Here is a 288,358-nt window from a genome sequence, read left to right on the forward strand (position 1 = left end):
TATGCCAGAGGTCCCAGTCAGCCTTAACTTAAGATTTTGATACAACAGCCTTGACATTGTGCCTTCGTCCTGACTGACCACAGTCCATTTGCATCTTGGATTATCTTAGGCACCACGGAACCTCCTGGGAACACTTCCTACCATGTCTACGGCTGAGCTTCAGACCCAAACCACCTGGCATGCCCACTGGTCGGGGCAGGGTTAGGTGTGGAGGACTTCAGAAGCATCTCAGAAAATGGTTAACCTCCTGTGAAACTTCACTAAGAGGATGCAATCTTCCAGTCTGACTGTGAGGTGAGTTCGACTGACTGATGTTTGGCAGCTGCAGGTGAGAGCCTCTCTGACCATTCCCTCTGTGGGCTTGTCCACCCTGGAGATGAAGAGGTGTTTGTATACAAAATCAAGTCACTGTTATTAAACTGCATATCATGTCTAGACACAAGCAGCTGTGCTGGGAGCTCCCGTGGACTGTACCATGGAGGGAGGAAGGCATTTCTCCTTACTGTTATTTTTAAGTCATTGTTGACTGAATTGTTGATGACCTGAGGTTTAGGTCATCCTAATGATGACCTAATGGCGGCCAGGACGGGTGAGGAGCCAGGGGTGGCAGCCAGACAAGGCAGCATGATGGAGCTTGGAAGGATGGAAAGGAGGGTGACGTCAAGTGATGGAGGGTGAATAAGCCTGGATGCTCTTCCAAGTCCGGGGCGGTCGGGTTCTCTTCATGGAAATGGAAATACGGGTCCGAGTATTGGAATAAGGAACCTTCAGATTTAACTGTTCATTCCTCTGTTCATAAGCCGGTGGGATATTTGGGTTATGCTAAGTTCATAACAGGTTTCAGCTGAGATTTAGGTTTTGTCCAAACACCAGATTCTGAGCCTGGACATCCAACTCGGGTGAAATTAGCCTCCCCTCTTCTTCCCTTCTAAATTTCCCTGCTCAACTTCATCCAAAGGTTGCCCATAGAGGGAAAAAAAAATAAAGGACTGAAAGAGGAAGGGATGGGGGCAGTGAAAGGGAAAGAAATAAGACAAACTCTTAAAAATCATCATCTTCTGTAGAATCTGGTGAGAACAACAGCAGGAAAAGTCATGGTGCTTATTTTCAGAATGGGTGACTCTGTGGCTTGTATGCTGTTGGGCTGGTAGTGTTGGCACACGTTCATTCCTACGTGTCAGTTAGCAATGTTGCAACATGTATTAGGACGTCTAGCCAATTTCACCTTGAGATGCTGCCACGTCAAGGGTTTGATGGCAGCAAGCACTGTGGATAAAGAGCACTGACTTAGGAGAATGAGGTCCTGACTCTCGGCTCTTGCTCCCATCCGCTAATTCTCTGCGGGAGCAGCACCTCTTCCTATCCTGTTTAGCTCACCAGGACATGGTGAGGATCAGGTGGGAAGATCAGGTGAAAGTGTTGCATAAACTTCGAAGTTTCATGAAAATGTAAGTCACATGTAGCAGAGGCTTGAAGCCCCGGGATAAATGCAGGGAAGCCAGATTCCTTCAATACAGTTGGACTTCACCAGGTAATCATTTTCACTGCAGACTGTTGACGAGGGCTATCAGCATAAAGGGACAGAGTAGGATTTCCCACTAAGCCACGTTCTGAGAGAAATGCAGCATTGGGGGTAAAGGTGACCATATGGATTTCAGGTCTGACAAAGTGTTCCCCAGATCATGCCCTCTGTCCATCATAGGATGCAGCATTTCAAAGACCCTCCCCTAACCATATTGTACGGGACATCTCTACAACATGCATATACACACACCTAGGTTTCTGATTCTGAGAATGGGAAATTAAGTGAGTTGAACCAAAACTTCAGGTAAAACCATATTTTTAAAAATCTTTGAAGCATTAAACAGCTCATAAGATCTAAAGGAAATAAAACTTTAAAAACTGAGAGCCTGAGACTTGAAACCACTCTTATTTTCTGGACATTTGAGAATTCTGGTCATTTATAAAAGCTTCCCCCACATCAAAGGGGTCAGAATTTAAGGCTACATCTCTGTTGGACCCCAAAAGGAAAACTCCCAGGGTACGTGTGAACCAGGAGTACCTACCAGAGGATTGGAGGTCCTAATGCCTTGATGCTAGACATCAGGAGAAAGGGGAGACCCTGTCCACGACTTTGTGGCCATAGCCACCCATGCACAGATCTGCTTCTTGGGCGTACACTGCCAAGTAAATCCATAGGACCTCAAGTCATGAACTTGGTTTAACATGATTGATGACTGATAAAAGTGAAAAAAATCCACTTTAAAAGCAAGCACTGTCCTTCTAAGCCTCAAAAAATTCTCCATAAACCTAAAGGCAATTAACATTACACAATCAGAAATACCCCAAAATTGGGGACTAAGGCTCTGTAAGCGACAATCAGGAAACATAGAAAATGAAACAGATCCCAAATGATACTGAAATTGAGACTGTCATTTTAAATATTCCAATTTTAAAATACTGATTATAAAGGGACTATGATAATGATGCATAAATTAGGGGCACCTGGGTGACTCAGTTAGTTAAGTGCTTGACTCTTGATTTGGGCTCAGGTCACTATCTCAGGGTCTTGAGTTTGAGCCCTGTGTTCAGCTCCATGCTGAGCGGAGGGCCTGCCTAAGGTTCTCTCTCTCCCCCTCTGCCTCTCACCCCTCCACAAAAACAACAACAGGGGTGCCTGGGTGGCTCAGTGGGTTAAAGCCTCTGCCTTCAGCTCAGGTCATGATCTCAGGGTCCTGGGATCGAGCCCCTTATTGGGCTCTCTACTCAGCAGGGAGCCTGCTTCCCCCCCTCTCTCTGCCTGCCTCTCTGCTTACTGGTGATATTGTCTGTCAAATAAATAAATAAAATCTTAAAACAACAACAACAACAAAAAACCCTGTATATATCAAAAGATAAACTTTGTAGAAATTACTGTAAAGAATTCTGAGCTACAAAAAGAGACCTATTATGTTAAGAAAAAAAAAAATACCACACAAATAGACCTTTTACAAAGACGTATTGATAGAGTGAACAAAAAATAAACCCTTAATTGATGGGTGAAAAATCAGAGCTGGAAAAAATAGCTGTGAAGAAGTTACCCAGAATGCAGTGGGGGTGTGGGGGGGAAGGAAACTATGAAACCAAGTTAAAAAAAAAAACATGAAGGACAAAGTGAGAAAATTTAACCTATGCTTCATCCCTTCTAGGAGAAAAGGGATATAGTGTGGTCAGTCAACTCTTAGACCTAACTGGATAATTTCCTTAAATGGTGACACTACTCTGCAGTTTTGCACGGCCTGACAAATCCAAGAATGAGCGTAAAAGAATGCTCTACTTAATATGTCCTATAGAAACTGCAGAAATCCAAAGACAAAGAGAAGCTCTTAAATCAACCAGAGCGGGTGGGAATAAATCCTCTTCAAAGGAGCGACATTTAAGGGCAATAATGAAGTTGAAGGTCAGCGCAGTACCTTTAATGAAGAGAGCATCTCTCCAACCTGCAACAATAAACAACAAATGAATCTTTTTTTTTTTTAAGATTTTATTTATTTATTTGACAGAGATCACAAGTAGGCAGAGAGGCAGGCAGAGAGAGAGGAGGAAGCAGGCTCCCCGCTGAGCTGAGAGCCCGATGCGGGACTCGATCCCAGGACCCTGGCATCATGACCTGAGCCGAAGGCAGAGGCTTTAACCCATTGAGCCACCCAGGTGCCCCAACAAATGAATCTTTGAAGAAGAAGAGTAGTAGAAGTACTTTTAAGCAAATGAAACTGAGGTAGTTTGCCCTTCAAAGACTCTCAGCAGGGGAAATTTTAAAATTGTTTATTTTTAATGAGGTGTGGTTGACCTAGAATGTGTGCGTTTAAGGTGCTCAGTGTGTTGGGTTGATAAACTTTTATGTTGCAACTTGGTTACCTCCATAGCCTTGGCTAACGACTTGGTCTTGTCACATCATCACCGTGTCTTTTTTCATGGGAAGAGCATTTAAGGATCGAGTCTCCTGGCAACTTTGACGTTTAATACACAGTGTTGACTGTGTTCCTCACGCTGTGCGTGTGATCTCCAGAGCGGACGTACCCCCGCTGTGAGTTTGTGCCCCTCACAACTCCCTCATTCTCCCACTTCCGGCCTCTGGTAATCACCATTTGATTCTTTGTTTTTGTGAATTTCGCTTCGTAGAGGTTTCGCATGTGAAACATCAAACATTATTCATCTTTCTTTGTCGTATTCCACTTGCCATCATGTTCGCAGTTTCCATCTGTGTTGTTGCAAATGGGAGTATATTCTTTCTCGTGATGGCATAATACTCTATCGGTGTTTGTATAAATACCGCATCTTCTTCACTGTTCATTTGCTGTTTGACACGTGTTTCTGTGTCTTGGCTATTATTAATAATGCTGCAATGAACATGGGTATACCGGTAACTCTTTAAGATACCAACTTCAGTTTCTTTATATATATATTTGTGTGTATACACACACACACACACACACACACACACACCCCCGGGAGTGAGATTGCTGGGTCACATGGTAGTTCATTTTTAATTTTTTTTTTAGGGGACTACCTTGTTTTTCATAATGGCTATACCTTTTTATTTTTATTTTGATTTTTATTGAAAACTAGGTGACACAGTGTTTCATTAGTTTCAGGTATACAACATACTGATTTGACAATGCTATACTTTATGCTGTGTTCACTGCAAACATAGCTATCCTCTGTCATATACAACACTGTTAGAATGCTGTTGACTCTTTCCTATGCTGCACCTTTCATTTCCGTGATTTATTAATTCCGTAACTGTAATTTATTATTTCCGTAACTAATTCCGTAACTGTAAGTCTGTACCTGCCCCTCCCCTTTACCTATTTTGCCCATCCCCCCCCCCCACTGTCAATCGCCAGTTTGTTCTCTGCCTTTTTAGACCTGTATCTGCTCTTTGCTGTTTTTTGGTTGTTTTTTTTTTTGCACATCTAAGTAATATTATCCAGTATTTGTGTTCCTTTGTCTGACTTATTTCCCTTAGCATAACTCCTGCTAGGTCCATCTCTGGTGTCACAGATGGCAAGATCGCAGTCTTTTTTATGGCCGAGTAATATTCTGTTTCTGTATGGATATGTACATGTACCACATCTTCTTTGCCCATTTATGCATTTGTGGACACTTAGGCTGCTCCCACATCTTGGCTGTTGGAAATAGTGCTGCCGTAAATGGGGGGGGGGTGCCTTATCTTTTCAAATTAGTGTTTTTGTTTTCTACGGGTGAATAGTGGAATTACTGGACTGGATGGTGCTTCTATTTTCTAATTTTTGAGGAACCTCCATACTCTTTTCCACAGTGGCTGCACCATTTTGCATTCCCACCAGTAGTAGTGGAGGATTCCTTTTTCTCCACATCCTTGCTAACCCTGCTATTTCCTCTCTTCTCGAGTCTGGCCATTCTGACAGGTGTAAGGTGACATCTCATTGTGGTTTTGATTTGTATTTCTCTGTCATTAGTGATGTCGAACATCTTTTCATGTGTCTGTTGGCCATCTGTATGTCTTTTTTTGGAAGAACATCTATTCTGGTCCTCTATTTTTTAATCAAATTAGTTTTTGGTGGTGTTGTATACATTCTTTATATATATTGGATATTAATCCCTTATCAGATATATCATTTGCAAATATCTTCTTCCATTCAGTAGGTGGCTTTTTTATTTTGTTGATTTTTTTCTCTTTTGCTGTGCAGAAGCTTTTTGTTGTGATGTTCCCCAACAGTTTGTTTGCTTTTGGTGTCTTTCCCTGGGGAGACCTATCTAGAAAATTGGTTGCTAATGCAAATGTGAAAGAGATGATTGCATGTATTTTCTTCTAGAAGTTTCATGGTTTTAGTCTCATGTGTAGGTCTCTTAAATCTACTTTTGAGTTTATGTAAAAATCCTACAGTCTCATTCTTTTGTATGAAGCTGCCATTTCCCCAGCATCATTTATTGAACAGACTGTCTTTTCCCCATTGTATATCCCTGCCTCTTTAGTGGCAGGTTAATTGACCATATAAACATCAGTTTATTCTGTGCTCTCTATTCTGTTCCACTGATCTATGTGTCAGGTGGTTTGTACAGTATAGCTTTGTAATGTTGTCTTGAAATATGGGATTGTGATACCTTCAGCTTTGTTCTCTCTCAAGATTGCTTTCACAATTCAGAGTCTTTTGTGGTCTTTTAGTATTTTTTCCAGTTCTGTGAAAAAAAAATGTTGTTATTTTGATTGAGATTTCATTAGATCTCTAGATCACCTTGGGTAATATGGACTTTTTAAACAACAGTAATTATCCCACTTCATGAACATGGAAAATATTTCCATTAGTTTATGCCATTTTTAATTTCTTTCATCAATGTTTTAAAGTTTTCAGAGCATAGATCTTTCACCTCCTTGGTTAAGTTTATTTCTAGGAATTTTATTCTTCTTGGTGCAACTGTAAATGGGATTGTTAATTTCTCTCTTTGCTACTTTGCTATTAGTATACAGAAACAAATTTCTGTGTATTAATTTCATATCCAGCAACTGCATTAATTCATTTATTCTAATCCTATCTTAGGGAACTCTTCGGATTTTTTTTTTTCAATGTGTGGTATCATGTCATCTACAAATAGTGACAGTTTAAGTTCTTCCTTACCCATTTGGATGCCTTTCATTTCTTTCTCCTTTCCTAGAGCTGTGGCTAGGACATCAGTACCATTTTGTGTAAAAGTGGAGAGAGTTGTACCATTTACATTTCATCCAAAATGTATAAAAGTTTTCTTGTACCACAATCTCACCAACATTTATCTTGTCTTTTTGATAATAGCTTTACTAACAAGTGTGAAACATTGTCTCCATGTGGTTTTGGTTTAGGTTTTCCTGATAATCAGTGATATTGAGCATCTTTCACATACTTCTTTTTCCCCCCACGTTCTTCAAACATGCTTACTGGCCATTAGTATGTCTTCTTCTGGAAGATATTTATTCATGTCCTTTGCCTATTTTTAAATAAGATTATTTGATATTTTGCTATTGGATTGTACGTGTTCTTTATATATTTAGATATTAATGTCTTACACATTTTGTGATTATTTTCCTCCCCTTCTGTGCGTTGCTTTTCAATTTATTGTTTTCATTGTCACACAGAAGTTCTTTAGTTTAATATAGTCCCCCTTATTTGTCTTTTTCTTGCCTCTCCTTTTGGTGTCTTACACAAGAAATAAATCATTGCCGAGACGAATGTCAGGATATTTTTCTTTACGTTTTCTTCTTGGAGTTCTGTGGTTTCAGGTTTTACACTGCATTCGTTGATCTGTTTCAAAGTTTTTGTGAATAATGTAAGACAGGCGTCATTTTTATTCTTTTTATTGTAGGTATTTAATTTTCCCAACACCATTTATTGAAGAGACTATCCTTTCCGCATGGTGTGTTCTGGCAACTTTGTCAAAAATCAGTTGACTGGATATGCATGGGTTTATGTTTGGGCTATTTTGTTCCACTGGTCTGATGCGTATGGTGATGCCAGGACAAATACTGTTTTGATTACTGTAGTTTTGTAATAAAGCTTGAAATCAGGTAGTCTTCAGGTTCATTTTTCTCCCCTTCGGATCGATTTTGGCTATTGGGGTCTTTTGGGGTTCCAAAAAAATTTTAAGGTTTTTTCTATTTTTATAAAACTACCATTAGGACTTTGATTGGGATTGCATTGACTCTGTAGATCACTTTTGGTAATGAGGATATTTTCATAATACTATTTTTTTTTTCTCCAGCCGAAGACCATGTGATACCTTTCCATTTGTATCTTCTTCAATGTCTTCCATCAGTATCCTCTGGTGTTTAGTATACAGGTCTTAAACCTCTTAGGAACAAACTTAACCAAAGTATTTTATTGATTTTAATTCTTTTGTAAATGGAGTTGTTTTCTTAATTTCTCTTTCAAATTGTTCCTTGTTGCTGTGTAGAAAAGCAACCAATCTGGATATGTTGATTTCTATATCCTGCAATTTTACTTTATTCTAACAATTTTTTCAGTGGAGAATTTAGAGTTTTCTATATATAAGATTATGTCATTTGCAAACAGATAATTTCACATCATCCTTTCTGATACAGATGCCTTTTATTTCTGGCTAAGACCTCTACTAATTGTTCTGGCTAAGACCTCTAGTACTGTGGGCAGTAGAAATGGCAAGAGGGGGCATCCAGTCTTGTTTCTGATCTCTGAGAAAGGATTTTACCTTTTCACCATTGAGTATGATGTTAGCTGTGGGCTTGTCATATATGGTCTTTATTATACTGTGGAACATTCCTTCTATACCCAATTTATTGAGTGTTTTTATCATGGAAGGATGTTGTATTTTGTCAAATGTTTTTATGCATCTGTTGTGATGATCCACATGCTTTTTATCTTTCATCATATCTATCGATGTGACGTATCACATTTGTTGACTTGTGTACATTGAACCATCCTTGCATCCTAGGGATAAATCTCCATCATGGTGAATGAATGATCCTTTTATTGTGTTGTTAAATACAATTTACTGTTTTCCTGAGAATTTTAGCATCCATGTCAGAAATACTGGCGTGTAATTTTCTTTTTTTTGCAGTGCCCTTCTCTGGCTTTGATAACAGGATAATGTTGGCCTTAAAAAATTAGTTTTGGAGTGTTTTATCATCTTAAGATTTTTTGGAAGAGTTTGAGGGGAATTGGTATTCATTTTTCCTTAAGTGTTTGGTAGAATACCCCAGTGAAGCCATCTGGTCCTGGACTTCTTTGGGAGGTTCTTGGTTACTAATTCAATTTGCTTATTTATAATTGTTCTTTTCAGATTTTCTCTTTCTCTTGACCCCCAGCAAGGATGGGTCAGGGCTACAACCTGGGTCTCTGGGGGTGGGACTCAGGGCAGCAGGGGCTATCCTGGTAATTGTGGGACTAGTCCCAACCTGGGACCATGGATGAGGCTCAGAGCACTAGTATTTTTGGTCCCATGAATGGTGAGGTGCACTGGTGTCCTGATAGTGAAGGGCAGATCATGGGAGCAAGTGAGGTCCTTGAGGGCAGATCTCACGACAACTATAGTTATAGCCTCAGGAGTGTGTGTAGCTGGTAGGACTCCAGGGTAACTCCATCAGCTGGGGTCATTGTAAACTTCTATAATAAATGATGCAAACACCCACAGTGGTGAGTCTTACCATGTTCTCTTGCTCTGCTTTTCCGCATGGGGTAAATTCCTCTAAGGAGTACCCTCCTGCTGCCCAGCTGCCCTTGGCTGGGGGATGGAGTGACCCAGGTAATAGGCTTCCTATATTTTTCATTTTGGTTATCCTCCATCTTTGATCTCCACGTGGCTTTTGCTGATCCTTTCTTGTAGTCCAGAGATATTCCTGAGCTATTTCTATCAGTTTCTAGTAAATTTATTGTTTTCATTTTTTTGTGTGTGGGGGAGACAGACATTGGGATTTCCTAGTCCTCTCCATCCTGCGCAAAAGTTAAACTTCTGACAGAAGGAAATCGATATAACATTTGAAGTGTAAAATGCAAGAAATAAAAAGATAACGCAGAGCAAAGAAATGATAAAATATATGATAGAACGTAAAGGAGCACAGATTAGATAAAAGAACAAGACTGTGTCTTTAAAATTAAGAAAAAAAAAACAGGTACAAGTAAGATATAAGCAACAATAGCATATGCAGGAAGAGTGAAAAAAAAACAGGATTTAAATAGTGTAAGTTCTTCACAGATTTTGTGAGTGGAATAGTGGTATTAACCTCAATCGTTAATGTTACCGTTTAATATTTGCAATAATCACATAAAGTGGAGAAGCAGAACATAAAACTGCCATTCTAGCAAATGGAAAAATAAGGAGAATGAGAAAAAAGGAATAAAGGCTGTGAGATTAAAAACTAAATACAGAATAGGCCAAAATAAAATAGAAGCCACAAAATAAAATGGAAGACTTAAAACAAGTGCATAAGTAATTACATTAATGTAAGTGAACCAAATTCTCCAGTTAGTAGACAAAGATGGTGAGCTGGATAGAAAATGAAAATAACAATAAAATATAACCATATGTTTATAAGCCGCATACATAAAATAAACAGAGGAAATTAAAGAATATACAAATACTAACCAGTGTAGTTGACTTGGTTTCTTCTGTGTTAAATTTCAAGACAAAAGATACTCATAGAGATAAGTTCTTTCAAAGGGATCAAATCACCAGAAGGCTATTCTCTATTGTTTTAAATGTGTCTTTACATAATAATTTATCTTCAAAATATGTAAAGCAAAAGGGGACAGAATTACAAGAAGAAATAACAATAATCATAGTGAGAGTTTTTTTATTACATCTCTTTTAAGAACTAAAGGAAAAGCAGACCAAAACCTTTGTGATGATATAAAAGATTTAAATAAGATGATTAACAAGTTTGATTTACTAAACTTGATTTACTAAACTTACACATAACCCTATAGCCAATAAATGAAAAATAAAATTCTTTTTGAAGTTCACTTTTTTTTTTTTTAAAGATCTTATTTATTTATTTGAGAGGGAACAAGAGTGTGAGCAAGAGAGAGCGCAGGAGCAGGGGGAGGGGCAAAGGAATAGAGAGAAGCAAAATCCCCACCAAAGAGGGAGTCCCATGCCGGGATCAATCTGAGGACCCAGAGATCATGACCTGAGCTGGAGGCAGATGCTTAACTGACTGAGCTACCAGCATCCCATGGAGTACACATGGATTTTACACAAAACTTGACCATGTCCTGGACAAGGGAATTCTCAACACATTTTTTAAGGATAAAAATTATACACACCATGTTCTATGACACATAGTAACTGATTTAGAAATTCATAGGAAGAAGATAATTAAATCCTTATTAATTTATAAATTAAGAATTCTCCTTCCAAATAATCAAAGAACAAATCATAAAAAATGAGAAACATTTCTAATTGAACAACAATAATGGCTTTATTTTGTATCTGTAAGGGGGTAGACCTAGCAGCGTTGGAAATTTATAATGTAAAAAATTTATAATGTAAACACTTAGAAAAAAATTAAGGCTTCAAATTAATGAGATAAGCCTTTATGTGAAAAATTTCAGAATAAGAGCTAAATACTCAAGACAGGAATCAAGCTAGATCATAAAGTAACTTAGAAAACATGCAAAATGGAGACTTTACACAGTTGAACACTGATTTTTCTACAGATTAATAAAATTGAGAGACTTCAGGCAAGATTAAGAAAAAGATGTGAATACCACAAGAAATAAAATTGATATTCTACAGGTTTTGCAAACATTTGAAAATGTAATAAGGGAATACTGTAATTAACTTGAATAAACTGGAAGATTTTGATAAAGGGCTGAAATCCTTTAAAAATTTATCACAGCAGACTTAAGGAGAGGTAGAAAATCTGAACAGTCCTACAACCATTAATTAAATGGAATCAGAAGTCATAAATCTTCCTCCAAATAAAACCATTGGTGAGTTCTCCCACAAATCTAAGGAAAAAACAATTCTAATTTTACACAAGTTCTTTGGGAGAATAGAAAAAGAAGGAACAGGGTGCCTGGGTGGCTCAGGGAGTTAAACCTCTGCCTTCAGCTCAGGTCATGATCTCAGGGTCCTGGGATCGAGCCCTGCATCGGCCTCTCTGTTCAGCGGGGGAAGTGGGAGCCTGCTTCCCCCTCTTTGCCTACTTGTGATCTCTCTCTCTCTCTGTCAAATAAATAAAATCTTAAAAAAAAAAAAAAAAAGAAAAGAAAGAAAGAAAAGGAACAGGGGTGTCTGAGTGGCTCAGTCAGTTAAATGTCAGCCTTACACGCAGGGCATGATCTCAGGCCTATAGTACTTGAAGACAATTTCTGTTTTTCCACAGGACCATCTTTCATGTACATAGTGGTCATATACACATGGGTGTGTTTTCTAGGTTATCTCTCTAGTCCTATTGGCATGTCTGTATATCTTCACATCTGATATTAAGTCTTCATTATAAAATAGGTTGTGAAAACCAGTGTTCCCACCTTGTTCTTCTGTAAGTAACGTGGACCAATTGGCTGGAGTGTGAACTGGCACAAACCCTTTGGAAAGTACTTTGGAATGGTCTTTATGATGAATTGAAAATAACATGTGTTAGGATTCAGCACATCTGCTCCACATACACCAGCAGTAACTCAGGAGGTGTGGATGGGAATGTCCATCATACCATGACTCACTACATTAAAGTAAGTCAATTTTTCATAAGCCGTTGAAGGAATAAATTGTGTTCTGTCCATACACTGGGAGTATAATTCGATAATGAACAAACTACAGCTAAATGCAACAACACGAATTAGTCTTGCAGATCAATGTTGAGCAAAAGAGCACAAGAAACATCTTGTAGTATGATTCTATTCTTACAAAGTTCAAACCAGGCAGCAATGAATTATATACTTCATCAGTATTAAGGTTCTAAAATTATTAGATTTTTTTAAAAAAAATCACAATCCCAAAAGGCAGGGTAGTGGTTACTAATAGGGTTGTGAGTGGGAGAGGTGTAGAGGAGCCTTCCAGAGTCCTGGCAATGCCCTTTTCCTTGACTTAGGTCAGGGGTTAGCGGACTTGATCTGTAAAGGGGTAGATAGTGATTATTTAAGGATTTATAGGCCAAATGCCTTCTGTCACAACTACTTCACTCCACCATTAGAACCTGCAAATAGATGCGGACGGTATCTGATAAATCGGGCCTAGAAGAGTTCTAATAAAGCTTTATTTGTTGGCCAACTGAACTTCATTATAAAAAATGTATTTGAAAAAAATAAATAAAAGGCAGGTTAGATTTGGTCAGTGGGTTCTATTTGCCAGCCTTGTTCTAGAAGGTAGTTTCACAGATGTTTGCTATACATTTCCCTGTTCCACTCTGTTTATGTATTTATGTATTGATTGATTGATTGGTATGTATGTCCTATTTCACAAAAAGAAGCATTCAGACCCAAGAGAGATGCTTGGCTCAGGAGTTCAGCTTTAGGGCTGTGGATCCAGAAAGGCTTACCCGCTGACAATGTATTGGACCTTGGACAGCGTATCCAATAATGTACGCCTGTGAGACTAGGGTCATGGTAATAACTACATGATGTGTTTGAGTAGCTGAGATGGTGAGGTTAGGGGTCTAGTAGAGTTGCCAGCATACAGTGGGTGCTCAGTAATTTCTCTTTCACGATCATTAAAGCATTAGCCGTGATTACCAAGACTTTAAAGAAGTTCTCCTTACTATTTTCAAAAATTATCTCCTAGGGAAGGAATTTATGAAAGAATAGGAACTGTACATAATCTTCTCTATACATAGTATGGAAATCACAAGTAAACATCCCAAGTAAAAATAGTATGCTGCCTACTATTTCTTGGAAAGCACTTTCCCTCAGCACACTTTGGGTGCTCAACAGAGGACTCGTAAAAGATTATTTTTAAATGTGTTCCAAATGTAAATTATAAGAAGAAAAAAATAGTGTGAAGGAAAGAGTTCATTCCAGATTCCTAGACTAGAATGACTGCGCTTTATACTTCAAGGAAGTCTTAATGAAGGGATGAAAACCTGATTTTGTCTGTAAAAGGGTAGATGGAGATTTTCACATTCTAAGTTCTAGAAACTGGGTAAGTTATCCTGCATGACCAAAGAGACTATGCAACTGGAATTAAGCTAAGGGTTTTGAGATGGGGAGGTTTTCGTGCATTATCCAGTGTTCTTACTAGAACAAAAGCATCCTTAGAGTCCTTAAACGAGAAAGAAGGAGGCAGGCATGTAAGTAAGATTGGAAGTTACAATGCTCTGGCTTTAAAGACATCTAGTGGGGTCACAAGCCAAGGAATGTAGGCCTCGAGATGCTGGAAAAGGCAAGAAGTGGATTCTCCACTAGACCTTAAAGAAAGACAGATCTGCCTCCCTGGAACTTTAGCCTGGAGAACCCATTGCAGACCTCCAACCTCCAGAACTCTAAATCTAAAAACTTGTATTGGTTGAAGCAGCAAAGTTTGTGTAATTTGCTAGAACAGCACCTGGAACATTAGTACAAGTGTCACGTGAATAGAGGATCTGAGTGAACCAAAGCCACTCCTTAAAGTCCCTCCATGCATCTTCGTTACTCACTGTTACTATTTAATTAAAGAGTTCTAACTCAGTGACGTCCTGGGGTTACAAAGACGAACTGATATGTCCTCAGTCCCCAAAGAGCTTACAGAGCAGTAGTGTTGGAGACGGTCACCTGTGTTTCTGCGTGTCTTGTGAGCAGGGGCATGGGTTGTTTTTGGTCAAGACTTTGTGTAAAGAAAATCTGTCTGTGTGGTGAATAGTGTCAGAAGACAGAATGTCTACACCCAGAGCATGGCTCCAGGGCAGACAGGCTTAGAATCCAGTATACAAAGATTCAAGGTTTTCTAAGCCCATGGTTCCTCTATTAAAAGGCAACCCAGTGTGGGTGAAAGTATCATGGGGCCCACTTGGTGTTGCCCGCTGAGGCCTGGGACTCGAAAACCAGCTCGACGAAATGTGGGTGGTCTGCCTGCTGCTATGTCTGTGAGTAATCAGTGGTCCTTTGTCTCTGACCCAGGGGGTTTGTGTTTTCTTAGCATTGATGAAACCAAAATGGGTTAACTTGCTGGATTACAAATAAGGTCAAGTCTCAGACCTTCACAGCTACTGACAAGTAGTAAACAATAACTTACAGATCTCTATGATCACTATGGGTCAGGATCTACTAAGTATATTTATAATAGAAATGGAAAAGGGACACCATATCTGTCAGATACTAACTACTCTGCTGGTACTTTACAGATGCTAGTTGAGTTTTCACAACGTTCTGTGAGAGATTGACCACCATCTTACTGGCCATCCACATGTCAGATGGGATAACTTAGTTGCTTATGATTCAGAGAAAATTCACTCCCCACATCCCAAATGCCTCTCTCACTACATGTCCTTAAGAAAATTCAACGTCCCCAGAAGACTGCAGAGCCGTGGCTCTAAAAGGAAGTGATTTCTCCCTCACCCCATTTGGAAGTGACTGAAAACATGATTGTGGTCACAGTTTGGAGTAGGGATATTATTGGCATCTAGTGGCTAGAGGCCAGAAATATTGCTAGAGCCTACAAGTACAGTCCCCCCCCAAATAATTATCCAGTCTAGAATGTCAGCGGTGCTGAGGTTAAAAAGCCCTGCCCTTGAGTATAATTGTCTCTGACTCTGGTTTCCTACTTTCATTGGTATCTTTTGCTCTGTTCTTTATCCATTGGTTTCTTAATTCTACCTTGGGATATATATCCAAATGTCCAAGGTCCCACTAGTGAGAAGTTATGGCATATAGGAGAAATTTTACTAAATATTTGTAGGTCTGGGGAGAGGGCGTAAAATCACATTGCATAGCAGATGAGCTCAATTACATATAACACAGCCCTATTAAATCCTTTCAGCCACGATACCACTGAGGGTCTGTCCTTATGCAACCACTTTTCCTCTTACCGTCCTGCTGACTCCGGTCATCATATACTCCCCTTCCTAGATCGTTGCAAGGAACTCCAGATTTCTCTCACTCTGTTCTATAGACAGTCATTTAATTCCTGTGAGCTTCTACATTGACATTCACCTCCAGGCCTTCCTGGACCTACACTAGTGGTTTCCAAACGTGAGCAAGGATCAAAGTCCCCCAGGATCTTATCATGATATAACTTGTTGGACCTGGAGGCTGTAGACATGGATGAGAACTGCATTTCTTACATATCCCCAGTTCCCAGGTGGTGAGGCTGTCACTGGTCTGGGAACAATACTTTTAGAACCACTACATATTAAAAAAAAAAAAAAAAATCCAAACCAAAGAGTCATTGATTTCTGTAGCAGTAGGAAGGACCTACAGAAGCCCTGAGATGAATGTGTTTCCTTTACCTCCTCGGCCCACTTTAGAAAGTCGTGTCATTCTGTATAATATTCTCCATCCTCCTCAGTCACACAGAATTGGAATTGGAGGCTCAGGGAGGTTAAGTAACAATGATCAGGAGACTGTGACCAGAACCAAGGTCTGTCTGATTGGGAAGCTCTTGCCTGTGTAAGCGGTAGCCCGAGGGAAACAAGCAACAGAGCCTCCCTCAGGATCAAGAATAATCTGTTCAGTGGTTTGAGGCAGGCTTTGTAGGGAGAATTCACAAAGATAACCCAGGAATGCACTTAAAGTTAGTTCATATACCAGCAATCATGATGTGAACCCTGACTGCCAGGTTTTATGAAGAATAATTCCATAGGACAAGAATGAGATGGATGCCCTCAGTTGGCTGGCACTTGGCCAGAAGTTCTGAGGTGGTCCCCTGTGACAGCCCATAGATAGACACACGACATGGGCAAGTGTCATGTGTAGGCTGAGCTGGCCTCCCATGGCTAAAATTCCTCCAAAACCTTTGGGTTTTGAGCATAAGCGACCTTCAAAATGAAGACTGAACAAATCACAGGACCTCAGGACACTATATATCATTTTCAGAGAAAATAGCCTCCTGATGTTTCTCCTACTCGTCCGCCTAAGAAAAACAAAGTTAAGTTTGTTGTTTGGGTCCCTGGAGCAATTCAGCCTAATCCCAGCTGGGAAATAACTCAGGACAGAATACTTCTTGGAAAGTACTGCTTTCTAGTTTGTCTGAGGTGCTGCTTTGGATTTCTTTCATCTACGATCTCGACAGGTTTCTACATCAAAGTGATCTCCTATGCAATTCTGACTGCCAAGATAAAAATCAATTCCTGTCATCATGAAAAAGTCTATTTAATTATTAAATGGGCAGAAAGTAAAACAGCACAGAGGTGCTTGATTATCTTACTCAAGGACTAATAACTGATAATTCATACACAGTACAGAATTTCATTCTTTTTGATGAAAGTAGTGTTCTGTAGGTACTTGTTCTACTTGTCCAGGTGCGAGTTTGGATGGGGACTAGATACTTCATGGAGTCAAAATTCTAGAAACAAAGGAGACACGCTGGTTCTCCTAATGCCTGAAGTATAAATTATCCAAAACCACAATGATCAATATAAGGGTTAACAAGGTGTTATCTTCTCTGAAGGTTGGTTATAGTCTGGGTTGTTCAGTCAATATGCTGACCACATGTTTGACCAGCCAGTGCAACCGAAGCAGAGGACTAAAATAAAGATGGTCCTGGGGCAAGAAAGGTCTGAGAAAAGTGGGAAAAATTTTAAAAAAAAGAAAAAGAAAAAAAAGAAAAGAAAAAAGAAAGGCATGGAGTATGAGAAATTGAGAGCTTAGGATAGGGGTGGGATATACTCATTTCCTAGAACTGCTGAATCAAAGTACCACAAGCTTGAAAGCTTGAACAACAGAAATGTATAGTCTCGTGGTTTGGGAGGCTGGAAGTCTGAAATCAAGATGTCAGCAGGGTAGGTTTCCTCAGAGAGCTGTGAAGGAAGGTGCTCTTCCATGTCCCTCTCCTAGCTTCTGGTAGCCTCAGGCATTCCTTGAAGATGGTGTTCTTCCTTGTATCCAAGTTTCTGCTTTTATGAAGACACTCATTCTATTAAATTAAGGCCCACCCTAGTGACCCGATTTTCACTTCATTACCTCTCATAGACCCTATCTTCGAATAAGGTCACATTCCGAGGCCCTGGGGGTTATGTAGTCAGTGTATCTTCTTTGTGGGTGTGAGTGGTGTGGTGGACACAGTTCAACAATTGTGACTAGGAGAAAGGAAGAGGGAAGAGGCACTCGATGGGGAAAGAGACTGAAAAATGAGCAAGACAAATGGGTGAAATAATGAAGAAAGAGTGATTTCCTTACCAGCTGTGCCATCCAGGTGCTTGGTAACCCCTGGCGAACCCCTGACATTTGGGGCTGCTGGTAACCCAGGTCCCGCCATGGTATAGTGTAGAGCCTGGCGTCCCCTTGGGAACTTGGAACTCTATTAAAACAGTAGTGCGAACTCCATTTCCTAGTGGCTTAAGGGACAGAATTCTCATTTTAAAAAGCCAATAACGAAAATGTTATGAAGAATTTTCTAGGACTTGGGTTGTAAAGCTTTTGACCTCTAGAGATTTGGGCTCTGCTCTGCATGTAGGACACAAGGAAACACAGCTAAATGGGACAAATGGTGCCATTCTTCCACCAGACTAGTTTTCACAAGTGAAAGTATAACCCAGACTGACAGCTCTTCAATATTAATAGGTCCCATCACCTCCGATATGACAGCTAGATCAATTGAAGAGAAATCTCAGATTTCAAATTACTGCTTCCTGGCTCACCAATGTTCAAACACATGATGAGCGTGGGGGAAATTCCATAGGAAAAGCATATTTATTTTTAACATGCATTTGAAATTGTTTAAAGGGTTAGAAAGCTGAGAGCCAGAGCTGGAATAGTGGAAGTATAGAGCTGGAGAGACTTTCTCTGTAGGTCATATACAAAATGCACAAGAAAGAGCACCTACCAAGAAGCTAGTAAGACTTCTAGATATTTTCCTGCAAAAACTACGTATCATATAGTTATGCAATTCTACTTTGTACAAAGAGAGATCATGCTATGTGAGTTGTTTTCCCATGCCCATTTCAGAAAGTCCGAACAACAGCTAGAGTAGAAAGGAGTAGAAACTTACTCACTTATTGTATGTGCCAAGGACAGCTAGTAGGAACAGTGGGTATACTTTCCAGCAGTCTTTCTCTAGTCACATATGTTTGGTTTGTTTTAATGTTGGTCCCCTTGACTGCTATCAGCCAGGTACCTCTATCACCCACAAATCTCGATAGATCTGTTAAACCTCAGCATGGCTTGGGCTCCTTTTTTAAGATCTCTACATGTGCCCCTTATTCTTGAGAAAAAGGGGTAACTTTCACACTGACCGTGATCCCAGTAGGGACTTTGGGACCAACCCCTTCTTCCCACCCCTCCAATCCTTCCGCGACCATCGCTGGCCTCCCTGAATCCAAGAGCCTTTCAGAGAATGGGGCATTTGCCACCTTTTCGTCTCTTAGACTTGTTTAGGTATTTTGTTGGTCTGTCTTTTAATCAGATGAAAGCAAAGAGTATGTAGTTACACGTCCAGGTAGATCAGAAGTAGAATTTCTTGCTGGAAAGCAAGGTGTTGGTTTTTAGTGACATTTCAGAAGCAGATGTCTTTTCAAGCCTCTTTTCACACACCCAGAATTATCTTGAATTTTCCATACCTCATTACACATGCACCCACACATCCTCATAGGCCCTGCCACTAAAGTGTTTAAGCTACATTAAATCATTCATGTTTATTGCCAGAAAAATGTTGTTTTAAAAAATATTAATTATTTAAAGATTATGAAATAATTTATTACTTAAAATGAATTTAAAAACCCCTTATTTAAACACTCATTATTTTTAATAGAAATCACCCGTAATCCTACTTCCTAGGGATAACCATTGTTAATATTTTGGTATATCCTACAGGATTCTATGCACGTAGACACTTTTTTGTCATAATGCATACGTGCTATCCATTGCTATATAGTTTTTTGTCCTATATGGGGAATGCTCCCATTTCAATAGAAACTTTAAAATGCATTCAAAAACCCCAACCCTAAACATTAGCATTTCTTTCATCAGTGTATTCCCATCTGGATGAACTTGATTTAGCTGTTTGAGGGAACTCATCTTACCTATTAGCTAAGACTCTGGAGTTTCCCGTTAAGATTTCAAAGACCTCAGTAGACTTTCCTTTCCATCTCCCAGCCACAGACTCCCAGCTACGAAAATGATATTTCATTTTTGTCTTCTGTGTACTGTTTCCTTCCCCCTTTTACTAGCTAAGCAAAGGGTTTTTTGCCTTTACAGGGGTCCCATTGAACTCCCAGTTCTAAAAGGGACTCTCCCCCCACCTCTTCCTGCAAGGTCACGGAATGATCAGGAGCCGGACTTGGCCTGATTTCTCAGGAGCTGATAAAAGAGAGATGAGACTTCTCATCTTTTATCTACTTCATCCCTCAACAGATTTTACTGAGCACCTACAAAGTTCAGGCTTCGGTTCAGATGCTGAGCTGCCACAGTTCCCAAGACCCCGACTAGTCTGGTACCTTCAGTCTGAAAGGCCGCGCTGCTTATCCAGCTGTAAGCGCCTTAAAAACAAGATCAGCATCTGTTCCTGGGGGCTGTTCCAGCAGCTCCTAGGAAAGGGCCTTTGCACACTAGTAACTTAATACTGTAGCTATTTGTCAAATGAAGGAACAAAAGTAAATTGCTTCAGAGAGTAAATGAGTTTGGTCACAATCTTTGCAGATTTATTTCCTTGAAAGAGGGCAATCCAGTCCTAGTAAAACATATGAATATCTCTAGGAGGAATAATATAAAAACACCTCTAGCTATTAATAGGTTAGTGGGAATCAATTTTCCAACGAACTTCGAAATTTGAACCAGGACAGGAAAAGGAGGCAACATCTGCTTTGGACCATCGAGGGTTGCTTGGGACAGACGTGGGAGTAGTTTGGGGCCACCGGGGAGTAAAGAATGGTTCCTAGGAGGACCGAAGTGAAGGGTAGGAAAGCTTAGAGGCCAAACGTCCCTTATGTGCCAGTTATATTCTCAAAGAAAAAGGCACCCAACCCGGAGAACAATAGTAAGAGAGCCTGTAACTACGGAAGGAACAAATCCTATACCTTGTCCCATTTGGGATTCAGGAAGCAAAGATGAAATGAGGTCCCTTTCCCTAGTGTCCCACTGCAGAGAAAGATCCTGGCTTGCACATGCATGTCCTCATGCGGATTGACTTTCAGGTTTACGGAAGGTAACCCAGTGGGAAATTATCCTTCAAGCCTTATTTAGCTCCGTGAATTTTGGGTTTTGTGAAAGCCAGAATGTTCTCAAACTCAGAAATCTAAGCAGTGGAGGTAAAAACCACAGCTTGGAGATAAGGGGAAATGTGACATCCTTGTAAATAAGTCCCGTAATCTCTCCTCATTGAGATCCTGTTTGTTAATCACTCGCGTAAACCTTAATGGAAAGCAGATGCGGAATCAATTTGCAAGAATTGGCGTTCATTATAAAAATCTATAAAGGTACTTTTACTATGGCGACAAAAACACAACGATAGACTCTAAATCTTTTTTTTTAAATTTGGAGCAGAATTGGCGTGAGAACAGAGCGCAGAAAGAATTAGCTAGACCACATTTCATGTAGGATCTGGTAAGTTTCCACACGCCCTCCTGACTTGCCAACTTGGAAGTTGGGTGCCTTAGGTTTTATTTTTCTTTGGGAAGCTTTTGATTGTCTTTGGCCTTGTGACTTAATCTCAGCATCTGGAAGCAAACAAAATAAGGGAAGAAAAAGACCATTTCAAATTTTCTGACAGCACGCATGCATGTATATGTACACAAACACGGACGGAGAAGACTATGCAAACATTTAATCTTGCACTTATTAAATTGTCTTAGTATAGTTTAAGTAAGGTATCTATTTAGAGAAACGGACTAACTTTTTAAGATTCAAGTTTAATTACTTCATTTCCCTACTTAAATCTTCTAGGGATCCCCATTGGCTCTGGATTAACGTTTAGATTCTTGGCGTGTTTTATCCTTTATAATCCACTTGTTAGCCTGTTCTCCCAGGCAACTCCCACCCCCAGCACGCGCCCTGGCTGCCCTTCTTTTCCTGCCGTGAATAGCACCTCCTCTGCAAAGTCTACCCTGAATTGCCCTATGGGGCCAAGCACCTTTCCTGTAAATTCCCCCATGACCCTCTCTCTGCATCGTTCTCTTATTTCATAGTGCTCAGTCCTCATGTCAGTCCTCAGTAAACTGTGCTCCGAGGGCACAGATGCTGTCTGTATCATCCCTGTGGTCCTAGAACATAGCCTAACACAGCGTAAGTTCAAAATAATTTCTTGTTAAAATGAACAGGATTGGACGTATTAAAGCCGTACTGGATGTGGGTGGCTAAAAGCCACTTAAGTGGAATGGAAGTCGGACGACTCTGCCGACGTGGGCAGACGTCCATGTGGACAGGCAACCTGTTGGCGTGAAGGAAACCCGCTCTGGAGTTGAGCAGAGCTGGCCACCAGCTGGAAGCAGAACTAAGAGCTTCCATTTCCTTGTGCTTCTTCTCTCCAGTCTGGTCTGGCTCTCGCCCTCTGCTCCCTGCGCCATCTCCCATCTGAGCACACATGCATCCATGGACATGGACATGCCCGCACAGGAATAGTCACCTGACTCCATGACTAACTCTCCGCTTAAGTGGGGAAAGAATTCAGAGACTGGCTCCTGTGGAAAGCTGGCTCTGGTCAGGGGATGCAGACGTCTGTGCCTTCAAGTGTTGAGCAGTAGATGTGACCATGTGAAGAACATTCAAACCCAGATTAAAAAACAACAACCACAACCAGAATCTTGGTGGCTCCTTGTATTTCAGTGATTACTTTACTGGCTGGAGATCTCTGTCTTAGCCCCTGTGTAACCTCTTACAGCAGTTCCAGGGAACACTGGCTAAAACCTCAGATCACAAATGACAAATATTTTCAGTCCAAATGTAGTAACAGAGAAAATAGACCTTGGCATAAACATAGTTGGAAGGATGTGTCTTCTGCATCTAAAATGACCCTATATGGATGGTGTTGACACAACATGGATGCAGACACACAACACTACTGAGGTCAAGGTGTCTAGGACCATGTTGTAGGGTTCACTTGTCCTGGTTCTCTATTTTGTTTGTTCTTGGCTCTCCATTTCTGTTCATTTATGGAGGACCAATATGAACCAAGCATGGGCCACATATTGGGTTGGAGAAGCAAACAGACATGATTGCTCTCCTCAAGGACTTACAGGGCAGTAGAGAAAGACAGGTATCTGTATCCAAAAAAAAAAAAAAAAGTGTACTGGAATGTTACAGGGAGTAGTGGGGTCTGCAGAAGAGGGTAGTCATTCCTGCCTGGGGGACATCTGAGCAGGTCTCCCCAAAGGGATAATTCTTGAGTTGAATCTTTGTAGATGAGTGAATGGTATTTCCTAGGGAGACAGGAGGCACAGAGAGAGAAACTTAAATATAATTACTTAAACATGAAACTGGCTTAGAAGAGTATGGGATTATAAGTCGTTCTGTAGGGTTTGAGAAAGAAAGACAGAAAGACTGGAAAAGCAGACGGAATCCAGGTTATGGGGGCCTTAGAAATCTGGTTAAAAATTGGAACTCTATTGTGTAAGAAAAAAATAGAGTATTTGAGGGTATAGCAGGATAATTTATTGTGATTAACTTGCATTTTCCTTTTATAACTACTCACCACACCCGACTTTTCTTTCCCCAAGTTAGCCTGAGCTTTTCTCTTTCCTTACCCTGGGGCGTTGGCAGGGCTGGGAGGAGAAGCTGCTGGAAGATCAGCATTCTTACTTTTGTATGTAAAAACTCATGTCTTGGATGAGATTGTGCTCAGTATCCTGGGTGGGGAGGGAGAGAGTCCCCTCTGGCCGGGAAGGTGATAGAGCCTGGACTTCTCTGTTGTTGGCTTCTGGGACTACTCTAGGGAAAAAGAACCTCCATGAAGTACTCTGAATTTCCTGCCAGCTGTAACAATAGGGGCTTAGAATTGGATTTAATTAGATTTTTTAAAATGTGATATTTCTCGAACCACCCAAGTCTGTGAAGTAACATTTATGGAATAAAACCACAAAGGGTTTTAAGAAGGAAAATAACCTCACGAGCCTTGCATGATGGAAGGATAATGTTCGAGAGAATTGATCTAATATCTGTGAACTTTATTGCAATTGGAGAATCCGATTTTTCCATAAACTAGCAAAAAAGGGACAAAGGAACAGAAGGTGCACAAAGAAAACAAAACATTATTCTTCTAGAAAAGTCCACCCTTCTCTGGTAGAGCAAGCACATCCTAAAGACTGTGCCCAGGAGCAAGAGATCAGAGATGGAGGCCAGCCCTGGGCATGCCCTCAGCAGCTCAGAAAATGCCGCCGTCCTGCAGCGCAATTCATTTTAACCTTCAAGTTTTGTGCATCCAGTAAAATGCATTGTGTACTGTTGGTCACAATGTCCAAGCTCTCAGTAACAGGATGAATAAGTTCTGGTATCTAATGCACAACGTGGTGACTCTAGTGACTAATACTGTATTGTATTCTGGAAAGTTGCTAAGAGAGTAGACCTTGAGTGTATTCAGATATTGGCATTACCTGTCAATATCTGAAAACAAAAACAAAACCGAAAGGTATGGGGAGGTGTTGGACATTAACATGATCGTGGTAATCATTTCATAATGTATATCTATAGGAAATCATCACATTCAATGCCCTAAATATATATATATATATATATATATATATATATATATATATATATGTCAGTTATAGTTCCATAGAGCTAGAAAAACAAAATTAAAAATAAGGGGTTTTTTAATGTTCATATTTCTTTATTTTATTTTATTTTTTCAGTGTTCCAAGATTCATTGTTTATGCACCACACCCAGTGCTCCATGCAATCTGTGCCCTCCTCAATACCCAACACCAGGCTCACCCAACCCCCCACCTCCCTCCCCTCCAAAATCCTCAGTCTGTTTCTCAGAGTCCACTAAGTCCACAGTCTCTCACGGTTCATCTCCCCCTCTGATTTCACCCAACTCCCTTTTCCTCCAAAAATAAATCGTTGTTTTATACCTACATATATCCATATCTATCAATCTGTATAGATATGAAAGTTTCAGATGGGATCATAGATCTAAGAAAAGAATCTCAGTATTATTGGGTCCATGTTCTTGCTTTCAGGCATAAAGTATTGTTACTTCTGGTTTTTTTTTTTTTTTAAGATTTTATTTATTTATTTGACAGAGATCACAAGTAGGCAGAGAGGCAGGCAGAGCGAGAGGAGGAAGCAGGCTCCCCGCTGAGCAGAGAACCCAATGCGTGCTCGATCCCAGGACCCTGAGATCATGACCTTAGCTGAAGGCAGAGGCTTTAACCACTGAGCCACCTAGGTGCCCCTGTTACTTCTATTTTAGATACAAAAATCTCCAAGTCAAAGATTAAATTCATTCACCGAAGCATTCATTCAATGAAAGTGGTCTGAGCCCCACTGTATTCTAGATGCTCTACTAAGAACTGCCTTGAGGAAGTCTAAGAGGGGAAACCAGTAGGTAAAAATTGATAATATGTAGATAGAGACATTCGATTAGTCCTCAACACTTCTACGTTTCCTTTGGAATGTCTGCACTCTGCAATGACCCCATTTCTCTGAGAATTCTCCTTTTTCTCTCCTCTCAATATTGATTCCCGGCAGATGTGTTTTGCAACTTAACCCAACACTCTGGTTTTAGTTGTGTCTGGTGTGGTTGCTGGACTAGGGTGGAGGGATTCAATTCTCTCCTCAGGGAATTGAGATCTGGCTTGAGAGTGTCTTTGTCTGATCTTGTCTCTCAGGTCAGAGATAGTTTTGGTAAATTATGTATTTCTCTGAATTCCATCAAAACTTTCTAAATTATTCATGCAGCGTTTAGAATGACTTACCTTTTTAATATCTGCATCATCTACAGTGATAGACATGTTCATTCTTGAAACCAGTAGTTTGTGCCATATTTCTTTTTTTGTCTAGTCTGGTCATGCTAGAGGTTTCTCAATAAGCTTTTCAATAAACAAGTATTTGGCTTTGTTAATCCTCTCTATTTTGTCTTGTTTCTAGTTCATTAAATTCTGCCTGATCTTTGATTTCCCTCTATGTTCTCTAAGTTTACTTTATGGTTCTTTTTTCTCATGTCTTGAGAGAGATGCTTTGCTCATTAATTTTTAACCTACCTTCTTTTCTACTAGGAGTGTTTAAAGCTATAAATTTCTAAGTGCCACTGAAATTGCATCCCATATGGCTTGACTATTTTGTTATAGTTAAATTGAAAATGTTTCTAATATCCGTTAAGATTTCTATGTTGACCTCTGGGCTATTGAGAAGAGGTATTTTTAAATTTTCAAACACGTAGAAAAATTTCTAAGTATCTTTTTGTTACCACCAGCTTTATTGTACTATGGTTAGCAGATATGGTTTTGATCTCTTGAAATTAGTGAAGAGGTGTCCAGAATATGACTAATTGTTGTGAATATTCCATGCTTGCTTAGAATAAATGTATATTCTGCAATTCCTAGCACAACATTGTGTAAGTATCCCTCAAGTCAAATTTGTTCATTGTGGTGTTCACATATTCTGTATACTTATAGCTTTGGTTTTTTTGTTGTTGTTGGTTTGTGTTTTGTTTGTTTCTGTGTCCCATTAGTTCCTGATAAAGGCATGTTAATATCTCCTAGTATAATTGTGGATTTGCTTATTTCTTCTCAGAAGTCTTTTGGTTTTTAATTTTGGTTTTTAATATTTTGATGCTACATTACTATGTACATGTATGTTCTAAAATGTTATATCCTCTTAGAAGATTGAACTTGTGTTATGCAGAGATTCCTAACTACAGTAATTCTTTTTGCCTTATTTTGGTTTTTGAGTTTATTTTGCCTCATCTTAATATACATATACTTTTCTCTTCTGATTCCTGGTAGCATGATAGATCTTTATTCTTTTACTTTTTAACCTTTATCCTTTTATTTGGGGTATCTTATTTTAAAAAAGGTGCTTAGATTTTTGTTTTACAAATGTAGTGTGTTGTCTTTTTTTTTTTTTTTTTTAGTTTACTTGACAGAGAGATCACAAGCAAGCAGAGAGGTAGATAGAGAGAGGGGAAAGCAGGTTCCCTGCTGAGCAGAGAGCCCGATGTGGGTCTTAATCCCAGGACCCTGAGAACATGACCTGAGCCACCCAGGTGCCCCTGTAGTATGTTATCTTTTAACTAGAATACTTGGTTCATTTATGATACAATTATTAATGTGTTTGGATATTGTCATATTTTGCGTTGTCTCTGCCATTTTATTTTTGTCTCTATCTCCTTTTTCTTTTGCTTTAAGTATTTTTTTCTTATTCTCTTTGTCCCTCTATTTGTTTACAAGTTATACACTCTGTCTATTCATTTAATGGTTAACCTACAAATAACATACAGATTGAGCTTCTCAAAGCTATCTTTCGTCAATACCATTACAACCTCCTTTACACGTTCTTAGAGTTTTTTAACTCTATTAACTACTACAATGCTCTGACTGAAACGTCATTTATAGTCAGTATTTGTTTAGATTTCCCACATATTACTACTTCTTCCCTCCTTGCACCTTAAACATTCTAGTTCAGATCACTTTCTTTATGAGCATGGTATCTCCCCTGCCAGGTAAGTATCAGATCACTTTCTTTTAAATCTAATGACCGTCCTTTAAAATACCCTTTAGTGAAGATCTGGTAGTGGCATGCTTTGTGTCCTTATTTCTTGAAATAGTGCATAGTCTCATGATTGGAACATATTTGGATTGGTAGAGAATTCTAGGTTGAACTTGAGTCTTTCTCAACACCTTCAAGGTATCACTCCAGTATATTCTAGCATTCATTTTTACTGTTGAGATATCACCTGTTGGTCTGTTACCATATAATTTTTCTGTGGCAGCTGTTAGATTTTTTTCCTTTGTCTTTACCGTTTTACAGATTTTCTATTCTGTGTCTTTGTATAGATTTCTTTTTGTGTATCCTTCTTGGGATTCATTGGGCTTCATGGGAAAAACAAAACAAAACTGTATCACTTGTGGAAAGTGTTCTATTTGTTAAACCTTTAAATATTGCCACTACCAAGCTCTTTTTCTTTACCTCCATGAAATCTAATTATATGTATGTATTTATACAATATATATGTTAAATATATATTTATAAAAATATTTTAAAGCTTTATAAGAGAGTGTGCATGCACATGTGTGTAGGGGGAGGGGCAAAGAGGGGGGAAAAGAGAGACAGAGAGAGGAGGACTCTGTGCTGAGCAGGGAGCCAGACGTTGGGCTCAATCGCATGACCCTGAGATCATGAGCTAAGATGAAATCAAGAGTTGACACTTAACCAACTGAGCCACCCAAGTGCTCCAATTATAAATATATATTTTAGAACTTGTTATTCTGCTCTTTAAGTCCTTTAATTCACTTTGATTTTTCCATTTTATATTCGGTGTTGCATAGTATATATATTTTTTGAGAATTCAAGTTCATTAACAGTAGCCAAATTAATTTTCTATAAACTTGACTTTTTAAATTTAAATGATTCTATTTTTCATTTTTAGAATCACTGTGGTTTGAAAACAAGATCTGCTTTTTTATATTCCTCAGTTTCTTGTTTCCTATAGATATTTTAAACTTTGTCTTTTATGATATAAAAATAGTAGGCCTAATTACAAAAATTCTATTTGTAATAATGCCAGTATCTGAAATACTTGAATTCTTTGGCTGCCGATGTATTTATTCCTGAAAACTTATTTCCCTGTGTGCTTAAAACTCTTTTCTCGGGACACCTGGGTGGCTCAGTTGGTTGGATGACTGCTTTTGGCTCGGGTCATGATCCCAGAGTCCCGGGATTGAGTCCCGCATCGGGCTCCCAGCTCCACGGAGAGTCTGTTTCTCCCTCTGACCTTCTCGCTCATGCTCTCTCTCACTGCCTCTCTCTCAAATAAATAAATAAAATCTTAAAAAAAAAAAAAAAAAACTTTTCTCTTTGTTGTATATTTTCCTTGGAATGATTGTTTCTGGGAATTCTTTGAGAATTGTGGTAAAGATACAATCCTCTGGACCAAATTTGCTTTTCCTTGGCCATAAACGCACAAGTACAACCAGTTTAGGGTCCCTTAATAGTATTTTTGAAAGACTAGTGGTCGGTGATGATTTTGGGTTCTCTTGGTGATTTGGGGGTTGCAAATTCACACGAGGTGGTTCATTTGCCGCTGCTCTTCCATTGGAAGTGTAGCCGTGTCGGGGTGGTCCAGCCTTCGGGGAGTTGCTCTTGGACTTGCTACCTTGGGAAAGTCTGGGCTGTATCTTCTACCCTGTATCCATATGATCCCATGAATACTTAGTCCTGAGTTTATGAGATCTGATGAACCACCTCAAGGCAGAGCAATTTGCGTGTTCCTCTTGAATCTACGAGTTCCAACCTTAACTTACATTTAGTACTGATAAAATCTCTTTTTTCCATTTTTTCCCTTTTCGTTTATTTTCAGAAAGTATATTTTCTATATATTAGCATTCATTTTAGTTGTCAACATTCAGAGCATTAACCCAGATCCCAAGCCAAATGTGTTACCAGTGAGAAAAGTTCCACTTTTACCTTGCAAAGCTAATTTAGCTGTTTAGTCCTTGAAGGTCTTTTTTTTTTTTTTTTTTTTTTTTTTTTAGAATTCCAGGGTGCAATTATTTCCCAAATCATTTCAGATATTTACTATTTATTAATTTGTTACTTGTTACTTTCACTGTTGTGGTTGGTGTTTAGTAACGTTTTCACGTTTATTACTACATTCTCTGCTTGATTATTTAAAATATTTTTTCTTTGTCTTTGTTACTGCAGCATAACATAGCTTTTCCTGATTGATTCAAGACTAAATGGCGTAGCTTATTTTTCACTAACTTTTTACACAGCCTAGCACAAGGCCTGGCACAGTAAGTGTAAATTGTTGAGTCAGATTTTAGAACTAGAACTCTCTAAACCTTGTGGTGACAGTGTAAAGAGGGGGTCTCTCTGAGTTTCCATGAGATTTGGTTGGAATCCCCAATGTGTTCCATCCATCTTTCCAGTTGAAGAGAGGGAGAAATATATTTGACTGGGTCATAAATGAAAATCCTTTTGTTTGGTACAAAGCCCATTGGGAAAAGCAATGCAAAGAGTCTTTTTTTTTTTTTTCTTCTTTGGTGGGTAACCTGCTACTATACACTAGATATTCTGTTGACCTAGGAGGAATGATGCTAAGTAAGAGAAGAGGCAAGTTTTATCTTTTTGGTTTTTTAGCTCGGAAGGATTAGGAGGCCTCTCTGACTGTTCAATTTTGTCCTTGGGAAACACTTGGGCATTCATTCACTCCATTCTATTCCCCACAAGTAATCTATCTCAGAAAGAGTGTTTTATTTTCAGAGAATATGAGGCCATTCTTGTTCTATGAAGTAAGATGACTGGATTTACCAGAAGAAAGTCCTATTCTCTTGGTCATACAGGTATTTCATGGTTTTTTGTTTTTTTTTAAGGTGAAAAAGCTGCATTATTTATTTCCAGATATAGAGACACTTGAGAGCAAGAGAGGGCACCATTATCAATTACACCAGGACAGCTAGCATAAGCTGATATTTGCCTGGATAAATGGTGTGAACACCTTACAAATCACAACCTTCACAAAAGCAAATTTCGTAGCATAGAATCAAAGCATTCAGTGCTTTGTTCCATAGGGAGCCAACTGGCTGAGGGACTGAAGAGCCAAGGGAAGGAAATTTTATCCCTTGATACCTCTGAAACGGGTAACATTTTTCCATTAGCTTGGTTATCATTGAGTTTTTTAACATATAGTCCCGGTGAGGTCTTTGATACATTTGTACAAATGTCTTAACTATTTGGCTGGTATGAAAAGCCCACTCTTGCCCAGCATTCCCTCACTTCAAGACCAAGATTAAATGTCACTTCCTCTGGAAAGGCTTCTCTAACATACACTAGATATAGTGAGTCTTTGGCAACTGGTTTTCCCCCATGCAGTGTAGACACTTGGGCATGGCACCTAAAACATTACATTCTAATTCCCCAGTTATGTCTGCTTTCCCCCATGGGCTGCTCAAGGGCAAAAAAACCCCACAAAAACCAGAATATAACCCAACACATGTCATTTTCTCTTTCTAAGAAAAACTTTTTTTTGGTCTTAAAGTAACTCCTCAGTAAATTATTGCAAGTGTGAACCCAGAGAACTATTTATTTAGGAACAGATTATGCTTAGAAGGCCTTCCCAGCTTGAACATGAGCTAAAAGAAATAAAAAGGATGAACTAGTTTGCCAGCTGTTTCCTGGTTCGTAAGGGAAGAAATATAGAGTGATTCTGAGCTGGGGATGAGGGAGAAACAGAACACCGTTCCTTCATTTTAATTACAGTTGGCTGTGGTGCCATTTAAAGATGGAGCTCACAAGGCTGTACCTTCTAGAAGCTGTGTTTATTCCTTAAGGGAAAACAAGGTATCACAGTAATCTTTGAGGGATTTTTAAAAGACTTTTGTGGTATAGCTTCTAGGTATAAAACTGAGTGCATTCCCCAAGTAGTAATTACAGAAGCTGGAGATGCAGAAAAGTCATCTGGTCAACTCTCCCAGCACAACAGGCATTTTTATTAGGTCCTGTCCCTTCCCAGAAGTAGACAGAACTCTGAGCAGGTCCGAGTAAAGGGCTTTGGATGCGTAAGGCAGATACGTGGCTCTTAATGCTAAATGGCCTTTGTGAGGGATCGGGAACTTCCCAATGTTAAATGAGCAGAATTCTCCAAGCCAGGAGTTGAGGCTGAAGCTTGAACTAGTGAGAGGTCATATATATTTAGGAAAAAGAGAGAGCTCCCTATTTTGGGCCAAGAAGTGGTGGGTAAAACATACAAGAGCCTTCTGAAGCTGTTTTGCAAAATGTAAGAGGACAGGGCAGTTCTCACGATCCGAGGTGAGGCGGTCTACCAAGGATAGCGTGGGCACCGAGATTCGTAGGGTTATTACTTTGGGTTCTAATTCTCGGCTGACATCTGAGTGGGGTAGAAGCATTAAACATCTGTATTTCTTCCCAGGGCTAGAGATTTCCTAGCACTAAGGGGTAGGGAAGCGTCTCAGTGACCGTGGGAGGTGGTGGCTGAAGGAGATGGCACAGGAGGGGTGTCTGACATCTCTCCCTGTGCTGAGTTGGCCTCCACCCCTACCATCTCCTCTCTTCCGTCCACACGTCTGTCCTGGGCCACCATTCAGCTCATGGCACTGTGCCAAGCAGTGCAGCGCTAACAGCAAAAATGGCAGCCTTGGCTTTCAGCATCTCCCAGTCTCTGGGGAAGGCAGCTACATAACCAGACCATCCTCCTCCACGGCCATGGGTGTGCTACTGGAAATGTGTACAAGACGTTGTGGGAATATGGAGGAGGGAGTGGCTGATTCTGTATGCTTAATTATGGAGGAATTGAAGTTTGGAGAAGCCTTCGCCTCTGGCTCCCCCTTAGAGACCCCAACCCTTTTGGTGTGGTCTACTGGGGTCTCCAATATGTACGTGTTTTTCAGCCCCAGCTGCCGTAACAGTACCATATGCAAATACCCTAGACTACATGGTAGAACAATCACTATAGATTCTATTGTTCTTACAAACAACAGAAATTTATTTCTCATAGATCTGTAGGCTGGGGCGTTCAGGATCCTGGCACCAGTAGGTTTGGTTGTTGATAAGGGCTTCCTGGTTCATAGACTGCTCTTTTCCCTGTGTTCTCACAAGGCAAAAGGGGCAGAGCCTATCTCTGTGGTGTCTTGTAGGAGTACACTCGTCTGCCCCAGAGGCCCCGCCTTCTAAAACCATCATCTCAGACAGTAACCTTTCAATGCATGCATTTTGAGGGGACACAAACACACTCAGTCAGTGTGTCTGCACTAGTCCAGTTTCACTACCCATGATGCTGACCCAACCCCTTTACTGGGCTCAGCTTGTCCAGCCTGTCAGCTCAAACTGTGTTCTCAGTTTATCCCCTGATTCCCCCATTGGAATGCTCCACTCCTCTCTACTAATCCTGAATCTCCTCCGTCCACGATCAGCTTACATCACACCTCTTCCATGAAGCCTTCTTTGATGACTCCAGCCTCTGGCGCTCTCCCCATTTTGGACCCATGGTTTGGAATTCTACTTTGACACTTGGTTTTATCCTGCATTGTGACATCTCTCATGTTGTTCTGTAGCTCTTCTGTTATCGAGTTAATACACATACTGTCTTTTCTACTCAACTATTTGATGCATCAAATAGCAGAAGACATTATCTAACATTCCATATAAGCTGTAGTGAAGGGTAAGACACTATACTCATTAAATATTTATTGAGTGAATGAATGGAAAATGTAGGCATTTTGTCTCTTAGGGGAGATTCAGGATGAAACTTTTTTTTTTTTTTTTTTTTATTAAAGTCCCCGGGTTGAATATGAAGAGTCTCCCTTCCCTGTGACTACTAACTGAGCGATGACGTATTTCCCTGAAGGGCGTATACCCATTCATCCATCCATCAAATATTTACTTGGGAGTTTACTGTGAACCACTTCTTCATTCCTCCGAAAGGAATACTGCCCCAGAGCTGAGGTCTAAATGGAAAGGACCAGCACGTAAGTGCAAGCAAAGGAGTAGAGTAGTCTAGAGCTTAGGGAGCCCAATGTAACTACACACCGCACAGTTCTTAGATCCAAGTGAGGAGTCCTCAACATTGGTCAATTATTGTAGTCCGTGGTGCCCCCTTTTGGCAGCCTTGACCTGATGGCCTTGTGACCTTGGGTATTGGAACATATCTTTACTCCACAGTTTGCAGATGATTTCATTGATACCTTGGCAGGAGGTAGGTTAAGAGTTCTTGATGGAAAGGACGTTTCCTTCAGAGTTCTTAAAGCACCGGCCAGTCATTTGTAGCTTTCAGTGTGCGTAGGGTGGTTGCCGTTTCCGACCTTTCATATTTTTACATGTGTCCTTTACCTCCCCCCACTGGCTCTAGTGTTTAGGATCCTCTCTTTGTCTCTGGTATCAACGACAGTGGACTTTGACACATTTTATTGTTTTTAAGTCATGACTTTAAATCAATTAAAATTTTGATTTTTAAAAAATACTTAATAGGAAAAAAAAAAAAAAATTAAAGGGGCACCCGGGTGGAGACGCCTGGGTGGCTCCGTTGGTTCAGCCGCTGCCTTCGGCTCAGGTCATGATCCCGGCGTCCTGGGATCGAGTCCCGCATCGGGCTCCCTGCTCCACAGGGAGCCTGCTTCTCCCTCTGCCACTCTGTCTTCCTGTGCCCTCTCACTCTCTCACTCTCTCTCTCTGACAAATAAATAAACTCTTTAAAAAAAAAAAAAAAAAAGGTGGGGCGCCTGGGTGGCTCAGTGGGTTAAGCCTCTGCCTTCGGCTTGGGTCATGATCTCAGCGTCCTGGGATCAAGCCCCACATCAGGCTGTCTGCTCAGCAGAGAGCCTGCTTCCTCCTCTCTCTCTCTGCCTGCCTCTCTGCCTACTCTTTCTCTGTCAAATAAATAAAATCTTTAAAAAAAAAAAATAACAGGCCTTCAGAATTGAGATTCATGTTCTTATTTTGTTCTGTTTTTTGAATAATTTTCCCCTCCATTTTTTCCCTTCTCTTTCTGGAATTTGCGTCCGCTAGCGGTCCGACTGGAGCCGCTTCTCTAGTTTTCCACCCCTCCCTTCCCATTTTCCTCCCGTCTCTCTGCTCATTTGTCCTACTTGCTGAGGTTTCTTTAACTTTGTCTTCGATAATCTTCCTGGAGGCTTTCTGTTACCTCTTCTCTGATTTTCTACTTCTTGCCTCTTGCTTTGAATGTTTTCTTTTCCTAAATAGCATCTCACTGTTTCCTTCCTTCAAACCGGTCTCTTCTTGATTTCTCTGAGAAGACTCGTTAACAGTTTCCTGAACGTTTCTTGTAGGCCCTTTCTTTGGTTTAGTTGGGGGTCACTCTCCCATTTTCAGAAGTTGCCCTAAATATGGTCCATCTGTGGCCCCGAATATGGTGAGAGGGAGAAGAATGGGTGATCTGTCCGCACGGGTGGGCTGGCTGATGGCAGCTAGTACAGTAAAGCTTCCAGTTAGGGATCCAGTAACTTTCCTGGTGAATTGCTTGCAAATATCAGTGGACGTTTTCCCTTAAGCTAGGATATCCTCAGTCTGAGATAGCAGAAGGAAAGGATGTGGGAATCTTCCCATTCACTGTGTGGTCTAGTGAAGTGCTATGTTTTCAGCAGATCTTCTACTGTTTTCTGTGCCTGATGTGTTCCAGTGCAGAGCGTCTCATGTTCCTGTCCTCCAGCAAGTCTGCCAGCAGCTCTGAGTTAGGGGCGGGGAAGGTGTCTGGGTGCTGCTTGCTTCTAAGCAGACTGAACGCTCCCAACCCCAGTGTCTTCTGAGACCCCCGGGTGCCCCTAAGTCCTGGCCTTTCCAGATTTTTGCAGCTTCAATCAGTTTCTCCCCCCGCAGGTTTTCTGGGTGACGCAGTCACTGTTACCAGTTGCTTTTACTGTCTCCTCCAGTTTTTCAAAACCTGTCCACGGCTGTCATGCCCTGTTCTCTTTTCCTTCATGCTTTAGGGACTTTCTTCCTTTTTCTCTTACTATCACTGGGGGGACTTTCCTGGATAGAGTTGAGATAGACTTGTAATGTGGCATGTAACTGACCGCCCTTGTCCTGTCGGTGACACTCAACATTTCTCCTCCTGACTGTCTGGATAGGTCGCGCTCACCCTTTTTTTCCCACCCACACCCAGTGCTATGGGGCGGTGGTGTCTGATTTAGCAAATAAAAATACAGGATGTCCAGTTGAATTTGAACTACAGATAATCAAATACTGCCTAGAACATACGTAAACTAAAAACAAAATGAAACAATTCATTGTTTTCCTGAAATTCAAATGTACTTGGTCGTCTTCTATTCGATTTGGTAGCCCTGCTAGGAAAGAAACTTCTCGCTCTGCGCTTTGGCCCTGTAGAACCCAGTCCTTCTATCTAACCACTTAGCTGGCACCCCAGGAACCTTCCTTCTGCTTCCACAGAGACCAGTCCTCGACCTCTGCGTGTTCAGGCCTCCTCTGCCCTCTTGAAACAAGGTAGCTAAAATGTGTTCTTTCTCTCTGTTGCCCATAGTCATCTAAAGGGTCTGAATTTTAGCCTCAGAGCTTGGCAGAATTGCCAAATATTTTTTAACAGAGAAGGGACATGATCAGATTTGGATTAAAAATGATTAAAAAAATAATGCTACAGCTTAGAAGGTGACAAGCCTGGGGAGCAGGGAGACCTTTGGGTCACTGTTGCAGTGAGTAATTGAAGCAAGAAAAATCCGGCCTCCTGAACCAGGGCAGGACACGTGAGCGTGCAGGAGAGAGATGTGAGGAATATTAAGGAGGTGGAAACTGCTGGCCTGGGAAATTGAAAACTGTGGTGACGGAAGGGAGGTATTGGAGAGACACGTTTGCTGGGTTGCTGGCTTAGGCAAATGATGGGGTGTAGAGCCTTTCAGGAAGAAAAGAAATTCAGGAGAACAGATTTCGGGGAGGAGTTTGCTTTGAATTCTCTCCTAAATGGTTCTCATTTACACAGAGGGGGAGAGGGTTTTCTTCTGGGCATCATGAATGTGTTTGGCCTGGTCCCAAGCTCCAGCAAAAAGAAACCACAAGGATGTATCCAGCTAAGGGAAGTCATTTGCAAACCGCCGCTCCTACCCAGGCTGTGAGCTCAGTGGCCAGAGGAAGGCCCCCCATTTCCCAGCTACGAGCAGGAGAGGGACCTTCTCTAGGACGGTCCCAGCCTCCCACCGGGGGTGACAGCTGTTGGCAACTGTCAGCTCCGCCACATGGGGAACGAGGCTGTTCTCGTTTTGCTCCAGCCCACGGTGACCCCCAGAAATGGTAGGGCTGTTCCGTACTCAGCCGGAGCTCCAGTGACCCATCCTGGACTGAGGCCTGATCACACTGGGCAGTGGGGGTGGGGGTGGACACAGACTCCCTCGTGGGTCCGTTTTCTTACCTTTCAGCATCCTTCCCCTCACCCGCTCTCTGAACTTGCCGAGCCCATCGTGGACACCCCGTCTACTTCCTGCACTGCCACCTCTGCCTGGCATTATTGAGTCACGTATCAGCTGCCATCAGCCCGTGTCCCTTCCCGAGGCAGGAGCAATCCTATGGACTCCTCGGTCATTGTTAATTTCTTTGGCTCACTTGCAACCTTATTATGGAATTGAGTTGGTTGCGAGTTTAGCATTAACTTGAATGCCAGCTCTTGGCCCTGTTCACGGTCCGGGCAATGAAGGCCGTGCTATCTCTGTTAAGCTAATGAGGCAGGGGAAAGCACGGGCTGGCAGGTGCGGCCCATCCTTCATCCGTGGAGTGTCTGCGTTGCCTGGGCAACTTCTCCCACAACTGTAAATGGCAGTGTCTTGCTTTTCAACATTATTCCCTCCATCCTGTGTTCATAAATCCGCTGGCCTCTCCCCTTTCTTTATTCTCTCAAAGAATGAACTTGAACAAACCGTTGTCATTGTGGCAATTCAAGACCTGGCCTCTCTTTCCATTTCTACTGCTGGTGGGTTTTTTTTTTTTGTTGTTGTTGTTGTTCTTTTTGTGGTTTTTTTTTTTTTTTTTTTTTTGGTTTGGTTTTGTTCTGTTTTCACAAATGAAAGCACGGTTTTGCACGAGAAATTACTAGCCCAAACCAGCACATTGCCATCGGGCCCCGGAAAAGGAAGGTGGCTTGTTGGAGGAGAGATTGTTAAAATTTGGGGCTGGGGGGAGGTGGTGCTGAGATTGCGATTTCCAACTGAATAACTGGATCCCTTGAGAAACAGAGAAAGGGTTTGCAAACCTGCAGCATCATGAATTCAAATAAGCATTCTTGTGTCTCGGTGTGCCTTACTAGATTGTTAAACTCAAGTTGAAGGACAGGGAAATAATAAATAACAGTAATAGGGGAATAATCCACAGGATAGTTTTTTTGTTGTTGTTTTGTTTTTTTTTAATGGAGAGAGTTGGACACAGGACTTGATGGAAACAGCGGGAGACCCTGTTTCGATTCTAAGAAGAAACAGTCATTGTCATTAGCCATGTGAGCTTGCCGTTGGCTTTAACTGGACTGTTGGGCTGGCAGGAAGGGCTACTAAAGATGGCGAAAGTTCCCGCCACAAGACCTGAGCTCAGACAGGAGAACAAAGGACCAAGCAGGAATCTGAGACCCCCGCCCTGGGCTCCTGTGGACCAATGGGATCCCGATGAGCAGGCGGGATATCCAAATAAGGGAAACTTGCCAAAAGACCCCTGAGCTTTCCCCAAGACCCCTTAAAAGCCCCCTCCTCCCTGCCTTGGGCGCGACTTCCCCCACTCTGCTTTCCAGAATTGCGGAACCTCGCCCGAGGGTGCCCACCTCCTCCTGGTGCAACTTTCTCGGCTCCCCTTCACCTGGGCCCTGAAACTTCACCGGAGAGAACCTTTAATAAACCTTGCCTTACACCCACTTCGCCTGGTGTGTTTATTTCGTCGGAAAACCGTACACGGACCACCTTCCATAAGTAATCACGGATTATAATGAATTAAATGCAGTGTTCACATTCTTAATGCGCGCGCACACACACGCTCCAGGGTGGCCTGAGGCTCGCCCGCTGGTTTTCAAGCAATACCAGTAGGCTGTGGTTAAGAATCTGGTCTCTAGAGTAAAAAGCTGAGAAGCAAGTCCCAGATTTGTAATCTGCTAAAGGATTTGGGAGAAATTATTCAGTCTTGGAGCCTCTGTGTGCTCCTCTGAAAAGTGGGTATGATGGAAAGAGAAGAAGCCAGGAGGTCCTCGGCAGGTGCCTGGCGCAGCCGGCTACCGCGTCATTATTTTGGGGAGACTTGCTCATGTCCCTTGCAGTTCTCGGGGTTTGCCCCTGAATTGCAGTAGCGCCGTCCCATTTCCTGTTTCCTCATGGGAAATGCTTCCTACGTCTCTGCCCCCTTGTTTGGTTGTTGCTGGCCAGGCACAAAGCCTCTGGGCTCTGGGTGTGCAGAGGAGGCTTGTTTATTTGCCAGGAGGCTGCAGAGAGGACTCCCCTTGAGGACTGTGTCCGCTAATGAGATCTCTGTTTAACTGTGGCTGTGAGCTCTCCTGGCACTTGGGGGGTGGGGCAGAGCAGAAACACCTTGCACGACAATTAGCTTTTCACAACCATTAGCAATTTGTAGTCATTAGCACCGGTGGAAACGTTGCAAACAACACTCAGGATGCAAATACCACTCTGAGCTGGAACAGGGCTTCCGAGCAGCCTCCAGTTCCCAGCGAGTTGGGGTGGGGGGGGGGGTGGTCTGAGAGGGTGATGTCCCCTGTTCTCGCCCACACTGGCAAAGGGCTGTGTGACCCAAAGTGCCTCTGTCCCTTGCCATCACACCTCTGAAAACAGTACCACCAAGCTCATGATTCGTTTCCGGGAAGCACAGATCTTTCAGAAGGAGAGCCCAGAAGACGTAGTGTATAATAAAGCAATTCGGAATGCTTGCGCAGACCACGGGATCTAAACTGGAATGATGGCGTGAATAATTGAAATGCAATCTGAATGAAACCCCAGTGCAGGGCAGTGATATAGCCCCAAAGCTGTGCAGAGCAACACTGCTAAATTGTGGAAACATCCGTACATCTGAAATGGCCCATAGTAGGGTTGGGTTAAATATTTGTGCTATACCTATAAACAGAGTATAACACAGCCTTTCAAAATACTATCCTGGAATTCAAACGGTCGATCACAGGAAAAAGGCTAGAAAAGAGTATGAACGTATTTTCTTTCCTTATGAGTATGATACACGCCTTCTCAAGTAGGCGGAGTTGTTCTTGGGTGCTGGGAATGATAGTGGATGGGTTTTAATTTTCATTCCGTTGCTGTTGTATTTCACGCTATTTTTCCAAAATAACTATGTATTTGTGTGCCATCCTTTGGAATCAGAGAAAGTAAGAGAGAGAAAGAGCCGAGTGAGGAAGGAGGCGCTGCCTGGCTAAGCAGATTTAACACAAATGCAAACATAGGAAGTAAACAGCTTATTGAAATGTAATAGATGGACAGAAAAACTATGCAGATAAGAAGTTCACAGCTTGACTTTTCACAAAGAGTATAAACTCAGCTGCAGAATGAGGCTCAAATACAGTGATGGTCCTGCTCGTTGCTTCCCAGCCATGACTCTGGATGGCAAATGCGTGGGGGAGAAGATGAGCTAAGAGGGAGTCAGTGGGCCAAGCTGGCGAATGGGAAACCATTGATGATATCTCTGGGAGGGAAGGTGGTGGGTCTCCCTTTATAGAAGCAGTCACTGAGCTGAAGGGAATAAGCGTAACTTGAATCCCCACGGCTGCTAAGTGGAGAAGCTGAGATTTGTTCCCAGGCAGTCAGGCTCTGGAATGAGTGCCTCTCCAAGAAGGAAAAATATCCCTGAGCCACTCGCAGCAGGCCGGGGCCTCCCTAAAAGTTCAGTGACTAGACAATAGGAGACAGGGCGGGGAAGGTTTTGCAAGGGAGGCTGGGGAGGCTCCCAGGTTAGGAAAGAGCAATAGAAAAACCAGTTCCTGGCCGTGTCTACAAAGTCTGTGTGTGTGCGCTTAGGGTCCATGTAGAACTAAAAGGTGCCCTTGAGGGCTAATGGACCCGAGATGCTGAGCACAAGAGCTCTGGCCTTGGTCGGAAATCACAGCTGAGTGGGAGAGTGTGGTCCGATTTGTATTTTCTCTGCATTTGTTGATTCATAGGGAAGCTGGGCACTACTTATAATCCCCTTCGCCTAGAAAAGCACCCTGCACGCCCCCCCCCCGCCCCCGATCTTGACCCAGTTATCAGACTTGTTTCCCCTGTGAAATAACCGTTCTGCCCAAACCATGCAGAGGGTGTGTTCTGGGCAAGGGGGCACCTCTGGAGCGTAGATGGTAAATATTGAGAACTTTGGGTGATGACGGCAGAGTCCCCTCCCCAGAGAAACTCAGCTGGGGAAGACCAAGTTGGGAAGGTTTTGTGGACACCATTTTGTCAAAGGCACGTGCCTAGGAATTTGATTTTCTTAATTAATTCAGGGGTAACCCTGAGGGGGGGCTCGCATACTCCATGCTAAACTCAGCCCTGGATATGCTACTTTGTCAATACTTCTAGTTAGGCTGTAACATGCTGTCTTCTCACTGCTCTGGTTTTCAAGGACAGGGGTTCTGTAGTCTTTCATCTCTACATCCCCAGCCCAGCATAAAGTGCCTGGCAGGTGAGCAATGGTACTTCCAGATTAGGAAACATGCGTCCTACATTTCCTAGGACAATGCCAGTTTAAATACTCTGTTGATGGTGCCTGCTGATTCAAGCTCAGGAACCTTGATAGTCCCTAGAACCAAGTCCAACCATGGCTGAAGGGAACTGCCGAATTCTCAGGAAATGTTTTCATTAGTAGCCACAAGACCAGTAGTGTTTTGTAGTTCTTCTCAACAAAGAGCTTCTCTCTTTGGCTCCAGTGAAGAATCAGAGACAAACGAAGGAGTCCCTGGCAGGGAAGCAAGAGTCTTATTAAACCTAAAATTGAATCTTGAACTTCATGCTTGACCAACTTCAGAGGTTTTTTCATTTTTTATTTGAGTATAGTTGACAGGCAATGCTACATTAGTTTCAGGTGTACAACATAGCAAATCAACACGTTTGTCTCGTGCTGTGCTCCCCACAAGTATGGCTGCCACCTGTCACCATACAACCCAATTATAGTACCACTGGCTTTATTTTCTATGCTCTGCATTTCATCCCCATGACTTACACATTCCATAACTGGAAGCCTATGTCTCCCCCGACCCCCCCACCCTGACGCATTTTGTCTGCCTCTTTATCCAACTCCCCTCTGGAAACCCATCAGTTTATTCTCTGCATTTAGGGGTCTACTTGTGCTTTTTATTTGTTCATTGTTTTGGTTAGATTCCACGGATGAATGAAATCCTATGATATTTGCCTTTCTCTCCGATTTATCTCACTTAGCGTAATGCCCTCTAGGTCCATGTGTGCTGTCGCAATGGGCAAGATCTCTTTTTTTATGGCTGTGCAATATTCCGTTGTGTGTGCATGCGAGTGGGCATGTGTGGGCACGCACACGTACTTCAGATGTTTTTATCACCTAAACACCTTTTCAACACTTGTTGACCCTTACCAAGGGCCAGGATCATATTCAATGTTAAAAGTACAAAAGTTAGAGAAAGCATCCGCAGATATGGAATACAAAAATTGCAACATGAGTTGACTAGTGTTTATATCACATAAAATGTGATTGGTTGCAAGAAGCAGAAAAGAAATAGTGGCTAAAATAATAGAAAATTTTAATGACCTCACAAATTATAAAAGTCGAGAAGACACTGGTTCCAAATTGGTTCAACACTTTAATGATATAATCTAAAACCCGATGTTCCATCTCTTCACTTTTATCCTCTGCCTTTGGCCTGTTATCTCGTGATCACGAAATGGTTTCTGTAGCCCCAAGTATCCTGTTTCCATGCAATTACATCTAAGTAAAGCAGGAAGGAACTTGCTGTTACTCTTTGTAGAAAACACAAATCTTTGAGAAGACTCCACCCATAGTCCCTTTAGTTTCATTGGTCAGAATTGGGTCACATGCCCACTCCCAAGTCAGTCACGTAGAGAGAGGAATGAGATCGCCATGTTTGGTACAAGCCAATTACGTTTCACTCTCTTAGGCTAAGGGAAGGGTTCCGTCTCCTGTGAGCACGTCACCACCCCTTAGAAGTGGGGATTCTATAATGTGAGGAAGATAAAAGAGAAGGTAACCAACTCTCAGGATAGAGTTGTGATAGGTCAACATACCTATTTTCTCTGATTGGGTGACCTGTCTGCAGCTCTGAATCCCTTCCCTAGAGTAAGGCCAACAGTTCAAGGCTACTAGAAAACCATGGCCTTTCATCAACACTCCCTGGGTCTGACCACACCAGTGGAGGGAGTAAAATATGCTGGCAGACTGTGCTTTGGCCCAGTCCTTGAGTTCGCCTAACCTTAAGCTTTCATAATCTCTACCAACTTTTTAAAAAGGCAGCTTGTTGATGGGAGTGGGAGCTTGGAATGCTGGAGGGGAAGGGTGAAAGTCGGGTCAACAAAGGAGATTGAAGTGCATTTTCTTCCACAGACACAGAGCTCCCTTCAGGACTCTGAACTCCAGTGACTTCTGAGTGGGAAGGAGGGGAAAGCACTGAGGGACCGCCGGGATTAGCCTGGCTACAGATGGATCTCCAAGTCTGACAGGAAAGATGAGTAGATTTTCTCCTCCAAGAGCGCCGTGTTCTATTTTCTGCATGTATGTAACAGAGAACTAAGGAGTGGTCTTGAGTTTGGGGAAGAAAGTTAAGTGATTATAAGAGATATTTTTGAAGGGTGTGACTTTGGCCAACACATCCATAGGCCTTGGTTCTGTGAGGCAGCGTAGATTTACTAGTCCTACAACACCACGCAATCCAGTAGGACACGTAATATGATGTAATGTAATACAGTGTGATCCAGCAAAGCAAAGCAGTACAATATAATAACAGTAACTCAAGTTGATTGAGCACTCATTGTGTAATAGACATGATACAATGTACTTCCCCTGCATGACTACTTAAAATCATATTCACGGTGTGCGTGTTCCATTATGACCCAGAGGTTGGTAACTTGCCCAAAGCCACTTCATGAGATCCTGGACTCAGGACTCCGCGGCCCAGGGCTGTCTGCTTCCAGAGCCCTCTTCCCCCTTCTGCCACTTCACTGTCTTCTGCCTCCAGTTTGCCTCTTTCCTACCAGAGTGTGAAGGAATGTTATGGTGACAAGGCCAGGTGGTGGCAACAGACAAGATTGAGAGAGTTTAAGTGAAAAACAGCTCATTTGGGCTCTGGATGGGGAACAAATGTTCGGCTGGCTAGAGAAATAAAAGAAATAACACCTAAAAGTTATTTTCATTCTGCCCAAATGTTCGGAGAACAAAATAGTTAAAGGTTTCTTGTTATACACAGTTCAGGAGAGTCAAGAACAGAAGAGGAAATGCTGTACTGATCGGAATTAAATAAACAGATAAACTTTTTTTAGCACAGAAATCATGCAAATGTATGTGTGTGTCTCCACAGTCATTCTCTCCCTAGATGGTCTGTGCATTTACGCATTAACTCAAGCACTCACTTCATTCATTCATTCATTCATTCATCTAGTCATCTACCTGATGTTTATTTCAACTCCTCCATGCACCCCTACCAAAAAGGATAATGAATGTTTAAGACTTAAGAAACAAACAAAACCAGAGACAAACAAACAAACAAACATGCAGCCTCCTAATTTAGATGGGTTGGAATTAAGAGATGGGGACTTTCCCCTTCAGATCTACTTCCAGCTCTCCATTACTGGGCATGGATGTCTGCTATGGACAGACTTCCTCCATCCTCTGGCATGACACTGCCCCACTGTAGGGAATTGCCTGTCCCTGATTTATGATTGGGACACTGTGAAGAACAGAGGACATTAGATATGATGTCTCTCTGTCTGATTAGAGCAAATCCTGGTTCAGGGACCTCCTATGAGTTTCCATAGGATCTTGAAGACCTCAGTTTCCAGAAACCAATAAACACGGGTTGGTCCCTTTAAAAATTTCCCTCCCACATGTGGAGGGCACTGGGCTATGGGGAAGATGCATGCCTGGGGATTCCCTAATCGCATTCAGGAACTACCCACTGCAACTGGATGGCTGAGGGCTGAGAGCCACTTCCCTGATCTTGCCTTTTGGCTTGACTCACAAATCCTGATGAGTGTCTCATCTTTCCGAGCATTTCTCTGTGTACTGAAAAACCAACAACCATCATTCTTGACGGCTCTAGAATTGTCCACAACTCTATATGGACCCTTTAGGGTTCCTGTTACACAAAGTCCCCAGACTAAGACACTCCCTCCACCTTCCCCAAACCACCTGGAGCTGTTCCAGATCACAGAAGATGATCTATGTCAAAAATGGCTCACCATGGCGATGGTAAAAGCCCTAAGCACGTTTCCACATCTGAGGCAGTCCTTCTCTGTAAGGGCTATCCACTTCCAATGATGTTCCAGAAAAAAATGTATACTAGTTTGATGGAAAGGACAGTGCAATGAAATTCAACCCCACCCCAGACACAGACCACCACCACCAAAGCCTGGATATTAGTTCCTGCCCTTGTCTATGCTCACATCTTCTGTACAAAATAAATAGTTCAGACGAAGATAAGGCCTCGGGTCCTGTCAAGCTTGGACAATCTATGGCTTCCCAAGGACTTTGTGTATTTCCTGCTTTGGCAGTTTGCATGCAGAAGTAGACTTCAGAGGCTCAGCACACCCTAATGTTCACTTGAGTGGCGAGTGTATTCAGTCTCAGTGGTACACATCTACCCAGCATCTCCGACTCTCGGAGGACAGGGGTGGCTGGCATTCCGAGCCTAGTCCTGGGGAATTTGCAGCAGCCCCTTTATCAAAAGACACTCTGATCTCTGTGGGAGCCAGTGTGACCTCTTGGTAGAGGGGAGCCTGGGGAGAAGGCCCATGAGGGCCGCAGCCTGGGCAGAGTGCTCCGGGAGCCCCCAGTCTCAAGCATCTGTAATAGAGAGAGGAGAACAGTCAGTCCTAGTGCGTTTATTTGCAATCCTAAGTCCTATCTGATCTTAGAAACTTGGAGGCCGGTAGGATCTGGAAGTGCTAATGCCCAGAGGCTATGCACTGTAGTGGAAAGAGAACTGGCTTTGGAGTCAGAGGTTGTTTGATTTTCGGTTCTGCCCTGACCAGCTACGTGACTAGGAGCAGGTCTCCTTACCCCGCTGACTGTGGCTTTACTTGTCTGTCCAATGACGAGAATTAGGGCTTCCCTGGTGTTCTCATAGGGCCGGTCTTGGTTGGTTACTTTTCCTGCACACAGTGTACAAGCCCCCAGAGACGTCTCTGTCATGATCTGAGGACATTATTAGGGCAGAATAATGATAAAATTAATATTAGTTTCTACAGCAAATACAACATTAATAACTATTGTTACCAGCTGTTAAACTCTTAACATGTACCAGACACTCTGTTAAGGACTGTGGAAACATTATTTCATTGCCCGAGGTCATATGGTTGTGGTAAATCTTGTGGCAGGGCCCAACACAGACATCCTGACTTCAGAGCCAAAATCTTAATCCGTGTGTGTTTCATCCCTCGTGACCAACCAGCCAGATTTCTCTATAGTCCTGGCTTGCAGAAACTGAGAGATGTGTTCTCCACTGACATTAATAAGTGCACAAAACCAGTTAATCAAATCCTTTAAAACATGCAAACACAGCAACTTTAGACTATCACATGTTAAAAGACATTTTATGGAGCAGAATTAATAGGAGAAAAATGTAATCCTGTGTTCACGGGTAGTTAGACCATTGCTTACTGACTTTAGTAAAGCTCTTTCTCAGGCTTGAGCATCCAGCCAGTCATCTACGCTCCCCCCTCATCCCTTCAAGAAATAGTTCACAAGCACCTGTTTTGTTCTAAGCCCCCAAGCAGTGGTCGGAGCCAGTGGTGAATGAGGGGGTCTGTGCTCTCAAGGACCATTCCAGAGGAAGATATCGATAAGTATAAATTAGAACTGTGACAACGGATTTCCTGTGATGGGACAAGGGCAGGGTACTAAGGACAGACAGAAAATACAAAGCTACCACGGTCTGAGATGATCAGGGAAGCCTTCCCAGAAAGGGTGACAGCTAAGTGGAGTTAGAGTCGAACTACTGGGAAGGAGGGAAGGCGCAGCCCTCGTGGAAGTGTCTGGAAGATGGCTGGGAGGCCAGAGAGGTAAGACCCAATTAAGGAGCCAAAGGACATTCAGGATGGCTGAGGAACAGGGTCCAAAGACAGGGAGGTGAGACCCGAAAAGGAGGACCATATATCCTTGGTTTGAACTTCCCTGTAATCACAGAGAAGCGATTCAAGCTGTGGGGTTGGGTGGGGGAAATGTGGGTCAGCATGTGATTTGTGTGTTTGGAACGTGAATCTGAACACAGCCTGGAGAATGCTTTGTTGGACAGAGACAGCGAGAGAGGGAGCACAAGCAGGGGGAGTGGGAGAGGGAGAAGCAGGCTTCCCACCAAGTAGGGAGCCTGATGTGGGGCTCGAGCCCACGATCCTGGGATCTTGACCTGAGCTAGCTGAAGGTAGACGCTTAACACCTGAGCACCCCCCCCCCCCCCCCCCCCCGGCATCCCTGGAGAGTGGTTTAGTAAGAGGCAAAGGATGAGGGCAGCTTACAGAAGATACAGCCCTTCAGAAGTTATTTGGAATAATTTAGCTAGAAGATGAAGATGACTCAGCCTGGAGTTCTGGCAGTGGGGACAGGGAGAACTAGATGCTGCAAAGAACGTTTAGTGAGGTGTTGTGACAATGAGGTTAAAGGAAGGTGTGGTGACGCAGGGCGTGGCCTCCGGGTTGCTGTGTGTGTTGCGCCGCGGTCCCTTAGTCCCTGACAATGAGGGCTGATCTGTTCTGGGGTAGGTTGTTTCTGGTTGAGATGAACTGGCTTTGTGTCTCCAGACTTCTGAATCCACATCTCATGCTTCCTGGCATCCCTCATTTCTTTTGCCCCATGTTTTTTTTCATCTTTCTGCCTATTAAATGGGGCAGTGTGAGCCTCTGTGTCAAACCCCAGGACTTCCAGTGGCTCATCCAAATAGGAGTTTCCTTCTTGTCCCGTGGGATTCTTTGCAGGCGAGCCAGTGGCTTTCCTCCACATGTGGGTTCAGAAAACAGACCTCCTTCCATTGCGTGGCTTTGCCATTCCCTAGGGTCCCAGTGTCCTTAGCATCCATCTAGTAGAGGAGGCAAGAGAGAGTGGAGAAAGTAACCTTGCTGCTTAAAACCGTAATTTTTGTGTCTATAGTGAAAACTAGTCACATTTAGCTTCTACTGGTTGACAGTTGCCGATCACGGGGATGATACAGATATTTCATTGTTCTGGTCTAGACACTGATGGAGGGGGACACCCCTGTAAGATACAAAAAAAAGGGAAAGAATGGCTCATGAGCTTTCCATCAGAGGTCAAGCCATGACCGTTGTGTTGTCACTGAGCAAAGGGCACCTAACAGAGATGGAAGGTCTGGGTTCAAGTTCTGGCTGCATCGGTAACTTAAAGCATGACTTGGGCAAGGCACTTAGCCTCTCTAGACCTCCGTTTTCTCATCACGAAAACACATGGACTGGGCTAGACCTGCGTCGCTCAAAGTTTGTTCTGTAGAACTTTAGTTCCATGAAGTTCTCTGGGGAAAAAACTTTACTGGTCCAAAAGGTTTGAGAAATCCTGTGAACTTGGAAATTTTCCTGGAGGATAGACACGGCTCATGGACATATTGAAAGGTCTGCAAAGTCCTGTGCTAAGGAACCTCGTTCAGCTTTCTGTACGTTGACGTTTCCTAACTTTGAGACGTGGAATTTTCATATCCAGGTGTTAATTTCTTCACTTAACATTGTACCACTCATCAGCGGGCCTGTAGCATGAAGAGGCTTGGACTGAAGTCAGCAGAATGAGCTCTCTCAGTAACTAAGCCTCCACAAGGTAAAAAGAAGTTGGCAACTGTGCTTAGAAGGCAGGTACCTTTCATGTGTCAAGAATCTATGAGGAAATGGACTCTGCACCATGCCCAAATGTCCCTTTTCTGTCATGGTAGATGTCCTCCAAATTCCCAGGGACCAACCCCTGGGCAGTGGAGCTCCTGGATAGAATGAGATTTGGTGCTGCCCGTGAGCCTCTGCCCAGACTCCTCCACTCTTCCACGTGGACCCCTCTCCTATAAACCTATAGTGAAGGTCCTCGATGCTCCAAAGCCCCGCAGATCAAAAAAGGTCTTTGCCACGTGTGGGGTGATGATGATTCTGCAGGGAAATTAGCCTCCTAATCAAGACGGGGCAAGGACGGTGAGCTGGAAATTCCTTCTGGAGCCAGGGCACTCGTGGAAATGCCATCCCCCTCCTGTCTTGAGTCACAGGAGACTGGGTGATTTGTCTCTCCACCTCTTCACTCTACAACCCGCTTTAACTTGCCTGGAGCTGTAGAACTGGTTCCAGAAAGCTGATGGCTTTCCCCTCAAACATCTGTGTTTCTCTTTTTCTAAGGCTGAAGGATTTCTTCAGCAGAAGCTGGTTCTGTAGCAGGCAGATGCTGCCCGCAAGTGTAGGAGAGTTGACTCCTCCAGACCAGTCCCCAACTAAAAGGACATGTGAGCTGGCGCATTCATGCCTCAGTCTCCCTATCCTTCTGAGGGTCAATTTTGAGGCATATCATACATGTCTCTGCTGAGCATGCTACTGAGATCGGGCCCCCGTTGCCCATCTTAGGCAACCTGTGTTTCATTATTCCTTCTATTGATTTTCTTCCTTTTGTGTCTTTCTCCAGCTAGTCCCTTGTGTTCTTGCTGGAATTACTAGTCAGGTAAACTACCTGAACCCAAGCTCGTATCTCAGAATTTCCTTTGGAGGGACTCTGTAGTAAGAAAAAAAACAAAACCTTTTCATGGGATGCACCTTAGCTGGCTGCTCTAAAATTCAATGGTCACTTATTTGACCACTTGCAGTGACCAAGTCCTGGGTGAGTCCTCATTTTACCAGAAAGACAGAGAAGGGTGGGGGGCATTTTTACCACATTCTGACTTTACCTCTACATCTAAAGAAGTATTTTGGTTGAAGGCTAAAAATGGTCTCTACGTCCTGAACCTTTTTTTTTTTTTTTCCAGAGAAGACCAAAGCATTGGGGAATTGTGAGCTGGTTTCTTGGACCTTTTAATACCTTAAAATAGGAATGAACATATTTTATACAAGTTAAACATGTTCAAATTATCTTTTATATCTAACAGCTTTATTGAGCTATAATTCATTTAACCATATGACTCACCTCTCTTTAAAGTACAGAATTCAATGATTTTTAGTATATTCACCAAGTTGTATAATCATAATCAATTTTATTTTTTCTAAGTAGGCTCCAGGACCACTGTGGGGCTCAAACTCAGGATCCTGAGCTAAGAGTTACATACTCTGCTGACCGAGCCGGCCAGGCACCCCCATAGTCAGTTTTAGAACATTTCTATTTTATTTTTTTAAAGATTTTATGTATTTATTTGTCAGAGAGAGAAAGAGCAAGCACAAGGAGGGGGAGTGGCAGGCAGAGGGAGAAACAGGCTCCCTGCTGAGCAAGGAGCTCACTGTGGGACTCAGTCCCAAGACGCCAGGACCATGATCTGAGCCAAAGGCTGATGTTTAACCGACTGAGCCACCCAGGTGCCCCAAGAACATTCTTATCATGTATAAAAGAAACTCCATACCCATTAGCAGTCTTCCTGTTTTCCCCCAACTCCCCAACCTGCAGCAACCACAAAAGTACTTTCTGTGACTCCAGATTTGCCTGAACTGGACAGTTTGTATAAAGAGAATCACACAATATGTGGTCTTTTGTGACTGGCTTCTTTCATTTGGCAAAATGTTTTCAAGGTTCTTCATGGTGTAGTATGTATAGTACGCCATTCTTGTTTGTGGCTGAATAGTATTCCATGGTGCGGTGATACCACATTTCTTCCTCCCTTTCATTCATTCATTCATTCATTCATCAGTTTATGGACATCCAGAATCATTCCACTTTTTGGATATTAGGAATGACACTGCCATGAACATTCATGTGCAAGTTATTGTATGAACACGTGCTTTCATTTTTCTCGATGGCATATACATAGGAATCAAATTTCTGGGCAATACCACAACTGTTTAACATGTCTACAAAGTGCCACACTATTTTCCAAAATGACTGTACCGTGCTGCGTTCCCCTGAGCAACATATGAAGGCTCTAATTTCATCCACAATTTTATAACAGCCATCCTTGTGGATATTAAGCGGTGTCTCATTGTAGTTTTGATTTTCATTTCCCTGATGACTAATGATGTCAAGTATATTCTCATACACTTAGTGGTCACTTGCCCAACTTCTTAGGGGAAATGTCTATTCAAATCCTTTGTGTAGTCTTCAACTCTTTTTAAAGAAATTACTGAGTTCTAAGGCTCTTTATCACTTATCAAATATACACCTTGAAAATATTTTCTCTATGGATTGTCTTCTAACTCTCTTAGTGGTAGTCTTCATGGTATAGCACAAATCTTTAAATTTTGGTGAAATCTGATTTATCCGTTTTTGTTGTTGCTTGGTCTTTTAGCTATGGATAACCATTGACTAATCCAAGGTCATAAAAATATCTGCCTATGATTTTTTTCTAAGTGTTTTCTACTTTTACGTGTTTCATTTATGTTGTTACATTTGGTGTGAATTAATTTATATATATATAGATAGAAGATATATATCTATCTATCTATATATATAGTGAGTTTAGAGGGTCCAACTTCATTCTTCAGCTTATGAATATCCAATTGTCCCAGAAACATTCGTTGAAAAGACGATTCTTTCTTCCACTGAATGTCTTACTACCCTTGTTGAAATAACTGACCATAGGTGTGAGAGTAAAATCTCAATTCTCAATTCTATTCACTTGCTCTGTAAGTTTATCTATATACTGGGGTCACACTGTCTTGATTCTTTTAACTTTGTAGTTAATTTGAAAATTGGAAAGTAGAAGTCCTCCAGGTTTATTCCTCTTCAGGGTTGTTTTGGCTATTCAAAGGTCCCTTAAATTTTAGGAACAGCTTGTCAATTTCTATAAAAAAGCCAGTTTGAATTTGACAGGGATTGCGTTGAATCTATATTCCGTTCGAGGAGTATCGTTACATTAATAATATTGAATCTTCTGCTACATGAACACAACGATATTTTAATTTCTTTCAGCAGTATTTTGTAGTTTTCAGGGTATAATTTTTGGACTTGTTTTGTAAAACTTACTCCTAAGTATTTTATTCTTTTTGATGCTATTGTAAGTGAAATTATTTTCTTAATTGCATTTTTGGATTTATTCCTTACTCTTTGTAGAAACACAACTGATTTTTGTGTATTGATCTTAGAGCCTACAACCTCGCTGAACACATTTACTAGTTCTAAGAGTTTTTGGTTGCTTCCTTAGGATTTTCAATATACATGATGATGTCCTCTGTAAACAGAGGTAGCTTTACTTCTTCATTTACAATCTGATCACTTTTTTTCTCATTTTATTGTCTAATTGTCCTAGCTAGAATTTAACTTATTTCCTGACACTATTACGTTGAAGTGGTATGCACACTTGTCCTTGTCTTGTTCCTGCTATTGGGGGGAAGCATTCAGATTTTTTCTTTTAAGGATGATGAAACATGGACCAAAGTATGGCTCACCATGAATGAATTGGAAATGCTAGACATGCCTTGGTTTAATGCAGAAGAAGGAATTCCAGGACTTTGAGAGACTGGAATGCTAGAACGGATTTCCGTGTAAGACTTACTCAGCCTCACTGGGAGGGCCCGTAAGCTAGACCTTTCCCCAGTATTGTGAGGAGTAAATGTGTGAGGGGAGCCGAGTGATCACTGTTCTCTGTACGCCTGACCTCACAGTGGACACTGTGGTCACCAACTGGAGAAACCAACATGCAGTGGGGACAGCTGGATCCCAGGTGGCAGGGGCTCGCCTACCAAAGGCCACGTGGGACGGGTATCATAATGAACAGCCAAGTCGAAGAAGCCATCAGGAGTCTGACTTGCTCAGAACTAAGGCTTTGGCGAAACAGTCATAATGAACTAGAAGAAAAAAATATAGGAAGCCAACTAAATTCTTATCTAGTATGAGCAGAAAATTTTTAAATCAAATGAACAACAGAGTTTTACCTGAATCTTAAAAACAGAGTCATGGCCCCTCAGTCAGTTCCCGGACTTGAACCAACTTATAGAGCCATACCTCGTTACATGGGGGAAGGACTGTGTCCCTTTAAGGAAAGACCTCAGTACACTTCCAGAACTTTATACTGTTCATCTTTCTCCTAGTTTTCCTAATGGGATCTACAGTCTTTTACCAGAGTAACTGTATATTGGGGAAAAGGAAATAATCAGACCCTTTGGGGATTGCTGGACACTGGCTCTGAACTAAGTCCCAGAGACCCAACATCTGTGAATGTGGCCCAACATGCCATGGAGGGGTTGATGGAGGTCAACTGATCAATGGTTTTAGCTCAGGCCCATCTCTCAGTGGATCATGAACCTCCTGGGGTGATTTTTCCAGTAAAAGAATGCATAATTGGAATAGGCTTACTTAACAGCTGGCAGAATTTTCCTGTTCATTTCCTATCACTCTGGGTTTTTCATAGGTTTTCTTTTTCAGATTGAGGATGTTCTTTTATAGCCCATGTTAGTTAGTTGTTCCTGTCATGAGGGGAATCTTTTATTTTTGTTAAATGCTTTTTTCAGCAACTATTGAGATGATCATGTGTTTGTGTCATTTATTTTTATTAATACATGCATTCATCATTTTTGCATTTGAACCAATCTTATATTCTTGGGAAAAATCCCACTTGGTTATGATGTATAACCCTTTTTATATCTTGATCATGATTTACAATGTTTAATATGTTGCTTGATTTTGGTTTGTTAGTATTTAATGACTTTTATACCTCTATAAATAAGAGATACTGATCTACATCTTTCTTGTGATCTTTGGTTTTGGTATCAAGGTAATACTGACCTCATAAGATGAGTTGAGAAGTATTCCTTCTACTTTTGAAGAGTTTGTGAAGTATTAGTACTGATTCTTTTTAAATGTTTTGCCACAATAGCCAAACTATGGAAAGAACCTAGATGTCCATCAACAGATGAATGGATAAAGAAGGTGTTTTGTAGAATTCTTTACAGAAGCTATCTGGTCCTGGACTTTTCTTTGTGTTAAGTTTAAAAAAAAAATTATTGCCAATCTCTTGTTATAGATCTATTCATATTTTCTATTGCCTCTTAAATCACTTTTTAGTAGCTTGTATCTCTCTAGGAATTCCTCCAGTTTATCTGGATTATCTGTTTTGTTGGGATACATTTGTCCATAGTTTATCCTTGTATTTTTTTTTTAATTTTAGTAATCAGTTTTGTTCCCTCTTTGATCCTGATTTTAGTAATGTCAGTCTTCTCTCTTTTTTGTTAGTCTAGCTAAAGCTTTTATTGATTTTTTTTTTCAAACAAGCTTTTGGTTTTGTTGACCTTTTTTCTATTTTTCTATTCTCTATTTCATTAACTGTACTGTAATCTTTATTATTATTTTTTTTGGCTTGCTTTAAAGTTAATGTGTCTTCTTTTTCCAGTGTTTTAATGTGGAACATTAGTTTATTGATTAGAGATTTTTTTTTAAGATTTTATTTATTTATTTGACAGACAGAGATCACAAGTAGGCAGAGAGGCAGGCAGAGAGAGAGGAGGAAGGAGGCTCCTGCTGAACCCGATGTGGGGCTCGATCCCAGGACCCTGGGACCACGACCCGAGCCGAAAGCAGAGGCTTTAACCCACTGAGCCACCCAGGCGCCCCGATTAGAGACTTTTTTTTAAACATAGGCTATAAATTTTCCTCTCAGTACTGCTTTAACTGCATCCCATAGGTTTTTCTATATTGTATGTTATTTTCTATTCATTTCAAAGTATTATATAATTTCTTTTGTGGTTTCTTCTTTGGCTTATTTGAGAGTGTGTTGTTTCATATCAATGTATTTCTGAATTCTCTAAATTTCTTTCTGCTATCGACTTCTAAGTTGATTCCATTGTGGAGATGATCAGTTCTATGATTTCAGTCCTCTTGTTTTACTGCCTACTATATGGTCTGTCATGGGGAATGTCTCAGGTGCACTTGCATAGCTACATTTCATTTGCTTTATTTTCATCTCCATTATTATTCCTGATTTGATAAGATATTGTCCTCTTACCTTCCTTTACTTCTAAAGCATAGTTTCCATTAGTTCTTTGAACATATTATGGTGGCTGCTGTGAACTTAAGTCTGACATCTCAGCCCTCCCAGAGGGTACTTTTTTTGCCTGCTTGTCCCCACTCCCTGTCTTGGTCATGCTGTCCTGCTTCTTGGCATGTCTAATAATTTTGTTGTTGAAAACCAAACATTTGTGATAGTATATTGTAGTGATACTGGTTTTTCTTCTCCCAGGTTTGTTATTGTTATTTGCTTGTTTATTTGTTTAGTAACATGACTGGAGTGCTTTCGTGAAATCTATTTCCTCTGTAGCACGAAGTCTCTGATGTCATTCTTGAGAAAGTGCAACCTTGGCCATGGGCACAGGCTCCCTTGGATAACTGGGTTTAAGCAGGGCTGTCTTTGGCTGTCTATTTTCCTGATATCTCTGCTAAACCTTTTGTGTCTGTTGGAATCACAACCATCTGTTAGGCTCCACTGATTTGGAGTGGAATACTTTAATTGGCTGAATACTCTATGGTTTTTGATAATGTCCTAATACATAAAGTGTTCCATAGTCTGATCCAATTACATCTGGACCCTTTTATAGAGCTAGTCTTTAAGATTTTTTCCACACTTCAGGGAAGCACATCTTAGTAGTTACTTATTTACCTAGTTGTCTCTGGTAGTCTAGCTCGCCTCTAATTTTTTCTTGATTTCATAGAGTCATCAAACTCCATTTAATTTTCTACACCAGAATCTCTTGTTCTCTGAGAATCCCTTAGGATTAAACTTGCCTACATTCTATTCCAAATAAATGAAGTTTGTCTGGAAAGAGTTTCTACAGCTTTTATTCTTTTGCCCTGCCTCTCTTTATGCAAAAATCTCAGAGTCGGTGTTTTGGATGTGGGAGCGAGGACAAAGACCCACTTCTTTCAGAGTACCATTTTTGCTCTAATGAGCACTGGGCTGTAGTGGTAGCTTCTGGTCTTCCCAGCTTGCCTCTTCCAGTGTGGAATATCCTCTGTATGAGCAAACTGTGGTGATAGTAACTGGCTCCAGTGTTACAAGCCATCTTGACCTAGAGTAGAACCCGTGAGGCTAAGAGTGGGGTTACAGGGAGGAAGAGCACCCCTGACATCTTGGTCACCCTTGCTTATAAATTAGCCTCTGAAGCAGGCAGCTAGGAGAGGATGAGAAATGTTGGCACTTGTTTATCCCAGGGAGATAGAGCACTTGACTGGTAGCTTGGGGGAGAGGGAGTCCTCTCTGTAATGGAACTTCTAGCAAGCTGTGGTGGGAGGGAAGGGGCAAGGGAAGGAGCAGATCATGACTCAGTTGATAGAGGAGAGCTCTCTCTGTTCTTACCAAGATTTATTAGATTTTCTTGAATAAATGTTTCTTCATCTATTGTGTTACCTTAGGCAATTTATAAAGACTTTAAATTGTTGTTGGCATTTTAAAATAATTTTTACAAGGTGAAGTTGTTTTATTAGGGAGTGAGTCTGCAAGGCTCCTCACTCTGCCATTCCAGAAGTCCTATCTCTCTAACTATCTTTAGATGAAACTTATTAGGGTAAAGAAAACAAAGTAGTATAAAAATAAGAACAAACCTGAAGTCCAACTAATTTGGCTATTAGTGGTAATTATTATTTACAGATGGATTATTTGTAGCTCGTTAACTGAAAGCTTGATTCTTTTCCATTGTAACTCAATCAAAAAAATTACATGCTGAGTGATAAAGCTCTACTGCCATTTGACTTCCTAAATAAGTTCCAAGATTTGGATGCCAAATTCCAATAGAACATTAAATAACCACTCTAGAAGATTGAAGAATGGGTGGTTGTATGTGTTCGCTCTGATGGAGATATTTCATTATCTTAAATGTCAGTGTGGTTATCTACTCAGAGTCTGGATGGATTTCAGCCTGTTTTCTTTGCTCCATCTCTCGTGTTTGCAGAACTGACACAATAAGAACTTCTTTTTCTTGTGGAGCGCATGGTCTTTGATTTAATTAACCAAGAAAGACTTATGGAGTATCCACTGCCTGGAAAGTCACTGTGTGAGGAGACATAGATAACTCAACAAACATACAAGATACTTGTGTCCAAGAGGATAATCATCACTCAGGTAATAGTCTCTAAACACATGAAAAAATAACTTGTGGCATAAGACAGTATAGTTCGAAGATATATGAATAGTACAGAGGTGTTCAGAGGAGGGTCTGGCACGTTAGGGTGAAAGTTCTATGTTTTAGTTAAAACAGGGACTTAAAATAGCAATATACATCTTTTTCTTTTTCTGAAAGGCAGTTGGGGGAGGGCTCCATAGGGTAAGCCTTGTCTCTGCTCCGTGAAGTGTTAGCTTGCGAGAAGTCAGTGGTTGCTGCTGATTAACTGAGGACGGGTGGATTTGCTTCCACGATGGCTCCCTCGTGTGACTAGTCAATTGGTACTGGCTTTGGGTGAGCCGCTCCACTGGAGCTCTTGGTTTCTTCCCGGGAAAGTTCTAGAACAAGGGCAAGGAAAATGAGGACTTTCAAAGGTCACGGGAATTACCTACCCCAAATCCAAAAATGTTAGAGTTTTGGTGGAAGGAACCACATTGCAAAAAGATGGGGATAGGGGCAGAGTGCAGGAGGTTCATCTTCTAGCCCAGAAAGAAAACTGTGAAGGCAGGAGAGAAATTGGTTGGTAGCCAGAGAGACCTTTCAATCAATAAAGTCCATTCAGTCTTTCAAGTTAAGAGAGATCAAATTATTATAGGAAGTAGAAGAGAAAGAAAAAGAAAAGAAAAGTGCTCTGCATGTGGCTTGTCTTAGATTTGGTTTGTAATCGTATTGCATTTGAATAATGTACCTGGAATTACTAAGGAATTTCTTGGATTCTCTTGGGGTCTTGTTTAGGTGCTTCCATGACCCAGGAATGGACAGTCTGCGATTTTTTTTTTTAAGATTTTATTGATTTATTTGACAGAGATCACAAGTAGGCAGAGAGAGAGAGAGGGAAGCAGGCTCCCTGCTGAGCAGAGAGCCTGATGTAGGGTCGATCCCAGGACGCTGAGATCATGACCTGAGCGGAAGGCAGAGGCTTAACCCACTGAGCCACCCAGGCACTCCAGGACAGTCTGAGATTTTTGAAGCATTTTTGTAACATGACGTCTTTAGATAACCTGAATCTAGGTACTTCCTAGCTCCTTGGATAATAGTCTTCTCTGCAGATGAAGAGAAGGGTGGGTACTTCCTGGGCTCAAGCAAAGTAAAACAGGGCCGAGGTGGGACAGATAAAATATGGTGCCGAGTGGAAATTTGCATAGGAATTGTAAAAATTTTCTCCTAGTATCTGTGTGGCTTTATTCATAATCACCTCTTGGCAGCCGAAGCTGTCTCATAAAGGACCGTGCTGATTGTCAGGGGCGGTTGGAAGGGTTATCGGCTGTTGGCATTTGAGGGGTCTCATTGCTGTGGTTGAAGGCAAGCGATGGCAAGGAGGCAATTTGGAGCTTCTATTGAGAACAGTAGTATATGGAAACGATGGTTTCCGAGGACAAGTGCTGCTGCTGAGAGCTCCTGCTACGGAAAGCTCCCGGGCATAGAGTTCAAGGGGAACAACTTCATCTCCTAACAATGAGCACTGATGGGAGCAAATTCGGTCAGGCTTTTCCTAAAGACACTGCTACCTTGACTGGCAAGGTCAGTAAATACCTCTCTGAGCTGCTGAGAGGAAGCTCTCCAGGGAGTTAAATTCAAAAACAGGGAACATTCTTTGGAGGCCAGTGATGACTCCGTCTGCCCTCCTAGCGGACACTGATCTTGGCACTGATGGAAGAATAGGTTGACTCCCAGTGAAGGTCAAGTGAAGGACAGGTAGTGCAGTAGAAAGAGCAAGAGCCTTGGAGCCTGTCCGAGACAGGCCGGTGTGTCTGTAGCTCTGGTCCTTGCTAGTTTGTGCTCCTTGATGATTTGTTTCGGTTTCCTGGTATGTAACATTACAAAAATTCCTATCAGGATGTTGGAGAGAGGGCTGGATGAGATAAGATATGTAACAGAGCCTGTTCTGTTGCTGGTACTCCAAATGTGGTCATAGTACTCTTTTCTGTCTGGATCCATGTGAGATGAAGGTCTAGCCATTTACCGAGTCCTTGAATTCTATCCTGCTTTTTACATTCCTATGGAAATAATCTGGGAGGCACTAGTTTGGGAACCCTATTAAATAGAGGACTGGAGGCAGATCCCATGACTCTGATAACCTTCACGCTGTTATACGCATGCGGACTTGGCAACTGATCCTAGAAATGTCCTGTGTTCGGGGACCAGCATGCCTGTCCGGTGTCTTTCTAATGTTCACTCCAGGACTCACCACCATCAAACTGTTCAAAGGATCAGAGTCACAAAAGATTCTGTTTCTGGAAAAAGTTTTCAACATGTTCGCTTCGCCTTATGTATAAAAGATGGAAGCCTCACTTCTCTTTTACAAACCCACTGCTTGATTAATTTCTCCTTGCCCGGATCTGCGGTTCATAGCTGGGTGCTTTGGGTATCACTTTGCAATTCAAAATCTTAGCTTTCCAGAGACGCTTTTTGATTTGATGTTCCAGGTGGCTGGGACGGAATGGACATTAAGCGATTGCTCATGGCTTTGAAAGGTCATGATCGGCTTCATGCGGGCTGGAGACTGGTAGTCTGCACCTGAACTTTAAGCCTCATATTTTTCTGATTATGGACATAAATCATGTGACATTGGCAAGTAGCTCGCTCTCATGCATATCCAATGTTCAATTAAGGCAGGACTCAGAGCTGATGGGCACTTCTGGGGCTGGCATTTCGGAGGTGTGTTTATTTCCTTTCTCCCTTAAATCTCACATCAAAGGAATTTGAACAATGAGGCTGGTGGGCCAAAGGGAAGCCAATTCCTCATTTTACATGTAATCATTTGGACATTTAGAGCCCCCAGGATGTGTCATTCCTTCACATCTCAAATTTTGCACATAATCCTTTTACTTTAGGATAAAATAATAGACACACTTTAAGAAAATACTGCAAGAATTATGGATGTGAGCATTTAAAGTCTTGTACAGTAAAAATCCATAAAGCTAATAATATACTGTTTTTGGTGTAGCATCAGATCATTGATCTAATAAGGAACCGTTTTGAACATCCTAAACTATTATTTGCATCTAGTGTTGGGCACAGATAAAAATGCTTTATAATTGAAGTTTTGCCCACATATACTGCATCTTTAATACGCTCAGGGCCAATGAAGTAGATTCACATGTTTAACGGATGTTTAAGGGTCTATTTTGCGTGAAGCCTTGAACTAGCATTTGGAAGATTTTATGTATTTTAGAGAGAGATGGCAAGCATGAGCCAGGGGAGGGGTAGAGGGAGAGGGAGAACCTCAAGCAGACTCCATGTGTCGAGCATGGAGCAGATGTGGGGCTTGATTCCAGGACCTCGAGCTCATGACCTGAGCTGACACCAAGAGTCAGACGCTTCACCAACTGAACCACCCAGGTGCCCCTTGAACTAGGATTTTAAAGGGTATCTTTATAGGGCTGCCTGGGTGACTCAGTGGGTTAAGCCTCTGCCTTTGGCTCAGGCTCCTGGGATTAAGTCCCACATCGGGCTCTCTGTCAGCAGGGAGCCTGCTTCCCCCCTTCTCTCTCTGTCTGCCTCTCTGCCTGCTTGCAACCTCTCTCTTTCTGTCAAATAAATAAATAAAACTTTTTTTTTTTTTTAAAAAAAAGGGTATCATTCTAGGCAAATGTAGAGACAACAAATTTTATACCCATAAATTATATGCATAAAATAATTACAGACTGTTATTTGCGTTATCAAGGAACTAATCTGCAGGGATGGTGAATTTTGTGAGGTGATCGCCTTTAGATTGAAAAGTCAAGGAAGGATGCCATAGGACTTACGTACAGGCATATTGAAGTGAGGCCTAGAATGAGAAGCCACCTGTTCGGAGTGTAGCAGAAAAGGTGTATTAGGCAGAGGAGAGCAAGTATGAAATCCCCGCAAGGGAGTATGGAAGGTTCTGGAAACATGGTGTGAGTGGAGAAGCATGAGCAAGGGGAGTCGAAGGACACCAAGTGGGTTTTCTGGTGATTCCTAGTGAAGATGTGAAGAAGATGGGCGCAGGGAGCAACTGCTGGGGCAGAGAGAAGCAGCACATGACAAGCCAGGGCATGACTTCTTGGCTTTCTAGTTGCAAACCCCACGCCTGTTCTGCTCTTCTAAGTATAGGGAGATGAGGGAAAAGATGGACCAAGGATGCCAAAGTCATTGGGTGTTTTGTAGTCATGGCAGGCATGGATTCACTTTATGCTTTCTTACCAACGAATTGATCCATGAGTCCTGACAAAGTTCTAGTACAGTAAGAATGAGGGAAAAAAATATGGCAAATGAAAGTAGAAGTTAGTATTCTTTGTAAAGGTAGAACATAAAATTGTACTAGTAATGCTGGTTGATCTTCCTCAAGCTCATTGTCTGCTGGATCTGCTGGGGACCTAGTTAGTTAGGTAGATAGTTAGTAGGTTCCATACTGAGCATGGGTGGAGCCCAGCCTTGAGCTTGAAGTGCGATCAAGACCTGAGCTGAAATCGAGAGTGGGACGCTTAACCAACTGAGCACCCCAGGCGCCCCTGTTGGGGACCTTTTAGTTCCTACATGTATCATTTTGTTGGGAAAACACAAGGCATTGTCATACCTAGGAGTTCAGGTTTCTGTATTCTGTAGTGTTTTGTCTCAGTTTTGAAGTAAAATCATAATTCTGAGATGTAGCAGATGCTTCTAGAACTGGGTATCATCCTAACTGGAAAAGACCACCCCCGAAGGGGAGAAGCGTAGTGTTATCCCCTGACTTGCTTAACATCAGCGCTACTGAGAATCTTAACTGGGGTCAGAGGGGTTGGGACACTGGTATTTGCAGACTTAGTAGCACTGGCAAGAGGTAGTACCAGTGGTAGAGATAAGGGCTGTCCGACTGGCAAGCTCATGACCAACCACTAGTTAAGGGCATACAGTGCAACCCCTACCTCCCCTTGTGGCCTTAAGGAGCCCCTCCGCTATGGTTAACAGAAGGCAGATGGGGCTGAAAACCAGGGACCTCACTGTGAGTCAGACTGCAAGAAGGCTCGATCTGCAAACCTCACTAAATCTCAGGTACTAATGCAGGGAACCGACAGGAAACGAATGGGCTGCGGACCTCTCGATGGAAGAAATGGAGACCCCCACATTGTCGAAATCCCTTTTGAATTCTCCATGCCTTCAGAAGTGGCCCATTATTTCTTGCCTTCAAAAAATATTACCGATATTTCCTTAAGGCAGATGCCTTACGAAATGATTAACTTTCCTTCCTCCGGATTTGTCCCCTACTCTCTTGAGGACATCTTGGGCAACAGCTAGGATCAACTCACAGAGCTTCCCAACCCATAAAATACTGTTGCGAGACGTAAAATAAGACACATGAGTGTTGTAGGTTTATGTTGCTGTTGTAACAAGTTACCACACATTTGCAAATTTAAGGGAAACAAATTTATTTTCTGGCATTTCTGCAGGTCGGAAGTCCTGGGACAGTCTCATGAGGTTAAAATCGAGGTGTCGGCAGGGCTGTATCCTCCCTGGAGGCTCTGGGACAGCACCCGTTTCCTTGTTTTTTTCCAGCTCCTAGTGACCCCCTGCGCTGTTTGCTCACGGTTCTGTCTCCCGCTGTCCACACCAGCAGTGGTCCCTCTCCCATCACGCCCCTGTGATCTTCTGTCGTGCCTCCCTCTTCTACCTGTTAGGACTCTTACTGTGTTGGACCCACACCAGTAAGCCAGCATACGCTCCCTATTCTAAAGTGAGCTAACCAGCAACCTTCATTCCCTCTGCAACCGTAATTCCTCTTTGCCACATAACATAGCAAGTTCACAGGTTTCGGGGATCAGGATTCGGCATTTTGGAGAGAGAGTTATTCAGCCTACTATAAAATAAAAGGACACTAAAATTAGTGTCCGATATAGAGCAAATGCTTAGAAAACATTTACGATTCCCTGTTTCTAATCCTTGGGCTTCCGTTTTCAGGTGGAAAAACCACAGCCCTCTGAATCAGGCATCTCAAGCCTAGTGCTCTCCCCTGTGCTTAGAAAGATTCTTCTCTCCTGCTTCCTTCTCTGACGTCCCCAGACTGTCATTTCCTTCTAGTTCCTAAGTCACCACCATCAGCAGATGATTTTGTTGTCTACTTTGAACAAAAAACTGAAGCCATCTGGGTTTGAACTACCTTAAGCCCCGGTGCGCCCACCCAAAGACTTACCTAACCCTGCTCCCACTCTGGGATCTTTCCCGACTGCCACGGAGGATGCAGCTTCTCCGTCCATATTCTCGCTGCCCCCGTTGGCTTTAGGACGATGCCCCCATCCTCTCTTCTCTCTATCGGGGACCGTTACGCCCTCCTTGAGTTGCTGTCTGTAACCTTTTGCTTTACCACAAGACACTGTGGCACTGTCCTCTGCTGGTTCCACGGCTGCCTCTCTCATCACTTCTTGATTCCCTTCAAATCTCTCCTTCCTCCACATCCCCCTCAGTTTGTGGAATATTCCAGATCCTGTCCTTGGTCCCTGCGGCTCTGTGTTCTCCATCTGATGTATGGCGCTCCCCATTTCCATCTTCCAAGAAGACTGAGCAATTTCAGGAAGCCTTCCAGTGGTCTCTTGTCTGTGCTTTTCCTCTGAGTTTTATGAACATCTATATCCAAGAATTTACATCATAATATATTGAAATCCTATCTTAGCCAGTCTTCCTTCCCTGTGATACTGTGTGATACATGTGGTTAAAAATTTTAGTGATCTTTCTTTCTCTAGTGCCAACTACAGAGGCTGGCACACAATTATCAGACCTGATACAAGTCTGATAGTTGTGTATTTTGAATAGAATCATAGAAAAATTAGGGCAAGTTTATAAAGTCCTGGAAACTCTTCTGCCAAGTGAAATAACTTATTTCCTAACCAGAGTTACTGGTATCATTTTGCCTTGGCAGATAGACACAAAAAAGCAAAACAAAAAGAATTTTTTTTTTTGGTTTAGGCTGATTAGTGTACAGCCATAAATAATACGGCATGAAGTAACTTTTCAAATACCAATTTCCAATTTCTGCATCAGAGTGCTTTCCATGCTAAACCCACTTGGGAAACTGCAGTTATGGAAATGCTCTTAGCTTTCTGCAGTGCTCCTGGGGCTCTGAACGTCCATCAGATGGCTTTTCGTGATGGATGGCTGATGAAAAACCCTCAAAGACCCGAACTGAGGTCAGACACACAATAGTTACTGGAGCCTCCACCTTAAATAGATCCTTTTAAGGACAATGCAATCTGGTAACTTCATTCTTAAAGTCTCTATTTAGGTCAAAAAATCACGGAGAGGAGATACCTTTTTCTTTTTTCCCTGACCTTTTCCTCTGACCTCTGCTGTAAAATGGTCAGGCTCCCCGGGAACAGTGGCCCTGTTTTCCTTGTAAGGGATGCAGGTTTGATTGGTGGATAAAGTGATATATTTGCATGCTGAATATAATTTTGCAAAGTCCCTGGGCTTGGCCAAGATCGCACAAACAAGGCAAGACACTTGGAATAAATGGCAGCTGCTTTAGCCACTTTTCAAGTCTGGGAAAACCTGAGTTAAGAAACGGCTTTCAGTTGAATTCGTTTGTGGTTCCACGTAACTCTGCACTGGGCCTTCCTTTTCTCCATCAGACATACTGAGTAATCCATCTCTGGAGATCTAGGAGGTTTCAGATAATGGAAACATATTTAGGTCACCTACGGGGTAACTCATGGGTTGTTCTCTAACGTAGCATCGCAGGATGGGAATTGTCCCAGCTTTCTTGGTCCAGACAGGAAACACTCAATAAAAATCGGGTGAGGGGCACCTGAGTGGCTCGGTGGGTTAGAGCCTCTGCCTTCGGCAAAGGTCGTGATCCCGGGGTCCTGGGATCAAGCCCCGCATCGGGCTCTCTGCTCAGCAGCAAGCCTGCTTCCCCCTCTCTCTCTCTGCCTGCCTCTCTGCCTACTTGTGATCTCTGTCTGTCAAATAAATAAATAAAATCTTAAAAAAAAAATCAGGTGAAATAAATCCAGGTCAGACAGTGTCCCTGATGCTGGGATGCAAAGATGACTAAGACACATTTCTACCCGGGAGGCGTTCACAATGGAGCAGGAAGAAAAAAAAAAATCCAAGAAGCTAACAATAGGGGATAATAAAATACGCTGGTAGCAAAGTGTTATGGGAATCTAGTAAAGGGTAAGAGGAGTCGGGGGAGGATTCCCAGAAAAGGTGACGTCCTCAAGACCCAGCAGGCAGAGAGGCCAGGGGAGACAGGAGGGGGGGTGAGGAAGCGCGTATGGGGTGGCGTGGAGTGAGTGCACGGAGTGTCTTCGTGGAACTTGGCGTGGCTTAGTTTGGATGAAGCAGGAGGATGCGTAAAGGGAGGCAATAAATCAGGTCTAGAGAAGCAGACTGAGGTTGGGTTGTGAAAAGCATCATAAATCATACAAAAGAGTTTGAATTTCATTTTCCCCTCTGAAAATTCCATTTTTTAAAGTTCCAGGTGGCTTGGAAGACTGGGTTTCCCCAGAGGCTTTTGGGGGGGCGTGTGAGTTCTCTTGGACGTTCAGAGGGCTTCTCCCAGAATACCTATTCGGCTTTTCGTTAGAGGTGGAAAGGCGGCGTCTGGAGCAGCTAGAACGGAGCCCTGTTGTGAGAGAGAGCACGGGTAGGACCTTCCTGAGACACGCACACCATCCATCTCTCCGACAAATGAGGTTAAACCAAATTAAACAGCATACCTGGGCCAAACAGTTCTGCCGCCTCCCCTGACGGATATTACTAGCGTGTTTTTCAGTGAGACAAGATGGGCCTGCCCTGAGGATTGTGATAGGAAATGGTCTGATGAGACACTTATGTGCTTCCTCTGAAAAGAGGGTTTGTCTTGATCTCAGAGGCGATGGGAGTGTTGTAATTGATTACGTGTCCTTCTTTGTCACAAACACTAGGACACATAGAGTCACATTTGTGGCTCCCCTGAAAAGGAGGGCCTTTAGGGTATGCGTTCTTGGTTAATAACTGAACTCGGGTTTTTTTTGTTTGTTTTTAAACTTCTGTTTGTATTCCCTTTGCTTCCTCTACTTCTTTGGTCCTACTGCCAGTTTGTGTAAGCTCTCTCCGATCTTCTCGGGAAGAAGAGCTGGATTGGGAGAGACATCAGTGCACATCACTGAGCACTGTGCTTGGCATACCACAGCCCAAACAAGGGCTTTTTGTTACTGTGGTTTTAATCAATCCTATCTCCTCCATTGTACAGTAGCTTTGACAGAAATGGAAAGCCAGCATATATAATGGATAGAAATGATTTCCAAAATTTTTGGTCACCATCTTAAATCCCATGAAGCGCACAGAGAGGTAGAAAAGTACACGTTGAACAATAAGCAATTGCAAGTCTCCCATCTTGTGCTGGGAGAGGGAGGAGCAGTACGTCAAAAAGAATGGTAAGTGGAGTTTCTAATCTAATTAGGGAGCTAGGAGAACCCTGGAGAGCTCAGGATCCTCATCTGTGAAATGGGGATAATAACAAAACTGACTTTGTGGAGTCATTGTAAGGACTGTGACTTTGTCTATGTAAACTGCTACGAATGCTGCCCGGCACGGACGTGCTCCATGACTGTTAGCAGCGGCTTTGGAAATTCAGACCAGAGGGAAATCACTGCCAGCTGAAGTCATCCAGGAAGGCTTCCCAGAAGAGGTGGGATTTGAATTAGACTTGGTTGGATGGAGGGAATTCACCTAGGCAGAGAAAAGCAAGGAGGTGGATTGTTTGGGGAGCTCCGTTTAAAGAGGCGGGTGGTGGGGGCGTTATCCAGCGAGGAAGAGACCCCAGGAAAGCAGAGAAATCAGGGATGGGGGCTACTGGGGATAAGGCATGCAAAGGGCCCTCTTGTGCCCTCGTGGGGCGCTAATGTCCTGGCTTACAGTCAGCCTTCCCTAACCACCCCCGCAAGGAAAATCGAGGCTCTTCTCAGAAAGACACTTTGTGCACGCCTCTGAATCTTTCATCTATCTTGTAGCCAATAGGAAAATTCCCTCAGGGTGTGGTTATTAGAGGGGATTACAGAAACCCTGACCACCCCCCCACTTCCCCACCCCCGACCCCACCCCACCCCACTACATTCCTACACGCGGACTCCAAAAACCACGATTCTATTTCGGGCAGTCAAGCACCTAGGAAGAAAAGTGCAGGAAATGTTAAATGAGAAGGTGGCAGCAGCCTTCCCATCTGTGCAGACACGGAAAGGCTTTTATTACAGAATGTGAGAGAGAAACTCGGTGAGTCCCTGCATGGGTGGCTGGACGGGCTCCGGCGTGGGGCACCCAGAAAGCACCCAAGATGGCTGTGGCCCTCTCCCAGACCGGGGTCGCCAGCCTCTGCTCCTCCATTGCCTGTTTCAAGAGAAGAAAATCTAATTTTAAACGCGTCCTCTAGTCTGGTATTTCTAGACTCTTACAGTTTTAGAGGGGGAAAGCTGAAAGATTCATTTAGATAATTTATCTTCGTACCAAGAAGAAATGCGGTGTTGAGCTGCAGCAGTGAAATGTGCATCAGGAGAGCCGAGGGAAGGTGTGATTGATGCGGGGGGACCACGAACCCATAAACCCCGCTCTGGGGACAGAAGCCGCACAAACTGAAGGATGAGGGTACAGAGTAAGGGTGACATCGCACTTAGCGTTATTTGTTTATTTATACCCTGACGCATTCCAGAAGGACTTGAGCCTGCTGAAATTCAAGTTGAGAAGCCCAACTCTCTAACACCATTGAACTTCACATTTCTTAAAGCAAAAGCTAGACCTTCTACAGAAGTTTTTTCATTAAAAAAAAAAAAATTCTTTTCTGCCGTGAGACACCGTCCCAAATGGGGAAGAGAGCATGAATCAATGCAATGCACTTGAATCATTCCCCATTTCTGTCACTGTTCTCCGCACCACATAGAGACGCGTTTCACGGAGGGAACTTCTCTACATTAAAATGTTGATTGGGGTACAAGATACAGACAGACAGATGCCCAAATCAGAAACACACAGCTGGATGGATTTTCACGGTGTGAAAGTGTCCGTGCAGTCAGCCTTCAGATCAAGAGGCAGAACATTCCTGGGCTCCCAGAGGCATCTGTTACCCTGTACCTTTGAGGGTAACTACTTCCAAGATTTCTAACCCCGCAGAGGACTGCTTTTGAGCTAACACAAACAGCCTCATTCATCGTTTACTCTTTTGTAAACTCTTACACTCAACATGTTTTGTGGCTTCATTCACAAACTTCATTCATTCCTTCTCATAGCTGCATAGGATTTGTGTATTGAAAACGCGGTCATTGACCAACTTCTGTGGTGAACAGGCTGTTGGGTTCTTTCCGGTTTGGGACTAACTCATTTAATGCCGATGTGAACACTCCTGTGGATGTCTTCTGTGTGTTGGGATTATACCAGGAGCGAAAGTGCTGGGAGCTTATTTGAGTGTTGGTCCTTCATTGGAAAGTGTGAATGGAGGCTAGACACTGGAATGAAACCACGGAAGAACCCAGTCCTTGTTTGCAAGGACCTCACCATCCAGTGAAGGACAGACCTGAACTGGCACGCAGTCTAGGATGTTGGTAGGGGGCATGGGCCAGAGCACCTGGGATCGAGGGGGAGACCAGCGAGGTGGGAGTCAGGAAGCCTTCCCAAAGGGAATGGCACTCAAAGTGACTCCGGAAGCATGAAAAGGTATCAAAGGAGGGACAAAGTGGAGAAGGCAAGAGAAGCACATGTGGAAAAGCAGAGACAAGTGTGGAAGTAGGTCAAGTCCAGAGATGGTGTGTTAGAGCAATAGAGGAAGGTCAGAAATGTTTGGTGAAGGTCAAGGCCAACTAGACAAGTTGGGGGCACCAAGGACCTTGCTTTCCATCTATGGAATATATACATTCTCCTGCATGTGATGGGAAGCTGCAGAAGATTCTAGGGACGTGGTGGGGCAACATCAGTTCATTCAGGTGGCCGTGTGGAGACAGGACTGGAGAAGGGCCTGGAAGCTAAAAAGGGGAAGGGAGTGTGGTATCTTAGCAAACAGAAGCTAGGTGATTTTTTGAAGTCTGGTTTTGGCCACTAGCCAGACCAAGAATCTCGATGGCTTCTAATGGAACATGGAGGTTGTGCAGGGGGAGGGCTGTGTGTGGGTGCCAAGTTTCAATGTGCAGAAACCACACACAGTAATTGAAACGGAAAGCTTTTGGGGCCAGGAGGCCCCCTGCTGACACCCAGGCTGGTGTAGGCAAGGAGCCCTCTGCTTGAGAGTGGGGAGGCAAAGCATATGTGTGAGGAATCCACGCCAGAAAGCGAGAGCAGTACAGTGTGGGTCCGCCACAGCAGTGCCAATGTCTCCTTGCTCTCCGCCCCCTCTGCAGACCCAGACCGAATGCGGAGTGGAGACAGACAAGTCCCTATCTCGCCCGGCTTCCTGACAGACTCAGGAGAGGAGTCTAGAAAAGTCTCCTAGCTCCTCTGATTGAAATCATAAATTCAGTAGTTATATTTTATGCAAACTTAGCGAATACAGTGGCCGGGATGGAGCCCAGAAATTCGGTGTTGGGACTCTGAATGGGTACTTGACGTGGCACGAGAGATGTACAGAATGAAACATAATGGGAAAATCCTTCCTTCTAGTATAAAATTGATACTGTACTAGGAAATAGGAAAAATTCATAAAAGCAGAAAACATTTGCCCCATATTCCACTGACCAAAGAAAAGCACAGTTGATTTTTACTCCCTCCTCCCTGCCTCCCTTGCTTTCACGCACACATTTCTATAGACTTGTAATCAGAAGGTTCCCTTCATTTTTGCCATCCATGGCATTATCTCCGATTGCTTAAAAATTTGATGACCACAATTTGCCCTTTACTAAAAAAATAAAATTTAATTGCAAAACCTACAGAAAATACCCTGTAAAAAAGGAAAAAACATCCCCAAGTTCCTACCACCCATTCTTAATTCTTGGTCTCTGTCTTGGCACTGTGCTCTTGTCTGTAATTTAAATTTAGTAAAATTATTGCTTTATATTAACTTCAATTTTACAACTTTTAAATTATTACCTATGTATTATGAATATCTTTCCTAACTGTATTCCACTGAATAGCACCAGAATTTATTGGAATGACTCCTAAGTTGTTTCCAAATTTTTTTAAAATATAAACAGTGCTGCACTTGTGCAATTTTTAAGAATATACACTCTTTGCATGGAATTGCTGAGCCAAAAAAAAAAAAATCTAAATTTTTAAGACTTTGGCTACATATTACCAAATACCTATCTAGAAAGTAAGTGAGCAAAGCAGTGCTCATTTGCCCATAACTTCACCAATATTAGGCACTGTCATCTTAAAAAATTTTTTTCTTTATTGCTAATGAAGTTAAATATTTATGTATTTGTGGTACTTTTTTTTTTTCCTTTTGTAAACTATCCATTCAAAACCTCATTTTTCTACTGGCATAGTTCTGTCATGTGGGTATGTTATTATTTATGGAAGCATTCTCTATCAAAAAGGGAAAAGCCCAGTATAAGGAGTCCAAGCCAAAGAGCAGACAGATTACTTCATGGGTGTACAACAATGCGGCAAAATCTCACTGCCCTCCATCCCTTCTGGAAACTTCCACGTTTTCTGTGTTGGGCTACTTATAAAATATTCCAATGATACCAAGTATTACTTTAATGTAGAAATTAGCCTTTATTATAGCAGTTAGGTAAACAACCAGTAGTCTGAGAACAGATGTCCATAAAGGCAAAATAGACTGAATTTCTGCTGTTAGTGTATTAAGGTGTCTTTTTGCATTTAATACGAAATACAAAGTAAGCTAGGAATCATGTCTCACCACATGCTCTCAAATGCAGGCTATTTATCCTTCTCAAACATGCACCCAGGATTCTGGAGGTCTGAGGCTGAATGCCGTGTCCTCTGATGCTCAGACATACATATACTAGAGGAAACAGAAGTAGGAACGTTGAGGAATCGTGAGGTCAGAGATGCTTGTGTTAACTCCCTTGCCTTGTTCTTTGGAGATCATCTTCTGGCACCATTTAGCATGAAACTCCAAGAGATTGGGGGGAAAATTTTTAGAAATTATCCTTGGTTTTGGATCAAATGTCTCCATGGTTTTTAGGGGTGGGGAAAATTTCACTAACACACACCTGAGATCACTGTAGTGAAAATGTGAATGTATACATACGAGTGTAGGTATTTGGTGCTCAGGAATAAGAGGGTTTTAAATCTACTTGATCATTCCAGAAATCTTGGTGTTTTGTTTTGTTTAACACATACTCACTCTTGACCACCAGCCGAAGCATCTGGGTAAAACCAAAAGACTATTTTCATGTACTTCTCAGGGGATTCTGATGCTCAGACAGATTAGTTTTCTGGTCTCCATTTGCCGATGTGTCCCCTACTCTAATGATTATTCTGTTCTGTGTTATCTGTTGTCTCTACTGGCTCTTCAGTTAGTGTTTGCTTCAGTGTTCTGCTTTTCCTACGAGGAATCTACCAGATTATGTGCCAGATTCAGTGGGCTGCTTCTGTGTGAGGTCTCAGGACTTTTCTTACTTCTGAACAATTCATAGCTGTTTCATGGAAAGCATTGCCCTGTTTGCACTTTTGTTTCTGAAATCCTATTTCAGAAGCTAAATTCAAACTTCTACTTTAATCCTTTATATCTCTAAACCTGTCATTTTGATTTCATAGTTGTTTGTCTTTCTCTGCCACACTCTGGGTAATTTCCTCAGATGTATCTTCCATATCATCACTTTTCTCTTTAACTGTGCCTACCACCCTCAAAGGTGGTCATTGCTGAATGTTATTCACAGTGTTTCATTTTGAATTGTTCTACTGGATTGTCATAACTGCCAATTCTTTTCTTGTTTGTTTTTTTTTTTTCCAGGAGGGCTTTTTATTTCTCCCTTTATCTCCTTCATGATTATAAATGTACTTAAATTTATAGTTAGCTTTAGACTCTTAGGTTATCTCATATTCTTGTGGTGCTGTTCTTCCCACATGTAGCTGTCGATTCTCCCGTTTTGTGGACCACTTCCTTGATTTGGTCTTGGTGAGCATTTTTTCAGTTAGGATATAGCCTCCCTGTGGAATGCTTGGGTACTTTAAGAAGTGGCAGTAATCCTTCAGAGAAGTCTTACATTTGATTCTTCGGTGACATCTAGGAGTTTTACTGGTGAGAAATATTTAGGGTCTCTACATTAGTATCTTCATTTGGGGTGCCCCTGCTTGAGGAGGGTCTAAAATTTGCATGCTACACCTATGCATAGAAGAGATCTTTTAAATTGCCATTTATTGTGGGAAATTTTCCCCACCCAGATATCTGATCAGTGAGAAATTTGCCAGTAGCTTTAGTAAGTGAACAATACTTTCTGGTCCCTTAATGGAGTGGGGGCAGGTCTTCTTGGTTGTAGCTTTATGTGTCAATTTCAGTTCCAACTCTTTACTTTCCTTATGCCCAAGGGCCATGTGTAAAAAACCCCAGCCCATAGCTGTTAGGTTCTGTGGTCATGTCTTACAGCCTCTCTTCCGGCCTCGACCTCTGTACTTACCACATCGGTTATGAGGTTCTTCTTTGTTTTTAGCACATAAGAGATCTGTGTCTCCCTTTCTTGGTCTCTCTCTCCTTCCCTTCCTTTCCTGCCAATATGTAAAACAGTTCCATTAGATTTCACCCAGCATGCTCTTGTGTCTGTAGCACACAGAAGTTAGGAAAGCAGTGTTTAGTACATGGAATTGGAAAGCATTTGGTTTGGAGACCACCAACGAGTGCAGTAGAGGATATAGGACTTGGAAGCAGGAACCAGAGTTGGAACTATGGCTTCACCCCTTTCTGAGTAAATTGGGCTGAGTCATTTAAATCCTCTCTAAGCTTTAGTAGGAAAATAGGGATGGATAGCACTACTGGTGATCTTCCTTCCATGGTCTTCCTTTACGCTCTAAATTCTCTCGTGTTTCAATGGTTGCCATTTCCTCCATCCTCCATTCCTACAAAAGCTGGGGAAGACTGCAAGTTTCTCATTAAATGCTTTCCTTTAAAAACAGCTAATGGTGGTGGTTGACTGAATGATCTTACTACTCTTCCTTTCACCAATGAATTTCCACATACCAATGGACTGAGAAAAACTCTGGTTAAAAAAAGGAACCCAAACTGGAAAGAAATGATGAATTCCATTTCCTAAGAAGTTTGCAAGGGGGTCAGGGAGGGGTGGACTTTGCTCCCCCTTCTCGCCACACTCTCTCTCCCTGGAGTGCAAGTGAGTGAAACCGTATATTGGTTTAGAGGTTCTGCTTGAGTAAAGGTTTAAGAGCCAATAAATCCGTCAGAGTAGATCTCAGGCTGAGCTAAGGTGAATAGCCTCACAGTAATTTTTCCAGAGCCTCAGGGTACTAGGCAGCAGAAGCAGAGAGGTCGCCGATGCCCGCTCACCCCCCTGCCCAGGAGCAGAGACATCAGCCCACAGGAATAGGAGAAGCTTTTCCCAGAGAGTTGTGTTTACTGCGTGGTAAAATCCCTTGTCAAACAGCAGAGCACTCAGATTTAAAAAGTAATTAGAGAAAAAAACAGAGGCACATAAAACTCACATGTCCTCGCCGTGACTCTGGGGGTCTGCAGACCCCCGGTGATCATTGCTCTTCAGCGTGGACGGCAGCCTGATGGTTATCGCCCGAGACATCCAGCATACACGTCCTTTATTTCCGCTTTCCACTGACAGAAATGTAAGCTGTAGACAAACACCAGAGCACTAGGTTGTCCAGGGTGGCCCAAGTTTCCTATGTTTTATACTTCATTTTGAACACTGAAAAATTTAGGAGATTGTAAAGATCTTAGCAGGATACATTATACAATGGAATGTACCATAGGTATTCCATATACTTGTTTGGAAAGGTGCCTCGGAGTATGAACTTGGAAGCCAGGCTGTGTGAGCGCCCGTGACTGTGTGTGGCTGTGTGACCCTGTGCAAACAGCTTCTTGACGCTGTGACTCAGTTTGCTCATACATACAACCAGGGTCACAGGAATCCCTGAGCCATAGGGTTGTTGAGAGTGTCCAACGGAGTTCATCTGTGAAGAGCTTGTAACAATGGCAGACTCATTGTCAAGTTCTGAGCTATTATAAGGTTAAGTATACCTGTTTGGGTCTGGGCATTATACCTGGGTTTGAGGTGAGAGCGAACTTTCAGTTTTCATTTTCTACCACCTGGACTGGTTACTGTGTATACAACACTTTCATTAAGAAAAAGCATTATTCAAAAGTGCACGGGATAGGAAGACAGTTGTTCTGAAAGTCTGGCTTCTAAGGGGGACTTGAAACATTCATGCTTACTGAGGGCCATATACTGAATGCATTAGGAACGGATTCCTGCGAGCAGTCCCTTACATTTAATCCCCCACATCTGTAGTACATCTTATACTCAGCAAAATATTTTTATATTCATGAGTTCATTTAATCCAACTAACTGGATTATTTATGAATTCACTTAATCCCTGGGAAGTGCATGTTCCTATGTATTATTCCAAACAGATGGGAGGGAGACAGTGAGAATGGTGCTTGTTCTAATGTTCCTCTGCTCATGGCACAGCTGGACAGGCAACGAAATTGAAGTGGGAGTGTGAATGGCTCCCTTAAGAGCAGATAGCTCCTGGTTAACAGAAACCGATGAAAAGCCCAGTTTCCCCAGACAAAGCTCTTTCCACCAAACCATAATCACCCTGTGGATTTACAATTTCATCCTATGCATGAACACTATTAAGTATGCGGTTTGGCAAGAAGGTGGGTTTCTAGTGGGTCAACAGGAAAGAAGGGCCAAAAAGAAAGTTCTCAAAGTTGATAAACCAAGCTTGTAACTGCCTCAGGATAAATATGACCAATGACAGAACACATCGTTGGCTTCTGGTCACAGAAGCCTCAAGTGGGATAATGCTGACAAGGTAAAACCCTAGAATAAGAAAATAAACTGCTCAAAGTGGTGGAACCAACAGTACAATTAAAAATAGTAGCTATGGGCTGTAGTAGGGGTCATTAAGACAATGAACACATTTGAAGCGATAGGTCAGATAGCCTGTTATCTACATGATCTCTGGCAAGTTGCCTTTCTCTCTGGTTTTCTCACTTCTAAAGTTCCTTTAATCCACCTAAGTTGAGCGATAAGGTCATTGCTCTTAAGGAATTTACATTCTGGCGGGCGCAATGAAAAGACAATAAACACATAAAAATATACCAGATAGTGGTAAGTGTTATCCACAGAATTAAAATAGGCTGAGGGGAAAGATGATGATTGGGTCCCCAAGGTTGGGGGGGAGGCTGGGGATAGATGCTCTGAGGAGGTAACATTTTGGATGAGAACGCAAGGAAGACTAAGCCATATACGAATGGCCAGAACTCATTCTAGGCAGAAGAGCTAGTATAAAGACTCCAGAGAGGGAATGTGCTTGGGGTTGTGAGAAACCAGCAAGAGGATGGACGGTGATTTAGACACAGAGATTTTGGAAGATTTTAAACCAATTTATGATCTGAGAAAAAGCTTACTATCATTGTTATGGGCAAGACTGGACACAAAAATACCAGGTAAGAAGCCTGTGTAGTAGTCCAAGCCTGTGTAGTTGTCTAAGGCGAGAGTCCTAGAAATGCAAAGAAGTGGACAGATTCAAGGTGTTTGCTGGAGTAGGAGCAATACTGTGCAGATAAATGGCTTTTGTGAGTTGAGTGAAAGAGAAGAATCGAGGATAATTGTCAGATTTGTGGCTTGAACAACTGGTTGGGTGTTGGCATCATTTTCCAAAATGGGAAGACAGAGGTGTATAAGGGATAGTTAGTGTGTGTGCCGATGACATTACCTCAAAAGTTCGGTACTGGTCATGCCAAACATGTGACACTGTTAAGCCGGAAACTAGAGTTGGGGTCCGAGGGATATAACACAGTGAGTGGTAAGAATCTGGGAGTGATGAGCACAAAACTCTGGGCTGGATGGCATCCCCTGGAGAGACTTGGTAGAGAAGAGAAGGGGGGAATTCAGGATCCCAAAGCAGTCTTCCATCAGAGGTCAAGTTGAGTACAGGGACCAGAGAAGGAAGCAGCATCTAGGGAAGCTTCAAGAAGCAGGAAACAACCCAGTGTAAGGCCAGGAAATCAAGAGTTGGATTCCATGTAAAGGAAATCATGGATAAGGTCCAGGTATATCCACAGCCATTGTGTTTCTATAGCACTTAAGGGCTTGGGAAGGAGCCCTTAACAATAAGTTTGCCAAGATGTCTAGAGAATTCCATCAAAAGTCGATAGACAGGACTTCTCATACATAGAAAATCTGAAGCACGCTCATCAGGAAGATAAATAAACACGCAGTCTTAGCAGAGTCACTGCAACAAGGAGATTAATGTACTTCAAGATAAATGTAATAATCTTAAGTGGAATGGATCTAAATGCAATAATTACACGTTGTAAGGAAACAAGAATTACATGTAAGTTGGCATCAGTCCAGAAGTCGAGTTTATCTGTAGCTATCACAGAAGTATTAGAGTTTTCCACTCCATAGTTGATGTTTGGGTTTGTGGCACAGATTGAACAGTAATTCTTTTTGCTAGAACTATCTTCATTTAGGAACACTGTGATGCTGGTTAGGGGTAGAAAGAGGAGAGCCCTGAGGACAAGGGTCAGCAGGAACCAAACTGCTCTCCATTAACATGTATAAGAATTTAGCTGTGGGGCCAGAAAAGGAGAAGACACAGTGGCTAAGCGACTGGGCAGGGATATAGAGTCCACGTTGCAGAAACAGCAGGATGGGTTTTAGGAACCCCCACATCTAACACTGAAATTCAATATAATGTCCACAAAGGAAAAAAATCTTTATCCAATTACTGGGCAGTTGGCAAGCCATGTCCAACTACACAGACCTTGCAGTCAGCATTTATGTGTTTGACTGTTAAAATCTTAAGAGAAAGCTGAGAATTACTTGACATTTGAAGAAAGCCTCCAACATAAAAGCAAGGGACCTCAAAACAAGAAAGGAAGAGAGGAAACTCAGAAGGAAAGTCTAATTAGGCTGTATTTAAGGACCTCACAGAGGTAAGTTAGTTATTCCCCAAACAAGGTCAGGAGGTTAGTAGGCTGAGATTATTATTAAGATAAGAAAGCGTTCTTAGAAATTTAAATAGGAGAGCTAAAATTACGTAAAAAAGTCAGAAAAAATAGAGGAAACCAGAAGGCCAAACCAGGGGGCCCAACATCCAACCAATAGGGTTTGGAAGAGAAAAGTCAAGGAACTTTTCTGGACAAGGATATTTTCTGGACCCGAAGGACAGCGGAGCACCCAGCACAGTGCACAGGAGAAGACCCACCATCATTTTAAGTTTCAATAACAGAAAAAATACGGGTCACATCTAAAGGATTGAGAGTAAGAAAGGCTGTGAACAGTGTACCCAGGGCTCTCTAGGCAGAATGCAAACTTTTTTTTTTTTTTTTTTTTAAGACCTAAAAAGTCGGAGAAGCCTTCTAAAGGATGGCTCCCCTCAAAGCTCTAAGGTAAACCAAGAAAGAAGGAATGCTACCCAGAAAACCAGGAATCCATCCAGGAGAGAGAGAAGGAAATTCCCTGGATGAGTAGGACCAGTGGGTGGAGGGGTGGACAGCACGCGAGCCAGGTGAACCCAGGTGACAGGATGCACAGCAGAGAGAGCCTTCCAAAATGTTTCCAACTGACTACCTGGTGGATTTTCCGGTGTAGAAAGTTACACCAAGGGTGGTGTTTCTTGAGCTTGGGAGGGGGGCTGCAGGAGGCGCAACAGTCCCGCTACCAGTCCTGCCTGCCATGGAGGGTCTCACCAGGCTAGTCAGTTACCCTCTGTGCTGCACACTTCCCCGTGATGAAATGGATCCATAAGGTACCTACCTCACCGAGCCCCTGTGAAAATTAAGTCAGTTATTATACTTAATGGACTGAAAACAAAAAAAAAACAATGCTTTTGAGTATTACGCTATTGGAGGCACTGGAAAGACTTAGCACGTATGGAGAAATCTAGGCATTTTTTTAAAAAATGGCCAAATTCTCAGCTCTAGGGAAAATAATAACTGGACAAGAAGGGAAACATGGTAATAGGCTCCTTGGCTCCAAAGTGACCACTCCCCTGTCAGATGATACAGATGTTGCAATTGTCATGTGACAAATCAGAAGGACGGTAAATAGAGGAGACATTATCTACCATAACAGAACATAAGCAGAGGTAGCATTCTATTTAGAATATGGAAATAAATTTTAAAATGAAGGGCTAAATATGTTTACATGACTCCTTGAAAAACAGGATATGGTTAACTATGGCCAGTGGTGACAAATAATGAATAAAGTTTTAAAAAAAAATTTAAGAGTCTCATGCTCTACCGACTGAGCTAGCCGGGCACACTAAAAAAAATTTTAAAAGGCAACGGAGCATCAGGTGCTTTTATAGTCATTCCAGAGCTCTGACTTCTGACAGGGGCCTCAAGGTTAGGTTCCGTGGGCCTATACACTGAGTTTGCATGGCTGGGGAACAATCCAAGAGAAAAGCTATCCTCTGTGAGCATTTCATTCCACAGTCCCAGGACATGAGTTTTCCTTACCCTGGAAAAACTTTTTTTTTTCTATCTGGAAAGGGGCCTGCTGGGGCAACTTAGCCTTAAAAAAATAATGGGGGAGAACCTTTCTTTTTGATGTCCACCACCCAGGACATGGGTTAAGTTTGGCTTGATACTACAGCCATTCCTTTAATAATAATAAATTTTGGTTAGAAATCCTATTTTCTAAAAGTCATGACAAGTATGAGATTTAAAGGCCTATGACTGACATAGGGATAAACATCCCTGTCATGTTCTGAAATTAAATAGATCAAAGGCATTGTGCCAAAGACCAGGCTGCAGAATGAGAGAGAAGGCATACAGGTTGTCCACACAAGGATGGAATTTAAAGGCGACCTGATTTTGTCTGAGTTCCATCTGATGTTTCACAGGTAAGGCAAGCTCTGAGTGCCCTCATTGTGGCCCCTAAGTATCTATGCTGGCTGGTACTTTCCAATCTCAGTGACCATCTCTGGGGCTTGCTTCCATCCCCGGCTGGGCTGCGTTGTGGTACTCAGCCCCCACACTGCCTTTAAGGGCTGAGTAAAACACCAAGATTAGCCAGCAAGGAGGAAGTCCCTTTATTAGGCCTCTTCCTGTCCAGGGGACAGGTGTGTTTGGATTTCAATGAACAAACTGAAATTTCCACAGCTGAGCCAAAGACCGCTGTTCCAGAACCCCAGAGGGAGACCTGGGGGTCTGGTGTTTTGTACTGTATCTTGGCAACACTTCTTGGTGCTGCTGGCCCATAGCAGAGGCCCTGCTTCTTTGTGATGGGCCGTGAGGCAATCTATTTCCAGCTGTGTCAAGAAGAAGCCATGTGATAAACCCTTGAGAACCCCTTGCTTAGGTCACAGACATACCAAGGCACCCCCTAAAAATGAAATCCCACTCAAAATATGTGAACACACATTTTACAGCAGCCATGTGAGATGACGATTTTTTTTAAGAAGCAAAATCCAGACGGATAATTTTTTTTAAGACCATCTGAAGTTCTGAGTCAGTGGCCTTGGATAAATAATACCATGGATTTTGGTGCTTTCAACAATAAGCAGGAGGGCTGAGATTCGGTTTTTTAATTCCTTTAAGCCTTTCCCCATAAACCCGATTCATTACAGCCATTTTTTGTAGAAAGAATTTTAGTTTACTTTCTTACCTTTCCATTCCTGCGCTAGTGCTAAGGTAAAAAAGAAAAGGAGATTGAGTATGGGAACAAATATTTAGGAAGTGGCCATCATGTGGGCAGGTTAGTATTCCAGCACAATGCCCAGCACAGAGGCAATTTTAAACATGAAGAGACTGAAGCTTAGTTGAAAATATGTCTCAGATCACAAGGCTAACGAGCAGTGAAGGTGAGATTAGAATGAGGTTCTCCTGAATCTGAAATGGATGCTCTTTCTGTTAGACCACGTTCCTTCTCATAAATCCCAAGCACAGAGCTTTGTTTTCTCTTCTGCAACTGCTGCTAACAAGGATGTTGCAATCCATCGATTCACGGAAGTCATGTAAGACAGTCCCGTCATTTCCAACTGTGTGAGTGAATGCACTTGTCTCTACTTTATCAATTAAGGTTCCTGCTGCGACATGTTTCTCTATCTTGCCAAGTATTTAAAAATCTCCATTATGCATTGCTTCTCACCTTGCCCAGTGAAAGTTGGCAGGCACTGTTATCCTCACTTAATAACTCCAGTTACCCAGGGAATAGCCTGGATTAGAAACAATGATACCCAAAGCTCACGGATAAGCACTCTGAGTCTCCTGTCTAGACTCAATGAATAATTCAGAGGTCTGTTTGGTGGAAATCCAGTTAGGAGTCTGGCAGATAGGATGGCTTCGGAGCTGTGGCATCTGGGACACTATTCCTGCCTCACTTTCCTCCTAGCTCTCTGACTGCTGCTTCTCTTTAGAGGTGATCGTCTCATTCCCCCATCCTTTAAGAGTCGGTGTAACACGGGGTTCTGGTCCCAGCCCTCTCCTTGGTTTTTCTCATTGTTCATTCAGCCAAAAAGTAGGGGCGCTCCCGTTACTTGTGCAAGTCAGCTGCCTGTTGGCATTCTGGTCCAGTTCTGGCTCTTTCCCTGTTCTGTTCTGTATTCTAGGCTCCCTTGCCCTCTAGCGTCTGGTTACTTTCAACTTTTGGGTGGAATGGTGTAAAACTGGAAGGAGAGAAAGGAAGAAAAACCAGATGCTTTTTCCATTCTGTCTGCCCCACTTTCCTATGGAGCTTCGGGTCCTGGACCCCAACCGGTGACCTCGCCCGGCAGCCCCCTCCGTGTGGTTCGGTGACCTCGCCCGGCAGCCCCCTCCGTGTGGTTCTAGCTCCTGCCAGACGGTGCCCACCCCCCCATCCACGGTCCCTCCAGCCCCAGCGGTGACGACCGCCTCCAGGGGTCAGTGATCTGTGGGTTACCTCATTGCTCCCTGCTCGGCTTTCCAGCTTTCTGCGTCCCTGCTGTACTAAATCCCATCTGCTGGCAAGACGTAGAGGACTGTGTTCCTGGCTTTATCTTCTGGAACAAACCTGACATGTTGGCAGGAAGGGCCTTTGTCATAAAAGATACCGGAGAGATCAAAGAATTTCTGAAAGGACAAAAGGAGGAGAGGTTCTGAGAATACAAGGGAAAGAGCAGTGCTCAGAAACATCCCAGGGAACTGCTCAATGAAGCCGTGCTCTACGCATGGTGGGGGGGGGGGGGGGGGGCAGGGACCGTAGCGGGGAGGGAGGCACCACGTGTGCCACCAATGGATGCTAAAAACTCCCACTCACATCATTGTCTCCACTACTGTCTGTCCCCAGAATCCAGTCTGGGCATTTCCTCCTTCATGAAACGGGCTTCCCATTTAAGGGAGCGGATTGGATGTGTCTAATTAGCACAGTACAGGTCACGTCCCCACTGGTGGCTGCAAGTGTACATGACCTTTTCGGTTCCCATCAGGAGCGATGGGCACTTTACAGGCAGCAGGATCATTCAAATATAAGATAAGGATTTGGATGCTCCGTGCACATTTCAGTCTGGATAGCCATTTAGGCAATGATCCCAATGGAAGTGGTTTATTTGGGAAAAGGTGGGGGGGGGTCCCCTGAAATCACTGGTAAGGAAGTGGGGCAAGTAAGAGAAGGCAAGTCAGCCATTGTAGGGTAAATTATCAATCGAGTTTTCTTCATGGGGTAACTAGAACTCATTCCTCAGAGGACAGAGGATGAGGAACCACGGCGGGGGCGGAGGGGAGGACTTAGTTCCCCCGCACTCTGCGGCTCCCTCCCTCTGGTGTGGCCTGAGTGGCCCGTGCTAGCCAGAGAAGACCAGCAGGCAGGTAAGTGCAGGGTTTGGCTGTTGAAAGTTGGACAAGCGGGAGATGGACAGGTAAGGGAGCTGCACCTGCTCTAGGGCATAGGGCCAGTAGCAAAGGTCCACTAGGAACTGCTAAGCTGTGAATGTGCACTAGTGAACTAGAGAGAAGTGTTCCTGGCCTCCCTAAGCAGGTGATGTTGAGACACGTGAACAGGCACGTGGGGTGAGAGCAGGAATAGGGCAGCCCAGCGAGCCAGGCCTCGACTACCTGCCTCTGCGACCCAGGAGGATGGGGACAGCCCCCCCTACTCATTTTTTAATCCCCACTGCTGAGGATGGTCACTATTCAAGGTATGTTTTCTGACCCAATAGCGAACTGTTGGGCACAGCTTTGGGATGTTATGTTCATGTCTATTTCCTCATTATAACCCAAGGCAGGTGTGTCCCCATTTTGCAGGGAAGAAAGTGTAGGCGCTCATAACGACTCCTGTCTCAGCCTTGAAGGATTTTCTCCTAAAGGTTCACCTACCCAGGGTACCCCATTGCCAAGCCTGGACTCTCCCTCGGGCAATTCTTCCTTGTCTATTCTCCTGAGCAGCATTCATTAGGAGTCGGAGCGAAGTCTGTTTAGTGCTGGATGCCCAGCACCGAGGCTGCTGCTGACACGTTCCAAATGTGTACACCTCATTGACACTGATTATTTTCCGCATGGCTTGAATCAGTGACTAAGGCTTAGAGCCGTGGAGTGACCAGACAGGTCCCGAATCTAAAAGCTGGTAATACCGAGGCTTGAACTGTAGTCTGACCCCCTAGTATCTATCTCTCGTGCTTTGCTGAGCCTTCCACAACTTACCTGTCTGTGGCAACTACAAGATTTAAGTTGGCTGGATGACTGCTATTTTAAGGTCCAAATCATTGGGCAGGAAATGTTTAAGAGCTTGCCATCAGCATCACCATGGGGATGACCGAGCCCAACAGGAGACTTAAAGCAAGGAGAATGCTCTTGGAGGACTAGGCCCCATTCTCAAAGCCTGCGCTGAACGGGAAAACCTTTCCCATTCCCTGTGGATGGACATTGTAAGTTTTGGAACTTAATCTCTAGGTGGAAGTAAAATTGTTCGCTCCAGCACCAATAACCAATTTACCTTATTATCTTACTAAACCAAAATAATTTTAAAATGTTAGAAATGAGGTCTTTGAGGGAACATGAAAGATCTATCCAGTACCTTAAGACACGGTGGGAGAGTCCTGTCAAACTTCCAGCTGTCAGTCATTCCCAGAGCCGCGTTCAAAACAAAGAGGAAGGGGGGACACATCTTCTGTCTTAGCTGTCACGTTCTTATTCTCCCGTTTTTGCAACATCATTAAGGGTTCTCCATCCGTCGGGCGCGCCCTCTCCCTGTTTCCGCAGTTCTAAAATGGCCCAGAAACCGCACAGAACTAGTAACTAGTAGCAGGGGAAGGAGTGAGAGGTGAGAGTTAGAACGAACGGGAAATGCTATAGGAGAGGTTTTCAGATATTACGATGTACACATCCTGATTTTAGCATGCGAAGGTGTGGCCCCCAAGAAAGTCCTAGAGTTGAAAAGAACATGCCAATGAGATATGAAATCTTTAAGTGATACTAATGAAAAGCCTATATACATTGTGTCCCAATGAGATTATCAGGCATAAATACAATCGCGAACAACAAAAAGAGGCTTCACACAAATTACAACTTAGAGTCTGTAAGTACATGTTTACATTCCTTAGAAGCATGGGAAAGTATTTGGATTGGTTTCTGAAAAACTACTAAATTGAAAAACTAGTCACCAATAAAGATGACATGTATAATCGGGTGCTTTGCTTTGATAATGTGCACTTCCTTGGTAAATACTGAACTAGGATCTAATTTCTACTTTATCTCTTTTTCTTCTGGAAAAAAAAAACCAAACAGAATATGCCTGTGCCCCACAGCTTTTAAATGGACATCCAAACAACCAGATGAATAGTTAATCAGTCATTCCTTGGGCTGGATCACTCATTCAGAAGCTCCGAGGTGAACACTGGGTTGTATTTCACCCGGTTCTCACCAGTTCATAGGTTCCAGCAATCCTGCCTCAGTTCACCAACGGGGTTCCGATGGCAACCAGAAGCAAAACCCCCTTGTCAAAGATAGCCCAACGAGAATCAAGTGCAGGACAAATTAAGAGAGGGTATGAAAGAGGGCGGCTGGGTTTGCTCAGTGGGTTAAGCCTCTGCTTTCGGCTCAGGTAAAGATCCCAGGGTCCTGGGATCGAGCCCCGCATCGGGCTCTCTGCTCAGCGGGGAGCCTGCTTCCCCCTCTCTCTTTGCCTGCCTCTCTGCCTAATTGTGATCTCTGTCAAATAAATAAAATCTTTAAAAAAATAGAGGGTATAAAAGAGAAAATATGTGGCTGATACTGTTGTCCCATCTTCTGAGCCCTACTCAGTCTCAGAGCCAGATGCAACCTCGGAATCTATCTTAACGCATTTCTCCAAAAAGCCACTCCAGACAATAGGAGACAGAACATAAGATAGAGTTCTTTGCCTCCATCGCCGAGGACTGAATATTTCAAGCCACCGATACCTCCCATGGATATTGGATCTGATCCTGGTTACACCGATCTATTCCCATCCACGAGTGTGCCAACAACTAAGGCATTTGTGCCTTTCTTATGTTCCTTCTACCTGGAGATATCTTTTATCTACTTTTCTACCGGTGGAAACCTTTTTAAAAAGATTTCATTTATTTACATGTGAGTGAGCAAGTCCAAGTCAGGGGAGCGGCAGAGGGAGAAGCAGACTTACCGCTGAGCAGGGAGCTTGGCGCGGGGCTGAATCCCAGGACCCCAGGATCATGACCTGAGCCGAGGCAGATGCCCAGGCAACCAAGTCACCCAGGCGCCCTGGAAACCTTATTTATTCTTTGTGGCTCTATCCAGTAATTGCCACTTTAGTTTGTAATTGTTTATTTCATGAGTTCCAGCTGGAGGGGCCTGGGAAATCTAAAAAAATCTAGAAAGTAATGACAATCATTACCAGCATTACACTGAATATTTAAATATAAAAAAAATTTTCAGCCCAAACACAAAACTCAAGAGGGAAAGGATGAGATTTATGAACTAGAATGCCTTTCGCCATCTCTTCTTCAAAGCTGTAGCTTCTACTACAAAGTGAGTCCATATATAAAATTGCAGTGTATTCCTGAGTTTCTACTGTAAAATGGTTACCAAGGATAGAAATGGAATCGTAACACTGTTTCGCCCCAAGCCACAGGAACCTCTATTCAAGGCAAACTTCACAAAAATTTCAGGAGTTAGCAAATGTTCTAGGTTAATTGTTCCCAAGGCTGGGCTGATTCCCAGGATCCGAAGGGGAACCCCTAAAGAGTCTATATTCCTTGGGCTCCTGTTGGCCTGCGTCTTTGGGAAGCAGAAGTGAGCCCCAAGAATGAGCTGTATAAAGGCTGTCGAAGTGAAGAACCACCAGACAGACTGTCTGAGCTCAGGATTATCAGCAAATATTCCTTACAAGGATATGTCAAGGAACAGAACTATCTGGAGACACAATATTTGAATTCCATTGAAGCAGGGACAATATTGGCAGTCAGTTTACTCATTTAGCTCTTTTGGCACCGCCATTATGGGAGGAAAAGGACTGCTCAAAATTTCAACAAATTTCTGAGAACCAAAATATTGTCTTAAATGTCCCACGGTTGTCTTCAGCCTGAACAAGAAGGTATTTGGGGACAGAACTTTGTTCAAATTCAGTTTGATTTATCCAGCCATGAAGAGTCAATTGCCGAAAGAGCTTGGCTTTTGAGACTTCTGCTACACAGTGACCTCATCTTCTGAAATAAGGCAAGAACTTGGAGATGTTCAAAGAAGTACAAACTTCCAGCAATATCATCTCTACAAATGAGAATCCCTGAACATCTAATTTACAACTGGTTTGGGAAGACCAATTCATACCATAAAGAAAGACTCAAATCTAGTAGACTGCCTTAATTGGGTATTTTCTGACAGTTCTCTAACTGCTACTCTATAGGTAATCCATGCATCTTTGGTATTTTTCTGTTACTATGTTCTATTTATGCATGCTCCAGTGGGAACCAAGGGACATTGTGGATACAAATGAATGAACGGACTCAAACCCTAATAAGTAAATAATAGGAGGAAAGCACTGGACTTCTGAGCACCATATTAAGTTCACCATGGCCTGGTAGATCCTGTGGCTGGCAGGAAATAAGGACACCTATATGCATTAAGAGGAATAGCTAACATTTCTTTGAAAAACATTCATTTTCATGAATCTCCTTTCTGTGCTCTTAGTTTGCATTTGAGAAGTAAGCTTAGAGATAAAAATACAAACTCGGAGTCCAACCCAACAAAGGTAGAGTCCCACCATCTCTGTAAGGAGTTCATCTGCTTTGCAGTTAAGACAAATCTGACAGTTGACAGGGAAATTGATTTAAAAACCATGGCTGCGCTAGGCATGGGGAACACAATGCTAACATCTGCTGGGTTTCTCACGTAAGAATTTACAGCGTTTACAAAGCATTCCTTTTGGTGTTAAGGGGCAGTACTCACATTCCACTGGGTAATGGAGACCGTCTGCCTAACTTCCATGTTTTCTCTGCAGCTGGGGGTGCTGATGACATCGAAAAGGAGAGAAGTTCTTGGAGCAGGTTGTCTTTTCCGAAAATGGCCCCTCAGTATCCCAGTTCCGCGCACTCTTGCCAACCAAGAGAGGTAGAGTCTCATTTTCCGTTTCTTGGCCTGGGTGATGCTTCGTGACCACCCTAAGAGAATGTGGAGAGAAGATGTTGTGGGACTTCTAAGGTTAGGGCATAAAAGTTGATAGAGCTTGGACCTGGCTCTCTTCTGGGACACTCCCCTTCGGGAGACAAGCCGCCACCTGGAGGGGCCACAGGGAGGTACTGCAGCCACAGCCCCACGGCAGCCCCCGCCCACACCCAGCATCCACTGTCTTCTACCTCTTCAGTCCACCTGAATCCAGGTAGACTGGCTTCAGTAGAAGGGACACAATGTTCGCCCCCCATGCTCCACCCAAACTGCAAACCTGTGAGCGAAATAAACACAATCACCGGCTTAAGCTAGTGTGGGGGTGGTTTTCTTCCAACAGCAATGGGGATACTTATCTTCTGCCAATAGTTTAAGTCGCTTCTCACCAGGAAAACAACTGAACAGTCATTGATTCACAAATCGGGGATACAGGACTGTCTCCTAACAACTGGCTCGCATCCCCTCGCCATTTGGTCCCTCTTGGGCCCAGATCATGGGAAAGCGATGCTTGTTGCACTTAGACACTATAAATTCTTTCTTTAAAACTTACAAAATGCATCCTAATGAAAACTGCATCTTACAGATTTTCAGTAAAAAGGAAAGAGGAATGCCCTATCTCTTTCTGAGGTGACTGTACCAAACCCAGTGTGCATTTTCAGACCCTTCTCCACACACACCCCTGAGTACATCTTAGACTTCCCCTGTAGGTCATGAGTTTCTTTTTATGTTGTTACAGCAAGCCCAGCGACACTAATTAGGATCAAGATAGGACTGTAATGATGGCTGCCGGTTTCTATGTGCAGGCAATGAGGAACACGGGTAGCTTGAAGCCAGCTATGGTGGGAGTATTGACACTCTGAATTTTCATATTTACACTAGCAAAAATGAAAAATCAGAGCTTCTGTTTGGGGGAAAACCAGTTCTTAAATTTACCATCAGGGCTCATATTTCTCTTTGCTTATGAGTACCTCGCCAGCACCTAGGACAGTGTCCAGCACGTGGCTGGCTCTCAGTAAACGTTTGCTGGTTGAATGAACGAGTGCTCTAATCACAGGCTCAGCCCATATCCCAGCTGATGTGCTTCTAAAACGAATGTGACCCACCAGTTTCACACACGAGCATGCTTCTGAAAGGCTACTTCTAATTATTCTTTGTTTTCAGGCATTTCCTTATTTGGATAATTACTCTCTCTGTGGGTGACCAGAGCCAGGGACACAGCTGAAGTGTGCAATTCACAGCGAGGCACAGTTCCCCAACAGTCAACCTATTATGGCGAAAATTAATTCTAACCCTCAGCAACCAAAAAGTGCCATCCTTCTCAGCTCTGTTACCAGTTTCTGTCATACTCAGATTTTTTTTTTTTCAGCAGTGACCTAGTCAAGAAAAAAAAAATAAAAAGAACATACAGAGATGTGCACATGGACTGTGGGTATGTGTGCATGTGCGTGTGGCATAGGTAGATCTTTTGGGAGAAATCTACATATATAATAAATATCTTCCTTAAATAGAAATGGTGGGAGGGCTGGTGGGAGATGGGGAAGAAAGTGTGAATAATGAAGTATAAAAAGGAGAGCAATCCAGGCCTTATCTGTCGGAGGATGGAGATCAGATCTGTAACATGGTTGCCTCCAAAATTAACTACTCAGATACATAGAAGCAACACACGCACTTTCGGCCTAAAAAGACCCAAGGCAGTGTGGTAATGATCACCCCAAATAGCAAGACTACGGACATTATTTAACCATCATAACCTGCTCCAGGTTTCGGGTCACGGACAATAATTATGATTTGAAGAATGATAAATGTCTACATGGCACTTCCCCAAACTCCATCTCTGTTTAAAAGGCACATGCTTTCCAAAGCAGATTTATCTTTTCAATTAACCTTCTTGTGGGTTCCAAGAAGATCTTTGGGGGCAGGCTGACTATGAAGAGATGAAGGATAGTGGTATTGGTATTGATTTGCTCACCAATCCAAGGCTGCTCCCTTCCAGTGTTGGGCTAACAAATGGGTACCTACTTGAATTCTTTATTCTTTCCTTTTTTTTTTTTTTTTCTTTTGAGATTCCAGGAAATTATAGGAATCTTAGTTCTGTTCTTACAAAAAAAAAACCTCATATATTACCTCTGGAAAATGGATATTCTCTGCTTTTGAGACTTATCAGTAATTTTCACCACTAAAAATGTAGCCGTCATTCTGGTAGAATTTCCAAAAAGCCAAGGCTCTGTAGAAATCCACGTAAGTCAGGAAAAGCTTTGTTTCCCCCTGTAGAAATCCAAAAGGATGAATCTAAGGAGATGTCTAAGAAAATGTCTAGCATTACAAAGCCTTTTCACATCAGCAAAATAAATTAACTTGCCAAGAAATCTTAAATAAAAGAGTAGAAAAATCAAAGCAGGGCACAATGTGGAAGTCCAATGATGAGTCAGTATTAGAAAACCTCTTAGTATAATTCACTAAATTAGAAGTCAAAAGAGAAAATCAACTTTTCCTCCTCCTCGTTCTGGCCCCCTCTCCCATCCTTTCCCAAATAGTTCATCCCGGAAGCCATTAGCTGGATCCCAAAAGAAGTGGGAATGTGTTGGAACTTGGGTGGCATGAACATGCCTCGCGTGGGGAGAGGGCGGTGGAGGTGAACCAAGGACTGGTTTTACCCGAGGGTTCGATCACATGGGTAACGGTCTTCAAGGTAATCAGAGAGCGGGTTTTTTACTCCTAGGAAGGGAGTTAAGAACGTGGAAAAGGGAAAGCATTAGAATAACCTGCAGCCGACCTGGAGTCAAGTGTCACTGTAGACTCCGGGTTTTCCACAGATGGATGGGTGCGCGGACAAATACGAGAATCACACGGACCATAATTGTACACAAAAGCATACACACGTTTCTCTAGCTCAGTCCACTAAAGGGCTCGGAAGCACTGATCCCCAAGAGTATCAACATGCCAGGACCACGGGGGGACTCTGGCCGGAGTGGAGAATCAACAGCCACGTCGGAGATGGGCCCATTTTATTCTCTGATATTCAGACAAAGCTTGGAATGCTGTGCGCGGTTAGGAGAGGCACACTAAAAGCACAGATTCCTGGGGTAGTCCAGAGCGTGCCATCATGAACAGTTAAAGGAGATGAGGAGATTTAATCTACTGAAAGAATGAAGGGAGATACAAAAGTGCTCTTCAGAGTTCCACCTGGCTGTCAAGAGAGAGAGATCAGGTTCCGTATCTCAGGGTTCCCAAAAATAGAATGAGGACCAATGCACAGAGATTTCCCAGAGAGCATCTAGGGACAAGAAAAACTGTTCCAACAATTAGACTCACTCCACAGAGGAGGAGGACGCGAAGCACAAAGAAGGCTCTAGGTCTTCCCTCTGAGGCTTCCAAGGACTCCCCCACGGCTGTGGCACTGCAAATTCCAGCCATGGTAAAGGACTGCACTGAACGGACCCTGTAGACCTTGCAACTCAACGCGAGGTCCATGGACCAGCGGCACTGACATCACCCGGAAGCTGGATAAAAATACAGATTGTTGCTCCCACCCCCTAGACTTAAGGGATTAGAACTGGCATCTTCAGAAGATCCGTGCGTGAGTCACATGCAGCGAGTGGGAAGCAAACCTGGAAGATGTCTTCTCACTCTCCAGCTTCTCCGTCCACTTGGGTTTGCACCGTCTCCTTTCGCCAGTCCTCTTTCACCTTGCATGACCTACTAAATATCCTTTTAATCATTCGTTACTGACGGCAGAAGACCTGAGGGTGATTTGAGATAGAACGGCTATAATGAGCTTCCAAATTAACATCATCGGGTAAATGATTATGCCGTTGGCCCTTGAACAACACCGAGGTGGAGGGCACCAATTCTCAACAGTCCAAAATTCACGTACAACTTCCGACTCCCCCAAACTTCACCGATAGCCTGCTGCCTGGAATCCTGACTGATCATAGAGTCAACACAGATTTTATATGTTATATGTATTATATTAAAAGCAAATACATTTACAGTGCTGTCCTGTCTGAAAAAGAACTGCATATAAGTGGGCTAGTGCAGTTCAAACCTGTGTTGTTCAAAGGTCAACTGTATTCCTTATTGGTGAGAATTTGGGGGTGGGAAATAGTCCCACTGGAGGTCAGTGATCAACGGGGGTGAACGCAGTCACGTATACTTTCCTCGGACCCAATGAATGAGAAATATCAAAAGCTCTCACCTTCCTCTAGGACTCTCATTCATTAGGTCTACACTCTAGGGAGCAATTTCAGGCTATGCCCCTCTCTAGGACTATGTGCAGAAGGGAAAACGGAATCCCGCCTTCCCCGCAGCACATGTACATGCATTAGTCCTCTCTTCCAGGGTGGTCTTATTCTTGTAGAGACGTAAACTTCCAGCTGGTAACAGCTCATAGCCCAAAACTTCAAACAAAGAGTGGAGACCTAACCTGTCCTCCCATCTAAGACTCCGATATAAGACCAGGGCATTTAATGACGACCAGATGTTAAGTGGCAGGACACCAGGCCTCACCTCTCAGGCAGCTTCATCATTGTCCAGTCCCCAACTCTTAATGCCTTAGGCTGGGGAATGACCAGCTGCCTTCTAGGGCTCCTCCCCAACACCACACTTTTCCTTGTTTTCCTGCCTCAATCCAGAATATCCTCAAGATGTGTCCTTACCTGGATGACCTCTGCTCCACCGCTGAGACTCCGCTCAGGCGCATCCGCTCTTCCAGGCAGCATTCCTGCACCCCAGACTGGATGACATGCTGCCCCGCTGGTCCCCACAGCACCATGCATCACCGGAGACCACTCCTGCATCACCGGAGACCACTGCTGTCCAATAGAAATAGAACAGGAGCCACATAAATTTACATTTTCGAGTAGTGCAGTTTTTAAAAATTATAGGGAACAGGTGAATATATATATTTTGGGGGGGTAAGGAAAGTAAGGAAGAAGTTGAATGGTAACTATTTCTAGGTGGCATGACATTTTACACAGAAAACCCTAAAGATGCCACTAAGAAACTACTAAAATAACTCTATAAAGTTGCAGGATACAAATACCTAGAAATCAGTTGCATTTCTGTACATTAATAAGGAAGTAGCAGAGTGAAATTAAGAAAACAGTCCCATTTACAATTGCAACACCAAGATAGAATACCTAGGAATAAATTTAACCAAGGAGATGAAAGACCTATACTCTGAAAGTTATAAAACACTGATGAAAAAATGTAGGATGACACAAACAAGTGGCTATTCCATGCTCATGGATGGGAAGAACCAATATTCCCTTCTGCACATAGTCCTAGGGAGCAGATAGCAGCCTACAATTGCTCACTACCATACAGACCTAATGAGTGAGAATCCTAGAGGAAGGTGAGAGCTTTTGATATGTTCTCATTCATTGGGTCCAAGGAGAGTATATATGACAGCATTCACACGTTTAGCTATTAGGGACCTCCAATGGGTTTGGGTAGTCCATACTTCCCAAAATAATTTACAGATTCAGGGCAATCCCTAACAAAATACCAATAGCATTTTTCACACAACTAGAACAAATAATACTAAGATTTGTATGGAACAAAGAAGACCCCAAATAGCCAAACCAATCTTAAAAAGAACAAATCTAGAGGTACCACAATCCCAGGTTTCAAGATACACTACAAAGCTCTAGTATCAATACAGCATGGTACTGGCACAAAAACAGACACATAGATCAATGGAACAGAATAAAGAGCCCAGAAATAGACCCACTATTATAGGGTCAATTAATCTACAACAAAGGAGGCAAGAACAGACAATGAGGAAAAGACAGTCTCTTCAATAAATGGTGCTTGGAAAACTGGACAGCTACATGCAAAAAATGAAACTAGATCACTTTCTTACACACCCACACAAAAAAATGCTGCACTCGGGGCGCCTGGGCGGCTCAGTGGGTTAAGCCTCTGCCTTCTGCTCAGGTCACGATCCCAAGATGCTGGGATCGAGCCCCGCATCGGCGCTCTGCTCAGCGGGGAGCCTGCTTCCTCCTCTCTCTCTGCCTGCCTCTCTGCCTCCTTGTGATCTCTCTCTCTGTCCAATAATAAATAAAATATTAAAAAAAAAATGCCGCACACCTGAAAATGTATTAAAGACCTAAATGTGAGACTTGAGACAATAAACCTCCTAGAAGAAAACAAAGGCAGTCATCTTTTTGACACTGGCCTTAGCAACATTTTTCTAGATATGTCTCCTCAGGCAAGAGAAAGAAAAACAAAGATGAACTATTGGGACTACACCAAAATAAAAAGCTTTTGTAGAGTAAGGGAGACCATTAACAAAACAGAAAGACTAACTACTCAAACAAAGGGTGAAGTTATTTGCAAATGATATATCTGATAAGGGTTAATATCCAAAATATAAGAATTTATACAACTCAGCACCAAAAAAAGCAAATAATCTGATTAAAAATGGACAGAAGATGTGAAGAGACATGGTTCCATAGAGGACATACAGATGATCACCAGAGGCATGAAAAGATGCTCAATATCACTCATCATCAGGGAAATGCAAATCAAAACCACAAGGTATCACCTTCTATCTGTCAGAATGGCTAGAATTAAAAATGGCAGGAAACACCAAGTGCTGGTGAGGACAGGTAGAAAAAGGAACACTTGTGCCCTGTGGTTGGGGATGTAAACTGGTGCAGCCACTGGGGAAAACAATATGGAGATTCCTCCAAAAATTAAGATAAAAGCACCATATGATCCCCTAATTCCACTCCTGGGTATTTACCCAGAAAAAAAGAAAACACTGAATTGAAAGGATGTATGTTTACTGCAGCATTATTTACAATAGCCAAGAGAAGGAAGCAATCCAAGTGTCCGCTGATTAATGGCTGAAGAAAATGTAGTGTGTGTGTGTGTGTGTGTGTGTGTGTGTGTAGCAATAATATGGATGGTCCAAAAGGGTATTATCCTAAGTGAAATAAGCCAGAGAGTGAGAAATACCATGATTTCAGTTGTATGTGGAATCCACAAAAAAGGGAACAAAGAACAGAAACAGACCCATAAATTGAACAAACAGATGGTTTCCAGAGGGCAGGGTGGGAGGGGGATGGGCAGAATGGGTGCAGGGGAGTGGGAGGTTCAGGCTTCTGGTTACGGAGTGGATATGTCACAGGGATAAAGGTGCAGCACAGGGAACAGAGTCAGTGGTATTGTGAGTGTGTCCTACAGGGACGGACAGAAGCTGCATGTGGGGTGAGCACGGCATAACACACGGACATGCTGAATCACTATGTCGTGTACCTGAAACTAATGCAACATCATGTGTCAACTACATCTCAATTAAAAAACAATTATTATGTTGTATTTAACCCAGTATACCCAGAATGTCATCATTTCAATAGGTAATCAATGCCATGCTGGCTATTATTAGATATTTTACGTTTTCTTAAATATCCAATGTGTATTTTACATAGAGAACACATCTCAACTTAGTCGTAGGAGCTACACGTGGCTAGCGGTGACCAGCTGGTCGGTCCTGCCAGCCCAGCCTTCAACTAGAGGAATGTGGGGCACTTGGGTGGCTCTGGCAGTTGAACATCTGACACTGGTTGTGGCTCAGGTCATCTCAGGGCTGTGAGGTCGAGCCCCTCATGAGGTTCAGCGCTGGATGTGGAGCCTGCTTAAGATTTTAGGATTCTCTCTCCCTCTGTCCCTCCCCCTCGCACGCATACTCTATCTCCAAAAAATCAACAAATAAAAATAAAAACTTGACGTCATCTACTCACAGGTTTGCCTTCCCTGCTAGAAGGCAGGCTACCCAAGGGCAAGGTCAACATGTCAGACTCCTCCGTGTCCCCTCAGTGCGCGGCAGGTTCTGAGTGCTGAGTGAATGCTCGCTCACCTCACGTGACCTGAGGGTATTGTGAGAGAAGGTGGAATTCTGGCAGCTTTGCTCAGACGAAGAGCCGCTGACCTGTACTTCTAATAACTGTGATAGTAATAATAGCTAATATCTTGGTCTTGGACCACGTGCCGTGCACTTCCGGGCGTTCCCTCACTCGGTCCCCACGACGATGCCGCGAGCGATGTACCGTTATGGCTTCCACTTTCTGGGTAAAGAAACTTGCCCCCAATCATACAGCTGCTAAGTGGACGAATTAAGACTTCTGGAAATCGTTCTAGAAAAACAAAAGGACAACGTCCCTACACACACACACACACACACACACACACACACTAAATACGAAGTTGAAAAGTAACTGTAATTGCGGATGTGCTAAGCCTGCCCTGGTAGGTTAGCCTTCTCCGGACTCTCCTCTACCAGCCCCCAAGCATCTTTTCTGGGGCTCAGTCACCTGCTGACTGTGGCCTGAGCCAGGGCAGACCTTTCTCCAAAGGCTTTGAACCAGCCCTTCCTGTCTTAGAATTGAATATCTTCCACATTTGTCTTCGGAGTTGTGTGCATTCTGCCTGTCTTGTCAAACCGGCAGAGCTTTTCAGCAAGGACTTTAGTGAACAGAGTTACCTCTGTCAGTGCCTCATCTTCTCCTGGGATACGGAGGGACAGAGGGGCATAAACTGCTTCCTTTCCCCTGCTGTCCCCAGAAAGTCCTGCAGCCACGCTACCGTAGCCTGTGGCGGGGGAAGCAATCCTCGCTGCTTTGTTGTGTTTAAGGCAACTAGGCTGAACTTCCTTAAGAAAAACAATGCAGGGGCGCCTGGGTGGCTCAGTCGGTCAAGGATCTGCCTTCAGCTCAGGTCATGATCTCAGGGTCCTGGGATCCAGCCCCACATCAGGCTCTCTGCTCAGCACAGGGAGCCTGTTCCTTCCTCTGTCCCTCCTGCCTCATGCTCTCTCTCGCTCTCAAAGTAAATAAATAAAATCTTAAAAAAAAAATGCAGATTTCAAATCTGGGGCGGTGGGGGGTACGGATGGGTGGTGAGGTGTACAAAAATTCCATTATCTCTAAGCCACAGGAACCAGAACCACATCTGGCAAAGGAAATAAAGCTGGAGAGGTAAGGAAAGCCTAGATTAGGAGAAGCCTCGGAAACAGGCAGCGTCATTTGGACTTCACGTGGTGGGAAATGAAGATCCCTGGAGGGTTTCTGAGCCTGGGAGTGATGTGATGAAAACAGTGATTAAGGAAGATGAAATGCGAGCAGGACAAATGCAGGGGAAGGGCTGCCATCCGAGAGGAGGCAGGCATCCAGCCCGAAGGTGCCGGGAGCAAGACAGAAAGCCAGCCTATTCCGGAAGGAATCCACGGTCCCGCAGAAATTAACATCTGCCCACCCCGAAGTCACTTTACGACCAGCTCACTACCATTTTTTTTTCTTTCCTTCTTTTTATGACCTTACTATATTTGGGAAGGCAAAAATAAACCGGAGAGGAGCTGAACAGTTTCATTAAACTGATCATAAAATTTCATCTCTGTGGACAGAATGGTTTAACTGTGAGTGTACCCCGCTGAGCAAACGGGCTTCGCTGTGAGCACGGGGAACCGTCTGTGGGGGCAGAAATGATGCCCAGAAAAAACGTCTATTAAGTCCTTACTCACAGAATAAACAAGCACGATGAAAACAGAATTTTTTAGAGCAGCCTCAGGTAGAAGGAGCCCATAGGACAGGACAGACATGGCCGTCCCCACGGTGGCCACCCCAGCTGCAGAGTGTCCAGACCTCACTGAGAGCCCCCTGTCCATGTCAGCTCCCACGGTGGCAGAGGGACAGACCGACTCGCAGGTGGCCAGCCCTGCTTGCCCGAGCCCTCACCCCTCAACTGCCACGTTCTTTGGTTCTGGCTACAAGTTTAAATGGCCCCGAGCCTCCAAAATTATTTTCATTCAAGTCTAGATCCGGAAAGCGCCTTGGAGAGCATCTAAACCCATAGTTTAAGAATATTTTCAACCTGCACACCTTTTTTTTTTTTTTTTTTGTCCTTTGGCGAGATAAATGTAATGGAAATACAGTGGAGAAATATTACCATGGAATCCTTCGGAAGGAACTGTGGGGGGAAGCCCAGGATTCCATCTCCTCCTTCTGTCCCCTTCCCTGCCCTACCCCCCCACCCCCAACTTCCACACTTTGTGGTCGACCCTGAAATCTTTCCCAGGACCCCGAGGGCTGATGAGAAAGCAGTCTGCAAAATACTGGAGTCTAGTATTTTTGTTTTGTTTTGGTATCTTGTGACAGATGAAAAATTAAAGCCCAGAAACTCATGTCCATGCTTAACATGACCTCACGAAGACTCACAAAGAATGCCTCAATTTGAAACTGGGTATAACCTACGACCCAGCGATTGCATGTGTCCCAGAACAGTGTTTACCCAACGCCTCACAGAGATGGCTCAGAGGATCCCTTCAGTACGCTGTAACCAATACATTTTCTTTTAGGCCACACGAAACTGGATCATAACTGAATAGAAAATATGGGCACTATTTTGAGAACCTTCCCCATATATGTACACACACACACACACACACACACACACACACAGTGTAACCCATGGGCTGGGCGACCATGAAAGGTATATCTTTGATGGTGGGAATAGACAAAACAGTCTGAAAAAATGCCATCTAAGAGAAACGTTGGCACATTAGTATAGGAAATATATAAGAACATTCACTGAAGCCTTGTTTCTCGTAGTACAAAATAAGAAGCAGCCGAATTGTTCATCAACAAGAGGATCAACAAAGCACACGGCAGGCTGTCCGTGCAGCATGATGTCACAGAGCCGTTAAAACGAATGGACCAGAGCAATGTCGCTGAAATCTAAGCTCAATGGGAAAAACCAAAAAAAAAAAAAAAAAAACCTCAAAAAAACAAAACACAGACACACAACACAGCAAGTGGCAGAACATAAAAAGTGTTTCCATTTGCTTTCAAGTTCTAAAATTCTGAAGTTTTAAAACAGAATGGCAGCACCCATGGCTTAAAGATGCGGGTGTCCAGAGAAAGCAGGAAGGTTCGGGCAGTGTTTGCCTCTGGGAGTCGTCTGCCAAGTACTCCGCTACTCTGCGGGGAGCTGGTCGAAACGTGAGGATTGTTGCCTAGAACGCACTCCATGGCGGCGCTCAGTTGTGTTTGCCTTATTTTTTGTGTTGTTGATTTAAAAAAAATGTACATGTAAGTCATATGCACTCACCGAGACCAGATGGCCGATTGGTAGCGCAATCTGGAAGAAATCCAGGGCAGAACCCTGTCGGATTCCCAAACCAGTCGTCTTCCCACATGGCTCCCAGTTCACGATCTGCTTGGGAATGAGGAATCGGCCTCCTTTGGGTCCTAATGGTACGAGTTTATTTTTACCTGAGGGATACTGTTCCCCACAGCCCCCCGAGGCCACATCTGCTCTGGCCAGAAATAGCGCGAAGCCTACTCGCTCTCGGAGGTTGAGCTGTTGCTTCACAGTTTGTGTCTTGGCTCTGTTTTCCAGCCTTGCTCGTGCACTGCAAAAAAGAAGGGGAAAAAAAAAGTGCTGAGCCACTGAAAGGTCAGGAGAGAGATGATCTAAACAAAAAAGTATTGGCTGGGAAAAAAGGAGAGAGAGAGAGAGAATCCGCTTTCTCCAGGGACTACACCCATTCTCAGGAAGCAATCAAATTAAAGTCAGAGTATCACCGAGAAACCATAAAGCAAACGTGGGGTGTATTTTAGACGACAAGACCCCACTGAATTCGTAGCCTTTCTGTAGCCTTTAAGCACAAATACAAAATACACAACCTAATGGGAGTGGGTTCATTAACTTTTTTCCTAGTCTACGAAAGCCAGACGAAGGATGCCTTGCCATGGACTAGAGGATGGTAGGCAGAGATTTATTGTGCTTTGGAAAAGTTTAGGGCAGTGGCTTTTATCATCGGATCTTTTGTACTCTTCAAGTTACATAAGAGGCTCTTACTTCTCTTTTTTCTGTAGGCATAACTTGCAGGCGAGACGTAGCCTCTCGGGTGGGCCAGCCAAAGCCTTCTGCTGTTGGAGGGGAGACGGTGACAGAGAAGAAGATGCCCTTGTAGTAGAGGGTCTGCGAGAGCTCAGTCTCCGGAGTCAAGCTGTGAACTGCTCATGAGTGTATCTTTGTATACGCCTCACCCTGGGATGCCTACCTGTCGTCAGGAGCGGTGAACGGATCTTCTCTGCACCGCCAGAGAAAACTCGCTTCTGTGACTGGATTCCTTCCGTTGTGTGGAGAGCCAACAAAGCAGCCGCTGACATTTATTGATTGCTTCCTCTTCTAAGAGCTTTACCTCTTCTAGTCTGCAGCCACCGTCCCAGGAAGGTACTACAGCTAGCCCCATTTTACAGATAAGAACACTAAGACAGCACAAGGTTCAGTGATCGAGGTCTCAGGTCACTCAGAGTCAGTGCTGGAGCCAGGAGTTGGACAGAGCCAGTTGGTTCTAATGGCCTAGACTTTTCTGTGCCATTGTGTTCCAGAGGTGGCAATTAAAGTAAGTAGATGGCAGCACCAGTTACGATAGGACCTATGGGAACTCTGCCTCGGATACAGGGTCTCTAAGAGGGAAGTATTCACATGCCAAGGCAAGAGTGTTCGCTAAATATCAGAATCCTTTCCCCTAGAGGCTCTAGTACCCGAGGACACCTGCTCCTAGCAACCGAGGACACGGCTCCTAGCACCCAAGGATCCTGCTTCTAGCACCTGAGGGCACTGCTCCTAGCACCCGAGGACACCTGCTGTGGATCCCACCCTGCCTAAGTTACAGCTAACTTCTGCTCTGCCCCTAAATCCCCAGAGGACAAAAGTGGAGACGGACTTGGGCATGCTCTCGGATAAAAACCGGGAGGCCTGAGCTTGAGTTCAGTTTTGCCACTTACTAAACGGATTCATGTCTTTCACTTCCCTTGTCTGAAATGATAACAGTGAATGCCTCTCACAGAGGAACAGTGATTCAACCCGGACGGAGCAACAAAGAACTTTATACACATCGGTGACATGTGAGTTTGTTTTCTTTGCTCCATAAGTCAAGGCAGCACGTCACAGCAGAACGCGGTCAACATCCGAGAAAGCTCCATGTGCCTCCCAAAGAGCCTCGCTCTGTAGCATGAGGACGAACCTCGGCCAGCTCATTCCCCCCGCCCCATCTATAAGAGGAGGCGTATTAATCACCGGAGTGTCTCGCAATTTTGAAATTTTGTGTTTGGTTTGGTCCCAGATCCAAGAGAAGTGAACCAGGCTTTCACAAGGGTAGTTTGGGTATTTCCAGGCCGGCTTGCTCTCCTATGGTGAACACCCATCCAGGGTCCCATTCATGACACAGGACCTGAGAGGCAGTCTCCCCGCCCAGGGATAGGATATAATGACAGTGCTTCTAACTGCAACCCCCCCGCCCCGTGCCACCCCACCCCCATGTTCAAGACTTAGAGACAAGAGAGCCGGATTCTCTGCTGGGACTAGGTGAGCACCTGCTTCCGCAGGCAACCAGCTGGAAGTCAGATGGGGCCTAACACTTTTGTTCTGGGTAACGCCAGGTACATGAGGGAACCCAGGGCAGGAGGACTTCTGGGGAGTTTCTAGCCCTGTGACCTCTTGTGACCGCTTCACCGATCACTGTCACTTGAGATGATGTCAGATACGACCAGTCATGACAGGCTGGGAGCCACGGCCACGCGCCCCGCCGGCCTTCCTGCCTCTGCGTTGGCCCCGCCACAGGAAAGCAGGTCACGTGTGGGGACTGTGAGTCCCGCGGGTGACTGGGGCGTGGTGCTGAGACAGCAGGAGGCTCTGCTCGTCTTTCCAGAATGGGCTTGATGCCGTTGCAAGGGAAGCCGGGACCCTGGGGGGCCTCTGTGCTGTGGCTGAGCATGACGGCTCAATCCTCGAAGGGAAGCGGGGTCCGTCCCCGTGACTACCCACCCCAGCCGTCCCACTCCCAGGGCCCTCACAGCCCGAAGGAGAGGACAGGAAACATCCCCTGTGCGGCAGGAAGCCTGGTCAGCACCTCGAGCTACATCACAAGCCCATGAGCCAAGTGGCCGGAACGGTCACAAGATGAGCACGGGCGCCCGCCCCCAGCCCCTCGCCGTGGACGCCCATTAATGATTCATTCTGTGTCTCTAGCAGAAGACTCCCTGCCTGGGGCTCTGCGCCACCGTCCCTCCCGGGAGGCCTGGGCCTCATCTCTCGCACCTGGCTCCCTTCTGCAACTCAAGGCTCATGTCAACTGTCACGATCTCAGGCCAGCTACACACCTCCCAGAACTCTCCATCACAGCGCTCCCTTCCTGTCACATACGGAACTTCTCACCATCTCCGATTATCCCCTTCATTTATTATTGTTCCTTGCCTCCGGTCCCTGCAGGGAAGTGAGAGCCGGCATCTTCTCTGTCTTCCCCAGTCTATCCCCAGCACCAGAAAAAAACAAAAATATCCAGCAGCTAATAAGGGATCCATACAGTTAGTACAATTAGTTCATTAAAGAGTTAACTCTACCCAGAACAGGTGTGTACCGGCACAAAGACGGTTTGGTGAGCTCCCAAGGCTCCAAGCTGGCCTTCATAGACACTTCTGGACACCTGCCCACTAAAGATCTGACACTCCCTCTCTCATCATCAGGGCTGGCTCCGGACATCTATCTACTCTTACACTACGTAACTTTTCACCCAGAAATGATTTTGGGTGATTTCAACTACCAGGGTCTCATTCTTCTCAAATAAGTACAAGTCAGGAGGTGTTTGGTCCAGGGTCGGGGTGGCCACTCAACCAAAGAAGGACCTTGCTCATTCTCCTGTGCACCTTCTGTTACTAGCACACAGCTTTCTACAGGTGCCTGTCATGCCACAGTCCCAACATGGCTGCTGTGTCACCGGGCATCACGTCTGAACGCCAGAGAAGGGGCAAAGCAAAGGAAGAAAGAGCCATGTCCCACGATTCTGTCATTCCTTTTTATTGGCAAAACAACAGCTTTCTTAGCATCTGTACTCAGCCTCCTTCTATTTCTAGCTTCTGCGTTAATCCGGGGTCACATGGCCGCTCTGAGACCAGTTACTGACAATGGGAAATTGGGTTACTGTGACCAGTTCAGTCACAATTCATCCCGGGGGGCTGAAGAGAGGACCAGCTTTCCTTGAGATCAAGGTACTGCCACTCTCTCCTGAACAAACACATGTGTCCTATCTAAATGGACGAGAGTGGACCCTTACCCCAAACAAGAGCGGAGACTCACAGAGACAGACTTACAGACAGATCCCTCGAACTGTCATCTTCTGAACTTTCTTAAGACTTGGCTGTTCCCATTGTTTAAATTCCACTGCATGCTCAAATATCTACCCAAAGTATCTTTTTTTTCTTCAGCTAGCTCAAGATGGTTCCTGTCATAAAACCAGAAGGTCTTTGTTCAAGGAACCTGTGACTACAGCCTCATGCAAAGCTGGTCAGGCTGCTGCTGGGAGTCTGACAGTCCATTCGCATCTTCCTCAGCAGTGACATGGCCCTTTGCACCCAACACTCAGCTCCTCCGGAGGTGACCCATACACTTAGACATTATGTCATCAGCCTGACAACCTCCTCCTCCCCGTCTCCACCTTCAGACAGCATCTGCTGTGGTCCCAAGTGTCCAGGGAGACCTCCTGGTTCCTTAGGGGCCGCCTGATGGCAGAGGGATCCAGAGCTATGCAGTACCACCCACTCTCACCCATGAAGGAACAGAGATGTCACATCACAAATCCACGATGAAGGCCAAAGCCACTTCCTGCCTTTTCACCTTGTCCCAATACTTCTTTTCTTTCAGAAGCCATCTGATTATCCAGGACACACACACACACACACACACACACACACACACAGAGTCATCAACACCCTCACAATTAATAAAGAACCTCACGAGCGAAAAGCCTGGCCAGCCCAGCGTACTGTTCCCTCCCTGCCGGTGGCCACAAGGAATCTTTTGTGAGTGATTCTAAGGACGGTCACACAAGTGTCCACAGGGATATCTCTGCAGAGCTCTGGCTCAGCCATCTATGAACTTGATCTCATTTCTTTTCCAGTATATACATTGTTTTTCCATATCTCTCTTCAACTTATGCAGATTTTAGACAGCACTTCTCAAAATGTGTTGTGTGCCACTTACAGGTTTTACAGAAATAAATGGGTCCACGCTCAGATGACTTGACGAGCACCTGATTAAAGAAAGTCAGATGGCTTCGTCATGGCAAGACATGGTGCGAGGCTTCAATATTGCAGCTTGCACAATGAGTAGCTAAAGAGAGATGGACTGTGTGGCATCTTCAAAATTCGTTTCACCACCGAACGTTTTTTCCTTGGCACACATTGAATGGCTGGTGATGCCTCGGGAAATGCTAAGAAGCAGAGGGATCCAGGGGGCAAATCCTAGAATTGGGGGGACACTACCTCTTTTCAGTGCCAAGAGGCATTTCTTGTGACTTAGTTAAGTTGGCCTCGTCCAGACCTACGTGGACCGCCAGTGAGTGTGCTGGGTGGTCCGGATGGCCCTTGAGTCCACTGTGTCTACATCCCAGTTGCTGCCCCGGGTAAGAGGCACATTGGTCTAGGAGAGAGCGTACTAGAGCGGATGATGTTTTGATGTTTTTTTCTCTGACCCTCAGGTTTTCTTTCCACCTTCAAAATGAGCATGGTGGGCTCCACCAGAACAGGGAGCACGAGATCCTTACCAAAGAGTCCAGCTCCCTGTTATTTGTCTTCTGTTCCAACTTTTAATGAAAGCGATTTTCATTAATGCATCAGTGAGCAAGCCACCTTGACCTTGGTGACATGGCACATGAACTAACAACTCTAAGCCTTTTTTTTTTTTAATTTATCTTATTTAGATCTGCCTTCTCTAAAAGATCACTTGGAATAACATGACAAAAATATCTTCCTACAAATGTGCAAATATTTCCCTCAGATATCTCACACCTGTGGTCGCCTCATAACCTTTAGATGTTTTAAACATCTCTACACTGACAAAATGATTTTTAGAATTAAACCTAAAATGCAGGATTTGGGCACTGGTTCTACCAAAGCCTCATCACAGAACATCTAGAAGGGAGCCTTTCTTCCGTGGAAGTCTTTGCCCCGGGGACAGAGAGCTCCCCATCAAAGAGGAAAACAATTGGACAAACACGTTTCTCATCACAGTGTGATAGTATCAGCCGCAGTTTCTGAGACAAGTCCGGGAGAAATTCCTCTCTCACTCAAAAGTTTCAACATTACCGGCCACATAATAATAAAAAATGTGTTGCTTACCTCCAAGCTGATTTTATTTTCAGGCTATGTTAATAAGAATCCTTACTCCTCTGAACTTACGTAGACTGGATATTCTTCTAAACTGATTTGAAATGTCTGAGAAATTGGAGGTTCTGACCCACCTCTGTACCCCATGTCCACGAAAAAGAACATCTTCTCTGCAGCAATGAGAGAACGGATGTTAAAAGGCGCATGGTGCAGGAAGGGAAAACATAAGCAAAGGCATTGGAAGACCAAGGTTCTAGGCAGTATTTGGGCAGCTCTTGTGATGGGCTGTCTTGTAATCCCCCCCCCCAAATTCGCACGTTGGAATCCTAACACTGGTACCTTAGAATGTGATTTCATTTTGGAAATAGGGTTTTTAGGGAGGTAATCAAGTTAAAATGAGGTCATTAGGATTAATCCAATATGGCGGTGTACTTGTAAGAAGGGAACATTCAGACACAGATACACCTAGTGGGAAGATGATGCGAATGAACGTGGGGAGAAGACAGCCATGGACAAGTCCAGGAGGACACTGGGAACAGATTCGTCCCTCCCCGTCCTCAGAAGAAATCGATCCTGCCAACACCTGGATTTTGGACTCTAGCCTCCAGAACTCAGAGACAATACATTTCTGTCATTTATGCCACTCAGTGTGGGGCCCTCTGTCCCAGCAGCCCCAATACACTAATAGGAGCCGTGTTCTCAGGTAGGTCTCCCGCCTGGTATCTCTGGGTCTCGGTTTCCTCAGCTAGAGCATTAGGGGGCAAATCCCGTGAAAGTGGTTTTTTCAAGGATAAGAGAGAGCCCCTCCCACCAGCTCTCCTGAAATGTAATCATATACCGTCTTGGGAGAAAAGCTTTCCCTCTCATCTACAGATCGATGGACTGTTACACACAGGCTGAAGCCATCTCTCATCATCCGGTCTGGCCATCCCAACTTTTTATTTCAGTCATAGCTTTGGAAAGCAAAATAAGGATGAAAGGAGGCTCAAAGTAACTCCAATGAAAGGCAAACTTATAAATGGGAATCTTTTTACAAGACACGCATCATTTGGAAAAACCAGGTTTTGAGAAATTCTAGAGGAGGTGTTGGGGGAGGGGGAGGGGGAGGTTCACACGAAAAGACCGGTAATAAACGTAATGCTTGGCATGGAAGGAAACATGTCCTAGGCACAATTACTGAGCTTCTGAGTGCTACTACCCTGTTTTATTTCACCAATAAAACAGCTAATAACAATCGCTTATCTACAACATTTATCAGCCTCTCATCAGAATGTATTGTGCTGGTATAAATCCTGGGCTATTGCTGTATGTCCCAAGCCTGGAATACAGCACGAATGCCAGACCCATAATGGGTAAGAAGAACATTCTGGCAACTGAAATTGCAATTGCAAATGCTATTAAACAGAACTGATGGCCTAGTTCCCCTTCCCTTTCCCTCACTGAACGTATGCTCTCAGGCCAAAGGATGTACCAAGATAAGCATTCTGTGAAGTGATTGTATCGCTGCTAACGAGGGTGGCCTTCTTAAGCAGCAACTAAATGGCTGGTTTAGCATCCACGATGTTAAAACAAAAATCAACATATTTGGCCACAAGTCTGGCATTTAAATGAACAGTGCTTGTATTAGTTAGGGTCCCAATGAAATGGCTTGTCCCTACCAGAATCATTCAAATGAGGTTTATTTATTCTGTATAAATAATTTTTCTTTTTAATTTTACAAAGGTATAACCAGGGTATTATTAAAAAAAAAAAAAGAAGGAAATGTGGGGGCGATAATGCAGGATTAGGAGCCAAAGCACTGTTCCCACCCCCTTGGCACAAGGAGACAGAGGAGCAGTGGTTAACAGAATCTGGGAGGAGGAGGAAGCCATAGAGAGAAGGCCGTCCTGAAAGGAGTAGTAGGATTCTGTCTCAGGAGAGAGCGCAAGACATCTTCCCGAGGAGGAAGTTAGGAGAGTTAAGTATCCTGAGTGACCTCGGTCACTCCCTTCAGTTTCCCACCAGGACTCCCCATTTGGTCAAGTCCAACCAGAGACAAAGGGCAGGGTGCCCATGGATGTGGTCCATAGGGTCAGTCTCCAAAGACTGGGGTGAGAGGATCTGGAGGTAGGTGAAATTTAGCATAGCAGGAAATAACCCAACAGAAGCATTAAGGTATGTGTAAGGTTTACAGAATAGAAACATGTCCGCTCTTGATCACCATCTTATCCCCAGCTACGTCCCTCCAATACCGATCAATTTTCCAATGCTCTGACACTAACCGGTATCCAATAATTCAATCCAGTGCTGACACTACTCAATTGTTAGCACAGACCCCACAAATTAAGGGCTCAGTCCCACAAGAGGCCCCCACTTTAGACATCAGCCACAAATGGGGTCCCCAGGAAACCTAAGCATCTGTCCAACTGACCACAGACTTGGGAGGTCCCTGTGACTCCCACTCAAGTTCAGTAACTTGCTAGAACCACTCATGAAAGCACTCTAGTCTCTGTTACAGTTTCAACAGAAAGGCTACAACTCAGCAACAGCCAAATGGAAGAGGTTCCCAGGGCAGTGTACAGAGGGATGGATCGGGGGTGATATCCACAACTTCTAACCCGCTGAGTGTGTCGCCCTCTCAGCACATCAACGTCTTGACCAACCTGAAAGCTCCATTAGCCTCATTGTTTCAGAGCATTCTGGAAGCTTCATGCCTAAACCATTTACTAAATCACTAGCCGCTGATGATTGAATTAAATCTCCGGCTCCTCTCTCCTCCCTGGCTGTTGAAGGCCAGGCCGATTGGTCTAGCCCTCTCCCATGACGGGTTCCTTGTCAACAACCCTGTCCTGAAGCGATCTGAGGACCTGTGTTCAGTCACCTCATTAGTGTACAAAAGATATTCTTAATACTCTTAAAATCGCAAGGATTTTAGGAGCTCTGTGCCAGCCAGGACTGGGGACAAAGACCAAATATATGTTTTATTGTGTCACGTAGCCACATCTTATATTTGCTAATGAATGACGCAGTCCCAGCAAGCCGTTCTAGAGTCAGTCTTCCCTCCCCTCACCCCTCCTCCCTCTGACCCCTTACCTTCCCTCACTCCCTTGGGAAGATCCCTTGGGATCTTGGGGATCTTGGAAAGATCCCTTGGGAAGATCCCTTGGGATCTTCCTTCTTCGCTTCCTTGGGATTACTGAATTTTTTAAGCCAAAACTAAACATGGCTTTAAGATTCTCCTTCTTTTTTTGGGTTCCCTAGGAAAGACAAACCCAGACAGGTCTCCAGAATCTTAGGCCATTTCACACCCATGACATCCCAAGTCCTGGGAGACCCCATGGAGAAACATTCACCAAGTCTTCTCAGAGACGGAATCAAACCCACTGATTTATAATCTGTTCCAGTCTCCTTGTTTTCATACCTTTTTTTTTTTTTTTTTTTTTTACCTTCACAACCAACACATTCTGCTGCCCTGAAGAGGCGCGGGAAGCTAGGGTTGGACATTTGCTGGGGATGCTAGAACATTTTTTGCTTATGTCCTATGTTGTGCAACATGCCACTGAAAGGACTTTTTATTCTGGAGAGTTTCCCAATGATATGAGTCCCACCTTATGCTTTTAAGATCCCAAGTGATCAACATTTTACATATCGTAGGGAAAACAGAATTTCTGCCAAGGGAAAACCTGAAACCAAGGATAAAGAGAATGTGGAATGGACTAGAGCTATGTTAAAAGCATTAACAGAAAAAACAAAAGTGAAAAACAGACAGGTCCATTCAGGCCCAATATGCCTTGACAACATGGTGTGAACTTCCAGACTGAACGAGGGTTGGGATAAGGGTGTTGAAGTGTTCTATCCACCAGCAGAGCGGGCTCTCCATCTGATGGATGGCTAGGCGTCTCTCCAGTTAGGAACAGCCTTCTGATCTTAACAAGCACGACCCAAACTCCAGGGCCAGACTGAAATCTCAACCAAAACAGTTGCCCAAGGGCTTGATGAGGTCCTCTTAGAGAGGACTTCTAGCCCTGCTCAGACACCCATGGCCCACCTTCCTCTCAAAGTATACCCTGTAACCTGAGCACAAACTACAAATGGGGCTCCTCAGTTTCCTTACCTGAGTGTCCTCTCTGGCCACCATGTCCCAGGGACATGTGACCCCTGTTTGATCAGCAGCAGACCGCATCATCACCTCAGGCACTGATAAGAAAATACATCCAAGAAGGGATTGTGATAGACAGCCTGCGCAAGCTTGCTCGAGACAGACACAGATACTGGAAGGAAGTACCTGAGGCAGGGGTTCTAAACCAGCTGATCCTCAGCGACCTAGGGGGAGGGGTTGCTGGAAACGACCAGTGGGTCTTCTGAAAGAGGGACAGTGAAATCTGGGCCCACCCAAAGAGCACGGAATTCTACCTAGAGGAGGAGCCCAGATGTCTTTAAGGTTACCCGCCCCCATCATACAGTGGAAAAGAGGCACATTAATCATTTTCTTTCACTATCTCTAAACAATACTCCCCTGGACTGGGTACAGCGGACTTACGGGGGAAATATTTTCAAAACAGACATGGGCAAGCCCTTCCGTACCCACCCGCCTGCCCCACCGTGGGGGTAACTCACGCATTGTGCAGTGGGTCGTTCTGTTCCTCCCTCTTCCCTTCTTCCTGACTTCTCCCCGGTTAAGATCCACGGAGCACCAGTTCTCTATCATACTCAATTACTAGAAAGAAATCTATTTGGGTCACATATCTTAATTCCCTGCTGACATACCTTAATGGAATTAATATTTAACAATGCACACTTGACTTAGATCAGAAATGCCTTATAGAGGTTAGCTACTCGAATTTTACACTGTTACACCTCCTGGAAAATCAGTTTCAATCATCTGATATATTACACAACATCCATGACCTAAACCCTTCACAGAACTGCAGGTCTGACAAAAGATGGTCCCTCCCAGCAAAACGGGTCTTTCCAACAGACAATGATAACGACATGATGCAAAGTGCTTGCCCTGGGGTCTCAGCGGCTAGAAAACAAGCCTGTTCTAGCAATAACCGCACATGCTGGCAAGCCTCCTTAGAAATGGCTTGTAAGGTGTTGTCCAATAGAACTCTCTGTGATGATAGATATGTTCATGCTGGGGGCGCCTGGGTGGCTCACTGGGTTAAAGCCTCTGCCTTCAGCCCAGGTCATGGTCCCAGGGTCCTGGAATCGAGCCCTGCATCCGGCTCTCTGCTTAGCAGGGAGCCTGCTTCCCCCTCTCTCTGCCTGCTGCTCTGCCTACTTGTGATCTCTTTCCTTCTGTCAAATAAGTAAATAAAATAAAATCTTAAAAAAAAAAGAAAAAAGAAATGTTCACACTGTCCAGTTCAGCAGCCAATAGGCACATGCGGCTAGTGAGCACTTTCCATGTGACCGGTGTGGTGGTGGAATACATTTTAAATTTTCTTTCAACTCAACTAATTTAAGTTTAAAAAGCCACATGTGGCCAGGGGCTATATTGAGCAGCATGGTTGCAAGGCCACTTGTAAAAATTTAAACTTGTAAGTCATACATATGATAAGACAATACAAAAGTTTTATAGTAGTTTCAACCGAGGAGCAAATGCAATGTTTAAATTTTAAAAGTGCCATTGACTTTCAATAATATCACAGTCGACCCTTGACCAACTCAGAAGTTAGGAGGGCTGAGCTTCCACACTGTCAAAAGTCCTTGAACGACTTCTGAGTTTCCCAAAACTTTACTAGTAAACAGAGCCTTAGTGATCACAGAAAGTCAATTAACACATTTTGTATGTCATACATCTTATATACTGCATTCTTACAATAAAGCTAGAGAAAAGAGCATGCCCTTAAGAAAATCCAAAGGAAGAGAAAATACATTCATGTGGGTGTTGTTGAAAAACACCCACATGCAAGTGAACCCGTGCCGTTCCGACCCCTGCTATTCAAAGATCAGCTGTATTTGCTGAGATGCCTGTGTATCAGCAGCTGACTGTAGAGACTCGGCTGCTCTTAATAAAAAGGAGAAGGCTCAGGTCATCTGTGGAGCAGCCTGAGTTAACTGGACGTGCCCTCTGTCCTGGGATATCCTAGTTACCATTCTGGGAACCAAAAGAAGAACGCCAACTGTCCTCCGACCAGCGCCACTGTACCCTGCATGGATGGCAGGTGGTAACATGTCCTCTCTCTTCAGCTGGAGTCCCGCCCTGTTCCAGCCCCTCCTGGCCAAGAGAGGGCAGGAGGTGGCTTTATGGTTTGTTTTGTTAACTGACATCTGGAGAGTGGGCTCCCAGTTTAAGGAAGGGCCCACTGGGTTTGCATGGACTGTCAACCTTGGCACTAGGGACATTCTGGGGCCTATAATTCTGTGTTGTTCGAGGCTGTCCTGTGCTTTGGAAGATGTTCCCTAGGATCCCTGGTCTCTACTCCTTCAATGTCAGGAGCACCTCCCAACCATCCCAGCAGTGCCGACCAGCTGTCCTCCAGACACTGTCCCGTGTCCCCTGGGGAGAAAATCACCTCCAACTGGGAACCCCATCCTAGACCATAAGTTCTTGAACTACACCCTACCTAAGAAAGGAAGCCAATCTTAGTTTTCATCTCTAGTGCCCAGATGTGTGTTACTCGATAGACACTCACGCATTACTTAGATGAAAGAATAAAAGGCCACGATTAATTTTTAGCTTTACAGATGCTCCCCTCAGTGCCTACCATGGTGTAGGAACTATGTGTAAGAACAATAAATATTTTCTGGTTGCTTAATATTTTACAGGTTTTTAATTAATTGCTTATTAAAATAATTATATATACTTATTTATATAATTAATTATATATTAATTATATCATTAGTGTATTATAGAAGATTAAATATTAATTATATATTAATATATAATATTCTATATTATCTGATGTGTCATTAATATACATTAATATGGTCATGTAGAAAATATAATAAATAATAAAATCAACTATAAAAATTAAAAATAAATATTTACAGGTTTTTAAAAAAGCAGAAATTTCGACTAATGACTATTTCTGTCTTCTGAGAAAGAAAATGATGGGGGGGAATTACTCTTCCTCATACCTTCAGGCACAGGAAGCAATTTCCTGGCTTCTTCGGGTTTTCAGCAAACAGAGCAAGTCTAGAAAATATAGCCTCGCTATGTCCAATAGGCACCACGATTGTCTGTGTGTGAGGACAGGTCGCATCACGGGCTGTGTCTCTTCACAGAGGCTGGTCTGGGTGCTGGGGTCAAGAGCGCCGAGGTCAAGAGCGTCAAGTCCCTGACTGGGGGAGCCGGTGATCTCCTGCATCCGATGGGATCCCCCCAGAAACTTCTGCTGCAGGATTTCCTGCAAGAGAAAAACACAAGGCTGGCTGCAGTTCACCGCTCCTGAGCCTTGAACCGGCCCTCCCCACCTCGTCGTGCTTTTACATCACGGGTCTCAAGCAGACCCTGGAGAATGCGCCTACCACCCCAGCACAGCCAAACCTGCTGCACCGAAAACCTCAGAGATGTTTCACTTCCATGTACACGAGGCCCAGCGGAGCAGCAGGAAAGGTTCTCCCGCTGAGCACGGATTTAGACAGATGACGTGCCTGGTACCATCTGCCCTTCACTCTTTCCTCGGCTGTTTACGGTCCTTGAAGCCTCCTGGAGAAGAATTTTTATTTAATGAAAAATATCACTTTCCAAATTCCGTAGCTCTGGCTGTACGTTTAAAGAGCTGCTGCAGTCAAACCACCAAAATCTTTAGGTCACGCTGCTGTTTAACCAAGGACAAGGTCGGAGCATTGATTGTAATTAGACAAGAGAGGAGAAGGGAACATCTGCCCTTCCTTTAGGGCCCTTTGCAGGAGGCACATGGGAATCACCGAGGCGGCTCTCTAAGGTCTTCGGGGTTGGGCCACAACCCAGAGGAAATCAGAATCTGAGGGTAGCACCAGGCATTACAAATACTTTTAAATAAATGTTTGATTTTAGAAGCGCTTGAGGTTTATGGAAAAAACTGCAGAGAGACTACAGACGTTTCCCATATACCCCACACCCCTTTCCCCCTAGTATGAACATTTTATAGGAGTATGGTACATTCGTTACAATGAATGCGCTCATATTTCTTAAAGATTTATTTATTTGAGAAAGAGAGAAGGAGAGAGAGAGAGATCAAGATCATGCACATGAGGGGGATGAGAGGCAGAGGAAGAGATACTCTTCAGCAGAGTCCTGTAGAGCACACAACGGGCCCCAGAGCCCGATCCCACGACCCAGAGATCATGACCTGAGCCAAAGTCAAGAGTCGGATGCCTAACCAACTAAGCAGACCAGGGGCGGCCCTAAGGAGCTAATATTGCTACATTATTATTAATGAAAATCCATACTTCATTCACATTTCCTCAGTTTTCCCCTAATTTGCTTTCTGTATCCAGGATCCCCGTCTTCCGAGGCTCTTCTGGGCTGCAAGCGTTTCATAGACTTTCCTTGGTTTTGATTACCTTAATGGCTTTGGGGAGTACTGGCCACATATTTTGTAGTGTGCCCCTCAGCTGGGATTGGTTGGATGTTTTTTTCATGATCAGACTGGGGTTATGTGCTTTTGGGAAGAAGACCATAAGAGGAAGCCATTCTTAACACGTCAGATCAAGGACACATATGTTAACATGACTTGACAGTAGTGAAGTTGACTCTAATCATTTGGCTAAGACAGTGTTTGTCAGGTTTCTCCAGGACAATGTTAGGCTTTTGTCCTTTTGATCTTACTGGACTCTTCCGAAGAAAGTCACCTTGCACAACCCACACTTAAGGAATGCAGGGTTATATTCCATTTCCTTGGGGCTTAGGATCTACATGAAATTTTTAGAATTCTTTGATACAGCAAATGTGTCTATTTTCCTCCAATTATTTATATCATATAGATACATTTATTTTCTACTTTGAGTTTCAATCTACACTAATTTATTTGTGCTGTTTCAACATTCCAGCTCTGGCTATTAGGAGTTCTTTTAGTTGGCCCTGTGTCTCTTTTTGGTAGTGGTGGTGTTTTTTTGAGCACCTTCTTACTTCTGGGCCTCATAAGATGCTCCATGCTCATCTTAGGTATTTCCTGCCCTAGTCCTAGAATCAGTCATTTATCCAAGTTCTGGTTCCTTTGGTTGAAGAAGGATATTAGAAACCAAGATCTGGGTGCTAAGTGTGCTCACTGCTACAGGGGTAACATTGCTTCTAGGGTCTTTCTGTCAACAGAACAAGGAAATTATGTGTGTGCATACTAACCTATGCATATACACATACCTGTAAGCACTTCTGTATGTAACTATTTGTATCTATATTATGCTAATATGAGTCCATATTGACATCTCCAACTCTAATCCAATTATCACTTGGATGTTTCTAGCCTCTCTTCTTTTCTATAACATCCTACTCCAACAGTGAGAAACTTGGCTCCCACCATTGTCTATACATTTACTTAACTGTGACTTACAGTATGCATGCATAGTGGTATCAGAATTATTAACCTGTACCCTCACAGGAAACAAGTTTATCAACTACAGCATGCTTATGTACAGTTCCTTCTGCCTCTAGTCTTACAGACCTCACTCATTTCCAAGGTTACTTAGGTCAGTACATTTTCTCCTCCATACCTTCAGTGAGGTTGTTCAATACATTTGCAATACAGTTACATTGTTTTGTCACAATTCTGCATTTCATCCTGGGATCCTGACCTACTAAATAACTTTTTAAATCTGTGTCAAGGTTGGGGCACCTGGGTGGCTCAGTGGGTTGAGCCTCTGTCTACAGTTCAGATCATGATCTCAGGATTGTGGGATCAGGCCCTGCATGGGGCTCTCTGCATGGCAGGGAGCCTGCTTCCCACCGCCCCCCGCCTGCCTCTCTGCCTACTTGTGATCTCTCTCTCTGTCGAATAAAATAAAATGTTTAAAAAATTTTGCATCAAGTTTGCTCTTTGTCCTGTAAAGTTCTATAGGTTTTGACAAATGCATAATATATCTGCCATTATAGTTATCAAACAGAATAGTTCTCCTGTCTTAAGTAATTTTCCGTGCTTCACTTTATCAACCTTTTCCCTGAGCCCCTGGAAACCACTGATCTTTCTACCATTTCTGTAGTTTTGCCTTTCCATGAACGTCATGTAATCTGAGTCATAAAATATATAACCTTTTCCTACTGGGTTCTTTCACTTAACAACTTAATATCTCCCATTATATAGATGTGTACCAGAGCTTACTTATCTATACACCTATTGAAGGACCTCTTGGTTGCTTCTAGTTTGGGAAATCATAAATATAGTTGCTATAAACATTCCTATGTAGGGTTTTTTTTTTGTATGAATATAAGTTTTCAAAACAGTAAATATGTAGTAGTAGTTCAATCACTCACTCAATGATATAGTAAGACTACACCTATCTTTGTAAGAAAGTACCAAAGTATCTTTCAAAGTGTCTATACTATTTGGTATTCCTACCAGCAATGAGCGAGACTACTTTGTTGCTCCATAGCTTTAGCTAACTGATGCCAGTTTTTAAATTTTAGCCACTATAATAGACATGTAGTGTTATTTCACTACTGATGAGGGAACAGAAGGCTGGCTGAGGACAAAAGCTGACACCCTGCAACCTTCCCCCACCCCCACTCCTGGGTGGGACATATGGGACATTCTTTAGGAATCTCCCACCTATCTTAATGTTAATACCTTGCTAAGAAGGGAAAAAAAGACCTTGACAATGGCAAGGTCATTGGTATCCAATATCTTAAAGGTCCTCTTAAGCATATGAAATTTCTATTAAACCTCCCTTGCCTTACCTCCCCAACCTCATCACACAGATCCTACCACCCCTCACAACCCTGGGGCAGCAGCTCTTTCTGCCCACAGGTCCTGTCCCTGTGCTTTAATAAACCATCATTTTGCACCAAAGATGTCTCAAGAATTCTTTCTTGGTCGTCGGCTCCAGCTTCCACCCCAATGAATCTCACCTATATTCTAAAACTTGATCAATTACTGTTTTAACTTGTAATTCCCTAATGACAAATGCTGTTGAGTATCTCTTTACATGCCACAATTTTCCATCTGTATATCTTCTTTGGTGAAGCATTTTGGTGAAGCATCTGTTCAGATCTTTTGCTCATTCAAAAATCTGATTGTTTTCTTATTAAGTTTTAGGAGTTGTTTTTATATTTTCGATTATTGGATATGTGTTTTAGAAATATTTTCTCCCAGTCTGTGGCTTGTCCCTTGGTTCTCTTTCCAGGGTTTAGGCAACAGAAGTTTTTAATTTTAACAATGTCTGAATTCTCAATTTTTCTTTAATAAATCATGATTTGTTTCATATACTTACAAACTCATCCTCAAACTCAAGGTCACATAGCTTTTCTCCTATGTCTTAGTCTAACAGTTTAAGTGTTTTGTATATTACATTCAGGTCTATGATCCATTTTGAGTTCATTTTTTTAGAAGTGTAAGGTCCGGGACTAGGTTCATTTTTAAAATTTTATTTTATGTAAGGACTCCGATTGTTCTGGCACGACTTGTTGAAAAGCTTTCTCCATTGCATTGCCTTTGCTCTTTTGTTAAAGATCAGTTGACTGTATTTGTCTGGGTCTTTTCTGGGTTCTCTATTCTGTTCCACTGATCTGTGTGTCTTCTGTCTCACCAATGAACACAGTCTTGATTACTAAAGTCTTGATGACTTGAGTCTTGAAATTTGGTAGTATGAGTCTTCCAATCTTGTTTTTTTTTTTTCAGTATTGTGTTGGGTCTTCTTCTTTTTTTTTTTTTAAGCTTTCCAAATGAGTACAATGTATAGCCAATGTAAGAATCAACTGCCTTGGAGGCAGGTGGGAATAGAAGGAAGAACATGGATTTTAAAGTCCAGCAACTCTTCTTTCAAATTCTTGGTCTGTAGGCAAGCCCTTTGAAATTCTGGAGCTGAATTTCCTTTTCAGGAAATGGGGGATTAAAATGCTTACCGGCAGGGGTTTTTGTTGTTTGTTTTTATCAAAGCAATTCCTTAGAAAACCCCAGCATTGGGATGAGCAAGCAGCAAGTGACTAGTCAAGATGAATTCCCTTTTCTTTATTTTGAATGCTTTCTGGACTGTTTTCTTTTTCTTTTTTTCTTTTTTTTTTTTTAAGATTTTATTTATTTATTCGACAGAGAGAGAGAGATCACAAGTAGGCAGAGAGTCAGGCAGAGAGAGAGAGAGAGAAGCAGGTTCCCCACTGAGCAAAGAGCCCGATGCGGGGCTCGATCTCAGGACACTGAGATCATGACCCGAGCCGAAGGCAGCGGCCCAATCCACTGAGCCACCCAGGCGCCCCTGGACTGTTTTCTTAGTGTACTTTTAGACCATTTAATTCCAAATATTATGAGGAACTGACATAGTTTATTATTATGAAATATCTCCCAATAATGCATAAACATGTAAGATGGGTTATAATCCAGAGTTTTGCTTCTCCTGGAAACTAGCTGCTTAGACTAAAGAAATAGGTCTATTTGACAATCTTTTTTTAGAAGGAAGTGATTCATGTTGAGCCCATGGGGAATTAGTTCTAGTCTCTTTTTTAATGATTTGGGGAAGGGATAGGAATTTACTGACTGCATGGAAACAATAATGAGAATAAGTAATGAATAGCACAAATGACTTAAAAAAAAAAAGAGTGTGAAGATGGTGCCTTTTTTAAGAATACGGTAAACAGGAAAATGACTAGGAAGGACATATTTTTGAAGCAAAAATAGGATCTCTTTATGACTATATACCTTTGTACTTCAAAAAATTGGGTCCATTGTCTCAGTACACATTTACATAAGTGAGATTATTAGGTAAAAAGTACAGTTTCAAGATTTTTTGTATCAATGCCTTGTTTTCCAAAAACACATCCTGCGTTCTACAAAGAAAAAAGAAAAGTTTACACACACACACACACACACACACACACACACACACATATTTATATTTATACACACACACACAAGCAAGAAAACAAGGAGACCAAAAGCTAAAACTCAGGAGAGGTGGGAAGAGAGGAAGCACAAATGAACTACATTTACCAACTACATTTATGCTCCAAGCTTGCTAGGCATTATACACATTTAATATTTATGACAAATTTACTATCACTCTCACTTCATAGGTGGGAAGTGAAGTCTCCGAGAACTAAAGTAACAGGGCACGAAGCATACAGTTCACACAGCAGAGCCAGGAAACCCAAGTACACGTCGAAACCAGCACTCCAGCCCCATCTCAAACATCATCATACCACACTGCTCTAATTCTTTAATTTCTGAAAAGGAGAAAGAGCGTGAAGATCCCCAGAGTTCCTAGGTATTTTATAAACTGAAACCTAATTTTCTTGTACAGAGGTCCTAAGACTTCTGGTACTGCCTCCTTTAGCCGTGCTGAAAGGAAAGAATTCTTTCATTTCCTGCAGGACACAGACAGGCACGTTTTCACAATGGCCTCCCCAGGACGGTCACCCTCCTCGGGCACCTCTCCAGGAGTCATTAGTGAATCCCAGAGCCCTCCCGCCGGCTCTCGAAAGACCTGGCAGCCCAGCAGCAGCAGCAATTATGAGACTCAGCCACCGTGTAACAGATGCTGGGGCTTCACAGGAGAGAGGGGCCAGACTCCCTGTGCCTCTCCTTCCTGCTGCAAACATGAAGCCCAACCAAACTGCTCACAATACAACTGATGACAAAACTCAAAGAGAAGAAAATGTCAGGGGTCAGAAGTGGCCACAGAAACCACCGTAGAACCCAATTAAAAGTTGCTGTTTTCCAGCTTCGCCTGTGACAAGTGTTTCTGTGCACATCCCGGCTTCCTTTCCCTGAGGAGACTCGATGAGACATGAACCAGCGGAGTGGAAAACACTGCCCCAAGAAAGGAGCTGCTGGAGAATTCACAGGAGCAGGTGCAATGCAATTTAAGAGTAATTAAAGATATTTGAAGAGAAAAACAACCCTCTGTCATGTAAAGTAGAAGGAGATGGGGAAAATGGGGCTTAAATTTCAGAGACTTTATTCCTAAAACAGACATCTGGCCGTCTCCTCACAGTCATGCTGGGAATCCCAGGCGGGAGTGTTTTAAAAACCAGTTGTCTAGGGTCTGATGCTCCATTTTGCAAGTCTAGGAACTACAGTTTGTCTACTTCCTAAAAGCTACTCAGGCTCTCAGGGGAGTCCATGCTCACTGGCTTAGAAGACCCTAAAACACAAACCAGAATGTCAAGGTGTGGTTACTGTTTTTCTTTGTAATATTTGCACTTGTATTCTTTTATTTATGGCCATAGGAAAAGTTTTTTCCTATTAATTATAATACGGTTGCCGGGAACCCTCCTGTATCAGTTAGCTCTTGCTGCCTAACAACCATGTCCAAACTCAAAGACTTCAGACAATTAGCATGGGGTTTTGCTCACAGATCTAGGATAGCAGGGCACTTCTGCTGCCCTGGGAGAGGCTCAGCCGCTCTCTCCTCGACTTCCTCCAGCCCTTGTGCTCCCCTGGTGCTTGGGCCACACGTGCTGGCTGATCTAACACAGGGCTAGCATAGTCCGACAATCAGCCCGAGCAGTAAGAGTAAACAGGCCTTGTTTCTCATCATTGAACAAGTTGGCCTGGATGTGTTTCCATCGTGGCTGTGCAACGTTCAGACAGACAGACAGAGAAGGTGAGAGAAAGAAGTACTTAAAGCCTCTTGAGAACCTACGCTTAGAAATGGCACGTCATGGCTTCCAGCACATTCTGTGGGCACAACAAGTCACAAGCCAGCCTACAGGCCTACATCCAGAGGTTAAGAAAGAGTCTCTAGGTATTGACAAGATGAGTTCCCAAGTCACAGACAGGGTGCAGGAAAGGTAGCAATTACCACTATTTTGGCATCAACCTTCCATCCCTCCCTCTCTCGGGCTCTTAAAAACTGAATTAATAAGCAGAGTTCACTTGATAAAAATAAAATCCTATACAACTGGACAGTGCTCAGGGGTTATTTCAATCAGGCTCCCAAAGAATCTGATGAACTATACTTGCTCCAAACCCACAGTGCACCAAACACCAGCTTGTCTCTTGGGCTCCCCTACCCACACACTCCCTCCCACACACCCTAAAGGTCCATGTGGAGGTCACCTCTCCGAGTGGACTCTTTCTGCAGACACCTGCCCCTAAACCCTTCCATGACGCACTGCTTCTCACTGGCCTCAATCTGCTGGTGGCACCTGTTTCCACATAATAGACTTAACTTCCTGTAGCCACTATAGTAACTACTATGTTTGGTTTTTAGTCAATAAAAATTTAATTGCTGTGAAAGTTGCTTCAGGAAGATATAGAGGAAAACATTTTCTCTTCGTCTCCTGCCCCCTTCTCAGGGGCAGAAAGGCAAAATGGCGCTTGTAGAATCTGGAAGAAAAACACATTCCTTTTTTTTTTTCCCCCTTTCATTAGCAGATACCATAATGACGAGAAATTTATAGTCTTGTGTTTCATAACCAAGTAGAAAAGCCCAAATGTCTGTGGGCCACAAAGGTTTACTGCATTCACAGGAACATTTCCTCAAGTATCCCGGAACTGAAACCTAGTTATCTGGCAGAAATCCAAGCCCAAACCCTGTTAGAGTAAATTAGCATTTAGGTATTCAACATGGCTTTGGAATGAGTTTTTCTGTAACGATGAGTTTTCTAGGTTACTGTTTCATTACACAATGCCCTCCTTATGAGAGCCCAAGGGAGAATTTTCTCTCTGATCTCAGAATGGGGGAACAACTGGGCTGCTTCTTAGCACTTGGAATGGTTCTGGAAAATCTATAGGATCTTTTGGTGTGAATTTTAGATAACTTCACACCTGATTTTGCCTTATCTTTTCTAGTTCTATATATCTGTATTCTGCCTTCTTTACTCAGTGATTCTCATGTTAATTTTTTTTTCTCATTTAAGACACTTTTTAAATTTTTTTCCTAAGTAGTTTCCACCACAGCATGGAGCCCAACACAGGGATTGAACTCACAACCCTGAGATCAAGACCTGAGCTGAGATCAAGGGTCAGATGCTTAGCTGACTGGGCTCTCCAGGGGCCCCTATTTAAGATACTTACTAAGCAGATTTAATTGTCTTTTAGAGCCTAAGAGTCTAAAGAAGCAAACCAATAAATAAACACCAATTTCTCAAGAAAGCTATAGTCTGGGGCACCTGCGTGGCTCAGTGGATTAAGCCTCTGCCTTCGGCTCAACTCATGATCTCAGGGTCCTGGGATCAAGTCCTGCATCAGGCTCTGCTCAGCAGGGAGTCTGCTTCCCCCCTCTCTCTCTGCCTGCCTTTCTGCCTACTTGTGATCTCTCTCTGTCCAATAAATAAATAAAATCTTAAAAAAAAAAAAGAAAGCTATAGTTTAATTTTTTGGAATGCTTAAAAAATTCTTTGCTTTTTTCTATCTTGATGGGATTCTTTCTTTTCGATTTCGGATACTATGGTCTGAGTTAACCACACTTCTCAATGGTTCAGCATCATCTTTGGTCTAAGAGGACCCTTCTCATTTTCTTTCTTTCTTCCTTTTTATTTCACTGCTCTGCCTCATCTGTCCCAAGGCAACCATTTCAATGTGCTTAATGCAAGCCCCTTCGCTACTGTGTTCTTATACAACATATAGTTTTATAGGCATCAATCCTAATGGTGTGCAGCTATAGTTAGAAACCTCCATCTGTTTCTTTTTCATTCAGCCTGTGTTTTAAAGACCCATATATTTTTCTAAGGGTACATCTACTCTCTTGCTTCTCTGCGGAAGACCATGAACCCAACACATCTGGCCTCTCTACTCCGCAGACTGCCTCGGACACCCTCCCTGCCTGCTCCCAGCATCACCACATGTATGCTGGGAGCACAACCCTTACACCCAGGATGAACAGTTTTGAGAGTGAAAACGGCGCTATTAGCAATGCCATTAGCTCTGGCAGCCGCGCACTGTAGCTGTCCCAGGCGAGCTGACACGCCTTGTCACCTTCCTCGTAGAGGACCCTTATGAACTGTGGGCAAATCCCTTCTTGATAGGCATGCAAGAGTGGACTTGCAGGGTCAGGAAGTATAATGGACCTAAGCTGCTGTTACCCCCAGAGTCCCCTGCAGGATTTCTCGACCACTTTACGCTCCCATCAGCAGTGCGTGAGGGCCCCCATGCCCCCGTGTCTCCAACACTCGGCAGAATCCTCATTTTGCCAGTCTAGTACATGTAAAGGGATACCATGTGGTTAACTTGCGTCTTTCCATCAGCCAATAAGTATCTTTTCATGTTCCTGTTAGCTTTTTGTTTTTGTGTTTTTAGGTTTTTGGTTGTTTTTTTTTTTTTCCTTTCTGTGAATTTCAATCTCCCTTCTTTGCCCATTTTCCACGGAGGTATTTGTCTTGCTGCTTTGCAGAAGATGGTACCTTTTCTAACACGAGCACACATCTGCCTTCTTAAACTGCATAAGCAGCCCCACCGTCCTTCCTTGCAGAAGTAGGGTCACATGATGATGAGTATAGGGACTGCTGGGGTTACGAGATGCTATGAAACATACAGCTGGAGAGATATAAACGAATTGTAGTAGACTAAGCGGTGCCTCCCCCTCCAAAAAAACTCATATACTAGAGTCCTAACCCTCACCATATTTAAGATGTGGCTTTAAATGAAGTCAGAAGTGTGGGATCCTAGCCCCCTAAGGCTTGTGTCCTTATAATGAGAGAGACATCAAGTCGGTGGCACGCACACACAGAAAAGTTTACGTTAGGTGGGCCTCCAAGTCAGATACAGGTAAAAATACTAAACTCATTTAAATTGCTTACCTCTTGGGTCACTTGGAAGCATCAAAACTTGCTGATCAACACTTGGAATGCTTTATAAAAGTTAACCAGTGGTGTCATTTCCAGGAAACTGTTCGGGATATAGGCTGTTTTCAGAAATCAGGTATTTCTTCCTCTAGTGGGGGGAAAAAATCAGTGAATTCTTCATCTTAGTGATTTCCTTTTTCTTTTCTTTTTTCTTTTTTTTTAAACTTATTTTCTAGAGTAATACTCTTGTCTGGTATCAAGTTTCTTTCTTTCTTTTTTAAGGATTTTTAAAATTTATTTACTTGACAGAGAGATTGAGATCACAAGTAGGCAGAGAGGCAGGCAGAGAGGGGGGCAGGAAGCAGGCTCCCCACTGAGCAGAGAGCCCGATGCGGGGCTCGATCCCAGGACCCCAGGATCATGACCTGAATAGAAAACAGAGGCTTTAACCCACTAAGCCACCCAGGTGCCCCTGGTACCAAGTTTCTTAGAGGAAACTACATGTGGCTCAAACATCTGTGTTGTTCTCAAACACTTTTGGCTCCTGCAACTTACAATGTCCAAAGATACTGGACTTTGGGTCTGTGATTTGTCCTGTCATAGGTCCTATAGAATCATTTCAGGGATACCGCTAGCTATGGTGCTGCTTAGTTGTAGGTTATCAGGAACGCGTCTCATGCGAACACTGTGATCAGTTCCTGCCAACGTGTAAACTGCAGTAGGAATGATTTGCAACAGCTAACGTAATGCCACGTGGCAGCGCTCTACAGAACAGAGCCGATCCTGATGGATATTCCTGGATATCAGACTTCAAATCTCTAAGTTACCAAACCTTCTGCAGAACTCCTTTGAAGTCCTAGTGCACGTCTTGTGTTTCTACAGAAGTTACTAGAACTTGGCCCAACTTCTACTAAACGGCCTCCTCCTCCACCACCACCTCCGCCATCGCCACCCGCACTGCAGAGCTGACTTCTGTCCTGCGGGGGGGTGCACAGCCTTAATCTTCAGACACCTAAAGGACTGTTTACCTGTTCCCCATTGTAGGACTGCTTTTTCCTTCATATTTCTCCTGGCCATTATATTTCTTTTTCACTGTTATTATCCTGCCTGCTGCTTATAACCTCCAGAGCCACTCTGCTTTCCCTGTCTGCCGCTCCCGTTCATAGAGGTTCACCTTGTCTTCTCTTTTCCAGCTCCTTTTCCTGCTGCTTCGCTCGTGCTCCCTGGCTTTGGGCTGAGCAGAGCATCCATTTGGTCCCAGGTTGACACTACAGAGCAGGCCTCCTGCCATCCCCTGAAATCACCTGGCAAAGCTGTGTGTGTGTGCGCGCGCATGCGTGTGTATACGTGTGTGTGTGTACACATGTATGTGTATTCCTAGAGGGAGGCCTGCAGTCGACCCTACAGATAATCTAGACCCACAACAATTCCCAATTCCCTATGTCCCTGACCCTTTGGCACAGAAGCTGAGAACCTGGAACTTTTCCATTTGCCAACTTTCTTTGTTTTGATCCGTGAGCAGGAAGATGCCCTTTCTTGAATGAAAAGCAAAGTGTCACTAGGAGAAAACCCTTTGCTCCTCATTCTTTCCTCTGATTTCTGCCTGGACTGTAACGTAAAGCACAGACAGAAGCAGCCAGCAGGCGCACACGAGGCTGCCAGCCTGGGCATGAAGGCCCGTACCTGAGGTAGAAGGGCGGGAAGTCGGGGCACCGGGGTGGCTCAGTTAGTGAAGCAGCTGCCTTCGACTCAGGTCATGATCGCAGCATCCCGGGACCGAGTCCCACGTCAGGCTCCCTGCTGGGAGTCTGCTTCTCCCTCTGCCTGCCTCTCCCCTGCCTGTGCTCTCCCTCTCTCTCTCTGGTAAATGAATAAATAAAATCTTTAAAAAAAAAAAAAAAGGAGGGGCAGGAGGTGACAACGTTTTAAGTCTCTAGCAGTGTCTCCGCACCCCCACCCCCGCTGGGGAGAGTCGACCTCCAGACGTATTTTTACATGATATGAAATAAACACACACACGCGCACACACACGATTTTAAAAAGAGGTAAAAATATAAACGGAAATTCTAAAATCTTCTTCCTGTTCCCTGACTGCTTTGTATACGGACGCCTTAGAGGCCAGCATCTTACTTCGGGGGCCTCTGCTAAACAGCCAAGGCATCGCTATTAACAGGAATCGGCCAAAGTTAAAACGGCCGTGAGGAAGAAAGGGGGAAATGCCGAGAAAAGGATCCTCTGAGATAGGACGGCAACGTTCAGTCATTTTCGTTTTATATGGAAGTGACTGGAAGGACATCCATAGGACGCTGATGGCGGTAGTTTGAACCTTCTGTGTGTTCCTAACTCTCCTCACCCGCCGTGTACTAAATTGCCACAAGAAAAACAAGGAAAAAGAAGTGTCATTTCAAGTTTCGCAGACGTTCAATACAGGCCCTCCGTCCCTCCCAAAATTTCCTTCAGGTGCCCCTGTCGTGGTGCCGAGCGTGCCCGTACACCGCACGGATGGCTCCGTGGTGAGCCCCCACCCGCGAGGACAGCCCGGCAGGCGAGGTGGTGAGGCCTCACTGCAGGCGGGGCGGGAGGGGGCGGGGGGTCCGAATAAGGAACTTGAACGCTCTGGGAAGCGTCTCCCTTGGTGGTGAGGCACCCCTCCCCCCTATCAGGGAGTCTGCCCGTGTCTCGTCCCACTTACCAGCGAAGTGTCTCAATTCCTATCCCGTCATTCCACACCTTGTGGTCCAATCCTGCCTTTTCAGAGACAGAAGAGCAAGCTCTGAATGGGAAGGGCATGTCCAAGGTCAAAGAAGACATGTAGGCAGCACCTTGGGGCTTGGAACCCATTCAACTGCTCGCAGCCCCCATCGCTACCACCCCGACTGCCTCGCTGAGTCCTTCCTGCAGGCTGGGCAGTGCCCCGGGGGCCATCTGCAGAGTCTCTTACCTTCACGAAAGCCCCATAAGGTAGGGGTATCTGCCATTGAGGAACAGGAAAAGATGGACCAGTTGAAGAAACGAAGGCTCAGGTACATCTTGTGCTTTTCCGAGGCTGGAAGGAAGCAGAACCAGGAGGTGAGCCCTGCTCTGTCTAGCCCTTTCTACATCAGCTGACTCAAGACCAGGTCCACACGTGCCCCACAATTCCCCCAGAGGGGTCCTCAGCTCCTGAAGGCTCAGGAAGTCATTTCGGTGCCACGTCCCTCTCCCCTTCAGTGCAAAGAATCCTTCCTGAACGAGCCTGTTGTCTCAGCAGCTGGTGATATTTGATTTGATTAACACCCTGGGACCTATCACCAGACGTAAAGATGATGCCTAATTAATTGCTTACATTAAAGAGCTGGCACTTCTTACATTCGGTTCACACTTCTGGCTTCAATCATGTTTTCGTTTCAGCAATAATATTTACATGATGAGCAAATAGTCGATTCATACTCCGGCGTGGACCTAAGCTGGGGGTGGGACCTCCCTAAGCAGATGTCCTGGACAGGTGTAGAGAAATGGGCTTTTTTTTTTTTTCCCCGCAGCAAGAGCCACGAGCAATCTCTTCCGCTTGTTTTACAATAAAAAGTCATGCTCAGATCAACAATATTCATTGCGCACTGGCCTAGTCTGTGTCAGTCATCCCATTTCCAAGGCCCCATGGGGGCCAAAGAAGGACACTCACTAAGAAGTCACATTGGACCTAACTGTTTTCTTCCCCCTCTTTTTTTTTTCAGTCCAAGATCTAGATGCATTGAGTAAGAAAACAGACTCGACATGAAACGCGTGAAGTTTCGATAGGCATTTGCTGAGGTCTCCCAAGATCTAATCACGCAGGAGGCGGGGCAGTTTGGGATGTGCAGTGACTCCCGGGATGTGAACGGGGTCACACTGAACTGAGGTGACACGCAGCAAACTGTCCTATGCCGTATCTTGAATCAGAACGTGGAGAATGACACAGAAAGGCAAGACTCTACCTTCTGACAGCAGGAAGTCGGAAGGGATACGGCAGCGTGGATGCCTTCGGATGACAGAGTGCTTGACAATGGGCCGAATTCTAACATCGTGAACTTGAGCAGGAAGAAATGCCACAGAACCATGCGCAGCAGCACCACACAGCGGAGACGCGGCTTGGTGGAAATGTCTTGACCGAGATCAGCCCCAAGCTTGACACAAGGCAACGGTGTGGTGTGCACCGCACGTCACTGATGCAGCCATCTGTCCTCAGTCGTGAAGCGGCTACCTGGGATCTACGTTACTGAGAAGGGACATGGACATACCGAAGCGTATTTCAGAGGAGAGACTCGGGGATGGGAACGCCTCGAAAACAGACTAAAAAACAGGTAAATCTTTGAAGAAAGAGATGGTTAGTCTGGAGAAGAGCAAACGAGGTTGCTAGGAGAGCGACCACAAGGGCAGCACGTGGACGACAGGGAGGACCCGGGGGCTACAGGTCCTGCGGGGTCTACTCCGGAGAGCCACGGTACCTCCAACAGGAGAGACTTGTTGCCAGCACACCTGGCTCTGCCCATCAGTTTCCGGTTCACACGCCTACAGAGTTCTCCCAGAAAACTGCACTCCACAGTAAGACTTCCTTCTTAGTGACACCAACTACTTTCTTTAGGAGAGTTAGTGTCGTGTAAATACACGGTGCTGGTTCCTCTCTTTTCGGAGAGAACTTATTTTATGGAAGTTGGACACACATCGATCTGTGATTCCCTGGGCCCCCGCTGGAGTTTTATGTTTTACGTACGTTTTTCAGGAGGCGACGAAGAGGAGAATTCTATCCGGCATTCTTTATACAGACCAACACAGATACCACATTACACTGACTAGAAGACACCAATGGTTTTAAGATGCATCGCTATTACCTGCCACTAAGGAAGAGGAAAAGATGCCACCAATTCAGTTAGACCCCAGTCTCCTTCACATCTGACTGTTCTGGGTCACTTTTCAACTCCAAGTTGGCATGTGGTTCCCATTTCCCACATGTTATTTGTGTCTGTGCCATCAAGAGCATCAAGAATGCAGTATTTCTTTAAAAAACACTCCACTAGGGCGCCTGGGTGGCTCAGTGGGTTAAGCCGCTGCCTTCGGCTCAGGTCATGATCTCAGGGTCCTGGGATCGAGTCCCGCATCGGGTTCTCTGCTCCGCGGGGAGCCTGCTTCCTCCTCTCTCTCTCTCTCTGCCTGCCTCTCTGCCTACTTGTGATCTCTCTGTGTTAAATGAATAAATAAAATCTTAAAAAAAAAAAAAAAAACACTCCACTATTTTTTCTAGAATTTTCTTCCGACCAAGTAACACTCGATCTGAAGGTTTGATGTTCTTAACTTTTCTGATCTAAGCAGCCAATGTAGGTTTTCGGACAACAACAAGGATTGGATTCTTTCTTCAAATAGTCCTTAAATTGTCTGCTGACTGAAACTCCAAGGGACACTATCCAGTAATGCCACCACGAATAACAAAATCTGTTCTGCAAAGAAAATAAACAATAAAAATCCCAAATGGCACCTGGCCAACAGATGCTTGGGATATTAGAAGGTGAAGTCTGGGTATTAGAGAGTAAAATACAGTGATTCAATCTGCCTTCTGGCTTGGGTTATATCCTTTACCTGCCCTAGGGTAGCTGAGTGATAACTTCTCCTAGTTCTTCTTTATGCCACTTAAGAGTCTCCTCAAAAGGAGAGGCTGTCTGTATCTTTCCTTTATGCCCAACTTTTCTACTTTGGAAGTCTTCCTAATCTTTTCATTTCGGCTAGCTTTCCTAGCTGGTGGGAGACAAAGCAAAAATGGGAGGGTCAACCCAGATTTTGCATCACAAAAGAAGGCATGCTTCATCTCTTTTTTTTGTTGTTTTAAAGATTTTTTTAAAAATTTGTCAGAAAGAGCAGAAGCAGGGGGAGCTGCAGGCGAACAGGCAGAGGGAGAAGCAGGCTTCCCACTGAGCAAGCAGCCTGATGTGGGACTTGATCCCACAATGCCGGGATCATGACCTGAGCCAAAGGCAGAGGCTCAACTGACTGAGCCACCCAGGCATCCCCATCTCTGTCTTTATGAAGGAGAGCTCTGTGACTGGACTGTACAGAGGTAGTTCTTAGCTCTGGCTGTGAAGCAAAATACTTTGTAAAGATTTTTTTAAACTGTAGATCCCAGTGGATGACCCCAAGACCCATGGACTCAGACTCTCAGGGGTGGGGACAAATTGAGGGAAAGCAGGCACTTGTATTTTTAAAAGAGTTCCATCGGTTGTTGCGTTATGTCACAGAGGCTGTCACCCTTTAGGAGGAGGACGACACCGGGCATTTTCCAGTTCACGCGGGACAATTCTCCTGACACACACGAAAGCAAACGTGCAGCTCTGTGCTGCAGAAAACAATTTCTGGGAGTGGGCCCCGATTTTATCCAAGCTGTCACGGTCACACCATTCTGTACTCAACATGACTAAACCACAGGGTAGGAAGGATATGGCCACGACCGGGCACGGGATGGCCGTGGCAAGAGCACGGCAGGAAACAAAGGACGAGATTTTCTTCCTCCAGCTTTCCCCCCGTCCCAGAGGCTGGCTGGTCTGAGGCTACAGGGGAGCTCGTCCCCACCCACCACTCTCTGGCCACAACTTTGCAGGACCGTTTCAGGAGCAAAACGATTTGGACAACTAGGCTGGTTCCGCGCTTTGGGGATCGTCTGTAGCCTTAGAGTGGAAGGCTGTGCTCATGGGGACCTGCCCCTCAGAAAATGTGCAAATCCCTGCACCAGAGGACTCGGAAGAGGTTTCCGTGGCCATGCGAGAGCCCTGACTCGCTCTCCTTAATCACCTCCTTCTTAGCCAACGTTCTTCAGAATTTTAGGTGAGCATCAAGGACCCCATCCCCCATCTCGCCTAGGGTAAGTAAATCACTGCTGATTCTACTCTGAGCTCTATGGCCTTTAATGGTGCCGGTTTCCTTTAATCCTGCAGTTTTAACTTCTGGCCTTTAAACTCTGCAGTTTCAGAATGCCATTTCCACACCAAAGCCCAGATTCCCTCTCACCTCTTAGATCCGGGGACCTCTTGGTTATATCCAAGGAAGAATCCGAGAGTCGGTGTCTCCTGTGAATTTCAATTCTTTCTGGGCCTAAAGCCGGGGCTGAAAGCAAGAATGCAAGAGGCGCCAACCATTACTGATCAGTGCAGGAATATACATTCACACTGTCCTTAATGCTTCTGCTTCTGCTACCATGTACTGAACACACTTTATTACCCCATTTACTCCTCACCACCACCTATGAAGTAGGCTGCACTGTCCACCCCCATGACAGAAACAGAGTCAGGCTAAGCAACACCCCAATGCCATAATAAGGGCCAAAGTCAGATCCTACTCCAAAGATGAAGCTCTCAGACACTGGTTGTGTTGGAAAGGCAGTGAGGAAAAAATAATATGGAACCGATGGATGGGTAGATGGATAGATCAAGAAATATGTCATAAATACCTAAATACACACAGACACATGAATATAATCGAGTCTATCATATGAGCTAGGGGGTCATTATGTGGCGACTTGTGCTATTTTACATGTTTGAGAAGGTTTGAAAACAAAGTGTTGGGGTGACATAGAAAAGCAGTGAGGAGATCAAAGTCGTGTCAATCCAACGTTCTTCCAAGGATCTGTCTCACGTCTCCATAATTCTGTGTTTTAGAACTTTACATTGAGTTTGACAAGTGTGTACTGAAGCCCCATGATGTCCCAGGCGCCAACACACCTGGACCAGGCCTGGGAGGCTACACTCACGGTCGGTGCTGTGAGCACACAAGACGGAGCCCTTTCGGGTTCACATGCAGCAGCTGACGCTAACCCAACCTGCGATCCGAAGCTGGTTCTGATAAAGGGCTGTGGTCCGGGTGGGAAGTGCCGGGGGAACCCAAGGACGGAGTGGTCTGGAAAGGTGCCTGGGAACAGAAGCAATTAGTATGATGCCTTGGAAAAAACAGGGAAGAAGTCAAGAGGTCTGAACTGGGTTTAGTCAAAACACTTCCGACCCCAAACATGTGGGTTCTCTCCCTGACCCTGTCCACACAAACACACCAACCAAGTCTCTAGAACCACCTATGTATCCTGCAAGTCCTTGTGCTTCGGACACTATCTGGAGTTAGTCAGAACCCACAGGCTAAGGGCTCAGTCTCCAAAGACTGCCCTTGCTTCAGGGGCCTGCGGAAGGTGGTGTGTTCTTTGTTATCACGCCGGTGGCACTTGTGAGCACCAGGGACTCATTCTAAGACTTGCGTGCTGGGCTGACACATTCACGTTCTAGAGACTCCTTCGGACTATCTGTGTCTTGGACACCACTGAGCCATTTCTGTTCTGGGGGCTGGCAGTCTCCTTGAGCCCCACAGGAAAGTGATGTACCTACTGCTTTCTCCAGGGGCTCGACACAAAGCCTCTTCCCAGAGAAGAAGAGAGAGGCTATCCGCGTCCAAGGGCTTTCTCCACTTTTCCTCTGCCCCACTATCTTCCTTCCCTCCTGCTCACCTCCCCACCCACAGCTGAGATCTCCTGCCCCGCCCGCTGGCTCGAGACCTCTCCCCACCTCCCTACCGGACCCCAAGCAAAGCTTCACATCCTACCAGAGGCTAGAAGCTTAGCTCCAGCCCATCTTATAATGACTATGCCAAGTGCTTTTAGGGTCGTGGCTTTTGAAAATTAAAAGCCCTTTTCCACCCTATTTTTTTTTTTTGGTAAAACTCCTTTTTCCCCTGATAGAGTAAATGATGCCTAAATGGGGCTGGGATGGGCTGGGGAGGGAAGGAGGCAGAGGCAACAGGAACTGAGAGCAGAAAAAGCGGTTTATATTTACAAAAAAATTCTGGGGCGCCTCTGTGGCTCAGTGGGTTAAGCCTCTGCCCTTGGTTCGGGTCATGATCTCAGGGTCCTGGGATCGAGTCCCGCATCCGGCTCTTTGCTCAGCAGGGAGCCTGCTTCCCCCTCTCTCTGCCTGCCTCTCTGCCTGCTTGTGATCTCTCTCTGTCAAATAAATAAATATTATCTTAAAAAAAATAAAAAATAAATAAAAAATAACATTCTGTCAGTGTTCTTATCACCACCTTTAAATTTGGTCCATCCCTTGAGCAAAAAGGGAAAGACTTACTCCATAGCCTCCTTCCTGCGCTTGGGTCTCCGAAGAATTTTGCTTCCACGTGACCTGCTCTCGACTAGAGGTTGAATCCCAAGGTGACCCTAATTCCAAAAGAAGATGAATCTCACACCTTGAGAGCTGCCTTGGTCTTAGTTACCGCTGAGTCTCTGGAGGTTTTTCTCAGGAAACACAGCAGACAGAACCCCAAGCTGCTAATCATCAAAGTGTACAACGATTTAGAAATGTAACGACGTCTGTATGTTAATTGTATGGCTGGTGGCCTGCTGTGTATTTTCTGAACAATTACAACACGAGACCCTTACCGTGGGGCCACGTGCTTCACGGGTTTCCTGTGCCAATAATCACCACAGGGAATTCAGTATTTCCCCCACAGCTACCTGTCCCTGTGCACTTTGGCTCTTGTCCCGTTTCTGAAACTTCCAGTTCGCATCCCTGTGGCATGCCTTCATTGAGATCCTTTCTTCGGTTTTAGTTCTCTGTCTGGTCCGTTTGATAGTCTTCTATATCAACCATGAGGTCTAAAGGAGAAATAACTTGTCAGTTAAAAAAAAAAAAAAAAAACTGAAGCCAAAAATGCAGATGTTTGAGGAAAATACAAAATATAACTTGATTTTTTTTCTCCACCAACTGCCCACCCCAAATGAGGACCTTGGGAATTTTATTTCTAAAACGTAACTCTGTATCAGAAATGCTCCTGGTTTCACGTCAATAAATACCCAGAGGGCCTATCTCTCACCATAAACCCATTCAGGTAAGGGTCAGAGATGTCTCTCCCCATTAAGCAGGGAGAAGTTTTCCCTGTCACAAATTAAAATCCTCCCCTGTGGCTGTAGATTTATCCGCAGACTTGCTCACAACGGTCTTCTTATTAATGGTGATTGGGAACAATAAATCATTTCCTCCCGCTACAAAGGCTGCTCAGATTGGTTCAAAATGGCTAACCTCCTGTTGAAGTGAACCTCCCCTGAGCCGATAATGCGTCTGGGGAAAGAGTGTAAGGGGAAGGTTTGGAATGGGAGAGAACCCACGTTTCTAGGATTTAAAGGAAATATTCAGCAGCATGTGGCTTCATTACCTTCTACATAGTCTTAAACAATACCCAGAAGAAATAATGACCTGACGGGCTTTGAGTTTTTGTTCACCTTTACCCAAAGAGTTAAATATCAACGATTCAAGTGAGCTTTTATTATTGAGTGAAATAACACCAATTCACAACATCATTCGGGAAGTATGTGCGTGCTGCTCAACCCCATATCCTCTCCGTCATTCCTTCCCATCAGTGACGGAGGAAGCTTCCTTCTATTACAAGAACACAAATTTAGGTCATATAATCAATAAATGCTAATACGACGCATATAATATGCATTGACTGGGCTTTGCCGTTCTGAAAACAATATATCACCATGAGCTGAAGCAGTGATCATTTGAAATAAGATCCGGAAATATATTTATTTATTTTGGTTGTTGGCCAATCACCTCCATTGTTTTCTTGGTACTGGGCAAGATACAAGAAAAATTTCTCTCCCAAGGTCCACCCCACAGATAAAGCACATTCTTGGGAAAAAAAAAAACCAAAATTCCCTCAACTGAGCAGACAGTTTCCAAAAAGCACATGCAGTCTTTTAACTCAAGGTAACAGTCAGACCTCTTGGACATTTTTTCAACTCCTCTGAAGAAGCAAGAAGAATCCATGGGCCTCCCTCAGTCGGCCTGACTTAAAGGAGTACGAGACGAGACTCATCCACATGGAGAGTTAAACAATGCGATTTTCCCAGTATACACCCGCTGGGGGAATCAATAACCTGTTCTCAAACCAGCAAATTGGTTTCAAGTATTTGGTTCACCGGTTCCATCCGACAAGCATGAATAAGAGGCCGCCTCGCGAGTGAAGGAGAAGGGGTTAGGAGCCCTGGAAAAATGTGTTCTCATCAGAATTCCTGTGCTTCCCTACTGCACGGATGGTATTTGCAAAACTCTTTGGAAAGAACACTGGGTTTAATTTCAGGCAATCCTCTTTGATGGGATTTTAACAAAAAAAGCTTTTGCGGAGCACTCTATTTCAGCTCGCACCATGTAGCTGTTTAGGTAACTCCATATTTTCTGGATTTTAGGTTTTTCTTAACATTCCAGCCAGACTATTCTTTCTAAAATAAAACTGATATTCTCTAGAAAGATTTACGTGAAGTAACTCGCCCTTCTGTGCAGCCGTGAGCTCTGGGGATATTGGTCAGAAAAGCAGGTCCTTGAAGTAGCAGAATGTCTGTGTCCCTTACTCTCAGACCAGGAGGCTGCGTTTTCTTTTTATTCCCTGCCTACTTTCCCATTCCCTGAGCACCATCGACCTTCCTCTTCAGCCATCAATATCCAGCATCACTTCCACAAACGGACTTCACTCTCTGGCTCTCTGAGGGCTTCTGTAACAATCTTTCTGCCTTTGGAAACTCCTTTCCTTTTCTTCCTCTTAGGATAGAATGCTCATGCAGAAATTCCAGCCCAAAGTACAATCATTTCTTTTTTTTTTTTTTTAAGATTTTATTTATTTATTTGACAGACAGAGATGACAAGCAGGCAGAGAGGCAGGCAGAGAGAGAGGGGGAAGCAGGCTCCCCACTGAGCAGTGAGCCCGATGTGGGGCTCGATCCCAGGACTCTGAGATCATGACCTGAGCTGAAGGCAGAGGCTGAACCCACTGAGCCACCCCACTTTTTTAAGTGGGCTCCACACCCGACATGGGGCTTGAACTCACAACCCTGAGATCAAGAGTCGCATGCTCTGCTGACTAAGCCACCAGGTGCCCTGCCAAAGGACGACTACTTCTGTGTTCTAGAGCAACGAAAGGTCTTTGTCCAGCAGGGACTTAATCTTCTGATTAAGTCCACGCAGTTTTAAAGATACATATGCAAAGGGAAAGGAAAGGCACCTCTCCTAGCTCATCCTACCAAATGGCTAACGAGCAACTCACTCCCTTGAATGGTCCCCAAGGCTGCCCTCTATTCCTGTCCCGTGCTTACCACCAGAAGAGCCAACTGGACAGCACATCTCAGAGCACGTCTGCTTCACTAGTAAGTGGAACCCTCTCCTTCATACTACCCGTTTCCCCACAGGACACAAGACGCTTAGATTTGGGGACTTAAAACTGTTTTAGAGACACTATGGGTTAAACAGGCCCTAGGCCCTGGGCTGCCCTAGGAGTCCTAGGATATTTTATCCACTGATAACCTCAGACTCGTACTTGTAAAGGGATTTTAGCATCATTAATAGTATTATTCCTCATGAACCTGGTATCTAAGAAAAACCGCGAGCTACAAACAAATGAATTATAAAACCAATCTTTGAAAAGGAGTATGAAGAAAATTGGAGGCTGGGGCGCCTGGGTGGCTCAGTGGGTTAAGCCGCTGCCTTCGGCTCAGGTCATGATCTCAGGGTCCTGGGATCGAGTCCCGCATCAGGTTCTCTTCTCAGTGGGGAGCCTGCTTCCCTCTCTCTCTCTCTGCCTGCCTCTCCATCTACTTGTGATTTCTCTCTGTCAAATAAATACATAAAATATTCAAAATGCAAACTATTAAAAAAAAAAGAAAATTGGAGGCTTCTTTTTTTGGGAGGGGGTAGATTGCTTTGCTTTTTCTTTCATTCACCTTTTCACATAGTTATTCATTCATTAAATATTTGTTGATCATCCTCTTAGGGGCTGGGAGTAAAACAACAGTCTGAGGCAGACGTTTCCGGTCCCTGTGGAGCTTACAGCCCCGAAGAGTAGAAAGGCAACCAAATACGGAGAAAAAGGAAAGGAAAACCGTGTACCTAGGCCACGCGGTAGAAAGGATGGGCGTACAGTGCTCTGCTAGGATTAACTGGTCTAGTCAGAGAAGCCAAGGAGACCCGGGTAAAGTGGCAGAAATGAAGGTTCCAGTAGAGGTAGAAGGTTCCAGTACCTTCCAGTAAAGGTTCCAGTGTGTGTGCGCACACACGGTGTGTGCAAAGGCCCAGCAGCAGAGGCAGCTTGGTGGGGTGAGGGAATGAAAAGAAGGTCACCCAGAAGCACGGACGGGGAGAGGATGGGAGCAGATGACACTGGACATGGGACGGCGGCTGGGCCATACAGGATTCATGGGCCAGAGCCAAAGAAAGCCTCCGCAAGTCTTTCCTGGAAGAGGTGACACAGTGGGCACTTCTAGAAGACTACCCTGGTCCCAGTGCAGAGAAACACGTGGCAAGAGTGGCTTCCCACAGTCCACTTAGAGAAGGTCACTGCAGGACACCTCATGAAAAATGAATGAATGACCGCTCCGAGTGGACAGAGGCGCCACAGACAGGATTTGGCCATGGGCTGGACAGGAGGGTGGAAGTTGAGGTGGCGCGGAGGGATGGCTGGATTCCTTACGCATCTTTTCTGAACAATTTGGTTTATCGTCGACTTGTGTCTACGATTTTACTCCCTCTGCACTCCTGCTTCACCCCGAAGGGAAAATCCCCCACTACTTCAAAACCAACGATGCACAAAGGCCCCCAGCATGATTCTACCAAGCCCCTCGGATTATTTTGAATACATACAATGTGTGAACATTTTCATTTACAGTTTTTTGGGCAGGCGTCAGTTTACAAATTTTTTTTTTTTTTTAAGATTTTATTTATTTATTTGACAGACAGAGATCACAAGTAGGCAGAGAGAAAGAGAGGAGGAAGCAGGCTCCTCGCCTAGCAAAGAGCCCAACGCGGGGCTCGATCCCAGGACCCTGAGACCATGACCTGAGCTGAAGGCAGAGGCCTTAACCCACTGAGCCACCCAGGTGCCCCTCAGTTTACAATTCTTAAACTAAGTTTGGTTTCTCCTTCTTCTCCAGTTTTTCCGCAAGGAAAATGAAATGAGAAACCTGAAATTTTGATAGAGTAGCAGAAGACTTTCAGCCACGAATAATTGAAACCGACCCAAACCAACTTCAACACAAAAACGGATGTACTAGAATAGCACAAGGGTGTCTCAAGGAACTGAATGGGAAACGCAACCAAGGTTATAGGCAGGCTAACTCCTTCCAGAATTTCTCTCCATGTTCTGTCTGCTCTTCTCTGTAGGGTGGCTTCAGTCTTTGAGTTTGCAAGTCTAGCTTTCTCCCGACTCCCGTCTGGACAACGGCTCTGCGGCAGCCCCTGTATTTATATACGTTGGGTGTAGCCACTGACACTGACCCTCAGTCCTACAGTGTTTCAATTCCAAATCTCAAGGATGGAAATTTAGCCCGCTATGGTCAGGTGAACCAGGGCTGGGGGTGCGTGGGTGGGTGCAGGAATTCAGGAAAGAAACAGCCAGTGCCACTTCTGGGTTCCCAGAGAAGGGAGAATTGTTAGGGACTTGGCAGACACCCCACGTAGAGGAGGGAAACAATAGCTCTTTTGCTTCAATAAACATGTATTAAGCACCAACTAGGTCCCATGGTCCGTCTAGGCCCACGGATACAAAAACAAGTGCACTGAATTCCACCTTTCAGCAGCGTAACGCCCAGCACTGCCTGTGAACACCTTAGCCTCTACTGATCTGCGGTCAACGACCTATTGCACATACCTAAAAACCCAAGATATACTACATAGAGCTCACATAGATGGTACTCACACCGTGGAGTCAACATTTGGGCGCTCATCTTGCACCATAATAACACATTTGCAGACAAGGAAGCAGAGATTCAGAATTTTGTTTCCACTTGCCAACAAATGAGCAGGAAAAAACCATAAAACTTAGAATGCAGATAACAGCGGCCGCTCTATTTTCCATCATTCATCCTTCTTCAGAGAACACGGCATCTATCTGTACGTTCTTCAGTAGCAAAATGCTCACTGAAGATCGACAGCACGTCCACCAAGTTACCAGAGAGGCCCAGGCAGCAGGAGTAGGCAGCACAGCTGACTCGGAGACGGAGACCTGTAAGCTGGGCACACCTACACCAGCTGTGTGATCTGGGGAGGGCTGTGCACCCGTAAAGTGAGGTTCACACCTATCTCCCAGGGTCCGCGTCCAGGAGCAGGGACGAAAAGGAAGAAGATGTTAGGGAGACCTGTAGGCTGTAAGCTTCCCGCGTTCCCCAACGTGAGCATGGCCTAGCCTTGCAGACTTAGCTGTGCATCATCTTTCCTTTCCAAACAAATCAGAAAGAAGCAGCCACCTAGCTATTGTACTGTATTAACTGTCGCCTACAAAAAGAAAAGGGAATGTGATTTCGTTCAGTTTCCTTATCCAGCACAATTTTCCTTCCGTCCTATTGCCTCACGAACCCTCTTTTTATGTTTCCTTTTTATGGCGAGCTTAAACTCAGATTAGCGGCCGTTCTAGAAAGCTTCCATCTCTTCAATTTCTCTTATCTTCGTCCTCTGCCAGATTTTATTTTTGCATTTTCAGATTTTACTAAATCTCCATTCATTTGTATGAGCATCGCTGTCCATTTAAAATGCTGGAGGCATGTTCGCTTTATCTAGACTACAGGCATTTTAAATCAACGGTATTGTTTTTGAGTTTCCTCTTGCTGTCTCAGTATGATGCCAAATGTGCAACGATGCACAGGTGATATTAAGCTACTTTCATTTTAATAAGTAATCAAAGCATCATAAAAAATACTTCTTATTTTCAGAATTCCTTCCTTTATTATTTGAAATCTGCATTCCCAATGGGGGGGATATTGCCCCAGACAGATGAAATTGGTTCTCAGGGGACAAAAAAATTCTTGGATATCACAGTGGGTGTGGCCTGCAACCCCTCAATCCTATTGGACTTCATGGCTACACAGCATACCTGTAGTATTAAAATGTCATGGTGGGAGGAGGTAATTAGGTTAAAAAAAAGTGTCTAAAAAGACACTTTAGTAAGAAAATAATGAGAACGAGTTTTTTAAAATTGAGGAATATGATTTAGAACTAACCTATACTTGCATAGTATAGAGTTTACAGAAGAGTTAAATACAGACTTCCATTTGATCTCCACAAACACCAGGTGAATTGAACGGTATTAACTTTTTTTCCAGACATACTAATTGATCATCAGAAACTACTTCCTAACTGTGTGACTTCGGTGTCATCAGACTCTATGCCAAGCTGGGGGTTCCCTTTCTCCCTCTCCCTCCTCTGTTCCTTCCCCCACTTGCATGTACACTCTCGTGTGTATGTGTGGGTGTGTGTGGGTGTTTGTGTGTTTGTGTATATATATATAATCTTTAAAAGATTATATAAAAAGATTATATATATATATATGAAATCTTAAAAAAAGAGATCAGTTGAGTGTATAAAGGTAAGGGTTTAAGGGGTAGAAAAAAATTTATGTTACAGGCGGCCCCTAAATTCAAACTGCTTACAGACTAATAAAAAAGGAATACCATGTCCGCAGATAATAGGAGACAAGACCAGTGGTTCTCAAAAGTCATTCTTTAAGACCGACTAACAATCTTTTCCAAATTTTCAAGGATAATCAAATTCAGAGACAGAATTTAAAGTTCTTTGCCTTTATATTTTCCCCTGAATCTTAAATAACTGCTTCTGCTTGTTCTCAGTTAGACTATAAAAAGATAACATAGGAACAAATGAATGGACAGCCAGTAAATATTTGAGGCGAAATTCAGGTACTGAGTAGCTGAAAGTACTTACACTTGGTGAGACAGGTAGTCACACTCGTGTTTTTTTCAGGACTTCCAAATACTCTGACCGCTCAATGGTGCTGAACTAGATTGAATTTCAGGGTGGGTCCTGCATCTGATTTTTCTTTAAAAACCATCAACTGCCATGTTGCAGAAGCCCCTTACGGTACCAGTGGGTTTCAGAATGAAGGAATGAATACGATGAACCAAGTGTTAAGTATCTGAAGAAGAATAAGGAAGACAAGTGACATGAGAATTGAGAGAGAGAGAGAGATGCCAGGCTGAGCTAGAGAGGCCGACGAGCTGGTTGTTCACCAAACAATTGCTCCTTTTCTTCCCTGGGCACACAAGTTAGACATTTCCCAGCATGCCTCGCATTTAAGGGTGGAAATATGATTGATTCACTTCCAAGAGAATGTGGGAAGAGGACAGAAAACCACTCCTAGACTGGGCCGTAAAACCCTGCAGCGGAGGGGAGCAGATCTGAAGCCCTGGACGTGGGCAGCGCTATGAGAGAGAAGAAGCCGGAGTCCTTGAAACACTGGCTGAGGCACAACTGTCCAACTAGGAACACTGCATTGCACTGTTAATGAGCAAGAAAAGTATACTATGTTAAGTTTCTGGCACTGGGGCACTGTTACATTTGTTAGCTACCCTGACTAACGCATTTGAGTCAGCCTGAAACCACCCAAGTGCTCAGAACCAACCACGACACAATTTTCCAGAATAAAACCTTTTTCAGATAAGCTGCTTCACAAAATCCCTGATACTGCCATTAATCTGTTTTGCCTCTAGAGACAACAGTACTACTTTATTAGGACAAAGGTGGGTATATGAATAATACTCCTAAGATCACATCTGAACTAAGATACGTGATACGTGAGATACGTAAGATACGTAAGATACGTAAGATAGGTGAAACAAAAACCTTCCCATGAACCAAATGGGCTTACAAAGGTCTCCATTTCTATATGCCTTTTACTACTACAAGGGTCACACTTGTTTTCACCCTAGGCAGGAGATAAACATTAGCATCTGAAAATATGGCAAGGACAAAAATTCACCTGTGAAAAAATATGGATGGTGGAAGCCCTGCAGACCTGCAGACCTGAGGTCTTCGTCTTGGATCCCACCATGTGCCATCTCTTGCCATCCCATGTCCAGTTAATGTTTACTGAGCACCCAGTGTGTGTGTGAGAGCCTGTGCTTGCCGCTGGAGATAGAAAAGTGGAGGGGGCAGCCACTGTATTTAGCAAACAGCCTGTTCAAGAGACAAGTGCACACATCTAAATAGATATTTCTAGTCTATCTAAACAGGACATAGTGGGGACCCTGAAGAGTAAGTGCTCGCCTCTCCCGGGATGATTTCCCAGAGGCAGCGATCCTTACATGCCCCCGAGCTACCCGTGAAGGGACATCTTCTCGACTTTGCTCCAGTTACATAAATGAACAGCTTTTACTGAAACTAGCCGATTATCCAGATGTGGAAATAGAATAAAAATGTGGAGATCCCCTTATCAAGAATGTGAGGACATACCACCCATTTACATACGTTCGCAGTCAACATCTGCTAATGCTATGCAATATTAGAAAAATCAAGAAGTCATGCAATATTAAATTTGAAAGAATATAAATTTACCTCCCCTACCCCACCCCCACCATGGTCAATTAAGGTCTTGTGGGAAATCCTTTGAAACTATGCAAATCCCTTTCTTCCTCTAGCTTTGCCTACTGTTCTAGTATCTGCTGGTGGTCCATCTGCAACAGTGATCCCTGTGGGGGTTACCTGTGGGGGTGGGGATTCTCTCTGTCCTTCATTCTTTGCACACTTATTGGAGTTCTACTGCAAACGAGAGCTGTCACTTCTCCTCCACACACGGTCCACCCTCGTTATTCACAGATTATGAATCGGAGAATTCACCATCAGGCTACAATTTATACTCACGGCACTTTCTTGGTCCCTTGTGGACAGGGGCAGAGCCGGGACAAACCTGAAAGGCGCGCTCCCCTGCTGAGGTCCAGCCAGGTGACACTCTGCCTCCTCCTGTCAGCTCTCCTGCCGTAAACAGGTGTCCTTTGCTTTTTCGATTTCGTGCCCCACTTTTCACATTTTTGTGCTTTTGGTTGGTGATTTCCCTGTTTAAAATGTCCCTCCAGCATAGTGCTGACATGCTGTCCAATGTCCTAAACTGGGAGAGTACGATGTGCCTTACAGAGAAAACGTGTGTGTGAATTCCGGCAGGAGTGATGGTGCTGTTGGCTGTGAGCTCAGTGTTAATGAATCAACAAACTAAAGAGTGTCTTTAAACAGAAATTAAAATAAAAGCAGGTTATGTGTGGATCAACTGGTAAAAAGGTTTGGACCCAAGGCTTGCAGGAACCCAAACCTATTATTTCCCTTAAGAGCGATGGCTCGGTAATTCAGGTTCAGAGGCTGCTTTTATGGAATGTAACTAGTGAGAATAATGAGACTTGACTGTGTCTGTTTGATTAATTGCTTATTCGTGTCACTCTTAACTCATGGATATTATTTTCCGGGTTATAATCTACTATCAACTTAATCTATTGTGGTGCTCAAATTGTTCCACCTTGGTCACTGGGATAGTAACTTTATAGTGGAAAAGTGCAGTGACCATCCTGACCAGCTGGCCAGTACCACCATCACCAACAACAATACACACTGACATCACACGTGCTTCAACCTGATGCACTGAGAAGGATGAGGAGCCATTTCTGTGCTGTTCTTGATGGGGTGCGTGACTTCCGTCCAGTCATAAGATTCCAGACAGGCTTGAAAGGAGCAGTGTGGAGTAAACAACATTAATCTGTTTTCTTTGGGGCCGTCAAGCTTACCAAAGTCAAGGAAAGACTGAGGAACTGTTGCAGAGTACCGGAGATCAGAGAGAAAGGGCAGCTAAATGCGATACGGATTCCAGGTCCTGCCCCAGTGAAGGGACAGGAGTTGGAAATTTCCAAGTGAAGTTCACGTGGCGTCTTTAGTTCACGGCGCTATACCAGTGTTAATTTCCTGGTTATGATAACTATGTTACAGTATACAAAATGTTAATAATAAGGCATAGCAGGACAGGGACATACAGAAATTCTCTGTACTATTCTTGCAATTTTTCTGTAAGTCTAAAAGCAATTCAAAATTGTGACCACCGAATGGTCGGGCATACCCCTGGATGCGGAAGTTGTGGGAAAGGGGAGGCGACTCCATTGTAAATACTGTGGATGTTGGGCAGTGTTCATTCTTCCAGGGTTTTCTGAATCCAAAACCTTTGGGGAACAGTGAATAAATAAACATCTTCTACTTTAAGTTATTGTAGAAGCTTTGGCTATGCCCAGGCAGGGGACTTCCCTTTCAGCTGTTGACTTTGGACAAACCATAAACTCAGTTTTCTCATCCGTAAAAGGAAGAGGCTGAAATGAATCATCTTACTTTCTATCTCATATATGTTACAGCACAACATCTACTGTTCTAAATTAACCTTGTTATTAGCACCTGAAATCAGGTAGTGCAAAAATACCCTTTAGGATGCTTATTTATTCTGCTTTCTTAATACTTGACAGTAGTGCTGACATTTCATAAGAAATCCAGGAATCAAATGACAGTAGTTTTTAGGAATTCTGCAGCACTGCCCCCTGAAGCTCATTTAGAAAATAGATACTTGATGGGCTCACAAACAATATAAATACATCTAAAGAATCAGGACTGTGCAGCCCTTTAAAATGTGTAAATCTCTCACCATTATGAGGAAAAGCAGATTTATAAAATTTGCACATGTATAATGACTTCAGATAACATTTTCCACACAAACATTTTTAGATGGAGATGAGGTAGAACTCCTAATTATACTCTGGTACAGTATTATTTCAGAGGACATAAATCACTGATAGAAGAAAAATGCACGTTCTATACTGATAAAATACCACAGAACAGCCGAATTTCATATGCATTGAATCCACCCTCTACAATGAAGGAAATCATAATTCTGTCAGATGTTGCTAAGTCGACTGGGAACTTCAACTTCTGCCCGTTTCATGGTTAATACCATTGGGGAAATACCAGGAGAGCGAAATGAGAGAGAAAGCCGTGAGTCTGGTATCCACGGTGCTGGTTGCTCTGCCAGAGGGACCGAAGGAGTGAGTGGACAGGTTGAACGTGAACCCTCTGTGGGTTCAGGAAATAAGCTTCTTTCTTCCTTTCCTCACCTGATAAATTCATCAGTTGGTTCAGAACAGTGAAAAATGAGGAAAATGACAAGAAGGGAGTTCAGTTCACTGCACTTTGTACGGGTAATATTCCTCACCCCATTGTATAGAAGGCAAAATGGTACTTGGTTAAGAAATTAAAATGTATGTATTTTGAACCATCATTAATACACATTTAGTTACTTTTTGAAGGAAAACTCACCAGGTTTTTACAAGTCGATCCTTTGATCACTCATATATATATATATATATATATTTAAGAGAAAGAGAGCACAGGTGAGCAGGGGAGGGTAGAGTAGAGGGGTAGAAGGAGGGAGAGAGATGAGCTTAAGCAGGCTCCACACTCAGTACAGAGCCTGATGTGGGGCTTGATCTCACCACCCCGAGATCATGACCTAAGTCAAAATCAAGAGCTGGATGCTTTGGGGAGCCTGGGTGGCTTAGTGGGTTAAAGCCTCTGCCTTCGGCTCAGTCATGATCCCAGGGTCCTGGGATCGAGCCCTGCATCGGGCTCTCTGCTCAGGGGGGAGCCTGCTTCCCCCCACCCCCCGCCTGCCTCTCTGCCTAACTGTGATCTCTGTCAAATAAATAAATAAAATCTTAAAAAAAAAAAAAAAAAAAAGAGTTGGATGCTTAACAGACTGACCCAAGCACCTCAATCAATTCAATGTAAATAATGAGCTCTAATATCAACAAAGCAGAACGGTAACCAGAATAGCATCACTATCATGCTATTAATTAGCACTAATATCACAGCATTAATATCACGCCATTAATATCCTGGGCTGCCATCAGCTTGTTTTCTTTCTCATTTACCTGGTCAAGCAATTTCATTCTCTGGGCCCTAGTTCCTCATCTTTAACATGAAAACAATGTAAATCATGCTGCATAAAGCTGTTGTGAAGATCAAATGAAATAAAATATACAAAATGTTTAGCGCAGTATCTAGCACGTAGTAAGGACTCCATAAACACAGACTACAATGAAGACATCAAAGAAACACCGTGGAGTAGGAAGTGTTGGCCCTGCGTGGTAGGACTGAAGGTGATTATCTTTTCCTTTATCAGTATCCTTTGTTTTGCTAGATTTCCTAAAATGGACACATATTCTATAATCAAGAAACAGGTTGTTTTAAAAAACAAAGTAAGAACTGTAAATTCGCATCTATATTCCTTTATGTCCTTCTTTCTTTTCCATAACTGGTTATCTAGTGATTCCTGACCTGGGAAGAAAGGAGGGGTATGGACAGCTCAGATTCACTTGACCCAAGTTACGCTGGGCTCGCAAGGAGTCTTCGAGAACGGAAATGAGAAATGATCCGAGCACAGGGGAAGGTGGGGAGCATAGGAGGGAGACGTCCAGGCAGTGGCAGAACTTGGAGAGAGAGACACAGGAGAGAAAGAACAGAGAGAAGAGGCACGGCTGAAGCTCTCACGGGCCAGGGAGGTTGCCAACAAAGCGGGAGGAGAAAGGACCGGATATTGAGTGTGGAGCGTGACGTCAGGAACTTGCCATGGCAATTTTTTACATCGACTCAGTATCTGAAAAAGAACCTATAATTAGAGTGTACTGTGGTGAATGGCTCTTGCCACGCCACTCGGTCACCGTTCTCAATGGTTTTTTCCCAGTCCTGCCCACAAGTTCATCATTATCTCTACCTCATTCAGAAAAGTTGTGAAGAGACTTCTGACAGCAATAAGGATCCACACAACCAACGGATTCGATAAGAAACTTTCTGTTCCCACTTTCTACTCTTAATTAAAGAGCTACTATTCTTGGTGTTACCTATACAACTGCAAAACTCACACTCCGTGGAAAGAATGGCCAAAACCTCACGTAAGCCCCCAGGGGACACTACATAGCAACCTCCACAATGCTCTTAGACGGTGAATGTTTTAAACAAAATATGATGCTACCTCCCTACCTACTGCTCATCACTGGGGTGTATGCTCTGGGGTGGGCGGGGGGGGACTAAGTTATTTATTCCTATGCAACCACACGTCATACCGCCACACAGTCTTCTTGAAGAGTCAGTTACCATCGTGGTGAAAGATACATCCTGTGGCCATGGGAGAAAGTCAGATCGGCAGAATTGCCGGGGATGGGCTCCATGGCTCGGTTTCATTTACTCCAGGAACCAGATGGCTGCGCATCCAGTCCGGGGAGAGTCGGGGGAGACAGATGTGAGGGATGAGCTATGTGGAGGGTCGCAAACAGAACCACAAACACAATTTAGTTCCACTGACTTCTATTTTTATGAATGGCTACAGACTATTTACCGGTAAATTATGAAGTGAATCATTAAAAGTTATTCAATGTGTTATTAGTAAACTACACTTAGTGTATCGCCAGAGTTTACTAAGGATTTATTCTATATCCTTCTACCGTGGCGTCGTGCCCAGCAACGCTTGCCGATGTTCAAAAGCTCCCACTGGGCAGGCCCCACATAGAAACCGGATTCCTGTAAATTTTTAGAAAGGATCTTTAGGGAGGAGCCTCCCCACTATCGATCTGAGTTGGTCAGGTTTTTAATTACTGTTAATTTTCCTTTTTTAATGATTAATTGCTCTTAGTTTAGCATCTTCATTATGAATTGAGTTGGTTGTGGACTGCTCAGTAAACAACTAGAGTGTGAGAGTTTACTTTAGTCCAGACCCAGTGCTAAGACATTTATAGGCTCACTTATTGCCTTTAATACCCCTTTGAGGCAGGAATATTCTTGTCCTCACTTTACAATGAGGAACCTCAGGAACTTATACAGAGGGGCTAGAAAATTTGCCTGAGGTCACACTGCATATTTAGAAATTTGAACTCAACGATCTTTACTTTAGATTGAGGGTCAGCTAACCTTTTCCCAGAAAGGGCCAGATGGCAAATATTTTAGGCTTCATCAGCCATTTTCTACTCCACGGTGCTACTGGAGCCTGAAAGCAGCCATGGATGCTAAGTCAACAAAGAGGCATGGCTGTGTCCCAATAAAACTTTATTTACAAAAATGGGCATCACACACAATTTGGTTTATGGGCCATAGTTAACGGACTCTCGCTTTAGAACCCTCGCTGTTAACCTCTGTGTCATTAACATTTACCCTCTTAACTTCTAGTGGAGCACGTATGCAGATTCGGAGACCAAAACATTCTAACAGCTCTATGGGACATGAAGGCATCGCAATTCAGGTACTTATCACCTGTGTCCTTACCGATAAAGATGTAAAATATATGTCTGTACAGCAGTATACTCATTATTTTTGTTTTTTTAATTTGCAACATAGGATCAAAGTGAGAATAAATTGATTATTTAAACTCATATTGCAATATTCTACGATGTAAAATCTATACATAAGCTTGTCAATTGATTTTAAATAACGTATACAGTCCACATATTTGGGGTCCCATTGCTTTATATAATCTAGTTGGACTACATGAAGTAGGGCGGCCAAGGGATCTTTGGTGTTACCTAGGATGGCTATAGTCCAAAAACATTTTTTTTTTTTTTTAAGATTTTATCCGTTAGACAGAGATCACAAGTAGGGAGAGAGAGGCAGGAAGAGAGAGAGGGGGAAGCAGGCTCCCCGCTGAGCAGAGAGCCCAATGTGGGGCTCGATCCCAGGACCCTGAGATCATGACCTGAGCCAAAGGCAGAGGTTTAACCCACTGAGCCATCCAGGCGTCCCCAAAAAACTTTTGAGAGGGTCCCACTCTACAGGACCAAGGGAAGCTTCTGAGGCCCCATTATGTCTGGAAAGAGATTTCAAATGGCAGCAGTTAAGGAATGAAGACATTTTATCATTTTCAGCAACAGTCTCACACAGTGGTTCCTGTTAGAAACTGAACTGTGTTTCTCCCAAATTCATATGTTGAAGCCTAAGCTCCCCATGTAGACTGCATTTGGAGATAGAACCTGTATGCACTACATCAAAAACTAATGATGTACTTTATGGAGACTAACATAACATTGGAAAAAAAAAAAAAAAAGAACCTTTATGCATTAAATAAGGTTACATGAGGTCGTAATGGTGGGGTCCTGATCTGATTGGCCTGATGTGCTTATAAGAAGAGGAAGGGTCGCCAGAGCTTTTCTTGCTCTCTTTCTCAGCGCACACACACAGAAGAGGCCATGTGAGGACACGGCAAGAAGACAGCCATTGGCAACCACAAAGAAGGAACTTATCAGAAACCACCCCTACTGGCCAAGGACTTCCAGCCTCCAGAACTCTGAGAAAATAAATGTGTGTGGTTTAAGCCAGTCTGGGGTTTTTTGTTATAGCAGCCTGAGCTGACTCATATAATTCCCAACGGTAACTATTTTATGAACTTCATGTTATGAACTTCAGCAAGACATTAGCTGTATATTCACTATCTCTTGATTGAGATTACAAATACATATATACCCACAAATAAATGGATATGATGACTTCAGAGATACCCCTATGCTACTATTCATAACAGTATGTAAATATCTCTGGGGGAAATATGTTTTGTCTTTAACATGTCAAACACTTTACAACAGTAACTCCCTGTTGACCACCCTGGCATCCTTGGTCTTCCGGAAGAAAATCATCTATTTATAGTCCCTTTTAAGTCTGGCTAAATTTGCACTACCCTGGGTTTGGTCCCTTTCCCCCAGCTGCCCCATGACTGAGGGTGTGGCACACACGGAATAAAATATACCAGATACAGTTTAAGAAAATGATCTAATTGCAAGAATCCAAGAGCCAGCACAGATCTAAGGCCAGGGAAGGGTCATGGCAGCCGTGGGACTGAATGCTGACCTTCTGCCCTGTAACTAATCATACATCAGTCTTATTTGCCTGAGACTGAAAGTTTAGTGGGAAGAACCAACATCTTCAACTTAAAATCCTTTTTTATCCCAGGGCGGCTGGGTGGCTCAGTCATTACGCATCTGTCTTCAGCTCAGGTCATGATCCCAGGGTCCGGGATCGAGTCCGACATCAGGCACCTGCTCAGCGGGAAGCCTGCTTCTCCCTCTCCTACTCCCCCTGCTTGTGTTCCCTCTCTTGTTGTGTCTCTCTGTCAAATAAATAAATAAAATCTTTAAAAATTAATAAATATTAAAAAAATAAAATTCTTTCTATATGAAATTTATCTTTGTAAGGACATAACTGATATTGTTGAAAAAAGGTTCTAGATGGGGGGTTTCAACTCTGGCTCATCATCTAAGACTATGGGCACCTAACCCCACTCAGAGCATCTCTGAGGGGTAGACTCTGAGAAATCAGGACGTCACTATACTCCCCGCACCCCGCTACCAGCGATCTGGTCCAGCTATCTTGACCCCATTTCTCAGATTTGCATTTGACCATTGTACCCGATGACTATAACCAATGGCCTCCATTAATGGCCACCCAAATCCTTGCCCTTTGCTTGTGACTCTGTAGCACCCTGCCACTCTGAGATCACCCAAGTGTCACTCTTTGACCAACAGAATTTTAGCAAACTTGATGTAAGCAAAGGCTTGGAAAAGTGTTTGCTTACATGTTTCCCCTTCTTCCCTCAGTCTCTGCCACTCCAAGGAGGACATCCCAGGCTGGTCTGCTGGCATGATAAGAGAGGCACATGGAAGGAAGCCAAGCCATTCCAGACAACGCTAGTCTAGACCATCTAGGTCACCCAGTGATCTGCCGACTTTGGAGAAATAACAAATGGTTATTATTTTAAGCCCCCTAAGGACCAGGCTGGTATGTTCTACAACATGGCCAACTGATACAACTGTGGTGCACAGTGACCAGGGGGACAGAGCATCTAAACAGAAGGCTAATACTGATAGTGTCAGAGACCCTGGCAGAACTTTTCAATTTACATTCTACAGGATGGCAGTGAAAAGAAAAGGGGGATTTTCCAAGGTCAGATGTCTGGGAAATGCTAGGTAAAAGTTCAGCTTGGCTGTTTCTTTGCTGCAGAAGCCTCTAATATGAGGCATGGAAAATCTTGTAAGCAGCGTTTCCAAACTTATTTGAGCATGGAAACTTCTCTGTCCCTCGCCCCCATGCTGAGCATCACACAAAATGACTATCCCATAAAACATATTTTAGACATTTAAGGCAACTTTGTCTTCATCTTGCTTCCATGATGTTCCAGAGGGGAGAACAACACTTAAAGCAAGAGAGTTACGCAGACAGACTTCACAGAGACTCCATGAAGTCCAGCAAAGACTTGTCAACTTTAAGGGTCATTCGAAGACGGACTTGCCTGCCTTGGAAAGCAATGGCTCTAAACCCCAAGTCTGAAAGCATCCAAAGAGAGAGAAACATGAGGTTTTGAGACTTTTTTGCGTGTGACAGCTAGTTACTTTCATTGATATTCTTATTCAATAACATGATGAAAAACCGAGATTACCTCTTTCTGTGTAAAGTAGTATAATGGTAAATTTTATGCGTCGACTTGGCTGGTTACGGTGCCCAGTTGTTTGGTCAAACACTAGCCTAAACATTGCTATGAAGGAATTTTGCAGATGTGATTGATATTTACAATCAGCAGACTTTGAGTAAAGCAGATGTGTCTCCACCCTGTGGTCTCAGCCAATCAGAGTCCTTGTCTCTCTCTGTCTCTCTCTCTCCTTACACACTCAGACACACATGTGCACACACACACGCTCTTGGCCTGTTTCTCCGTAAATACAAGTAGATATCAAACATCCTTTGTAATTGATCACTATCCTAGATTAAAAATCCCCTAAAAGACCTACTCTTGCTGCGTCCTAATACTTGTCCTGGGTAGATCAAAATGCTACATTTCCCATTTGTTCCTCTGAGGACTGTTCTGGGCGGTCAGCTGAGAGGAGAGCTGAGCTGCATTACGCAGTGATAGTCTCGACGTGACATTTCTAAAATTCTTTTCAAGAGGGGCCGGTTTTATGAGTCACCTTGGGTGGCATAGTAATTTTGTTGCTGTGTAATGTCTGTGAGGAACTCACAGTCCCTTCTGAGCCAGAGTGACCCAACTTGGCAGGGTCCCAGCCCCTATTTATGGCCTGAAATATGGGGGAAGAGGTCACAGGAGGTGGTTCTCTCTTGTGGAATTGAGTCAGACAGATGATAACACTCCAGGGTCAGGGTTAACGCGAAGCTTGATTTACTGCGTCATCTTCTCTGAATGATTTCCTGGGAGCGTAAATGAACGACTACAAAGCCCGTGTTGATATCCAATACTTAATCATTTAGGGAAATAACTAAACAAAATAAAACCCCAAAACCAAGTAAACAAAAACAAGAAGAGACTGGAGAAGGCTGGTAAGAAAGATGACTTTCTTTCAATAGGAGAAATAAGTAAGGAAAAGACCATGTATAGTCCAGTGGCTGTGGGAATTCAGAGCTGGAACTAGCAACTTCCTAGGTCAGATGCCCTGTTCATGTCTTGTCTGAAGACTTCTCGCACTGTAGCAATGGCCATCCAGAACGAGTTCCTTGAGGACAGATTCTTGTACCCAACATTCTTGCATTTCCTGTACCTGGGTCAATGCCTGGTACAAAGCAGGAACTTAGAGAATGTTCACTGAGTGAAAGCACTAGTAGAGACATACAAAGCACTTAGCATCCTCATAGCTCGAGTACCCAGTCAGCATTCTTTCTACTCTGACTATTGAACTTTAGCAAGCCCGTGACCCAGCGCCCGAGAGTATTTCTTTCTAAACTTGTCCTGACATATACGTGCAGCTTTTGAGTTCTTAACTCATCTTTAGGACTGGGGTCTTCTAATTATGTATGCGTATCTAGTATTTCACTAAGGCTGCCATCACGAAGCACCGTGGGAGTGGGGGTGAGGGCAGGGAATGTTGAAACAATAGAAACACATTTCCTCACCGTCCTGGTGGCTAGGAAGCTGACAGAGATCAAAATATCAACGGGGTAGATTTCTACTGAGGCCTCTTTTTGGCTTGTCTGTTCTCCCTGGGCCCTCACATGGTCTCCCTTCCGTGCCTGCCTGTGCTCTAATTTCCCTTTTTAACGATGACACCAATCATATTGGATTAGGGCCCAGCCCAATGACCTCATTTAACTTAATTACCTTTTTAAAGGTCCTATCCCTAAATATAGTAATGTTCTGAGACACTGGGGTCTTCAACATACGAATGGGGGGGACACAAAGAAATATATGTACACACACATAACATACATACATAATACACATCCACATATTTTCATTATTTTAATGTCAAGAAGGGAAGGTCTTCACATCTATCTTCAGATCATCTCTCTCACTGTAAACCCTCCTCACTATGTACAGGAGGCAAACTAAGGCTATGCTTTATCTCTGCTCTAACAGGTAATTAAATCACCTTCAGACTAACTCATCGATTTCTTTTTCATTTATCTCAAGTTTTTATTTCTCCTTTCAGAATTCTTGAAAGCTGAAAGACACAGGAACACAAGAGACTAGCTGTGGCCCACTGAGAGGTCACTAGAACCTAAGCCCCTTTGAGAACACACTGTTGTGTCTGTGTGTTTCCAGCACAGAACGCATTCCAGGGCATGTAGTAGATGTTCAAAAAATACATGGTCAAAATGGTGAATACAGGAAAAAGAACCTCATGCTCGGTTCCTGTTTTCAAGTTCCAGAATCACATTTCCCCCTAAGCAATACTCCCATTATGCTGACTCATGTTGAGCCCATTGTATCCTTACTTTTTTAAAACCACATTTATGTATAACGACTCATTTCCTGGAGTTTAACAGACTCATGTGGACCGCTGTCTACATTAAAATACAAGCTAAAGTCTTCAGAATTTAACTTACACATAAACAAAAACCAATGGCATTAACCCACAAGACAGTCAGTGTTGTCCGTTTAGACCCCAACCCCACTGAGGCAGACACAAGCAGCCATGCGTGTCCTCTTGACTTTCCATCACTGAGGCAGTGTATTCAAGGGGCACATACCTGCTGGGGTCATCTTGACTCATGACCTTGCCTTTGCCTTGGCCCAAGTAGCATCATCAAGAGGAAAAGGGAGACACTTAGCTAATCGGCAGGGCCCCTCCTTGTCTAACACTAGCTGGGCATTCAACTGATGGGCCAGTAATCCAGCGATAAAAATACCCTGTGGCTGAAAATAGAATATCTAACATTCTGTATCTAGGACTGGACCTGCCAGTGGCTTTTTGACTTGGACCCCTGAATGAATGACTCTGATCTGTCTTCTGGCTGGAGACCCAGACCCAGTGCATTCTAGTTCCTTTTATGACCTGGTGATGCACCTAGGATGGGATGAGGACATCAGTAATAGCCACTAGAACACAAAGACGAATCAGCAAGTTTCCTCCCTGTTAATTCAGAATAGAATGGTCACAGAAACAGAAAACTAGCCTCCATAATCTCCATATTGAGATTGAAGGGTGCTGACTGATAGATGTGTGGATGGGCCATGGCTGAGCTCCTTAAGAAATGTCATCATCCTCTCTCAAACCACTGGTAACCTAACGACTCTGCTCTGCCACTGAACACTCACGGCAAGTCCTGGAACGCCACCACCCAGCACTCGCTGGTACTGTCACAGGGCTCCACGTCACGACATGGGGCTCAAAGTATGATACGATAAACACTGAACCAGGAGTCAGAAAGGATCAAATGCAAAAACTGAGCTCCACAGTGACCACATGCTTTAAGCAACATACCAAGCTTGCCTTTGCAGTCTATTTATGAAATCAGAATACCAGCACCTAACACCTAAGTGTTGTAAGGATCCAATAAGATAAGGAATCAGTCAATCATTCAGTCAACGAGTATTTAGTTGGGGCATACTAGGTGCCAGGCATCATTGTAGGACCTTAGGATATTCCTATAAACAAATCCTGGTGGGCTTGTATTTTAACAGGGAGGGAGACAGACAAAAACTAATGCTCACATACACGGGTAGGACAAGGAGAGAAAACTAGTAATATAGTTTAGAGGCTCTGATTTCAGATAAGATGGTCAGATGGAGCTTCTCCAATGAGAGGACATATGCACAAAGCTCAGAACCAGGTATAGGACTGAGACATGCACAAAGCAGAGGGTACAGCAAGTGCAAGAGCCCTGAGGCAGGGATAAGCTTGGTGTGTTGGAAGCGGCACACAGAGGCCAGTGTAGGTGAAGCAGAATGAGCAAGGGGGAAATGGTAGAAGCTAAGGTCAAAAAGGTGGCCCATATATCAGGTAGGGCCTTGTATCCAGTGAGTGAGCATTTGGATATCATTCTGTCAGAGGAAGCAGATTTGAGCAGGACGGCGATACGAGTACGTCTGTGTTCTAAGGACCACCCTGGCTGCTGTGTTGAAAGAGACTAGTAGATGAGACTAGAATCAGGGAGACCACGGCAGGGAACTATGGCAGTGTGTAGGCGAAGAAGAGAGAGACCTGGGCTAGAGTGACGGGGGTAGAGGATACGTTTTTCAGGTGGAGCCACTGGGATTGGCTAATAGGGTAGATGTGGATATGAGATAAAGTGTGTGGTATGCGGTATTATTCAGGCACGCTGATTGGGGAGTGCTACAGGGAAGTCTCCTCAACAGGAAGAGAGTAAGATTACATCTAGGCATTAACTCTCAAATCAGAGCAGAATGCCTCACAACCAAGATCCGCAGCATCACCTTCCCAAGACAATCCAGTATCACTGCCAGCAAGATGAGCCCAGTCTTCGGAACTTCTAAATATGGCTAACAAAGGGATGTGTCAGCCAAATGGGGATTTCTCAAAATGAAATCATATATAAAAAGAGAATTAGAGAGTCAGAAGCTACCTGTGTCTTCATAAACATTGCCCAGACAATGGGGAGCCTTTGCCAAAGAATGTAAATTATGATGTTCCCATTGGCCAAGAGATGTACTGTAGGGATTGATACAAGGAACTGCGGCCAACTGACTTGGAGTATCCTGGACTTTTGGCCAGATTAGCCTCACTGTGGCGATGAATGTTGATTGCGTGGTAAGCATGACAGGCAGTAAGAAGGGAACTTTGGCTATCGAGTCCAGGAAATGGCTGCTATCCGGAGAGAAGGCACTAAGACAAAGGGCAGACAAATCGGGAAATCATTGTTCCTTGGCCCGGGTGAGAGAATTGTGGTTAGATGGAAGTCCTCTCTTCTACTTAACCCCCGATTTGTACTAGCACCTTTAAATTAAAGGGTAATAAGACTTGTCATGCACAGACATGCTTGGATAAGAAAGCACTGTGATAAATTTCTTTGAACCACGGTACAAGGTTGGTGTGAAAGAGAGCCTGATGGATTGTTTTCAATGACTGAAAAAGCAACACTAAATTTTGTTAGCTCTTGCATAATTCAGTTTAAAAGAAAGTGTTCCTCAAAAATGGCATGCCACTGCCTGACCCTGAAACATACTTTTTAGAAGGATTTATTAAGATATGAGATCAGGTTTTGGAGAACAAACCATTCCATCCCTATCAAAATACCAATGACACTTTTTACAGACCTAGAACAAAGATTCCTAAACTTGGCAGAGAGCCACAAAAGATCTGAAATAGCCAAAGCAATCTTGAGAAAGAGAAACAAATCTGGAGGTACTATGCTCCCAGATTTCAAATTATACGACCAAACTATGGTAATCAAAACTGTATGGTACTGGCACAAAAACAGGCACATAGATCAATGGAACAGAATAAAGAGACCAGGGATAAACTCATACTCCTACAGTCAATTCATGTACGACATAGGAGGCAAGAATGTACAGTGAGGAAAAGACACTCTCTTCACCAAATGGTATTGGGACAATTGGAAAGCTACATACAAAAGAATAAAACAGGACCACCTTCTTAGACCATGTATAAAAATAAACTCAGAATGAATTAAAGACTTAAATGTAAGATCTGCAATCATAAAACTCCTAAAGGAAAATATATTGATATGCTCTTTGACATAGGTCTTGGCAATATTTTTTTGGCTCCCTCCCCTCAGGCAAGGACAAGCAAATATAAATGAATGGGACTACATCAAACTAAAAAACATTTGCATAGTAAAGGAAACCATCAATGAAATGAAAAGGCAACCTACTGATTGGGAAAAGATATTTGTAAATGACTGACCTGATAAGAGGTTAACATCCAAAATAATAGAGAACTCAGACAACTTAATATAAAGAAGAAAAAAATCCAATTAAAAGCTAAGCAGAGGACCTTAATAGACATTTTTTCTCCAAAGAAGACACACAGATGGTCAAGAGTCACATGAAAAGATCCTCAACATTGCCAATCATCAGGGAAATGAAAATCAAAACCATAATGAGGTGTCACCTCTATGGGTCAGAATGGCTAGTATCAAAAAGACAAGAAATACCACGCACTGGCGAGGATGTGGAGAAAAGGGAGTCCTCGTGCACTGCTGATGGGAATGTAAGCTGGTGCAGCCCCTGTGGAGAACAGTATAGAGCTTCCTTAGAACAGTTAAAAATATAATTACACTATGATCCAGCAATCGCACTTCTAGGCATTTATCTAAAGAAAACAAAGACACGGATTCGTAACAATACATGCACCCTCATGTTCACTGCAGCGTTATTCACAACAGCCCTGATGTGGAAGTAACCTACGTGTCCATCGATAGACGGATGGATACCTAAGGGGTGTACGCATATACTGGAATACTACTCAGCCATGAAAAAGAATGGACTTTTAACCATTTGTGACAACATAGAAAGACCTGGAGGTATGCTAACTGACGTTAAGTCAGATACAGGAAGACAGATACCATATGATTGCACTTATGCGTGGAATCTAAAGCGCAAAACAAATGAACAAACAAAACAAAATGGAAACAGACTCATGGATACACAGAACGAACTGATGGTCATGAGAAGGGAGGTAGCTGGACAAAGTAGGTGAAGGGGATTGAGACGTACCTTCTTCCAGTCATAAAACTAAAGATGCCATCAGGACGTAAGGTAGAGTACAGGGAAGATCGTCAATAATAATGTAAAACTTTGGTATGGTGACAGATGGTCATTAGACGTATAATAGTCGTTTCATAATATATAAATATTGAATTTACGTTGTGTACCTGAAATGAACATAATTCCGTATGTCAATCATACGTCAGTGAAAAGCCGTTGCACGTAAGTGGTATTTCATGTGACTGACTGCAACCTGTGTACACACCAAGATTTAAAATACATTGACAAAAGTAATTCTAAAATAGAGTACTGTACATTCTTTCTCTTGCACAGAATACACTGAAGATCCTACATCCTTCTTAATGAATCAGACTCATTACTAAGAACTCAGTAATCATGATGGCCCCAGGAGCCACTGACCGCAGAGTGACATGCTCCTGAACTATGGTCTTTTTAAACTAAAATGCTAAAATAGGTTTTTTTTTTTTTATCACTCCCTATCAAAGGGCTTAACTTATATGCTTTGCCTGGCAGCTGCTGGTGTATTAAACTGTAGTGGGCGTATGGACTGAACATTGTCCCTGTACAATTCATATGTTGAAATCCTAACCACCAACGGACAGGTATGTGGAAGCGGGGCCTTTGGGAGATCATGAGGTTTCGATGCAGACAGGAGGATGGGGCTCTTGCATAGTAAAGATGCAAGATGGGATGGAATTAGTGCTGTTATAAGACAAGACACTGGAGAGCTCGTGCTCACTCTGCTTTCTCTCTCCTGCCTCTCTCACCCCTCCCACGCGCACACAGAGGACCGAGAAGATAGGAGGCTGCACGGCAGGAAGAGGGCTCGTAGCAGGAACCAAGTCAACCAGCCTTGATCTTGGACTTCCCACGCTCCGGAACCATGAGAAAAAAACGTCTATTGTGTAAGCCAACCAGTCAATGGCATTTTGTCACGGTGGCCGAGCTGACTGTGCCACGGGGAGAACCGCGTTTCCACTTTGGGTTCATGGCTTCCAATCTGCCAGGAACTGCTTGATCAATTTTTGCTTAAAATAAAAGTTTGAATGTGATCCATGGGTGCTATTTCATTTATTTTGACTGCTCAGGTGTCTTCATTATCTACTTTCAAATTCCCAGTTAAATTTTGGCACTCGGAAGTTCAGTATTTACATTTGTTTCCAAGGCTGCTAATAGCTGAAAATTGGTTTACAAAATTAAAAACACAGGCCATGATTTGGCGTGTTTTGTTTTTTAATTTAAGGAAAGAAGGGGAAAAAAGTGTCTAATTGTCCCTCATGCCTGAGTTAGGGGAGATTTTTAAAGCTCTTAAATTCAAAGAGATGAGAATTCCTCTGAGAAACCATGATGAGCTTCTTTCGGAATTTCAGCTTTTCTGGTATAAATGGTTGAAAGATTTGGCAGGAATGAGGGGAGGGTGGGGAGGGTGGCGGGAATAGAAAATGTGTATGCTAGCATTTATTTTGTCTCCAAACATAGAGTTAAGATGGTATTTTTAGATGTTTCGGAGTTGGGGCATCTTGGGGGGCCAGGGAGGACTGTTGCTAATGAAATGTCTGAAATAGTAAAAGTGACCAGCAAGCAGCTCAGGTCAAACATATTATTACTGTGGCCGCAGGACAGGAGAAGCATAAACTGCAAAACACTATTATTTTCAGAGGAAGTAATGTGACTTCTGGCCAATTTTCACATTTGTGCTGAGTAGTAGGAGCTAGAAGCTTGCAGGGGGTCCCCTGAGCTGTTTTTTTCTAAGATGTTTAGCAGATGGCTTACCCATGTAGGGCCAGGACACTCAACAGAATGGGGTCAAGGGGGCGCCTGGGTGGCTCAGTGGGTTAAAGCCTCTGCCTTCGGCTCAGGTCATGATCCCAGGGTCCTGGGATCGAGCCCCACATCGGGCTCTTTGCTCGGCGGGGAGCCTGCTTTCTCCTCTCTCTCTGCCTGCCTCTCTGCCTACTTGTGATCTCTGTCTGTCAAATGAATGAAGAGAATCTTCGGGAAAAAAAAAAAAAAAAAAGAATGGGGTCAAGAAAAACCTGATGAGGAGCCTTCTTAGGAGATGAATTTTTTAAGATTATCAGTTGCTAATAAGACCTTGAAGGGGAAAGAAGATGTACTTTGCAAGGAATGACTTGTTATTTCATGTGCATTTTGTGCCATGTAGGCAGGATGAGGGCTCCAGGATGTAAGAGAGGAAAGGAAATGAGGCTTAGTTAGAAAGCAAATAGACCATTTACTTATTTCATCTTGCACCTCTGGAGCAGAGCCAAGAGCGTCATGTGGGTAATACGTATGACGAATGCAAACATTCTGTGGGCCAGGTGCCAGAATTTGAGGAGTGGCGATTGGAAAATGAAAAAAAAAAAAAAAAAAAAAAAAGGCAAGAAAGAAAAGGCTGGGATTCTCTCTCGTCTGTCCGATGAGCACAAGGTCCGACGCAGAAGTGCAGAGAGGTGTCTACTCTGTCCTTCAGCAAACTGCATAACCTGGCCAGGCATAGCAGCTCAGACATACTAGGGCAGCTAACAGATATGTGTGCAAGAAACAGCTACATCTGTGAGACAGTTGGCTAAGCAGGTTTGCCTGATTTATCCCAACAGCCTCTTAAGACATTGCATTATTCTTCCTAATTTATAGATGTGCAAGGCAAAACTCATCAAGTTAAATTCTTTAGCCAAGAATCAAAGAGAGGTTTCTAACTCAGATCTAACTCCACGGTGAATGCTCCCTGCTCCTACTCTAGGAAGACATCTACTGAGCAGAGAGGCATGGTGATGCCCAGTGCTGGGCTCCAGCGTGGCCTGGAAACAGAGTAAAACCAGCAACAGAATAACAACCCACCTCCCAGTCACTGGTTTCACACCATTCCTTCTATTTCCTACCTTATTTCAGATACCTCCGTCCACCCAGGACAGGGACAGCCTCCCTTGGAACATCTGATCATATGTCCATTGTGAACCATCACTGCAAAATATGCATGTATTTGCTCAAAAGCTTTCTGCCTATCACTCACCGCTCAGCTTTTAACCAGCTGTCTGATGGTAGCATCTGAAATGTCAGAGCTTGTTTGCAGGGAATGACAGGGTAATTTCCAGGGAAGCTCAAGTTTACGGACCAGCAAGACCAAATGGATAAAGTGAGATGGAAAAATGTCATCACATCACACAGTTTTAAAGGTTTTTCAACATTGAAAGGGTTTTGTTTTTTTTTTTTTAAATACTGACAAGAATCACTGAGTTTCTCATAGATGACATGAGCTTGAGTGGAAATTAATTTCGAAAGCCACTTTCCCATGAAGATTTTGAACAGGATTTTGTTTTCCAGAATTTCTTACTTCAGTTCTTTGATCTCATCTGCCACCTGCGGTGTTTTCGATTCTATTCTACCACACGTCCCAGGGAGTCGGACTTAACTTCGACCAAAAGGTCATGAGGATTCCAGGGGTTTCTGCTTTCCCTGAGTTAGTTGGCCTTCTCGTGTCAATCATGAAGGCTGACAGATAGCACAAGGTCATCTGTCATTGCTTCTCCTAGAGATGTCTTTTGTTCCTTGTCAAAATTATACCTTCCTTGAAAATAAGGACTACGTAGTCTGCACTTCATAGTAGAGCAAAACTCTGTAGGCAGATACACTAACTGAAGTGGCTTTTTAAAAGATACTGGGAATTATGAACATGGTGGGAATTTAGAGGAAACGTAGTGATTAGAACGGTTGAGAAGCCAAACAGAGCAAAGCACAAGTCCGCAAGAGTAGGCAGTCTCTACTATCTTTGGGGTCCAGGAGACAATGAGAGAAGTTGTGTACCACAGCCCAGCAGCCAGGAGCTTCCAGGAGGAGCTAGAACCACGTAGGAGGCACAGCCATAGTCAGAGACACCAAAAGAAGCAAAAAGACAGGTGAGAAGACCTGACTCCTCTTCACTATTCTTGCCCCCCTATTTTTCACCAGAGCCTCTTTTTGGTCACACCTCCTTGGAAGCCAAAGAGTGAGAGAGCCTGTAGCTGTGATAGAAAAAGGGGCAAAGGCAGAAGGGCTGGGTCAGACAGTAAACAAGCAGAAACAGTGATCCACAAATTCCTCCTGGTAGATACAGAAATCAATTAAATCACATGTAATCACTGTATATTATAATCCACTTTTCCCTTTTAAAATGATGAATATTAAAAGACTGAGAGACTGTTTAAGAAATGGGTAGAATAGAATTTGCTTCCAGTGATGGTAGACCAGTCCTCCTCCTGACTTTAATTAAGGTATACAGACACTCGTACACTCATATCATTTATGCTGGAGAACCAGTACAGGAGAGTAAAGATCCATGATTTGGGTTTTTCCTCTGGGGGCATTTACCAATTCAGGAAGAGGCGGCCAAAAGTCTATGCGGCACTTTCGGCAGTCTCATGGGTATAAAGTAATAAATGTTGGTTTGGGACTTGGTAAGAGAGTCTAGATCACCTCAATGGGGTGAACCAGAGGAGGCTGGGTCTTGCAGTAACTTCAGCTCAGCTGTGAGTCATCTTTATCTCTAAACTGGCTTAAAGGGATTCCAGACGTAAGAGCTGCCAGACACATAGAAGAAGAAAGCATCAATCTTCCTTGCAGAATAAAATATCCTAGACATCAAATTATTTCCACAAATGATTTTTCAGTACAATTTCTAAAACATAACAGAATAATTGCAAGACCAGATAACAGCAAGACTCAGCAGAACAAACAGACAATGGAAGTAGACCTACAGCGGATTGAGAAACAGAAAGCTTCTCAGGCATGCACTTTCATAAATATCAACATGCTAAATGTTGAAAACTGTGTGATGGACACGTGTAGGTTCATACACTTTTCCTTGTACTTTAGTCTGTATTGTGAATTTTTCATAGTAAAAATTATAAAGACTCTTAACCAATGCAAAGAGGATCTTAGTTGCCTCTTTGGTCACCACCACAGCAAAAACACACTAAATACCACTGTCTGGGGAACATTACATCATCTCTGTGACATCCATCCAAGTTGGTATGTCATGAACAGCAATGAAACAGAAAAAACATAAAAGCAAAACTGCTTACCCTTTCAAGAAAATCAAAGATGAAGTTGTGAATTCAGCAAAGAGGAGAAATTATTTTTAAAGGATATATCAGATTGAAAAATAACTAAGAGCATGTGGGTGGCTCTGTTGGTTAAGTGTCTGGCTTCACCTGAGGTCATGCTCCCAGTGTCCTGGTATCTGGTCCACATCAGGTTTCCTGCTCACTGGGGAGCCTGCTTCTCCCTCTGCCCCTCATACTCACTTGTGCTCTCTCTCAAATAAATAAAATCATCTATTTAAAAAAATTACCATTCTAACCTAAAAAAAAATAACTAAGTAGAAATTCTAGACTTGAAAAATAAAATAACCAAAATTAAGAGCTCAGTGATCAGTTTAGAACAACCAGTAGAGAGCTGAAGAGACTTCACGAACTAGAACTCGTGCGCAAGGTAAGAAAAAAAAATACTCAGATTGAAGCACACAGGGACAAAAGTTGAAAAAGACTTTTTAAAGATGTTAAGAGGGTAGAAAAACAGAAGTTGGGGTGCCTGGGTGGCTCAGTCAGTTAAATGTACAGCTCTTGATTTTAGCTCAGGTCATGAACTCAGGGCCGTGAAATCAAGCCCCACCTGGGGCCCCATGCTGAGCACAAGCCTCCATAAGAGTCTGTCCCGGGGCACCTGGGTGGGTGACTCAGTGGGTTAAAGCCTCTGCCTTCAGCTCAGGTCATGATTCCAGGGTCCTGGGATCGAGCCCCACATTGGGCTCTCTGCTCAGCGGGGAGCCTGCTTCCCTCTCTCTCTCTCTGCCTGCCTCTCTGCCTACTTGTGATCTCTGTCTGTCAAATAAATAAATAAAATCTTTAAGGAAAAAAAAAAAAGAGTCTCTCCCTTCCTCTTCCTCTGCCCCACCTACCCACTCACACGCACTCTCAAAAAAAAAAAAAAAAAAAAAAAAAAAAAAAAGTAGTAGTGTCTGAGAATTCTCCAAAATGATGAGAAACAACCAACTGCGTGATCAAGAAGTCCCCTGAATGCCAAGTAGGATAAATGAAGACATTTTCATGTAGGGAAATCTTAGTAAAACTGCAGAAAACCAAGCAGAAAGGAAAAAAAAATTTAAGGCAGCTGGAGTTAATTAAAAAAAAAAATGAAAACAAAAAGTGCTTTGGAAGAACCAACGAGACCAACATTTTTATCTTCTCAATCATAAAAATGAAAGCCAAATGTCAATGGAATGATTTATTCCAAGTTGCATTTTGGGGGGAAGGAAGGAGGCCCCGGAGGAGACGGGAGGGGGACTTCTGGGCTGCTGTCCCTCTTGTACTTCTTGACCTGGGCGTGCTTGCGTGGATATTTGCTCTGTGATAAAGCATCATGCTATGTATTTCCATGTCGTCAGCATTTTCCCGCATGTTCTCTAGAAGTTCACAATCCCTTTCAAGGAAAGACTGTGGTACAAAGAATTCTTTCTGATTATTAAATAGTCCTAGAATAAGTGCCCCGTGCACTGGCTTTCTGCATAAGCGAACTGTATTGTACAGTAAAATTTTAGGTTACAGAAGGAAAAGGCTAAATATTTGAGTTTTACGAATCCCACGTATGTGACTACACCAAGCCTAACCTCCTTTTTCTCATTTGTGATGCCAAAGAAGCCTGGCTTTAATGGACTCATACATCTGCTAATCACAAATATTCCCATCAATAATATATAAAGGATGCTTCTGAAGTATTTATCTTTAAAAGCCATTTTCCTTCCCCTTATCCACTGCTTTTTATTAGTTGTCGAGATTTCAATAAATTTAATAAGCAAGGGGGACAGACCAGGTCTTTGAAAATTAACCCGTCATTCGTTGTACTATCCTAGATGACTGACTTTCCTCTATCTCACCTGTATGCCATCAACACGAGAGGACTGGAAATGGACTGATGTCATTTACTCTAGTGACAGTCTGGCGGCCAGGCTGTATCCACGCTGCTGTCCCACTCCCGAGGGCTCACCATGAAAGCATGAAGAGAGCTAATTGTACATAGTAAGAGTTTTAATTGAGGAGTACGTGACCACTACAGCGAGTTCCACTTCCAGAAGCATCCCAGCTGACATTGTTACAGGGTAGCATAACTGAAAAGAGAGAGACTAATTGGAGCAATTAATGTAAAAAAACACACAATTAGCTTCCATGGTAGGGTTTTCTTTTCTTTTTCTTTTCTTTTCTTTTTTTTTTTTTTTTTTTTTTTTTTTTTTTGGTCCTTAGCTTCATCGCTTGAGGCCTGCGAGGATTTTATGGAGTTTTCCCACCCTAGCAGTTGTCTGTGTTGACAATTAACAAGGAGAAACTAGGAAAAGAGGGGCAGAGCTCACAGGGATGGCTTTTGGCTGGTTTCCTCCAAGGTAAGCCAGAACAGAGCAAAGACCAAGAGCCCAAATGAGAACACAGAGTTGGGTCTCCAGGAGAACCACCAAAGTGAGGAGATTTCATTCTCCTGCCTCTCCATCTATAAAAATGTTAGATAACATTACATGCCTACTTCCTGAGAATATGAAGACTTATTAGCGGCTACTGTGTTGGCAGGAAGAATACAGCAGCCCCTTTGCAACTGAGCATGCCACCCCCGCCCCACTCCCAGCCTGACCTTGGGGGATTTCAAGGTTTGACAGCTGATTTCTGGAATAAATGCTGATCTTTTTGGTTCCATCTCCGAATGATACGGAGTCAGAACATCTCTAGAAAGACATGAAGCATCAAAAAGGGACATTCTCTTTCACCCACATCCTGCCAGGAGAGCAGAGCCAGCTCTCACCTAGAAACATGCAGAGATGAAACCAGTAAGCCCGGCACACAGGGTAGACCATGGAGGTCCCTTCTGTATATTTAAAATTAAGATGTCAGACAGCAGTTGGCACCTAGTTATCTGGCCGCAAAGGAAGCTGGACATGAATCAGTAAATTAAACGTAAATATTCTCATTAGTAAGAGCCTTCTCTGGAAAAGGTCACTACAGAATCTCACGCGTCAGTCTGCAAAGGACCTGCCTGGGTTTTCCTCTGCAACCTCTTCCCAGCTACTCTGCAAAGGAAGTAACATTCTACATGGGCTGGCCTCTTCCCATGACTGGTCTGTTCTAGTGAGATGCAGTCAGGACCAGAGTGACAAGGCTATGGAAAGGTTGCTCCACTGAGCGGGTAATGTGAACCCGGCTCCCAAGAAAGCTCTTTTTCACAGCTGCTTTCATGGTCTAGTAATGTCACATCTGAAAAAGAAGATCAACTTGATGATTCTTGGTTACAAATAAACCAGTGTCTTTGCTTTGGAATTTTAGTTCAAGCCCAGGATTGTAAATACCTATTTTTTTGTTGTTGTTGTTACACTTTTACAGATTTATGATGACTTAAGTGTAGAGGCAAAAATACTGGCCAGGTCTGTAAATGCCCACACATTTAATAGAAGCATACAGTGAATAGCTAGAAAACAATGCAAAACCTGTCTAAAAGAATCGCTTAGCCAAAGATTTGAAATAGGTAAGGTTTGTAATGATTATACAGAGGAAAGAGGTTTGATTTACCTTTATTCCCCCCATTTAATTCAACTCTTGGCTGTTGCAGCAATGATGGAACATTTGATATATTTTTCTTTAATCTCAAACACACTTGTATTTTCCCGGCCATCCCCTAGCTGAACGCACATGCATCGTGTCTACTTGTGTTTGGTAAACACGAACGTTGCACAGCCGCTCAAGAATTTATGGTGCTTCAGTGATTAATGCCAAACGCCAAAAGATTTTAATTGTTTTATATACACAGCGCTTCAAGCTCACTCTAACAAAACCAATTAAGGCACTTGGCAGAACAGATAAATAGATGTAACTTCAAATTACATCCATTACCAGAACGGTTTCAATCTTTAAGGATGAGGGAAACTGTGTCAGAATGGGAGTACCACGGAGGATAGTTAGAGCAAGAGGAACTGCTATATGGCCTTAGAGGTCAACCTCCTCACTCTGCCAGGACAGCAGAAGACAGGAATCCACAAGAAACAATAGCTAACAGGAAGCAGACAACTACCACGTGTGTTTTGTTGGGCCCCAAATCAAAGGGAAAAGCTTGGAGAAGTCAGTATAGAGAAGAATTCCCCCCCCACACACCTTTTTTCTATTTGAATTAGCCTACATAGTTTTAGCCTGAAGCCAGCTGACCTCCCAGCACAGGCAGAAACATAATCAGAGACAGACAACAAAGCGGTGACTTTCCGCAGTTCTCAGTCCAAGAACTGACCCAAACCTCACCATTACCCAGGGAGAAGAGAACAAAAGGGAGGTAACAAGATAGTAAGTATTTATCTCATTTAGGAATGGTCTTGACCTTTATAATCCACCTCTTACATGTATGAACTAGGAAACAGCAAGCTACAGTTAGCGGCTAAAAGTGAGCTTCGCCAATATTTAGGAAGGAATAATAGCTAGGAATGCTTTCAGCAGACAGTAAGAGGAAACCCATCTAACACTGACTCAATTAGAATAGGGTTCCAGCTCAAATATAGCAGAACCTGTGTCTCTGCTACTCTTTTAGGGTCTGGTACCTCATGGTTGCAAGATGGCCACCAGAATCCAGGCATCACATCAGAATTCCAGGCTAGCAGTAAGGGAAAGGGTTTCTACTATCACTGCGCCTTCATTCAGAAAATGAAACTCCTCCCCAAGGCCACTGGCAAGGTTTTGCTTACATGTAACTGGATAAAATTGTGTCACACAGGCCCTTTTGGCTGCAAGTCTATGGGAAAATGAGTTTTTGGGAAGTGGGAAAGGAAATTCTCCTTCTCAGAGAAGAGGAAAGGGTGAGGCCAGGGCCAAGATAGAAACAAAAAAATCAGAGACTTTAAGGAGATTATCAGACTTTGAGGTAGGTTCACTAGAGGTGAGAAGGGAGCATTCTCTTCTCTGATTTCTGACACAAGGGAAATTAGTTCAGCAAAGAGCAGAATATTTCACATCCGCGGATCCTCACAGGGTGAGCATAAAGGTTTCCCTGCATTAACACAACCAAAAGCAGAGCCCAGAAATGCCCGGAGCGTCATCAAACTCAATGGGCCAAACTATTCACAGGGTTTTTAAAATATTTTTATCAGGCTACTTAGAGTCTTCTTTAGTATATTTTATCTACCAAACAACAAATAAGATACGGAAATAAATGTATCACTAAGACAGAGCAAAAACCCTCACACTGACAATTCCTGCTATCAAAAGTGCCAAAATAAATAAAAACGCGAATAAAGATGGAAAGGCAAGACCATTGAAATTTACCACTTCTAAAAGCACCTCAGTGATAGAAAGTTTAGAGATGAAATGGGAAAAGGCAGAAAAGAATGTGCAAAACTTCTCTAAAAACAAATTGGGAAGACGGTCAGGTGATGGTGGGATTCTCTGTATGCTGAAGCAGAAATGACCTCATTTTTTTTTTTGAAGCCTATGTAAATCCACTTGGAGCAAAATATTTTGGCCAGCACCTTAATTACACAGCATGTTTTTCCAAACCAATGAGGCAAACATATACTGCTTAGGTTTTAATGGCTTTGATAACGAAGAGCTTCAAAGTCAAATATTTTTCACTGACACAATTAGCAAAGTTCTGAACTCCTTGCGTCAACTAGACTCATCCAAGGTCTTCTGAAGTTACAGATACCTTGGCCCCCAATTCCTCAGAAATTCTGATTTAATTGATCTGGGGTAGATTTCAGACATAGGCCTATTTTGTTTGTTTGTTTAAGCCTCCTGTGTTGAGTCCAAAGTGAAGCCAGAGTTAAGAAAAATTGGATCAAAAAATAATACTCAATGGCATTAAGGGTATAGTTAAGTCAGAGTGTAGATGAACACCCTTGAGTGGAAAATTAGTATCATCTGTCTAAAATACAATTTGGCAAGATGTCAGATGCCCAAACAAATCAATTCCCTTTCTAAAAACATATCTTAAAGAAATGGGCAGAGAATCAAAGGCTGATATACTGAAATGTTCAAGGCAACATTAGTTATTGATAGTATCCAATAATAGGTACAAGGCACATTTGTGTTAAAACTTTTTCGACGAAAAACTTCAAAGCTAAGACCCCACTAATGGGATGGATATAAAGGTAGAATAAAAGAGCATATATTATGTGTGATTATATGAAAATGTGTGAAAACTATATATATATAATATATGTTATATTATATATAATATATATTTTATATAGTAATATAATTAATGTTAATATATAATATATATTAATATATTGTATATTATACATATCACATTATATGAAAATGTGTGATTATATGAAAAACACATTTGCACACAGAAAATCCCCACAAAGTAAGTACACAAATTAACAGAGGGTCTTAACAGTCTCATGATGAGATTACATTAGTAGCACTTTTTTTATACTTTTCTGTATTTTTTCAAACAATCTATGGACACATGATAATTTTACAACGTGGGGGGGAAACATTTCTTGCCAAAGCGTTTGGTTGTAGTATTTGTGGGATGCCCATTTGCTTAGAATATCCAAGTCTTACTGCTGCCATATTTAACGAGTACAGGAGCTTTTACTTTGAAGAAAAACCTTGGTCTTCACCATTAAACGATCAAATAAGTGGGCAAGGAGATACTCAAAATACTTCTTAAAAAAAAGTTCCCATAGCTCGTGTATAAAATTAGCTCTTCTATTTTATGAAAAGTATAACTTAATCTTCAAAAATATAATTTTGAAGGAATAAAACTCTATACAGTCAGTATGTATAATGAGATTAGTCCAATTTTCTATCTCGCTGTTGCCAAAGATATTAACCTCCTGGGAGAAATTTAACCGCAACTGCTTCTTAATATGTCAAATATGTTTAGCTAATCCTCAATCCGATAAATAACAGGAAAGCTGCTGTGGCCATTCTTTTATAAAGGTGATCTCCCAGACCTGGGCACTCTTATCTTTTTGCTTTCCTTCTTCTTATTATTTTTTTTTAATAAAAGATTTCATTTATTTATTTGACAGAGGAGATCACAGGCAGGCAGAGAGAGAGGGGAAAGCAGGCTCCCAGCTGAGCAGAGAGCCCGATGCGGGGCTCAATCCCAGGACCCTGGGATCATGACCTGAGCCGAAGGCAGAGGCTTTAACCCACTGAGCCACCCAGGCACCCCTGCTTTCCTTCTTAACATTTCTTTTTGTTCTCATGACCCTTCCCCCCAAAAGAGAGGCAGTCCCTTGCCCCTCCCGCTGGCGTCTTTATGGTACTCCCACCTGCAGTATTTGTAATACTCAGTTTTGTATCATGGAAGCTCCGGGCTGCCCCAAGCACACTGCGGCACTGGTTTCCAATTTCATGTTTCCCCAGGGAGACAGCTGGCTTCATGTCATGGTTATAAAGTTAATCGCTATTTTGATGACTTGGGGTAATGACTTACATCACCCCCTCAGTGCAACCACTTCAGAAAACAGGCACCAGCTCTGCTGGGTGGGGACAGGGGTCCAGTCTGAGTCACTACGCTGCACGGAGAGACGGCCAGAGCTGCGCTGGCTGACCCAGTAGAAAGCGAAGCTGCCTCAGCTGCTGGCCTTACAGGGCGAGGACGGCTGCTGCTTGCCTGGCAACCTTCCAGAACAGGGAGCCTTCTCAGGGGTCTGGGAGAGCCAGATTTGAGCTCCACTGAAAGCCATGAGACTTGAACATGCCAGAGGGAAGGAACATGTAGTTATCACGGGACACACAGAGGGATCTTAGTGTATAAGACTGGGTGCAGCCGAACGAGCGCACGCAAGAAACAAGCCGATCTTAAGAGGCCAGTAACAGGGGTGCTCGGGTAGCTCAGCGGGTTAAGCGTCTGCCTTCGGCTCAGGTCATGGTCCCGGGGGCTGAGGGTCCTGGGATCGAGTCCTGCATCAGGCTCCCTGCTCAGTGGGGAGTCTGCTTCTCCCTCTGCCTCTGCCCCACGCCCTGCTCATGTTCTCTTTCTCTCAAATAAATAAAATCTTTCAAAAACATACAAATAAATAAATAGATATCTAGACAGATAGACAACAGATAAATAGGGAGCCCACTAATGATTAGAGAGTCTGCATTTGTTGAGGGAGAAGACAACGAGTTGTACATCATATCCTAAGCAGGAAATGAGCTCAGGAAATCCTATAAAACAGGCTGTTGGTCTGTGGGAACTTCTTCTCTGCTCTACACTCTGGCGCTGACCTTGTTCCCCGGGACCCACCTCAGGTCCTGTCTCTGCTTTCAAACGCTTGCCGGTTGACTCCCACTAACTCTGAAACAGCAAAGGGGTGGGCTGACTGGCAACACCCCAAGGGAGGACCCCCTCAGGGTCACACTCACATGGTGGAAGGAAAGGAGACGGGATGTGGAGAAGTCTGGAAAACAGACCCCCCTTGCTGCCTTGCAAGACTAGTGACCCCTTCCTTCTAGGCCCTCAGCAGCCGCTTCTGTGAAGGGAGCCCAAGGCATCCCCATTCCTCTGTCCTCATCCCAGTGGTTGGGGTGATGCAGGGGCTGTAACAGAGAGAGCTAAAGGGACCCCGGAGATCACTGGAGACTCACGTTTCAACGAACAAATCAAGGCCGTAGGTCCTCTGTGAAAAGTCACTCATCTCAACTCCATAAACAGTTTACCCCAGTCCCATCTCAACTCTGCCAGCACCCTTCAAATTCGGCAGGGATCTACGACTTTGATCACTGAGAGACTATTAACCATGTCAGAATAACGAACAATTATTGAACATTCACTATGTTCCATGTTAAAAACTCGAAATGGGGGCGCCTGGGTGGCTCAGTGGGTTAAGCGTCTGCCTTCGGCTCAGGTCATGATCTCAGGGTCCTGGGATCGAGCCCTGCATCGGGCTCTCTGCTCAGTGAGGAGCCTGCTTCCTCCTCTCTCTCTCTGCCTGCCTGTCTACTTGTGATTTCTCTCTCTCTGTCAAATAAATAAATAAAATCTTAAAAAAAAAAAAAAAAAAAAAAAACTTGAGATGAACTTGGGTCACACCATCGCCATCATCATCATCACCAGACACAGAAACAACCTCATCCCAGCTGACACGTAATAACAGGTGGATCCAAGGTCAACTCCAGGCAGCCCCATGGCGGAGCTGTGTTTTGAACCACTCGCTAGAGGAGGAGGAAGGGAAGGCAGAGGAGGCAGAGGAAGAAGAGTAATCGTGGGTCCCCCACACCTGAGTGCTGATTCTCTGTCAACCTCTGTGCCTAGCAGCTGTCACACACTACTTCTGCTTGTCACAACATCCAAACACATGCGTGTTTCATCTACTCCCATTTTACACACGAGCAAACTAAGGTTCAAAGGGGTTAGATGTGGGGCGCCTGGGGGGGCTCAGTCGGTGAGGCATCCAACTCTTGGTTTCAGCTCAGGTCGTGACCTCGCAGTGCACGTGGGGCTCCGTGCTCCGTGGGGAGCAGCCTTAAGATCCTCTCGTGCTCCCTCTGCCCGCCCCCACTTGCAGGAGTCCCCTCTCTCTACCATGAAAAACAAATAAAATACAAAAACGAAGGGGTCGGATGATTTGTCTCTGGTCCCCCAGCTAGCGAAGAAGCCAGCCAGCCAGATGCCCAGTGTCACCGGAGCCGCAAATCTTTCCGGTACGGGGAAGAGGCTCGCCGAGAGGTCTGGCCAGGGCTGGGATTCTTCAGCGAGTTCTACTTTCTAGGAGGATAAGGAATGTTTCATTTTGCATCATGTGATATTTCATTGTATCTGGTTTGTTTCCCTGAAAAAGGCATGAACAGGGGACCACAGAGAGGGTCCTCGAACATGATAATTTATCCCTAAAAAGAGATGCCCCGGCAGCAAAGAGAAGAAAGTGAACCACGAGCTTAGTCACTGGGGAGACACGGAATCAAAAAACACTAAGAATGCTCTATGCAAAGCCAGAGTTGTTCCTTAGTAAGGTTATCTTTTCAAAGATTCTAAGTAGAAAATTATTTTTTCCCAATGCAAACACAATCTACAGCATGAGTTTTGAATCTCAGAGGCCAGTGGGAGTCTATTACCCACATATTATTTCCCTGGCATTTGATAAAAGTGACGGATGCTGAAAAATCTGGCAGGCTTTATACAAGGCTGATCAATATTTTCTATTCTGCAGGTTATGTAGTGCTACAATTCACCAGCTGAGAGGGTCAGTTAGCCGGATACAGCACGAGAGAGAAAGCCAAACAGGCCCATACGTCAAGGCAAAATGAGAAGGAAAAAATTAATGGAAAAAAGCAGGAAGAAGGCGGCTTAGAAGCGGCACAGCATCAAGCAGCCCGTGAAGCAGCTTTTGAACTGAGCACGACGCGCACGAAGCTGGCAAAGCTAGTGGGCAAGCTCCCCGCGTACACATAGCACCGGCCCAGCCTTATCAGTCTCGGGCTCCACGGCACCGCCAACCACCCCAGCGGCTCTGGGAAGCACAGGTGGCGGGTGCCAGGCTCAACCCCACGAGGACACCCAGAAGAGAACCTTGGGACCAGGGCCAATTTCAACAAGCACTCCCTCCCTCGGAGATCCGCACCGATACGCGGCAGGTACCTGGTGATGCGGAAGCTCGGGCTCTAGGCCCCAGGGTCGCTGACGCTACTGAACAGCTGGGCCTTGCTTCCTGGGTCCCCTCTTACCCCTGGGGACTGCAGAGTTGGCAGTAATGCGGCAAAGCTGTGCAGATCCAGGGGAAACGTCACATCTTAGCCTAGTGGATTACCAGCCCCTCGCTCCCTCCCAGCACGCTGTGGGGGGTTAGGTGGGGAGCTTGAATCAGAGCTGGGTTTCTTCAACTCAGTGAAGCAGAGCCTGGGGACAGTGTACATTTAAGAATATCAAAGCCAAAGCATTACACAACCAGTGGGTCAGGAAATAGCCACGAATCCAGGGCTAGAAAGGTGGACATCTGAATCAAGAGGAAGCCAAGAGAACCATAAGTAGGTTCCGGGGATGGAAAGGAGGTTAGGAGCCTTCACGAAGGATCTAGCCAGGGACACAGATGGGAGGCTAGGGAGACGGAGCTCCAGAACCGGCTCCTGGGCTGCAAATGCTACAGTCTCCTACACCGGATTCTCCCTCATGAGTTTGCCCATTCCACCTGCTGGTTTTCCCACACAATTTGGGGGAAAGTGGACATGTGTTAAATTTACTGCTGGAATACCCAGAGCCCTATCTAGTGCGCGGCCCCAACTGACGTGTAATAAGCCAGTGACCCGAAGAGGACAGCCTGCTGTGACGCCCCAGGTGACATCATCGTGCAGACCAAGAAGGGCCACTGGGGGAGTGTTTGGTCTAATGAAAGACACCACACATGATAAGGGCTACCTCTAGGACACGCAGGGAAGACTAGGGGACCCGGCATCAAAAGGAACTTTCGTTCCTATCCGTAATGTTTTATGCAAACGTGTTGTGAGGAGCACTGGGTGATACGGAACTAACGAATCGTCGAACACTACATCAGAAACTTATGATATACTATATGCTGGCTACGGAACATAGGAAAACATAAAAAATTAAAAACCCTAAAATTGGGAGCTTAAAAGCTTCATTTTAAATTTTGCATGGCAGACATAAATTGTTATGCTTTTCTATGTTTTTTAAGGTCTCAAACTAAAAAGGAGAATCCCCCTCAAAACCAGATGAGAGGGAGGGAAGGCGACGGGGACAGAAGAGAGGGGGTAGGACTAGAGGGGAAATGGGGAGACAGTGGGGCTCTGTAGGAACGGAAGAGGAAGGGGAGACACATTTGTGGTAAAGGGCTCTGGGAGGCTAGCGAAGGACACGGAAAGCCAGTTCCATAGAGATGCTTACAAGCACCCAAAGACGTTCTACAAGCCCTGAATACAGACAGACATTCGTAGAATCCAGGGAAAGACCCAGAGAAGTCCTTCTAGGAGCAGCGCTACTCGTGGTCCTGAAGAACGGAAGAGACTGAGCGTCCACGGATAAAATCCACGGACATTCACAGAGTAACGGGGACCATCTGAACTCCCAACGGCCACTCTCAATTCATTCCTAGGATGCAGCATGGCCGCGTTTCTCTCACTTGAGAAGCCAGTAAGAGAGCAGAATTCACTTGACAGCTATATTCTGGGCCAATTTGTCAGGAAATTGGCCTTTTCTATGATGGAGGACCTACCCTGCATTTACATTTCTGAAACAGAAGTATGGGCAGTAAACATGCCACCTGGTGACAGCCTACCTGTTTTGCTAGACGCACAAAAATCTATTCCCTTTTGGTAAATGAAAGAAGCTGGGTGGTGTGTGTTTTCTTTTCCCCCTAAGACTTTAACAACCACTGGTAAAACTAACAGCTTAAAAATTATTCAATGTTGGAGAGAAGAAACCATTCCAAACATGTATTGATTGTTTCCTGTCATTAACTGAATACTGGTAATGGAGGAGGGTTCAAAACTGCAGGCGAACTACAGCCTCTCATTAATCCCAGCTGCTTAATTAAATCAAGTCCAAGGTTCTAATTTTATTGTGTCTTTTCAAATACTTGCATGCATTTATTACGACCGGGAGATTTTAGATGGCTAAAGTCACATCTGGCTGAATCTCCTCAGAAGAAATAGTCTTTTACTACAAAAGAGATCGTCTGAGACAATCTACTGACAGATTCCCTCCCTGTACTTTTTAAGGCTGTCAGGGAACAAAGCCATCATTCACAGCGGGGCTGATTTCTGTAAGCCACACATGATAAAAAGAAGAAAAGGTTAGCCTCTTGGCTTGACACTCACACTTCAGTCCCTGGAGAAGGTGGAATTGTATCACAGCATCTGGCCTGCACAAAACTAACCACGATTTGAGAAAATGTGTTTACAAATCCCTTCCTGGAACAAAAGGTAATTCAAATAAGAAATACAATAAGAAATCTACAAGAGGTCGATGAGTGAATGTCAGAACCTAGAGGTCATTCAAGGCAGGACTTTAGCGGATTGGTGATCGTGTTCAGGCATCAGAAATGTTTTCTTTCTGGGAGGGAGAGATGCAGAATTGAACAAGGTGAGTGGCAGATCACCAGGAAGTATCTGCATATGTGTTTGCCTAGCTTGAATGTGACCTTGATGTACTGGAGACAGAGGAGACACTCTTCTCTGTAATCAATAGATGACTTTTCGCCCCTTGCCCCTACCAGAAAGAAAAATTCTTGACCATGAAAAAAAAGGACACCTTGACAAGCTTCTTTAAAAGAGAAAAACTTGCCAAATATTACCCCAGACTATCATGTTACTTGATCCATGTAATGTTCTATTTTTATCTCCTTTTATGAAAAGGCATGATTATATACTTTTTAAAATGCTATAGGAGATGCACGTGTCCCATCTTGAGATACACGTGCAATCAGACCCCCAACCTCACATTCAGTGGGGGGCCTCCAGGGGTTGTTAAGTCCTCTAGGGGGCTTATAATTTCACAGTCGTATCCCCTGCTGATTCTCAGTTTCTGCTGAATGCCTCCCCACACCACCCACCCTTCTGGTCCCTCTACTCATCCCCTGTCCATTTAAACAGCTTCCTCTAATTTTCCCGCAGCGTTGTTTACTCCTGGCATGTTGGTACATATCACATTTTTATGGGAGGTCTGAAACCATGGTGGGAATTTTATCACAGCACCACACATGTCCCAATAATATAAAATATAATCGCTTATTCTGTGCTACTTAGTTCAACGAAAAGTGACACAGAATTACATGCAAATTCTGATTTTACTAACATTACCCATGATGAAAAAAAGAAAAAGGAAGGAAACTTATGAAAGTGTCAAGAGCGGTCATCTTACAGTAATAAAATTATTCATTTTTTTCTCCTCCATCCCCGCAAATTTTCTAGATCTTCTCTGATGCACTTGCACCTCTACCATTCAACCTTCTCTTCTGGCCCCTGTAGCTTTGGATTTCCTTTTCCTATCTGTAGAGAATCATCATCTCTGCCTCAGCTTATTGACCCGTTTCAAGGCTTGAGCTCTGCACCCACCATCTGCAGAGAAGAATCACATTCCAGGAACTTACGAGGGATGACCTCCAACTCTTTGCTGCTCAATAGTGTGCAGAAAGTTCAGATGGAGAATTGCCTGGAGGTTCTTTCTTTTCCTTTATAGAATTAAACACTGGCAAAATGCCAACAATGAGGGATGTTCAATAAAGCAGTCCTATATAATTCAGTGGTAGTCACTGTGGGGCATTTGAGGAAATTCATCATCAGAGCTCAGAACAGCCTCTTTATGAGTACCTTCGAGAATACTTAATTCTGTTCCCAGAGCCAGGGACAAGGGACAAGGGAGCTCTTCCTAAGAAACTGATTTTTTTTTTTAAGCAGGCATCAGAAATTGCCTTAAAAAAAAATTTGAGAGACAGTGTGCACATGTGCATGAGTGTGCGCGTGCACACGTGCACACACACGCTAGTGGTGGGGGAGGGGCAGAGGGAAAGAGAGAATCTTAAGTAGACTCTCTGCTGAGCAGGGAGCCCCATGTGGGGCTCAATCCCAGGACCCTGAGATCATGATCTGAGCCAAAATCAAGAGCCAGAAGTTTAACCGAATCACCCAGGCACCCCAGAAACTTCATTTTTAAAAATCACGGAATGACAAGACATTTTCCTCTTTGCCCTGGTCACTGGGAAGCTCAGAGAAAAAATATCCCTTCCACAGGCATATATTTTCTAAGCCTAACTTAAGGCTATTTTTCTGTCCCCTTAGTCCTTATTATATTTCACATCCTTATTTTCCAAATTGTCTTGAAATCTTTATAAAACAGGACAACTGTGAGAAAGGCACTTCGCTATAATGTTACAAAGGAACACAAACTTGGCCAGGGCCCAGGAAATGAGGGAAGCATATGATCAGAATTTCCTTGGACTCTTCAGTTAAAAAAAAAAAAAAAAAAAAAAAAAGCCAACATCTTCTTTGGTAAAAAGAATGCTGACAAAAGAAATGAAAGATATTTCTTCGACCTTCAGTATTTTCTCTAAGAATCCTGGGCTGCTTTCTGTCAGAAAGCTGGATCCCTTTAAGAAGTTCTGAGCTAGCAAAATGTCTTCATTAAATACCTTCCAACAGCTCGTCTCCATGGTTTGTCCCAGGAAAACGTGTGCGCAGGAGAGTGCCTGGCTGCCTGCTTTCTATCACCGTAAGCATGCATTAATATGCACTTTGTAGGAAAAGAGTGTGGGTAAGGGAGAATTAGATGAATTTTTGTTCCAGGTCCCTCCCACGCAGAGCAGTAACAGGTCTTAACAGGGCTTGGCTGTGGATAAGTCAATAAAAGGTGACAAACCTGTACATTCAAGGCCACCTCCAGCTGAATAAAGGTTACTGTGTGGCTGTCAGTGCCTCAGTTACTCAGAGGTCCCCTGGGACTCAGTATGAAGTAAGAAGAAAGAACGCCCTGACGTGTTCAGGGCTAGACAGATCTAAAGATGCCTGCTTTCATGTTTAAAACATTTCATGCAATACGAACCAGAGCTTGCACGTTTTCCTCCTGAAATGCTTTCTAGAAAAACTCCCATCTCTTTTTGCTGACTACAATTGCACCTTGTCACAAAGCTGTTCTATGCAGCCTCTGTTGTGACCAGTGCCCTTCTCCACAAAAAGAAGACCTCAAGGATGTCTGTATTACCTAACTAACACAGTGAAATGGAATACATTCTCACCATATGTCTGAAACCCTACATCTCACAACTCCTCACCACCAACCTTCAAAGGTGGTCTTTCTTTCATGTTGAAGACCACCATTTTCATGTTGAGGCTGAGACCACTAGTAACTTGTCCAGAGTCTACCAGAGGACAGAAACAGATTTTGAGCCCAGATCTAAGTCCCAATATACACTCTTAAATGTAACTTGATCGGATTCTGCTTGTCGGGAAGCACAGCAAATCTAAATGGTGGTGAGAATGTGAAGAAAATGGAACCCTTATAAGCAACCTACAGATTTGGTGCAATCCCTATCAAAATATCAACAGTGTTTTTCACACAATTCACACAAGTATTCAAACAAAGAATACTAAGATTTGTAGGAACCATAAAAGACTCCAAAGAGGGGCGCCTGGGTGGCTCAGTGGGTTAAAGCCTCTGCCTTCGGCTCAGGTCATGGTCTCAGGGTCCTGGGATCGAGTCCCCATATTGGGCTCTCTGCTCAGTGGGGAGCCTGCTTCCCCCACCCCCCGCCTGCCTCTCTGTACTTGTGATCTCTGTCTGTAAATAAATAAATAAAATCTTTAAAAAAAAAAAAAAAACCCACTCCAAAGAGCCAAAGCAATCTTGAGAAAGATAACCACACCTAGAACTACTATAATTCCAGATCTTAAGATACACTATAAAGCTCTAGTATCAAAACAGTATGGTACTGGCACAAAAACAGACACATAGATCAATGGAATGGGATAAAGAGCCCAGAAGTAAAGCCACTATTATTGGGTCAATTAATCTACAACAAAGGAGACAAGAAGAGACAATGAGGAAAAGACAGTCTCTTCAACAAATCGTGCTGGGAAAACTGGACAGCTACATGCAAAAAATGAAACTGAACCACTTTATATACCATACCAAAAAAATTCCTTAAAATGGATTAAAGACCTAACTGTGGGACTTGGGACCATAAAACTCCCAAAATAAAACAAAGGCAGTCATCTTCTTGACACCGGCCTTAGCAACATTTTTCTAGGTATGCCTCCTCAGGCAAGAGAAAGAAAAACAAAATGAACTATTGGGACTGCACCAAAATAAAAAGCTTTGGCACACCAAGGGGAACCATCAACAAAACAGAAAGGCACTACTGAGTGGAGAAGATATCTGCAAATGATGTATCTGATAAGGGCTCGTATGCAAAATGTAAAAAGAACTTCTGCAACTCAACACCAAAAGACAAATAAGCTGATTAAGAACAGGCAGAGGATCTGAAGAGACACATTTCCATAGAAGACATACAGATGACATAGAGATGACATACAGAAGACATACAGACACGTGAAAAGATGCTCAACATCACTCATCATCTGGGAAATGCAAATCAAAACCACAACAAGGTATCACCTTCTATCTGTCAGAATGGTTAGAACCAAAAAGGCAAGAAATAGCTAGTTTGGAGAGGACAGGTAGAAAAAGAAAAATTTGTGCACTGTTGGCAGGAATGTAAATTGATGCGGCCACTGGGGAAAACAGCCTAGTGATTCCTCAAAAAAATAAAAATAGAAATAGCATATGATCTAATAACTTTGCTACTGAATATTTACCCAAAGAAAACAAAAACACTAACTCAAAAAAATATATATATGGACACACTTATGTTTATATGGCATATTGCCATATGGTCATATGGCAATTGTCCCAGCAGCCAGATTATGGAAACAACCCAGTGTCCATCAGTAGATAAATGGATAAAGAAGAGGCGGTACATAAACACACACACACACACACACACACACACACACACACACACACACACACACCCGGAATATTACTCAGCCATAAAGAAGAAAGAGATCATGCCATCTGCACGAACATGGATAACCTACCTCTAAGAGGGTGTTTGGGTCTCTAAGAGCACATTTTGGTTGGCACAGTGACTGGAGGTATGTTGCTGGCCTTTAGTGGGAAGGACCAGGAATTCCAGACAAAGCAACGCAGGTGACACATACTAGACATCTAGAAAAATGGTTCACACGATCCCAAGAGCCAAAGATATTCCACCAGGCACCAAGGACTTCTTCCCTGTTTGTAGTGGTCTGAGCCTAGATCCCAGTTCTATTTTATATAAAAACTCAATGTATCTGGGTGATTTTAAAATACACTGTAATTTCGGGGCGCCTGGGTGGCTCAGTGGGTTAAAGCCTCTGCCTTCAGCTCAGGTCATGATCTCAGGGTCCTGGGATCGAGCCCCTCATAGGGCTCTCTGCTCAGCGGGGAGCCTGCTTCGCCTCTCTCTCTGCCTCTCTGCCCACTTGTGATCTCTGTCACATAAATAAATAAAATATAGATAAATATTTAAAAATACACTGCAATTTCTAGGAACGCAGCTATCATGTACAGTACAAGGAAGACTGTTTATTTGGTTTAGAACATTACTAATTGTGGCTCATCATTTCCAAATATCACATCACTAAGAGCTATGCCCCTCGGGACGGGAGTTTCCAACTCACGATTCCTGTAACGGTCGGCAGACGTGCTCAAGAAGATTGTGTGTGTGCAACATCGGACTGCCGCATTGTGTCTGCTGCGGTTGGGTCATATGGCTTTATTACAAATTGCTTTTGATTCCTTTTTCCTTTATGCTACTCTTAGGACGTTACTCCAATTATATTTTGGGGTTATATGCACACCTATGATATAATCTATGATTTCTACTGCAGGATAGGGAAGGGGCATTTCAAGATTCAGCAACTGAGAGTTGAGAACCACTCCCCTCTCTCAACAAACACAGTGCAGACTCCTGTCTGGGCCACGGGATCTTCGGGTGGAGGGGAGGGCCTCCTACTCAGTATTGTCCCAGGCAAGGGAGCCCCATGCAACAAGCTTCTCGGGACCCCGACTGCCCTCTTGCTGAATTCATCCACTCAAGCCATTCACTGAAGGCCAGAACCCTTGCTTTTGGAAACAAGGCTCCAGTATATCTGTGTACCCCTAGTGCTTTTAATAGAGGCCTTTTTATACGTCAGTGGTGTATGATCGCCCAGCCCACCCACAAGGCTGACATACAATACGGGAGGGTGTTGAGATTTTGGTCCCCTTTCCCCCTACCAGGAGGGTCACTAAGGCCTTTATGCCGATGGTCTCATCCCACCCCTTCCCTTATAACTTTAAGTTCTGACTATCAAAACACTGTCAGAGCCAATGTCTCACTGGATCCTGCATGAAAACCAGTGACCATCACTCACATGCGCCTTCTCTCTTTGGAGCCAGATGAGAGGCTGTAAGAGGTAAGTAAGGTGAAAACTGTCTCCTTACACCAGCCAAACTAAGTGAGGTTCAAGGACGCCACGCTCAGAAGTCACAGGGCCCAGATGCAAACCCCAGTTTCCGAATCCCAATGCCAGCCCTCATCACATCACATTAGAGAGATAAAAATGAAAAATGTTGCAAAGCCATCCCAGGGTCAAAAAAAGTCCCTTCCACAACACTCCTTGGAAAATGTATCCTTTGTTTCTTAAACAAGGCAACAGTCATCCTCTAGACAAGCAGAGGGGGCATTATTTACATTTGGGGTGTATCTTACCACCAGTAGTGTCCAGAAATCCTAACACACACACACACACACACATACACACACACACACACACTGACACAATCTCCTACCGGTTACTCACTCAGTTGCTTATCAGTGGACCATGTCCAGGTAATTTAAAGTTTTATCAAGGGGTTGCAAATCTCATGTTATCAAGCATGTCTGCTATCATGGAGTTATCAAACATGGCTGCTATCATGGAGTTATCAAGCATGGCTGCTATCAGGGAGTTATCAAGCATGGCTGCTATCATGGAGCTATCAAGCATGGCTGCTATCATGGAGTTATCAAGCATGGCTGCTATCATGGAGCTATCAAGCATGGCTGCTTACTGTCGGCCACATTCCTGAACTCAGAGGTCCTATGGAGCCTGGGGAAGAAGAGAAAGTTTTAAGAGGGCCACTTTTTAGTGTTATTCCCCACCAGAGCAGGAGAGCTCTCCGCTCCGAAATCCCACATTGCTCTGGCGAGGGCCATTCTCCCTTTCCCGCACGGAGCATGGGCACCTCGCCATCTCTCTGCACGAGGCATCTCTGCACTCCCGGAGGGATGGCTGGGTTCTGGCCGAAGGGCTCTCCTCCTGTCAGATCCGTCAGCGCAGGCAGCTCCGTGAGCGGGAATGGCTGTGGGCTTCCAGGCGCTGGACGCAGGTGCTCAGGCCATGAACTGGAGCATCTCCAGGCTGCAGGCAGGGGACAGACGTGCTCCCCCAGTGCCCACCCAGCAGAGCTCAGACCTTACGAACGGCGTATGGTCCATGTCATCTAGGTCACTGAGCGAGCACCACGGATCGCATTCAGTGGTTACGACGACACACGGCGGAAGCCTACTGTTAACTTCTTTCCATGAAGCCATTTCAGTGCCCTACAGGTTTGTCTGTGTCCGGTCCCAGACTCTGTACTGCCGAGTTACACAGGGATTCCAGTATAAAGTGTCACATGTAGGAGAGGCCCGTGCTATGTGTTCCATAAGGCCAGAACTTTATGAAGGCCTCAGACATGTTGGGTCTGAGTTTGGATTCCGGCAGGGATTTCAGGAGGTCATAGGAAGTATTCCCGGGGTGCAGATTATCCTCATTAACCACTTAAGGCCCTTTAAATGTGTGCATGTTGCAGACTCCTAGTTGTGTTGGCTCCAGGGTTGTGACCCCCAAAATTACAGGAATGTCGATACAGCTGAAGAGACTGGACAGAGTCCTGAAAGTTTAAGAAGACCAGAAGGAAGGCCAAGCTACAGGGTGACCACAAAGTAATGTTTTATGACCCTCAGCCTTCTCGGGCATAACAACATGTACGTAATGGCAACAATTTCATGTGCCCCTTCCCACGTGATACTAACAACCAAGGTCAACGATAAGCTGTGAGATAACGCGTGACTGCAGCAGCGGCTTCTGAGTCGGCAGAGGGGGTGGTGAGCTCACAGAGACAGGTGGGGGGCAGGAGGCTCCAAGTGTCCCCCGCCTAAAGGGGTTAGCCTTGGGAAGGAAAGACTCTGGCGATTTCTTAGCAAGTATAATGCGTCCAACAGGGAAAGCCGAGAAGATGAACTTGGCCGTCCGATCACAAATAAATGCCACAAGCCAATGCAAATAAATCAGACTCCCAACATACCCTCAAGAAGATTTTTTTTTTTTTAATTAAACAAGGGAGTATTTGGGGAGAAAACCACAAAGAGCCCTTCAAAAGCCCAGATAACCACATGAAAAGGCGCAGTCGGCTCGCTGCTGGGGTTGTAAACCCAACACGCACGCGTGCCAAGTCTAGACGCAGGACAGGTATCTACAGCCCAGACGGGTTTAAATGGCCAGTAACACCGCCTTCCGGAGACACCTCGGTGATTAAGCAAATGAAGATTCTGCCGGAGCAGAAACTCCACGTGACAGGGAACAGACCTGTGAGTGGAAATCAGCAGATTACAGCCTTTTCACATCTGAGTCCAAGGAAACCGGAAGAGGACTGACCTGATTGGTCAAAAGTTCCTGCTTTCTCCTTCAATTTCCAAATAATCCGTGTTATAATATTTCCAGTAATTCCTCCAGCGGATCTTCCCCTGAAGCAGACTTGATTTCAGGAAATGCTAAGAGAGCCACAAGGCAGAGTTCCATCTGTCTTCATAGTCTGTGTATTATCTCCCATGGGCAGAACCTGCTGAGATTTCTGGAGAGAGTGAGCCAGGAGGCAGGGCCCAGATCAGATCCGGGGGGCGGAGTGAAAAGAAAGGGAAAAGAAGCAACCTGATTGATGTGACTAAAATTCCCTCGCAAAGACAGAAAATAGGACTTTGCCTGCCACAAATGATAACTCCTGTTTTTTTTTTTTCTTTTTTCAAGTTACTAAGAGAATTTCTTACTTCTGTACTCTGCCATAAGCCCCTAATCAAAACAACACAGGGAGATGGGATGTTTTTGTTTCTCTTTTTAGTGACTCCCGTCTACGACTCAGGGGTTTTGCCTAAGAGGAGCCAATGATAACACGGATCCTACTTGGTATCTCTTGTTTTGTTCTGTCATTTCGCTTTTGTCTGGCTCCAGAAAAAAAAAAAAAAAGTGCTAGAAGAACGTCAACTCTAAGAATGGCCATTTGGGAGAAAAGAAGGAGAAACTATAAAAATGTTCAGCGCGCCTTTTTAAAGCCTGTGACGTAGAGTTCATCAAGAGACCTCAGGTACGTGAAGGCATCTTGCCACCTTTAGCGTCGATGCCCATCTTTCCGTATGTGAGATTTTTAACTCAATCTGAGGACACTGGCTTTAACCCTGAAAGTTGATCTATGCGTGAGTTCCTCCAAACTGCCACACGGGGATTAGTCTCCCGAGCGAGGGTCCCCCGTCTCCTCCGGGGAGTAATGATGTCATGTTTGCAGAGTGCTTTGAACCTTCTCAGAAGAAAGGCAGTGTGTGTGCAAAGTCAAGACATTCTTCACACACTATGTAAGACAGAGCCTTCATTTTTTTCTGTTTCATACTTAGAACACTGCCCCTCTAGCCAGGCTACGCTATAAAAGAGAGAGAAGATCTTCCGTGACCTTCGCAGATTTTCTCTTGAATGTTCTGAATAGTCTTTATGCCAACCAGCCCTTTCTCCCTCAGCTCTTTGTTCTTTCTTGGCATCTTTGGCAAAGCCAAGAGAGCAAGGAAGAAATGCAAAGAGACAAAACTAAACCACCCTCCACCCACCCTGCAGTCACTTCTTCCCAGAAAGTTGCCTCTCTGAAATTCCCCAAGAGAACCGCAAGAAATGAATTAAAAGATCTGTTTGTACAGTCATTCTAATTCAATGCATAAACATGGCAGGCCTCCTAAGTATTTAAACCATAATTCTTACCCTTCAAGGTGCTTACTTCTGATGGCAGGAAAGGAATACATTTTGATTGCAGAGAAGGATGTTGGTGATATTGGGGTGTTCGTGTTAAGAAGGTGAAAGGTAAACATTAGATCTAGGGCAAATCTTGGGTATGCCTCTTCTCCCAAACCCCATTATCCCAATTCCTGGATTATCACCCTCTCCATCTCTACCTCTAAAAGACCTCTGATCTGTGCTTCCAAATGGTCTTCCATTATCCCAATTCCTGGATTATCACCCTCTCCATCTCTACCTCTAAAAGACCTCTGATCTGTGCTTCCAAATGGTCTTCCATTATCCTCTTCCCAAAGCAAATCCAAGTCAATTTACGAACAAGCTCTGATTGGGGTCATTAGCCATCAATCATCCTTCCTTTTGGGTCAGTAAGCAAGAGGTCCCCCTGCCCCATCTCTAGAAGAAAGTCCCTCCAAAGGGTGAAGCTTTGCATCTCCTTCACATGCAAGAATTGTCCGTCCAGAAAAATCATTAGATCCAGCCCAGAAATCTGCTGTAATAAACACACCTTCTGAGAGAGTTCCATTTCTCCTGGATCAGGGCAAACAGTTCTTAAGATCTCAAAATAGAATTCTAATCTCTAGGAGGTGCTAATTCTAGTCCCACGGTGGTGGGCACAGCCGCAGCTGTGCTTTGTGATCCTATCAGATCAGCTGAAATCACAATTCATTTATGTTCAAAAAACATACTTTCTCTCCCACACAATTTATTCAAGGGTTCCTTTAAGATGGCAGTGGAAGACCCAGCTTCTGCTGGAAGTGCTTCTCCAAGGACAATGGACTCCCCTTAACTTTTTGATCTGTCTGGCCATTCATTCCCGACTTCTGACTCCAGGAATCATTAAGTGGTCTTTCCTCTCTTAGACGGCAAACTCTGTCATGCCTCATAATTGAGTGGGCACTCGATAAATGAACGCTATAGTGCTCTGAGGGATAATGCACTTCCTATTGGCAGCAAATCCGGGAGAAACTTCCTTAGAAGAAAGCACTGTCAATTACCACTTAACAAGCCTGAATTTTGGCTCCCAGAGAAAAAGCAAACAAAACAGTAACAGCTCACCCCCAACAGCAGCCACATCGCTATCTGGCCCCTGCCCTCCAGTCCCCTGGCAAGTGGCTGGCCCCACAGCAGGTCCTTGTTGGTTGACTAACTCAGAAAGGCTGGAGAACGGCGATACGTAATCCATCACTGATAGGTGGACGTCAGCTGGGTGCCTGACCGTCTGGCTCTGCGGAGCGGCTGACCTCCCGTGGTCTTTGGCTCTCTTACAGCTCACACATCGAGCTGGGATCAGAGATGTCAGCCGGCAGCAGGAGGCACAGAGAGGCCAGGGAGGCCATTCTGGAACACTAGCAGGGGATTTGCTCTTTCCTCTGCCGCGGCCACCCCAACTTCCCTGACTCCCCAGGGGGAGGCCTCTTCCAACCCAACTGCACTGCCTGCCTTCTCTGCTACCCTGGGCCTGGCGGAGCTTCACGCTGGACACCAAGTGATCCGCAATTAGAATGAGAGTCACCTTGGAAGTTCACGCCCGGGCTCCATGTCCAAATTGGTTATCAGATTGGTCTAGAGTAGAATTTCAGTGTGGATATTCTGGAAAGCTCTCCAGGGGATCTGCACGTGCAGGCCCACTGCCTGCCTTCATTCCAACCCTCGGCCCACCTGCAATCCCTCTGCCTTTTACAGGGGGCGCTGAAGACAACAACAACAACAAACATCACTTCTGACAATAGTACCTCACAATTCCTGGCCTTTTTTCTTTTTTTTTTTTTTCTTTTTTTCTTTTCTTTTTTTTTCTTTTTTAGATTTTTATTTATTTATTTGACAGATAGAGGTCACAAGTGGGCAGAGAGGCAGGCTGAGACAGAGAGGGGAAGCAGGCTCCCTGCTGAGCAGAGAGCCCGATGCAGGGCTCCATCCCAGGACCCTGGGATCATGACCTGAGCCGAAGGCAGAGGCTTTAACCCACTGAGCCACCCAGGCGCCCCTCCTGGCCTTTTTTTCTATGCCAGGCACTGCTCCAAGCGCTTTACTCATAGGAATGCCCTGAATTCTCATAAGAAGTGGGTGCATTTATCATTCTTATGTTTCAGGTGAAAACACTGAGGCATAGGAAGAGGTTAAACAATTTGCCTGGAACTTCAGAGCTAGTCGGTGATAGAGGCAGGCTTTGAACCCAGGAAGACTGGCTCCAGCACCTTCTCTCTCAACCATTCACCTATGCTGCCTCTCCATATTCCAAGCACAAAGGCTTTCAGCAATCACAGAGGGGCCCTGGGATCCTGCATGGACATAATCATCTACTCAGAGAACCGTATTTCTGAATACACATATCTGCTCCCACCACCCCGACCAGAAACCTTTGATGGCTTACTAACTGTTCACGGGATACAAATCCAAGCAATATACAAACACCTTCCTCGATTGCACTGGGCGAACCTTCTGGTATCTCCTCCCACCGTCAGCCACTCTACCCTCCAACAATTCCAAATGACACAGTTCCTTCCCACCATAGGACCCTAACAATAGGCTTGAGAACAAGGACTGCCCCCTCCACGCTGCGGATATGGTTGTTATCGGCATTCCCACTCCTCGTGAGTGTGTTTCTGAAACAATTTAGAGATGCTAAGACAAAACCTCCCCCAAGATCAGGGTTGGAAGGAAGCGTCATCATTTAGAAACTCAGCCTTTCAAGGGGGTGACCAGCAGTCTAACATGAACGTACACCAGATCCACAACAAGAAAACATAAGCTACACCAACTTTCACCTTCACAAAACTTAAAGCTTAAAAAATGAAATGATCGGGACGCCTGGGTGGCTCAGTTGGTTGAGCAGCTGCCTTCGGCTCGGGTCATGATCCCAGGGTCCTGGGATCGAGTCCCACATCGGGCTCCTTGCTCGGCAGGGAGCCTGCTTCTCCCTCTGCCTCTGCCTGCCTCTCTGTCTGCCTGTGCTCGCTCGTGCTCTCTCCCTCTGTCTCTGAAAAATAAATAAAATCTTTAAAAAAAAAAAAAATTAAAAAAATGAAATGATCGTGATGAAACGATACATACTTACAGACCCTGCTGCATTACTCACAACTTACAGATTAAAATTCTCACATTCTAACGAGCGTTTCCATTCTGTTGGCTCAGTAGTGCCACAAAGCCCCCACTTCCTTAGCAACCCCTACTGTAAGAGTGTTTTAAATGCTGTAGTACTGCATCCCAAAACCTCCTGTGAATTGCAGTTACAGTGAATCAGAATGATCCAAATTGGGGGCAGAATCTTAGGAATTAGTTATCACGAGTTCCTGGAAAATAAAGTGAAACTGGTCCAGAATGTCATTGTTCTTTCATTCCTTTTTTCATTCCTAAAAAACAGGTAAACCCAAACCCAACACTTTGCAAAGTATAGGATTCCCACGAGCGCACAGTGCAACTGGACGGTGGACATCCAACAGAGGTCTGCTACAACTGAAATGTAAACCACTTGCGGTTTGCTCTCCCTTTTCCAGGTCCGTACATCTCCCCGCCCTCTGAGCCTGCATTCACATCTGTTTTTCTACTGGGCGAGACCCAGCTTGTGCCTTCTTTGTTCAGAGAGAGAACATCTTTCTGTTGGGCCACCTAAGTTCCAAATCATGTCCCCTGACCCTACTCGCTATGTACTACTACACATTACAGAATCCTCTGACTTCTCTCTCAGTCTAGCTCAGGATGTTTCGACTGTGATACCACTGACATTTTGAACCGGACAGATGATTCTTTGTTGTAGGGGCTGTCCTGTGTTCTGTAAGCTGTTTGTTTTACAGCAGCCCTGGGCTTTACCCCCTGTAAGTCAGCAGCACCTGGGTCATTCCCCCCACCACGCCCCAGGCAGCACAACTGAAAAACTTCTCCAGACATTGCCAAATGCTCCCCAAGGGCGCATCACTCCCAGTAGGAACCCCAGGTCAGGCCTCATGCTCAACCCCTTTTGGAGTTTCACTCCAGCTGTAAACACTTTCCCGTGTTGGGCCACATTTTTCCCCCTTTCTGAAATTGTTCAAAAGCAAGCCTGCAAAAACCGCCCTTGGCCTTGGGATTTCTAGGCGGTTTTCTTAGAATGTAACCCTCTGTAGGGGTTCCTTTGTACTGAGTCCATAACAAGCATTTGATTTCAGATGAGGTAGGGGTGGGGAGCTGGCTTGGCCATGACTCACAAGAAAGCAGCTGTTAGAACAGCCTTCCTGGTACCTGCATTCCTTTTGTGAATGGCCTCCAGGAGGGAGGCGACGGCCATGTAACTTCCACTGGACGGTCATACCTGCAGTTTTGCCTAATGACTTACAGGACGCACCCTACCTCCCTCAAGAGGCCACCTCTCTAAGTCAGTTACTTGTTACGAACAGAAAACTCGGTCCAAACGGACATAGGCAACAAAGAGAACTTACTGGCTCAGGTAAGTGAGAAGTCCTACAGAATCAGCGCTTGCAGGAGAAGCTGACCTCCACCTGGGCTGAAGGTCAAGTTTGGGTGCCATCTCTCTGAATCTCTCAGCCTCTTCTCCAGGAGTCCCCTGGCCTTCAAACTGGCTTCCGTGGTCATGGTACAATCACCATTCAAGTTCTGGTCCAAGGTTCATACATATTGCTTCCAAGATTGTGCCTTTCTAATGAAGCAGAAGTCCTGAGCGTCCTTGTAGCTGCACAGATTTGAATTAATATGCTTGGGGCTGAGGCGTCCCACCCATGGGGCCAGGACAAGGCCAGGGGCTGATGGGTTGAGACCCTCGAATCAATCACAGAGGCTGAAGGAGCTTATGCTGGGGACTTTAGAACTGTGGTTCTCAAAGTGTGTTCCCTGACCAGCAGCTTCAGCACGGTCTGGGGACTTGTAAATAGGGATTTCCACCACCCACCCCAGACGTGCTGAGTCAGGCACTACAGGGTGGGGCCCAGCCATCCTTGTTTGAATAAGGCCTCCAGGCGATTCCCATGGAAGCTGAGGTTTGTGACCAGCTATAGCCGGTTTAGACCATCAAGCCTTCCCCACAAAGTCTGGAGTGGGGTGAATTTCACGCACTTCACTGGGCTGTCACACAGACAGAAAAGGATACAGTGGAGGCATCAGAAGTTACAAAATCCTTCAAAAGGGGAAAGTTCATTTCACATCTTCCTGTGGCACCGCCATAGGGTAAGCAGAAATTCAAACTAGCAACTGACCTGATGATAACTCCTGCTTCCCTTCCTGGCTGGCAATTGGGGCTTGAGGCAAAGCAACACCCAACATCACGTGTGCATTTTTTGTGCGCCCTACCCCACTCACCCCGGAGAAATTGGACAAATACACGAATGCATATTTGAGAAAAGTAAAGCTAGTTGGCTGTTCAAACTGCCTCGAAGAAGGCATTCTCCATGAAAGTTTCTTAGTCATGGCTCATCCTGGGAATCAGCCGGAGTAAGATTACATACGCAGCCCCTTGGGACAGACATGATACCCACTGGGTTACGACTTCCAAGGGAGGAGCTGAGAACCTGCACGTTCCGCAGACACGGCCAGGAAGCCTTATGGATGATGCGGGTTTCTCGAAAACACTATTCTAAGAGATATGTCCAAAGGGCTGGGGAGAAACATCTCACAAAGGAATTCTATGAACATTTCTGAGTGCAAATAACAGTTTCTTCATGTCCCCTCACTACCAGAGCCTCCTAATTGTTCTTCCTCTAGACCAACCTGCTTCCCAACTCCATCATTCTTCATACCACTGCCAGAGTGAATGTTCTCGAATGCACTGGTTATCAGAGCTCCAATCAAAACCCATCACAACCATGGTTTCCTCCAGGGAAGAGAGCTAGATGTGTTCCCAGGGAAGGACTTAGCTAGGTGTTACTGCCAATATTATATTACCTGGAGGCAGCAGTGGGCATATATATACATATATATATATATATATATATGTATATATATGTATATATATATATATTATTTACAAAAGTAAATTAGCAAATAAAGAGAGACATAACTGTACCAATTATAGTAATGTCAATACAATTCTGTGCCCTGAGAATAAAATTAAATACATTTTTTTTTAAAGTAAAGAAACAGAATATGTCAATATCTCTGGGTATTCAGAGTATGCTTTTTAAAATTCTTTTTCAACGGGGGGCACCTGGGTGGCTCAGTGGGTTAAGCCTCTGCCTTTGATTCAGGTCATGATCTCAGGGTCCTGGGGTCCAGCTTCGCATGAGGCTCTCTGCTCAGTGGGGAGCCTGCTTCCCCTCTCTCTCCACCTGCCTCTCTGCCTGCTTGTGATCTCTCTCTCAAATAAATAAATAAAAACCTTAAAAAAATAAATAAATAAAAATTCTTTTTCGAGACACCTGGGTGGCTCAGTTGGTTAAGCATCTGCCTTCAGCTCAGGTCATGATCTCAGGGTCCTGGGATCGAGCCCCACATCAGGCTCCTTGCTCAGCAGAGAGCCTGCTTCTCCCTCTGCCTGACGCTCCCTGTTTGTGCTCTCTAAGAAAGAAATAAAATCTTTATAATTTCTTTTTCTCTGCATTTTATAATTACTCCTTTGTGAATCACATGACTTAATATTTCAAAATTTAAAGGAAAGGCCATCTCCAGTCCTCACCTCGGCCTACAGAATGAAGGGAAAGTGTTCTCGTGACATCGTACAGGTCTCTGCATAAGCCAGTCCCACTTCTACTTCTTAGCCTTCTTCCCCACCATTTGTCCACTTGACACTCACCCTTGAAGATTTCTGCATCTCTTGCATTGTCCTTGAATACTCTTTGGCCTCTGCTCCCTCTGCTCGCCTCAGTCTTCCTTCCCCATTGACCCAGCACATCGGCCAGGTTAATGCCAGGTAAGGCTAAGCTAACAAAATCCCAGGAGATGAACGCAACACAGATTTATTTTGCATTCACTCTATGTGAAAAGGCTTCACGTTTCTCCTCTGAAGACCCAGGAAGTAAATATTTTAGGCTTTGTGAGCAACATATGATTTTTGCTGCATATTTTTCTTCTTTGTTTAGTTCATTTGTTGCTTTTTGTGTGGGTTGTGGGTTTTTTGGTACAATCTTTTAAAAAACATACAAACCATTCTTATACTCATAGGCCGTCCAAAAACAGGCCACTGGCCGTTTGCTGACCTCTACTCTCTATGACTATTGCCAGATAAATGCAGACAGCGCAGAATTACTCATGAAGTCATTCACACTGGGTCCATGAGACAGTTGTATCTTGCACAATTCTTATCATTAGACAGCAGACAAAAAGCAAGGGTCTCATTCAAGCAATGAAATGCTCCACTCTGTAAATGACACCCTGTGACTTCTCGCAAATACTTGCCTCAAATTCGCCCTTCAGTGGAGCATTTCGACCATAGAGGGGCCAGAAAGTACAACCCTACCAAGTGACCATGACTTGGTCAAAATGATGACTCTACTCAGCTCTGAGTCAACTGCCCTGGGAAGCCTTTTCTGGCACTCTAGTTCCCCAGCCAGATGAGCTACCCTCCCCTATAATCTCACAGAACTTTGAGCATCCCTGGGCTGTCCTCTTTCTCTGCTGTCCCCACCAGATCCTGAACTTCCTCCAGTTGGCATCTCCCTAGGCCCACTGCAAAGCACAGGCCTACCTCCCAGGGATGCCCGAAGGCTGTTGCCTCCACAAAAATATAAATGTGATGGACTGTGGGAGTGAATGCTTGCCTCTGCGTTACCTGAAGGCGTCTGAATCTAGCACTGTCCGCCTTCCTGAGACCATTTGGTTCAACCATACCCGGCTCCTCTCATGATCAATTTGGTTTGGTGACACGTTATTTTCTGTATTAAGTTCCTTTCTTCTTATAATTGTTTTCTCCTATCACTGCTTTGCAGAGAGCTGCTCCTTGAGGCCACAGAGCGCTCTGACTTTACGTGGCTTAGTTTTGCTCTCGGCTTACAGGTCAGAGGGCAGGCACAGAGAGGCACAGTGATTTTCTTAAGTTACACAGCCAATGAGAGGTCCAGCTAAAAGTTATGGTTTGGTTCAACAAAGCTACCCGATTGAACACATAGCCTCAGCTAAGTTCCCCGACAGTTTATTTATATCCCCTTGGAGGAGCAGAAAGCAAAATACATGTTCGTCAACTGTAAGTCTATTGTACCATATCAGGGTTTAGCTTGTAGTACCCATGCACTGATCTCTGAGAAAAAGACTAAACGCAAGCCACACGGACTGTTTATTAACCATGTGCTTTTCCATATGGATTCCACTCACCCCTCTACCACCTTTCCTCATCTGCAGATCTTTCGGATCCCTGAGAATATTGAAGGCAATGTGCCCCAAAGGTTTTACCATCACACCTTAATGCCTGTTAGGAGAACAACACCTACACGCATTTTCACTACCCAACGGCGTAAGACAAATCCGAATTCAGTTTCACATGCAATATGTGCACGGCTCTGTGGTTGGAACTAAATGGACAATCACGGAGTGGGCAAAACAGCGTTCGGAATGAGCGATAGTGTAACCCTCCACCGACACAGAGGTAAGCCCCTTAATGTTTATCGGTTAGCCATCCTGATGTCCCCTGTCCCCACTAAAATGTATCCTGCAATATTCCTCCTCTGCAATTTTCCTTTTCTTGCCATCTCCTGGATACAGCAAGTTCCTCATAAACATCCCCTCTGATGGCTAGCCTTGACAGAAGCCTAGCAGCACCAGGGCAAAGAGAATATAGATAAGCCGTTCCCACCACGTCCCCGATCACCAAAAGAACACCTCTAGAACATGGTCCTATTGAATCTGGCAAAGTTTGGGTTATTTTCAACCTGAAAATAACTTAAAAAAAAAAAAAGAAAAAGGAAAAGAATAAGAAAATATGTAAACCCTTTATTTAAGATGGAGAAATGGCTCCTTGTGCGCTCCAACTCTTGTTAAGTGCTTAATAAACCACCCGAGACAGTGCACCTCAGCCAGGAGAGAGTGTGTAGAAAACTAAAGTAAACACACACACACACAAAACAAATTACAGGCTCAGGTCCTGCAGTGCACAAAACAAGAATCAGTCCTTAATCGGAATCTTGCCCTACTTCCTTTTTTTTTCTTAAGCCTTATAATTAAATGTTACAAAGTGTATCCAGAAGAATAAACCTAGGTTCCCCCTCCCCCCCCAACAAGAAAAGGTTAAGCTTTTAATTACAGGCCCTCAAACTATCATTTTGTGCAATTAGCAATTAACTCTAATCGTTGATGAGTGAATGCAGGGCTGCGCTGGCAATCTCCCTCCTCCTAGCCTGGGTTATTTCAGTCCCGTTCTATCCCAGAGAACAAGCCACACACACACACACACACACACTCACTCACTCACTCACTCACTCTCTCATTGAAAAACACATTCAATTTTTAGCGAGAACGGCATCTCGGCGTGCGACCGAGACAGGCACCCCGAACCCCACCTCGGAGCAGCCCAAAGGTGTCGAGCCCGTCCGCTCCATCACTTTCAGGTGGAGCTAGGAGGCCTGAGGAAGCCGCTACCTACCAGCCTCACAGGACCGGCCTGCCTTTGGGGGCGCAGGAGAGGGTGGCAGAGAGGGAGAGAGGGAGAGGCTCGCTGCCTCGGGAAGCCGCGGGTCCCCCCCACCCCGGCCGCCGGCCCCGTTAGCGGGCGGGCGGTGGCAAGAGCAGCGCGAGTTGCATCAGCGCTACCCGCGGCCGCCGCTGCCTCGGCCGGGAGGGTACAGTAGGGACTGTAGGGAGCGCACCACGGCTGCGGCGGCAGGTTCCCGAGAGCAGGAAATTAGGGCAGGCACCGGGGATTGGAGGCGAGGGCGGCGCGCGAGCCAACCAGCGGCCGCCCCGGGCCCCCGTGAGCCCCGGGCGGACGCGCGGAGCCGCCGGGCCCCAGGAGCAGCCCGGGTGGCAGCGGCGGCCGCGGCCACTCACGCCCGCACACACACACTCCCGCACCCCCGCGCGGGCACCTGGCTGCCCGGAGCTCACGAGAGCAGCGCCTCGTGGCGGGGGGAAGGAGGGCTGAAGCCGCCGCTCCCCCCACCACCCCCCTCCCGTCGCTGACCACTCCCCCTCCTGCCCCCTCCTCGCCGCTCACCCCGCGCTCCGGCAGCCGCCAGTGTGGGTGCTCCGCGGCCGGCTCCGCTCTCTTCTGCCTTCTCCTCTGCTCTCGGCTCCCCACCCCCTCTCCCTCCCCCCCCCTCCTCCCCTCCCCTCCCCTCCTCTGCAGCGCCTGCATTATTTTCTGCCGGCAGGCTCCGCTTGCACGGCTGCTGCGGCCCGGGGAGGTGGGTGGGTGGGTGGGTTGGCTGGTGGGGAGGAGATTGTGCAAGTTGTAGGGGAGGGGGTGCCCTCTTCTTCCCTGCTCCCTTTCCCCCTTTCTAACTCCTTCCCTCTCCTCCTCCCCCTCCCCCCTCCCCGCCCCCACCTCCTTCCTCCTTTGCGAAGGGCTGGTAACTTGTTGTGCGGAGCTAGCGAGCGGCGGCGGCGGCGGCGGCGGCGGCACCATCCAGGCGGGCACCATGGGCACGTCCGCGCGCTGGGCGCTCTGGCTGCTGCTCGCGCTGTGCTGGGCGCCCCGGGAAAGCCGCGCCACCGGAGCGGGTGAGTGAGGACGCGCCCCTCCGCCGGCTGTCCGGACCCAGCCGGGGCGCCAGGGGGCCCCGAGGCGCGGGTCTCCTTTTGCCCACCCCCCTCCTAGGAGGCGCCTCTCCGCTCTGCTCGCCTTCTTTCCCTCCCAACCCTGGTGGCGCCTCTGAGCTGACTGTCAGCGCCGCGGCCACGGGGAGCCGGGCTTGGGGGACAGCGGGATTTGGGGTGTCCTAAAGCCTCGCCTGAACTAGTCTTCATTCCCTTACACTCTGTCCCCCAAAGCCGCTGTTTTGCCCTGTTTTTCAGCCCGCTTGGCCGGGGCTCGGGAATGTGGGCTTCGGAGCCTCTGAACAATGGTTCTGTCTGCTCTGCCAGGCGGAGTGTTAGGAAGGAGGCAGAGGGCCGGGTCGGGCCGAGCGGGGCGCGGGAGCCCGGGGCACGCTCCTGGCACTTGAGGGAGGGTGGGAGTGTTCGGTGGTCGAGGGTGGGCGCCCCCGGGGACGCGGGGCGCCGGGTGCGGGTCCCGGCAGCGAGTCCCCGGTGACGGTGAGCGGGCGCACGTTCGATGGGCGGCAGCCGGGAGGCTCCGGGGAGCCACTTGAAGTGCGCAGCCTGCGCACCCGGACTGCGACTCCCCGGGCGCCGGTGGTCTCTCTGGAGTAGGGGTTAGAGGACGAGCGCGGTCTCAGCCAGGACTCCCCGCTGGGTGTTTCACCCCTTCTCCCCGCTCCCCCCCGCCCCCCTCGCGCCGTGTTTGTAAACCTCTCGGGTCTCCAGTGTAGCTGGGCGGGGGTGGGGGGGCGAGCGCAAGGAAGACTTAATCAGGTTAGTTTGCTGATCTTCGTTCCCGGTGAGATTTCCTCGAGAGGAATTGAGTCCTAATCTAGTGACTGTGTAATTAGCCTTCATTCCAAACAATAGATCAAAGGGAGTAGCGCGAGAGAGCTGGTGTGTGGCGCTGGGGACTACTGCCGAGGGCCCCGGGTCTGCCGCACTGGGCCCGGGAGCCCGGTCCTCGGCCACTCTCCCCGTGGCAGCCGCACAACTTTCCTGGGCAGAGGACAGGAAGCCCTTCCACAGATTCGGTCCGAGTCCCGGCGCGCCCCTGAAGTGATCTTGACTGGATGCGGCGGGCCCCGCTGGCCAGCTCCGGGGAAGTGGACAGAAGCTGCCCCGATCCGAGCACCCATGCCAGAGTCCTGGCTCCTACTGCCCGCGGCTCAGGAGGCCCGCCTGCCTGCAGTCACGTGGCTCCCGAAGTGAGCCAACTTGAAAGTGTGCGGTCAAGCCCTCTCGGGCCATACCTGGGGGGTTCGAAGCCTCCCAATGCCCCCCCTGCCCTTTGGCTCGGACTGTCCCGAGCGAGCGTGTGAAGCTGGGACGGGCTTTTCTGCCCTCTGCGATTGGCTGGCCGCCCGATCACGTTTGGGTTGGTCACATGGCTCCGCGAACTCAGCATATAGCAGCCCGAGAAGTGGGATCTGTGAGGGAACGCGTAGCACCGGACAGGCTCCCTCGCACTGTCTTCCCAAAAGCTTTCCCCGACCTGGACTCCCGGAAAAAGGCGGGTCGTGGAGACAGCCTCTGACGGGTAACAAACCTCAGGGCCTGGAAAAGGCCTGCCTACAAGAATTTTCAGACTGGAACATTAATCATTAATGGATGAGCAATACTAACTTATTAAATGATTTCTCGGAATAGTACCATGACTTGTATTATACTTTTCGTGACATTTCAAAAGACTAAGGTATACCAGAAACTCTTGATAACCAACCTTCCTGGAAAGGGTTTTTTGCTGCATGTTTTCTTTTAATGTAACATGTAAAACTTTCCCTTGGAGGTTAACGTTATTCTGTAGAACGCTGCAAATGCCCCTAAACTGCTGAAATGAGTTAGTTGGCCTTGTATGAGGTAGGTGAGGGTCCCTTTGACTCCCTGTGTCCATGTGAAATATGTGACATGCCATGAATAGTGAAAAACAAAAGCCCACGCAAGACATACATTTTCAAAGGAAAGGGGGCACATCGTTTTTTCCACCGGATAGAATCTGGGATTGGCTGAGGAGGTACTGATCTTACGCCAACCCAGACTGACTCCTCTCTGAAGTTCAAAGCCCCAGGGTGTGTGAGTTGACCTTTTGGTCCTGGTTTTGTATATATCCCTTCTTCTCACCCCCCTTCAACACCCCACCCCCCCACCCCACGCCAAATACTCTCATGGTACTGGTCTAAAATACTCTAGGACAGGGCAGGAATGTTCTCAGATCCTGACCGAAAACTTCAACCAGGCTAACAAGAGTAGTTGCAATTCAGGAGTGGAGTTGCACTCCTGATTGCAAGTCCTTGGGAATTCTAGTACATTTCTAGTACATTTCCTCCAGCCTAAGGTAGTCAAGATTAGGATGTGGGGTACCACATATTCATTAAAGCCAGAGCCTAGAAGAACAAAGATTTTAGGAAGGCTGTTCAAAAATGGCTAGCAACTAGCAGAAGAGGAGACAGAAACTTCTCTGACTGTGGGGAAAGGTTCATGAAGCTAGTAGGACTAGCTAGCTTAACCCAGAGAGAAGAGAAAATAAACTTAACTCTCATCCCCTTGGAGCAAGGGAAACTGTGACAGTGATCCTAATCCTCATTCAACCATAGAACAAGCTTGGGAGGCAGGATTCTTTAAAGGAAGATCATCCGGCAAGTGACAGCTTCCTGAAGTCCGAGCCCCTCCCTCCCTCCCGTGAATGGGCCTGTTGCTCCCTTCACATGACATTTAGCTAGAATGTCCGTCCTGTGTTGTTTTGATTCTCGGCTTTTACTGCTTGTGTCCCCAGATTCCTTGTGTGTGTATAAAGGCCAGGATCAGCCGGGCAGCCCAGTGTTGTGACTGTACTGTGATCAATTGCATACTGAAGCACTTAGCATTTCTAGCAAGGTTAATTATGGCAGTCTCCATGCTTCAAAGCAGTGAGATCCTGATTTAAGTGTTTCTGCCTTTCATAAAGTTGAATAACCATAAATTCTATTTCACTTGAGCAGTTTAACTACCATTTTAGAAGCGATGAAAAGTAGCTCCAAGCCCCTTCGATTCCAGAATTATCAACCTGGTGAGACTTCACAAGAACTCCCAGAGTAGAACATGGCCATAATCAAGGGAACAGGGAGCTCCCAGATATATGGCGTTGGGTTTCCATCCAAAGGCCTAAAGACTCAGAGCACAGCATACATGTACGGATAACTCATGTTAAATACCTAAACTGTTCTCTATTTCTTACAGAATGTGAATGATGCTGTCCTTTTTGGTAGAAGGACGAATGATCAAGGATAGGCAGTTACCTCTTTGACCTTCAGTCACAGTTAAATTTACTTTGGAAAGCTACCTTCCCATTCTAGCCTACGAGAAATCAAATGGCGTCCAAGGGCTATGATAAGGTCTGCAATGATGTTTATGATAAATGTACCTGCCTTAGGAGAGCCTCTCAGGGAGGGATGCTCTCCAGATGGTTAATTGATAGACTCAAAATTGCTTACTATGTTCCCTTCTCCTCTACGTCCACCTCAGAAGAATTCTTAGGGCACAACACGGACAGTACTTCCAAGACAAAGGGTCCAAAAGTACCTTCTGCACAGGTGATGGGCGGGATGTACCTGTTGAGCAGAAGCAGCCAGGGACAATTTTTTGTGCCCAGCTAAAGAATTTTTAGCTAGCAGATTTGAGGACTGACAGCTTGTTAGCTTTCAGGCTCAGTGTGACTTACCTCTATCAGAATCCTGCTTGATAATTTCACTTTGCATTTTTCAGTTGGAATCTGTGTCTCTTTGCTAAGCTCTTCTGTTGGTTTAGCAATAAAAACTCTATGTCTGGTTAATACCACCTGGTTAGACACACTAGCCATGCTGCAGGAAGTAAAGCAGATGGCAGGTGATACCGTAAAGTTAGCGTACTTCTTCCTTCGTGTGATGTGTCCTAGGAAAGCTTGGGCCTGCTGGTTATTCAGGGGCTCTAAGTTAAGCAAGAACATGCATGCCTCCCAGGTGCCATGATATTAAGGACAGAGATTATGCAAAAAAAATAAATAAATAAAAGTTGGGGGGGGGCCTTAATGTTTGCTTGGAGAGCCTTTGATGACTTTAAATTTTAGAAATGCTCCAGAGCCGGTGGAGGAGGGGAAGGGTGTGCACACTCTTGCATTAAGAAGTAACTTTGGAGGCAGAAACTTAAAGATGGGACCACTGGCTGGAGTGGTTGATCTTGCCACCAACTTGGGTTCTGGGTTGGCCCTACTGGCTAGGAGCCTTTATGTATATAGATATGGTTTTGGGGACTGGAGGGGCGGGGCTTGCGAGAGATGATAAAACCTTAGTTGATAGACAACATTTGCAAACTACTTCACGCGTTAGATCTCAGTTCTTTTCCCCCCAAACCCTGAGTTAACACAGTTCCTATTTTGTAGACTGCCCCTAATCTTTCCTTTTCCAAAGACGCCTTCCCAAGATCCGAGTTATTAACTGATCTGTAGGTTCACGAAATAGGTGGTAGGTTGATGCCGACATTCCTCATACTTCGGCTTCAAACACTTGACATCCATCTACGGAGCACCTACCCTGTGCCATTCAGCACCAGCAGGCACGATGGTGGGCGTGGGTACAGTGACTAGGGAGTTGGTCCTTTCTTCCATGGCATTCGGTCTAGTGGGGAAGTCAAATCAGGAAATCAGTGCTCCAACTACAGCCCAGCATAGAAGGTCTGGAGAGAAGTGGGCAGACCCAACACTGAAGCCTTAATCATAAAATCACAAAAGAGGCAGCAAAGATAGCAGTTGAAGGTTGCTGGAGTTCCCACCTGCTACCTCTGTTACACAATACGATGCTTCCCAGTTGTCACCAAGAACATAGACTCTAATGCGACAAAGCGATACTATTCCATCTCCTCAGATGACCTTACGAAAGTGATCGGATCTGAGCAGCAACAGGTTGTGGCCAACATTCCCAAAGAGCATGAAAGCATGTCCCAAGTGAAATCCAGTTCCCACATATCAAATTTATGACACTACCAGTTAGCTGCCACTACTGTTCCCTGCGTCCCGGAAGCTCGGGCCTCACAGAAAAATGAGGCTCGCACGCCCACACTCAAACACTTGCTCTGACAGAGCGATATGGGAAAGCACACGGGTTTTAAATGACCAGGTGCCATAAGGATAGTGCACTCCTGTGGGCACAGAGAACTGGACTCTGTAAAGCAGAGTCTTCCAGAGTATTCTAGTTGGTCAGACAACTGGTCACACGCTTCAGGTTCAGAAAAGCTGGAAAGAATGCTTCAGGAACAGTCTAAAATTCAAACCAGCTTTATTACTGAATTACTAAATCCGCTGAGCCATCCAGGAACACTCACGAGTGCCCAAAGACTCTTGAGACATCAGGAACCTGGTCCCAAGCTACAAAGATAAATTCTAGGCCCTTCCTTAGGGGGATCCCCATGTGTAGAAACAGAAGCATGCAGATAGGGCAAGCATCTCTGGACATGGCCACTGTGTGACCAGCGGGAAGAAGCCAGACCACACCTGGTGGGTCAAGAAAGGACTGGAGGGCCTCCCTCAAGGGGAGACATTGGTGCCCACTCCAGTGGAGAAGTACGCAGCAGGGACAGGAGCAAACAAGACCAAGCAAGAGTGAGCGCACAGGCCTGGGGATCCCTGGGTGTACTCTGAGCAGAGAGCTGGTGGGCACCAACTGGGAAAAGTTGGGGGAAGTCGGTGGGGAACTAGACTCAGCCCTGGGGCCAGCGAGAAGCCTAGACATGGTTCTAGGTTGCTTGAATTGCCATCTTGATATGGATAGAGACTGTGGTGGCCAGGAGGCAGAGGGACAGGAGACATTTAGGTCAAGTGAGGGATGAGAGCCTGGACAGGGCCAGGGCTTGGTGGCAAAATGCCAGCGAGAAAAACCCAGGGTCTCTATGGGACCAAGGGTTTAGAGGAAGTGATACAGCCCCTCAAGGATAGGGGCTTCTGGCAAAGACAAGACAGATTTTAGAAGAACCTCTTCACCATGCATGCCTGTTAAGGCATCTAGATTTTACCTACCTAATGGGTACAGACGTTCCGTCTCACGCTGTCACCATAATGTCTATTGTGGCGATGGGCGTGTGGCTTATGGCGCCAGAACTACATATTCCAACCCTGAAATTGACCCAGTCACTTCCATGGTGGGCTGGATCGTAGCCTCCTCACCTTTGGGCAGTGGTTTCAAAGTATGGTCGGAGGCCAGTAGCGGTCAGTACCATCTGGGAATACTGGTAAGCTTGGGCCCCACTCTGCTCCTGCTGAACCTGAAAATCTGGGAGGAGGGGCCCAGCACAGGTTCTAACAAGCCCTGTGGGGACTCAGGTACAAATGAGAACAGGAGCGCCCCCGATCCAGCACTAGCCGTCTACCACCCACAGGAACGAATAACTTGCCAATATGCTCCGACTTGACCAATGTTCCCTAGACTAGAAAGCCAAGCCCTGGTGTCCTTCTAGGAAAAACCCTGCTGAGGACACTCGAGTGGCTTTTCTTTTTTTTTTTTTTTTCCCTTATGAAAATGGGACAGGGAGGGAACACAGCCTTGTCTTTCAATAGTAAGACTGTGTTAGGATAGTATCATCTTGGCAGATGAAACTGCCTAATTCTGGATCGATTTAAACGGACTCTAGTACCCAAATTACCAAAAGCAAAAGCGACAGAATATTCCAGCAGGAAGCTGTCCTGAGTTTGAGGTGCTCTAAGCTGCGTGCGTGCTCCGTGCCGGGGCTTCTGGAGCCGGACTGCCCAGGGTTCAATTTTGCTTTCTGCGCAGGCTGGTCTGGGGCAAGAACCGCGCTACCCCTGTCCATACTCCTCTTTCCTGATACATACATACATAAAAGGGGGAAGAGTCGCGCTCAGCATGTAGAAGTTAGAATTTAGGTGTGAATTGAAGTCTTAGAGGCGTGTTTGGCCAACAATTTTAAGAACGTGTTTACCCAGGGTTCTTAAGATCATCTCACCGATGTCCGTGGAGAAACTGACCCGTGAACAGTAAGATTCACTTCTTTCAGTGAATCAGAAGGATGACCCCAAGGGTTGAACAGCTTCTAGCTGGTTCTTCCAAGTGCTTTAGAGGCTGACGGGAGGGCCAGAGCACAGCCTTCGAGCCCGATGGCGGGGGCCGTCTTCCTTCCTCCCTATCAACTCACTAACCTCTCCAGAGAGAAAACCACTGTGCTGACTCGCAGGTCTCCTTGTCCTAAAATGAGTTTTAGCCTATGAATAGAAAGACTGGCATGAAAGCAGCAGCAGTAGTGAGCCTCACTAAAAATAAATGCCCTTGGCGGCCCCGAAGTGGTGAACCAAGTGGACTGAAGAAATTCCTCTAGATAACAGCCTTGTGCTCCGGCAAGGAGGAGCGGGAGAGCCGTCCGACTCCCTGGGCCTGCCGGTCTCGGTGCAAGTTCAAGTTCAGGTCTGCGCCTGATACCCAGAACCTCCCTGTAGTCTGGGCAGCTGGGAGCCCTCTAGGGAAATGTGTGGCCCACGCTGAAGGCTGGGTGTTTACTAGAAGGTCTATGCAGTTCTCCACTGAAGCTTCCCTGTTGCTCTTCCCCGTTAACCCTTGCAGGGACAGTCAGACAGCAGCAGGCTGACTTCTCTATGCATGTAAACCCCCGAGTTTCTTGGAGCTGGTGACCTGCCAACATGGCTGGGTAGCAGCGCTCACTCCTTAGGTAAGCAAGGCTCCTGGGACAAGGCACCTTGACGTCAAAAGTTTGCAGCATCGGATTCTCCCCGTGCGAGGGACAGAATTAGCAAGTTAGCCTCTGACACTCCTGGGCCTTCATTCATTACAAATGCCAAAAGTTGTGACGACGTACATAGGTGACGAGGTGCCAGCGACTTCCAAACCCCCCCTCCACCAACCCAGAGGGGCAGGGATATTCGTTCTAAGTATTTGAGCTGAAAGAAAACCCAGGTGGAGGCCAACAGTTCGATTTCTCAAAGCAATAGAAAGAACACTTTCCAAATGCTTACACGAAACCCTAGTAGTGGAACAGAAAGCCTTCCTGGTGGAAACAGGCAAAACACACAGGGTTCCCCAAGGTCCCAGCCTTTCTTCCCCAACTTTAACCATACTTTTGGTGCTCAAGCATTCCTGTGAAACCCTGTGGCTTTGAGGAACCTGCTAAAAACCACCTTTTCCCCCAACTGTTCACCTTTCTGAGCAGATAGGTCTGGAGATACAGGCTGCCTAGAGCTTCTACTTCTAGGGTCATTTTTTGAGGCATTGGTGGTTTTAATTTAGTCTAAGAATTAAAAGCACCGGGGCGGGGGTGGGGCAGGTGTCTGGGTGACCAGTCAGCTGAGTGTCCCACTCTTGGTTTCGGCCCAGGTCGTGATCTCAGGGTCATGAGATCAAGCCCCACGTCGGGCTTCAGGCTCAGTGCAGAGTCTGCTTAGAACTCTCTCCCCCCGCCTCTCCCCCTGTCCCCCCCTCCTGCTCTCTCTCTAAAATAAGTAAGTCTTGGCGGGGGGAAATCCACAGAAGCACCTCAGGCGGAGACGATTTCAAGCTCAGCCTGTTCCCTTTATGAAAGGAGACTGCTGAACCCGAGACCTAACTGTCCGGGATGAAAATAGGCTTTGGGTCCCCAACCCTGTAATCCCCCAAAGCTCTGGAAACCCAAAGCTTCTTAACTTGTCGGGTGCTGTCGGTCCTCCTGGAGGCTCTGTGAAACGGCATTCCCAGTGAGCCCCCGAGGTGTGAGGGAGAATCTTCTTGAACCTTGGACAGAAGACACACAGCCCTGCAGTCTGGCTGAGGTCCCAGTACCCGGGCGGGGTGGGGGCGGGGTGGGGGCGGGGGCTCTGGCCACTATGCAAGGTGGGGAGTTCGATGGAACCAGGAGCGCTTTCTGCTCGGGAGCAGTCTGTCATAACAGAGTACTTAGATAATAAGAAACTTGAGGCACAGCCGTCAGGCCTATAGTCTTTACTCACTTGTCTTTAAAGAGAGGGTCCTTTAGAAAGGCAGCCGGCCAGACTTAGCCCCTGTGACCCCCGCCCCGCTCATCTAGTCAAGGAGAAGCAACATGCAGTATCCTTCCCTTCTCCCCGGTAATGCAGAGCCCTGCGTGTGTCCTGGCGAAAACACAGCTTTAGGATAACTGGGCAGAAGGTTTAGGAAAATCGGGCCGAAGTGGCAGTATCTCAGATATGCAAAGGTAGAAATGAAACTCCTTTTTGTTTTACGGTATTGGAATAAACACCAAGAGCATGCTTGTCTCTCTGCCCTGAATCTGTTCAGTATTGACTTGGAAGCACTGCTTCTGGGATTTTAATATCATTTATTATTGCACACAATTAGTTTGCTACAACTAGGTTCAGAGACCCTCTTGGAGATGCTGGTGAGCTGAACGCCAGCCTTATTTTACCTGTGTGCCTGTATTTGATCGCAGGCCAGCTTGAGTGTCTAGGAATATCTGTAGCTTCTGAAGTCAATTTTAACATCTTCAGTGCCTAACCCTGAAGGGGAAAACCATCATTTGGACACCTAACTTTATACCCCTGTTGAAGCCTGATTATGTGCCTACCTTTTTTTTTTAAGATTTTATTTATTTATTTGACAGACAGAGATCACAAGTAGGCAGAGAGGCAGGCAGAGAGAGAGGAGGAAGCAGGCTCCCTGCTGAGCAGACAGCCCAGTGCAGGGCTTGATCCCAGCAGCCTGGGATCATGACCTGAGCTGAAGGCAGAGGCTTAACTCACAGAGCCACCCAGGTGCCCCTGTGCCTACCTTTTTGAGTGTGTTGATATCAGTGTCTGAATTTTTGTCTCTTTTTCACTGAGCAAACTTTGGTACTGAAAACCTTTAATAATTCAGGGCCAAAGATGTAGTGAAAAGAAGGGCCACGTGCACCCCAAAGTTCATGGCAGCAATGGCCACAGTTGCCAAACTGTGGAAGAGAGTAGCGATGCCCTTCAACAGATGAGTGGATAAGGAAGATGTGGTCCATATACACGATGGACTAGTAGGCCTCCATCAGAAAGGAGGAATACCCAACTTTTGAGTCAACGTGGATGGGATTAGAGGAGATTATGCTGAGTGAAATAAGTCAAGCAGAGAGTGTCCAGTATCATATGGTTTCACTTATATGTAGAACATAAGGAATAGCACAGAGGACATTAGGAGAAGGAAGGGAAAAGTGAATTGGGGGAAATCAGAGGCGGAAATGAACCAAGAGAGACTATGGACTCCGGGAAACAAACTGAGGATTTCAGAGGGGAGGGAGGTGGGGGGGGTGAGCCCGGTGATGAGCATTAAGGAGGGCACAGATTGCATGGAGCATTGGGTGTTACACGCAGACAACGAATCATGGAGCACTGCATCAAAAACTGATGATGTACTGATGATGGTGACTAACCTAACACAGTAAAAAAAAAAATCCGGAGCCTCCTAACCGCAGCCTGACTGTTCTCTCCAACTAGATTTCCATTGATGTTGTCCGACGACAAGTTGCACACTTGCTTCCTTTTAAATGAAGTGCTCTAAGTAGGTTCTTAGCACAGCCCTCAAAGGTCGGGGGATAGAGAACTGAAGCCGGGGCCCTGTGCAGCTCGCCCCAGCACAGAGAACACGGACAAGCTCTTGGGATTACAGTGATGGGTGGGGAGAGGTAGCCGCTTCTCCTACTCAGTTGAACAGGATTAAAGCCAGCCCCTGACATTTCCTGCCAACCTCTACCCTCCTCAATCCCGGATATCTTAAGCCCAGTAAGATACTTGTGGAAAGAAATGCCACCGAAATCTACTGCTTTCTATCTGGGTCCCAGCTTCACTGGACTCCTAGGAGCAGAGCGGCGCACACGGTTTACGAAAACACTGCGTTCCCGAGAACGCCACCACCCCCATATGGCAACCCTGACTTGGACCGCATTCTCATCTCCCTAGGAGTTAGCCACAAAGCATAGGCTGCCCCCAGAGAGCCGGGAGTAGCTGACAGTCGGGAGGCCAACGGGAGTGTTGTGTGCCCAGCACAAGAGTTCCAGCCCGTGCTTGTCACCGGCGCGTCTTTTCTTAAACCAGCTGCTGATGCCGGGAGACGGCAGGAAGTCGGAAGGCTTTCTGCTGGGAAGGCCTCCCTCTGTCATCTGCAGGAGCTCTGGGGCACCCGAATAGTTGCAGTCTATGTCTGTGAAGCAGCTAGACCCTTGCCTTGTCGCTCAAAGAAATCACCCCCTCCAGACGGGCACACGTCTGGATAGGAAACACCCGAACGGTAGCTGTCTGGAGAAGGGCACAAAGCAAAACTACGTGCTCCGCTTACAAGGATTCATTCATGCCACCCTGTGAATGAAACATCCACACGTCGAGCACAGGAACGCAGAGAGTTAGAGGAACAGAATCCAGTCTGGGGCTCTCCCGCGCTTTCGTTCCCTTCCGTCGCTAAGAAGGATCTCCCTTGACCTCTCAACTGTCCCTTCTTGATTTTTATCCCCAAGCCGTTTTGTAAGCATATCTTTTTCTAATTAGACCTCAAATTTGAAGACACGGAGCCAAGCATTTTACCTCTGTTCTGCCCCCTCCTTGTGGCCCCTTGTAAATCTCCCTCAGTTTGCCTGTAATGGGAACATTATCCATGAATGGTATAGAATGTGGCCGAGAAATGCTATGAAAGGATTCAGATTTGGCTGTATTCGAGCTACACTCGTGAGTTCAACAAATGAGGGAATGACGCCCTGGGTAGGGGAGTCCTACCCAACTCCCCACGGCCTCTGGGCCATTGAGGTTCCTTCTCTCTTGGTCTGGCTCCATTGGCCCAGAATCACTACTCCAGCCACCACGCGCAGTTTTCAGGAGTCAGAAAGGAAGGAAGGAAAATGGGCCCCCATCCCTTTGACAATATTTCCCAGAAGGTCTATCTTACCATTCCTACTTATATTCCACTAGCCAGACCTTAGCCCCATCCCAGGCTCTGCCTGGTTGCAAGAGAGGCTGGGAAATCTAGTCTTCTCCAGATGGCGTTTGCCCCGCTAAGAACTCAATAACCGTCCATCACTGCCCCTGTGCCCGCCCAGCCCTGGTGACTAGAATGCTCTACCCTGCTGAGTCTGCAGCGGTCCCTTCAAGAGGGACCGTATCCACGGGTTTTGGGTAACTTGCATCTCTAACTTCCCACGCTTGCATCCCAGCTTAGCTAAGTGCTCCCTCTTGATTTTAGGAAGAAAAGCCAAATGTGAACCCTCCCAATTCCAGTGCACAAACGGCCGCTGTATTACGTTGCTGTGGAAATGCGACGGGGACGAAGACTGTGCTGACGGCAGCGATGAAAAGAACTGTGGTGAGTAAGGAGCCCGACTGTCCTGGGCCACCTCACGAGGGTGCGCGCACGTCACGGAACGTGATGCTCTTATCTTAGCTTCTCAAATGGGTCGCGATTCTGAAAATAAGAGGCCGCTCGTAAGAACTGCCGTGAACCCCAGGGTCCCAAGAGTCTATACATCCTGGTCTAGAGCAGTCTGGTTCAGTGTTTGACACGGGACTACCAGCCTGAGCACGGAATGTTGACGATCGAGCGCAGGTCCTTGGAAATGGCAGGACCTGGTTTATCGTAGGTCAGGCAGACGTTCCGTATAGGAAGCTAGGACAGGGATGGGACGACGAGAAGTAGAGACAGAAGCTTACTTAGAACAGACTTTCTATTTTTATAATTCTCAAACAGCCCTGATCCCTCCCCCCAAAAGAAAGCATCTATTGTAGGCAGAGACTTTTTAAGTCATGAATAGTAAGAAACCCCCTTGGGTTTCAGCAGGTTCCTAAACTCCTGACATAGAAACTCCAGGCCAGGGCAGATCACAGATCAGATAAGGATTTTTAAAAAGCCTCTGCCTACGGTAGATGCTAATTCTAAAGCTTTTAGGCAGGGCGGAAGACAATGTTTCCCCAAGAGAACTGGAATAGACCCTCATGCCTACTGGTACGCACATACCCACACTGAACATAGATCATGGTGAGAAATGCCTCACGTTGAGCCACAACAGCTGATAACTGCATGTCAACATGGCCTTTAGGTTACCTTGAACACATGCTGAAGGTGGTTTTTTTTATCCTTTTGTTCTATGGTGTAAAAATCCTGAAACAAGACTGTATGGATGTCAGTGACAACATGGTCATTTGCCTTCTAAAGGACGTTATATAAAGATGTCTACTCTATAAACTAGAAATACAGAAGAAAAATAGAAGGTAATGCAGGTAGCTTCAGGTGCCATCTCGTTATGCCCTCCCCTGCTTCTTCATGCGTCATTACAAACATGGCGGCACTAAGGCATCACGGCACTTGTCTCATGCGGAGCAACAACATGGGAAAACCCATTGTTCTTAGAGAGTAATTATTCTCGGTTTCAGAAGCCTGCTTTGGCCATCTGACTACCTTAGTAGCAGCTAACCTGGGTCATCTTAGGGATCACCGCTGGCTCTTCCTAAAATAGTCTCCACATAGATAACTTCTAGACACACGACAGGAGGGTTTGGAAGAGGTAAGAGGGTAAATAGATGTACTCGAAATCCCATGAAATGGGAAAAATTAAATATGTCGTTGGCCAGCACTGGTCTCTGCCTCCTGGGTATGCAGGTAGAGGAGGAGAGAGGGAACATTGCTTGGGGAAGCTCTGCATGTTTATTTTGAGATGTTCCTCCCTGGAAGGGAAAAGGGGGCCCAGTTGCTTAAAACGGATAAAGCCACTTAGTATTTTTCCTGTCCGCTGTCTCAATATTGAACTGGGCTATAGTTTCAGTAGAGCTGTTTCTTTCAGGCATGTCAACCAGCATTTTTAGTCAACTGCCGCTTGGAATCCACAAGTCATGTGTTCCCATCAGCACCCCCCTGCCCAACTCAGTCTGTTACAAGCGAGAGGCTCACCGGATTAATGAGTAACGTAGACCCTCTGAGTGGGTAACTGGTAGACCTCTTCCCTGTGACACACCTACATTTCTATCCATCTCTTAAGGCCCAATTCAAACAGCCTTTCTTGAACCTTCCAGTCTGTGTTCAGAACAGAGAGGGAGGAACTCTGGCAAGTTTCTATCCCTGTTTATCATTAGCATTAGCACTTGGTAGGACAGCCGTCTTGCCTACTCCCGTAACATTTTATACATCCCCAAACCACGTGGTCTCTTTACAATGACTCCCCCCATCCTCTTCCGAGGACCACCACAGGCTGAACTGCCGCAAACTAGCTCCACAGACGCTCCCGCACCTTCCGACAGGCTCAGGAGTGTGCGAGTCTGGATGTCGCTTTCACCATTAATACTGGGGTTTGAGCGTTTCCGTGATTTTTAGAAACAGGTGTGAATCTAAGAGCTAAGGTGGCCTTTCTTGTTTCCTTGGCTACACAATTCATGGGGAAGAATTATCCCTTTTGGATCATCAGGATTTGTCACCACGTCTTTCGAGTTGTCAGAATGGGCTATAATCACTCTATTTCCCTGTTGCGCTGTGTCTGAGGCGAGGGAGAGGGGGGTTTCCCTCTGCAAGTTGTCCCTAGCTCAGACCCCAGACTTGAAGCAATCCCTTTCTAGTTCTTAGCGAACTGTCAGCTTTTAGCTGATTTACCATTATAGAATATTCATTAGGGAAGAAGAGTGAAAACTGGAAATTTAGGCACGTGAGCAAGGAAAAATGCAGCTTGGGAAGGAGAAGCCTAGAACACCCTATGTGGCTGCTTACGGAGACCCTCCCTGCCGTCTCTGACTACTTGGTGGGCAAGTGACCAAGCCACCCAGTTGGTTTAGGAGAGTCCAGATTTATGCCTGTCTTCCTGGCATACTTCTCAGTGTCCCCACTCTGCTGATTGTCCCATTTTGGACAAGTTGCATGGTCACCAGAATCACAGGAGAAAAGGCCTGCCCTTGTTGGAATTAGTAGCACAATTGATACCTTTCTCAGGTGATTTGTCACTCTAGCCCTCATGGGGGGACGTTGGCAGCCCCCACAGCATCTTCTGTGACTTTTGGCTGATGTTAGTCCAACTCTTGGATTCTAAATGTGACCTCGTTTATACCCGGGCTTAAACATTCTCCCTGGGTTGTAAGGTAAGGAGCAACCCCTGTCTTACCATGACTTCCATATCTCCCAACTCTCTCAAATGACCATCTTGCTCCTCTGGAGAAAAACACAAAAACCAAAAAAAAAAAAAAAAAGATTTTTCTAGTGTTTGCCTGGATATTGGCAGTTTAGCGCTAGCAGGCTCCATTCTGTTGTTGGAGTAAAAGGTGTCAACAGGCAGTTTCACCCCCAGCGGGAATATCAGCCCTTGGGTGCCTATGACTTTAACCCCGCCGATCAACTTTTGTAGTGAAGAAGACGTGTGCCGAGTCAGACTTTGTGTGCAACAATGGCCAGTGCGTCCCCAGCCGGTGGCAGTGTGACGGGGATCCCGACTGTGAAGACGGCTCAGATGAAAACCCAGAACAGTGCCGTGAGTGATTTGCTTTGGACTGTAACTCTCCCAGGCTGTTTCGTGTTTTGTAGCTCTAAGTCTTATTTCATCCAAAACTTGGTTGTAATTTCCCTTGGCCTGCCTTGATGTGTGGGCCAGTGGACTCCAAGGTCAGTCAAGTCATTAACAAGTTGATGAGTGTCTATTAAAGGATATTGTCCCTAGTCTAACAAGACTGACATTCTCTTGGGTAGCTTTGCTATTGAATGTTGAAGACCGAAGCCAGCCGATTTGATTAAGAACTCCTTGACTAGGTGCATAGATTTCAAATATTTGGTAATCATGACTCCAAGCAGATGGTACTCTGGTCCTGGAAGCTAAGTTGAGGTAGGAGGTTCCCCACTTTGGGCCCAGGATAAGCTTTTAGATGTATAGCTTATGTTATATATAACATATATGTTATAGATACATATATATAATATATAACATTATATGTTATATTAACATATGTGTGTTATATATTACACATATATGTTATAACATATGTTGTATATACATATATATAACATATAACATTATATGTTGTGTATAACATAAGCTGTACATCATATACATACATGTATGTATGTGTATATATGTATATATGTATACACACATATATGTTTATACACACACACACAGAGATATATATATAGTCCATTACTGAAGGGGTAAGGTGGCTAGAAATAGGGTGACATCGTGATTTTTTAACAAACCTCTTACCTCAGGTTATTAAAGTAGGATAAAGCTTACAGCTTATTCTTAAATAAGAAAAATGTCATAGGTATGACACTGTATATCTGTGTTCTTAGGCGGATAGCCAGGAAAAGGTCTGTGACATCACAGAGGATGAGGATTTGGGACAGGTAAATCAGGATCCTTTGAATGTCATGGTGAAGAAAGTCTTGGAATTCATTTCGAAGCAGTCGAGAGCTGCTGAAACACGAAAAGTGCCAATGTCATGGGAACCAGGTCTAGCTATGGAATAGACAAAACTCAGTGGAGCAGAAAGGAAGATAAATGCATCAATTTCAGTTTTCGAGGCAAGGAGTCAGGGGAGCGATAAGAACATTGGTCACGGCAGGTCAGATCCCCTCCAGGAAAGCGTGGTTGCCCAGAAACACGGCCCTGAGTTTTAGCTGCGGGTGACCCAGTGAGTCAGGAACTAGGAGGAGGTCCCTGTTTCGGCAAAGCTCCTGTAGGTCATGAAGAACCTTTAAAGGAATCCAGTCAGGAGGCTTCCCAGGTGTTAGGTCATCTAGCCTTTTGGGAAGTGGCCATTAGGTGACCTTATGTGGTATCTGACAGATCACAAACAAACAAAAAAAGGTCAAGGAGCAGGCCGGCCAATAAACCTAACTGTGCCAAATAAAACAGAAGCCAGAGCTGAGCACGCCACGGAACCTTGAAGGAGGAACGCGGTTGAGGCTCTCCGGGGTCCCGCCGGGCGACACCGGCTGGCGTGGCTTCCACTAGTAGGTCGCATCTCACCCCTTCGCCAGGCCACCGAGGGACAGGTGTGAGCCCGGGCAGGCAGCGCGGGACCAGCTGTGTGGCACGGAGGCGTGGGGGAGGCTCTTTTGAGACTGTATATCATCAACAGATATGAGAACATGCCGCATAAATGAAATCAGCTGTGGTGCCCGGTCCACTCAGTGTGTCCCCGTGTCCTGGCGGTGTGATGGTGAAAATGATTGTGACAGTGGCGAAGATGAAGAGAACTGTGGTAAGAAGACTGGTGCCGAGTGGCTTATCCCCGAGACCCTTTTGCTCAAAGAGAAGGGTGGGCAGGGGGAGACGCTCCCTCGAGTGTGAAGATGCGGTTCCGGTGACTCGCTTCGTTACTGCCCTAAAACTCTGGCAGGAGTCCCCCGGTGACTGGCCACTGCTTGCTCTGGTGTTCCTCCTAGGCAGATAGACGGGAGACGGTAAGTCGTTCAGGGCACTGCCACCCAGAATAGGTCAGTGAAGCCACAGCGGTGTGGCGTCTGTGTCTGTTAGGACAGGGGGACCCGGGCCTTCCTCACGTGGGCTCAGCACAGCCGGAAGGGGACTAGGGCCACAAGCTCACGCCGAGGTCTCAAGTGGGTCTGCTTCTTGGAATACATGACCTGAGTAGCCTACGAGGAACTTGGGCTTGCCTCCAAGCTAGATTCTCTTTGAGCCTTTCCGAAGGTTTACCTGGCCCAGAAGCGTTAGCTCTCATCTTGCCAGCGGAGACCCAAAGAAAACCCTGCCCAGCCGATGGTCCTTGATTGGTCTCTTCTCATAGTTCCTGCCTGTAAATACGAGCTCTGTTTCACAGGCTTTCATGTTTCTGTTCCTGGGAAATGTGTAATAAAGTGCCGTGCGTTCCAGGCAAGGCCCTGGGAATTATCTGGGTTGAACAAACATTGCTGTGAGCACTCTTTCAAGCTACCGCCCTTTTATAGGGCTCCCAGAGCGACAGCTCCCAGGGCTGACAAGCACAGGCCTCCCACGGCCGCAGAGTACTAGTGAGCTGACCATGCTTGTACTCCAAACACCAGTCTCGTGTGGAGAAGTCGACTTCCGACGTCAGTACCACTGCACCTAGTCCAATGAGTTTCGGTTCAATCCCAGAATTGAGCTTCATGTATTGGTAAGCCCCAGAGCTGCCAAGTATCTCCCTCCTAAAACTAGACTTTGCTTCCCAAGAGAGTCGTGGTCTCTCCCCGAATTACCAGCAAATTGTGACCTTGATTCATTTGGCAGGAATTTGAGTCCAAGTACAAACTGGCTAGTCAGCCTGGTTTATCATCATTTAACGGATTGCGCGGTGAGGACAGATAGATTCCAGCCCAAGCAGTGACTTTCCAACACTTGAAAATATTTAAGATCTGTTATTCCTGATCCTGGTTTGAGGGACCAACAGAGAAGGAACCACGTATGGTAGCAGAACACAATGGCTGGTGTGCGTTAATCGTGTCCTAATGCTTCTAATGAGTCCACACTTGCCTGCATGCCCCATACGTGGTGTTCTCAGCGGATAACCTGGACGGACGAGCTGTCTGTCCATTTAGAGGTCGCTCGGTCTTTGCCATTGCCATTGCCAATCGCTATCCCTTTAGGAATCTGTTGTGGTTCTCACTTCAAATTAACTTCTAAGCCTTCAGCTGTTCTCTTGGGTCCTTTCTTCCCCTTCTTACTTGAGAGCCCCTGCATCTTGTGCCTATCGAGACTGCACGCGAGTACCCCAGGAACTCGGATGCCAACAGGATGCCACCTTAGCTTTTAAGTGAAGCTGGGAGGGCCGGCCAGGGGGCGTGATGAGACCCCGCGCACTGCGCCGTGCGGCGAGGCTCGGGAAGCCAGGACCAGTCCCGCGCGCTCAGCGGGCTCTGCCCTCTCCACGCTGCAGGCAACATCACGTGCAGCCCCGACGAGTTCACCTGCTCCAGCGGCCGCTGCATCTCCAGGAATTTCGTCTGCAACGGCCAGGACGACTGCAGCGACGGCAGCGACGAGCAGGCGTGCGCGCCCCCGACGTGCGGCGCGCACGAGTTCCGGTGCGGCACCTCGGCCTGCATCCCCCGCAGCTGGCTGTGCGACGACGACGCCGACTGCTCCGACCAGTCCGACGAGTCGCTGGAGCAGTGCGGCCGCCAGCCCGTGATGCACGCCAAGTGCCCGGCCAGCGAGACCCAGTGCGGCTCCGGCGAGTGCATCCACAAGAAGTGGCGCTGCGACGGGGACCCCGACTGCAAAGACGGCAGTGACGAGGTCAACTGTCGTAAGTAGTCTTCTCAGCGGTCCGCTCCGTGCCTGCTGCGGGGGGTCCGCCGGGACCGTGCGGCTGACCTTCCTGCTTCCTCCCCCCCCCGCGCCCACCGCAGCTTCGCGCACCTGCCGCCCGGACCAGTTCGAGTGCGAGGACGGGAGCTGCATCCACGGCAGCCGGCAGTGCAACGGCATCCGCGACTGCGTGGACGGCTCGGACGAGGTCAACTGCAAAAACGGTGAGGGGCTCCTCCGGGGGGGGGGGGGGGGGGGGGAGTCACAGGACTGCTGGGGCAGCCCCACCAACGGACTCTTCGCTTCTGTGTTTCTCGTTGTAGTCAATCAGTGCTTGGGCCCCGGCAAGTTCAAGTGCAGAAGTGGGGAGTGCATAGATATCGGTCAAGTATGTAACCAGGAGCAGGACTGCAGGGACTGGAGTGACGAACCCCTGAAAGAATGTCGTAAGTGGAGGGCTTGCCTGGGCACCCAGCGGGGAAGGTTCACCGCATCGCCCCTAGCTAATGCCGTGGGGACCTCGCGCAGGGCCTGGCACACCCCTTCTAAGGAACCGAGTTCCGTGGTTGGGCTTCAGAGTGGCGCTGTTATGCCTTCAAAGTTGAAGCAGTCACAAGCTCCCTTCATAGCTTCACCTCCTTAAAGATAACTGATCAGCTGTAGGACACTGGACTCCTATGACTCAGCCAGCTGGTAACCTGCCAAGCAGACGGGGTTTACTCTCCCCCCAAACACTCCGAGATGCGTATCTTAAAAGCAAATTGTTAGACCTTAGGAAAGTCACGGGTTTGACCAGACTATCTAGATAAGTTATTGCAAAAAGCCCAGAGTTTAAACGTTAACAGGGGCAAAAATAGATTTAAAATATGGTACGGGGTAACTTTGGTCCCTTTTTTCCCAGATGTAAACGAATGCTTGGTTAATAATGGCGGCTGTTCTCACATCTGCAAAGACCTCGTGATAGGCTACGAATGTGATTGTGCCGCTGGGTTTGAACTGATAGATAAGAAAATCTGCGGAGGTGAGTCCAGAAGGGAGCCTCAGCCCTGGGGGGGGGGGGGGGGAGAAGCGTGGAAAGGATGGTATCTTGCTGTAGGTCATCTAGGCACAAAAGACTAATCCTAATTTCCCTCTTAGATATTGATGAATGCCAAAACCCTGGAATCTGCAGCCAGATTTGCATCAACTTAAAAGGCGGTTACAAGTGTGAATGTAGTCGGGGCTATCAGATGGACCTTGCCACTGGCGTGTGCAAGGCAGTAGGTAAGTGGACTTGGACTGGTGTTGCTCTGGTCCCTTTAGGAGTAAGCGCTTACGAAGCATACAGCCACTGACCCCAAGAGTCAGCTCAATTACAGAATTAAAATAGTACAGCTCCCCCTGACTTAGGATGGGGTCACAACCCAATAAACCCATGGTAAGTTGAAAATATCCCAAGTCAAAAATGTATTCAATATACCCAACCTACCAAATACCACGGTTTAGTCAGTACACTCAGAACTCTTACATCAGCTTCTAGCTGGGCAATGTCATCTAACACAAAGCCCAGGAAGTATGGAATGTCTCATGTCACTTACCGAGTACCACACTGAAAGGGAGAAGCGGAACGGCTGTATGGGTACAGATGGGTGTCAGCGCATCGGGACTCACGTCTCCATGATCGTGGGGGCTACAGGGAGCTTCGGCTCACTGCTACTGCCCAGCATCATGAGAGAAGATCACAAGAGAGGATGGTGGCACGTATCCCTGGCCTGAGCAAAGATCCCAACTCTGAATTCGAAGTGTGCTTCTTACGAACGCAAACTGCTTTTGTACCATCATAAAGTTGAAAAATCCTAAATCGAATCATCCCAAGTCTGGGACTGTCTGTTCTTGAGATCAGTGCTACTTACCTCCCAGTGCAGTATCACAAAAAAAGCATTTCCCTAGACACCCGCCTTGGTCAGTTTCTTTTGCGTATGATACCTTGAATGTCTACCAGGTTCACTTGCTTCCTGCTTCCAAAACTTGAATGCAATCCCAGGAAGAAACTTAGGCAACAGCTGCTCAGAGACTGTTCCCAGCTGATCAGCCACCCTACTTTTGAGTGCTGTGACCCCAGGACTGCCTTCTTGAACAGTGGGAGGTGCTTACAGTGCCCCGGGCTAGCCATCTCACACTGAAGCTAGCCATCTCCTCAGGTGTTGGGCCGTGCCTTTCCTTTGTAAGTGCTCCCTCCTGACTTAGAAGGACCTTGCCTTCTTACAACGACACTAAACAAACCTGACTCCTGTCTTGCAGGCAAAGAGCCAAGTCTGATCTTCACTAATCGAAGAGACATCCGGAAGATTGGCTTGGAGAGGAAGGAATATATCCAACTAGTCGAACAGCTAAGAAACACTGTAGCGCTTGATGCGGACATTGCTGCTCAGAAACTGTTCTGGGCTGATCTGAGTCAGAAGGCCATCTTCAGGTAACTTCAGTTCTCTGCTTAGCGTCTCAGCCTAAGCCTTGGTCTTTGTGAAGGCTTGGAGGAATTTCTAGCTCCACGCTAGCATCTAATTAGCTGGGACTCTTAAATCTGGACACTGATTGATTCCTCAACTATTAAGTTACTATCAGTTCCTCATTAGAGACTAACAATGGTGTATGGAGTATAAGGTGTCCGTGGCTGTAGGAGCATAAGAAAGGACATCTCATTTAGCAATGTGTCAGTCCTGCTTATCGAGTACCTCCCAGCAACTCAATAATGAACACTGTTATTTAGTATCAGTAAGAAGCATCGTTAAATGGTGTGAGGGGTGAGCTATGGTGTGACTCGAGTTTCTTCTGCACAAAGTTGTTGACCATTTTGTAAACAGCAAGTCCATTCTCCAGGTTCCGATGGTGTCGAACTCTTAAATGTCCTGTGACCTGTTCTGTTTCAGTGCCTCCATTGATGACAAGGTTGGCAGACATGTTAAAATGATCGACAATGTCTATAATCCTGCAGCCATCGCTGTTGATTGGGTGTACAAAACCATCTACTGGACTGATGTGGCTTCTAAGACTATTTCAGTAGCTACCCTGGATGGAACCAAGAGGAAGTTCCTGTTTAACTCGGACTTGCGGGAGCCCGCCTCCCTCGCTCTAGACCCACTGTCTGGGTGTGTAGTCTGTTTTTTATAGCCTTTCGGTTGCTGTTCCTCCTGGCTGAAATAGTACTGAAACCCCAAGACTTACAGCTCCCCACAACAAAGAATTATCCAGTTCAAGATGTCAGTGCTGTCATGGTCGAGTAAGTCCGCTCTCTTCCAGGCCCCCGGCAGGATGAGCACTGACTGACATTAAGGAAACACGTCTGACTTGACATACACACAGAAGCGGTGTCTGAACCCTTATGGCCACTAGCTTCTCTGCAAGTGATTTTTAATGTTTGTCCAAATGCTTTGCCAAACCTAAGGACTAGCACGCGTTGTGAGGATTTTAGTAGCTCTATTACCTCAACGCTTTCATCTAAATGTCCAAGTCGTCTGAAAGTCCAGTTGAAGTAAATGGATCTCTCTAGCAACATTTCACCAAGAGGCTCCCCTATGTGGGTGCTAAAGGCTATAGAAAAGCAGCTTAGGAAGTTGACGGAGGCTCTAGCAATGACACATGACCCCCAGAATCCTCGCGAGAACAGTCAGCCAAGCCCCTCGATAAGGCTTAACATATAGTCAACTTTCGGTCCTCTGAAAGAATTTGCCTTTTAGAAAGGAAATATATAACCTGTGACTTGGGGCTGAAATATAATTCTCACACTTCCTTAGATTAATAGTGTTCATAATGAGCTTGTGGATTCTTCGTGTTACCTTTTGTTTATCTGGAATATAATTTAGACCGTTACCTGTTACTGTCGGTCTCCAGAGGTTTCCTGTCGTCATTTAAATATGTATCTCAGGGCGCCTGGGTGGCTCAGTGGGTTAAGCCTCTGCCTTCAGCTCGGGTCATGATCTCAGGGTTCTGGGATTGAGTCCCACATTGGTCTCTCTGCTCGGCAGGGAGCCTGCTTCCTCCTCTCTCTCTCTCTCTCTGCCTGCCTCTCTGCCTATTTGTGGTCTCTGTCAAATAAATAAAATTTTTTTAAAATAAATAAATAAATAAATAAATAGGTATCTCAAACTACAAATTTATTCCTTCTAAACCACTGAGGCTTCTTTCTCATTTAATTCTTCCTAGCTTTGTGTACTGGTCAGACTGGGGAGAACCAGCTAAAATAGAAAAAGCAGGAATGAATGGATTTGATAGGCGGCCCCTGGTGACAGTGGACATCCAGTGGCCTAATGGAATTACACTCGGTAAGTCTGTCCTTCCTTCCTTGGCCACCACCAAGGTGGCCACCACCGTGGCCCACGGTCTCCACGCTTTTGCTTCCCTCCATAGTCTCCTCTGGACTACAGCCGGTGACAGCTCCCGTGGTTCCTCGATAGCAGGAATTTGGAATGAGAGGACCTGAGCAGTGCAGATCGAATGCTCGGGCTTTCACAGATTAGACGCTCTATCATTACTAGCTTTTCTGTCCACTTGGGCCTAATACGGGACATAAATTCAACAGGTCTTGGGTCTTAAGAACTCTCATCCATCGGGAAGAACAGCACACTCACCTCTCTTAACACTTCTCTAACGTGAGCACCATTTCTTAAGTCAGCTCCTTGGAGAATCTCAGGTGCTCCTTTAATCCCCTAGAAGAAGTGTGGGTCCAGACCCCGCATGCTGCCTCACAAGGTTTGTGGAACCACCCCCAACCCGCCACCACTTTAGGAACCCATGCTGGAGAAGGAACCATGAGAATAGAATATTGGATTCCCTGGGTATGTTCAGTGGAAGCCAGGGCGGTGATGGTGTCCCGTGCGCTGACCATTCCTTTCCTTTCCAGACCTTATAAAGAGTCGTCTCTACTGGCTTGACTCCAAGTTGCACATGTTGTCCAGTGTGGACTTGAATGGCCAAGATCGCAGGATTGTCCTCAAGTCTCTGGAGTTCCTAGCTCACCCTCTCGCGCTGACCATATTTGAGGTGAGATGTGTGCATCAGCTCCAAGCATCTACCTCTGGGTTACTAGGGTGCCTCAGGGGAGAACAGGACAGGACAGGTGTGAGACAAGGAGGGATGGGTAGAGGAACGTGACCCGAGAAACTGCTTCCACTTCAGACATGGGATAAAGTCGATGCTCACTTAAAGAAGCCTGAACTTGCATCTCCATGGTGTGACATCCAACTTCCCAGACTGATGTGCAATAAATTTGCGCCATTACATTGCCAGACAGTAAGGATGACCTTAGATATGGACTTGTGTTAATCCCGCTAATCTGGGGGTTCTGTTTTAGGATCGTGTCTACTGGATAGATGGAGAAAATGAAGCCGTCTACGGTGCCAATAAATTCACTGGGTCAGAGCTGGCCACTCTGGTCAACAACCTTAATGATGCCCAAGACATCATTGTGTATCACGAACTCGTGCAGCCGTCAGGTAATGGGGCCAAGCACAGCCTCCGTCCACAAGGCCGCTGTAGGGACAGCAGCACGGCCTAGTACCTGCCGGGCTACCAGGAGCTCCTTAATATGGCATCCTGCTCTACAACAGGACTCTCCCGTCCAGTCCCCTACCTCAAACACATCAAACATGGTGTTTTGTTTGCATTTCTGACTTCCCAGTGAAAGAGCTTTCAGAACTTCAGCTCCCCCCACCCCCGGCAGGCAGTCTTTTATTCCAGGCTATTCCATACCTCCTGGACTTCATTCCCTTGTACGCAGACTCTTGCACTATCCTCCCAAGGAGCCTTGATGCCACAAGCTTCCCCTTCCTCCCGCTGATGACACATCTTCTGTGTAGATCCCCAAACCCATCGATCTGGTCACACCAGCTCCTGCTCGAACTACTTGACTGCTTCTTTCTAAAGGAAACCCGTCAGCCTCCCTTTGGCTGGGTTCTGCAAGGCCCAGCGAAGACCGAGGAGGACATGCTCTTCTCCTTCCCCTGAGTCTTCACTCTAAGCTGTGGGTCCTTAATGGGTGCCTCCTGCCTCCTCACCACACCCCTGTTCCAGGCATAATCCCGATGCCGCTTTCCAGAAATTTCTCTGGATCTGCGGTATCTGGAGGGCATGTTGCCGGTCCCTGTATTTCTTCATTGTACTGAACTTGAAGGTTGGACAGAGGAGACAGGCATCATCTCCCTGGGGACAAGGACTCGTGTCTCCGGCCTCTAGAAGAGGGCTTTATGTACAGTAGGCCCCAGAATCCCTCTTTTAAAGGACTTTTATCTCCAAACAGGTAAAAACTGGTGTGAAGAAGACATGCCCAACGGAGGCTGTGAATACCTGTGCCTGCCGGCCCCACAGATTAACGATCACTCTCCGAAGTACACCTGTTCCTGTCCCAACGGATACAGTCTGGAGGAGAACGGCCGGGAGTGCCACAGTAAGGCTTTTTATTTTTCAGCCACAAGCAGGGCCTAACGACGGGCAAGAGAGTAAGGCACTAACCAAAAAACTAGCCCAGATGTTAAGAATTCTGCTTTCACCGATGCTTGGAATAGACTTGAGAGCACACCTGCCGTCACTGCCGGCGGGGCTGGTGGCGCCATTCCCTCTCAACTACCTCTCACTCACTGCAGCACTGGGGAGTCGGTAGGGGACCACGGTGTGAACGGGACCGGCCTGATGCGTCCCGGTTAGTCCCGCAACAGCCCTGAGCTGGCCAACTTGCAGATCATTGAAGTCTTAATGTTCTCCTCCAGAGCGAGAGAAGCCACGGGTACAGGAAACCTTATGGCCCCCGTGGGCGACACCATCCTAAACTCACACTTAAACCCACCTTGATTTTCATCTTCCGTTCTTAGCTTTTGATTGAGTGGCCAATTAAACACCCCTGTTGTGGGCAAGGAGCTCCTCTGTGAGGTTTTTATTAGCTTAATGCAGCGTCCCTGCAGAGATGAGCTCGGTTTACTGAGAAAGTAATTGCTAAGACCATCTGACAGTAAGACTAATTTGTCTGATACTCTATTGTCGAGAGCATTTCTGGTAACTTCCAGGACGGTGCCAGGAGGGGTAGGCATGGCCGTGCACCTGTTTGAATTGTCAGATTCCACATGCTCACTGTTCGGTCCCACATCTCGTGTGTCTCTGGTTTTGCATGAAGACTTCCTTTCGGCTCTGACCACGCAACTTAGCTCAGCAGTGATCTGTCCGTTTCCCGTGGGGTTGACATAACCTGTTGAGTGGTTTCTCTGGATGAAACAGCTAGCCGCCCTGGAGCCTTGGCCTTAACCAGGTTCTCAGTCTCTATAATTCACGTTCTGCAACTCCTGTGACTTAACAGTGAGACAAAAGGTATCCACACAACAGAAATTTCACCAACTAGTGGACTAGTTCCTGGAGGTACTAGGCCCAGTACTGCACACTGTGAGTCTCAACTAACAGCCACACTTTTGTATTTATTGCTTCAGTAATTCATGCAGCCCTGTAACCACTAGCTCTGCCCCTAGCTAGTAACCTAACCTCAGCTCCAAAGTCCGAAAGTCTGACATTCTTCATCTGACCCGACTTAACGAAGGTTTCTACTAGAAACAGCTGTTCAAGCATGTGACTCTCCAATCCTTCTGGACTGGTTGTGCCTGGTGGGCAAAGCAGTAGGCACTGATCTGCAGTCATGGGTGCCAGGGGCAGGAGGTGCTTGTCCAGATGGGTCCGTTTCTAAGTCTGAATTCATATCCGTCTACATAGATTTCTTTCATTCTCCTGTAGGGATCAATGTGACCACAGCAGTATCTGAGGCCACTGTCCCCCCGAGAGGCACTTCTGCTGCCTGGGCCATCCTTCCTCTCTGTAAGTACCTCCCCACATATCTGGATAGACTTGTGAGATGCCCAGCAGATAGGCATTTCGAATCTATCTAGAGACACTGCTCCCACGGTCACAGAGTCCGTGACCCTGATTATGCTCGCTCCCTCCCCAGCCTGGCACAGAGTTGAGTCCAAACCTTGCTCTTTGGTGGCATCCTTGGCACTGTGAGGGGCAGTGATAAACTCTCACATATTACATGAAAGGTGCCGACTACACTCTAGGTCAGGGCGATCAGTCTGACTCAGTACATTCCTTTAGGTAAAGAGCATTCTTTTCTTCCCCTTAGAATGGTGTAGAATGCTTCATACAGAGACACGCAAATGCTTCAATGCTTACTTGAGGAGTTATAGGACTTGCAGAGGGTAAATTAAAAATAGGAAAGAATCCTCAAACTCAGGGGAAAGAACCTCTAGAGCAGTTACTGGACATGGAAATTCTAAGGCCCTATGCTATAATGGCCACTTTGTCCTGGAAGACTGGAGTCCAAGCTTCACTAATACGCTGGGGGTGGGGGTGGGGGCAATTTGAAAATCTCTCCAGAAACTTCTGAAACTTTCATTCAGTTGGCCTGCACTGGGGCCCAGGACTCTACACTCGCCCAAATGGACTTTGTTGAGCTTAGCACCAGGCCACAGAATAATACTTGACCACAGGTCTGAACTTGTTTTAAGCTTCTGGCCCATTTATAGTTTAACACCTAGTTATGCTGGCTTCCTACAACATGAAATATTTATTGATGTCAAGTCTCACGGATTCCTGACCATGACCTCATTTTGTATGTTTTGAGACTAGACCCTGCTTAGTCACCTTCTCACTTTTTCTCAGTGCTCTTGGCAATGGCAGCAGTAGGTGGCTACTTGATGTGGCGAAATTGGCAGCACAAGAACATGAAAAGCATGAACTTTGACAATCCTGTGTACTTGAAGACTACTGAAGAGGACCTGTCAATAGACATTGGGAGACACAGTGCTTCTGTTGGACACACGTACCCAGCAGTAAGTCAGCTTCGGGTCTTGATACACTCTGGCTTGCAGTAGGACTTTCTGGAAAGGAGACTGCTAATTCAAGCTACGGCTTCTTGGGCTAGGAGGAGCCATTAGGATCACAGAGCCACCAAATAAATCTACTACCCCTGGAGATTAGACAGTCTAGCCTGTTGGGATGAATTGTCAGCCAGTAGATAAGCATCTGTCCCAGAATGACAAGTAAGTCAACCTAAGGTCATCACTATACTGTTGGAGATATTTTTGGTTATAGAAACTATGTGTGAATAATAGGATGAACCAAGTGGCTCCTACTTGGACTGTCAAGTCAGCTATCTCCTGGACACTTAAAAGTTTGCATATCCTCCTATACAGGGGAGTTGACTTCAAGTCAGTGTATTGAGCAAGATTGCGTTAGCCATCGTTACCAAACGCTTGAAAGTGGCCTATCCTGCCTACTGTAGCTGGCCTCCTTTGGGCAGGAGAGTTAGTCCCTTGTTCTTCAGTTGAAACCCGACTAGAGTATTTGGCCTTCATTTAGGGAACAGTCTGAAAAATTCATGGCCTGCATGTGTCTTTTCCCCAGGATTTAAGATCATTCAGTGGAATGGCAGCATCAGCTCCACGATTTTCTCTCTCCCCCAAGTAGATACCATTGAATTCAAGTGAAAATGCCTCAGTGACACAACTCAGTACTGCTTTAGATCTGACTTCCCTTCCATGTCTCTTTGGTCTTTGGTTGACCAACTCAAAAGCAAGGTCCATTTGGGAGACTGGAGTTATCATTACCAATGAATGATCACCAAGCTCATCCTGTACTTTTTCTCTTCCACAGATATCAGTTGTAAGCACAGATGATGACCTAGCTTGACTTCAGAGACGAGTCTTGACCTCTGAGGTCTAAAACCAATAACCCTCCACTTCGAAATGGTAACCGAGCCAGCACCTGAAGTCTTTCTTCCTCCATTCTGGAAGAACATCAAGATGTCTTTACGTGGATCAAGCTTGTATACTTGACCATTTTTATATTACTTTTGTAAATATTCCTGTCCACATTCTACTTCAGCTTTGGATATGGTTACCAAGTATCTAACCTTGAGTTTCTAGACAGTATTGCCACATCTGGCCAAATATGCACTTTCCCTAGAAAGCCATAGTCCAGCAATGACCCTTGTGCTATAGGTGTACACCATCTGTACAGACATTGTATAGGCCATCTGTAAATATCCCAGAGAACAATCACTATTCTTAAGCACTTTGAAAATATTTCTATGTAAATTATTGTAAACTTTTTCAATGGTTGGGACAATGGCAATAGGATAAAACGGGTTACTAAGATGAAATTGCCAAAAAATTTGTAAACTAATTTTGTACGTATGAATGAAATCTTTGACCTCCGTGGAGGTTAGTAAAGACTGAGTGTTCAAACTACTGTACATTTCTTTTTCAAGTGCTAAAACAATTAAACCAAGCAGCTTAACCATGGTTTCTGCCTATTCCTCCAGGATAAACTTTTGTCGATGGCCTGAGTAGTAGCAAGCATTCTAAATATATGAGCTAGATAATACAGATCAAGTATATGAGCTAGATAATACAGACCTTGATGTTGCATAACTAGGCCTATAAATTGGCTAGTTTCTCTTAGAACCAAGTACTAAAAGAACAAAGTACCATTTAATATTCGCTCCTGAAATATTTATTTTTGGTTAAAGAAGCTAACTTAGCCTGTACCTAGAATTCCTCTAGGAGGAATTTAGAGGCAAGTTCCTTTTCTGACTCATTTGTTTCCTGACCTAGAAACCTATGCTAAGATTCCTAGCAATTCTGCTTCTTCATTCCTAAGTCTCTGTTTTCCATGTTCTGTCACTATATGTAGCTCCAGGACAGTGGAAATTTCATAGAAATGGAAATATCATGGAAAATCTGTAGTAGCTTCCCATTTTTCAGTCTGGCTGGCATACGATCCTTCTGGGGACAATGTCTGAAACTCTTAGTATGAAGAACAGATAAGAAATCTGGGAAGAAGAAATAGGAACACAGGTCTTTAAATAAGTTTTCCATCAGGTTGGCCATTACTGCCTTTCCCTAAAATCTCGGGATGTGAGCAAACAAGAGAAGACATGAGATTTGGAACCCTGGGAAGATGTTTTAATTTCAACGAGAGGGGACAGGGATTCTGCTGTAGATGTGACTCCTCTTGGGACTCACTGACCCATGCAGGATCAAAAGGATGAAGAGATCTTCTGAGTAACTAAATGGTTGGGTGGGTGACTCCTGTTCTGCTTGGATGTGGAATGTAAGCAAGGCAGTTGACACCTTGCTTGTGGTTCAGGTGGAGACCAATGATCTTAGAGGAAGTTGCTTCCGCCATATTGTTTCAGATACCCTGTTGTGATTTTGGTCAAATGGATGAAAGTGAAAGAATAGTCATGGTTTGGGTTTTTTTGGGGGGAGCGGGGCATGTGCCAGTCTGGCATATAGCTGTGAAGGAAGGACTCTGTGTTGTCCCCATTTTGCTTCCTTTTCAAAAAGTCATGACACTAACCAGGTTGTGGCCTGCTGACACAGGGTATCAGAAGTGCCCGTGTGGTAAGTAGGTTCCCATTCACTGAATCTCAACTCTGAAGGCCATTTGGTTGACTAGTACTTTGATCCTGCTCTGAAACAAAACCCACCTATTTCTTTTTTTAATCGGGGCAACACAAAATTCCCACCTAGGAAGCTTGAAGATAGCAGTGCATTCCCCCATTACAAGGACTGTATAGTATTAATGTCAAGGCCCAAAGCCATAGTTTTTAAGAATAAAAAGCATTATTCTCTACCGTCTTCTCTTAGATTCCAGTCCTGGCTATGTTCTTTTAAGTTCTAGGTCCCACTCTCCAACCTTCAAAGAGTCTCAAGTATTTCCTTCTTTGACCTTGCCCTACACCAAGTAGCTAAGAACAGAAACTCTACCCGAAGAGTTGAAAAAAATCAAGTAACTAGATATTTCTACTGAAATCAGAATAGGTAATATGACTAGTTAATTCAGCATGTACTAATAGTTCATGATGAACTAGAGCCTTGGGCTTCAGTATCCAAATAATAGCTATAAGAATCCTACATGAAACATACAGGTGTAAATTTGCTGTATCTTTCGAGTTTACTAGAGAAGATGAGATTTGGTTAAGAGGTAGAATAGGAAGCTTGTCTAACAGTAAGAGAGGGTGTTTGGAGTTAAATGTGTTATACAAAGTCACTGAATGCGGGTCCTCCAGGGACTTTAGGAATTGCTACAAAGTTTGATAAAAGATGAGTAAACAAATTTGTGACACCTGGTAAAGAAATCCAGCGGAGTCCCGGAGTCCAAACTCTTAAGTGACATTTACAAGCTATCTATTTGGCAAAAAAAATCCCAGCTCCCTGAAGAATTCTTACAGCTAAATTAGACCCATGGCATCATCCTCAAGCCTATGGTGTTCTAGTCTTGATGAACAAGGTGAAAAAGAAAGAGACAGAGACTTCAGCTTTGGCATTTACTTACGTTCCTAGTATCTTTGGAAGTCAGATAGCCCTTCTCAAAAAAAAAGAAAGAAATGACAAGACAGGCTTTGAATAGCAAAACTGTAGGACAATTAAAGAACGAACTCTTTAATTTAATACAGAGAAATGGGACAACTGAAGTATACCTTTTAACTGTCCTCACCCCCAAAGCAAAAGATTCTGGGGGAGCCTTCTGTGTCATGGAGCGTGATTTGAGGAATTTCCTAGAATTCTTACCTAGTGAAGACCCCAAACTGAAGCTGGAATCCTTGATTTCAGCGGCAGGGAAACTCACAAGAGGCATATGCACTTTTGCTCTGATAACTTAGGTCCAAGAATTTAGAATACAACCTGCTCATCTTGATCACTCAATTTGAGCTCCTCAGTTTCATCATCAAGGGTCCAGCCTGACTCTTGGGAAAAATTTGGAATTCTGTGTTCACCATGGACCTAAACTGTGGAGTTTTAAGAATACACAGAAGTAGAAAAGTCTTCAAATATACCTTGTTTCCAAATATAGGGGACGTTTTTGTGCATACACCACCCTTGTCTGCTTTCATAGATCAAAAGCTGAATGAGAGTTATCAGTGGGGGTCCACAATTATGTTAGTAAGGAACAGATGACAGAAGGGTCTCAACTCTCTATTGTCTCTCCCAAATCCATTGAGCATTTCCAAGCCTGGTTCATTTAGGAAAAAAGGATGTAGTAGACTATTGGCTGACAGTCTCTCTGTAAACCTTCCACCCAGGGTTGTAGAAACCAGCATCAAACTGGCTAAAGGTGGGGTCAGGCTCTTCAGGGGACCCTAGGCCTGTCGATAGTTTTCTTTTTCATTGTGCTTATGGGGCAAGTGAGATTATCAGCAAGGAAGTTCCCAAGCGTGGACTCTGGTGTCAGGCTTGATGTGGTAGCTTGGGCAAGCTCCTGATCCCCTCAGTAAAAGGACCTGATGGGGACTGTGTTGCCGTGCCGGCGAGGGTTAAGGAGAATGTATACAAGTGCTCACCATGGTGTCTGGCATCTAGTGGGTCCAAAGCAAGTGTTAACTGCTGGAGGTCACTCTCCAGGCCATGCCTCTCTCTGTATTCATTGTGGCACGACCTAGAAACTGGCATGTGACTTTTCCAGTGAGAGTTACAGTAACTTGACTCATTATTGAGCGAAGCATGCATTAGACCTTGTCCCAAGGGTTTTCCGCTACACCTGTCTGATAGGATCTAAGTGTGACATTCAGGTAGTGACATCACCTTTATATGGTTTAAAAAAAAAAAAAAAACCTTCAAGGGTTACATGATTCAAACCCTAGACATGTAGCCAGTGTGTTTCTGTCCCAACCTTTAGCTTTACAGCCTGGAACATGGAAACAAATACTTGGTGGCCTACACAGTCTTTGGATGGCAGCTAAAGCGCCTCAAATCTCCCTTAATTTTTTAATAGTTTAATAGTGTGCTAAATAAATGCTGGCATGTATTTGATTTGATCTTTACAACAACCCAAATAGGTAAGTGTCTTCATTTTATAGACGTGAAAAGTGAGACCACAGATGGCATGGGGAGTCCAGACCCTACGTGCTCACTGCCGTTACCTCTCAGAAAAGGAGGCAGAGCTGTGTAAAGGTTAAGCTGGACATCACACTACATGTTGGCAGAGTCCCCTTTACTGCCGACGGAAGCGTCCTCCAGCAGTCTCCCTGAGTCTCAGATGCCCTCAATGGCTGGCATCCAATACGGCGGCTCACTGAAAGACTAACACCAGCACTACATCAGGTCGGCGCAGAAGAACGTTGTTGGTTCTGTGCCCATGCCCCGAGATGCCAGAAGTTCCAGAATTGTTTTCCTTGTGAAGTACAAGTAGACTCCTGGATTGCAAAGTAAAAGAAGAAGATCCCCTGATGGAGTTTCTGGACATGCAACATCCCTCCCGTATATAAAGATATTGGGGAAACAAGCTGTATCATGACCAGTCATCCATCGCAAAGCTCTCCTAAGGAAAGACGTGCCCGAGAAGACGGGGAGAGCTGTGACTTGGGGCAAGTGACAGATGGATCTTAGCTATTCTGGAATCGACCCCTGAGACCTGCTTATCTCTCAACTTATACACACGTGCCGGTGCGGGGGAGAGAATTCTTCGCGCAAAATGACTGGCTTTGAAAAATGATCTGGCCCCTTTAAAAATGTCACTCGATACCAAAATGTGACTTCAGAGCATGCAATGCCTCAGGAGCCCAGAGCATACAACCACATTACCGTGCTCAGGATCTTCAGAATTCTACAAACATACGTTGGAATGTGTCTAGTCCTGCTGACCTGTAGATTAGCGTTTTTTTTTTCATTAATGAACTGTACATGTAACTTAAATAAAAGTTTATTTTTTGAGATGACTGCCATAAGCCTTTCCTTTTTCTACACAACTTTTCAAAAAGCTCTTCCTCAAATCTTTTTTCCTCTTTGCAACTGAATCACTGAAGACAGCTCAGTCACCCCTTTCTAGAAAACAGCTCAGGTCACCGAGATCTGGACTCGTCAAGACGAAAGGATGGGAGATGTCCCTTTCCTGCCATACTTACAAGCACAGTTAGTGTCTCGCTAGAGGTAGCCAAAACACCACCCTCCCATGCTCTTCCTTTCCACTCCTCCCATGGAGGGAAGGAAAATCAAAGCTACTATTATCAGGCAATGTGAGGCCAGAGCCTCCTCCCTGCTCTCTGTGGGTGACAGAGTCTAAAACACACTTCCTGGCCAAAGGGAGGAAGCTCCAAAGGCAGGACAAGACAGGCCCTGACAAGCCAGTAAAATCATTTTGATACTTTCCCCTCATCAGTTCTCAAGGGCTTTGTGTTGAAATTCTCGTAGGAGATTGGGAGAAGGAGAGAAGTGAGTTGGGGGAAATCAGAGGGGAAGAGATGAGAGACTGTGGACTCTGAGAAACAGACTGAGGGTTTTGGAGGGGCGGGGGGTAAGGGTTGGGTGAGCCTGGTGGTGGGTATTCAGGAAGGCACAGATTGCATGGAGCACTGGGTGTGGTACATAAACCACTAACCTTGGAACACTGAAAAAATGAAGTTTAAAAAAAAAAAAGAAGAAATTCATGTGGAAGAAGCCTAAATGTTTGTGAGCCTTAGCGATATCCCCTCTGAAACTTGTCCGAGCCGTAGCCACCACTTGTTGGAACCACGCTGCGTGCTAACGCTTGAGATTGGTGCAGGGGGTCCGCGGAAGCAGTGGGAGGAAAGGGAGCTGAGTGAAAGAGAAATTGTGCAAAAAAGGAAAAGAAAAATCTTGGAAAGCTCCAGGGTGAGTCTTCGCTTAATGAGTAGGCAATGATGTGCTTAATGAGTGAAATGGTGGGTGAATACCAGCCGTGCAGCCACAGGAAGGCAGTGAACTTGGATGTGTCCCCCTACTTCTTCATTGGCTGTGATCACAGGGAAGCTGCTTACCACCCAAGCCCTGTCCTCCTACAGAAATTAGAATATCCCCCTGCACAGGGTTCTCATAAGACAGAGAAGCAGCATCTCTAAAGTCCTTCACTCAAATAACTCCTATCTTCCTCTCTAGTGCCAAAAAGTCATGATTTATTAAAAAAGAAAAAAGTTAAAACGTTTCATTTATGCCTTCTCGGAGATGTGATTTTAGTCTGCACGCTCCTATTAAATCCCACCTGTCAAGTGTTCCTTCTCCCGTGTCCCCCCGACATGCTAGCATTTGGCGATCTGTTTTTACTCCAAGAAATAAAGAGGAATCCTCCCGCACCTGTAAACTTTGCAGGGAGCCTTGTGTGTGCACACCCTCGGCTGATCCAAGGGCAGAGGTTCAAATTCAAGTTCACCAATTATACAGAGAAGTCTCTTTAATCAGTGGACGAGGAAGATGCTGAACTTCGTACACTCCAGAAGGTCAGGTTAGCATGCTTTTTGGATTCAACATGCTCAGCAAATGTGATGTGCCTATAATCCAGGAAACGGAGAACACTCAATTTTGAATCTGAACATTTAACTAATGTCGTCATCTCTTCTTCAGAGGCATTTTCGCCGACCTGTTGATTGAGGACAGTCCATATTTTTAAACCCAGAGTCCTTCTGGTTTTCTTAAATTTGCCCATTTACATGTGAAGTTTGCTGAGGACTCGTTTTTTGAAGCCAAAAGCAAATTTGCCTTTTGGTCTGACCCCGAAAGAACTGCCCTGGGATTTCCTGAGTACAGATTCTAAATGCTGGCGGATGGCTTTCTGTAACCAGTTAAAAGCTGGCATCCCTTCTCAGGCACCTGTGCGCATTCTAGCTGAGCTTCGGGCACAGAACAGACATGTAACATGTCAGACCGTGATAAGAGCTACAAAGAAAACCAGAACCAGAGTGAGGGATCGAGCATGGTAGAAGGTGCTGTTTTAGGTGCCGTGATCAAGGAAGCCCTCGAAGGAAGTGACGTGGGCAGAGAACCCGGACCAGAGAGTGTGGGAGTAAGCCCGCTGAGGACGCGGCAGGGGCGGAAGACTGCAGGCAGAACATGCTTTGTTTCTCCATCACAAAGCGAGGCAGCCCATGGCTGGGAGAGGCCGTGGCAGAGAAGGAGGAGAGAGGAGTAAAGACCTAGTCACGTAGCTGTCAAGGGCAGTGGTTGGGATTTAGGACTTTATGGCATGGGACATCTTCAGAAGGTTCGGGAGCAACAGAATGACTTCCCGTCTTGAAAGAATCATGCTGACTGCTTTGCTGACGGCAGACTGCAGGGATGCAAGGGTGAAGACGGGCAAATAAATCAGTTGACTGTGGCACAGGGTGGATGACCACGGCTTGGGCTGGGCTGGTGCGGGGGCAAGACAGCGCTTCTTCACCTCTGGACTGTCAAGCCAGGCAGGCGGGTGCCCAAGCATTCTCCAGGGTGGCCAGTGGGTCGGGACAGATGGTCTCCTCATTCAGGAGAACCTCGCTGGTTCCTACCTCGGCTGCCTTCACCATCTGTAGAGCATCCGTCTGGCTGCCCTCAGACTGGGCAGGGATGACAGGCCCGAGCCCAGCACTGGTGAGAAAACTCAACACGGCTACATGGAAGCCAGGAAGAAAGCCAGGCTTCTCTCCCTAATGAAGGAAGTCTGAATCTAGAAGAAAAGAACCTGGACAGTAATTCCCAGTCCACACAAGCACAAGCCTTCCACTCCTCCAAAGGGAGCTCTTTCCTATGTTCAAGGTAGAGCCTGTCCAGGTACACATCTGGGCAGAGTCATTCTGGTGCAGACCTTTGTGCCAGCTCTGAAGTCATGTCCTCTAGAGGCATATTTTCTACCGGCAGCACCACACACACACACGTACGTATACATCTATAATGGCTTTAGACAGGACCAAGCCTTTTTCCTCTATCCAACCACTGTATATTTCCATATTACTTGCGTTCTCCTTAAAGACATTGGAGAATTATCCAAACCATTTTCCCTAAGAAACTTTAGGGTCCTGGGTTCAAAGAGAACCCAAGGTCACAGAGTCCGATAATTGCCTGATTAAGCTGGTCACAGGCCCCAGCTGGGGCAGCAGAAAATGTCTGCCTGAAGTTACCCAGCGAGAAGACCCCCATTCACCAGACAACACCCAAGTCACCCACGGAGTAACATTCACTCTCTTAGGAAGCCTCGGAATTCAGCAACAGCTTGTGAGCCTTTAGTATTTAAAAAAAAAAAAGAACACTGTTTTGGAAAGTAAAAAGCCTCCTAGAACTCAAAAAATTGAGGAAAAGGCTTTTTTTTTTTTTTTTTTTTAAGGAATTAAGAAGTGAGGTAAGGTTCTGAGGGGCACCCATGCATGTCACAGCATAGAAGCCAAATATTAACAAACAGCTTTAAACAGAAAAAGCAGCCTCTTCTCAGATGTCAGCCTCAACACCTGCTTCCACGCGGGAGAGAAAAGCAAGCTTCTGTATCTGGGGATCTGGAGCCTCCTGAGAGAAGGCTGAGGAAGGAGGCTACGTGCGTTTCCCCTCGCTTCTCCCTCCCCTGCAGCGGGCACTGTGTTCTGGCCCTCTGCGAACTGTCTCCATTAGGAGGCAGATAAGATTTCAATGGGCCTAATTAATCGTGCCGGTTTGCCAGAAGTGGCACACCAGCTAGTACAAAATCCCACGTTCGCTCAGAAATCCAAGGAAACTGGGCTGGAAAAAGATTACTTAATACCCAAACCTACTGTAGCTCCTTTTGCCCTGGCGGGAGGGCTGCCCATGGCCCTGGAAGGGAAATCTCTATACTGCCACAAGAGAAGGAAAACCTTTGGATTTGCCAAGAGAGCGCCGGACTGAGTTTGGGGAGTGGGCTGCAGACGGTTGAATGGTGCCGCACCCCAAGGAGAGAGGGCGAGGGTTGGGGCTGGGGAAGTGCTGGGAAGGAGCAAGGCGGCGCACAGTGGACACTGGGTCTCGAGCTAGTGGATGACAGGCATGTGTCCTCTGAGACAGTGGACCAGTCCCAATCTCTGCACGCTCAGGGTTTTTTCCTCTCCAGCCCTTTGGTCAAGTGTACGGCACCCCGAGAGCTTTTGATCAAAGTCCCAGAAAGAAGCCCAGTCCTAGGTCTGGACTTGACATGGCACAACAAGGAAGGGACTTACAGAACAATCTGGAAACTCAACCGGACTAGCTCAGTAGCTGCAAGAGCTCAGATCCAGAGTGTGAGCTCTCGGAACACTATGGCTGGGACAGGACGGTCCACAGGACGGAGAAGGCCAGTTCCAGCCCATACTATCCCGTGCTTAGCCGGCAGAGCAACTCCATACGATGTCACGAAAATTGATTAGGTGAGGTCCGGTGGCTTTTTAGATGTTCTGTACCCACCATTCTGCTAGTCAGTCAGTGTAGAGAATTTACTACAGCAACGGCCGGTAGGGCTTGGAGCATTTCAAACTACGGAATCATCTTCCCAAAGTACAAACTGGACAGTGTCACATCCCATCTTAGATGACTTCATTCTGCCTACGGCACAAAAGCCAAGGTCCTTGGACTCAGGCTCAAGACCACTGTGACCAGGTACCTGCTACTCAGTTCTCCTATATTCTGCCTCCCTGAGCCCAGACTCCATGTTCTGCTAATGCTAAACTGTTAGCAATTCCCCCCCAAACATTGCCCCACCACCAACCTCCCAGCCAGGGCTGCTTCCTACACAAAGCTGTCCCTTTGCCCATACTCAGAGTGTCTCATCTTTCTTGCTTGGCTCTTACTTTTCTTCCAAAATATCTTCAGGTATCACCTCCTCCAGGAAGGCTTCCCTATCGCCCTAATTTGAGTCATGTGTCTCTTGCCTATCCAGAATTCTAGAACATGCACATCATTATATTAAGATCATCTATTTTTTATGTGTGGAGCTTCCTGACTGAATGAAAAACAAGTTCTTTAATCCAAGAATTGAGTCTCAGTAAACTTTGTGCCCCACCCCCTCACGCACACACACAAAGTGAAGCACTTTTTAGGGGCTCGAATACGATGTGTTAAACTATGCTGAGACCATGAACGCAGCAGGATTTTGTTGTCAAGCATACCAGACCTTATATCCTCAATTGCACATTGTCTCTTGAAAGAAGTTCCCTTAAGAACTCATGTGTCAGTTTTAATGACGTCCCACACCCCACACCAGCTGGAGGTCCTTTTGTGAATTCACTTTCAGGGAACACAGCTCTTTAAGATTCAGACCATCATAGCAAACCTTACATCTTTGAGAATAGACTTGGTATTTTCAAAAAGCAAAAAATCACTGAGTGTTCCGCCAGCGAACAGAGTAATTTAACAGGCCAGTTAATACCATTTTGAGATCCTCCAAGGCTGTCCTTACAAGAAACTCTTACAGTTACGTCCTTGGAGCCAAAGGTACCATCTTTGAAATAAACACGCAGTCAGCTAAGGGAATTGCACGCGATGAGGTAGCCCGCATCTAGATTCCTATGTACCGCTGAGACTACTTGAAAAGCATCCTGTAACTTGAAAAGCACACCTGTTAACTTCATTTTTATATTCAGAATGGATGTGGAAACGGAGTACCTTACAAAGCATGGCTTTAAGAAGGCTTGATCCCTCTGGAGCGTCCACATGCTCTAGGACAGGAGTTTTAAAGGTTCAAGCTCCAATCTTCATTTTGCCACTTACTCGCCTTGGAATCTTATAAATTCTCTCCATCTCCCTGCTTTCGTGCCTTCACCTGCAAAATGAGTCAAGGGTAACATGTGACTTAGTGATCAGATGGCTGAAAGTCCACATTCCCGAATGTGTGATTCATTAAACGTCTACTCCATCCGGGGACCCTGAAACACACACAGGGGACCGAGATGCAGCCCCGCTCACTTACACATACAGTTAAGTAGCAAGGCAAAGTCATGCTCAGTGGGCACCAGATCAATGTAGCAGACGGACAATATGCTCACAAAAAAGATGGAAAGATCTTTGCAGACTGTGTTGGTGGGGGAAAGAAGGAACTGTTTCTGTGTCCATCAGAGTAAGTCACGAAAAGTTCTTCACGAAACAGGCTTCTCTTTAAAAGTCTAGCAGAGGGGCACCTGGGTGGCTCAGTGGATTAAAGCTCTGCCTTCCGCTCAGGTCATGATCCCAGCGTCCTGGGATCACGCCCAGAGTCAGACTCTCTGCTCAACGAGGAGCCTGCTTCCTCCTCTCTCTGCCTGCCTCTGTCTGCTTAAGATTTCTGCCTGTCAAATAAATAAATAAAATCTTTTAAAAAAGTAAATAAAAAAACCAAAGTCTAGCAGAACCAAAGAATACTCCCAGAAAAAAAAAATGCATACTCATACATTTTTATATTTAATTTCAGGGGATCCTGGATCTCCTTGTACCTATCTACAGATTTAAAAAAATGTCCACACCCCCAAATTAGGAATTTCTACATTAGGAATACATTTAATTATATTCACGTTTTCTCGGACTGTCTCCTTTTCCCTAAGATTCTATACATCCATTCTCTGAAATGCCAACAAAATAGTGTATTCATGGACAGAATTAATATCTCACTGAACAGCAGAACACTACGGTTCTTTCTCTATGGGGATGAAATGTTTGGGAGATTATCTGTGAAATGTTCACCTCTGGGGGTGTAATACTGGCTTGGCCGGTGTTACATACCAGATGTGTGTATTTTGAGTCCTGCAAACTGGTAAGCTCTCATCACCGTATCCATATTTTCAGTCTGGAGAGGCAATGCGCCATGATGGCAAAAGCGTGGAAGCCAGACTTGAGAGATTTGAATTCCAATCTCTGCTTTGCCATTTATTTCCTTTATAATCCTGGTAAATTCTCTTCATCTGCAAGCCTCCATTTCTTCAACTATAAAATAAGTCAGTGGTAAAATCTGACTTAGTCACTTTCCCATGGATGTTACAGGGACCAGACGGGATAGCAGATGTGTACTATTCAAATGTGAGGTGTTTTGTTTTGTTTTTTTCTCAACCCCTCCCCCCCTCCCCAGGGCTGTTTGAAAAAAAAAAAAAAAAGAAAGACTTTTACTTTGTGTACATTTTGCAGGTTCATTTCCCAGAAAGAAATTTTATGGAAATGTGACATCATGGACTTCTGGTTTACAATGAAAATCACTGGACAGGATGTTCTCTGTTTAAAGTAACACCACCCATATTGACAATACTAAGTCATTCACACTGATGCCAAGGGAAAGTCATTCCCTAAGCCATTGAATTTTCCATTGATGTCACCTGTGCGTCCTTCCCAACAGCACAGTCGCTTATTAGAAAGCTGTGGTGCTTTACTAATGGGCATGCGCTGGTTGAGTTGCAACGCAAAAGAAAATGTTGAAGATGTTTTCCTACGACTTAAATCTTGGGGAACATGCCCACTCATGAGCAGGGAAAAGAAATTGCAGAATACAATGGTTTCAGTCTTAAATTCCTGTTGCTAGTTCTGCAGCTTTGTTGCTAAGCTCTTTGGCTGGCGCTGGGCTCGCCTAGCCTCGCCCCGCCCCCGAGCTAAAATGCAACTCCCCCAGCCGCAGTCAGATGATCAAGTTGCAATATTGTTCTTAACTAATCAGTAGGGCAGAAGGGGCTGCGGACACTACCCGGCCTGGAACCAGAGACTGTGCCTGTTCAAAATGATACACGCCCAGTGGGGAGTGAGGGGCGGGGAGCAGGGCAGGGCGGGGCGGGGGCGGCAACCTGACCGAGTGGTGTTATCAGCAAGTCCTTAAGATGTGTTTCTTTACTGACTCTTTAAACCTGTAAAGAAAATCTGAAAGAATTGCTTCCTTTAAAAAAAAAAAAAAAAAATTCAATCACTTAAAAACACTGCCATCTAAGTGTGGTCTCCACAGTTCACAAAGCAAGTGTCCAGCGGGGGTGGATTTATTTCATTGAACTGGAAACCCTAGCCATGCAGGGTCATTTCTAAGTGATGATAGTCACAGCCCCCTCAGAGCCTCCTCATCAAAAATAGCATCTTCTAGCCGATTTCCAACAAGTGGGGTCACTTCGCTTTCTGGAGGAGAAATTCCCTCCACTCTGTTAAAGACTGAGCAAAGCTTTATCTGCAGGAATTTTGGAAGAATTTAATATTGTTTCTGGTACTTATAGCTAGGCCCTCATTGTCAACATACCTCCTGCCCACAGCTGCCAGATTCAGCTTTCCCAAACACACTTTGTAGACATCATTTTTTTAACCATGGGAACTTGTGAAGGTTTCAGAGCAAAGACAAAGCCCTTGAATCTGGCATTCAAAGTCCTCCAAATGGCTTTCCCAGTGATTTCTACCAAATATTTAAGAAAGAATACCATTTCTGCCCAATATCTTACAGAATATTGAAAAGGAGAGAGTCTTTCCTAACTCATTCCAAGAGACTCTGATACCACAACCAGAGAAAGGCATCACAAGAAAACAGATTAATAGTCCTCATGAACATGGATGTAAAAAATTCTGAACAAAATGTTAGCCAATCAAACTCAACAATATAGAATCAGGACCCCATGGGGTTTACCATAAAGATGCAGGGCTGGTTTAACATGTGAAAATAAATCAATGTAATTTATAATATTAATAGATTAAAAAAGAAAAGCTAGGGGCACCTGGGTGGCTCAGTGGGTTAAAGCCTCTGCTTTCAGCTCAGGTCATGGTCTCGGGGTCCTGGGATCAAGCCCCCCATTGGGCTCTCTGCTCAGCGGGGAGCCTGCTTCCCCCTCTCTCTGCCTGCCTCTCTGCCTACTTGTGATCTCTCTCTCTGTTAAATAAATAAATAAAATTTTTAAAAAAAAAAAAAGAAAAGAAAAGAAAAGCTATAGGATTGGTCTAATAGATCCAGACATAGAATTTGACAAAATACTTCTGAACCTGGTAAAAACTCTCAGCAAACCAGAAAAAGAACTTCCTCAACCTCATAAAGAACACTTTCCAAATGCTTATAGCTAATAGCACCCTTAGTAATGACAGACTTGAATGCTTTCCCCATAAATAAGGAACAAGATATTTTCTCTCACCTTTTCTATTTACCAATATATTGGAGAGTCTAGACAGTACAATAAGGCAAGAAAAAAATGAACAAAATGCATCCATATTGGAATGGAAGAATTAAACTTTCTTTATTCACAGATAACATGATTATCTGTATAGAAAATCCTATGAAGGGGCGCCTGGGTGGCTCAGTGGGTTAAGCCACTGCCTTCGGCTCAGGTCATGATCTCAGGGTCCTGGGATCGAGTCCCACATCAGGCTCTCTGCTCAGCGGGGAGCCTGCTTCCCTCTCTCTCTCTCTCTGCCAGCCTCTCTACCTACCTGTGATCTCTGTCAAATAAATAAATAAAATCTTTAAAAAAAAAAAAAAAAAAGAAAATCCTATGAAAATTATCATTTAAAAAAACCCACTAAGATCAGGAAGTATATTTAGCAAGATACAGGATAAAAATGCAATATACAAATATTAATTGTCTTTGTATACACCGGCAACCATTGGAAATTGAAATTTAAAATAATGATACTTCTTATATCCTCAAAATTATGAAACACTTGGGGATAAACCTGATGAATATATTAAGATCTAAACACAAGAGTACAGTCTATCTTTATAAATGTCCCATGTGCACTTAAAAAGACTGTGTATTCTGCTCTTGTTAGGTGGACCATTCCATTTATGTCAGATCGAATTGGTAGATAGTGTTGTTCAAATTTTCTGCATCTTGGCAGATCTTCTGTCTTATCAATGATGGAGAGAAAAATGTGTTGAAATCTCTAAGTGTACACTTCTCTGTTTTTGTTCATGCATTTGATGCTCTGCTTATAGGTAAAATCATCCTGTTCTACAGCAGACAGTGATGATTTGTGGGCATGCATACACAATTGCATCCATGCCCCTGTAGATCACTGTTATGAATGCAGATGGAAAAAAAAAAATCCAAATCAAATTCTACCAAATCAAATTCAATGATACAGAGGACATAACTCACCGCAACCAAGTCATCATCGTCAAGCTATGTTAGGATAACTTAATATTAAATAACTAATGTGGCATATCAATGAATCAAATGAGACAAGTCTGATGGTTCAAAAAAAACTGAGAAGGCGTTCTGTAAAATTCATCAGGCATTTTTTAAATAAAAATTATTCGAAAACCAGGATTACAAGGCCACGTCTTTAATATGATAAAAACATACAGCAATGGTAAACCAATACCAATATTGTACTTAATGATGAAATAAAATAGAAGCATTCTCTTTAAGGTCAGGAATAAAACAAAAATGATCATTTTTTCCCCCACAGATGTTTGCAACTTGCTCACTTTCATTCTTCATTTTATATGTCTCCTGGCCCTAGGGTCCTTCAATTTCCTGAGTTCCTGCCAGAGATATTTGCTGCAGGGTATTGGATAATCATGTCATAGGGCTTGCATCCTACTTCCTAATTTGGCCAAATAATCATGCAAAAACATCTGTGAGCCATACAGATTAAAATATTAGAAGTAAAAATTAAATAGCCAAAATGATTGGGAAAACTATTTCCTTACAGCTGTATGAGATGGAAAAATTCTTTCCAAAAAGACAAATTTTTAGTCTTTATTTCTAAAGAGCTCTGTCCCCTAGAGTATATTATCAACACATCCCTTGTCTTACTACTGAAATGGTTATGGAGACAGAAATAATTGAGGAAACTCTTTTTTTTCCCCATTAAAACACACAACCCCGTTACACACATCTTATAGCCTGCACTTTTTTTAGCAATATGTAATGACCATTTTTCCTATGTAATGTTTGTATAAATCATGATTTTATAGACTTCATAATATGTCATGATATAGCTGCACCACAGTTTACTTAATCTTGTCCCTACTAATGGGAATTCATTTTGCATTTATTTTTTAAAATTCAGCATCTGAAAGAATATTTCTACCACCTCCCACCCAAACAACACATAAGAAACCCCTTAGACTTTCCTCCAAGTCCAGATGATTTTTCCCCCCTAATCCTGATAGAAATCTGCAATTTTACACTCTGGAAGTAATAAACCAGAAAGACTGGATAAAAATAAAGTAAACTTTTGGGATTCTATTTTGTCCATTTTAAGAACTACAATCCTGTTAGTTCCCAGAATGATTCAGCCAGATTTATACTTCTATCTTCATAAACACACAACCAGAATTTGGAGTTTTTGATGTAACCGAGAAAAAAGATCTGCAGTTAGCAATGGTTGGAATTTCCACCAAAAATGACCAGATTCTGGGCCAAATCATGGCTGGGAAAAACCACCAGTCACCGATCCCTGCTCATGCACAAGGTTTTAATCATCATTTCAGTCTGTTATTCTTAGATAGGAACAAACAGCCAAGGTTCACTCAAAATTATAGAAAAACATTCCACAAAGAAAAATAGACTAAATTAAACAAAGAGAAATAAAAACTTCAGAAGAATGTCCATGGGAAAAAAACAAAACAGAAGGACTTGTCCAAAAAAATCTTTATAATTCATAGCTTGAAGACAAAAGATACTGCATGTATAAAATAAGAACAGGACCCTCTTAAAAGAAACATTCAAAGAATAAGAAAAGCTCTTGAAAGGAAATACCGTAACCAAAATATGGGTACATATGTACTTATTGCCAACTCATTAATTTTTTTGTAGCCGTTTTAATCTCTGTTCCTTTTCTTTCTCGCTCTCTTGTGGTATGATGACTTTCTTTAGTAGTATGCTTGTATTTCTTTTTCTTATTCTTTTGTGTATGTATTATAGGTTTTTGTTTTGCGGTTACCACGAGGCTTACATATAACAACTTGCATGTTTAACCATCTATTCGAAGTTGTTAACATTCTAAACCTCAGTATTTTCACTCTCCTCACCACCACATTTTAGGCTTTTGATGTAACACTTTACAGCTTTGTATCTTCTGTATTCCTTAACTAACTACTGCAATTATAGTTATCTCACTCCTTTTGCTTTTTAACCTTCACACTAGCTTTGTGACTAATTACCTTCACTATGTATCTACTTTTCCTGTGAGATTTATTCTTTCACATGTTTTGTTGTTACTAATCAGGACCCTTTCCTTTAAGCCTAAAGAGGTCCCTTTAACATTTCTTGTAAGGCTGGTTTGGTGGATGAACTCCTTTAGCTTTTGCTGCTCTCATTGGGTGTGTCCTACCCAGTCTTTGAGTTGACTGATCCTTTCTTCGGCTTCATCTAGTTTGCTGTTGAACCTCTCTAGTGTATATTTAATTACTGAATTATTTCAATAATTTCAGTTACAGTGGCCTTCAGCTATGTGACTTCTATTTGCTACTTTCTTATTTTCCTTCTCTTTGTTGAGGTTCTCACTGTGTTCATCCATTTTTTTCCCTAGTTGAGTGAGCATCCTTAGGACAATTACTTAGAACTCTTTGGGTAAATTCCTTATCTTCATTTCACTACAGTTTTATTTTCTGAGGTTTTATCTTATTATTTCACTTGGAACATATTCCAAATATGGTTCTTCATTTTGCTTGACTCTCCTGTGTTGGTTTCTGTACAATACGTGAGGCAACTACCTCTCCCAGTCTTGAAGGAATGGCCTTGTGTGGGATATGAATCTTGCCATTCAGCCTTGTCTCAGCAATTTGTTTTTTAACCTTTGTACTTGACCAAGCAACCTATTTTTAATAGCTCCCAGTATTTGAGGATGTACCTACCAAGAAATGTCAGTATAGGATCTCAGCAGCTAAATTTAGGCTGATTGGAAGCCAGACCCTTAAAAGGAGCTTTTAAAGTATGCAAATATATACAATCTTGTGGGACTACAAGCATAAATCCCGCTGGCCACCAGAGCAGGGCAATCTTCAGGGGTCCCTTGGGTAGCAGCACAAAAATTGGAGTTTAAGATAAGTGTATAATCTCTCTTCTGGGAGATACCAGTGAGCTGTAACATGGCAGAAGGAGAGCACCAAGATGGTGCCCATAGTCTACATTCTTTAAGATCAGTACATACATATTAATAATTATTTTAAATGTAAAAGGACTAAACTCTCCAATTAAAAACACCAAATGTTTAAAGGGTCAAGAAAAAAAAAAACACAAGACCCACCATTAGGCTACCCATAAAGACTTCATTTAGATATAAGGACATAAACAGATTGAAAGTAAAGATATGGAAAAAATTATTCTATGCAAATGAAAACTAAAAGCTAGAGCAGCTATAATTATATCAGACAAAATAGACTTTAAAGCAAAGACTGTACTAAGAAACACAGTTGGGTGTCACATAATAATAAAGGGTCAACAAAGCAGCAGAATGTAACATTCATAATTATGTACACACCCAACAAAGGAGCATTGAAATGTATAAAGCAAATATTAACAGACCCAAAGAGAATCAGAGAAGTAGAGAGCAGTGCAAAAATCATAGGAGACTTTAGTACTCTACCTACAAGGGCACCTGTATCTCAGGGTCCTGGAATCAAGCCCCACATCAGGCTCAGTGGGAAGCCTGCTTCTCCCTCTCCTTTCTGTACATGCTCTCTCTCTCTCTCTCAAACTAATTAAAATATTCCACTTACATCAATGGATAGATAATCTGGACAGAAAAATCAGTAAGAAAACATCAGTCTTAAATGACATATTGGGCCAGAAGGATTTGACAGATATATACAGAATATTCCATCCAGAAGCAACAGAACACACCTTCTTTTCAAATGCACATAAAACATTCTCAAGAATAGATCATATATTAGGCCACAAAAAACTCTTAATAAATTTAAGAGGACTGAAATCATATCAAGCATCTTTATTAAATTTTTAACTTTAATTCCAGTATAGTTAACATACAGGGTTATATTAGTTTCAGGTGTAAAATATAGGGATTTAACAATTTAACCCTTTGTTGTGTAGACTATATTTCTCATTGATATTCTTTCCTCCTTTTTCTAAATTTATTGACCATATAAATTGGGTTTATTTCTGGGTTTTATATTCTATTCCATTGACCTATTTGTCTACTTTTTGTGCCAGTATTTTTTTTTCTTTTTAAAGATTTTATTTATTTATTTGACAGAGAGAGAAATCACAAGTAGGTGGAGAGTCAGGCAGAGAGAGAGAGAGAAACAGGCTCCCGCTGAGCAAAGAGCCCGATGCGGGGCTCGATCCCAGGACACTGAGATCATGACCTGAGCCGAAGGCAGCGGCTTAATCCACTGAGCCACCCAGGCGCCCCTTTTTGTGCCAGTATTATACTGTTTTGATTACTGCAGCTTTGTAATAAAACTGGAGGTCTGGAATTGTGGTACCTTCATATCAAGAATCTTTTCTGACCATAATAGTATGACACTAGAAATTAGTCACATGGAGAGTACTGGAAAATTCACAAATATGTGGAGATTAAACAACATGCTACTGAACAACCAATAGGTCAAAGAGGAAATCTAAAGAGAAGTTAAAAGAAAATACCTTCAGACAAATGAAAATGGAAATATACCAAAATTCGTGGGATGCAGTGAAAGTGGTTCTAAGAGGGAAATTCATAGTGATAAATGCCGACTGCAAGGAACAAGAAAAGTCTCAAATAAGCAGCCTAACTTTATACCTCAAGGAAGAAAAAAAAGAACAAATGAAGCTCAAATTATGTAGAAGGAAGAAAATAACAAAGGTTAGAACAGAAATAGAGAATAAAAGAAAAAAGAGATGATCAGTGAAGAAACTAACAGCTATGCAGAAGCTTTTGATCTTGATGAAGACACCATCGTTTCTTCCATCAGCTGATGGAGTATTACTGGTACATGCTCCACTTTATGTTTTGGATATTCAAATAAGACCCACTTCAAGATGGACAGCTCAATTTCCATGGCAACCTAGTGACTCAGTCTTGAACTTATAGTTCCTAAGTTCCACGAAGAGGCTTCCAGCTATTTCTCAAAAGAAGACTCATGATCTGCAAGAAATGGTGGGGCTTTTCCTGCAAAATTTTAAAGTCCAGTGGGACTGGAAGAGATTATGCAGAGTGAAATAAGTCAAGCAGAGAGAGTCAATCGTCATGTGGTTTCACTTATTTGTGGAGCATAAGAAATAACATGGAGGACATGGGGAGATGGAGAGGGGAAAGGAATTGGGAGAAATTGGAGGAGGAGATGAACCATGAAAGACTGTGGACTCGGAGGACCTGAGGGTTCTGGAGGGGAGAGGGGTGGTAGGTTGGGTGAGCCTGGTGGTGGGTACTAAGGAGGGCACGGATTGCATGGATCACTGGGTGTGGTACATAAACAATGAATTCTGAACACTGAAAACACATTTTTAAAAATAAATAAAAATTTTTTAAAAAAAGAAACAAACAGCTGATTCTTTGAAGAGTTAAACAACATTGGCAAGCCTTTAGCTGGAGTCACCAAGAAAAAAGGAGAGAAGACTCAAAATCAGAAATGTAAGAGATGTTACAACTCTTATCACAGAAATTCAAAGGATCATAAGAGACTGCTATGAACAATTATACACCAAGAAGCTGGACAACCTAGAAGAAAGGTATAAATTCCTAGGAACACATGACCTACCAAGACTGAATCATGATGAAACAGAAAATCTAAACAGACCAGTTACTAGTAGGGAAATTAAATCAGTAATCAAAAATCTCCCAATAAACAAAAGTCTAAGACATGATGACTTCTCTGGTGAACTCTACCAAACATTCAAAGAAGAGTTAATACCAATACTTCTCAAACCTATTTAAAAAACAGAAGAGGAGTGAACTCTTCAAAACTCATTTTATGAGGCCAACATCATAAAACCAGACAAGGACACAGCAAGAAAAGAAAGTTACAAGTCAATACCCCATTGAAAATAGATGCAAAAATCCTCAACAAAATATTAGCAAACCACATTCAACAAAACATTTAAAAAGTCACACACCATGATCAAGTGAGATTTATTCCAAAAATGCAAGGAAGGTTCAACATCCACAAATCAATGGGATACACCACATTAAAAAAATGGATGAGAATCATATGACCATCTTCATAGATGCAGAAAAAGCATTTGGCAAAATTCAACATCTATTTATGATAAAAACTCTCAACAATGCCAGTATAGAAGAAATATACCTCAGCATAATGAAGGCCATATATGACAAGCCCACAGCTAACATTATGTTCCTAGTTAACGACTGAAAACTTTTCCTCTAAGATGAGGAACAAGACAAGGATGCCTACTCTTGCCATTTTTTAAACATGATGTTCTAAATCCTAACCAGAACAATATGGCAAGAGAAGAGAAGGGAAGGGAAGGGGTGGAAAGACAAGAATTACAAGGCATCCAAGGAGAAAAAAAAAAAAAAAAGAAGTGTAAAATGGTCACTATTTGTAGATGACATGATTATATCATATATAGAAAACCCCAAAGACTCCATTAAAAAACTGTTTGAGGTAATAAAAAGATTAAGGATACAAAGTTAGGATACAAATTCAGGACACAAAACTTGCAGAATGCAAAATCCATACACAAAAATCTCTAGCATTTTTCCACACTAATAAATAACTATCAGCAAGAGAAATTGAGAAAGCAATCTCATTTACAATTACACAAAAAGAATAAAATACCTAGGAATAAATTTAACAAAGGAGGTAAAGACATATTATTGGTAACTACAACACGTTAATGAAAGAAGCAGAAGAAGACACAAATAAGTGGAAAGCCATAACCAAAAGAGACAGGTCCACAGAAGGCCTCAAAAACAAAGTTGAAAAATATTTTCCAAAATACATAACATAAGCAAAGAAGGAGAAAAAAGACGACAAAATACATGCAACTAGAAGATCAGCCTCAGAAATCCAGCATTCAAAGAGTTCAGAGAAAATGAAGTAAAGAATATTGTCAAATAAATAATTGGACTATTTACTCAAAGAGAAAGATAAGAGTTTCTAGACTTGAAAAGGCCCAGCGAAGTTCCAACATAGTAAACACACACACACACACACACACACACCAACACCACCACCACCACCACCACCACCACCACCACCACCACCACCTCAGCAACACTTCCAAAAGTTGACAAAGTGAAGATAATCAATACTTTCAGGGGAAAAAAATCACAAATAAAATACCAGATATCATCAGACTTCTTGCAGTAATGGCTTCAATATTCTGCAGAAAGATTAATGTAACCTAGAATTCCACACTCAAGCTACTAACCAAATGGGAAGTGGAGTAAATCCATTTTCAGACATGCAAGATCTAAAAAGCTTAACAAAAAACAAAACCAAACCAAAAAACTTCAGCAATTATTACTTTCAAGGAAATAAAAGTGAGTTGTACAAGAAAAATAATACAAATATTATACATTTTACCAAAACAACAACAACAAACCAAAATACTGCAATTGGGAAGAAGATGTTTATCTTTTTAAAAAATAAACACCAACTATTAATATCATCCCAAAATGTGTAATAGAAGCTTGTAGGAGAGAATGTGGAGCAAGCTAGCAGTGGAAGATTGTTAAGTGAGGAAAATGTTCACCTTTTATTCTACGAAGTCAGTTGGTAATATCCGACTCGAGAAAAAACAAGGTCTAGCAATCCAATCTTCCCATGAAGAAAGTGGAGTGAGTGAAAGATGGGTGTTGAGGACAGTGGCAGTTAATGGCACCTGTCTTCGGGTGGCCAGGGTCAAGGATGAGCAGGGAGACTAAGTTTTTTCATTATCATCATTGTAGAACTCTATGACTTTTCAAACTACACCTGCATAATTTTTCAATGAAAGTAACTATAAAAGAGAGAGTGGAAGCAAGTACTTCACTGGCATCCACCCATAGAGTCGAGGAAAGTCCTTTATGCTTTGGTAAAAGGAAGATAAGATGCTGTTCCAAGAAACAGGTTGGACCGTCGATTCCATGGTGCCCTGAAATGTGTAGGCTGAGCTGGCAATGCCAGAGGCACAACGAAAAGAACATGAGCTCTAACTGACATGGCTTTTGAAAACACACACCTGGACTGGGCACTACTTTCTCTCTGGGAACACTTCCCTGAGCCCTGCCAGAGAGAACACCATCTGGTAGAGATCCTGATCCAGATCAGGAAACCCAATTTTTGCAAAATAGAAGAAGAAAATCCAATAGATGGGGAAGGGTGCTGGGCAGGCTGGGGAGGATATGGGCACAGGGGAGACAGTAGGAGAGAAATGAACTGACCACTTGTTGCCTGCCTCCCTTGTGGTCAGGTACTGTGTGAAAGCGTTTTACGTACATGTTTTTTCTCGCATCATCATAATTCAGTATTTCTATCATCTCCATTTTATCAATGAGAAAGCTAGGCCTCTGAGAGGTCACCTAGTTTGACCAAAGCCCCCCTTCAGTAAGTAAGTGGTGGGCTCTGGATCTGAGCCAACTCTGTCTGATGTCACAGTCCTCTCTGCCGGAGAGAGTCACAGAGAGAAAAAAAGATGGAGTCGCCTTTGCTTTGTGGGCCTATCAAAATTTTGGTTGTTGTGATTTATTTTTTTTTAATCAAAGTAATATATATATAACAAAGTTTACTACGTTAACCATCTTTAACTATGCAATTTAGCAGCATTAAGTACGTTCACATTATTGTAAAACCATCACCATTACCAATTCCCAGAACTTTTCCTTCATCCCAACCAGAAACTCTGTACTCATTAAACAACAACACCCCCTTTCTCCTTCCCCAGCCCCTGGTAACCTCTAGTTTTGCTCTCTGTCCCTATGAATTTGTCTGCTCTGCCCCATGGAAGTGAAATCATACAGTTTGTTCCTTTGTTTATAACTTATTTCACTTAGTATAATGCTTTCAAGGTTCATACACGTTTTGGAATCTATCAGAAATACATTTTTTTAAAGGCTGAATAATGTTTCACTGTATGCATAGGCCATGTTTTATCTATCACCTGTTGATAGACATCTGAGTTGCTTCCATCATTTGGCTATTGTAAAAATGCTACTAGGAACACTGATGTACTGTTTCTGCTCAAGTCCTTGCTTTCAATTCTTTAGGGCATACATTGTTCATTTTTAAGCCTTTTCTTCTCCTTTAACCAACATTGTTCTCTAAAAGTTCCAAGTTTTCTGGAACCTTTCCGCAACCCATTCTCCACTCCCAGCCCATGCTTCACACCTCTTCAGTCCATGAGGAAAGGATTGAGGAGTATCTCCTTTTCCTATAGCTCCTTGTACCGTCTGGAGCTGCTGAATGAACGACCAACATACTATTCATTCATTCATTCACTCATTCTTTCACTATTTGTCAAATATTTTGAGCACAAATTCTGGGCTTGACACGGTTCTAAGTGCTTGGAATATTTCAGTGAACAAAACAAAGAGATCTGCCATCATGAAGCTTCCATTCTACCTGTTGGTTTTCTGACCCAAGTTTATCAGATCTTTTCCAAAGCACAGAAATGGATTTTATAGGGACAGGAGAAGAAAGGGAGTGTTAGTCATTCAAGATTGCAATTCTCAACTGGGAGTGAACTCACAGAGGACATGGCCCGTGTGAAGAAGTCTCAGAAGGAGGAAAATGATTATTGACCAACACAGCCCCCCTTTCTCCACCCTAAGGAACTGTGAAAAAAGCAGAAAAGCAAGAGAAGGGAAGAAAAAAGAGGATGAAGCAAGAGTCTTCACTACAGATTTTGCTCTGTTAGGTCCCATTTCCAAGACAAGCTGGGAGGGTATCTATATGTAATCATCATGACATCTGAAAGTTTCGTGTTTATGTATGTATGTTTGTAATCTCTACACCCAAAGTGGGGCTTGAACTCACAAGCCTGAGATCAGGAGTCACATGTTCTTCCAACTAATCCAGCCAGGCATACCTGCACTGGAAAGTTCAGAGCCCCCACTAGTTTTACTGGATCACTTGGTAGATGACAGGCTGCATTTAATGCAGGACTCAAAGTCCCTGAGGATTCTAAAAGAAGTTTCTGGTCTCCAACAAATTGGAAATGATGATTTTCACAACTCTGCTCCATATTAAGGCATAGCCTTTAACCTTTTAGATTTTTTAAAAATTCCTGGTGCCCCCATATATGGTATGCTGTTGAATCTGCAAACTATTTTATAAAGAACTGTGTCTTTTCTTGGCTCTCAACTAACTTGAAAAGAATCAGTGCCGATGCCAACTGGAGCATTAGGCTTTTACCCAAAGGGCACAGCTTTGGGGTTCAGCAGCTGGCATCAACCCAAAATCAAGTCTTGGATGAGTGTAGCCCTATTTAGTCTGTGGATAATGCACTGCAAGTTTTCCCCAATCATTTCAGGAAATCAGGTAGGATTCAATGTATTCATTTCCAAGTTGAAATAAAGATGATGTACTGATACTGAGAAATGACCTTAAAGAGTCCTGATACTGAGAAATGACGTTGAAGAGCTCCTCTAGTTTGGGCAAGAGGAGCCAGAGGAGTAAGAACTGGTTACTTTCGGTGACACATACTAACGTTAATCCCTCCACCAGAAGCAAGCCAAGATTGCCAAAATTGGAGCATTATGTTCTAATACCCAAACAACTTGACTGGAAATAACCCCAGTAAAGCAAATGGATCAGGTTTAACTGTGAGACCTACTTGAAACCATGCACTGGATTTGCCTTCAAGCCCAGAAGTAGCTGGAATGTCCTCTTACTTTCTTCCTTCTGCCATCATGTCCCTAAATGTGCATTCTCTCTAGCCTGATTCTTCTGGAACAATGACATTCTTTAGGATACCACAGTGGTAAAATGTTCTCAGGCAGGGGAGTTTCGACAAATGAATACTTAAATTAATTTTAAAGCCTGGGTTATCCACCAGTATATGTTTAGTAGGTACACATTTAATGGAACCCTCTTTTTAGAGGGCCTTAGGATATACTATAAAAAAACACATGCTAAGATAGCAAGGGAAGGAACCAGAAAGCTCCCTCCATGGGACATGAAAATGATACCCTGCAAAGGTGATCTCAGTAATCAGGGATGGGTTCAGTTACAACTTGGTTTTTGTGCCAACTCTGTGCATGTAACAAGGGTGACTAGCTCATGTACCCTCTCTGCAGCCAGAGGTTATAAAAACCACTACTAAGAACAAAGGCGTTTGAGCCTCCCAGCCCTGAACCCTCACCTGTCTCTTTGCCATCTTAACTCCTGTTCTCCTACTCTGTAACCTGTGTTAACCTATTCTTGACCCACGGGCATCAGCCTCCATTCCTAGCCCTCACTTTTAGATGGGCTTCCCACCTTCTAGTGGTCTTTTCTAGCAACTGATCTCAGAATCCCTCTGCTTTAGAAGCTATAGGCTAACTCTGCCCATGCTTACCCCGGACCCTTCAGCCAACACCCTCAGTAGATCTGCCTGTGCCTCCCAACCCCAACATGGGACTTGAGTGTAAATTACCTTCTACATTCTCGAATCCAGAGTATTGCATTGTGGGTGACCCCTGCAGGCTCTACAGTTAAGGTCACCATGTTAAGGTCCCATACTGGAGGAGAGAGTCGCTACAATGAAGAACATCGCAGCCCGAGATTTGGGCAATTTGAGCCCCACCCTAGAGCCACCTACCCCTCACAGGCTATGGGACCAAGCGACCTGGGAAAGTCAAAGCTTTACATGTGAGCACACAAGGCCCTTCACTATGGGGTTCTTTTTTTTTTTTTTTTTAAAGATTTTATTTATTTATTTGACAGAGAGAGATCACAACTAGGCAGAGAGGCAGGCAGAGAGAGAGAGAGGAGGAAGCAGGCTCCCCGCTGAGCAGAGAGCCCGATGCGGGACTCGATCCCAGGACCCTGAGATCATGACCCGAGCCAAAGGCAGCGGCTTAACCCACTGAGCCACCCAGGCGCCCTCACTATGGGGTTCTTGACAAATTCTCTGGTTTCATCTCCTATCACTACCTCCATCCCTCCCTTCCATTCAGCCCCACTGGTAACACCTCACACCTTTTAACTATGGACTGCTGAAAGAGGACTTCGGTTCTCTTGGAAGGTAAAATTCCCACCCCATCAAACCTCCAAGAAAGAGAGAGGGCAACCGATTAGGGGCAGAAGACTTGGGGGAGGTGGTGCAGAAAGCAAAATAAAGGAAATAATAGTGGTTATAAGGTCATGAAAGTTGTAACAGCTCATGACTAAGAATCTTATGATCATGGAACTTAATGGAAAGGCTCCTTTGCTGCACCTGGTAGAACCTGTCAATCAAGGTTCCAAGGGCCTTTTCTTCTGGCACAAGCATCCTGTTGCTATTTTTCTGGAATGATGTCATTTGTGTGGCTTTGGAATTCTACGCTAAGAGCTCTAGGGTCCCTTCTATAAGCAAAGCAATCTCTGGAATAAGCATAAAACAGGGTTTCGGACACCTATCATCAGAATCCTGGAAAAATGCATTTTAACCTGAAGCAAGGTCTGTAAAAGGAATGCACAACCGGCCACCATTGCTGTGGTTCGAAGTAGATGTGTGTAGGAGGGGGGAGTGCTTAAAAGAGAGAGAAATCCTGTGTTGAGGGAGAGAGGAGATGTATGTATTATCCAGCAATTAACGAATATTGACAGGCCTAATAATAGTTTATCCTCAGCTAATCCTATGATTTGCTCCCATAATACTACAGCTAATCATGTAGAGGCCTGATTTCCTAGCAAGCTTGCCTCAGCACCCAATTTCCTGCTAGGGTGGGACCCCCAGTAAACACTGAATTGACATTTCTCTATTTTAAAGATACTGACACAGCTGTGGGTGCTTTGCCTGTGTTTTATCAATTGGGTTATTAATGCTAGCATCTTACTCTTGCCATGAATTTCACATAAAATATGGAACAGATTGCCTTTGCCTACAGCCTTAAAAAAAAAAAAAATCAAAGCCAAAAAAAATCTGTGTAACCAATTGCAAATGTTAAACTATTTTAAATTGGAAATATTCTACTATATCTATCCTGACAAATAATTTTTAAAACTGCTCAATTCTGTAATGAATCTACAAGATTTACAAAATTTGCCACAGGTGTAATTTTTTTTTTTTATCCGTACTAGAATTTTCTCTATTTTAACAGTTTTTGCTTCCTACAATTTTCCAGAGCATATGAAGCAAGAAAAATGCATCTTTATTTTCTACCTACTAAGCTGTAAGTTACAAGCAATGAAGACTCTAGTTTGCACCAAAGTCATCTGCGTAACAACTATAAAAGTGACATTATTTGGATGATTTTGGCCTCATGTAATAAAAGAATAAAACTTGACTGTCTAAGTTAACGAAGACTTCATCATTTCACAATCCAGAAGCCGGGATGCTCCACAGTTGGTCTCCTCAAGGATTCAACATTGTCATCACGGACTCACATTCTTTTCATATTTCCGCTCTATCATTCTGGGCTTCCCAGCTTGTGCACACCTGTCTCTCCCCTACTTGAATGATGGCCACAATACTTCCAGGAGTCAAGCAGACATGGCAACAACGAGCAGAACCTCTTATACAAGGAGCGTCTTCTTATCAATGAGGAAACTTTCCTAGAGTTCGGCAGTAATTTTCCCAACTTACCATTGGCCAGAATTATATCACATGACCATGCTTAAACCCACCATAGGCAAAACCATTGAAATCATTGATTTGTCAGTGCTGTCTTGTAGCATGGGGTGTGAAACTACCCCCGCCCCTGAAGCTTACGGTAAAGGGGAGTAGGGTAGACATTTAAACACCAGCTTTCTATCACAGAGGAAGAGGAAGGGCAGTTGAGGAAGACAAGAATCACCAACAAATGCAAAAACACAAGTTTCTGTGATATAGGCAGTGGAAATACTCATTTTTTATTCGGTTAACAAACGCTTCTGGGTGCCCACTATATGCCATATGCTATTCAAAGTAGCAGGAGGACATCATAGTAAGAAAAAAAAAATACACATACCCCCTTCCTTCCTGGATCAACTGGTCTACTGAGAATTTCTTGGAAGCCCACGCTTTGCATAGTAGTGAAGCTGGAAGGAAGCACAGGGAGCAAATATCCCAACCCTCTTATTTTAGAGGTGAAGAAACAGAACGTGGGAGTGTCTAAGTCACTTGCTGGACCAAGGATGTGCCTGATTTGGGATTATAAGCTACTTGTATTTTTTAAGGTACCAATTATCTGGGGTGCTTTTTATATGTGCAAATATAACTGCCATATGCCAGTCCAAAATATGATTTATCACCAAACAAATCACTTTAGGGAAAACAATTCACTCTATGAAATGAATCCTACAAGATTCATATAGATGATATCTGCCATTAAAATAAAATTTATAAAATTAGTTCACCATCTTTTCTGGAGGTCATCTCTTTGTACATCATCAAAATTCAAATTTCTTCCTCTCATAGCCTGCCTCAAAGACCATCACTCTATCCTCTCTGGCTCTGGGCAGTACCACTCAACCCCTATAGGAGGTAAGGGAGCCTATAATTTGCACCCTAACAGGAGTCTACCAAGTGCCCTGAGGACTGGGTCCACTGTATACTTCCTCCTCCTCTTCTCTGCACAGTGGTAGTTAAGACATACTTGAACCTGCAAACTTGGGCCACATTTTCTGGGACCCATATTAAGAAGTGGTGTCTCCTGAAAGATTCAGAACCACCCAGGGCTTTGGTGTGGCCTGGACATGATCTGTAATGAACTGTAACAAGAGTTGCCATGTCTGTGCCTGGAAACTTGACTCAGAAATTGACTCTGAATTGTTCGTGCTGATTCCTCCTTTGTGTACATATTCAGACAGAATCACACACGTGCACAAGCGTGCAAGGATAGTCACCGTGGCATCACTTGTAGAAGGCAAACATCAGAAAGAATCTCCATGCCTCTCACGACATCATGTGACTGAGGGAATGGAAGTAACTCTATGAACGGATATGGAGTGGCCACCAGGAGACTCTAACAGGAAAAGCGCAGTGCAGGCAATCACCTCTAGCAGGGAGCCTGTTCACAGATAAATATTCAAAGAAACAGAAGGAGTATGTGATTGAATGTGCATGGAATGTCTCTAGAACAGGGGTGATTGAATTATGGCTCGAAGACCAAATCCAGCCAACCATCTGGTTTCGTATGCTGGGAGTGGTTTTTATACTTTTTTGTGTGATAAGATAAAAAAAAAAACAAGAGGAGAATATAATTTCATGAAAATGACATGAAATGCGCATTTCAGTGTCCGTAAATAAGCTTTCTTGGAACACAGACATACCCTCTGTATTGTCGAGGGCTGCTTTTGGACGATAGCAAGAGGGTTGAATCATTGCTCACAAAGAGTACAACTCACTATTTGGCCCTTTACACCTGCTTGGAAGAATAACTATAGCTTCTTCTTGGGAAAGATACTGGAATATAAAGACAGGGGCAGGAAGAAATGGTTTTACTTTCTACAGTCTCGTACATTTTTTAATTTTATAAAATGAGCAAGAATTGCTCACTGCAGGGAAATATATGCTCTTTGTATTAATAGCTTTCCTGTTATTTAATTAATAATTCAATACATTTTTTAAATTGTCTGCTCTCGATCAACGTCTTGTCTGTCACTGACGTGGCATTCTGTCACTGTCACAATGACTCCCCAAGACGGTCCTGGTGAGTGTCAGGAAGACCAGCGGGTGGGATGTGTGCGGTTTTATTACTGGACAAGTGCTGGGTGTGTCTTGTACTATTTTACCATTATATCTAAAACAACCAACTCTGCTATGGGGGGAGGAGGAAATGTATTTTCTTATTTTTTCCTCATGGAGAGTATAGAAAGCTGTCTTACTGCTTCATGCAGTATCACAGGACTTCATGATCACTTTCTCTGTAGCTACATTGAAAAGGGAAATTAAAACCTTTCCAGTGATTGGCTGGACCAGGCTATGCAGACATAGAGGTAACTCCATCTCCCCTGATGGAGGAAGGGAAGGCATTTGAGAACCCAGAAAGGAACCATCTGGGCAGCTCTGACCTGTAGCGGGGCCTGGAGATTCAAAAGAAACCCCAGGAAGGTCCCCAATGACAGTGTGTTGCTGGAAGAAATGGTGATGATTGCTACATATCTTATATTGTTTTTCAGGTGAACTTTTTTTTTTTTAAGAATATTCCAGAAGAATGGCTTGAACTTAACTGTAAATTGCTGGGGATGGGGTTCCTTAAATGATTCTAGATGCCATCCAGGGTTAGGGACAATTAATCTGAAAAAGCATCTTGAAAGTTAATGTTAGCATAATTCAAAAGAAAATATATGCTGAGTGAAATAAGTCAAGCAGAGAGAGTCAATTATCATATGGTTTCACTTATTTGTGGAGCATAACAAATATCATGGAGGACAAGGGGTGTTAGAGAGGAGAAGGGAGTTGGGGTAAATTGGAAGGGGAGGTGAACCATGAGAGACTATGGACTCTGAAAAACAATCTGAGGGTTTTGAAGGGGTGGGGTGTGGGAGGTTGGGGTACCAGGTGGTGGGTATTATAGAGGGCACGGATTGCATGGAGCACTGGGTGTGGTGAAAAAATAATGAATACTGTTTTTCTGAAAATAAATAAATTGAAAAAATTTTTTTAAAAAAGAAAGAAAATATAATAAGAAAATAAAATAATACAATTCATGATCATGATGAAGTATCTGAAAACAACCTTGATGAGAAAAAGTATGTGACTTTATGCACAGAAAACAAGCAAACTTTAAAAAATCCTTGAATATAGAACCCAAGCCTCCATGACTCCATACCTAAAAGATGCCAATTCATTCCCTCAAAGACCCACAGAATTTTTTAAACTTGACTAAGTGATTCCATAGAATACCGGAGAGGAAATGTCAAAAACAATGGTGGACGACACAGCATCAGAAGATTTTGGAAAGACAGTGCATTAATGTATCCTGTCTTTCCTACATACACAAGTCCACACCTGACTTTACCTCACATTTCTGGCACCTATCCAGACAGAGGACAGGTGAACTGAGGCTGGTGGGGTACTCTAACCTCTGGGCCAGGTGGGGTCCAGAGCAGACAAGGAGTAGCAGAAGATAACCCTAGGGCAAGGATCTGAAGCAGTCAGCTTTTGGGAAGAGCATGATCCACAGGGATCCCTGACCCCTCATGGGGAAAACTGACATTGACCAACCTGAGTTCCAGACGCTGGTCAGTCTCCGAAAGCTACAAGGACCTGATAAGGTGCTGAATGGGTGGGCCAAGGGTTTCCTACCCCTGACCCTGGGACAGCCAGTGGAGAGCCTCTCCTCCTCCACATGCCTTGTCAGGGAGCTGAGAGTAAGACCACCACACCTTCCTGGGCTCCAACCTCCCCATCCCAGCAGCTGAACCCCAACAAGCCACAAAGACAAAACATCCAACCCTCAGGGAGTGCAGCAGCCAGAGAGACAGAGAATTAAAAAGGTTCTGATGGAACAAAGTTGATAGGAGGAGACAGAGGGCAACGTTTTAAAAATTTTCGAACAGTAACGATAATGTTAACGAGAACACTTAAAGAGACTCATGTTCAGCACGTGATGAGAGAACACAGGCTTTCGTTTTTTACAATATCAGCAGATGAATTTAAGGAGAGGCTCCCTGTGGATACTCCCATTCAGAGGCCAGGAACATCAAAAGGATGAAGCAAGTAGAACCAGAGGCAAAAACAGATCTAGCAATCATGACAGAGAAGAGAAAAGGCTTGGGTGACAGACCCAGGAAACTCCCATGTGGACAGCAGAGTTCAAGAAGAAAAAGAAGAAAAAAGGGGAGACAAATAAGAAACAAAAGCAAAAAAACTTCCCTGAAAAAAAAATTAAGTTTCAGATCAAGAGAGTCTAATAAATTTTAGACAAAATTACTGGAGGAAGAGAGGCAGTTATCCATATTCTGGCAAAATTCCCAAACTCCAAGGGTAAAGAGAAAATCTTAAAAGCATCCACTTAGAAAAAACAGTTCTCTTAAAAGAAAACCTATATGCTTCTCTTTAAAAAAAAAAAAAAAATCATTTATTTGAGAGGGAGAAAGAGAGAGAGAGCGCCTAGAACAAAAGAGCACACAAGCAGGGGGAGGCGCAGAGGGAGAAGCCGGCTCCAGGCTGAGCTACACTACGACCCTACTCTACAGACTATTAATCATACTACTAGAGATTTATCCAAAGGACACAAGCATAGTGATTCGAAAGGACACGTGCACCTCAATGTTTATAGCAGCAATGTCCACAATAGCCCAAATATGGAAAGAGCCCAGATGTTCATCAAACAGATGAATGGATAAAGAAGACATGGCATATATATACAATAGGATATTAGTCAGCCATCAGAAAGAATGAAATCTTGCAATTTGCAATGACGTGGATGGAACTCGAGGGTATTATGCTAAGTGAAATAAGTCAGTCAGAGAAAGACAAATACCATATGATTTCACTCATATGTGGAATTTAAGAATCAAAACATAAGCATAGGGGGAAGGGAAGGAAAAATAAAAACAGAGAGGGAGGCAAGCCATTAAAGACTCTTTTTTTATTTTTAAAGATTTTATTTATTTGACAGACAGAGATCACAAGTAGGCAGAGAGGCAGGCAGAGAGAGAGGGGGAAGCAGGCTCCCCGCCGAGCAGAGAGCCCGATGAGGGGCTTGATCCCAGGACTCTGGGATCATGCTTGAGCCGAAGGCAGAGGCCTTAACCCACTGAGCCACCCAGGCGCCCCCATTAAAGACTCTTAACTCCAGGAAACAAACTGAGGGTTGCTGGAGGTGAGGAGATGTGGGGATGGGGTAACTGGGTGATGGGTGCTAAGGAGGGCACGTGATGTGATGAGCACTGGGTGTCTAATGCATCTGGTGATGCACTGGACTCTACCTCTGAAATTAACAATACAGTGTAAGTAACTAACTTGAATTTAAATACATTTTTAAAAAGCTGTTTTTAAATGCACAGGAAAAGATAGAAGAACTAAATGGGTGGCAGGCAGGCTCGAATAACTAATAAGATTATGGGATCTTTACTTTCTCTGTTTCATAAACTTTTTATCATGTATCAATAGTTTCTTACATACCAGCTATGTGAAGTTTATTTTTTAAAGGAGTTATATTTTTAATAAGTAACAGGAAAAAAAATCATGCCTACAATCTGTGGATGCTGAAGCAAATTTTCCAAAGAGCACATGCCTTACAGCCAGACCAGATCATTCAGGACTCCAGGATCAATATACCAGTATTAATCCTTAAGATTGACACTGCCTGGGGTAGGGGTTGGCCCTAAAACTTTGAGGGCATTAAATTTATTTATTATTAAATATTATTTATTGGTATGTGGAATAAAAGAAGCCTTGATTCCCTTATCTGCCTGAGCAGGTCTGAGCAGAGTCAGACCCAAGTTTTAGGGAAAACATCTATCCGTCTTTGAAGGCGCTCCCTCCCCGCCTGGTCCTGGGGCGCCCATCCTGATCAGGCTCCTCCATCTATCCAGTGTGAGAAAGAAAAAAGCAGCCCAACAGCAGGCAGCTGGCTGGGAAGTGGCAGAGTTTACTGCTGCCAGAAGGAAATGTCAGACAAAGTCATTCCTTACTGTGATAAAGTGGGACAAAAATAAACCCACTTTATTGAAGAGACTTTTTTTCCACTGTATATTTTTTCCTGTTTTGTCGAAGATTATTTGACCATAGAGTTGAGGGTCCATTTCTGGGCTCTCTACTCTGTTCCACTCGTCTATAATCAATGGTGCTGGGAAAACTGGGCAGCTATATGTAGAAGAATGAAACTCGACCATTCTCTTACACTGTACACAAAAATAAACTCAAAATGGATAAAAGACCTCAACGTGAGACAGGAATCCATCAGAATCCTAGAGGAGAACATAGGCAGTCATCTCTTCGATATCAGCCACAGCAACTTCTTTCAAGATATGTCTCCAAAGGCAAAGGAAACAAAAGCGAAAATGAACTTTTGGGACTTCATCAAAATCAAAAGCTTCTGCACAGCAAAGGAAACAGTCAACAGAACAAAGAGGCAACACACGGAATGGGAGAAGATATTTGCAAATGACACTACAGACAAAAGGTTGATATCCAGGATCTACAAAGAACTCCTCAAACTCAACACACACAAAACAGACAATCATATCAAAAAATGGGCAGAAGATATGAAGATTGTATGTCTCCAACGAAGACATACAAATGGCTATCAGACACATGAAAAAATGTTCATCATCACTAGCCCTCAGGGAGATTCAAATTAAAACCACATTGAGATATCACCTTACACCACTTAGAATGGCCAAAATTAGCAAGACAGGAAACAACATGTGTTGGAGGGGATGTGGAGAAAGGGGAACCCTCTTACACTGTTGGTGGGAATGCAAGTTGGTGCAGCCTCTTTGGAGAACAGTGTGGAGATTCCTCAAGAAATTAAAAATAGAGCTTCCCTATGACCCTGCCATTGCACTCCTGGGTATTTACCCCAAAGATACAGATGTCATGAAAAGAAGGGCCATCTGTACCCCAATGTTTATAGCAGCAATGGCCACGGTCGCCAAACCATGGAAAGAACCAAGATGCCCTTCAACGGACGAATGGATAAGGAAGATGTGGTCCATATACACTATGGAGTATTATGCCTCCATCAGAAAGGATGAATACCCAACTTTTGTAGCAACATGGACGGGACTGGAAGAGATTATGCTGAGTGAAATAAGTCAAGCAGAGAGAGTCAATTATCATATGGTTTCACTTATTTGTGGAGCATAACAAATAGCATGGAGGACAAGGTGAGTTAGAGAGGAGAAGGGAGTTGATGGAAATTGGAAGGGGAGGTGAACCATGAGAGACTATGGACTCTGAAAAACAATCTGAGGGTTTTGAAGGGGCGGGGGGGGGGGGAGGTTGGGGGAACCAGGTGGTGGGTATTGGAGAGGGCACGGATTTCATGAGCACTGGGTATGGTGCAAAAACAATGAATACTGTTACGCTGAAAATAAATTTAAAAAATAAAAAATAAACCCACTTTATAAGCATGTGTGGGGGCCGACAAAAACAAGGTGTGAGCGCCACCAAAATAACCAATCATCTCTCCCTCTTAGCTCGTAGGGGGATTGGCTCTTCTTACCAGTCCCGACTTCAGCTTGCTTCATTCCCCTACGTTGCAGATAAAAATTAAGACACCGGATCACAGAATTGCCCCAAACTCCCAACAGCACCCAATACAGAGCAAACTCCTGCTTCCTTCAACTCCCCTGAAATCACCTCACACAAGCTCAGATCCTATAATGTAAACCTTCTAGCATCTTCTGAACGAGACTCTGCACAGTCTCCCTGGTGTGTGGTCTCCCTCAAGGAAACAAGCCAAAAACCCACCCCAGTTCAACTCTAGGCATGTTCCTGGTGGCGTTTGCCTCCAGGGCATGGACAAATGCAATAGCATTTTCTTTTCTTCTTTTTGGCAGGTTTTTTTCAGCCTTAGGGCAACCCAGAATAGGTTCTGACATGGCCCCCAAAGTGAATTCATGGCTCATTGTTACCCGGTGTTTGGCAAAGCTCCGTAGAAAGAAATGACACAAAAGACTGCCCCCAGCACAAAGAACCCCTCTCTTTCTGGAAGGCCTCTGCCGCCTCTCCCTGAATTCCAGGAATCTGGCCAAGAGTTCTGCACCTGGTCCCATTGCGGGGCATCCACAGAGCAGCCTCTGCCCCCTGAGCTCCGGGGCAATGCTGGCCGTCAGGGGCGCCCAGGAAGCCTCCCCTCCGGCTGCTGTGCGGATGCGAAAGCGCCCTGGGCGCTGAGCAGCTCAGCAACGCACAGGAGGAAAGTGCTGCTGTCGGTAAGAGCAGGGACAGGAACAGGGGCCCGACCATCCACTTGCTCCCACTCCACGCACAGTGAGAAAGGCAGAACTGGACACTTTCTATTTGCTCCTGGAGTTCTTGAGAAGGGAGCCAAGTCTACGGCCAAACGCGTCTGCCTTCTGATGGGGTCTCCTTTCTGGCTCCTCCCCACCCCCACCCTTTTTTTTTCTTTCTTTTTTTTTTTAAGATTGTATTTATTTATTTGACAGACAGAGATCACAAGTAGACAGAATGGCAGGCAGAGAGAGAGGGAGAAGCAGGTTCCCTGCTGAGCAGAGAGCCCGATGCGGGACTCGATCCCAGGACGCTGAGACCATGACCTGAGCCGAAGGCACAGGCCCAACCCACCAGCCACCCAGGCGCCCCCCGCACCCCCTTTTAAAAATCACCTCCGCCACCGTTTTCCTCCCCACCACCCCAGCCGGGTTGATGTTATCCCGCTGCATCTTACGCACCGTGTAAGCGGCCAGACGTACTCTCGGAAAAATAGCAAACTGCGTAACAGAGAGAGCAGGTGTGAAATGGGGGGGCACGAGCGCAAGGGCAGGGCCGGCATTTAGAGGGAGCTGAGACCCCGGAGGGACCCGCAGTAGCCGGGGAGGCTGGCAGGGGGCAGGTGGAGGGCAGAGAAGGGCGCCCCTGCCGCCGCCCCGCCCCCTCCGCAGGGCACGCCCCCGACCGGGAGGAGCCTTGTGGCCCCGCCCCCTGCAAAGTCCACGTGGCGGACAAGCCTTGGGGCGCAGAACAGGACCCGAAGACCAATGATGATGACGGGCTTGAACAGAGCAGATGTAGGGGTGCCATGTGGGTCACATCTGGCCTTCCTTTCCAGGTGACAGGCACAAGTGTCCGGGTCCCCATGCTCCGGAGTCAGGATGAAGGTGGCAGAAAGGGGAATGTATTCGTTTCCTAGGGCTGCCCCAGCAACGTACCGCAGACCAAGGGACTTAGAAAGTTATTTTCTCACAGTCCAAGACCACGGTGTTGGCAGGACTATTTCTTCCGAGGCCTCTCTCGTTCGCCTGCAGGAGGTCTTCTCGAGGGGCCCCTAGATGGGCTTTCCTCCCGCACCCTGTCTGGCCTACTCTCTTCTTATAAGGATACCAGTCATACTGGAAGAGGACCCACACAGACATCCCCATTTTATCCTAAGTTCCTCTTGTTTTGTTTTGTTTAAACCTTATTTATTTGACAGAGACACAGCGAGAGAGGGACACAAGCAAGGGGAGAAGCAGGCTTCCTGCCAAGCTTGATCCCAGGACCCTGGAATCATGACCTGAGCTGAAGGCAGACGCTTAAGGACTGCGCCACCCAGGCACCCCCCTAATTACCTCTTTAAAGAGCCAATTTGCTAACGAAGTCCCCTTCTGAGGTAGTGAAGGTTAGGACTGGAATGTATGAATTTGGAGGAGGGAGGGGGTGTCACAATTCAGTCCCTAGCTGGCACCCACAGAAGCTTCTGGAGAAGGCACAAAGCGCAGGTAGCTAAAATGCGAGGGTGACCGTGTTAAATGCTGCTTGTCTCCCCAAGATGCAGCTCCTGCGTGGAAGGGGGTGGTGGGGGGGTGAGCCTTCCGGAGCCACAACGGCCACACAGCTTACAGCTCTCTGAAAACCAAGATCTCTCATCAACAGCCTCAAGAGGGAAGGATGAGCTTCCGGCTTCATTGTGGGGACAAAAGGATTTTGCAGGTGATGACCATGATGAAGGCGACACAATGTAGGATTCACTCCTAAACACAATGAGTGATTAAAAAAAGACAGGCAGTGGCTCAGGATAGCCATGCTGGGTCTGTCAGCCCTTGGGGGGTGGCGGGGGATGCAACAGTGTGACTTAGCCTGGCCATTTTCTGGTCCTGCTCACACTGTCTCCCACAGACACCACGCTGTCTGGCAGAGAGGGCCCATTCTCTGTTCTCATCCCTGAGCGGGTGAAGTTCACAGATCCTTGTGTGCAATGGAGAAGGCATCGACTGAGCTCTGGGACAGTGAGGCTTTGGTTATCCTCAACATTCCCTGCAGAAAAAAACAACATGCGCTGCTTCCCTCTTGATCCCAAGAACCCAGGGCCTGCCTGTGTGATGCGGGGCCCTCTCTGCCTCACTGATCTGAGCTGGAGGCTGTGTCTCACCTCTGTGGGCCCTTCGTAGAAACAGCGTTCTCGCTGTGGAGACAACATTTCTGGCAAAATCACCAAACCCCTGCCTACTAATGTGAATGGGAAGGAAATCTCACTCCCTTTTAGAAATTACTTCCAGTTGTGGTCCCCTTGAAAAACAGAATCCTTCATTAGGATAACTCCTGACAGGCAAGAATAACTCCTGACATTATAATCTAATGGGTTTGTTTGATGAGCAAGGAAATTGGGTTTGTTTGATGAGCAAGGAAATCCTCTTCCTGCCTCTACTGGAATCTCTTCGGGGTGACGTTTTACCTCTCCCATCCACACAGCACTGCACGCATGCGCCACCATCCCTGAAGGCTAGACCCACTGGCCTCTCAGTTCATTAAGGTTGCCCTCAATTTTTGTTCTAAATAGAATTTTTTTTCTTGAGATAAAGACACTAAATGGATAAAGATGGGCTTCAGATCCAACTTGGAAGGGGCTTAAGCTTGAAAAATAGAGAATTTGAAGATCCTGATTAAAAGGTGGAGAGTCAGAACATTCTGGTTGTAGCATTCAAGGCAGATAAGCCTCAGGAAGAGCCTCCTTTGTTATGAGTTATGTTATACTGTTGCACTGTTACATGTTACACTGTTATGAGTTACAGGACCCCAAACTTGAGGTAACAGCTGAAGTTGGTGAATTCCCCCAAAGCTGTGTGAAAATGAAGGACCATGGGAACAAGGGAGGAATCTTCAGACATAGTCAGAGTTGAGGGAGAATTAAAAAAAAAAAAAAATGCCAGCTAAGAAGGGTATGACATGGATGTTGGGACAAGATAGTAGAAGAGGACCAGAGCTTTGAAGGCAGACTCAGTGTCAGAAAATCAAGCCAGACCCTCTCCATGCCTCCTGTGAGGAGGAACACCAGGACACGCAACAGAAAAGCACACTGAACAAGCTCCTGGAGGAGAAGATGCTCCCAAGAGCAGCTGTTTGCCTCCCAGCCCCTCTGTGATCTACTCTCTGCCCCAACTAGCTTCCTAGCCTGTCCTCACGTTGATGCGATGGGGTGAGCCGCCGTGATTTATGCCGTCATTGCAAATGCTCAGCTCCACCACCGGGCTCCCTGCCCTGCTGGGGCAGCACTGATTTAGTCGATACTGTCCTTGTTGGTGGGAACAAATGTATGTGTGTCTGAAGACATAAAAGTCAATAACCTTGCCTGTCCGGAGAAGAACAGAAGTCAGGACCTACGTTTTCCCTCCGCCCCTTAAGAGATCAGTATCCTGCCGGTGGGAAGACTGTGGTTTTTAGGGCCCACAGCTTGAGGCCAGGGTTGGCATCGGGAGGGAGGGAGGAAAGATGAAGGGAGGTGCTTCTAGGCTGCACGTACCCACCGTGACTGTGACCGCCACACCACTCCCAAGATCGTTTCCTCATCTGTAATTAACCAGGGTAATAATGCTTCCTATGCAGATTGTAGAGAAGATAATGTATGAAAATTCTCACAACACAGGGAACGCTTTAAAAAGGAAAAGGGCAGCTATGCTCTTCTAAAAAGGGAAGAAAGTGGTATTTCCTGACCATATTCTTTGTGCCAGGGAGCGGCCAAGTAGTGTTGGCATAAATTACCTCCCTTTATCCCCATATTTGCATTATGCAGTGGGCACTATTATCCGGGTTCCCACTGGGGGAAACTTTCCAGGGTGAGGACACCCCCTCACCCCTCAGTCTTTCTTTGCATGACTAATGTATGTCTTTGTAACCTTACCTGAAGGCCTTCCTGTTCTCAATAGCAGACAACTATTCATTTCCAACCTATGAAATTAACCAGTTGCTCTTTCAAAATCCACTGAAAGTTTGCCTCCTTTGCTTGAAATGGCAAAAAAAAAAAAAAAAAAAAAAAAAAAAAAAAACAGTTTTTGCAATTAGGGTACTACATTTACTAAAATAAATCATAACCCTAAAGAAGTCCAATTTTAAACCCAGGCCCCTGATGTTAGAGCCTGTGCTCACACCCACCCACGCCAGCTAAGTACCATTTGAAACAACAATGGTTAGAAAGTGGACTGGCAGGGACCAGGGCTGGGGAAGGGAGACTGGGAGTTGGTGCTTGATGGGTCCAGGGGTTCACAGTCTGGGATGACGGCGAAGTTCTGGAAACGGATAATGGGGATGGATGCCCAGTGTTGCAAACGTGCTACCTGGCACTGAATTGTGCGTCTAGAAGTGCTTAAAACAGAGGCGTCTGACTGGCTCAGTCAGTGGAGTATGGGACCCTGGATCTCAAGGTTGTAAGTTCAAGCCCCATGCTGGGCATAGAGCTTACTTTAAAAAAAAAAAAAAAAAAAAGTGCTTAAAACAGTCAGTTTTATGTTATGCATTTTCTTCCATAATGAAAAAAGAAGTTAAGAGAAATAGTGATGACTAGTCCCGTACCTCCTTGAACTCACCCAAGCCTGGGTTTCCCCAACGGTGGGGATAAGAACAGCTTCCCCAGAAAACTGCTGTGGCAGGGAGCCCCCTGCCCTCCAATGCGGCATGGACGCAGCCCCACAGGTGGCACAATGACATTCAGCCTGTGTCCTTCTCTTTGCCTTGACCGCCACTGAGCGTTTCATTCATTTACTCCTCGGGCGCAGCTCGGAGGGTGGGGGAATGTGTGCCCTAAACGGGATGCTTGTCTGCCTCTTAAAAGTGGTCGCAGGCTGTACACTGCCCGCACTTAATAGGCGCCTAATCAATGTTTGTACAACTAAATCAGATCGAATACATACACCGCAAGGAAACATAAAAGGCAGCCCAAGCCCTACTCTGAGGCGCTTCCGTGTATCAGGAATTCTTAATCCACGGGGGATAGATACAGTATTTGTTGTTGATGAGGCAACTCTGTGGTTCACTTGATTTCATTCCAGACTTAGACTATTTTTTTTAAAGCTGCCTTTTTATGTGCCGTTTTACTATCTCGAACAACTGGAACCAATGGAAATGGGCGTTTGGGGAGCCATCTATAATAGAGGCCATGACAGTAATAGGTAGAAGAAGCAGATTCACAGGGCACGAGCTACTTAATCCCCAGTTGGGGACGACACTGAAATCTGAAAAATGGAAATAGGCATTAATTGGATCCACCTTTCATTTTTAAGGTTGCACAGAGTCTATATAGGCATGAGCATTATAATCAGGTGATTTCATTTATACTGCTTTTAAATTCAGGGCAAGGATCATAAAACTTCATGCCACAAATCTACAGCTTCTTCAAGTACACAGTCATTTCATTTCACATTCGGTTACATTCGGGGACAGGAGAGGAGACAAGGGCAAAATCATAGAGGAAAGAGACTTACGCACTCAGAGAGGAAGAAGGGCGGAGAAAACGCAGCGTGATGAAAACATCTGTGTTGATTCTAAGGGAAGGTAAAGAGAAAACTACTTTTGTCACAACCTGTTACCCTTGCCCTCTGTCGTTGTTACTTGATGGCCACCTGTTCCCAGAGAAAGACTTCGCCATCACCCAGACCCTCAGCAGGGAACACCTTGCATCCCACAGACCCCGATCTGGCCACAACTGCTGTGTTTTGCTACTTCTGACACCTGCGTATGTTACAGACCTACCTGACCACCTGTCTCTCTACAGGTGCGACCCACATGCAGGCTTCTCTCTCACCTAGATGGGAAAATAGTTGCACATCACCTCTTTGGACCCTACATCATAATCTATACTCCTGGCCGTGAGCTCTCAACGGCAAACCTAGTTGTCCTGACTGAGTCTTTGGTCTCCAGCAACAGAAACTCGCTCAAACAGGCTTAAGCTCCAGGTAGGGAAAGGTATGATAGATATAATATGATAGTTCCGTGAGGTTTAATTGCATTGTCTGCAGGAGAAGGAAGGGGAGTGACTTCTAGGACTGGTAAAGGAAAGCAGACATCAAAAAGGCAGCGTTACCCCAAGCAGTGAACATCTGATCCTGAGCAGGACCCTGGGAGACGGCTGGGCTGAGATGGCGACAGGCCAGGCTGGCCCCGGGGGAGTGGCCTCTTGGCCAACTGTGGCCCAAGTTGCAGTCCCTCACATGTTGAAGAGCCGTGACGTCTGGGCTGGGCACCTGCACCGGGGGGCCCACCGAGCCACATCGTGGAGGGTAAGACTGGCGGGGAGCAGGGAGGGTCTGCCAGACATGGGGGCAAACGGCGAGCCCCCGAGCTTCAAGACAAGAGCAAGCAAGCTGCCTTTCTGGGCCCTGGCAAACATCTAGAACGTCTGGACCACAAAGGGGAAGAAGGTGGCAGAACTACTGGAGAAAGCCGAAGAGTGGACCCTCCTACAGTTTAGGGAGTGTGGGTGAGACTGTTGGGTTGCTTGGGCCAGGTGTCTGCCCGGGCCCGTTGGCTGCAGGCAGGCAGGCCCCATCAGGTAGCTGGAGCTGCTGGTGAGTGCGAGCGTAGATGGCGTCAGATGAAGGGGACGTAGCCTGTGCCCGCACTCCAGAACCACCACCACGTCCCATCGCTCCCTGACGCTCTCCAATCCCCATCTCATGCGCTACACCAGGAGTTCCCATACCGTAGCCAATCGAAGAGTCACCTGCAGGGTATGAAAACCCAGATTCCTGGGCCCTCCCCCCGAGATTCTGATGTGGTGGTATGCCTAAGGCCAGAGACTTTGCATCTTCATGGACCACAACTCAGGGTAGCTCCCACCTGTAGGATACAGTCCAAGCTTTGGGACATGATCAAATAGGCCTCCACACCTGGTTCTGACGCCCTCTTTGGTATCATTGGTGGCCCCCACCCCTCCATTCCCTTCAGGCTCTAGCACCCAGCGCAGGTAGCCTGGTGTTCGGAAAACACTAGAAGAATTGGGTTCCAAGGCTTTGTCGGCTCCCTGCAACTCTCAAGGTTTCTCTCCCTTTCTCCTGTCATGCATTTCCATACTACCTGCCAATCTACTATGATCGACAACATTCAAATTTGCACAAAAAGCCATGATAGAAGATTCTTGGGCTTTGAGCTTAGGACACAGCCATCTTACCAAGTTTTCAATATTGGAATTTGGAGGATAAACCCAACCAGCAATCCATAAATAAAATGCTGATTTTCCTTAGTCCTTGTTCTTTGCTGCAAGGGCCATGCACCAACCTCATCAGGAGGGTAGAATTCAGTATTCCGGGATCCCCTGGCCTTTAGGCCATCAAGTGTTAGCAAAACCGCACCCCTGTCCCTACAGGGCCCACCTCACAGCCTGGCGGAAGAACCCGGGCCAGGGTCCTGGTAGTCACGTGTCTATTCCTGGACCTCCCCCCAACAGCTGCTGTGCCTTCTTTCTTCCACGGTCCAGTGGGGATTTCAAACCTCTCTCAAAGGGTCGTTAGGAGGCGTGAGACAAGTTTTGAAAGTATTTTGACAAGTATGAGACCTCCGCCATCTCTGCTATGGCCTCATCCTTTCCACGGAGCACGGAGCCTGAGTCTAAGCGTTTCGCACAAAACTCCCAGTCTGGATGCTCCTTCTTGGTCAAGTCTCTCTTCTCATCCTCAAGACCCTCTCCCAAGGCAAGAAAGTCCTGACTGGAGCCCCGGGATTTTCATCCTCTGTTCAGACAGTTTTCTGCAACATGGCAAAACTCTGGTTGTTCATCTTCAGCCCCTAACCTAAAACAGGCCTGCTCTGTGTCTGCTTAGTCCAAAATGTATGAACCAGGGATCCCTGCCTTCTGGACATGTGACAAGTAGGAATTCCCCCGTGATGGGATCATGTGACCGCCTATATAATGAGGCCTGCTTACCCCCGACTAGTCAGCATCAGTCTACCCTGGGGCGGACCGGTAGGGATACCACGCGAACATGCTCGTGCACTGACCGCTGTCTCAACAAGCCCATTTCAACAGCCTCCTCGGTTGCCTCCTCTTTTCTGCCGATCCAAGCTGCTACTTCCTGTGCAGTCACGGGGTACTTTGTAGGCTACGTGCCCGGATCTGTGCCCACAAGCCTTTCTACAGAGGAACTTGGATACCCATAGGCTCAGCTTAACAGAGTTTCCCATCAGGATGGGCTCACCTTGTAGCTGCCTCCACTTCACAATCCAGTACAAACGGAAAAGGCGGGAGTGGGCTCCAGATTGGACGGAAACTAGCTTTTCTTATAATACTGGACATTCGCAGGCCTCGTCTTGTCTCGACTTCAAAACAACTGTGCAATTGGGGCAATGTTAGCTCTTTCGATCAGATAAGGAAACAAAAAAGGGAGAGGTTAAGCAACCCCGACTTTTGTCGCACAGTGTGGGAAACCGGAATTCAAATTGACGGGTTCGATCCATTGCAAGGTCATTTGTCAAGATAGGAATACAGAGGCATCCTTTGTTGTGTTTAAGCACAAGCAAAACAGCCAACAAACCTACTTGCATCCCTAAGTCACAGGTATGCCTGTTTGTCCCATCTCTCATCAGCTTCTTCAAAAACAGTGAATTCCAAACCTTCCCAACAACATTCCTAATGTCCCACCAACTCCAAGGTCCTACACTTTGAACATGTTGTTGTCTACTCTCGGTCCTGGAACTGGGCAGCAACTAACTCCTCCTCGGGCACACTGACCCAGCAGTATCTACCATTCATACCATTAAAACAGCAGAGGAATGGAGAAGTGAGCATTGCGATTTTATCACAGAACACTGTTACTGAACATTGCTCTCAGGACTGTGGCTGGGGGGCATGAGTTGGGGGGCAAAAAAATTCCTAAAATCATTCACTCATGTTCCTATGAAATAGTTGCAAAGAAAGCAGCGACTCAGGTGGTTTAAAGCTGGCATGCTGCAATTGTCCAGAAAACTCTTCAAAAAACACTTCTTCATGGGGAAAAAATAAAAGGTCATAGATAATGGGAGTGAACAGAATGTGGGACAGAGGCACTCCAAAAACCAGCTTAGTCCCCGAAACTCATCAGTCCCACTGCCGTCTGCCACAGGCATCCTCATCTCCAAGCCGTGGTTCCCCTGTCTGGCTTGGAATGAGCCTTTCCCCCAAAGCTTTTAAAAATCAGATTCTCCGATCTTGTGTCAGATCTAAAGAGTAAGAATCCTTGCAGAGCACACCTAGGAACTGGTATTTACTTGACTTTCAGTAATGTATTTTTAGTTGATTCTAATGAAGCCAGTCACTCCAGAAACCAGCTGTTTGAACGGACACTGGCACACAAGGCAACTTTCTGGATTAAAAAAAAAAAAGTCCTCTGCAATTTACATCAGACTTCCTGGCTGTCTGAAATGCCTCTGGGAGGTCTGAAGAGGTCTTCCGCAGCGTGACAGCCTGAGCTCCTTAGGACAATTCACCTCTGCTGCCAAGTCCCATGAGCCACTTGTTTATTTTTAACATCCTTTCTGTGTAAGGAAATGCCAATAATTTTGTGGGCATAATATTCCAATTTGGATTCTGGATCACAAAGAAGGCAATACCCTGATGACAGGCCAACCTATCCCATTCCCATGGAGACACTAACACGAAGGGAAAGTGGAATCCCTACGCCAGCTTTCCAAAAAGCTTCTCTCTCTTCACAAGCAGGTGTCACAGCTAAAGTTCAAATCCTGGTTAAGATCAGCAGTAAAAGCACAGTGAGCCATTTAATGGCCCAAAGCTGGGATTTTGCTTAAGTAAGCAAAGGCTTTTCTGGCTGGCTCCTCTTTGTGGGGTAGTTATAGCAAATAATATTTGCATAGCACTTTACGGTTTCCAAATCATTTTCCCTTTCCATACGAGCTTGCCTAATGATCAGAATAACCCAGAGAAGTAGGTATTACTTCTTCTGTTTAACCTACAGAGGCTGAGGCCTAGATGAGCCTAGTCAAGGACACACAGGGAGGAAACGGAAAAACAGGATTTGGAATTGGGTCTTTTGATTTCAAGTCTTGTCAGGCATCACTCCCACTTTTCTAGGCCTCACAAGTATTGTTGAATGAGTAAATTCAACGATGGGATGGACGGATGGAGGCATGATCCTCTATGAAACCAACAGAATGGTAGAGATTCAAACTAACTTGAGCTTAAGATATAACCAGGCAGACCTCAGCATCTCAGCATCGACTCAGCATCAGAAACGGGTTGCCAAGCAGAAACCAGAGATAGGAATTTGCTAGTTGATCTTCTCTCAATAAAACATTGGTCAGGCATTTCTCTTCTGAGTTGTCATGGAGGTAGAACACGATGACCGAAACTCTGCAACCGGGTGTCTCTCTGAGTGTGACTCCCAGCCCTGCTTTCACTAGCTGGGTGGCTGAGGGCACGTTACTTGGTTTCTTTGTACCTCAGTTTCCTTGTCCACCCAACGGGAATAATAGTCACACGTAACCTAAGGAGTTTGTTGAGGATTTTAAAAATTAGATCTGTGTGATGTATTTTGAGTTGTACCTGGCTCTAAGTTTTCATGGGCCCCTTTTATACTAACGGAAACCCTGCGCATACAAGATCACATCTCCGTTGTGTATGTTGTGCATTATTCACTAGATTTTAGGTTTTAGTTAGGGGATAGTTTTACACTCTCGCACGTGGAGATCTGTAACCCTGACGTGCAGGTGTCCCTGGAGAGGAAGAAGGAAATTCACACTTGGAGAGGGAGTTCTGCATGCCAGGTACCGGTGAGACAATTTGCACACAACACCCTATTTGATTCTTGGACCACCACCCCCACAAAGCAGCTATCACTGCTCCTGTTTCATAGATGAGAAAACCCATGCTTCCATGATTTGAATAAACCCTACCCCGGTAAACGGAACAGAAGAGGAGACCCGAGCCCTCCTTGTTCCGAAGCCCTAGCTTCAGACTATCTCTTGTTTAATACAGATATGAATGCTGTCCTTACTCAACTCAAACTACAACCCCATGCCTTCTCCCAAATCAGGCAAAGGACTCAGTGGAGCTCCGGTCCCCTGGGGCAGCTCTGCACAGCCAAGAGTGGAAGGACCACCACTTGGGAACTTTAAAGAGCAGGGGAAGATCAATTGCCTTGTCCCTATAGTATGAAATTAGCAAGACAGTTGATAAATCTGCTCCTGAATACTAGTGCATACAGTTGTGTCATTCTGTTTTGAATGGCAATAATTTTAATGGCCTAAAGAAACCTGGGGTTAATCCTGAAGTTAGGAGTAGATGTTTAACTGATTTTGTTCTGTGATAAAAACAACATCTGTGAATATCATATCTGTATATATCTGAACCAACGTGTGCACAGAAGGTTGATAAACTACATTCACAGAATATTTTTTACAATTAAAACTCATATTTTAACAAGGAAAAAAAAATTGAAGAGCATAGCGAGATCAACCACCCCATCAAGCCACCATCAAAACAACACTTTCGCTCAACAACCAAGGTGGGTCATGTGTTCCGATATGCAGAATAGAGGCTGAGAAGGGTTCTCACTTAGAAGGGGGCTGTGATGATGGTGTTCTAGCAGCTCTTGCCACACGGCAAACACTCAGTAGCTGTGAGCTATAAAAGGCAGTGGAGCATAAGGTTTAAGAGCACGGACTTTGGGGCTGGTGATGTTCAGGTCTCAACTATGTCACTTACTAGTGGTGTGACTTTGGGCAAGTTATGGAATCTCTCTGTGCCACTGATGCTCTCCTGTGAACTGGAGTTTAAAAAAGCACATACTTCCAAGGCTTTTTGGGGAGGATTAGATGAGCTGACATAAATGCCATACAACAGTGCCTGGAACACAATAACTGCTATTTAGAAGGCAACTTTTAGTGTTACTATTAAGAGAATGTAAGGCTATCACTGGAGAGAAAAAGGGTCGGTGACACATGAAACAGCAGCCATTTATATAAACTACTCATGGGCTTTTATACTGATGCAACATTTTTCAGAGGTGATTTGGCAATATCCAACAGTGTTTTAAATGTTTGTGTCTTTCAGGGTATCAGAATGGATAAAAAAACAAAACCCACCAATATGATGTCTACAAGAAACTCATTTTAGACCCAAAGACACCTCCAGATTGAAAGTGAAGGGGTGGAAAACAATTTACCATGCTAATGGACATCAAAAGAAAGCTGGGGCTGATTTATATCAGTAAATTAGATTTTAAGCCAGAAGAGATGAGGAAGGACACTATATCATACTCAAAGGGTCTGTCCAACAAGAAGATCTAACAATTTTAAATATCTATGCCCCTAACATGGGAACAGCCAAGTATATAAACCAATTAATAATAAAATCAAAGAAACACATTGACAATACCACAATAATAGTAGGGGACTTTAACACTCCCCTCACTGAAATGACAGATTATCCAAGCAAAGATCAACAAGGAAGTAAAGGCCTTAAACGACACACTGGACCAGATGGACGTCACAGATATATTCAGAACATTTCATCCCAAAGCAACAGAATACACATTTTCCTCTAGTGCATATGGAACATTCTCCAGAATAGATCACATCCTGGGTCACAAAACCGGTCTCAACCGGTACCAAAAGACTGGGATAATCCCTGCATATTTTCAGACCACAATGCTCTGAAGCTAAAACTCAATCACAGGAGGAAATTTGGAAAGAACCCAAATACATGGAGGCTAAAGAGCATCCTTCTAAAGAATGAATGGGTCAACCAGGAAATTAAAGAAGTACTGAAAAAATTCATGGAAATAAATGATAATGAAAACACAACTGTTCAAAATCTGTGGGACACAGCATAGGCAGTCCTGAGAGGAAAATATATGGTGATACAAGCCTTTCTCCAGAAACAAGAAAGGTCTCAAATACACAACCTAACCTTAGACCTAAAAGAGCTGCGGAAAAAACAGCAAAAAAAAGCCTAAACCCAGCAGGACAAGAGAAATAATAAAGATCAGAGCAGAAATCAATGAAAGAGAAACCAAAAGAACAATAGAACAAATCAACAAAACTAGGAGCTGGTTCTCTGAAAAAATTAGTAAGATTGACAAACCCTTGGCCAGACTTATCAAGAAGAAAAGAGAAAGGACCCAAATAAATAAAATCATGAATGAAAGAGGAGAGATCACAACCAACACCAAAGAAATACAAACAATTTTAAGAATATATTATGAGCGGGGCACCTGGGTGGCTCAGTGGGTTAAAGCCTCTGCCTTCGGCTCAGGTCATGATCCCAGGGTCCTGGGATCAAGCCCCACATCGGGTTATCTGCTCAGCAGGGAGCCTGCTTCCCCCCCCCCCCCCACCTTTCTGCCTGCCTCTCTGCCTATTTGTGATCTCTGTCAAATTAAAAAAAAAAAGAATATATTATGAGCAACTATACACCAGAAAATTTGACAATCTGGAAGAAATGGAGGCATTCCTAGAGACATATAAACAACCAAAACTGAACCAGGAAGAAATAGAAAGCCTGAACAGACCCATAACCAGTAAGGAGATTGAAGCAGTCATCAAAAATCTCCCAACAAATAAGAGCCTAGGGCCAGATGGCTTCCCAGGGGAATTCTACCAATCATTTAAAGAATTAATTCCTATTCTCCTGAAACTGTTCCAAAAAATAGAAATGGAACGAAAACTTCCAAACTCATTTTATGAGGACAGCATTACCTTGATCCCAAAACCAGACAAAGACCCCATTAAAAAGATAATTACAGACCAGTATCTTTGATGAACACAGATGCAAAAATTCTCACCCAAATACTAGCCAATAGGATCCAACAGCACATTGGATTATTCACCACGACCAAATGGGATTTATTCCAGGGCTGCAAGGTTGGTTCAACATCCACAAATCAATCAATGTGATACAATACATTAATTAAAGAAAGAACAAGAGCCAAATGATACTCTCAATGGATGCTGAAAAAGCATTTGACAAAGTACAGCATCCTTTCTTGATCAAAACTCTTAAAAGTGTAGGGATAGAGGGTATTTACCTCAATAACATCAAAGCCATCTATGAAAAACCCACAGTGAATATCATTCTCAATGGAGAAAAACTGAGAGCTTTTCCACTGAGGTTAGGAAAACGGCAGGGATGTCCATTATCACCACTGCTATTCAACATAGTACTAGAGGTCCTAGCCTCAGCAATCAGATAGCAAAAAGAAATTAAAGGCATCCAAATCAGCAAAGAAGAAATCAAACTCTCACTCTTTGCAGATGATATGATTCTATATGTGGAATACCCAAAAGACTCCACTCCAAATCTTCTAGAACTTGTACAGGAATTCAGTAAAGTGTCAGGATATAAAAATCAATGCACAGAAATCAGTTGCATTTGTATACACCAACAAGACAGAAGAAAGAGAGCTTAAGGAGTCAATCCATTCACAACTGCACCCAAAACCATAAGATACCTAGGAATAAACCTAACCAAAGAGACAAAGAACCTGTACTCAGAACTAGGAAGAACTCATGAAAGAAACTGAGGAGGACACAAAGAAATGAAAAAATGTTCCATGCTCATGGATTGGAAGAACAACTATTGGGAAAATATCCATGCTACCTAAAGCAATCTACTCTATCAAAGTACCATCAATTTTTTTTCAAAGAAATGCAAAAAATAATACTAAAACTTATATGGAACCAGGAAAGACCTCGAATAGCCAGAAGAATGTTGAAAAAGAAAGCCAAAGTTGGCGGCATCACAATTCTGGACTTCAAGCTCTATTACAAAGCTGTCATCATCAAAACAGTATGGTACTGGCACAATAACAGACACATAGATCAATGGAACAGAATAGAGAGCCCAGAAATAGATCCTCAACTCTATGGTCAACTAATCTTTGACAAAGCTGGAAAGAATGTCCAATGGAAAGAAGACAGCCTCTTCAATAAATGGTGTTGGGAAAATTGGACAGCCACATGCAGAAAAATGAAACTGGACCATTTCCTTACACCACACACAAAAACAGACTCAAAATGGATGAAAGACCTAAATGTGAGACAGGAATCCATCAAAATCCTTGAGAACACAAGCAGCAATCTCTTTGACCTCAGCCACAGCAACTTCTTCCTAGAAACATCGCCAAAGGCAAGGGAAGCAAGGGCAAAAATGAACTATTGGGATTTCATCAGGATAAAAAGCTTTTGCACAGCAAAGGAAACAGTTAACAAAACCAAAAGATAACTGTCAGAATGGGAGAAGATATTTGCCAACGACATATCAGATAAAGGGCTAGTATCAAAAATCTATAAAAAACTTACCAAACTCAACACCCAAAGAACAAATAATCCAATCAAGAAATGGGCAGGGGACATGAACAGACATTTCTACAAAAGAAGATACCCAGATGGCCAACAGACACATGAAAAAGTGCTCCATATCACTGGGCATCAGAGAAATACAAATCAAAACCACAGTGAGATACCACCTCACACCAGTCAGAATGGCTAAAATTAACAAGTCAGGAAATGACAGATACTGGCGAGGATGCGGAGAAAGGGGAACCCTCCTACACTGTTGGTGGGAATGCAAGATGGTGCAGCCACTCTGGAAAACAGCATGGAGGTTCCTCAAAAAGTTGAAAATAGAGCTACCCTACAATCCAACAATTGCACTACTGGGTATTTACCCTAAAGATACAAATGTAGTGATCTGAAGGGGCGCGTGTACCCGAATGTTTATAGCGGCAATGTCCACAATAGCCAAACTATGGAAAGAACCTAGATATCCATTAACAGATGAATGGATAAAGAAGATGTGGAGTATATATACAATGGAATACTATGCAGCCATCAAAAGAAATGAAATCTTGTCATTTGCGAAGACGTGGATGGAACTAGAGTGTATTATGCTGAGCGAAATAAGTTAGTCAGGGAAAGACAACTATCATATGCTCTCCGTGATAGAAGGAAGTTGAGAGGCAAAGTCAGGAGTCTGGGGGGTAGGGAAGGAAAAAATAAAACAGATGGGATCCGGAGGGAGACAAACCATGAGAGACTCTTAATCTCACAAAACAAACAGGGTTGCTGGGGGGAGGGGGGGAGGGAAAAGGTGGTGGGGTTATGGACAGTGGGGAGGGTATGTGCTATGGTGAGTGCTGTGAGTGTGTAAACCTGGTGATTCACAGACCTGTACCCCTGGGGCTAATAATACATTATATGTTTATAAAAAATAAAAATTTAAAAAAATTTTTAAAAATGTGTCTCTGTGTGTTCTGATTTATCATTTCCACACAGAGAACGGAAACCGCATCTGTAAGTACAGACGTACCAGCACAGACACGTATGCATTCGTGTGCCGAGGGAATCAACTCAAAGTAAGTGAGACCTTTTAACTGCACAAGGATATTCTATCAGAAACCCAGGGTCAGTCTTCTAGAACGCCACACCTTTCTTCAGTGCAAAAATATCAGAAAATCCCCTTAAAGTCAGGAACAGGACAAGGATACCCACTCTCATTGTTTCTAGTCTTTATCATACTGAAGACCAAGCCATCTGCATTAAGAGGAAAAATCAATAAAGCATGGCAAGAAAGCCAGCAAGTTGCCTTATGTGCATATAAAATGATGGTCTACACAAAACTCAATAAAACCTACAGGAAACGTGACTATGAATGCAATCTGCAAGAGAGCTTAGCAAGGTGGGTGGCGATAAGAATAATGGAAAAAATTATGTGCATTCTGCAAACAGAAAACAGAGTTTTTAAAAAGGTGTATTTGTGGGGTACTATTCCACAGTGAATGATTCCAAAACTTAGTGACTTAAAACAAGCTCTTACCTCTTCATGGTACTGATGGTCAGCAATGTGGGAGCGGCTCAGCTGGACGACTCTGGCTCAGGATCTCTAATGAGGCTGCAGTCATCTGAATCCTTGGCTGGAACTGGAAGGATCCCCTTCCAAGATGGCCTGGTCATGCATGGAGGCTGTAGGCCTCACCAAGGCCTCAGTTCTCTAGGTCTGGATCTCTCTGTAAGACTGCAGGGACTTCCTCATGACATGATAGCTGCCTTCCTGCACAGAGAATGATCTGAAAAACAGCAAAGAGGAAGACTTTATGATCTAGCCTCTGAATTTCTCCTGCTTTATTTTTTCCTTAGTAGTAAGTCTCTAAGTCCATCTCACACCTAATAAGAGGCAGTTAAGATCCACCTTATAAAGGGAGGCATTTCAAAGAAGGTGCAAACATAGTTTAAAGCCATCAGAGACACCATACATGAGAGCAGGAAAATCTAAGTTACTTGGGAGTAAATTGCATGAATGATATTCAAAATATGAAGGAGAAATTTTTCCAAAAAAGAAAAAAAAACTTGCCATTTGGAATGACGTGGGTGATACTGGACGGTATTATGTTAAGTGAAATAAATTAATCAGAGAAAGATAATTATCTCTCTGATATGAGGAATTTGAGAGGGAGGGAGGGAGTAGGTGGGGAGGGGGAGAGGGAGGTGGTCATGGGGGGAGGGGAGGGAAAAAATGAAACAAGATGGGATGAGGAAGGCAAACTATGAGACACTTAATCTTGGGAAACGAACTGAAGGTTGCTGGTAGGCGGGGGTGGGGGGGCAGGGGGTGCGGAAGAGGGTGGCTGGGTGATGGACAAAGGGGAGGGTATGTGCTGTGTATGGTGAGTACTGTGAATTGTGTAAGAGAGATGATTCACAGACCTGTACCCCTGAAGCAAATATTTTATTTTTTAAAATTTTGTTAACATATAATGTATTAAAGTTAATATGAACATTCAAAAAAAAAAAAACTTTAGTGAAAGGCAATTTTTAAAGTTTTATTTAAATTCCTATTAGTTAACAGACGGTGTGGTATTAGTTCCAGGTGTATAATAGAGTGATTCAGCACTTCCACACAGCACCCAGGGCTCCTCAGGACAAGGGGACCCCTTAATCCCCTCACCTAGCTAAGCCCATGCCCACCCCCCTCCTCTCCTTGAGTTTGCTCTCTATACTTGAGTCTATTTCTTGGTTTGCCTTTTTTTCCCCCTTTGCTCCTTTGTTTTGTTTCTTAAATTCCACATATGAGTGAAATCATACGGTATTTGTCTTTCTTATTTTGCTTAGCACAATACTCTCGAGATCTATCCATGTCCTTGCAAATGGTAAGATCTCATTCTTTTCTACAGCTGAGTAATATTCGTGTATGTGTGTGTGTGTGGGTGGGTGGCATCTTCATCCATGCATCTGGCAATGGATACTTGAGCTGCTTCTGTAAAGACAACACTGTCATAAACATCTAGGTGCATGCATCTCTTTGAATGACTATTTTTGTCTTCTTTGGGTAAATACCTAGTAGTGTAATTGCTGGATTATAGGGTAGTTCCCCAACTTTCTGAGGACTCTCCATACTGTGTTCCGGAGCTGCTGCCCCAGCCTGCATTCCCACCACCAGTGTAAGAAGGTTCCCTTTTGTCCACATCCTCACCAACACCGGTTGTTTCTTGTGATGTTGATTTTAGCCATTCTGGTGGGTGTGAGGTGGAATGTCACTGTAGTTTTGAGTGTATTTCCCTGGTGATGAGTGATGTTGAGGTGAGAGACATTTTAAAAAACCTAAATTAGTGCAAAGACACATATTAGGTAGTCTCAGTAACAATTGTCTTAAATGAACTCATTTCTAATCCAAGCCCCGAAGAGTTTTAAAAACAAGTATTTTGAACTTGAAAAGTAGATTCTGAAACTCATATGGAAATTCAAAGGCCCAAGAATAGCAAATACATTCTTGAAAAAGAAAAAGTACAGATTGAGGAACATGTCCCACATGTATAAAAACGTTTTATAAAGCTTGGAGTCAATAGCAGTTAAAAACATTATGGGATTGTCTCAACAAACTGAGTTAACAGAAAAGAGAGACCAAGGACTGATACAACTACAAAAACTGGATATGTGCCAGAAAAAATTTTTGCAAATCATTTGGGGAAGAGTATATTATTTAATAAAGAATGCTGCAACAACTGGTCATCCATGGAGGGAAAGTGACCTTGTAATCCTATTTCAGGATCTATCTCCAAATAAATGGATTCTGGGTAAATGTCAAATTTAAATGTAAAAGGCAACTCTCTGAAAGTAACAAAAGAAAATTTAAAGGTATGTCTTTGGGACCTTATGGTATGAAAGGACATCTTTTTTTTTTTTTTTTTTATGAAAGGACATCTTAAGCAGACATTAAAATGATAGCTTAAAAATTTTTTTGATATATTTAACTACATTAAAATGAATAAAATCGAGCACCAAAAAACACAAAGAAAGTGAAAAAGGCAAGACACACACAGGAAAAATATTTGTAGCATAAGAAACAAAATATTAGTAACCAGAATATAAAGTATTTCTCAATTCTCAAAAGTAGGACTGCTATATATATGAACACTTAATTTTAGTATTGATAGAGACTCTTTCTACTGTTAGCAAGTTAGAAATTCAAAGGGCTCATCTCACCAGCAATAAATGTTCTATTTCTTTTTATTTTTTGTCACTTTGGTAGATGAGTAATAGTAAAACTGAGTGTTTTTCACTTGTTTTTATTACAGTATGTTTTGTCATACAAGAGCGGACGCTGACATCCTTTTCATGTGCCTGGCTCAACTAACACATCTGTAGCAGGTGCTCATTGGGTATTCCCTAGGCTACTTTATGAATTTGCTACTCGTGTTTTGTCCTTAGCTATTCAATATTGTCTTGGAGCTATGAGCAAAATCAGAGAATTTAATCTGTATACATGTTGGAAAGCAGAGAGAACTCTCCTGGTTTATTGATATGGTTTTGTTTCCAGAAACCCTAGAAACTCTAGTTTAAAAAAAAAAATTGCTAGAATTAATAAGGTAATTTGGTAAGATGGATCAACACAAGACAACTACACAAAGACCAATAACCTTTTTCTGTACCGGCAGTGAATACCTGGATATGAGTGAGACTAGAGGGGCTAGCTATGTCGTTGACAATGGCTGGCGAAGTACGTAAGGGATTTCCGGAGAAAATTAATGAGGCAGGCTTGGAATTTTTATAAATACATCTATAAAGTCTTACCAAGAGTCATAAACCAAGATATCTCCAAATAGAATAACTATTTTAAATAGTTCCTCTACATTGATATTTGGCTTCAAGCAAGATGGGGAAGGGAATGGCCTGGTATTTTCGAAGAGTAACTCAGAATGCAGGTAAGCTGGCACTTACAGTCACGCGGCAAATTTTTAGAGCTTAGTGCTGATTCAGAGCCATACTCGGCTACACATGAGTAATAATCCAGATCTGGTCCCTGCTCTCATGGAGCTGACTGTGGTTTAGCAGTAACGAAAGACGGGTCTCTATCAAATAATAAAACATGAGGGACGGTAGAAGAGACAACTTTAATGTTACTATACTCGTGCCATTAGCTGACAAACGGGGACACTGAGGCCCAGCCAGGAGATGTGGTTTATTAAAGTTTACACAGCTAGTAAGTTACCAAGCTGGTATTAGAACTCAGTTCTCTTGACTTCCTCAGGATACTACTCTGCCTCTCACAGTACAGTCTGGAGGCTAAGACTATTCTCCGTAGTGTAGTCTAATGCAGGACCTAGATTTTTCAGTATGACCGTACACATGACTAGAAGCGTCGGGCTTGAGGAAAAGCTAGGCACTGGGATAGTTCTCAAACTCTACCAATATTTTGTTACATGATAAGCAGGATACAAACGGACAAGAGAATCCCAGCAGCCATTAACATGATGATGTAAATATAGAAACAGATTTACATATGGAAAAATTACTACTACATATTGAGCGAGTAAAGGTTAGAGAATGTTATGTTCACCACCATCCCACATATATAAAATTATATATAAAAACAGGAATGTGAAATTACACAGTGTATATATATAGTTAAGTATATGCAGATGTATATGTATGTGTACATATAACAGTGTTTGTGTGCGGACATACAGATATAAAGAAATAGAACAATTTCTGGATGAATATTCATCATGATGTTAATAGTAGTTACTTGGGGTTAAAAAGCATGCCATGGGTTCTATTTTCTTCTTCGTACATTTCTCTGTTGATTTTTTATATGATCTGGTATCTTTTTTAAAGCAATAAAATTCAAAAGATAGATTGTTCTGAATAACTCCAGGTATCAGGATCATGACCAGTGTTTGGAACAAATGTTCATGTTAGAACATGGACATTGGATATAAAGATCAGAGCAGAAATTACTCATCCAGAAAAAGGAGTGAGGAAAATCGGTTTTTAGAACTAAATGATGCACCTGTCTATAAAGTTTACAAATAATCTGGAGGAGCCTTAATCTTTGGTGACACCCTTAATCTCCACCAGCCCTGAACTGCCAATCTTTGGGCATCTTGTCATAGGAGAAGAGTAAACCATACACACAGAAAGTCCTTATCATTCTTTCTGTTACATGCAGCTGAACATAATAGTTACAGATGAAAGCAATATAACCCTTTTAAAATGGGTTTTTTTTTAGTCATAGTTTGTAATGTTCTTACATAGCAGAAGCTAAAGATGACTTTTGCCAAATTAATTTTAGAACAGAGCAACAGTGAAATTATGGGGACAAGGAAAGTCATTATCTTTCTTGAAAGAATAAGCTACTTAGTCATCACAAGCTTTTAGCTGCTCCACGCAGAGGGTTACGTACAAATAGTTGTTATGTCAATTAAAGTAATTTGTATCTATTCAAGAACTCTTTGTGGCAATGCCTTGCTAGTCAAGCTCCAAACTGATCATCAGTCCAGAACACTGATTCTTCTCATGGAGTTTTCTAAAGTCAGTTACACTGCTTTGGGGTTTAATCTACATCAACAAAAGAATATATATATAATGGAAAAAATATATATATATATAGCTCCATAATATATAATTATATATATATATAGTTCCATAATATATATATTTTTAAAAATCTATTATTTGTGCATTTCAGTGAGTGTAACTCCCATAAACCCATCCATTACCTAAGGTCTAACTCTTCTGTTCTGATTTTATGAATAAATCTTTGCAATGCAGAGACACTATATTTTAGAAAGCTGCATGGAAAGTACTTCTCTGCACTATGTAATTTTGCTGTAACTGGTAACTACTGCCCTATACCCAAAAAACCAGAAACAAAGAGACAAGCTGTTTTTGGAGTTAACCTACATAGGCAATTTGAATACTATCCCTATGTCATTATTAATCATTTATAATCCCTTCCCCTTGCCACATTTATTAATCCTTAATGGTTTTCAGAGGCTCGTTCTAGTCTAGCATCATCACATACCATCTGCTCAAGCACATTCTTTGTGTTTTTACCAGGCTTTCACAGATGCCGCCTTTCAAACTGGCAAATCTCCTCAGGCGCATCACCTCTCTCTCAGCCCCCCTACTCCAGGGAGCCCTGAGTCATCACAGTAATGTTCGCGTCCGAGCAGATGTGCCATATTTTCTGGTGTCTTTCCCTCCCTTGGCAGAGTTCTCGAGTGCAAATTTTAAGGTAAAAAAAAAAAAAAAAAATTGTGGGGTATGAGCATTTTCTGCAAATGCTTTCTCTCTGTATCGAAAGCAGTGCTCACAAGCCTCATTTCTTGTCTTCAGGAGACTTGGTCAGAGAGAATCTCTCTTCTCAGAGTACACGGAGCAGAAACAGACACCCCGAGGCAAAGGCCAGGAGAGAACCCTGGAAACCAACGGAAGTGAGAGGCAAAGTGGTGTCCAATCATACATGGCTCAACTTTTTAAAAGATCAACAGGGTCTACTCTACCACAGAAAGCAGCCAAGTTTCTCATTTGGGCAGAAGAGGTTGTTTCCGGAAGTTATGTGAAATACAACTGTACCTACCTTCTCAACACAAAATAGAGGACAGAGACATTGACCATGGAATTAGACCAGTGAAGGCCATTAGTGTTACCCATCTCAGCTCTTCATTAAATGTTAAAATCTGATATTTAAATTACTCAAGAGTACACCTTCCAGTTGTACAACTTGCTTGTTTCACACGGACACAACTTCAAGGTGAAAACCCAGATGTGATGATGCCAGAACAATGTCAAGTTAGGGAGAGTTAGAACAGGATTCCATAGTCGGGCTCTAATGGGTCACTCACCTCAGTTTCCTTATCTCTGAAGTGGACAGTGGGAACAGACAACCACTGGGCCCCCCCTTGGCTCGGAAGTCACAGAGGGTGTTATACACAATATATTTGCACTTTATGTTGAATTGGCTTGCATCCATTTCCAAAACAGAAGAAGAACCTGACCCATCGCACCAGTGGGGGCAAAAAGAACAAAAAAGAATCATGTTGGAAGACTGTGAATCTGAAGGGGAAATCATAAATAAAGATCAGAAATCAAAGTGGAGTTTTGGTAAGTAAGGGACACCCCATTAGGGCTGCACATTCTGCCAGGGCAGCACAGATGGGAGGAAGGTACCCAGGTGGCTGGTTGATGAGCCCTAGATTCTTCCTCTTTAAAAGAGGGAATTAAAGAAGACAATGTACTTGCAGATGGGGGTGCACCCCCACCCCGATTAACCGTAATTATAGGACACTAACCACAAAACTGTTTCCTTACAGCCTTCCCCTCTCCCCATCCCTCACCCTCCTGTTTCCAAACACACAGGAAACCTTCTGTGGGTCAAAGAGGATTTCGACTGGCTGAGCCACGTGGCAATCAATCACGGTTTCCATCCACTGCCCATTTTACCTAAGATGAGATGGGCAAGTTTAAAGAGAAGGAGGTAAGCTAATACTTCAGTAATTCGATTATCAGAAGAAATTCACCAGGCTTAACAAAAGCTTTCCTCCTCCAAAAACTCCTCTTTTTCCTTTACTGAGAGCTGAGGAGAGTGTTGGGGTTTTCTGTTCATTTCTTTGGTTTGGGCGTAGGTATTAATCACTCAGATCCCCGTCTCAATTTCCGACTATATAATTCCGACCTTAGTCATTTACCTTTACTAACAAGGACTTCAAAGACCAGAAAGGAAATGCAGCTCCCCAAGTGAAAACAGAACTCCTCTCCCTCTCTCTTAGGCCTGGGTCTGGGTGAATTTGCAGAAGTGTCTGTTCTCGGCAACCTTGCTCTTCTTACCACTGACTTTGGTTTTTCCCTTTTAATTCTAGGCTCTTCCTGAGCCATCCCGAGTCAATCTGTTCTGAAGTGCCCCACCCCCATGCCTACCCCACACCTATTCAGACTCAGTGGCATTGCTCCATTCACTGTCCTACCCAAACTCCCCATCTCACTCCATTTTAGTCTTAACAAAGAAGACGTACAAATGGCTGACAGACACATGAAAAAATGTTCATCATCACTAGCCATCACGGAGATTCAAATCAAAGCCACATTGAGATACCACCTTATACCAGTTAGAATGGCCAAAATTAACAAGATAGTAAACAACATGTGTTGGAGGGGATGTGGAGAAAGGGGAACCCTCTTACACTGTTGGTGGGAATGCAAGTTGGTGCAGCCACTTGGAGAACAGTGTGGAGATTCCTCAAGAAATTAAAAATAGAGCTTCCCTCTGACCCTGTAATTGCACTCCTAGGTATTTACCCCCAAGATACAGATGTAGGGAAAAGAAGGATCATCTGTATCCCAATGTTCATAGCAGCAATGGCCATTGTCGCCAAACTATGGAAAGAACCAAGTTGCCCTTCAATGGACGAATGGATAAGGAAGATGTGGTCCATATACACTATGGAGTATGATGCTTCCATCAGAAAGGATGACTACCCAACTTTTGTAGCAAAAAGGGACTGGAAGAGATTATGCTGAGCGAATTAAGTCAAGAAGAGAGAGTCAATTATCATATGGTTTCACTTATTTGTGGAGCATAAGGAATAACATGGAGGACATTGGGAGATGGAGAGGAGAAGTGAGTTGGGGGAAATCAGAGAGGGAGACGAACCATGAGAGACTGTGGACTCTGAGAAACAAACTGATGGTTTTGGAGGGGAGGGGGGTGGGAGGTTGGGTGAGCCTGGTGGTGGGTATTAAGGAGGGCACGGATTGCATGGAGCGATGGGTATGGTGCATAAACAGTGAATCTTGGAACACTGAACAAATAAAATAGAATAAAATGAAATAAAATAAAATAAAATAAAAAAGAAGTAGGCTAGTTTATGCTAGCAAGCTCACTTGACTATGGTGTAAAGTCTTAAAAGTTCATTGCTCCTGGGGCCAGTACGTATTTAAAAAAGAATCCAGACACAGCTTCTTAAATCTATTCTGTCCAACATGGTAGCCACAAGTCATACAGGACTATGAAATATCTATAATATAAATTAAGACTAAATAATTTTAAATCCTTATTTTTTTAATTTTTTAAAAAATATTTTATAACTATGTATTCTGTTCCTCGGTGGCACTAGTCACGTTTTGAGCCCTACAAAAATTTCTATCTCCATATGAAGTTCTGTTAGTGGTCTCTAACATAAAGGAGTTAATTTTCACAGTGGACTGTCAATGTGAATTCTTTCTCTGCTCAGAAACTCTCCAGAGGCTAAACATAAATGTATTCACGTGTGCAGGGATAGAATCAGACATTGGGGTAAGAGGTAGCCGGATGAGGGTGAGATGACCCCCTTTTGCTGAACAGTAGACGCTTGCATTTGGCATAATGTGGCCAACTGAAAATCAACTAGAGGGGTGTTCTCTTTTTAAAGTAACAGGAAATCCTGCACAACCCATTGTGCAGATGAGGAAATTGAGATGAAAAAGGCTGAAGCAATTTTCCCGAAGCTTTGAACCAGAACACAAAATCTGGTCTTCGTTGAATGCTCTTTGTCTCGTACCACGCTGCCTGTCGGTCTCGGTCACCGAAGACCAGCAGCAGGACTCCAGCCCCCGATCCTCGAAGCCCGGTTCTCCTCCCTTCAGAGCAGGCCTGGGGTATGTCAGTGCAAAGCGGTAAATTTTTTTTAGGATTTTATTTTTTCTATTTCAGAGAGATAGAGAGCAAGAGAGAGAGAGAGAGCGAGCACAGGTAGTGGGAAGGGGTAGAGGCAGAGGGTGAAGCAGACTCCCCATGGAGCAGGGAGCCCAATGTGGGGCTCGATCCCAGGACCCTAGGATCATGACCTGAGCTGAAGGTAGACGCTTGACCCACTGAGCCACCCCAGGGGCCCCTAAAGAAGTAAATCTTTAACATTTTTGAGGTAATTCTAGATTTACAAGCAGTTGTAAGGGTACAGAGAGATCAACATATTTTTCTAATCTGCCACATCTGGACACTCTACTTGGTGCTGGGGCCCCAGAGACAAGACTGTCTTTGCCCTTGAAGACCTTAGAGGCTAGTGGGGAGCACACAAGTGAATAATTAATATAGGATTGATTAAAACAAACCTATAATGCTGTTTTCACTTCTCAGTAAGCAAATCGCAGCCAGCAATGCTATTCTAGCAAAGCTACTGTGAAGATGCTCCCATATTCCAGGGCGACGAGTAAGCAGGGAGACAAATCGCAAAGCAAGCTGGCAAGACGCACCAAATATTTCAGTGTTCCAGCTGGTAGTTTCGAGTGCCTGCTGTATTCCAGGCAATGGACTAGAACCTGTGGACGAGAACAAAGCAGACACTGTCCAGCCCTTCTGGAACTCAGTCCTGTTTACAGGCAGACAGCATTTGTGCAAAGAGTTCTATGAGGGGAAGTCACGCTTTTAGGGAAGCACCTGTTGGGGGTGGGGAGGGCTGAATTCAGTTTTTGAGGATGCAGGTCTGCCTTAGGCAGGAGGACAGCCTAAGAGGAGTTAGCTCTCCACCTACAAAAGGTGAACACGAGTTGTCCAGAAGGAGAGGAGACAGGCTGGTGTGGAGAGGGACTGTCTTAAACAGAACAAATAGCAGACGCAGCATGTGGGAAGGCTCAGTATTAAAAGAGAATGGCCTAAAAAAAAATCTAGTCAAACTGTTTCAAAGAATTACTCAGAACACCACCCCCACTGGAAAAAAAAAAAAAAAAAAACCCCAAAGAAGGGAAAAAAACCCTCTCAAACATATTTTTATCACATCATTACTTAAAATAGTGGAATATTGAAAAATAGTTGTTTCCAGAAAAGAGATTTAGCCTAGTTATAGATGGCACATCCACAATATAGAGGATTTTGTAGTTATTTAAAATAATGATTAGAGGGGCGCCTGGGTGGCTCAGTCAGTTAAGCATCTGACTTCAGCTCAGGTCGTGATCCCGGGGTCCTGAGACCAAGCCCCGTGTCAGCTCTCATGCCTATTCGTGTTCTCACTCTCTCCCAAATAAATAAAATCTTTTTAAAAATAAATAAAATAATGATTAAAAATGGGATTTTTTAAAATAAAAATGTGTATGTGAAAATGTTAAATGAAAAAAGCAAGATACATAATTTATGTCCAATACAAGCAACCATGGTAAATAGATGTATCTGCGTGCGTGTGTGTAATTGAATGGAAAGACACAGGTTAAAATATTAACTGTGAGTGTCTTTGGAGGGTCAGATTATAGGGGTTTTTTATGTAGATGCTATTTTATAACCTGCTGGTTAGTCTGGAGCAAAACCCAGCTCCCTTGCAATTGTGGGCAAGTCATTTAACTCCTCTGTGACCCAGTCTCTTCACCTGTGAAGAAGGAGCAGTGCCTGCATGATAGGTTGTTTAGGGGTTAACAGAGTCTAGTGCCTGGGCATGTTGTTATTACTGTATTGGTTACTAGTGTTCTACTCTGTTTTTCCAACTCTTCTCTAATGCACTTCTAGAACTTCCATAATGGGAAACTTTGTAGGTCTCTCTTCATTAAAAGAAGTGCCTCATGTTCTAAGTTATACATCACCTTAAATGAAAACACTGACAAGGAGCAGCTGACCCATCTTGACGAAACACACAGAAATGTCGGAGAGGCGTTGCTCCAAGAGGAGGAGGATGTCTGTACTGACTTTTGAAGGATGAGGATCGCAGAAGAAAGGCAGGAGGGAATTCGAGTCAGATGAAACATGAAGGAAAGACCTGGATTCTTAGTAATTTCAAGGCAGAAGCTGACTCGAAGATCACGCAGGTTTCCCTCTGCCCTACAAATTCTTTTTTCTTTTTTTAAGATTTATTTATTTGAGAGAGAGAGAGAGAGCACAAGCAGGGGGAGTTGCAGGCAGAGGGAGAAGCAGACTCCCTGTTGAGCAAAGAGACCCATGCAGGACTCGATCCCAGGACCCCGGGATCACACTCTGAGCCGAAGGCAGATGCCCAACAGCCTGAGCCACCCAGGCATCCCTGCCCTACAAATTCTTAAATGTGTTCCCATTCTACTTTTGGACAGTTCTCATGGCTAGAAAGGGTTTCCATATAGGGATACTCACCTACAGTTGCCTTCGCAAAGGGGAAAAAAAAAAACAAAAACCAAGAGCAAAATGCAAGCAACATGTCCACATGGACACACGCACTGGGGAGTACAAGACAAAGCAGCGCGGTCCATCCAGGCAGGCAATGCGATGCCGCTCAAACATCACGAACTCTCCTGTTTTTCAGGACAAAAGCTGCGACAGCCTGGAAATCTTAGGTAAGCAGCAGCATAGCAGTGCGGCGGGAGGAGAGGTGATGGGAATTCTGAGAACAGTGATGATCTCTTCTAAGAGCGTGATCAATTCCACACAGTGAAGCTACTTGGTGGTAGTGCTGAGCAGTGCAGAAAGAAGCCAGGGAACAGGAGAACAGCTCAGTGGGTGGACAGAGAAGCGACATCTACACTACATGCCAACAGGAGAGCACGAGAAGGGCATTGAGGAACTTCAAGGCTAGGCCTGATTAGGCGTTACCTTAAGCTTGGAGGATTGAGGTCTATGGAAAGCCAAACAAAGTCATCAGCCTTGTAGCAACTGTGACCTGTCCCAACGACCCAGAAACATAATTAAAACTGAACTACGTGGTAAGGACAGCATTACACACCAGTGGGGAAAAGACGGATTATCCAGTTCATGTGTCGGGACATGTGGATAAAACCCTGGAAAACGGAGTTGGGTCCCTACACTTCACTCTTTACCTCAAAATTAATTCTTCTTGGATCAAATACTTAAATGTGAGAAGGAAAACTGTAAGAAGAAAATTCTTCCAGATTATGGAGTGGTGAAGTTTCCCAATAGGCCACCACAGTGAGAAGTCTCCAAATAAAAAAATTTACATGGGAACAAAAACTCATCAAGGGATCAAGTCAGACATGAAAATTGCAATCCATACCCCAAGGGGTCTATACCCAAAATATAGATAGCTCTCCTACAAATCGGTCAAAGAAATACCAACCTATCGATGAAAAGCAGAAAAAGAAATACAACTAATGACAGGAAGAGACGCTGAGCTGCATTCGCAGTAAGAGAAATGCTAATTAAAATTATTACACATGTTCTTTTTTACCTATCGAATGGGTGGAGCTCATGAAGCGTGATGGTGAGTTACACATTAGTAAAATTTTGAGGGAAAGTGACATCATTGATCAAAATTGCAAACATGTAGTCTTTGACCTAACAATTTGTCTTTCATATACATTTTTTTAAAACTCTTTAAAAAACATTTTATTAATTT

General features: G+C 44.3%; 1 protein-coding gene and 2 long non-coding RNA genes across 16 annotated transcripts; 1 reads left to right on the plus strand and 2 right to left on the minus strand.

Moving 5' to 3' along the window:
- Positions 1-70,160: 70,160 nt before the first annotated feature.
- On the minus strand, positions 70,161-84,225 carry LOC116570213. 7 transcript variants are annotated; one of them, XR_004277335.1, is made up of 6 exons: positions 84,184-84,225; positions 82,600-82,786; positions 80,491-80,660; positions 73,082-73,296; positions 72,049-72,136; positions 70,161-70,430 (listed from the first exon to the last, which is right to left on the minus strand). It is a non-coding gene; the product is annotated as an uncharacterized LOC116570213 (long non-coding RNA). The 7 variants fall into 7 exon arrangements; XR_004277333.1 differs by having other exon boundaries at positions 82,600-82,948; positions 84,184-84,221; XR_004277336.1 differs by having other exon boundaries at positions 82,600-82,820; positions 84,184-84,218.
- A 12,915-nt stretch (positions 84,226-97,140) lies between these two features.
- LOC116570212 lies at positions 97,141-193,029 on the minus strand. Of its 7 annotated transcripts, none has more exons than XR_004277325.1 (10): positions 192,927-193,029; positions 130,549-130,764; positions 128,855-129,041; positions 128,145-128,240; positions 125,090-125,432; positions 124,078-124,182; positions 123,829-123,884; positions 121,152-121,284; positions 110,420-110,688; positions 97,141-97,596 (listed from the first exon to the last, which is right to left on the minus strand). It is a non-coding gene; the product is annotated as an uncharacterized LOC116570212 (long non-coding RNA). The 7 variants fall into 7 exon arrangements; XR_004277329.1 differs by lacking the exon at positions 192,927-193,029 and adding an exon at positions 192,597-192,676 and having other exon boundaries at positions 130,624-130,764; XR_004277330.1 differs by lacking the exon at positions 192,927-193,029 and adding an exon at positions 192,597-192,676 and having other exon boundaries at positions 128,884-129,041.
- Positions 192,998-225,012, plus strand: VLDLR (very low density lipoprotein receptor). 2 transcript variants are annotated; one of them, XM_032306973.1, is made up of 18 exons: positions 192,998-193,102; positions 205,315-205,434; positions 208,448-208,570; positions 210,174-210,296; positions 211,950-212,321; positions 212,425-212,547; positions 212,647-212,769; positions 213,225-213,344; positions 213,461-213,586; positions 214,604-214,775; positions 215,230-215,448; positions 216,503-216,621; positions 217,200-217,339; positions 217,650-217,791; positions 218,595-218,741; positions 220,067-220,147; positions 220,991-221,160; positions 221,984-225,012. In XM_032306973.1, the coding sequence occupies exons 1-18, from the start codon at positions 193,021-193,023 to the stop codon at positions 222,017-222,019; spliced, it is 2,538 nt and encodes an 845-aa protein (XP_032162864.1). In that variant the 5' UTR covers positions 192,998-193,020; the 3' UTR covers positions 222,020-225,012. The 2 variants fall into 2 exon arrangements, with proteins under 2 accessions (XP_032162864.1, XP_032162865.1); XM_032306974.1 differs by lacking the exon at positions 210,174-210,296.
- Positions 225,013-288,358: the final 63,346 nt, after the last annotated feature.

This window comes from Mustela erminea, chromosome 12, assembly GCF_009829155.1.
Source record: "Mustela erminea isolate mMusErm1 chromosome 12, mMusErm1.Pri, whole genome shotgun sequence".
NCBI lineage: Eukaryota > Metazoa > Chordata > Mammalia > Carnivora > Mustelidae > Mustela > Mustela erminea.

Excerpts from the sequence above, each read along its gene's own strand:
- VLDLR (XM_032306973.1), top strand. The coding sequence starts at position 193,021 with ATGGGCACGTCCGCGCGCTGGGCGCTCTGGCTGCTGCTCGCGCTGTGC. Across the intron at positions 208,571-210,173 it reads TGAAAACCCAGAACAGTGCC|ATATGAGAACATGCCGCATA; the intron begins GTGAGTGATTTG and ends TATCATCAACAG. Across the intron at positions 218,742-220,066 it reads GAACGGCCGGGAGTGCCACA|GGATCAATGTGACCACAGCA; the intron begins GTAAGGCTTTTT and ends ATTCTCCTGTAG.